This window comes from Squalius cephalus (assembly GCF_949319135.1).
Source record: "Squalius cephalus genome assembly, chromosome: 4".
NCBI classification, from domain to species: domain Eukaryota; kingdom Metazoa; phylum Chordata; class Actinopteri; order Cypriniformes; family Leuciscidae; genus Squalius; species Squalius cephalus.
In genome coordinates this window covers 35,524,966-35,761,205 of record NC_137125.1, presented here as the reverse complement: position 1 = coordinate 35,761,205, position 236,240 = coordinate 35,524,966, and the positions used below count along the sequence as shown (strand labels likewise).

Here is a 236,240-nt window from a genome sequence, read left to right as displayed (position 1 = left end):
ACAAGTCATCAGACAGTTTTATTAACCTTTAACTTGCACTGAGTGTTCCTTTAACCCAATTGTAGATCAATCAAAAACCATCACATTTACATGGTGTTACAGTTATGTTCAGTTTGGTTTAGTTTTCATGGACATTTAGTTTGTTTTCATCAGTCACATGTTCTTTGTCTTTGTTTCCCACCACTCATCTGTTTCCATGGACACTAACCACTCATCTCAGCTGCTCATCATTTAGTTCGTCACCACTGTGTATTTAAATTCCTCCTTGTTAACTCATCAGTTGTCGGTTATTATTTGTGTTAGTGCACACTTCTAGTTTAATAAACCTTGTTGATATTTTATAATCCTGTCGTCCGTCTTAATCTTCTCCAGACCCCGTGTGACACATACAGAAGGTTTTTTTTAACAAGTTTACATGTTGATGCCTTTTTGAAAGAGCAAAAATGCAACACTTTTCACCAAACCGAAATTGATTAAATGTCTATATTTGTGTTGCAAAAATAGGTTTTTGAGATGCATCGAAATGTACTTCTGAGACACTTTACATTCTTTATACTGAGTAATAACAATGTAATAATTGCATCTTGAATACATTTATGCTGAGTTACTGTTAGGATGCAATATTGGTCAGTGAGAGGGTTTACTTTTATTTAAGTTCAAAAAGGAATTTCTGGCCCAAAAAAGTTACAAAATGCATTCTTAAAGGGATACTTCAGGATTTAGCATTAAGCTTTGTATTAGTAGAAAACCTGTAGTATTGTCGAATTACCATGCTTTCCACCCTCATATCCCCCTGAGAGGAGAAATTAATGTATTTTTTGTCTGGAAAAAATCCTCCGATGACGCAAAAATCGTCATTTTGCGTCATCGGAGGATTTTCTGTCCTGAGGCTAAAGACTACAGCCAGTAGAAGGCGTTGTTCCGCATGTTTTCAGCCCGCCCATACAGGGTGGGATTTCACTCACAGAATGTACACACAGTCAGCCGTCTTTCTTTGGAAGCTAAGCTAGCAGGCTCTTGTTCTGTGGAGAAAGCTGAATAGTAGGAGAAAGCTGAGTATTAGGAGAAAGCTGAGAAAGTAGGGGTTACCATCCTCCTTTTCCCTGACTTGTCCGGCGGGCGAGATGGTTCAAAATGTCCGGGATTCGGCTTTTGCTTTCTGCGGTCGCCATTCATACATGCACACCTCTTGTTTCAATCTAACTGAATTTATTCCGATCGGTGAATCTGAATGTAGTGTTTACATGAACGCTAAACAAGTGATCGGTTGATGTGCGTTTTAACATTGCTAAGAAAATTCCCGCACCTCCGTTGCGAGACCGGCGCGTCTCAGTAATGACGCCACCGGCCTCGCGCCGTTCTCCCGCGGCCGTCAGCCTCGTCCTGCTCGCCACAGTAAACATGATGAATGGCGACTGTAGAACGCAAAAGCCGAATCCCGGACATTTTGGGCGATCCCGAAATCCCAGGCAGACTCGTCACGGAGACTCACTGGTAGCCTAACCTTGTTTTAAACTGCGCTCTCTTACCAGTAGGCGTCGCCTCCTAGGGCAGCGAAGCAAGTGCATTCTGGGAGTTGTTGTCTTTCATCCACATGAGCCAAAAATACATTTTCTGGCTTTTCTCAGTCTAGAAAGCTCCAAATTAAAAAATGTCTTCACATTTCTTCTACATAAATTATCTATTTTAAATACACATTCATCTTTCCAGAGGTGAAGTATCCCTTTAAGGGAAAAAAAGAAATAAAAAAATGTGCTCAAATGGAATGTTTAAATATGCTACCAATTTATATACTACCAGATAGAATGTGAACCAAGTGTCGTTTTACACGACACCTTTTTAAACTAAAAATAGAAAACTTTTTATACGTTTTGGCCGTTCATTTACACAACATTGGCACTTTGGGGGTCTGAAAATGCAAACTTTTGAAAACATTGACATCATGCACATGCGTAATACATGTTCTATCTATAGGAGCATAGTGTTTCTTTACAAAGGGACATCGCCAACTACAGGCATGGCATGAATAATACAGCATTACTAATCGTTTTCGTGGATCTGTGTGAATGGGGATTGTTTTGACAACGTTTTCGTCTGCACGCGAAAAACACAAAGGAAAAACTAAGTATGACTTTAATTTAGACATTATTCTTGTATTTTATTTTATAGTATTTTTATGGCAAAACATTTAAAACACCATATATTTACAGAGAGAAAATGAACTTTAGATAGATATAAAAGTAATAATTAATTAAAGCAAGATGAGCCATTAACAGCATCAAAAACACGCAATGACACCAACCACTCACTTTCTTACAAATAATTGCAGGTTGCAACAGGTTTGCAATGCTTCAACAGTTTTTCAGATACTGGCAAACCCAGTGCCCTGTCAGACCTATACTCAATGTACCAGTTAGTCATTAGTAGGTACTTTTTGGCCATTTCATGACTTACTAATTGACAAAGGAACTATGAAGTCTATGGTTGCCAACTTCAGCAAAGGAAAATAATTGACAATCTTCATTCTTTATTGGAACAGGAAGGCAGTTCCCAATCCTGGTCCTGTACATTCAATAACATGTGATATGAACATTTTACATCTACATTACAACTGTATTCCATTATATGATATAATTAAAATAAAATGTCAGCTATCCGATATTCCGTGTGTTTTTTTTATTAAACACTAACTTGCACTAAAACCAATTCTATTGCCAGTTGATGAAGTCAGATGACCTTTTGTGTTCCGTCACCAATACCATAAAAGGGCAGCTCGGGGAACCAGGGTTATATGCATAACTGAGATGTTCCCTTTCATAGGTAACTCAACGCTGCATCATGAGCTGATGCTAAGATGAACTGCATACCTACAGTACAACATGCCTGGCTAACAAAACTGTGAAATGGCAAGTTTAGCACAAGTAATGTGAGCAAATGAATAAATCAACCCAGAAGGGCCTGGGATCGAATTCAAATCCACAAGACCTAAAGAATGTGCGGGGAAGCCATATAAACAGCATATAAAGACGCACCCTTAGATAGCGCCTTAGAAGAGGCTACACTACTGGTGGAGTTGGCCCTAACCAACAACAGAACCAACTTAAGGGTCAGAAATCAGAAAGGGTCAGGTCGGGGCAACTTGTTTTCCGACAAACGGGAGATTGGCAGAATGTTTGAGGAAACTGCTTAAAATTAGGTATTATTTCAGCAATTACATTTGTTGCCACATTTACTTATAACTGTACCATTCCAAGAAAAAAAAAAAATATTATGTTAAATAATGTATGGAGCCATTAAAGAATGGAGATTTATTTTTTCAAATAGAGAGACACACTTTGGATCATAAAACATATAGTACAGTGTTATGGAAGAGTGACATTGTTTTCCATATGGCCTGCGGTTCTGGTCACTGAATTTATTAGTAGTTCTCCACCCATTACCGTCACAGCAACGTCTCCTGAATTCCCTGAAAGAGTTACATAGCAATGTTGCGGTGCTCATCGCTAGCCTTCAGTATTGGTTGCTTCTGTTTTTTCTGTGGTATCAGTTTTAGATCCATCATGGTGGCGCTTCTCTGGGGCCTGAAGTTCAATTTCATGTTGTTTGCTGGCTGTTTGCTGTAATGCTTTGACCTCTTCTTTACTAAACTGCTTCCGCAGCAGCACGATGACAGCAATGATGAAGAAGTAGGAGCATCCTCTTAAACATGTGGTCAGGCTCAAGAAGATTACTCTGAAAACACAAAACCAAGGTTTTTGCACAGACATCCAAGGTTTTCCAAATGTGAGCTTTAGGACTTTGTTTAGTAAATATCCAATATATCTAAATGGGCATTTAAAGACATTATAAGCATCATATGCTTTTTCCCATATTTTATAGTAATAAAGACAATGGCATATAATTACATACACAAATACACACCTGTACATATCTGAGTCGTACATACGACAGGCTCCTCGCCCCCCGCACTTCTTCATTCCCCATTTTAAACACGTTGAGTCAATGAGAGCTCCAAAATATACCGGAGCAGGAATACCACCTCCAGAAAAATATTAGACATTAATGCAGTTTGCACAAACCATAAAATGCATTAAAAAAATACAGTACAATATTGCCTAGCTTATAAGTGTGTATACATGTATGATTTCTCGCCTTAATAGCAAAAGTAACACTGAATAGCAATGAACTTAATATTAATTGTACCTAGAGTTCGCATCACAAGAGTTTGAATACCCAATGCCAGTGACTTCAGCTCAGGGCTAATGCATCTAAAAACACATTATATACAGTAAATACATAACATACAGGGATGGAATTTTATGTACATTTAATCTGTAACACTTTAGTTTTGGGAACACATTCACTATTAAGTACAACTTTTGCCTCAATAAACTACTAATTTACTGTTTATTAATAGTTAGTAAGGTAGTTGTAATGTAGGAATGGATTAAGGGATGTAGAATATGGTCATGCAGATTAAGGCATTAATATGTGCTTTATTATATGTACTAATAAACAGCCAATGTACTAGTAATATGCATACTAATAAGCAACTAATTAATAGTGAGAATCGTAACTTAAAATTATAAAGGTCCAAATATCTAATATATACTTAAATATTGTTTCACACGCACACACACTTAATATTTATAAATATTTAATAAATATTAAATACAATCCACAGGTTTCACAGACAAGGTTCAAGCCTAGTCCCTGACTAAAACACATGTTTGAGCTGTTTTAACTGAAAACAACTTGTATAAGCAACTGACAGATCTTAAAATATGTCACTGCCATTGTTTTGTCTCAAGATAAACATCAGTAATATTGTCTAAGGCACTTTTATAAAAGCTACTTAGATTTCCTAATTAAAGTAGAGCCTAATCCTGGCATAATCTAAGTCCTGTCTGTGAAACCAAGCCTATATGTATTTATTATATTTTACAAGTTTATTATTATTATAGTTTTTTTTTTTTTTTACAATAGCTAGGACACATTTCTCAATCCTTTGGTCACTTTTTCAAAACTCTTCACACAGTTCTCCTAACCACATTTCAGCTTTGCACAGCAGTTCAAATCACTAGAACTACCAAAACACTTTATTCATGTCTCAAATCAACTCATACTTCTGTCACAGGTAGGGGTATGCACCAGACCACCTTTAGTAAAAGTACCACCTCGAGGAGCTACACCAGAGGACACCACAAGTCAGGACAACAAGATAAAAACAAACGAGTTTGTTTTATTGAACATTAAAAGCAATTAAATCTCAGAGCCAAGCCTCCGGGAGTCACTAACGTACTCTCTTCTTTTCTCTCTAGGCCAGCAGCAAAGGACTTTCTGCACCGGGACTCTTCCTCGAAACGAATTGGAGTAGATCGTCACACAGTAACTCCTCTTCGAGACAGGCAGTAGTAAGTATTCACACAGCAAATCCTCTTCGGATAAACTAGAATAGCAGGGAGGTGACTGAATCTCTGGACAGCAGTGGTAAGCGAACACACAGCAAATCCTCTTCGGATAAACTAGAATGGCGGGGAGGTGACTGGATATCTGGACAGCAGTGGTAAGCGAACACACAGCAAATCCTCTTCGGATAAACTAGAATGGCGGGGAGGTGACTGGATCTCTGGACAGCAGTGGTAAGCGAACACACAGCAAATCCTCTTCAGATAAACTAGAATGGCGGGGAGGTGACTGGATCTCTGGACAGCAGTGGTAAGCGAACACACAGCAAATCATCTTCGAATGAACCAGAATGGCGGGGGGATAACTGGATTTCTGGACAACAGTGGTAATCAATCACACAGCAAATTCTCTTCGAATGAACCGAAACAGCAGAAAGGTGACTGAATCTCTGAACAGCAGTTGTGAACTGGTTCCTGTGCAGTGTACACTCAACACACAAAAGTCATCAATAACACTTGACACCTCCTGACATCGGCAAGGCCAACAGATGAGATTACAAGTGGAAGTAGAATTTATAATTTCCCACACTTGTGCATGCATCCAAATACTTCAACATTTCACACGTGCTCGTTTCCACACTAGACATTGTAATCCACAATACCTCACAGTGAGTTAAGCCTCCACTCGTATCTTCCCTGGGATCCTTCGTACAGTTGACTTTGAGATCTCCAAACCGTGTGGGAAATAAGCGTACCACAGACACCATTCTTCTAGTTCACATTCTCCTCTATGACAAAAGCAATTCTCCCCATCATCAACACTCAGTTAGAGCTCCATCTTGCTTCTTCACCTCCCTCCCGCTCTCTCCCTCTTTCCTCCCCTGAGAATGTCCTTTTATAATCCAGTTTGGGGAGCATGCTTCCAATCATTGCTCTAACTCCTCCCCTTCAACACCTGCTGCTCATTTCTCATTAGTCACCCTGTGACACCCCCACCCCCACCATTCGGTTCTAGTCCCTAGGACCGGTGAGCTTCGGACCATTCGCCGTATCTTTCAGGGGGTCTGTAACAGCTCATAGCTTACACATTCGCTCACCGGCTCAATGGTTCCTCCAGCTCTGAATAACAGAGGGTCAGTAACAGCTCATAGCTTCACATTCGCTCACCGGCTCAATGGTTCTTCCAGCTCTGAATATCAGAGGGTCAGTAACAGCTCATAGCTTCACATTCGCTCACCGGCTCAATGGTTCCTCCAGCTCTGAATATCAGAGGGTCAGTAACAGCTCATAACTTCACATTCGCTCACCGGCTCGATGGTTCCTCCAGCTCTGAACATCAGAGGGTCAGTAACAGCTCACAACTTCAGTCCGGGTCCCCCATACTTCTGGGCCCAAGGAGCACCCATAAAGACAGGTGTAACTGGAGGCCGGCCTATCGGCTGATCTTCGTCCGCCATCGCGAGCCCCTGGCTGCTCAACTCAAGGTGGAATCCTGCCGACTACGCCAAGTTATGTCACAGGTAGGGGTATGCACCAGACCACCTTTAGTAAAAGTACCACCTCGAGGAGCTACACCAGAGGACACCACGAGTCAGGTCAACAATAAAAAAACAAACGAGTTTGTTTTATTGAACATTAAAAGCAATTAAAACTCAGAGCCAAGCCTCCGGGAGTCACTATCGTACTCTTTTCTCTCTAGGCCATCAGCAAAGGACTCTCTGCACCGTGACTCTTCCTCGAAACGGATTGGAGTAGATCGTCACACAGTAACTCCTCTTCGAGACAGGCAGTAGTAAGTAGTCACACAGCAAATCCTCTTCGGATAAACCAGTATAGCAGGGAGGTGACTGAATCTCTGGACAGCAGTGGTAAGCGAACACACAGCAAATCCTCTTCGGATAAACCAGAATGGCGGGGAGGTGCCTGGATCTCTGGACAGCAGTGGTAAGCGAACACACAGCAAATCCTCTTCGGATAAACCAGAATGGCGGGGAGGTGCCTGGATCTCTGGACAGCAGTGGTAAGCAAACACACAGCAAATCCTCGTCGGATAAACCAGAATGGCGGGGAGGTGACTGGATCTCTGGACAGCAGTGGTAAGCGAACACACAGCAAATCCTCTTTGAATGAACCGAAACAGCAGAAAGGTGACTGAATCTCTGAACAGCAGTAGTGAACTGGTTCCTGTGCAGTGTACACTCAACACACAAAAGTCATCAATAACACTTGACACCTCCTGACATCGGCAAGGCCAACAGATGAGATTACGAGTGGAAGTAGAATTTATAATTTCCCACACTTGTGCATGCATCCAAACACTTCAACATTTCACACGTGCTCATTTCCACACTAGACATTGCAATCCACAATACCTCACAGTGAGTTAAGCCTCCACTCGTATCTTCCCCGGGATCCTTCGTACAGTTGACTTTGAGATCTCCAAACCGTGTGGGAAATAAGCGTACCACAGACACCATTCTTCTAGTTCACATTCTCCTCTATGACAAAAGCAATTCTTCCCATCATCAACACTCAGTTAGAGCTCCATCTTGCTTCTTCACCTCCCTCCCGCTCTCTCCCTCTTTCCTCCCCTGAGAATGTCCTTTTATAATCCAGTTTGGGGAGAATGCTTCCAATCATTGCTCTAACTCCTCCCCTTCAACACCTGCCGCTCATTTCTCATTAGTCACCCTGTGACACTTCCATAACACTGGCAAAGATTTCCATCCACCAAAGCAAAGTTTGTCACTCATAAAACAACAGCCTAAAAAACACTAACAACAGGTACCATTATGCAATGTTTTCTTTTGTGAAGTTTCTTTACAAAGCAAGAATGACACTCTCTATAGTTTATAATTCACTACAGTTCGTTACATGGTCTATGTTTACATTGTAGTACAAAATTATTCATAAGTTTGCCCCTTTTGTATACTGTACATGGTAATGAAATTGAAAGACTAACACCTGTGTTCAGCTACATCTAATTGTTTTGATAGTATTTAAGTTTTTAGATTCGGAAAAATATTTCAATATGGTATTACTGTAGAAATGTAAAAAATTGCTGTCTTATTCATTTTTGCACTATGTTAGGTTTTGAACTTAAGATAAACAGTTTTGAAAAGAGTATGTAAAAGTGCAAATTATTCTGTAGGTTTGTAGAGTTTTGGTGGTGTTTGTGTCTAAATGAGAAAATAATTCATGTAAATTGAAAGATGTCGTCATTGAATTAATTTTGTGCCAAAGCAATGATAAATGATCCATAGTTTAGCCCACATAAACTGCTGTTGTCCTCACTGTGAAGAGATTTGAAAAAGTGACCTTAAGTATCAAGAAATGTGTCCTAGCGAGAACACATTCTTTCTACCACATTCTTGCCTTACCAGAGATCAATAACTAAATTCTATCCTGGTGGTAACTGACCGTATAATGATCATGTATCCAGGAGTAGTTCCCAGAGAGCTAATGAAGGAGCTGAGGACAGTTACAGCCATGTAAGAGGTGAAACTCCGGGTACATGCTGGCCCACGGGGACACTGGCCCAGAGACACAGATCTGCTGCCCTCTACTGGTGAGGGGGTTAAGACACAGCTGCAGTTCTGGAAAACCTGTGAATATCAAACATAAACGAGAAGAAAAAAATACCATGTTTGTTCAAATTACAGTATGTAAACGACGGCTTGCAATACTCCTTTGGTGCCTTGGATTTAGAAAAGAGTTTAAGAAAAATAGATCCAATTATACTAGAGATACCGTGTTTTTGCCGTGTCCAGTGGAGGCGGTGCATCCTGCCAAACAGGGCGACACGTATGTAATGCCACTGTCAGAGCACACAGGATCCCATTCAGACGTAGAGCAGGAACAGTTCTGGTTACACTGAGACATAAGGGAGCGCTCATCATTAGATGTATCAGGAGTCCTGGGGAGGAATTCTGAGATTGGTGATTGTTTCCAGATTTGAAACACATTGGCTATATATTCCGGCTGAGAGCCAATGTTCACTTATAACAGTGGTTCTCAATTGTGTTTTCAACCCATTGGCAGCATTCGAAATCGCTGAAAACAGTATGTGACAAAATAAGTATGTCAGAAAGAAAAAGTACCTTCGTCCGGCGAGATTCTGAAGTGCGCATATGATGGACACTTTACTATCCCATGAGGCCACAGTAGATGATTTATGAATGGCATTGAAGCGACACAACTGATGCTGGTAGGTTACATGATAATGAGAACATGAGGAATGTAGAATGTCCATATTACATTCATACTACACAGATTCATACTACAATACATAGAACATACTTTTTTAGTGGTCGTGAAGTAATTGCTTATTTAAAATAAGTACCTACTCAAGAGAGTATGCAATGTTTTCATCTATTGTCAAAGATTTGAACATGAGGAAGTGAATTAGATTTGAGAGTGTATTCCTCCGCACCCCACACATTTTGAGAACCACTGACTTACAGAGGTATATTTTTACCCATTGTAGGACACAGTGAGCCCCGCCACAGGCAAATTGTCACACTTTGTGCCGAAATGGAGGAGGAGGAGAAGGAAGGCAGAGAAGGAGGTGATGAAGGAGAGCTGAGCCCCTGCAACAACGCTCAACTTGTATCTTTTCATTAACAAACCACCCAAAAATATTCCCACGGCAACCACAGGCAGGATCAGGACACCTGCGGGACATGACAGGTCTTTAGTTTCAATTAATGTCAAGCCTGACAAACTTCTCTGTGTGTGAGTTATGCTGTATGCTTGGGTTTCTTGGGTTCAGTGTGGCAGATGAATTTGCACCAAAATACTGTAACTGAATTTGACAAAAGATATGAGAAGTCGAAAAAATTATTAAAAGTTTTACTTCAAATTACATTACATACTTTTGTCATGCTTTAAGGAAGTATACTATGTTGATGTGTTGACAAACATACTAAAGCACATGTAAAGTACTTGATTTTTACTGTAGTGTGTTATTCAATAGTGTATATTTAAAGTTAATTTATTATAAAATGTACTAAACTGCAAGTTTATCATTACAAATGGGTAATTACAAATATATTTAAACACATGACATACAAGTTTCAAAAGAAATGGTTACCATAAATGCTTGTCAGTACATTTGACAGTGCTTTAATCATATTTCAAAGACAACAAAAGTAATTATGAAATTACATATGAAGATGTACTCAAGTCCTACTTAAGTGAGTCAAAAAGCACTCTAAAGTTCAGCTAATTGCATTTAATATCAATAAAAAAAATGTAAATTGATTTGCAATTAACAATTGTTCAAAAACATTACATTCAGTTAAAAAACTTGTAACAGATTTTAAAGTAATATATATTTGTATATATAAGTTATAAGTACTCCTTTTTAAAACTATGCTAAAGTGTAAAAAGTTTGCATGTAAAATAATTGTTGCAAAAAGTCAGATTAGCCACTAAACACTAGTATTTTCTGCCTAAAAAAGCTATTTGTATAATTATTATTTTATTTTGGTATATAATTTATGTTTTGTTAAATATAAATCTACGTTTTTAAATCTAAATATTACATTGAAATACATGAAAAGACTTCTCACCAATAAGGAAGTTTGCTCTGGACGCAGACTGGCCAAACTGTTGCTCCATGTATTTGGCTTTGAAGGTGAGCAGTCCGATGAAAGAGTTGAACTTCAAAACAGTCCCACACAGCAACAGGAAGTATGCGGGAGTACACAGTAGTCTTTTCAGGGAAGGCAAGAATCCTTAACATTTACAAATAGAATACAGATTGAGATTTGCATAGATGTTAGCTTAATTTCAGTTAAAACATGTGATCATCTTTAAGACCTGTTTAAAAGGTACCTGTCTTACAAATTAGAGTGACTCCTGGTGAAGTACTGCTATGTTTAGCAGTTTTAAAGAGAGAAGGGAAAAGGAATAGAAAAACAAATAGTTCAAACAATACTGCATTTATTAAAATGGTGGAAGGAAGTTGCCTTTTGCAATGTCGGACAGGTTCATTGAGTGTGTGTTTGGGAGGACAGGTTGCTCTTTGTTTCCCTGATCCATGGTAGAGTTTTCCTTCTCTTCCTCTCCTTGTTTGGTTAAAGACCTGGGCAGGAACCAAAAAGGAATACCAGAAAGTAATAAGATGGCAGATGACACGAAGAAGCCCAGCCACCAAGCGCCAACCCAGCGCGCATCCTGTGGGGTAATGGTCACGCTGTCTGCAGGAGAATGAGGGAACACAAATGAAACTATATGAATGCACTGGTGACACTAATTAAACTAGATGCTTACCAACACTGACAAATCCAATATCCACATACAGTCTGGCACACATAGAGCCCAGTATGAATCCAAACATGGGACCCAGCAGCATAATGGTCTGAAGACATGCTAAAAATCAAAACAGAGTTTTTAACTGAACATTTCCAGAAAAAAATTAAATAAATATTGCGCTGAGTTTGCTCTTCCCTTGTGAAAAATAAGTATACTTTAGCATATAGACTTAAGTGTGAAGTAAATGTAATGTTTTCGGATACTTTTGCATGTTAATTGCATTTAAATGAAAATGTATTATAGTTTAAATTTATAATAAATGTAGTTAGCTGAACTATACATTCATAATAATTACTTCTTTTGACTTTTAAATTTGGTTACATTTATGGAAAAGTATACTTTTTTACAGCACAACAAAATATTAAAACATCTTTTAAATTTACTTTAAAGTAAAACTTTCAATTTGACATTATTGCATTTAAGTGTGTTAATAAAAGTGTACTCTCTTTCTGTACACTTACAACAAGTGGCCTTTTTATTTCAGTGCAGTTTTTGTAAATATACTTAAATATTTAAAGTACACTACAAGTGCACATTCAATTAAATTAGGCACTATTATTTTTCACAAGGGTTTAAAAGCTCACAAACACAATAGCTGGCATGCAGAGATAGCTATAAAATGTATGTGGCTAGCATAATCCAGATTTTTGCCGTGCTAATGTAATTTATACTTCTATGCTGTAACACAATAGAGTTTCTGACCTCTAGTAAAAATAATAATAAATAAAATCTCCAAATTTTACTTACAAATGTAAAATGCTGAGTTTTCTGCTTTTGCAAAGTCATCAATGTAAGATATGCCGAGCGGTGTGACTGGAGTCTCTCCGATTCCTCTGAGCGCATTACCCAAGAACACATAGATCCACATACTAGATCCAGGGTCCTTCACACAGTCTATGGTTAAAATTGTAGAAATCATGTTCATGAAGTACTTAGAACTTTCAGTGTGTGTTTGTGATCATGGTCAACTCTGTTTCAACAGATTTTTGAAAGAAATGTATAACTTGAAATTTTTTGAAGAAAATGTGGTGAGCTGTTTGACAATTGTTCAAATCCTGGAACCTAAGACGGGTTCTTATTTCTTTATGCTACGGGGCTGTTGAAAGCTTGATTCTGATTGGTTGATGCTTGTTCTAAGGTGTGCATTTATTTTTCAGGAAATGCACAGCTGCTGGAAGTAGCATTTAGATGAATATGTAAATATGTGCTGCATGCTTTCCTCTAAATAACAAAATAAGTATACAACAAAAGTGGTGAGAGCTTATCATATGAGTCTAATATAGCGATGTGGAAATATTTGCACAATCTCGTCTGGCACTCCAGTCAAGTCATGTCACTTGACTGTCACTTCGCTTTGGAAAGCTGTTTTAAACTCCTGAAACTAACTCCAAACTAATTTAATTTTATGTGAAAAGACGTCACACCAGTTCACTTGAAATATACCAGGACCTATATCAGGCTATGGGGTAAATGTAAAGCAGTTACCTGTTCCAATGTTATTAGAAGGCTTGATGTGTGCATTTGAATAATTGTTTGGAGCCATGGGATACAGACAAGGAGATATACTGACAGTCTTGTTTAAAGAGCCTTGCATTTCAGAGTCATACTTGTACCTGTAGGAGTATAGCCGGCAGGGAGAAAGAAAGAAAGAAACATGAGAAACTTTATAAGAAATGATAAACTAAGCTAACTGTGTTTAGAAATAATATACATGTATGAATGAATTTACCGCCCCATGAAAAAGTGTGGCAGTCCAGTGAGAGCTGAGCCAATGGCCATGAGGAAACAGCCCATTCCTATGAGCCGTGGCCTGTGCAGTCTCGCTCCAAAATGACTAACCGCTGCCAGAAAGAGCAGGTTACCTGCAGAAAAGCATCCAGAGAACAACCAGTTAATCAAGAAAATGAAAATACACAAAGCATATGAGCACACTTATGTTAGCATGAAATGGACAATCCACGGTCCATTCACTGTTGTATTGTGCAACCCAGGCTCAGTGAAAAAATTTCCTGTGACAACATTATTGCAAAAATGACACTGTGTTGCTTCTTGCACATTTTGTGACAATTTTATAGTGAAATGCCCACATAGTGGCGCTTAAAGCATGTTCAGTTTTATCCGAAACTGAACATGAAACTGACAACATTTTATTACGTTGGTTGTCATGTGTATCTTGGCAGTTTGGAAATGAAATGTCCAGTTAACGGTGCTAAAAAGTGTTGAAAACAACGTATGGCCTACATTAAACCCTATACCTTAAATCGACCCAACATATAGCAATCGCAAGATAAAAACAGATTTGCTGAAACTACTATGCCATTTTAGCTTGCTTTTACGAGTCTTTGAGCTCTTTTATCATGAAGTGCAATGCTGTACCAGGTGAGCCTTGGAGTTTACAACATCAGAAAAGCTATACCTATGCAGATGGTTATGTAATGCAAACGTATTACTTGTATTACTTTACAAATCATGCACTATGGTAAAAGTGTTTTGAGGTTATAGCATAGTATATAATGTTTTAAATTTAAAAAACAATGTAGGTAGAGTCCTGGTTTTCCAATGAGCCTATGTTGGTAGTTTGGACAATATCTGGCACAGTAGGGGGAAAAAAGCCCTATTCAGATTTCTAGAATGTTTTACAACATTCCAAAATAAAATGTTAAAATACTTAAACCTTTTTTTATTATTATTGATTTACACTAGTTATGATTTTTGCAATTAATAGGCCATTTTTTTGTTGAGCCATTGTGAGATCCTTATACAAACCCATTTCAAAACTTCCATCAACGAAGCCCACAGCAGAGCTGGAAAGGTCAAATCTCCTCTCAATCTGAGTGATAGCACTTTTCATGTAGGTCCCACACAGAGTTTTGGCGAAGTAGGCGAAGGAGAGGGCCACAATGAAAATCTTGAAGAAAAGTTACAATGGAAAGAGAACTGATTTATCACACTTGTGATAAATACTAGACAGTAATTAAATTATCTTTATTCAAATTAAGGCTGATTCAAATTACCACATACACAATTTTTTGTTTTACACCCACACTCAGCAAAGTAAAGTACAAGTACCTTTAGACTCGAGCAGCAGGAGTCTTTTGGGGCCTCTTTTTCTGGAATGCAAAGGTCTTGTTGGCTGGTCAGCTTTCCATTGTCCTCTGCAGTAGGCTCAGACATTTTGCTGTTCATGATATTATAAAACAAATATATTTTAGTATTTTCAACACTTTTGTCTTTGGCCCCATTTAAAAAAAAACAAAAAAACAGTCAGTATCTGGTGTGACCACCATTTGCCTCACGCAGTGCAATACATCTCCTTCACAGGTTGCGAAGTTGGAATTCGAGTTGATCAGGTTGTTGATTGTGGCCTGTGGAATGTTGGTCTACTCCTCTTCAATGGCTGTGCGAAGTTGCTGGATATTGGCAGGACCTGGAACACGCTGTCGTTTATACGCCGATCCAGAGCATCCCAAACATACTCAATGAGTGACATGTCCGGTGAATGTGTTGGTCATGCAAGAACTGGGATGTTTTCAGCTTCCAGGAATTGTGTACAGATTCTTGCAACATGGGGCCGTGCATTATCATGCTCCAACATGAGGTCGTGGATGAATGACACAACAATGGGCCTCAGGATCTCGTCACGGTATCTCTGTGTATTCAAAATGCCATCAATAAAGTGCACCTGTGTTGATTGTCCATAACATACGCCTGCCCATACCATAACCCCACCACCACCATGGGCCACTCGATCCACAACGTTGACATCAGCAAACCGCTCACCCACACGATGCCATACACACTGTCTGCCATCTGCCCTGTACAGTGAAAGTGTGACGCCATCGAATGTGAGCATTTGTCCACAGTCGGTTACGACGACGAACTGCAGTCAGGTTGAGACCCTGATGAGGATGACGAGCATGTAGATGAGCTACTCTGAAACGTTTTCTGACAGTTTGTGCAGAAATTCTTCGGTTATGCAAACCGATTGTTGCAGCAGCTGTCCGGGTGGCTGGTTTCAGACGATCTTGGAGGTGAAGATGCTGGATGTGGAGGTCCTGGTCTGGTGTGGTTACACGTGGTGTGTGGTTGTGAGGCCGGTTGGATGTACTGCCAAATTCTCAGAAACGCCTTTGGAGACGGCTTATGGTAGAGAAATGAACATTCGATTTATGGGCAACAGCTCGGGTGGACATTCCTGCAGTCAGCATGCCAATTGCACGCTCTCTCAAAATTTGCAACATCTGTGGCATTGTGCTGTGTGATAAAACTGCACATTTTAGAGTGGCCTTTTATTGTGGCCAGCCTAAGGCACACCTGTGCAATAATCATGCTGTCTAATCAGCATCTTGATATGCCACACCTGTGAGGTGGATGGATTATATCAGCAAAGGAGAAGTGCTCACTAACACAGATTTAAACAGATTTGTGAACAATATTTGAGAGAAATAGGCCTTTTGTGAACATAGAAAAAGTCTTAGATCTTTGAGTTCAGCTCATGAAAAATGGGGGCAAAAACAAAAGTGTTGCGTTTATAATTTTGTTCACTGTATATCCCAGCAAACCGCACTAGCCATTATTTTTAATCAAAGGAGATGTAGGCGTGTTATTCAAGCATAATGGAAAGGAAAGTCCCTTATACTTGGGAGCGGCACATATGAGGTGTTTCTTCCTACTGTCTGCTTTAAGGTCTTGATAAATTGTGGCATTTCTTTGTTGTTTAGAATTTTTTTTGTCTTTTATGAGTTTAATAAAGAACTCTGTCTCATGTTTTGTCAAAACATACCACATCATCTTTAGAGAATGAATGACTTTTCCGTACACCAGGGATCTGTAAATGCGATTTTTCCATTTTTCCGTTTCCATTGCAAAATGTTCCTTTTCAGAATTGCCTGAAAATTGCCACCTCATGCGAGCGTAAATTTTTTTTGCGATATATGGGATTTTTTGCGAAATTGTTTCCATTTGGCGTATTTTCATTTCACAATTTCAGTTTGCGCAATTTGAAGGGTAATGATTACAGGTGACAGCTGAATCTGATAATGAATCAAATAGTAACTATAGTGACATCTAGTGATGGGAACAATGTGATATTGTGACATTAAGCCCCCTCCCGGAAAGGCGCGACCTTGTGCCAGCAGATGAATGGAGGAGGTTTCAGTGGAGGACAGGAATCTGGGGGAGGGATGGAATGAATGGAGGTCCAGGGTGGTGCCGGTGGTGGTGTAATCAAGGTGATGGCCTTGAGCATGAATGGCGCTCCAGGCTACAGCCAGGAAGGCGTCACACGGTGGCGTTACTGGATGGAGGAGCCATGGTGTTGAAGGTCTCCACGCCACCCTGGGGATGAGTGGAGGTGACAGAGCCGATGGAGGTGGACAGACAGAGAGCCAAAGGAGTGGAGTGACACTGAAGGTCCCTGAGTCCATGACGAGCTGCAGAGACGACCCCCCGGGATGGAAACAAGGTACCGGAGGGCTGAGATGGAACTGGAATGACTGAGGGCTGAGGCATAGCTTGAGGGAGGGCAGAGCCAAATGGAGCCGTGGGGTGGACGGACTGAGAAAAGCGAACTGCCCACAAGTCTGTGGCGAAATGATCGCGATGTCTGAGCTAGGTAGAGCCAATGGTCCGGGGGAGTCCAGCAGAACTGAGAGCTCAATGGTTGCTGTTGGAGTCAAGGGAGGAAGGAGAGAAGGCGGAGGAGTCAGGGAGATGGGCCAAGGTGGCACGCCGGGATCTGAGGCCGGAGGTGGAGGCATGGGATCTCCACGCCTATAGGGGAAGCTGGCTCACAGCGGGCCCCAGGTGTGGCCACGCCACTGAGAGGAGGCTGATGAGGAACTAAGGGGCTGATGGGAGACAGTGAGGGCTGGGTAGCAGGTGTGGCTGGGGACAGGAGAAGGAGGAACAGATGAACTGGCAAAAAACAAAACATTCTGGGCAAAAGTCTGGAGAGGAGGTGGGAGAGGGAGGCTGGGCCAGACCAGTGAGTCCAAAATAGAACAGACAGGCTTGGGAGAGATTAAAAGGGGAAGGGATACTTCCTCTCCAAAATCAAAATAACTGTTCATAGTGCTGGCCAGAAACGCACTCTCTGTGGAGGGAGTATGGATGGAGATTCATTATCTCCTCACAAACTCCTTCAGATGATGCAGCCAGCTTGCAAACCTGGTCAGACACGCGAGGCGCCTAGCTCCAGCTCTGGGGGATGTTTAGCTCAGCCGTTCCTTTAATCGCTGGCTTCTGCATCGTGGTCGAGGCAGGCTCTCTGTCTGCTGTGGGCTCATGCTGCCACTCCTTGCCATCCGATGGCTCCTGGTTGGGCAATGGGAGTGGGGCTGGTGTCGTCGTCGTAGGGTTCGACAGTGAAAGGTGATCCACATGATGCAAGCACCCACTCCGCACAATGGCAGTTGTGGTCTAATGTTCGGACTTGTAGAGTCAGACTTGTAACCCGAAGGTCGCGGGTTCGCGTCTCAGTACTGGAAGGTAGGTGGGGGGAGTGAATGAACAGCGCACTCTTCCACTCTTATTACTCTCAACTAAGGTGCCCTTGAGCAAGACAACTAACCACCAATCGCTCCTCAGGTGCTGCAGCAATAATGGCTGCCCACTGCTCCAGATGTGTGTTCAATACTCAACTGCTGTGCGTGTGCACTTGGATGGGTGAACTGCAGTGCACAAATTCCGAGTGGCTAAATATCACGTCACTTTAATTTTCTCTTTCCCTCAAAGTCCTTCCCTGGACAACTGTGCCTTAGTCGATGAAAGAAGTTGTACAAAGAAGAATGAACAAAGGCAGTTGTCCGGGAAACTTGACTGATGTGCTAGGTCGAGGAATTCTGTCACATGTGCCTCGAGGGAGTGATTTCCCTGCTCAAGGCACAATAACAGGAACGAGGGAGAGTCCATGATGACGGGAAAAATAAACACGAAAACACTGACACAAAACAAAACAAAAACACACCGTAATCTCTATATTAACACTTTTGGGTCCAGCTTCTTTCACGGCTTTGCTGCATACAAAGGCCTGAAGACGAAGATGAAAGGTTCAAATATTTAATAATATCCACAGGGTAAATCGACAAGATTACAAGCAGGTACACACAACCGCATGTTGACGTTCTGCTGACGCACATTCACGTGTATAGACAAGACTGGACAAATGTGAACTGAAAGGGTTAGTTCACCCAAAAATGTAAATTCTGTCAGTAATTACTCACCCTCATGTTGTTCCAACCCGTAAGACTTTCGTTCATCTTCGGAACTTCGGTGGTGACGTACAACACAGAAGCGCTGCGCTGTTACACTATGTGAATTCACTCAGAGGCCCACACAGAAGAAAATGAATAGTTTAATAAAGTCGTTGTTTGTTTTTGTTTTTTGCGCACAAAAAGTATTCTCGTTGCTTGATAAACTTATCGTTGAGCCACTGTAGTCACTTGGACTATTTTAACAATGTCTTTACTAACTTTACTGGGCCGGCAAGTTTTGATCCCATAGAAGCCTATTGAGGAGTGATCCAGCTCTCAGATTTAATCAAAAATATCTTAATTTGTGTTCCGAAGATGAACAAAAGTCTTACAGGGTTGGAACAACATGAGGGTGAGTGATTACTGACAGAATTTTCACAGGAATGAAGTACACAGACAAACAAGGTGATAACAGGTTACACAGCTGATTGTGATAATGAATCAAATAACTATATTGACATTTAGTGATGGGAAATGGTGCAAACTGAGTCCATATGGTGATATTGTGACAGACATGTTTTTGGCAGTCTGGTGAGAAATTTAAAAATTGAACTCTATTAGTATTAGATATGCACTAATTGTATGTGCCAATGCTGATTATTGTCCAAATATCAAACAACATCAGCTGATACTGATCATTTCTGCTTTATGAATCACTGAGAATTAATTACACAACATCAAAATAAATAAATAAATAAATATATATTTGTAATTATTTCTTTTACATTTATAGTGCTTACCATTTAATTTTAATTAGAAAATGTCATAAACAAATCACAACTCTGCTGTAATTTTTCCAGAGACATTTTATTCAGCATGAGTTTGTTACTTTATTATTGATGCATTTTTTTCTGCCCCCTATTGGGCATAATTGGCCCTGCTCTTTAAAATAATTGGCCAATGCCTAATTTTTGGCCTACACTATATGATAGGACGATACATTAGTGCATTGCTAGCTAATACAGTGAGCAATTAAAGGCTTATTTTAAGAAAGAAATGTGTAGGAGTTAAGATTCTGAGGAATTACTTACTAGCCTTTACCTAATTTCCTAAATTATTTGCACATTAATCTGAACATTTAATAAGATTCAAATATCACCATGTACATGAAAAGGAATTCCTCTATAACAAGAAGCTTCTAGTCAAATCCAAGTTTAATGGCCATTGTCTCAAATTTCAAAACAGTTGAAACTTCATTCAAATGTAAAAGGAATTTAAAAAAATCATAACTCACCTTATATTTAAACTTTCAGAAAGACTGAAATATTACAATCTTTGCAGCAGGCAAATGTTAGCTTCTGTTCTGTTGCTCCATCTTCAGAATAGTTGAAGGGGAAGACAAATACAAACATTTTAAATACAAATACTACCACTATTACTATTACTTCTACTACTAAAAATAATAATAATAAATATATATGAATAAAAAAAGAAACAAGGAAAAGCCAACCTCGTGAAACAGAGAAAGCCTTTTACTGTGTTTGTATGACTTACTCAGATAATCCTCTCAGAATTAGTTCGGTTTAAATCTCCCCTCCCAGTCAGAAACCCTTCAACCAGCCATTCATCTAAGGCAGAGAAAATTAAAGTTCAAAGGGACAGAGAGAAACAAATCATGTGCCAAAGTGTGCTGTACCTGACATGGGCACAGGGAATATCCTCCCTCTTGGAGAGAAGACGTGTTTCTGGGTCTCTGCAAAAGCCTGTGGTTTCTTCTCAAAGCTCATCCACACAAAAGCTCAGCACATTTCTATTCCAACAACGTGCCAGCTCAAGAGACACCAACAGCTCAACACATGCTGCTAAAAGAGAGTGGTTTTGCTCCAAGAAAAACTCAGAACCTGATATTTTACAGCCTTTTTTAAGATATTTTATTTAAATAGGGGACACCAGTGGAAGATTCATTTTAGTTGTTAGCTGCTTTAGATTTTCATCTGGATCAATTCAGGATTTGGCATAAATTAAGAGAATTAATTTTGTGTCTTCCTTAAAAAGTTTTTAAGAATGGTTTAAACCAGCAGGTTGGCTAAACCCCACTGAGTGTGGTCAGGCCGTGGCCCTGCTGCAGTTGAGCTGGAGCCAGGGAAATGTGCTATTATGTTGCCTTCACGTGCTATCAGAAATTTCCTACTTCCCACTTCTGAAGTCGTGATTACGAGCTCATCACATTCAGGAACAGGAACCATGGAGGACACCAGGTTAATTCTTGCCTAATTGGGAAAATCTTATTCAAAATTAGCCAAAATTATATTTTGTGTCCCATTTATTGACAACCATATACATTCATCATGGTAGTCAGCTTGGAATTCTGGAATTTCAGTCAAATGGCTATTTTAATACACTTCAAATGATTAATCATATGTATTGTAAATATGCACAACATTAACGACAAGACAAGATGATGTAGCGGTTGTGGTAAAACTAAGTGTACCAGTCACATCAGCAATCGTTCTTCCTTCCTCCATGTTTAAAGTTTGTGACCTGCCCATCTCAGGAACTTACTTGGGTATCAAAATTATCCCCAAACTTCCCAGTGGTAAATAAAACTTGAGAGGGCGTTCATTTCCAAATTTTAACCGGGTAACTCGTGTTTACAATAATTCTGATAGCGTGTGAAGACAGCTTTAAACAATAGTAGCATCAGTGTTATTTTAATGTCATTGAGATTCTATTAGAGTTTTTATTAATATTTTGAATTTGTTAGTTATTTTAGTACATCAAATTAAACCAAATAAAAGGTAATATTTTTCTTTATTTTAATATATTTTTATTTAATATTTTACTATTTAATTTAATTTTAATTTATTTATAAAATTAGATGTCTTTCCAAAAAAAGTACACTTTAATAACCAAATGATATAAGAAGTCTATATAATTCATAAATGTATGCACACCAAAGCACCCATAAAAACACATTACAGAAAAAAAAAAAAAAAACCTTTCAGAATTCACAGTGTATAGTATATGTAAAGTGCAACAGCAAAGAGCTTGTTTACATTTTAGACAAGTCCAGTTGCAATACTGAGCAGAACCACATGGAGGTTTCTTGATGCCAAAAAAAACCCTAAGTCAACCATCTTGATCTGACTGCATACCTACTGCAATACACAGATCTATTCAGAATTACAGCAACAAACACATGACAAATCATTATCCTGAATGTGTGTGGAAACAATGTAAATGCACTGAAATGTGTATAAATACAATGTGCAATCAGTGTGTCGACAGCACACATACACGGTTTGGTTGCGCATTAATATTACAGCCTTGTTTATACTTTCGCCTGGTTCCGCACCGCGAGTCTCTGCTTACTGTGCGCACACCTGCCAAAACAGACGAGGTGTTTACACTTGATGAGCTCGCCGTTGTACTATTCTTTGAAACTACAGGGGGTGAGTCTGAGTACTTGTCCTCTTAAACTATCAGGAAGCAGCGGTGAGAAGCAGTAAGGTACACAAGTGACAATGTTTGTTTTTATTACATCACCAAACCCACACTACAAATGAACCAAATAATCGTGTAAAACCCTGTAAACCTTAAGATTATTACTTGTTACATTAGAACCAAATATATGGATATGAGAACATATGTATAAAATTACCTAGTTCTGGCATGAAACTCTAGATGATGCAGGCTGAAAGGTCTTAAACTAATTTGGTAGCGATCACGTCATTTTCTACATAGCTGATTGGTTGTTGTTGCTTCAGCGGCCAATGAGCTTCGGCTCAACATTCAAACAAATACCGGTAGTGTTGCTGGTAGCTAGTCTGCAGCACCCTTTCAGATACCTTCCACCTCCCCCAGCTCCACCTGTGTAGATCTGCCAGGGGGTTAATTCATGTATGTTACATGTGCAGCAGCAGTAGCATGTTTTACATGCTTACAGCAATGTATGTGGATGTTTTGGCAGTAGCAAGTCTTGGTACTTGCTCTGCAGCAGCAAGCCCTGTTGGCGGTTCCTTGCCTTGGGTCCCACTCTATGTGTGTCTTGCCATCGCAGAATGCTAACAACAGATGCCTCCCTGTTGGGCTGGGTAGCAGTCTTAAGTGGTCGTCCAGCCTAAGGGATCTGGGGAGGAATCATCTTGATTGGCACATCAATTGCCTCGAGTCCTGGCCAAGGTTTGTCATCAAGGGTCCTTGCCTCTTACTGATAGCGCCTTGTTGGCTGAACAGAGTTTGGTTCTCGGGAATAATATCTTTCCTCGGCGGCTTGCATTTGGCGATACCGAACCGGAGGGAACTTCAGTCCCAAATGCAGGGGACAATATCCCCAGCCCGAGTTGTGGAACCTTCATGCTTGGCCGCGGAAGGGTACCAACTGAGGGAAACTGGGTTTTCAGCTGATATCATAGAGACCATTCTCAGTGCTAAGGCTCCCTCCACTAGAGGATGTTATGCCAATAAATGGGGTGTCTTTGAAAGGTGGTGCACTGCACGTGATGCAGATCCAGTTAACTGCCAGATTGCTTCAGTTCTGGACTTCCTGCAAAGAAAAAAATATATCAGCAGCCACATGTCACTCTCAGGGTTTATGTGGCTGCTTTATCTTCTTGCCATGCCTTGATTGACAGGGTGCCACTTGAGAAACATCCTCTGCTTGCCCGCTTCGTTAATGTAGCCTGGTGGCTGAGGCCTCCTGTTAAAACCAAGATCCCTTCATGAGACTTAGCTATAGTCCTGGAGGGTCTGGTTGAGACCCCCTTTGAACCTCTAGGGTCAGCGTCTGATAAACTTCTGACTTTTAAGATGTTTTTTTTTTTTTATGGCTATCACTTCTTTAAAAATAATCTTGCATCCTCATTCTGACTACCTTAAGGTCCTCTTCTTGACCTTATATCCGGTCACTCTTGAGGCCTTCTGCCCTCTGCCGTTCACAACGGTGGGTCAGGAGAGACTTCACAGACTTTCCAGTCCGTAGTCTCCTGAGACCTACGTCCACCGCACTAGCCAGTGGTGTAAGTCAGAGCAACTATTTGTTTGTCATGGAGGCCGTAACAGAGGCGGCCGCCACAAAACAGACAATTTCACAATGGGTGAGAGATGCTATTGCCCTTGCCTATGAGGCGCAGTCAAGCTTCGCCAGTAGGCATCAGGGCTACTAGGGGGTCACCTCTTCCCAAGCCTTGGTGGGGGATGCTCCCCTGCAGCATGTTTGTGATGCGGCAGGCTGGTCCTCTCCGCACACATTCATAAGATTCTACAGTTTGGATGTTCATGCCACTCCGGGCCCACACGTCCTTGAGTCGATATCTCAAGTTCATGCCTGAGACCTTCTTGCGTTCTTGTGAGCACACACTACACAACCGTAAGGGGTCCAGACACCTCCAAGCACGGTGGCGTGGGTATTCTCGTTCCCAATGCACTGATCAGCGCAGCATCGACTGTAGCTTTTGAAAGGGAACGTCTCGGGTTACTTGACTGTAACCCTGAACGAGACGCTGCGCTGTCCCAGGACTGCTCTTCAGACAAAATATCCTGTCGATGCTGCTGTGGCTCATCTATTTATAGCCTTGCGGTGCGCGTGCGCTCCGGTGACATCACCACCCGAGGGTATAAAAGTTCCGGGTCAATTTCATTGACGTGTTGCACACATATTCACAGCTGGTCACGTTAAAGACGTTCCCAATACGCTGATCAGCGCAGCATCTCATTCTGCTTTTTCAGGGAACAGGGTTACAGTCAAGTAACCCGAGACGTTTTGTATTTATTATCTTTGAACTGACAATGTAATTGGCATGATACATTTACCTGCCATAATAAATTGTTACATTTGGATTTGCAGTATTGTGACTTACTCTGAAATTATTTTCCCAAGTAGATTAAATGGATTCGTATGATTAGTGACAGACTAGATTCCAGTTTTGAGTGGAGCATAGGGCACACCAACTTTGATTTTAGAGTTCCGGCTAATATTTGGCACTAAGTGTACCTGGTTTTGTAAAGACAAAAAGGGAATTTCCGTTTAGGACAGCAAAATGTTGCTCGACCAACCGGTCTTACCTCTGTTTAATGTAATGTTACTTTAGTTAAGTGTAGGTAGGAAACCATGGCATGACCAAACCAAAGCTACTGTCAGAGAAAGTAATATTGGTCGGCTTATATCTGTAGTAGTGGCCATGACCTCTGTCTGAAGAAAACGTTACTTTAATTCAAGTGTATACTGACCATGGGGAGCTATACAAAAATATATTTGATTGAGTAAGCGCGAATAGCCAATTACCTCTGTTTAGTGACCAAAACTGGCGAGTTAGTGATCGTAAGACCCACGTTAAACGGCCGACGTGAGGACCTCAAAGTGACATATAGTGAGGAAAATAAGTATTTGAACACCCTGCTATTTTGCAAGTTCTCCCACTTGGAAATCATGGAGGGGTCTGAAATTGTCATCGTAGGTGCATGTCCACTGTGAGAGACATAATCAAAAAAAAAAAAATCCAGAAATCACAATATATGATTTTTAAACTATTTATTTGTATGATACAGCTGCAAATAAGTATTTGAACACCTGTCTATCAGCTAGAATTCTGACCCTCAAAGACCTGTTAGTCTGCCTTTATAATGTCCACCTCCACTCCATTTATTATCCTAAATTAGATGCACCTGTTTGAGGTCGTTAGCTGCATAAGGACACCTGTCCACCCCATACAATCAGTAAGAATCCAACTACTAACATGGCCAAGACCAAAGAGCTGTCCAAAGACACTAGAGACAAAATTGTACACCTCCACAAGGCTGGAAAGGGCTACGGGGAAATTGCCAAGCAGCTTGGTGAAAAAAGGTCCACTGTTGGAGAAATCATTAGAAAATGGAAGAAGCTAAACATGACTGTCAATCTCCCTCGGACTGGGGCTCAATGCAAGATCTCACCTCGTGGGGTCTCAATGATCCTAAGAAAGGTGAGAAATCAGCCCAGAACTACACGGAAGGAGCTGGTCAATGACCTGAAAAGAGCTGGGACCACCATTTCCAAGGTTACTGTTGGTAATACACTAAGACGTCATGGTTTGAAATCATGCATGGCACGGAAGGTTCCCCTGCTTAAACCAGCACATGTCAAGGCCTGTCTTAAGTTTGCCAATGACCATTTGGATGATCCAGAGGAGTCATGGGAGAAAGTCATGTGGTCAGATGAGACCAAAATAGAACTTTTTGGTCATAATTCCACTAAACGTGTTTGGAGGAAGAAGAATGATGAGTACCATCCCAAGAACACCATCCCTACTGTGAAGCATAGGGGTGGTAGCATCATGTACGTCATAAAAAATCATACATTGTGATTTCTGGATTTTTTTTTTTTAGATTATGTCTCTCACAGTGGACATGCACCTACGATGACAATTTCAGACCCCTCCATGATTTCTAAGTGGGAGAACTTGCAAAATAGCAGGGTGTTCAAATACTTATTTTCCTCACTGTATATTCTTAATGACCGGGTAAAATACAAAGTAAAGAGTTGAATAAAATAATCAAAAGTGTTGCTAAACTATTATATAAATGACCAATAACCAATTGGCATTCTAACCTAAATTCGAGGTCGTAATAAAATGGAGTCAGATAAAAGTTTAATTGGAATTAAATTACTTTGCAACACTGAAAAGTAACACGCAGTAAACCTTCACCCATTTATCGGAAACTGTCATTGGACCGATTGGGCAGGCCTTACACAGGCATGCTAGAGACATTCCCATAGTGTCATCATTGGAGGCAGTGCCTTGTTCCCCTCTCAGGGAACCATGGTTACATGCATAACCTGAGATTTTTTTATGGTTTTAGTTTTAGTTAACTATAATATCCCTGAGCAGCATGAGCCTACAGACGGCCAAGTCATTCAAGCAGCTTTGCTCTCATAAGTGAGGATTAAGATTTAACAGTGGATGCATTCCTGAACATAAATCACAGAAATGGGAATGTTTTTTGTTTGTTTGTTCATTTTATAAGCTTTATAAAAATATTTGTGTCTCCAAACATTACAATTTGTTTCCTATTTTGGAATGATTATTATTAATTGGAGGATTTGTGGAAGGATTATTTCTGAGAAAAAAAAAGCAAATATATGAGCAAATATATGAATGCTAAATTTATTTGCCATAGGTCATTCATTGATTCCAGAAGATATGAGATTGGAATCTAAAACAAAATGTGGTGCCAGTTATGCTATTGAGATGCTATTTTTTCCCCTGTCATTTAATTTAATTTCTGAACTTTTAGGACATTAAATATGGGTTTTTCAAATGTACATTTTTAAAGTATTTAACTATTCCTAAACTGTTAAATGTTGCATTTTTGCATAGTTAACCCTAACACCCTAACTGTGAATTATAATTTCAATTGAATAAATTGTGTATAAGTTAAAATATGTTTTGTGCTAACCTTAAATATTTTTTTATTTCCCCTGTAAAGAATGTATTATAATGAGAGCTGGAAGTTGGCTTAATGAGACAAATATGTAAAACTGTAAACATAATGAAATATGGACAATAAATGTTGTTTACTTATTTAAAGCTGTGCAGAAAATGTCACTCATGTCAGATGTCATGTCATCTCTAATGTCACTCACTCAATGTCACACAATTTGATGTCATTAAGACCAACATTATTTTAAAAAATGGATGCCACAGCATGACAGGCTTGAGAGCAGGGACACAGACAAATTAGTTTATTCTATATGTAAAGGACTTACAAAGAAAGAATTTTAATTTCATAAGCAATGTTGCAAAATGATCCAATTTTCTATGTACATGGCATACTGTCCATTATTTACAGCTGCATACGTACAATTTTATTCCATCCAGAATTTTTACAAAAAGTGCAATATATATATATATATATATATATATATATATATATATATATATATATATATATATATTGCACTTTTTGTAAAAATTCTGGATATATATATATAAATGACAAAATATGATGATGTGACCCACATGTATATCATAATGACATGACAAGCAGCTCCTAAGAAACAGGAAACAATGAGCTCACAATGACCTGACACTATAACAGTGATTCTACGTAACAATGTTCTGGTCTGAGGAAACACATTATCCATACATACAGTAGGCATGTTTTCTTTGAGTATAATATATTACTTTCTAGCTTATAGTTGTTGGATTGGATACTGCTTGAATGTTCTTTAAATGTGTGAATGATACAAATAAATGTATTAGATCCAGTAAAATATCTGAAAATGAAGGTGAAGTTGAACCTAATGTAGAAAGTCTGTAGATGAGTTCACAAACAGCATTTAATACTCTTATCAATAAATGTACAAGTGGCAGTTGTAACTTCACAAACACTCTATTACTTTGGTGCAACACACACATTTGACTTTGCAGTTGTTTTGGAACTTGACATTGTAGTCTCTTCAGATAGTAGTCTCCTGGTCTGGATTTTCATTGCATTTTACAATAGCTGAAGGGGCATTCATATTGCCATTAGAAACCCCACTGCCATCCTGTTCTGGAGCTTTTAACTGAGCCTTTAGTGCAAGCTTCTTTTCACGACGAGACAGTCTATTGTACATGACCCCCCACAACAGGTAGGATGAGGCATAAAGGCCGTAAATAAGACCCAAGAAAGAATTTCTGTAGGGCAAAAAAAGAGACCAGAATCTGTAGTTAGAAAATAAACATTTTGTACACTACTGGTCAAAAGTTTGGAATAATTATGTTTGTTTTTTAAATGTTTTTGAAGTCTGATGCTCACCAAGGCTGTATTTATTTGATTAAAATGTAGCTATAGCCAAAGGCATTGGAAGTGACAAAAAAAATTTGTTTGCAAAGTTTGCTTTTTCAGTGGTGATGATTCACAATGTTTCTAGATTATTGTGCAGAGTGATCAAATGGCCAAAAACATTAACTTTATCGCAAATTTTACTTTGGCCCTGGCACAAAATAACAAGCTAACATCATTTCACTAATCGTGTCATCAGAACATGGGAAAGTGAGAAAAAGTACTAGTCAGGTAAAACCACTCTGTCATTTGGATGGTGTCATGGTCTCACCAGGCTCCACTGTCTCACACACCCAATGCTCACTCTCACCTGAATACTGATGACCTGCACCTGTCCCTCCTAAGCATGCCAATCAGGACCTATATAAGAGCACAAACCTCACAGTCACACTTTGTCTGGTCTCCAACGTGGATTACTGACTCCTTACCTGTTATACTCACTTAACAATATTCCAAGTGATCTCCTTGTAAGACAGCTAATATCTACCTGTGATACTCCCGCTTTAGTAGCAGTCAATAGCTCTGAAACTTGGTAAAGAAACAAAGACTCTAGTTATTCTACATTTATCTGCTCATCTCGTTATTGTGCTCTTGTGTTACCAATGGTTACCTCCAAAAAAAGATGTGCAACCATCATTGCTTTGCATCAAAATATTGCCTCACATGCAAGGACATTGCTGCAAAGAATATTGCACCTGAAAGAACCATTTACCCGATCATCAAGAACTTCTAGGAGAGGTTCAACTGCAGTAAAGAAGGCTTCAGGATATCCCAGAGTTTCCAACAAGTGGCAGGACTGTCTCTGTCTAAAGACTCAGCTATTGAATTGTGTCGCCACCACCAGTGCAGAGCTTGCTCAATACCTTATTCAAGACTTTAGGACAATGGCCTTGTGTCAAGAAGGGCTGCAAAGGAGCCACTTCTCACCAAGAAAAACATCAAGGACAGATGGAATTCTGTAGGATTTACAAGGATTGGACGGCAGAAAACTGGGGCAAATTTATTTTCTCTGATGAAGCCCCCTTCCAACTGTTTGGGACATCTGGAAAATGGATTGTCCGGAGAAGAAAAGGTGAATGCTATCATGAGTCCTGCTTTCATATCAACAGTGAAGCATCGTGAGACCATCCATGTGTGGGTTGCTATTCATCCAAGGAAGTGAGCTTATGAAGAAGAAGGGACAGCTGACGGAGACGGCGATGATGGAGGTGAAAACCCAAGCGGTCCAGAAGAGCCGCTAAGACCAAGCGACAATGAAGGTTCAAGAGACTGAGGTAGAGCCACAACAACAAGCATCCAAGGTGGACCCAGGGTACAGGAGGATAGCGGCAGAGCCGGAGGGAAGGTGGAGCCCAATGGAGCCGAATGGGTGGAGGAACGAAGCGCAGCTGATGGCCCGGAAGTCCATGGCGAAGGCAGAGCGATGTCTGACCAAGGCAGAGCTGGAGGGACGAGGTAGCCCGGTGGAGCTGTAAAACCGATTGTCCCAGGTGGAGCCGAAGGAGTGAGGAGCCAATGTGGAGCCGAATGGTCGCTGAGCCGAGGTGGAGTGATGGGCTTGGCAGCTTGAGGTGGAGCCATGGGATCCTCTAGTCAAGGCGGAGCTGGTGACCGGAAGATCAGAGGCACATCCACGCAGCATAGTGAGGAGCAAAAGAGGAGCCGAGGAGCTGAAGGGAACCAGCAGAGGTGGGACAGATAGACTGTCTGGCTTTGGAAGAGGAGGCGGGAGAGGGAGGCTGGGCAGGATTTTTCATAAACACAGGAGACTTGGAGCTGGGCATGACCAGCGGAGACGCAGGAGAATTGGTGCTAAGCGGGAGCATCGGGGACGAGAGATTCAGGAAAGTATCTTCCTCCAAATCCTCATAATATAACTGTAGAGGCCAAACTCAGCATACCCTCAGTTGTGGGAGTGTGAACGGGGCTTTCCTCCATGTCCTCGTACACTACGAGCAGCCACGGACAATGTAGCCAGCTCGCATACCTGGTCTGACTTATTATCGAGCTCGGGCTCCAGGGCGATGGTCGGCTCAGTCACTCTCTTTGGCCTTAACATCGTGGCAGGCTCAGGCTCCCTGTCTGTGGTGGGCTCTGGCATAATGTCGTACAGAGTGGCTGGCTGGGCTCTGGGTCTCGCGTGGGGCTGGTGACGTCCTCTACAGATGGGCAGATGGTGAAAGCAGACCCACAGTTCACCAGCACCGACTCCACAAACCCCAGAGACCATCACCGGGCAAGTGTGGCTTGGTGCATTCGTATCATCTTGTAAGATAGAACACACACAGGGAGTGATCCAGGAAGTTAGTGAGGCACGCCACTTGTAAAAATTCTATTGTGTGGTCCTCGAGGGATTGCTGCTTCTGCTCTTTGGAGTCACACGAGATTTGGAGCTGGGCAGGGCCAGCAGAGACGCAGGAGACCATTCAAAAGTTTGGGGTAAGTAAGATTAAAAAAGAATCCTTTGATTCATCAAGGATGCAGTAAATTCTTCAAATGTGACAGTAAGGCATTTATAATGTTACAAAATATGGTAACACTTTATAATAAGTATATAGTAATAAAGTACTTAAAAATCATTAATACTAATTCATATTTAATATATTGTATTTTAATTTCTCCATCTTCCTGATCTAAAGTGAGAACTATTTACAGTTAATTAGTTGTTAAAAAAACATTAAAAAAACATAATTTAACTCTACATATGAGCTAAATAAACAATATTAATTTGGTTAATTACAGTGATAATGAATAACAAACTCAATATTCTAACAGTCTGTGGCTGTATTAAAGTGCACGTCGACAAGATGATGAATAAAGCGGACCTTAATAATAAACACAGGGGAAATACAAAACCACGTACTACATAGACGAGAACTGACAAGGGAATAAATATAACAGGAAACTTAAATACAAGATGAACACAGTGACTGACAGGTGTAAATAATACGTAATCAGACACAAACGAGGAGACAATCGTTAACCACTGAAACAGGAACTAAACAGAGTAGGCCAAACAGGAACTAACAAAACAGAATAACAAAATAGAAGTCCATAATCATGACAAATATTTTGTATATAGCCTATTAATATATTACCAATGTAGAGACAACAATTAACTATGAATTGACTATAAACTAATAGTTTGAAAATTATTTGTAAGTAATTTATTACTGTACAGTTATTATAAAGTGTTACCAAAGTTACTTTAAATTGTAATAACATTACAATATAACTGTTTTTACTGTATTTCTGATCAAATGTAGCCTCGGTGAGCACAAGAGAAGTTTTTCTTTCAAAAACATGAAGAAATCTTAATTATTCAAAGCTTTATATATAGACATCACTATCACATTAATATTTTATGACTGCAAACAGTCAAGATGGTGGTAATGAAAACACTATCATACACCTTTGGTGTTTTGCCACTTAAAAAGTTGTGACTATAAATTCCATGTGGTAACATACATGTTATTGGAAATGGACTTCAGATAACCTTTTACCTTACTTCAAACACCAATAAATAAGATAAAGCTATTAATTAATTGTACTGTAATTTCCTACTAGCTGCAAACAAATGGTTCACATTCATGGCAAGTTGCCATGTTTTCAGAAGGATCATAGGTTTTTTTCAAAAGGATAAGAAGTTGCACTGTTCCACTATTCCTGCTGTGCGGCAAATATTTCATGCTTGTCATGAAAGCTTTTCGTCAAATGAAATTTAAGGTCATATAATTTGTTCATTAATGTTATAATGCTTTCACCTTTTCCAGTAGTATTTGGAAAGATGACAACGATGACTGGTAGGCTAATTTCCCCAAAAGTGAAAAAACAGGGACTCAAAATTGTTTTTGCCAATGGCTGTGAGATTTGGGTCAAGTTATATTTTTGTCTGACCAATGAGACTAGGGGTCTATTTTAACGATCTGAAACGCAAGTATCAAGCGCGAAACGCAAGTAATTTTGTGGGCAGGTCTTGGGCGCTGTTGCTATTATACCAGCGGGATAAATGACTCTTGACTCTCCGACGCAAATCTAAAATGGGTTGGTCTGAAGTAGCTTCATTATTCATAGGTGTGGTTTGGGCGTAACGTGAAATAAACCAATCAGAGCGACATCTAACATTCCCTTTAAGAGCAGGCACGCTTGTTCTATGGTGGATTGCTATTATAATGGTGGATTTGCCAGGCGCGTCAGCAGCGGTTCACAGCCGAGGAGACCGACGTTCTCGTCAGGGCCGTAAAACACAGAGAAGTGACATTGGGTATGGAGAAACCCACCCAAATTAACTTCAGTTAAACAGGCGTATGATAATTTGGGTAAATGTGTAAGCTAGATTTATGCTTTTATAATAAACTGTCTCTATCTATCTCTATCTATCTATCTATTGTAATAATGTATGATTTGCAAAAATGAAAACTGCTGCTTCTGTGTAGATGAGAGAATCAAAGTGTATGCGCGTTGTGCACACGCTACATTGATTATGGCCAAGCATGCGCCCTTAAAATAGCATATGAATATCATGCGCAACGCGCCACTGACTTTAGACTAGGTTTTTCCTGGTCAGTGGCGGAATTGTTTTCTAAACCTGCAAAATAGCATCAGGGAACGTTTGCGCCGGAACACGCCTCCTCTTTGCGCTGAACCGCCCCGGGGAGCGCAAGTGTATTTCCTAGTTTACTGACGTGCGTCTGTGGAGGGAAACGTCCGCTGTGTGCGGGTGCAAAATAGGAATGATACATGCGTCAGTGTACAAAGTAAATTGCACTGGGTGCAAGATAGGGCCCAAGGAGTGTTTTGAAAGCATATTAGCAAGAATTATGATATTTACAAGTTTGTTTCAAGGTGATAGTGGTGCAGAAATTTCACATTCACCTTTAAGGAAGACTTGGTTTAATTTTTATCTGTTCAACTTCTTAAAACAGTGTAAGTTTCCAGTACTAACCTGAAGGCGCCTGTTTCGTAGATACGACACGCTCCTTTCCCTCCACAATGTTTTGTGCCCCATTTCAGACAAGTCCTGTCAATCAAGGCTCCGAAATAAATTGTAGGGGGAATGCCACCTAGAAAAGTTTCTCAGATCAGCTGAAGATACTGTATTTCTGATGTTTTACAATCTTGCGTTAAGAACAAAAAAATAAATAAAAAATCCTCTTACCCAGTGTCCGAACAACCAACGTGTGCATACCAAGAGCAAAAGATTTCAGTTCTGGTTTTATGGATCTAAGAAAAGGTCAATCATGAGGACATTTATTATCATTAAAAAAAAATCTGTATTATCTGTATGCATGTATGTATGGAAAGAACAGGGAGGAATATCTAACAGGGTGGAATAGGCTAAGATAAAATTCAACTTGAAAAAGGTATGTTTGCTATGATACACATTATGTATTTTTAAGGAAATGTTGGTGTTACTTCAATCTCGTTAGTCTACCTGTTAACCCTGTTATTCCTTTTCACGTACTGTGAAAAGGAATAACAGGGTTTACAGGTAGACTAACCTGTCATGCATTATAATAACTAAAATTGGGTTAAAACTCTTACAGGAACATACTTATGAAAAAGTTAGAACAATCAAATTAAAGGATTACGTTTTGTAACAGTAATGTTTATGTTTCCTAAGGCGACTTATTTTTGTCTTTGTGCCCTTTAATGAGGATGAAAAGGCACCACGAAGGACCCACATATTGCATTGTACAGTTTCCCTCAAATACATTCATGTCTCTCAAATGAGTGTGTTTTGTAGCACTGTTGGGAACATTTGTTACCTGAGCAGAATAATGTAACTTGGTGTTGCCCCACAAGCTGAGAGAAAGGCACCAATGACTGATACCCCCATGTAGAACTTAAACATGTAGTCACAATCATTCTTTCGAGGACACTGGCCCAGCACTGCTGACATATTTGCATAGGGGAAAGACGACTCTCCAATACAGGTGCAGTTGTGGAATACCTTTGAAAAGAATGAGACTATGTTAGCAAATGCAATACCAGCCAATGCAGTGGGGTCCAAACATCTTGGAATTTTTCCATTAATGTCTGTAATGAAGTTTAAACAAATATGTAACACCAATTCTGGGACACTAATCAAATGTAAATAAACCATGTTCACTTGTTTGTACAAAAGATCAGCTTCTTCCACTGAGGCTCACAACTTGCTCTTTGGAACATTCTTACATCATGCTGGCATAACATGGATAATCGGGTTTACATAAACTAGTCCATGCTGGAGCGAGTTTAACTGGCAAATGGGGGACATACTTAACCCTTTGGGGTATTGACTCAGTTGGGAGTCACACTTGTGTTGTTCATGGTCAAAAGTGACTGAACACCTGAAATGTAACTTTTTTTTATGTTCAGTAAAATCTATATTTTTATTTTTATTTTGTATTTTGAGAGAGTTTCATTGTACTTAGTAATATTTATGCAATAATTATGATACTATTTTCCCCATTGGAAAAAAGAAAAAGAAAAAAAAATAATATTTTGTATTAATTTTCAATTAAAGCTATATTTCATGTTAAAATAGGCACAACTTTTAAAATAATTTTTTTAAAGGTATATTATTGCTATCTGGTGGGAGTAAAAAAAAAAAAAAAAACGTATATAATGCCATGGTGTAACCACTAGATTCATATATGACTATATAAAAAAGCATACAAATTCTCTAGTTGATTTTAGACATAAATACTTATTTTGATTATTTGATCTTCTGGTTGTGGATTTAGATATATATTCAGACATTCTTGAAGACTACTTTTTGTCAAGGTTTTTGTTTTTGAAATCTTGAAGTGTCAGTTTTTAAATTAATTTTACTAACCAGAGAAATGCATTTTCTTACACATACTGTAACATCAAAATTCAATACAAATGTAACAAAAATTAACAATATTTTTTTTATATATATATCAGAGCTTAATCAACCTGATTTTAACCTCTTATTTGAGTATTCTGGTTGATTTTGCCATATTGTAACAGCTACAGTGTCTATTTTTCTCTCTTGATATTTTAGGGTGTCACCCTTTCATTGTTTGTGCACTTTTTTTTCTGCATTGTTGCTGATTTGTAGATTGTACACACAAAAAATTCTCTGTATTTTTGTAATTTTGCCTATTTCCCATTCATTGTCTATGGCAGTCATTTTTTACCGCGAACAACAAGAGTGTGATTATTCTTTTTTTTACAACCATTAAGGGTTTTTGAATTGAAGCCCACAATTTTTATTAAAACATTTTTTTTTTAAATATTGTCGTCACATAGAAATTTTTTTTTGGTCTAAAATGACCATACAACAACAGAGGGTTAATACCAAAACATTACAGATTTGCTAAATAAAATCAGTTTCAAAAGTGGTCTTAGACTTTTGGACCCCATGGTCTAAAAATAAATGCAAGTTTAGGAGTTCACAATATTTCACAACTAGGTTTTAGTTTTAGTTAACTATAATGATCCTTGTTCATGGTCTATGATTCGATCAAATCATCATGGCTAAAATCTGTTTCACAAAGAAATGTATCACATGACAGCAGTTTCATGTCGTTTCTAATTGATTGTTTACTCAAATGTGTTAGTACAGATGTTGTTTACTATCACAATAACACCCCAGACAGCAACATAGTGTCGGACCAGATCCGGGTACATGTTGATTCAACGCGTACCAGATGTGGGCCGGATCTGGGCCTACACTATGTTGCTGTCTGGGGGACACACAAATAAAATTGGTATAAAAGTATAGAGGTCTATGGCCAAAACAGATTCAGCAACAGGCATGTAGTTATCTGGAAAAGTGTGAATAGCTTACCATCTCCTTGCCAACCCCAGTAGAGGTTTGGCAGCCAGCGAGGCAGGGGGAGACATAGGTCACGCCATTGCTTGCGCATATCGGATCCCAGTGCTTGAGAGAGCAGGAGCAACCAATGTTACACTGAGAGAGTAGTGTGTTCGTCTGGTAGGACACCTCTGGAGCCCTATTAGAAATAAACAGAATGATAAAACCACTTAAAATTCAATATAGTTGTACTTATGGACTTAAAAATGATTCTCGTCTTACAAAAAAACGAATTATTGTTCAAAGACCGCAAAAGCCAATTAAATGCCTCAAAAATGTTGTTTTCTTAATCTTACTTAAACTTTTGATTTGATCAGAGGAAATTCTAAAAGAAATGGCACCAAAAGAAGTTAATGTCAAAATGGCTACTTTTTTTTTTTTTTCGCATAAGAAATCTGGGCCTCTGAGACCTAAATAGGACATGAGGGTTAAAATACACCATTCATCAATTCCATTGACCAATCAAAGCTGCCACAGAAAAAGATGATCACCAACACAATGAACTGTAGGACTATTTCTGGAGTGTTTACCCTTGATACGACACTGTAAGTCCAGCCACTTGTGAGTTGTCACACTGCAGGAAATACTGAATGATCAGCGAAATGAAAGCCATAATAGAGGCACCAATGCAGATCTTGGCAGCTCCGAGAACATTCAGTTTGAACTTCTTCATTATAAACCCTCCAGTGATGATTCCAAAGGCCACAGCTGGTAGATTCATAATGCCTGAAAAGATGATTTAAGATTGTTATACATGCATTTCAGTTGAGTCCTCAAACTTATAACACAGTTCCTTTTCGAAAGGGAACTCGCACTGCGTCCTCTAGGGGTCGCTATGAGGAACGCCTGTATGGCATGTCCAGTGTCTGAGGAATGAGTCTAAATACGACAATGAACATGACATTGGCAGGCGGCAGCCTATGACATCACCACTGGTATAAAAGGGCACCTGTGCAATACGTCATCCTCTTCTTGTCTTCAGGATCCGTTCTGTTTGAATGTGTCTAAACGAAGATGACCATGCTAAAGCTCTTTAGGAAGTGTGTACATCCGTGTCAGCGTTTCTGACATTTGATGACATACGATATATGCATTGTTTGCATGGGTGATTAGCATGCACGCTCAGTCCTCTAGAGGGCAGTTTGCTTGCATTGTGAGCGCTGCTCAATGAAGAAACCTGGGCTTACTAAGTAGCAGGCTCTCAGTGAGCCTCCTTAGTTACTGCATTCAGGTTCTCCACATTCAGAGCTCTGCTCTCTTAAGTACAGTCAGGTAGTTAGGCTTTCTGTGAGCCTCCTTGACTGTTTATTTATGGAAGTAGTCTTTTGCTCCTCTCACTTGAGAGTCGTTAGGCTAAAGCTCTACCAGGCAGTAGTGCTGAGTTGTTAGGCTCTCCCTGAGCCTCCTTGGTCACTGCCTTTACGTGGAGCGTTATCAGGCCTCTTCTTGCCATAGAGAGTTGCTTTATAGAGGTCTCCGCTTCTCAGAGCTACGCCCGGATAGCGATGTCAAGTGGATAGGCTGTCTGTGAGCCTCCTTGTAGCAGTCACATGTGTAGGCCATAGTTAAGCCTCCTTTCACTTTGGAGAGTCTTTACGCTGAGGCCTCCGCCCATGGGGCTCGACCAGGCAGTACTGCCTTTACATGGAGCATTGTCAGGTCTCCTCTTGCTTTAGAGAGTCGTGTTATAGAGGTAGTTAGGCTCTCTGTGAGCAAGTAGTTAGGCTCTCTGTGAGCCTACTTGTAAGCTGTCATGGCTGTAGGACGTAGTTAGGCCTCCTCTCATTTTGGAGAGTCTTTATGTTGAGGCCCCTGCTCCTAGAGGTCGGCTAGCGGTAATGTATTATGCTAGGTCGTTAGGCTTTCTTGGAGCCTCCTTGGCTACTGACCTCAGTGAGAGTCTTCATATTGAGGCCTCCACTCTGTGGAGCTTCACGGGCCAGCTAGACTGAGTTTAGCTCTTTTGAGCTTTCTCTGTACTGCCTTTGAGTTAAAGTGTTGCCGACCTCCACTCTTAAGGGTTGTTTGATAGAGGTTCTGGGCAACATACACAAGACCCATCTTGGTCCCAGCTTTAACCCAGCCAACATTTGTATGTGGGGCCCATGTGGTTTTGAAATGGGCTGAAAAATGGGTTCTATATGGGATTGTCTCCGTCTTCCTTAATGGCCCCATGTTAATTGCCCAGATGGATTTCATGCAGGATTGCACTTGCTACTAGGTGGGACCCAAGTGGGCAACATGCACAAGACCCATCTCGGTCCCAGCTTGAACGAGACATGTCCCTTTGCCATGCTTTCAGTATTCCTGCAGATGTCTCCTTGAAGTGGATGATGTATTGCACAGATGCCCTTTTATACCAGTGGTGACTTCATAGGCTACTGCCTGCCAATTTCAAGTTCATTGTCGTGTTTAGAGTCATACTTGAGATATATATATATATATATATATATATATATATATATATATATATATATATATATATATATATAAAAGATAGGGATGGATTATTGTTGATGTGTCAACATCAGCTAGATTTTGTGAAAGTGTTTTTTTTACATATAAATAAGAGGGACACAATTGGCCTCACTATGTGTTTTTATATGGAAATTAATATTTAAGAGGCTTAAACAAAGTCAGTTAATGTAAAATAAATGTAAACCCACCTATCAAAAATATGGCCCTTGATGGTGATTGACCATAAGTTTGCTCCATGAACTTTGGTTTGAATGTGATCATTCCTATGAAACCATTGACTTGCACAAAAGCAGTGCCCAGCAGGAGCAGGTAAATCTGGTTGCTGAAGAGTTTCTTCAGTGCTGGCAGAAAATCTAAAAACATCAAGAAGCTTTACACAAGAGTCATGTATGCTCAATGTCTCAAAGATATCCTAGTAACAAACATATTGCAAAATATATTTTAATGAAATGCACACCTTTAGCCAGAGCTGCCATGGAAACCGGAGCAGGTTTGTTGGGAGGAGTACTGTGTTTGTTGTTGTCAGGAATGAAGCGGTCCTGCTCGCCCTCAAGAACATTCGACTTTTTCTCAGTTTCAGTCTCACCCTGCTTAAGAAGAGACCTGGGGAGGAACCAAAAGGGAATTCCAGCCAGTAGCATCACTCCACCAGTTATCAAAAAACCCAGCCACCAGGCGCCAACCCAACGTGAGTCTTTGTGGTTGATGGTGATGATATCTTCAGAAAAAACAAAACAGACATGGACATTTTGTTCACAAATCAGGCAGTTTATAGTTTGAAATCCAAATGAACAGGATGACCGAAGACCCTTTATGTCAGAGGGTAACTAACTTAGTCAGCCAGTAAGTAATTATATAGAAGACTAGTTGAATTTTACTCATAACACACTGTGAATGTGTCATATGCATATCATGAAGTCATGTCATTCATTAACATCACATAAGAACACTGACTTCATGTATAATACTGCATGCAGGGTTATGATCTGGAATCCTCTTGAGCAAACAGAGTGCTTTTTAAAGTTAACCTTCTGAACCAACTGACCAAGTGACCTAACCAATCGATTAGACTAAAGTACAAACATTTCCTTTTCACATTATTTGCATGCAACAAGCAACTATGACACAGTAAAACTGAAGGTACAAGTGCTAGTTTGTATGTCAAACGCCTTTCAGAAAGGTTGCTGGGAGTTTTTTTTAGAAATGTGCAGAAAATTAGTCAGTTTTGTCAGTTTTGGTCAGTTTGATTTTTTGCAGTGCCATAAATAATTTAAACATGATTAAAACATGTAAAATATTAAGGTGTTCAAAGAATATATACTATACTGTACAAAGTAAAAATTGCCAATTGGGTAATAGAAATAAAAATAGATAAGTTTTAGCATGAATTTTTTGTACAAACACATTTTAGGGATATTGTAATGAAAATAACATTATTATATTATATTATATTATATTATATTATATTATATTATATTATATTATATTATATTATATTATATTATATTATATTATATTATATTTAAATAAAACATTTATTTAGATTTTTTTATTGACAAAAAATGTAATTTAATGTATAAAATAATTTTCTATGTTTTATATATTTTCTTCCCATATTTTATAACCATGACAAGTTCTTAAATCACCAATTTGGCCTCGATATAGTCATATGTAAGATCAGTTTAGATCAAAGAGCCATTATCAGTTCCAGTCTTTGTTGGCTGAACAGGTGAATACCAGCATCTGATTGTTTACAGTTTGAAAGAGCAGTGTTACCTAAGTCCACTGCTCCGATGTCCACATAGAGCTTGGCACAGAAAGATCCTAACATGAATCCAAACATGGGCCCCATTATTCCCACCGTCTGTATGAGAGCTGAAGAAAACAAGACCTCAATTAGAACAAAAATGCTGATTCACACTGACATCGTCTTAATCAGAGAAAGAGCAGGAGGGTGATGTTTATCACATGTCAAGAAAATGTTGAGAACCCATTATATTTCACTCCTTCCCTCAACATCCCACCCCTATCCCCCTCCAAATGAAATTTTTGCCTGACATTTTCATAACATTTCATAAATCAAGCACAGTACGCTATTAAAATAAGGAACAATTGTCTTGAAAAGTTTCAATTGCGTAATTGAGTGAAATCTTATGGGGTTGCTTTGTAACTAGCAGGATGTTAATAGGCTTAAATGTATGACAGAATTGGCAATATAATACTCAAAACCGGCAATCAATCATACCCAGGTAAAAAGCAGTGTTTTCCTGCTTCGAAAAGTCATCTAGGTAAGACAACCCAAGAGGCATGACGGGTGTCTCCCCCACCCCACGAAGCATGTTCCCGAGAAAGACGTAGAGCCACATGGAGGAACTGGTTGCTTTCTCACACTCTGAGGGAACAAAAACACCACAAATGAACAACTACACACAAGACGCTGCTAATATAACTCAAAGCATCTCAATGAAAGATCAAAGTCTAAGTATCAATTACATAAAAAAACGATCAATTTCAACATATTGGGCCTCCAACAGGTCAGAGTTCAAAAATACAAAGCTAGATAAGCAATCTAGAGTGGTAGGTCAATGTTGGTAGTACATTCATATTACAAGCCAAACATGAAAACTGATTTTACAGCTCCACTTTCCCAACTTATGTCTGGTATCTTCTCAGAATAACTGTTCTTTCATAAGAATGTGGATGCCAGTATTAGGTTGAATGTCTGGCTCATATTTCTGTTACTTAAATAAAATGTAATGCAATTTTTATAGGATTTTTGGAAGAAGAAACTTAAATGGAGAGGCTTGATCTTATCAACGAACTTTGTGAAGGAACTTAATATCTTATCGCAGGTCTGTGTCAGGTTCAAGCTCGAACAACTTACCTGCTTGAACTTCCATTGTGTGAATTTCATTAGCTTGTGAATGACTCCTATTGGTTAAGCATGGTAGAATACTCTCTGTCCCATTGGAGGCAGAAAGATGTGTAATTGTTGTCTCGTATTTGTACCTGTGGAATATAAACACACGTTTGACACATACTACCAGTATTTACTTGATTCCAGACATGTGAACTTGCTAATACAAATACAGTAACCGAAGTGGGTTTAGTTGATCTGCATTTCTAAAAACCCTGCATTGTCAAATGTTAAAATATGTTTATCCACGTAAACTTACAGTCCTTGGAATAAATGTGGTGATGCGGTTATGAAGGATCCTATGGCCATGAGTAAACATCCAGCTCCTATCAGTCGTGGTCTATGTAGTTGAGCGCCAAAGTAACTCACAAAAGCTATTACAATCAGATTACCTGAAAAGAACAACAATTGGTTATCCTGTTAAAATCACTACTCATTTTATATTCCCCAAGAGAGAAATATATTGCAAATTTACTCGCATTTACACAATAGACTTAAGGCCCCGATATATTCACGGCGAAGTTCTTTTTCGTTCTTCGCTTAGGGGTAAAACAAAGTTCGAAATACGTGAGCAACTATATACTGTTATCGAACATCTGACGCCGTCCTCACTGCTGAGAACGACGGTTAGATTAATCGAGCGCAGCGTTAGTTCAGACAGGCCACGTAGGCATAGGCCGCGATCAGCTGACGCGATCAGCTGTCAAATCGCTCCAACCACTACCATTTTCCTATATATATAGGAATATATATACGTGGCATTACTGCTCGGGAAACATGCTCAAACTGCTCGCAACTCTGCCGCCCTCCAACTATAAGTATCAAGCATACTTCCGTGCACCTTCTGGTTGTTGTCTTCTTTGTTTCAGATTACCAAGGCTACCAAGTCCTAGCGTCACGGACATCATCGCCAAGAGACACTCATCCTCATGGCCAAGCTACAGTATAGATGTCCCGGATTTCACTGCTACATCTACATGTTAAAACTGTTGCTTATAGACATTACTAAACTGTCTTAAATATGTATATCACTCAAGCTGATGGTTCTATGAAGGGTTAATGCTAAAGCTCGGTATGTCATAAATTATTGAGCAAGAACCCCCATAAGGAACCATACCTCCAAAGATAAAGTGTGTTCAATAAACTCAAGTAACTTGCCAAAGTGGTCTCGTCTGAAATATGCAAATATGTGCTGCGCGCTTTCCTCTCAATAACAAAATAAACACAACACAATTGAGAAAACAGCAAGCATTTTTTTTTATCAGAAAAGCTTCTGATCATAGCAACAATATATTTGCACAAGCTCTGCAATTCAGCAGTCTAGTAAAGTCACTTCACGTTTATTTTATACAATACATTGGCTAAAATCAAGTAGCTTTACCGTATTAAACATGAAAAACATTATCAGTGTTTCATTTCATCAGTGTCTCATTTCATCAGAAGTACGACTTCATTTTTTCACTCGTGGGCGTCTGACCTCGATGGACTGAACCGGAGAAATGAACCAGAGAAGATTTCCATGTGAAAGAAGGCGGAGCCTATTATGTAATCGCCACGGACCAATGGTAGTACAAAGGCGTTTTAAGTCCAGCCAGAAGCGAACTCTTCCAGAAAGTTTGCTTTGGCAAGCTGTTTCAAACTCCCAAAACGAACTCCAAACAAAGTTAGTTTTGGCATAATTTTGTTTCAAAATGACGTCACATCAGTTCATTCTTTGATTTCGCTTAAATATACTGGGGTCTTAATTAAACAGTGTGGCACTAATACAATGTCCATAAAAAGTATTTGGAGACTTAAGCATCACTTAAAAATGTTTCAGTGTCACTATATTAGATATTCATATTCAGAAATTCACTAAAACCACGTGGTTAAAAGCGGTTTTAAAAGACAATAGTAAACATAAACAGTCATTTTAAATCAGTCATTTAAAAACACTAGTTTAAATCAGTTCAGTGTTGATTCAGTTTACTTCAACATCTACGTAAAGTTGGAATGAGTAAATTATGGAATGAGTGCAAGCAGCTCTGGAGAAAACGGTGATAAATTCGTATGAATTTGTACATTGTGATTTAAATGGAAACGTAAGATTTTTATAAAAACATAAGCATCAAGATTCACCCCCAACCCCACACCTAAACCTATGGGGAGTAAGACAACTGTACGAAAACTCTCGAATTAATTCATACATATCAGTCACCAGTTCGCCAAAATAGTTATGAATTAACATGACAGTTTTTTTGTTATATGAAGGTATTTGTTTATAGCATTCTGCTACACAAACATATGTAATTTTGATTCTCACCAATTTCAAAACTTCCGTCAATGAATCCAATCAGCGAGCTGGGAATGTCAAAGCGTCTCTCAATCTGTGTGATGGAGCTCTTCATGTAGCTGCCCTGAAACGCTTTGGCAAAGAACACAAAGCACATGGCAGCCAAAAACATCTGAAAAAGAAAAACACAAGATTTAACACTTTATTTTACGGTGCCCTTGATACAAAGTAATTACTTAATTAATTACTTAGTAATAGACTTTGTAATAACATGTAACAAAATGTACTTAACATGTTACTAAGTTATGGAACAGCCTGTACTTACAGATTGTAATTACGCACATGTAATAGGCAGCTACAGTTACACATGTGTAACAAACCGAGTCTGTTACATACGTGTTACGGACTTGGTACACTGTAATTATGTAAGAAAGTACTTAGTATAACACAATGTAACAACAAGTACTTAAATATGTTAGGCTATTAAGGTCTGCAGTTACACATGGTAAATGTGTATGTTCTGTAGCATTACTTGTATGTAACATAAAATAAAGTGTATCAAGATTGTACTTAAGTGCACTTCCTGTGTATCTACATATGTTATCCATCTGAATTAACCCACTAGTTCATAGCTTAAATACATGCATTAGCTTCCTAATTACATTGCAATTACAAAATATTACACAGGTATAAGCTACGTAAAATAAAGTGTATCAAGAATGTACTTAAGTGTACTTTGTGTATACATACCTTATCCATCTCTGCCTTACTTTGATTTAACTCACTAGTTCACAGCTTAAATGCATGCAGTAGCTTCCTAATTACATTGCAATTACACATGTATAAGCTACGTAAAATAAAGTGCATCAAGAATGTACTTAAGTGTACTTTGTGTATACATACCTTATCCATCTCTGCCTTAGTTTGATTTTACTCACTAGTTCACAGCTTAAATACATGCAGTAGTTTCCTAATTACATTGTAATTACATAATATTACACAGGGATGAGCTACGTAAAATAAAGTGTATCAAGAATGTACTTAAGTGTACTTTGTGTATACATACCTTATCCATCTCTGCCTTAGTTTGATTTATCTTACTAGTTCACAGCTTAAATGCATGCAGTAGTTTCCTAATTACATTGTAATTACATAATATTACACAGGGATAAGCTACGTAAAATAAAGTGTATCAAGAATGTACTTAAGTGTACTTTGTGTATACATACCTTATCCATCTCTGCCTTAGTTTGATTTAACTTACTAGTTCACAGCTAAAATGCATGCAGTAGTTTCCTAATTACATTGCAATTACATAATATTACACAGGGATAAGCTACGTAAAATAAAGTGTATCAAGAATGTACTTAAGTGTAATTCATGTGTATCTATAAACCTTATCCAACTCGGCTTGTTACACATGTGTAACAGTAGCTGCCTATTACATGTAATTACAATCTGTAAGTACAGGCTGTTCCATAACTTAGTTACATGTTAATTACATTTTGTTACATGTTATTACAACGTCTATTACTAAGTACCTAATTAAGTAATTACTCTGTATCAAGGGCACCGTAAAATAAAGTGTTACCCAAGATTTTTTAGAAAACAAAAGCATAACAGTCCACCCCTAACCCTAACTTTAAAACTGACTGTATGTGGGGCAGTGAGCAGATGGTATAACAAATGAATGAGATTGTACCAGTTTGCCAAAACAGAATAAAAAAAAAAAAAAAAAAATTGTGCAAATTCTGAAAAGTGCACCCGAAAACAAGCCTGACCAGCTATGTCCAATGCATTTTTCAAATGTCATTGAATTCACAGAGCTGTCTACAAAACATACAATCACTTACAAATTGCCCATTAAAAATAAATAATAACTTTGATAATGACCCACAAAAAAAGTGCTGTTTTGGAACACATGTATTTTGTAGGTCATGTCATATATGTGCATTCAATAACATATTGACATGGCAGTGACACATTACATATTGAGAGTTCACAGAAATTTAACCCACATTTTGATGACTAGTAAAACTAGTTTCTGCAAATTGTAAGTTCATGTTGCACGAGTTAACCATTAAAAACCATTACACTAATCATAAACTGCCACCAAAACTCTGTCTCTGCCCCAAACATTGACCTTCTAGAGGGACTAATTTCTTAGTTTAGTATTTCCTAGTAGAGTATTGCTTGGGAATTGAAAGTTTCCCATGCACTGTTTGAGTAACATTTTAATTATTTTGCAGTTTGGGTCTAAAAATGAATAATTTACAAACCTGTATGACTTTCTGACTTTCTTCTAAAAAAACTTATTTGGTTATACTTTATTTGGTAACACTTTATTTTACAATGTCCTTGTTACACGTTACATGCAGTTATTGTAGTAATAACTATAAATTATGCATAATTACATGCAACTAATCCTAAACCAAACTCTCATCTTAACCCTAACCCTACAGTAAGAATATGTAGTTCATTTTTATTACTCTGCACTTAAATGTATAATTACACTGTAATACTGACACCTTAAAAATAAAGTGTAACTCTTTATTTTAAGGTGTCCTTGTTAAACTGTAATTATACATGTAGGTATACTGAGTAATATTAATTATCTAGATGTATACTTAGGGTTAGGATTAGGGAAGTTTTTTTTTTTTTTTTTTTTTTTACATGTATGCATAATTTATAGTTAGTAACTACATGTGACGGGTAACAAGGACACTATAAAATAAAGTGTTACCTATTTTGGACCTCATTGACTGTCACTGCGTAGGAACAGTCTTTTAAAATATCTTCTTTTGTTTTCCACAGAAGAAAGAAAGTCAAACAGATTTGGAATGATACAAAGGTGAGTTATATTTTAGGGTAAATGTGATGTCTCTGGATGTCCATTGACTGTTTTTGATGGTGATGAATTGAATTCAATACAGTGGCCATAAAAAGTGATTGCACATTGAAGCCTCACTTGCTTGTTGTAAACAAATGGTCATGTGATTTTTAGTCAAGTTAAGTAATCTTCATTTACAAAGTGCTTCATACAAAATGGATTGTTTCAAAGCAGCTTCCTTGATAAGAGGAAAATAATGATTCAATGATGCAAACAGAATTTAATTCCGCTGTAAAGCAGCTCTTAAAGACAATAGTAAACGATCATTATTCAGTTGAAATCAGTTCAGTGTTGATTCAGCTTACTTCATCAACTTTGTTAAGTTCATCAAATATGAGTACAATGAGCTCTGGAGAAAACAGTAATGTCATCATGTCAGCTCAGTTCAGTTCTCATGCAATAGTGTCAGTGCATTGGCCCCAACTAAGCGAGCCAAAACTAAGCAAGCCAAAAGGCGACAGTGGCATCAGTGGATATATGAAGTCAGTTCAAGTCAGTCAAGTTCACACAGGTGTCTTAAAGGGATAGTTTAGGCACCTAAAATAAAATAAAAATGTCATGTTGTGAACAAAAAATGAACAACGAAGTTGTTCCAAATTTGTACGAGTTTCACAAAAGAAGATATTTTGAAGAATCTTGGTAACCAGACAGTTGATGGACCCCATTGACTTCCATAGTATTTATTTATTTGTTCCTATGAAGGCAAGAACTGATAAGACTTTAAAATGTGTACCTTGAAATGCAATGTAAGTCGCTTTGGATAAAAGCGTCTGCCAAATGCATAAATGTAAATGTAATGAAGGATAATGGCTACCGTCAACTGTCTGGTTACCAACATTCTTCAAAATATCTTATTTTGTGTTCAACAGAAGAGAGAAACTCATACAGGTTTGAAACAAAATGAGGATGAGTAAATGATGAATGATGAATTTCAATTTTTGGGTGAACTATCCCTTTAACAGAACAACCACAGGTTATTAACTATGAACATGGTCCACTTAAGTTTGAAAACCAGAAAGTGTCCAAATACTTTCTGTCAATATAAATATGCAATGTTCACTAAATGCTATTTCATTTTTTTTTAAAGATTTGCTCGGAAAATGTCCTAATGCTATTTTTATTTTTTTTAAATTCCACTTGGTTGATTTTTAAAAAAATCATTATTACTGCATGTCTGTGTGTGAATTAAGTGTTCAAATTTCTTTTTGGGGCTACAATAAAAAATCTCAGAAGACGAACTGAAAGTATGCAGAGAAAGTCAAGTAAGTTGTTGATGGGATTAAATGGGCTGTTTCATGTCTTTGATCATAATGGGTCAATGCAATCAGGAAGTTCCAAAGCAGAAGAAAATTAATGAAAATTACCTTTAATTTGGAGCAGCATGGCTCTCGTGCCGTCTTCTGTTCCACGCTCATGATGCCCTGGAAGCAAACGATATGAATGAAAGATGACAGAACAGTGTAGAGCGTGTTAACACCAGGACCATTATGTCCAGCATCATGTTATTGTCGTGCAAAAACAGCATTTTTTTTTTCAGGGTCCATTGTTCGGGGTAAGAAAACATCATCTGAGGGAAAAGACCCCTGAGGGTGGAGCTGAGAGTGGATTCAGAAATTGCACCACATTTCCTGCCAGAGGAAGGGTGTTTGAAAAAATCAAAGTTTTCAAGAATCATGGACAGCAGGACAAACTTTGTTGATGTTGGTTTGATGCTTAAGACAATGAAACGTGTTATGAGGAATATTTAAAAAAATAAATTGCTTGACGCTGCTAGCAAAAAAGAAAAAAAAAAGGAATTAGTTAAGCTGACTAGTTGTCACAAGTGGTTGCAAATCTAAATTATTATAAGGTTTAGAGTCAAAAGTCTAATAAATGCTCAGTTTAGAGGTTTGTACTGTACATTCACCAGTTTTATCCTCTAAACTTATATGCAAAGATATATTTTTTACAATGTTCACCAAAACAATGCATACCTTTTAAATTCTACTGTTATGTTGTACAACAGTTAAACTCTTTATTTATTTATTTTATGAAAATCATATAATAAGCTGTTTAATGGCAGATTGCTATTGAGACCCCATAGTGTGACAAGCTTTTATAGACGTGTTACAAAATTCACAGATTCACAAAAAAAGTGGCAAACAGCTCTGGTCATGCAGTGTGTATAATATAATAGAACAAAATGCATAATCACTTCAGATAAATTGGTAGCACTTTATAGTAAAGTATCATCTGTTAACATATTTGTAATTTAGGTAACACTTTACAACCGTAATTTATTAATTGTATTAACATGAAAAAACAATGAGCTGTTTGTTACAGTATTTATTCATCTATGATAATGTTAGTTAATACATATACAGTCATTCATTGTGCATTACTTCGTGTAACAAATATAACTTTTGATTTTAATGTACAGTAGTTCACATTTGAAGTGGATCAAAACCTTTCATCAAAGTTACACATGAATTTTGAACAAAACCCGTTCTTGTCTTAGGACAACTTTGATTAACTTTTTTGATCCACTTGAAATGTTGTCTACTGTATTAGTAAATGTTGAAATTAATTAAGTAATGAAACTTAATTTAAAGTGTTAAATATAAATCAGCTCTGCAAACAGGATTTTTTTTTTTTTTATAAACAACAAGAAATCAATCAGGCTTATAGTAAAGACAGTAAGAGATACAGAGATCATATGTACCTGTGCTGTTGCCGGTGTCCCTCGGTGGACGGATAGAGGACTCTGACACTTTGTTCACAGGTAAGGCCTTGTCACGCAATGTTATAACATTTCATCTAATAAGTAACCAAACAATCATGTCCATTTGCTAATCTTGTCAACAGACCACTTCTCTACAAGTGAGAGGGGGCTGGGGTTTCTCAGAGTTACAAGGGGGCACAGCAGACCAACGCTGTCTCATAACGCTTGGACAAACATAGATGGGACGCTTCAGTCTAAAGTCACTGTTGCTGGAAGTAGTGAGGCTTTCACTCAAATGCCTGTACTGTCAAATGACCCTTCACTTCAATTTAAATACTCTATATGTTTGATAAGAATACTGCAGGTCCAGAAGTCCATCAAAATATCAATGTTTATCAATAATAATTAGCATTATTATAAGAATAATAAAACAGTATATTGATTATTATGTTAAAGTTCATTAGAACTAGAAATAAGCAAAGTAGTTAATCAAACAAATAAAAAATACAAAATTGTATTAATCTCTCTGAGTATTTGGCGTAGTAATGGATATGACAATGTATATGTACAGTATTTGGTCTTGGTGGAATAAATACACTGCTATGCTGTTGCTGTTGCTTATCGCGGCTGCAGAGCAAGTACAGGACTTGCTACTGCCAATTCATACACCACACACTGCTGTGAGCAAGTAAGACATGCTGCTGCTGTACAATATAGTGTACATGAGTTACCCGTAGCAGATCTATACAGGTGGAGCTGGGGAGGAGGAGGGTTTCTGAAACTGCTACAACAAATTCTGACCAAGTATTTGAAGGTTGAGCAGCGAGCTCATTGGCTACTGACACAGCAGGAACCAATCAGCTGTTCCCTATAGAGATGATGTAATTGCAAGCAGATTGAGTTAATCAGCCTGCATGCGCCATCTAGAGTTTCATGACAGAACTTTGTATTATTTTAACATGGAAAATAACAGCGGTTTTACTTAAAAATGTGAAAAGTTGTACGATTTTCTTGCTTTCACTGAAGCACACAATATGCTCTTTGAAACATTGGATGATATATTTTTTTATGAACCTTTATGGTTCATAACTGATGCGGTCATTAAAAAAAGAGGACATATAATGTGAAATTCACTTTTATAAAGGTGTTTAAATGTGTGTCCACGGTGTGTGTAAACAACCAGTCTAATGGTAAAAATCCACCCACTCCTTTTTATAATCCCCATAAATCATAAACTGTCTCTTCAAAGGAGCAGTAAAAGTAGGGGGAAGCCTCACCCATGACTGGTGATGGCAATTTGCCATATTGGCATAATTCTGCACTGAGTGAGCAGTCCGCCGTTTCCTCACTGCAGCAGAGATACAAAACATTACAAATGTTCTGTTACTGGATGTACCAAGAAACATAAGAGTCTCCATAGACTCCCAATATCTGAGCCATTGAGGACACCATGGTTGAACTTTAATTTATTAAAGTGTTATATTTGCGCTAATCATTTTACGCCAGACTGCTTCACAAATGAGGGTCAGTTCAACGCTAGTCCAAGCCTTCATTGGCTGAACGCCAGATGCATATAGAACAGGTCTGAGTGGTAAGCTGCGAATGCTCTGCATACCAAAGCCTTTCGTGGACTCACTGATACAGTTTTTTACGATTGCTATGACAGATTTTTCAATACATTTAACAATTTTACAAAACTCTTAACACAGTTAGCACTACATCCGTCTGTGTAAGCTATACTATTAACACATTTCTTGTTGCTTTAACACAAAATGCATACCGTTAACACAAATTTAAAATGCTTGAACTTCTTTTACACACAAGCTCAAACAAGACCAAAACAATGGATTTTTACTGCCAAATTTACCAATGCTTTAACTCTGTATGTCAGAACAGATAACACCATGTTCTAAACCTAACCTTACAGGCTAAAGTCAAGGTAAACAGCTGTTTACAGTATATTGTGAACTGAAACACAAATATATCCCCTGTATTTTATTCTATTCTTACTGAGAAACAGCTGATTGAATTATGCAAATAATTAGAAGATGACTCTTTTTTTTTTTTTTTTATTCTGGTGCCTTTTCTGTTCGTATATTTTGTATTTTCACATTATTCCATTGCTAGTGAGAAACAGCTGATTGAAGTTATGCAAATATGGGACAATGTGGCATTCCACCATTCCCGTCTAGTCACAGCCTGGTTTGACGCCCATCAGAGGATGATGTCCATTTTCCTTGCCCCTTACTTCCCTTTCCTCAACCCCCATTGAGGAGTTTTCTCAGCCTGGAGATGAAAGGTTTTTGACCATAGTCCACAGGACCAAATGTCCCTCCTGTATGCAAAAGATGCTGCATACCAAGACATCACAGCTGAACACTACCAGGATAAGGCATGTTACTGTAAAAGATTCTTCCCAAGATGCCTTGCCAGGGAAGATATCATGTGTGATGTGGATGAGAACGTGGACAAATGCAGAAGACCGGGCAGATTAGAAGATGGCCTTTTCTGTTTGTATATTTTGTATTTTCACATACAGTAATACTGTAAATGGCAGCTATATTGCATATTTCTGTTATCTTGCAGAAATGTCCTGTTGCAAATAAAGCCGTTACTGCAGCAATGACAGCTCTGTCTTCTTTTTTTCATAAACCATACATTCCATAAAGCTACTCTAAGAAGGGTCATTTATTTTATTGTATTGAATTTCTGCTGCAAAAAAAAACAACAACAACAACAAAATGCATGCATTTACATTACAAACAAAACCAAAATGTAGAGAGACTTAAAAAAAAAAAAAAAAAACCTGCAGTGCAAAACACAATCTATGATCAATACAATATACTGTCTGTATAAGGGCATACCTGACACATATAAAATAATGTAGTTTCTGTAATTCCATCTGATGTTAGTGTTTTTTTTGTCATTGTGTTATGATTGACTAAATGTTCCTGTTGGAAGAGAACACGTGTTAGTGTTTTGAATAATTATTTGATTTTGAAACATGTTTGCAGTGTTTTGTTAGACATAGTGTATTGGGTTAGTGTATTATTGTATTTTGAAAATTAGTTTTGGAGTTTAGTTTACAATGTGTGATTTTGAGCATGAAATTAACTGTTTTGCCAAATGTGTGTTTTAGGTGTGTTGGTGCGTTAAGAGTTTAGGAAACTTGTTAAATGTATTGAAAAAACTGTCATAGCGATTGTAAAATACTGTAAACGGAAATCGCATTGTATTTGATAGAAAACTAACTAGACTAAATCAAGTGAAAAAAGTCAGAACTGAAACTATTTTCATATATTTAATTTTCTCCATAAGGAAATTTCTTTTTAGCGAAAACTTATAAACTGCTAAAGACAGACCTACTGTAACTATGTGAGGCTGTTAATCGATTGTCAGTGCATTTGTTAAAATGTTATCAATTTGCATTATTTCAACTTATTTTTAAAGACTACTTATATTTTATTATACTATTTATAATGTTATATTTCACTTATATTTATTTTATTTATAACAGCCTACTAATATTTATTATTATACTTATTTTTCATTCTTAAAAAAAAACCCACTTCTGTCATACATTTAAATTGACACATTCCATGGTGTTTCTTCACCACCATCATTTTTTTGTTGATTTTTTGTGTCCTCAGCCAATGCTGTTTAAATGTGAAGCATCAATAAAAGGTCAAACATATTGGGAATACTTTAGCTGTGTTGCTATGCATCAAGAGAGTAAGAAACTGAGCAGCTAACACTCTCTAGAGTGAACGTGAACGTCTCTTATAATAAACCATCTGCAGCAGGTGCATTTTTGACATACTGTAACACCCAGCATATCCGGTTAAAAAAGTCACCGTTCGCCACTGATATAGAACACAAAATTGGAAACACTTCAGGAGATTCAAAGTAGTCATTTGATTGGTTGAATTCTACAGGATGTCTGGGAGACATGTCGCCATGATGCAAAACACCCTTGTGGAAAAAGAAACCGGATGTGTTTACAACTGTGACAATGAGTCCTTTTAGCATCAACTAAACGCTGTATCTTCACCCCGGTCTGTTATCGTAGGGACATCGACTTTACATTTTCACGGCCCTAAACATGACGCGGAACAAAATGAACTGTGATTGGTTGCGTTACATGTCAATCAAACATCCTCTTGGGCGGTCCTTGGCCAATTAAAGGAGAACTCCGGTCAATTTTAACATTGAGCTCATTTTTTTGTCAATTTGGAGTGCTGTCAGTACAGAGAACAACGACAAAAATCAGTGTTGCCTACACCGTGTTATCCTCTTTTTAAAATTTGCACCCTGTTGACTTCAATGGGGCAAGTTTTAAACCTGCTTTTAGCCTCTTAACATCCTTGATGTGTCATTACAAGTGCACAGCCAATGTGAGTGATTCCTTCAGAGTGAACACGGGTGAATCTGACTGCAGTAGATGTGAAAGATATGAATAAAAATGAAGTTATTTCAGCCAGCGCTCATACCTGTATTTATTTCCTGTTTTCGGTCGAAGTCCACAGTAGTCGATTGTCGAGTTCACGCGCGTGATCATAGATAGCTAACTAACTGCGCGAACTCGACAATCGACTACTGTGGACTTCGACCGAAAACATAGATAAATAAATATAGATAATATTTATTCATAAATACAGGTATGAGAGCTGGCCGAATTAACTTCATTTTTATTCATATCTTTCACATCTACTGCAGTCAGACTCACTCGTGTTCACTCTGAAGGAATCACTCACATGACCTGTGCACTTGTAATGACACATCAAGGATGTTAAGAGGCTAAAAGCAGGTTTAAAACTTGCCCCATTGAAGTCAACAGGGTGCAAATTTTAAAAAGAGGATAACACGGTGTAGGCAACACTGATTTTTGTCGTTGTTCTCTGTACTGACAGCACTCCAAATTGACAAAAAAATGAGCTCAATGTTAAAATTGACCGGAGTTCTCCTTTAATTGGCCAAGGACCGCCCAAGAGGATGTTTGATTGACATGTAACGCAACCAATCACAGTTCATTTTGTTCCGCGTCATGTTTAGGGCCGTGAAAATGTAAAGTCGATGTCCCTACGATAAAAAATGAGCTCAATGTTAAAATTGACCGGAGTTCTCCTTTAAAGCTGCGATGGTGTCCAGATCTTCTGGCGTCAGTTTGAAGGTCTGGCTACGCGTGACTAGTTCAACGCTTGATTTGAAGTTAAAGTTGTTTCTGAAAGAGTTTTTAGATTAACATGACTGTACATGCTAGTCGAATCAAACGAGTTGAATCAACTTAACTCCACAAATTTATCCGCTAACCATTCAGAAATGTCCAGTTGCATTCTAAAAGTTGTAACTTCCTTCGGCTGCGTGAGATTCTCCTGTTTTGTTGTTGCCGGAGTATCTGAAGTATGAGCTGTAAAGGCTCCGCCCTCTTCTGAAAAGCTCATTTGCATTTAAAGGGACACGCACAAAAACAGCGTGTTTTTGCTCACACCCAAATAGGGGAAAATTTGACAAGCTATAATAAATTATCTTTGGGGTATTTGCAGCTGAAACATCACAGACACATACTGGGGACACCAGAGACTTATATTACAATTTGTGAACAGGGGCAAAATAGGTCCTCTTTAAATAAAAATGGAGACATACCAAATACTAGAACTTTCTGAAATTCAGGTACGTTTATCAATTCAACTTTTATCACTTTTCACTCAAATATGCATGCTGATATTATAATGCTGATAATATAATTATAATTAAAACTATATTATTCACTTAGAAAAATGCAGTATAGAAGCTTTAGTGGGTTTTGGATCCCACTGTAGTACATTTAAGATATCCTGTATATATTGTTTTATAATAGGGAAACGTAAAAGCAAACACCCTATAAAAACAACAAGTTTCATATTAATTTATTATCTAATTAATGATTATTATGTATCCAGAAAGTGGATTACAAAAGCCTCTGAGGCCTTGACACCTGATATCAGGTTACAATCAGAGGTTTGATTTGGTAATGAAATCAAAGTACAGATACATATAACCATGACATTATTCATTTGAGACATGGTCAGAAAACAGAATAGTTCAAATTAAAAGTTATAATTGAAAACGCTGTAAAATATACAGCACATAATTGTAGTAGGTTAGGCAAAAAATGTCAGGATTATTATTTATACAAGAAATATAATTGATTTTGGAACAGATTTCCAGACAGATGTTAGACAATCAATGAGGCTAAAGTTGATTCCCTTGAGCATTTCGAACCATAACAAAAATTCAAATGACAGAAATATGTTTGGTTTGAAACTAAATCATCCCACACATCAGCAGCTAATTATTAATTATGCATAAACAACACACAGGCCAAAGTTAATCACATGTAACTTTAACTAAGGTTTTCATTTGTGTTTAGTTAACCTGACCTTCGGCCTTGCATTCACAGCCTGTGACATGTTTGTATGTGAATTGGGTCAGAGAGCTTTTGCTGCAAGTCAGCGTTATATCTCTCATCACGTAACCTCTCTCCTTACAGCACTGGTGACTCTGTTCAAGCTGCAGCGTCCCGTTAGTATGAATCCACCTGCAAGAAAACACAACAAATAAGGATCTGAACCACGTGTAACCAGTCCTTCTCGAGGGATTCGAACCAGCATCTCTGGAATGGGATATATATACACACACATACAGACACACATTTGTGGAAACTGTAATTATTTTTATAGTTTGGGGTTTTTTTTTTAAGAAATAAATTGTTTTTTTTTTAACAAGAACACATGAAATTAATCAGTGGCAGAAAAGACATTTATAATATTACAAGACACTTATTTTTAAAATAAATGTTGTTCTTTGAACTTTCTATGCATCAAAGAATCTGAATAATGTAAAATGTAAAAAAAAAAATCATGGTATCCATATTATAAACTTTGGGACCTGAGTTAAGCACACTTTCCTTATGGGGGCCTTTAATCACATTGGACCCTATTATTTTTTATTAGAAGTAGATTTTCTCTTTTTGTTTTCTATTTACCCTAAATTTTACACTGTGTATTTTCCAATTTTCCATAATTTAAGCACATTGTTTTGCACTATAGTTTTGTACATATAGTAAACTACAGCTGTATAGGGGATCAATATGGGGATGTGGCTCAATATTTTTACATTCATTCATTCATTCATTCAAAAAAATGCTGCAAAATGACAAATGTTCTGACAATACCCTCTAGTGGCCATAGAGCTGTTTGTCAAGGAAATAATTAATGTTTGATAGATGTGTGCTATTTGCTTTTAGTTGTATATTATCTGTGCCTTTAGCACACAATACTACAACAGACCTTCACGTGATCGTCCAGCGTAAGAGGCTTTGAAATACTTGCCTGTTGTGTGTCTTACACTGGCCATCACAAATGGGAAGCTCGACTTCCTGTGTGCAGTCAGCAATTGTTAGGTTCATTCTTGTCACTCTGGCAGCACATGTAACATTACCTGTGATACACAGAACACAATTACAGTCAGCAACATACTAAAATCATGAGTAAAAAAATAATAATAATAATAATTGTATAACCTTAAAATGTCTACTAAAATGACCATTTGTGACCCTGGATCACAAAACCAGTCACATGTCGCACGGGTTTATTTGTGGCAATAGCCAACAATACATTGTATGGGTCAAAATGATCGATTTTTCTTTTATGCCAAAATCATTAGAATATTAAGTAAAGATCATGTTCCATGAAGATATTTTGTAAATTTCCTACCGTAAATATATAAAACATGTATTTTTGTGAGTGAATGCAGCACAATCACCAACACAAATGGACAACTTTAAAGGAGATTTTCTCAATGTTTCGATTTTTTGCACCCTCAGATTCCAGATGTTCAAATAGTCGTATCTCGGCCAAATATTGTCCTATCATAACAAACCATACATCAATGGAGAACTTATTTATTCAGCTTTCAGATGATGTATACATCTCAATTTCATAGAATTGACCCATGTGACTGGTTTTGTGGTCCAGGGTCACATTTAGCATAAAATAATAATTGTTTGATTGAATGGTACAGTTCCAGCAACAGTGAAACATTTGTGTAAACCTACATGAATAGCAGCAATGATGGTCATCCCACACTCGTAACTCCTGGACACACACAAAAACATAATAATGCAGTGGTTTTATAGAAGATTCAACCAGAAAAAAACATGCACATGTGCAACAAACTTGATTTTGTTTTGTAATACTGATGTGATTTTGGTCTCTCACCTCGGCACAGGTTTGCAGTGGACACACGGTTTTCTCAACCTCAGTTCCTGTCGGACTACAGCTGAAAGACTCACACGGATTTGAAGGGTCTGTCCACCGCTCACCCACCTGAAGAAAAAACACAGTTAAATACATTTGTTAAATATGTTTTGTGCTAAATTTAGTTACCGAAAGGTCTTTTAAAGGGGCCTCTAAAACTTTACAAAACAGACAAAACTCCCATTGTGAGTAAATATGTGAACTATTTCCTTTACCTTGTAAGTCCTTCCATTGTACTCGCAATTCTTCTCAACTGTAAAAGCAAAGAAAACATACTCTGAATCTATTTTTGCAACAGTGGACCTCATGATATAATCAATGAAAAAAGATCCAAGCAACAGTGGCAGTCTACACTATGTGGTGCCAAAGATTGCCAAATTACCGCAGATGTGATTGTCACAGCAGTCAGAAACCAAGATGGAGAAGGCGCTGCAGACTGGAGTAGGTCCGGGAGGTTTGGGTGTGCACTCTTCAGTTTTAGTCTGGTTATTACATGTGCATATGTGACAGTTTGATTCCCATACTGCCCCCACCTAACACACAGACAGACAGAGGATTACTGTTATGCAGTATTCACAATAAATATCTATGTATTGTTTAAAAGAAGCTTGTGGTTGCATTAATAATTGATCTCTTACCGGCATGGGCTCACCCAATGGCCCTTTACACTCTGAAAAATAAATATGTGTGAAATGCATGTATAAATGACCCATTCTAGAGAATATCTGATTATTTGGTATTTTTGCAATGTCAGTTTTGATAACAAATGAGTTTAGCTTAATAGGAATTTTCTCATTAGGTCATGAACTGCTTTTAATTTTATAGTTGTTAATTGTACCAAAATAATAATTCTGTGTTGGAAATGTCACGGTCACTTTAATATATCAGTAATATTTAGTTGATCTTGGAATAATTATTGTTGAAAAATGTATTAAAATTAAAATTAAATAAAAAAATTAAATAATTAATAATTAATTGTCATTATTATTATTATTATTATTATTATTATTATCATCATCATCATCATCATCATCATCATCATCATCATCATCATCATCATCATTATTATTATTATGATTATTGTTATCCTAAAACTGTCCCGGTTTAAATGAAACAACAAACAAAACAACAACAACAACAATAATAAAAATACAAATAATAATAATTGAAAATTATTATTACAATTAAATAAAATGATAAAATAATATTTTGATAAAATATTTCATATTATTATTAAATGAAACAATCATAATAATAATAATAATAATAATAATAATAATATGGGCCTATGTTATATATGTTATAGCTTTAGATAAATCGGTTTTAGGATACTGAAAAAAATAAATATTAAACAGAAAGGTTGTAAGATTTTCTTGCTTCCTCTAAAGCACAAAAGTAATATTAAATCATGCATAATAATTCATTTATATTTAGCTGATTTTGGAACTATTATTGTTGACGAATTACATATTATTAAAATTAAATACATGTATTAAATACATTATTAATTGTGAACAATAATCACGTTTACAATATCAGCAATGAATAGATTTGTGGATATGAATTGCTTGTATTATTTGCGTAAATTCATTGATTAAAAACAAATCTTGAGCTTTAAAATAGTAACAGTCGTTTTGAAATATTTGGTTGAATCTGTCGTGTTGGTAAAGAAAGTCACTCACTAGTGCATTCAGACACACAGATTTGCTTGTGATCTTCTGCAAGCATTTGGTCATCAGGACAAAAGCAGCCTGATCTCAGACCAACCACAGACGTTGCAGGCACACGAACTCTGAGGAGACAGAGTGATGGCCGTGAAGCTAAAGGTAGAAAATCACGAACATGCGATCATATACCTAACCATTACGAATAAAAAAACTCTTTAAGTGACTAATGGAAAAATCTAGACAAAGTAAAAGGTGGAGCACTGGCATTTTTCCTTGAAACTCAATCTTTTAATTGAGAGGTGAAATATGAAGCACTGTGGGAATCATTTAAAGTAAAATCTTTCTCACCCGCCTCGACAGACATCATTCGGAGACTCGCGACACTCATCGTACATCGTTCCTTCAGGACATGTGATCTCTAAAATATAGTGGCACAGGCGAATGCATATTGTTATTGAGGACTGTTTCCCTTATATTTAATGAATAAGATCCATATTGGGTTGAAACTATTACACCAAAGATGTGCAGATGGTTTATTCTTTTATTTTGATTTTTCAATCAATTTTAAGCTAATGAATGTGGCTACATGCTAATGCAAACACAAACAGTATGTAAAAAGAGGATTTCTTTCTTACGAGCTCAAAAACATGGACCTTATCATCAAAGTACATAATAGTGCAGAGTATGAGTAAGCAGATTTGTATGCAGTAAGGGGCCCTTTGTACGGGCACTAACCCAAGTGACCGAGTTCAATGCTCCCAATAATCCCAAGGGCAGTGGTTTTAAACCCTTTTGACTCCAAAGCCCACCATTGTCCACAAAAATATTAAAAAGTCTGACACTCCCAGTTTAAGAGTTCTTGAGGGTTCCCACTCTTTTTAACCAATACATTTGCATATCTTTTCAAGTCGTTGGTAATTTACTGGATCTAGAATGTGTCTAGAAATCACGTTTAAAATTAGACTACTATGGCCCGGTTTCACAGATAAGGCTTAGATTAAGCCAGGATTAGGCTTTAGTTTTTTTTTAAAGCATTACTAGTGTGAATCTTGAGACTAAACAATGGCACTGACATATTTTGAGATATGTCAGTGCAAGTTGCTTTCAGTTAAAACGGCTCAATAATGCATTTTAGTCTGGGATTAGTCTTAAGCCTTGTCTGCGAAACTGGGGGCTTATGTGTTAAAATTAGACTTGCTTATGCAAGTTGTTGAGGGGGTGATTAAAATAAAAATTCCTTGAATCTTAGTTGTTTTAGATTTTGTCTTAAGGTCGTTGCACACCGAGTCCGAAATTCTCGTCTGAAATTTTCGCACGTTAAAAAAATAAATACAACCTCATGTTGTGTCAATCATGTTTACACACTACCTCCGAAATTTTCGTCCGTCATAAAAAAAAAAAAAATCAGATCGGGTTAAATGTTCTGAGTTTTTCGCATCCATAACAAGCATTTTGAGAGGTGTTTTGACAATTCAGAGCCATTGTAAAAGCAAACGCCAAAATCCAGAACTGTTTAGGATCAATTGATTCACGGAAATTGTTGGTCTTCTTACTAATATGTGGCTCCAGTACAGCAATCAAAACATCAAACTGAGCCACTAACATCCTGAAGTAAACTTTGAATCACTCTGGATAATCCTATAATATATATAATATAATATTATATTATATTTCAGGATAAATCCTTGATGAGGAGGTGGAACTGTCCTTCCGCTATACGCAATCTCAGGATTGGATGGACCCAATGTTTCATCTTTCTTTTTCTCTTTTTAAGAAGAGAGAGGACAATAAAATCATCCTCACTGTGTGAAGACTCCATTCTGTATTGTTTTGCGAATTTTTTTGCAACTCAGTATGCAAGGACCTTTACTTATTTTGAAGTCTTCTTGGGGCCCTAGTGGGCCCTGTTACCCCTTGTTGAGAACCACTGCATAACGGGACCCTTATTTATCAGTGTCCAAGAAAACTTTTAAATGGCAAATGCTCTTTGTATGGCTCAAATAATTACCTTCAAAGCTTAACCACAATTAAATGAAACACAATAAATGCTATAAAATATACCATAAATCCACCTATGAATTCCACAAATTCAATACTCAATGAAACTCAAAGGATTCATAAAGACTTGCAGGTCTCTAAAGTGATACGTAAAGGCTTAGGTTAGGTTTTAAGATGCTGACATGTTGATATTATATGTGTCAGTGTCTAAACGTACAAAAATATAAGTGTACTACTACTTTCTGAAACTATAATTTCATTCTGTTCACTTACCACAGGAGCCATTGGTAAGGTATCTCCAGTCCACACAAATACCAATCCTCTTGCACTCTGATGCTGCATATTCCAGAGAGGAACAGGCATCAACACTGGTTTTGGATGAACAGTAGTCAAACCGGCAGTTCTTCTCCACAGACGTAAGATTAATCCTTTCACTGCACTCCGCAAACACCCTGAGTAAAAGGCAAAGGTGTTAACAACACCAATTATATTCACAATTATAGTCGCAATGCAACAGGCCAAGTTGTTTATCCTTTTTCTATGAAAAAAAAATTAAAATAATTACTTCCGAAACACTACTGTTATGCTTATTGACCTTAGTTGATATAAAAATACCATACAGTGGCTTACTCATGGTGAAGAAGGTCACATATTGGAGTATTACAGGGAGGTGGAGGTGGGGGTGGAGTTATGGCAGGGAAACAAGGAACATTGATGGGTGCAGATTTGCAGTAGGGTTTCAGAGGGTCTTCTACGACCCAGTCATATGCAGTCTTATCACAGCAGTTGTCATCTTCAACCACTCCATTTCTTCGTATGCATGACTGACCACCACAAACACCTGAAAAGTCAAATGGAGCAAGTTTGCCCAGGGTTACAGCCATTATATACACTATTTATATCTTTTTTAGTTCTATAGTCTGTGATATCTGTCATAGGAACCATATTGTATATCATGTATCAATTTCCCAGACAGCAACATAGTGTCGGCCCAGATCCGGGCCACATCTAGGCCACATCTGGTACATGTGGATTCAACGCTGTCATTCAATTTAGCTGTCTGGGTTACTTTTAATCGTACAATCAAATTATTGTAATTACTTACCGCACTGTCCTATGGTGTTGTTTTGGAAGTGCTCTAATGCCAGGTTGATTAACAGATTGTTGAATGTCGAAAGAGAAACATAGGAACGGATAGGTTTGATGTAGATGTAGACCTGGCTATCACTGCTTTCAAACTTGAAGACCTGATTTTCATATGGTGGCTTTATGATTTCCTGGTTCAAAGTAGACTGGAAAAAAAAGACAATCTGCTTATCATCCAAGTTAAAGTGAACTATCATCTCCAAAAATCTGTTTTGTTGAGGAGAGGATGTGTCAGTTAAAGAATAATGGTAATTTTGGTATTGATAATAAAAGGTTTATTGACAAGCTTAGGCTATACACAATTTGTATAGACTACTGTTGATTAAGAAAGCTTAAATATTATTTACAAAAAACTGCTGCATTTAGCGATTACAATTTCTGAAAGATGGTTTCCAAACTTTCAATAGCAACTTTAGTCCACCAGAAACAAAAGCCTATTACAATTGCCTAATGTATTAAAAATGAGTTTTCATGAGGACTGGCTAGATCAGTTTAAGTTTCTTTGTGGAATCACATTTTAAAATCTTCCCTTTGCTTCTTTTTTTTTTAAACTGTCCTTTTCGTATTCTTGGCTAGAGTAAGGTGAAATGTGGACCACACATTATACCTAGATTCAAATGTATGGCTCTGGGAGACTGATACATTAGAACATTAGAAGAATCACAAGTTTTTATTATTATGAACCTACCTCCAATGTGTACTCCTCTGTTACCATAAGTGTGACAATGTCATTCCAGTACTTTAATGTGATGCCCCTAGAACAGGAATTATCAATTCCCTCGATACAGTAATAGTTGTCTACAGTAATGCTTAATCTGTGTTGCGGTTCTTTCTCCTCCACTAGAGTGTAGGTGCAGTTGTCCATGAAGTCAAATGCAATACCCTGGAAGGAAATGTAGTGAGGGTCTCCATAAATCTGACACTGGCCTGAAAAAGGAAACAGGAAAATACAATTACAATTGGTAAAATTCGTAAAAGTCACTCTTATTGTTTTCCATTGGCTGGACAAATAGATAGCCCCACCACTAACTAATCCAACTGGATGAGTCAATGTTTATATGGCAGGTTGGTTTACTTACAGTCACACTGAAAGCTCTCACAGCAAGTCTCTTTATCTGTAACCAAAGACATCTTGTCTCTAGGGCAATCCGTCCTGATTTTGGGTGTTGGGCAGATTATGGATTTTACCTCAATCACTCCAGCCTTACAGTCTTTATCAGCACAATCCTCTCTCCAAGTTTCTCCACATGACCAGCTTTGATTTCGCATCACATCTTTGCACTCGCACACTGATTAAAAAATTACATAAAAATAAGATCCCTTTAATCAACACATTGTAGCACATATAATTGAGTTTGAGGACTGTATGGTGAACATACTGTAATTCACGTGGATTTTAAATCTGAGAAATTGTTCCATATGTAGTTTAAGGAGTAGTAGGCCCTGGGGTTGTGTTATCATGTAGAATTGTATTTGTGAGTAGTAGTTGTACCTGGAGTTGTGTGTTCAGTGGTAGGCATTGTAGTATTGAATACAGGTGTCATCGTTGAAGGGGTCACTGTTGAAGGGGTCATCGTTGAAGGTATCACCGTTGAAGGGATCACTGTTAAAGGGGTCATCGTGGTCGGATTTATAGTCGTATAGTGCACTTCTTGAGGTGAGGGTGAAGTTGGAGTTGTGATAGTAGTGCCAGTGACTATAATAAAGTCTGGTGGGAATGAGAGAAAAAAAAAGTCCACTAAAAACAATATACATTTGCATTAAAGTTTTTAATGCATTCTATTATTTATTTTTTTTCACTTAATTATCACATTACTGGCTTTATATTAAGAAACTATTGTTTAAATGTTAATTCTAGCACAAGTCAAGTGTATATTTGTAGTGGTTTCCACACCTGTTGTGGTCACGGTTGACAGTGGAGTGGCATATTTTACTGAGGTTGTAGCTTCAGTTGTTGGCTGAGTTGCGTTTGTGTATTCTGTTGGTATTGTGGTTGGTTGAGTGCTCTCACGTGTTAGTGGTTGTGTTGTGGTTTTATATTCTGTTGTGCTCTCAGTTGTTGGTCGTTGTGTTGTGGTTAGTTCTTCCACTGGAGTTGTGTATGATTCTACTGTGCTCTCAGATGTTGGTAGTTGTGTTGTGGTTGTGTACTCTGTTGTCTTCTTTGAAGTTTGTGGTTGTGTTGTGGTTGTGTCTTCCACTAAAGTTGTATAAAATTCTGTTGTGCTCTCAGTTGTTGGTAGTTGTGTTGTGCTCTGTGAAGTTGGTTGCTGTGTTGTTGTTTCATCCAAAGGAGTTGTATATTCTTCTGTTGTCGTCCTTGTGGTTGGTTTTTGTGTTGTGTATTCTGTTGTGCTCTGTGAAGTTGGGGGTTGTGTTGTTGTTCCTTCCATTTGAGTTGTATATGATTCTGTTGTGCTCTCAGTTGTTGGTACTTGTGTTGTGTATTCTTTTGTGCTCTCTGAAGTTAGTGGTTGTGTCGTGGTCCTGTCTTCCACTAAAGTTGTATGAGATTCTGTTGTGCTCTCAGTTGTTGGTAGTTGCGTTGTGATCTGTGAAGTTGGTTGCTGTGTTGTTGTTTCATCCAAAGGAGTTGTATATTCTTCTGTTGTCGTCCTTGTGGTTGGTTTTTGTGTTGTGTATTCTGTTGTGCTCTGTGAAGTTGGTTGCTGTGTTGTTGTTTCATCCAAAGGAGTTGTATATTCTTCTGTTGTCGTCCTTGTGGTTGGTTTTTGTGTTGTGTATTCTGTTGTGCTCTGTGAAGTTGGGGGTTGTGTTGTTGTTCCTTCCATTTGAGTTGTATATGATTCTGTTGTGCTCTCAGTTGTTGGTACTTGTGTTGTGTATTCTTTTGTGCTCTCTGAAGTTAGTGGTTGTGTCGTGGTCGTGTCTTCCACTAAAGTTGTATGAGATTCTGTTGTGCTCTCAGTTGTTGGTAATTGTGTTGTGATCTGTGAAGTTGGTTGCTGTGTTGTTGTTTCATCCAAAGGAGTTGTATATTCTTCTGTTGTCGTCCTTGTGGTTGGTTTTTGTGTTGTATATTCTGTTGTGCTCTGTGAAGTTGGGGGTTGTGGTGTTGTTCCTTCCATTGGAGTTGTATATGATTCTGTTGTGCTCTCAGTTGTTGGCAGTTGTGTTGTGTATTCTGTTGTGCTCTCTGAAGTTAGTGGTTGTGTTGTGGTCGTGTCTTCTACTGTAGTTTTATATGATTCTGATGTCTGCTCAGTTGTTGGTAGTTGTGTTGTGTATTCAGTTGTGCTTTGTGAAGTTGGCGGCTGTGTTGTTGTTTCTTTTACTGGAGTTGTATATGATTCTGTTGTGCTCTCAGTTGTTGATGGATGTGTTGTGGTTGTGTATTCTGTTGTGCTCTCCTTTGGTGGTAGCTGTGTTGTGGTTGGTAGTTGTGTTCCAGTTGTTTCTTTAATTGGAGTGGCATATGATTCTGTTGTTGATGTTTGCACTGTGTATTTGGTTGTTTTCACAATTGTTGATGATTGTGTTATGTATTTTGTTGTGCTTTGAGTTGTTGGTGATTGTGTCGTGTATTTTGTTGTGCTTTGAGTTGTTGGTGATTGTGTTGTGTATTTTGTTGTGCTTTGAGTTGTTGGTGATTGAGTTGTGTATTTTGTTGTGCTTTGACTTGTTGGTGGTTGTGTTGTGGTTATGTGGGTCATTACAGTTGTAGATGGCTGAGCTGTTGATGTGTAAGAAATTGTAGTCGTAGTTGTAGCCGTAGTTGTTGGAATGCAGACGATTTGTCCATCAAAGCATTTACTAAGGAAAAAGAATATAAACTATAATGAATGTGAACGGTATGTGTATAGTTCTTTAAACCTTTTATCTAAAATGTCTGTCCAGCATTACAACAAGAGTCTACAAAATGGCTTACCAGCATTTATAGGGAGTGCACATTTCATCAGGAGGTGACAACACTCTGTTCATGATGTTACAAGTGCAGTTGTCCAAAGTGGTGCATTTACCTATGTTTTCATCATAATATGGGGTCTCCTCAGGGCATCTTGGATAGCAACCTGAAAGTTTCATGCAGTGCTTTATGAAAACCAAAGACATTCGGGACATTTAAACTGTTTTCATATTTCTAATTTCAAGCAGTACTGACCCAGACAGCAACATAGTGTCGGCCCAGATCCAGGCCACATCTGGTACATGTGGATTCAACGCGTACCAGATGTGGGCCGGATCTAGCCCGACACTATGCTGCTGTCTGGCGATACATTGCTGCAGCTAGATCAAGAAGCAGGAACAGGAAGGAAAAAATACCTTCAAGTTTTCCTGTAAAGTGTTTATTAGTGCCACAGGTCTTAACCTGGCCACAGGGATCGTAATGCCAGGTGTTTTGTCCCACGTCATTGTAATAGTCACAATACACCGCTGTGGAGATTAACAAACACTGTAATCACTTGACTAACTCAATAATAACCCAGGTATGTCTTTACCAGGAAATGCTCATTCTGGGAAATTCTTAATAGCAATAGAATTCAATACATACGACACAAATCTGGGGATCTCCATTTGATGCAAACGTCCTTTGCACTACATGCCTCTGCGTAAGCTGAGACAGCAGTACAGAAACCAAGAAACTTTCCTTCAAACTCACAAGAACAGGACTCCAAAACACAGGCCTGGTAATAAGGCTCTGGATCCACCTAGTAGTCATACGAATGCAACAATTATTGGCTGATTTCCTCATGGGGAAAAAATAAAATCAATTACGAGCACATTGTGTACCTGAACCAACTATCAAACCCAGAAACCATTTGATGAACTTGAAGAAAAAGGTCGTAATTGGTTGATATATAAACAGTGATTTGTTGTTAATGAACCAAGATTAACTTCAAGCAACAAACATCAGAAGCGACATTATTTAGATGACTAACGTCACTGCAAGGTACCTTCAGATGGCAATCTTTAAAGGTGTCTGATCTCAGGATCATACATCTCCGCTGAGCCCAGGCTGCACAGTAGGAGTGACGTTCACAGGGAAATATTTCTTGGGTCACATCAGAGCATGGCGGATCTGCTCTCTTCCAACTATTCCCAAAGTCCAGAACACTGGAAACTTCTGAGGAGCTGCTTGTCAGAAGGTCGTTTGTCACCTTTCCATCAAAGTTCCCACAGAGTCCCAACACTCGGCCCTAATATTCCACAGTTAAAAGAGAATATTGCGAAGTTTGAGAGAAGAGTATAGTGAAGTTTGCTGAAAGCTGCTGACTGAATGAATCGCATATAAAGCCCACAGGAAACCACCAATAACTGTACCTACTGCATGTAGGCGTAATTAAAAAAAAAAAAAAGCATCTTTCAGTTGTTTCTAGTAAATGCAGTGAGTTATGTCTTTGTACAGGAAACTTGCCCCTGATTAAGTCACAATGTGAGGATTGAATATGAAACTTAGACATAATTAAATGTGATTCCTTACTCTCCACTGAGGCTCTAGTTGGATGGTGACCCTGGTGTGTTTGTCCCAGATTACAGTGATGCCCAGACTGGGAGCTGTGATGATGATGTAGAGGCCCACAGTGTGGATGGAATAAAGGGGCTCTGCCAACAATGCATTCCCTGCCTGAGGTTTCTCAGTTACCTTCATATCGCTCAACATAAGAGTCACTGTACCCTGTCAAACATTGAGCAAGTATGCATTACAATTTTTACTTGATAGAAAGTTGAAATATTGACAACATCCAACAACAATTTATATTCACAGAAGATCATATACCAGGAGCTCCACTGAGATTGCGCGGGAACACGTCAAAGACTCGTCACAGCAAGGAACGCTCTCAGATTTAATTGCAAACTGTCCACTTGAACCTGCGTCCTTTTACAAGAAATATTAGAGGTTAAAACATGTTTGGCATGTGTTTGAGAATTTTTCCTAGTACGCTGTACAAAAACTAATTAAAAGTCAGGAATATGTTGAGCAATATTCAATCATTTGAGCATTGGTTGTTTTTTATTCATATTTGACTGTCATTGTTTCATTTTATTGATTTAGTAGCTGTTTGACAAAAGCAACTTCTGCCAAGTTTAAAATTACTCTTACTGTATTTTGTATCGAACTCCAAGGTCACCCCAAAAGGGTAATTTATCACATGGCAAACACTCACCTTCACTAGAGTGTACTGACAGTGGCCATCGAATTTGTACCATTTGGAGTCAAATGTGTGGTAATGCCCATTCCCGAAAACCTCGCATACTCCTGAACATGCCTCATCAATACAAGACCACTCACCACCTCTACATGTGCTGTGAGACACAAAATCATATCATTCAAATCCAGTGAACCCATGTTACCAATAAAAGGGTTTTTAATTCATTGTATTTTTATTGGGCAGGGTATCTCAATTGTAATTGTTTAATCTCAATTCATTTACATTCCCAGTCTGGGGAAAAACAGCTTTAGCATTCTGCAAAATATCTACTTTTTTGTACCACAAAAACAAAACCATATGGGTTTGGAACAATTATTCCTTTAAAATATGTGAACCTAGAAGACAAGGCTCTTACCATATTTTACAGTTTGTCTCCACACTCTGCCCAGTTTCATACACCCTCCCACTGAATTCACAGGTGCAGTTTTCATGAGTCACACAACCACCGTTATGATCTTCAAAAAGTCCCCCAGGACAATAACAGCCACTGATACAGATGTTATCATCAGTCTGTAAATATATAGCATCAATTTCATTCCGACTCTTGCAGAAAAGGAACACTTTAATTCTTGCATATGGTAGGATGTCATAATGTCAAAATTTTGAAAAATGCTCACCACGGGTTTGGTCAAGCTTTCACATGTCCTATGGGCAGTATTCACGGGTATCTGTAAACAGTCCACACAAATCTTTCCCACTGTGCAATCTAGAAAAAAAGCATAGAACTTAATAGAAATCTTAGGTAATGATTCTTGGAATTTTCAAATTTCATTGTTGATTTGTCAGTGCTATATTAGTTGAAAATTCAAGGGTGGAGTTCACTAAGAAAGTAATCTTGTGATTCAGAGTCCGTATGAAACAAATCTGTGTTAAAAACCACTATGCAATTCTGCAGTGCCGCTTCAATTTAAATACAAATACTAAATGGATTACCAAACCAGTGCAGATAGTGGATTAACCCCTGAATGTAGTATTTTGTCAAATGTACAAACTTGGAAAAAAAAAAAAAAACTTACTGCAAAATTTGGGACAATGTAGTTGTCCATTTTCACACAAGCTGTAATACAAGACAAACATTGTATACACAGATTCAGCTAAAAAATGTACTCAAAGACATTGTTTAAGCCTTGTTTTTATCCTTACCATTGGCGTCCACCGATAACCACTGGGCCTGGAGGTGCGACGCCTCCTGGGTGGTGGCAGCTGCACTGTGAGCGAGGACTGCAGGTCAGTTGGTTGCTCAGGTGAGAGTCTGATGTGCATCCACACCCCTCCACAGGGTCGTCCACCACCTCACAGGTGGGATCAGGGCCCGAGAGGGAACGGCAGGTACGGTTACATGCCAAAGTGGCGTAAGTAAACCTCAGGTTGCCCATGCATGAAGGAACTGAAAATCACAATGATAATTTGTAGGGTACTTAGCCATACATAGATGCTGACACATAATAATAATAAAAAGATGTTTTCACATGGTGATGTAACCAACTTTTTGTAATCATGTTAGTAGATACATCAACAAAACATGAAATGTACATATCACAAAACTGTTAGTTTATTATTTTATTTTATTATTTAAATAATTAAGTCGAATAGTGGATAGTAGTGGGGGGCGGGGGGGGGGGGGGGGGGGGTACTCTGGGTTCAGGCCGAACTCCGAGCTCGGAGCCCTCCCCCCGGACAGCACGCCAAATACGCATTAAACTTTACTCCCTCTAATTGTATGTAAGTGTGAACTCGTGAAACACTGCTTGGTGAAGCTTCAAAACCTTTGTGAATCAATTGTTTCGAACCAGTGATTCGAAGCGTGTATCAAACTGCCAAAGTCATGTGATTTCAGTAAACGAAGCTTTGTTACTTCAATACTGTTTTGAAACGTTCCGAAATTCCAATAGTTCGCAGCTAGGAGGCTATCTCGGATTTTACCTGATCTCAGGTCAATTTAATAAATTTGTTCACATTTTAATGACAAACATTTTAAAAAGAGTTGTAGTTAGTCTTTAATTGGCCAGATTAACCAAACTACCAATAAAAAAACAAGCCTTACAAATTAATAAAAGAACATATTATAAAGAAACTTTATATTTTATAGTATTAGGTGATTTGCTTATACTATTTAATAGTTTACTCTTTCAATATAGCATTTGCAATTGGTTTGTAAAAGGTGTTATGTATGTTTAAGCTGAGTTTTTGCTGCATTTACACCATTTTGACCAGCAGGCATCACAAGTGTGTCACTTCTAAACAGTGAATCATTTTGCAAATCAATTGGTTAAGTTGTTTCAAAGAGTTGGAAAGCTTGGTTTCTCTTATCACTAGTGGAAAGTAATTCCCAACATGTGTTTATCATAATTAGGTTACAGCAAGGAAGAGTTGAGGCAGACTGCAAGAGACCAGCAACCAACATAACATAGTTGAGAACGGACCAAGAACAACTGAAAATGAGGGCTACTGTATATACACACACACAGGGACAAACTAGGAAGTAAACGAGACAACTGACAAGACACAGGTGTGACACATAAGGGCAAATCAAAAACCATAGCAACTAACTAATGAGGGCTCAATTCACTACAAAAACAAGAGAAACACGGATGAAACCTTATATTTCTAATGTTTCCAATTAAAACCCAATTAAAACCTAGTGCACAAGTTGCAACCTCCAATCATATACACTTTTTTCGAGAAGAGGTTGAAACTCAAAGATACATTTCAACTTTGTTTAAATATTTTTGAAAATAACAACTCTTTGCGACATGAAAACCTATACCTTTAAAAACAACCAACCTGAATGTCACCGTATTATTTTTGCACTGAATAAAAGCTTGTCACTCACTGCAGTTTGTTTCTGATCTCCAGTCCTCAACAGTGATCCCTTGAGTTGCACAGGCTTTTGCATAATTTCCAAAGGAGACACACAAACATCCCTGTAATGCATCTGAGCACTGACATGTTCTCTTTACACAAGCCTGAGAAGAATCAAACACATATTAATAACAAGAAAACAACCATGAATTTCAAACGCATTAAATATGTTTATGGATAGGAATATATCTGTACCTCGACAAAGGGCGAAACATGTACATAATCGTGACACACAGCAAACACTCCTTCTGGATCTTTCAGTTGGTCACAGTTGTCCTCAGCAAATATCTCTGCAAATGGAATGAATATAAGTGGTCATCTTTAAAAATAACGTTAATATTGTTAAGTATAAGCCAAAACATTCTTACCATTGTCAGTGTTGATGCATCCAGTAATTGGGGTACAACTGCCCATTGACCAGGACTGGGCAAAAAGCCGAGCCGAACTTTCTATGATGCCACTAAAAGTGGTGAAGTCATCGCTGGTGTCATTATTAAAAGTTCCACAGAGACCTATTATTATAAAAATAATAAAAATTAAATAAAACTTTCAAGTTAGACTTTTTTGACCAATCGATTGTTGACCAAGATCAAATTTGACTCTATATATAATTATATTTTTCTGAAATTCTGCATGGTCCTTTGTTTGACTTGTTTGAATATGACTTATTCAAACCTTTGGTATTTTCGGTTGGTGGCAAATTCAAATATATTTGAATTTCTGGAGAGATTTGAACTTGCATTTTCAGGCCAAATGAAGTCTGAACTTGAATGAACATTGAAGACTGCCAAAAGACTGTGGTTGACTCTGAAACAAAACCCAATTACATATACAGTATAAGGAGAAAGTCATTTTTCAAAGCTTAGGTTAATATTGCACATTTCGTCAAGCTTGTATATGAATATTTCAAACTCATGAATCTAAAACATCAAATTCCAAAAGAGCATACCAGTCTGTGACAGGTCACTGATTTCAATATTGTTCATTTGTATGCTGTTTGCAGAGAAGGTATATCTTTCCTGGAATGAAAATAGCATTATTTATTTTATGAATTTCATTATAAAGAATAATGTTTGTCCAATATGCTATTATGCAATTTTGAAAAAATGTAACTACAGCCTATCCTACTGTAGTATATCTGCAGTGTTGAAATGCAAATAATAATCTCATTTTTATTGATAATTATTATTAAATATTTTACAAAAAAAAGTAATGCAAATGTTAAAAAAGAAAGGAATGTAGATAAGGAAAACAGACAAACCTGGTTGATATTAAGATATGCCTTTTCTATGACAACAGTTTGCACAGAGTACTGAATGCTCAATGTCCAGTTAAGCCCCTGGGTGACATACCAAATAGTATACATTTTAATATCAGTAAACCTCAAAATATCATATTTTAGTAAAATATTTCCATTCCAGTTACCCTTGCAGCCACAAATGTGCATCTGTCAAGTAGAGAATACTGTTTGCCATCAAATGTAGTGATGAATTGGCCCTCAATAATACACTTGGCTGGACATGTGTTTGCAGAACATGCCCATTTGCCTCTAATGCAGGTACTAAAGGGATAAAAACAACAAAAATGTCTCAAGCAGTTTTAATTTTTTTTCTACAGAATATATTCAAATCCCACATTTTTTACTTACAAAGACTGTCTTTTAAAGGCACACTGTGTAGAAATTGTGTTTTTGTCAAACAGCGACCCCTAGAGTCGCTGTGGAATACTTGCACTGTCGTGAATACCCCTCCACCCCCCACCTCCCACCCTGTACACCGGTACCTGCGTCAGGAACAGGCACAGATAGACTCCGAAGACATGATTATTGCAATTTATCATAATAGTTTGCAAATTGTGCTCGTTTACACTATTTACAACCTCTACGTTAGGCTTATTTATGTCTTGATAATTATGTGAGATATTGAAAACTGTTCTCATGATAATCGCAAGAATCAACGTCAACAGCGTCGTCTGATATCCCTCAGGACTACGTGATAAATACACCTCACAACACCTGAGTTCAGCTGGCAAACTAGTTCGTGAGACAAGCTAGGCAATAAAACATAACGCAAAAAACACGTAAGAGAAACGAGTGTTTGTTAGCAAGTCTGTTAACAGCTCTGATAACAGAAAGTTAGCTAGACATATGTGGAAATTATTGGACTGGTCTAATTATCAGCAATGGATGAACAGCATGTAAAAATTGACATACTACAAGCAAGCGCAACAACATACAACATATATGCAAACAAGTTTACAAATAAGAGATTTATTTACTGGCCACTTCATGCGTTTTCTCAGATCGGATAGCTATCTGATTTATCAAAACGGTTCCATTTACACCTGGTCACATAAATGTGTTTTTGCGAAACGGATTTAAATCCGATCTTCAATTCCCACGCTATATGCAGATTTAATGGAGTGCACGTCACCGAAAGCAACAGATATGAACTGCATTTTATTGATCATCAGCTAAAATTTCAAAATCAAAGACCGCAATAAGAGAGAGCAGTAACAGCCCTGGTAAGATCATTTCGTTTCTTTACTTTTAATGATGATGATTGTGTGTTAAGCGTCTGCGACTTACTTTCACTTTGATTTGCGATAGTTTGCACGTTGGCTTGATGAATAGATGCTCAGCTGCTCATCTGCGGTGATGCGTGTTCCAGTAGCGTCGTCATATCTGGCTATAACATATAGCCTATAACACGCTCTCACACGTCATTTATTTTTTTAGCATTTTTGGGAGGAGTACAGTTTACATATGTGGTTTCAACAACCAGATGCATTTTCACTTGTCCAGTTTCGTCTGGAATGCGTCTCAGACCTCCTCCTGAAGTGGTTTGAGATTCAAATCCGTCTTGAATGCATTTCGGAGGGCATTTACAACTGGTCTTTTCACGATCGGATAGCTATCCGATCTGAGAAAACGCATGAAGTGGCCAGGTGTAAACAGCCCCCATGACAAAAAAATACGCACGAAAGCCGAAAACAAACGCTGGTTGGCCTCTCACGTCCAAATTTGAGGAAGTGGTGGGGGAAGTGACGTATGCCGTAAAGCAGTCGAATTTTGTAGTTCGTTTTGTGCTCAGGTTACTACCCGAACGCCGAAGTTACGTAGTGCCAGTAAAAGTGATACAGACCCCATCAGGCTATGGCAGACGTGTCATTCAACCTATTGTAAGTCGATGTACCATCACAAGGGTCTTGGAAATATATTATGAAGGTTGAAAAGCTACATAGTGTTCCTTTAATAAACCTTGTTTATATTCTTAACAAATAATAATAATAATAATACTATTATCAGGTTAATGTTTTCTTTTCTGGACTAGTTTCTTCTTCATTGTTTCCCTTTGTTTCTGTTCCTGTGCCCTACGTTCTCGTTTCTCATTTGTTGTCATTATTTCATTTGGTTTCCCTGATTATTGATTCCTGTCACATCGCATCTAGTGTCCTTGTGAGCACTGTATATTTAATCCCTCAGTGTCAGTTAGCCTATTGTCCTGTATTTTCTATGATGTTGCATGCGTTAGTTTGCTTCTGGTCTTTCTCATATACTTCTGGTTTAGGATTATCTTCTTTGTTTTGTTCAATAAACTACATTCCTCTTCCTTGCCTGCCCTGCATGTAACAGAATACAGGACGGACCAAGAGAAGATTTAAACATGGATCTGCCAGTCGTTCACCTCCTCCTCCTCATTTCCTCATTCCTCACTTTTTCATTTCTCTCTTTTTTCTTTGACTAGATTTAATGAGAACTTAAAATAACTTGTTCCCCTGCCCATTTATGGAATTTCGAGGGAGGTTTCAGGACTTTGTTAAGCTAGTGCTCTTGCAGAGTAGTTCCTCTTTCACCGTGGGTGAGATGGAGGAGGACCATCTATGCCACTCGCACGCTATGGACCTCGAGCCTCAGCCCACCCCCACCTCAGACCCTGAACCTGACCCCCACGCCCCCCACAAACATAGAGCCATAGCCTAAGCTCGCAGAGGACCCTGTGTCATTGGAGAGTTAAACCCTGGAGCCAGTGCCTGCAGCCATGTCCATCCTAGAGGATGTGCTAGTAGAGCTTGACATCCTGGAGCTGATTCCCATTCATCACCCCAGGAGCTTTATTAATAACAGGAGCTTTAGTTTGCTCCTGTTATTTCTCCTATGTTTCTTGACATCCTGGAGCTGATTCCTATTCATCACCCCAGCCCTGAGGTTGAATTGTTCCCTCCAGTCCAAGTGAATGTAATGGACTCTCTGGTCCTGACCAGTTCCCTGGCCCTTCCTCCTCCACTGGTCCCATCTAGCATTCAAGTCTCCTGCGTCTCCTCTGGTCCCGCCCAGCTCCGGTCTTCCAGTCTCCAGCTCCACCTTTGCAAGTAGATCCCCTGGCCCATAACTCCACCTCGCCCTGTTGACCAGTTGGCTCCTTGCCCCCACGGCTCCACCTGGGACCGTCATCCTCATGGCTTCACCTGGCTCCGTTGTCCCGGCTCCACCTTGGTCAGTTGTCGTTCTGCCTGAGGCATGGACTTCCAGTCCTTTGGAGGTGCCATGTCCCTCCACCCCTTCAGCTTTGTTGGGCTCTACCTTCCCTCCAGCTCCACCTTGGTCCTTGGTCTGCATCAGGCCTCCGGCACCCTGGCTCCAGCTCAGCCGCTGGTCCCCACAGGTCCACCCTGGCCTCCAGGACATACATCCGGTCTCTGTGTTTCCTCGGCTCCGCCTGGATCTCCAGCTTTCCTGGCTCCATTGCTGGTGGTCGGACCTCTGACTCCAACCTCGCTCCTCCCTCAATTGGTTTCACCATGGACCCTCATCCTTGATATACTCTGGGTTGTCAGCTATTTCCTCCCTCTTTCATCTCCTCCATGGCTTCTCCCTTCACCCACTCACCCGTAGACTATTCCTCCCATTCCCCCATGAACTCTTCCTTCCCCAATTGATTTCCCCCACCACCACCACTACCGGAAGGGGGGGATGATGTCTGGTCTATGTTCTTTTTTATGGACTTTTAGTTTATTTTTCATTGTTTCTCTGTGTTTCTGTTACTGTTCCCTTTGTTTCTGCTTTTAGTTTGTTGTCGTAGTTACTGATTTGATCTCCCTCATTATTGATTCTTTTTACCCGTGTTCCATCTAGTTTCCTTGTTAGCTTTGCATATTTAAGCCCTCAGTTTCAGTTAGCCAACTGTTGGATGCACTGTACATAACTATTCCATATATATTATTTTTTTTTAAAAATGACATAAATAGATTTTATATAACCAGAATTATCTAAAATATTGTTGCCAAATCATTAGTTGAGGAAGTTGAGGAGGAGGAATCTATTGAGAAAAAATTCTAGTTCTCACCATGTCTGACACTTTGTTCGACGTTCCTGCCCTGGAGCATACGTTATCTTAGCATGTACACATGGACATTCTTCCACATTTATGGAATGGTAACCATCAGCATGATCATTCAGGACCTTTCCTGAAATTGCGAAAGAAGAAAAATTGTCCAAATTATATTATAATTAATAAAATAAATCTGGATTATTTTTGCATCATCTGAAAAATGACCAGTTATTTGAGGCATCATTGATGAAGTTAAATACTTAGGTTAGAGGCTTGTTCTAAAAACAAAAAATAATAATAAAAAAAAACCTATTAAATTAAAATTAAATATCTGTGAAAACACATCTCCTTTTGTTAATGCTAATCAAGGACCAACCTTCAGCTGGCAGGCAGGTGCTAGTAAATTCTGTGGTGTTATTCTTTGGGTTGCTGCAGGTTGGCGGGAAAGCAGGCCCATTCTCCAAATAGTACAGGTCTCCAGGACAAAGAGGTTTGGCTGCAAACAAGATGAATTCTTACTATTTAAAAATTATAAACAAAAATGAATATGATACATTTCTCATTAAGTTGTTAAAACTGTGGTTCTTACAGCAGTTGGTTTTCGATCTCCAATCTGACCTGAATGGATCGGAGATCCCACACATAAGCGAGATCTCTTTAAAAAAGGAGCAGTTTGCTTCCTTATGCCACAAGCCATTCATATGTTTCTTACATAGAGTCATGTAGGTGTTATATTTAGGCAACCCAATACATCCCATAGCATAGGATAAAACCTCACAAACCTAAACAAAAAATATAGATATGGTTAGTAGGCAATCAATGCATTTTAAAATATTTTATAGTTTATAATACAGTACATCATGTAATCCTTTGCATATTTTACAAATATAAACCATAAGACAATGCATTATAGGATTATAAAGGATAACTTTATAATTCATTTTATGTACAGGCTTCATAGAAAGAACAACACTGTAAACAGTTCTGGGTAGTAATTGATTATATGTAATCTGGATTACCTAATCAGATTTAAAAAAAAATACTTGTAATTAGATTATTACATTTTAAAATACTCATAATCATAATACAGTTACTTTTTTATTGATTACATTATTTAATATTCACAAAATGGCATAAAATGAAATAATATTTATTTTTCTTTATATATATTTTTTTTAATCTATATGGTACAATATTATACTATCCAATCAATGGTTTAAACAAGTAAGGTCAAAATAAATAAAGTAAATTTTATTGCAGTCCTAAACTTTTGCTATTTTTTTATGGTAAAGGGCTGGCAATTTAACCAGCTTTTTTTTATTTTTTTATTTTTTATTTTAATGAGTTTACTGTTCATATTTGTTCAGCTGTGCAGAAACTCACATTGTTTTGCTGTGCAACAGAGTCTTGTGTCAGGCATTGCCCATCAGAGAGAACACTGGCAGATATCAGCTGTTGCATAGTTTCTATGAACAAAACACCATCAAAAATTATTATATTATTATATCTTGACACTCGTTATTTAAACAGTACATACTAATTGAGCACACTTACCTAAGCTGTTCTTGTGCCCACAAAGTCCACTCATACTGTCCACTAAATCCTGGTCCAGTTCCACCTATAAAAGATGTGTTCAAAGATTACATATAAAATATAGTACGGTCAGAGTATAGACACGCAATAATGCAACAATCACATATTTTTGGTTCAATTATGTTTGTTAAATCAGTAAAGAATTTTACAATCTTTCTGACTGTAGTCTTTAAAGGAAACTCACCCAGAGTGAACTGACACCTTTAGAGACACTGTACCAGGTGACAGACAATGGCAAAACTTTGCTTTGGAGCCTGGTATAGATTCCATAATGAAACACATACTGATAAGTGTGGTCGTATGGAAGGGGAATTCTGTGAAAAGATCAACAATTTTTATTTCATTTTATGTGTGCTTTAAAAAAAAACTGCCTTATTATTAAAGTACAATCAACTTTGATGTTTAAGTCATTTCAACTTAAATTACATTAAAACAAGTTGAATCAACTTATTTTGATGAGTTAAAGCAATGTAAAAAAACATGTTGTCCTAACATCACTTTTTTTTTTTCTTTTTTTTTTCACAGTGAGGATATACTAACAAAAACATTTGAATCAAGAAATACTTCTAAAAACGTGGCCCATATATTTTGGTATCTTGCATGACATAGTATTAATAAAAATGTAAATATGTTTTTGATTAATTTCATGTCAAGCTTTTATGTATTCTAGCAATTTCGGTCGGCAAATATTTGATTTGCTAAATTAAAATCTACTATTTGATATATGATTTATATTAGGAAAAAATATGAGATGAAACCAATATTAAATAGCACACACAGCAGCTTTTATAATTATATGCTAATGTCATAAAATCATAAATACAAGAAATTACAAGACAATTACAAGTAGTTCTATACAAATACAGAAATTGTATTCAACTAATCTAAATATAGAAATGCCAAACCTGCTGCCTTCCACTGTAACAGTGTTATTGTGAATGAGAGTCGTGATTTTATTGACAATGATCTCCACTCTGTCCATCAGGCCGTTCGGTCCACGCTGGACAATGATATGACAGTTCACTCCAGCATGAGTGAACCGAGTGAGCGTTACAGGACATGTGGACTTCAGATGAAATGCGGTTTTGTTGAAGGTATAAAAGACGCCGCTGCCATACGTCTTACACACATCTAAAAAAAAAAGAAGAAACCAAAACGAATAGGACCAAAGTAGACATAACAGCTCATTACTGAAATGTATGTATTTTTTGTGACAAATGGTTTGTCTCATAACAAAACCAAGTCTATTTTTTTTCTCACTATAATACTAACACATTTATAATTGGACATGTAACCAAGCATGTATTAAAGTAGATAAAATGCAATACTTTCTTACTTTGAGCTGCAAACCCTGAGTAGATGTGGCCTGCAAATAAAATCAGAAAAATTTTTTTTTTAAATAAATGTTAAAATAAAAACAATTAACTAATCATTAGTCAATATAGCAAATTACTTACATGCTTTAATAAATTAAACTATATAAATAACTTAAGTAATAAAAATGAACCAACCTGAGAATACAACAATTATTCCTAAAAATATTGCCTGTTGCAGAGCCATGCTATCTGATAACCTGATAATCTGCTCACTGGTGCATCAGGACTACAGAAATGTGTCTTGAGGCCCTTTTATGATGAGATCCACTTCACCAATTTGAATAGCATGAGGAAATAGCCACTAGATTAAACATTCACTATATGCACATGAACTAATAAGGGAGTATGGAACACAAGAGCAAACAAAGAGCTTTTCATATGTTCTCATTAGACAACTGTGGAGAAAATCCAAAGATTACTGTGCAAATCTCTTTATTTGACACTGCTTTGTTGTTTACCTGTAATGGCACGTAGGTCATTCTCTATTTGATATAGTTCCTGGTTCTGCTCTGTGAACAGGTGGATTTGATTACAGGAACTTAGCTTGCTGATGGGAATAAGATCCCATAACTCAATCACGGAAAATGTGCATTTAAAGAACACTCTAATCCCAAACATTCCAAAAAATGTTTGCAGCGATGCCATGGAAGAAGCATTTTTGATTCCAGAACCTGAACAGTTCTTAAAATAACCTTATTTTTCTCTTGAAGAACCCTTTTCCACTTTGAAGAACCTTTTGTGCACTGGATGTTAAAGCTTCTTCGATGCCAATGAAAAACCTATGCATTTACTTTCTAACATCCTCAAACTTTAAAATGATTCAAGAAAACCAAAACAAAGGTTGCATTGTAAATCTTGTACAATTACAGACACAATTTATGACCTGTTACCAAGAAAATCTTACAATTACTTGATTCTCTTTTCATTTCTTTATTTATTTTCCCTCCTGAATAGGTAAATTATTACATCCTTCTGCTCCAGGATAAAAAATCATGCCAAGAACCAGAGAAGATCCTTATGGCAACATGACTATTAATTTGTGATAGATGGTTAATATTAGATAAAAATTAGCTAAAACAAACACAGCTGGTTAAGGATATCCTTTAAACATCACCATGGCACTATTATGTATAATGTTAAAGCTAGACATATACTAATGGGTTTATTTTATTTTATTTTACTTTATTTTAAACTACATTTTCTTGAGTCTTGTTTAATTATTAGTATATGCATGCAATGTAAAAAAAATATATTTTTCGAAGCTGTAAATAAAACAAATACTGGGTAACACTTTACAATAATATCTAATTTGTTAACATTCGTTAATGTATTAACTAGCATGAACTAACATGAGCAATATATTACAGTATTTATTCATCTTTGTTAACATTAGTTAATAAAAATATAAATGTTCATTGTTTGTCATGTTACTTCACAGTGTATAACCTAATGTTAACACATATAACTTTTGATTTTAAGAATGTATTAGTAAATGTTGATACCAACATTAACTAATTTTATTAAATGCTGTAGATGTATTACTCTTTCTTAGTTCGTTAACTGATGTCAATAAATGAAACCTTATTGTAAAGTGTTACCGATTACTGAAATACAAGATAATACTATTTCAGCCTTTCTTCTTATTTCATGTTTAATTCAGTGTTACTTGCTATCTCTTTGTAATTATTTGTGGAATTTAGCAATTTCTTCAAAGACTAATTTTTTCAGTGTACATGCGGTTTTTATTAAGTTGTGAAACTGTGAATAAATGGTGACCACTCAAATAATCTACAATATATAACTTTATATACCTTTAATACATAATTTGGTTGCACTTTATTTTACAGTATGTGCACTTACATGTACTTACAGTGTACTTGCCAAAGAAAGTACTGGGTAATTAAAGGTATCTACATGGGTTAAGGTTAGATTTAGGGGTAGGTTCAGGGTCAGTACCTTATTACCCAATTATTGTCATTACTATAATAAGTACGTATGTGGCTTCATGGGGAACAGGACTGTAAAATAAAGTGCTATCCATAATTTTTTTTTAACCTTTATTCTTGGAAAATACATACCTATATTATGTTAACTATATACCATTGAACACTAAAGCAACTGCTAAACCTGTAACCTTGCCTCACAATAATCAACAATTGAGAGCATGTTTTATAAGTGCCATTTACAAGGTATATTCTGTCCAATAGGTGGCAGTATGTCTGTTTGTCTGGCATTGTTGTACGTTCAATCTATCACTCTTATTTTGTACTCTTATGATAAACGGAGATAGAGATTAAGAAGGTCTCCAAAAAATCAACCAACAAAGCTGAATCCAAAAGCAAAAGGTAATGTTTTCATGCCCATTAGAGATGAAATTACTTGTTTTTCAGAATGTAGGCTAATCATCAACAATCACTCCATCAGCTCAAGTAGTGTCCAAGCATATCCGTGTTCTCAGTGGAATGGTGCTGATTTACCTATAATCAATTCCTATAATCTAAATAACCACACTCATGGACATACTCATCCCAGATTAGTACTCTTATCAGGAGAAGTCGGTAACCTAGGTGACTGTTTGAAAACATGAAGCGTAGAATACTGAACACTCACTAAGGCAGTGATCTCAAACTCAATTCCTGGAGGGCCACAGCTCTGCACAGTCTTGCTCCAACCCTAATCAAACACACCTGATCCAGCTAATCAAGGTCTTCAGGATTATTAGAAACTTCCTTGCAGGTGTGAGTTGGAGCTGGTTGGAGCTAAACTGTGCAGAGCTGTGGCCCTCCAGGAATTGAGTTTGAGACCACTGCACTAAGGCTTCTGCACTCAAAGCACTTTACATAGAAGGGGGAATCTCCTCAACCACCACCAATGTGCAGCATCCATTTGGATGATGCGACGGCAGACATATTGCGCCAGAATGCCCACCACACACCAGCTTATTGGTGGAGACGTATAGCGTCTGAGGTGTATAGCGTAACGCAGAGGTCTTCAATCCTGCTCCTGGAGGGCCACTGTCCTGCAGAGTTTAGTTCCAACCTGCTTCAGCACACCTGCCTTTGAATATTCAAGCGATTCTGAAGAGCTTGATGAGCTGATTCAGGTGTGTTTGATTAGGGTTGGAACTAAACTTTGCAGGACAGCGGTCCTCCAGGAGCAGGCCCTGAAGACCTCTGGCGTAACGGTTTAATGATCTACAGCAAAATAGAGAGAGCTTTAATGGTAACTTAGCGAATATTTAATTACTACAATAGTGATTTCTTGCTAGAAATAATAAAAAAAATATGGAAAACATTGGTCAAAAATGCCATCTTTATTTTTTTAGTTCAACTGTCACAGAATTGAACGCACTGCATTGTGGGATAAGGCAGTGAAGGATACATCTATGTTGCCTTCAGAAATCGATCAGATGAAGGTATTTCTGTAGACAGGAAGTGAAGCTAACGGTGGATTCAGACGTGCCTTGATACCTTTGTGCCCTGGAATGCTTCCATCGAAGGAAGGATTTTTACTCTAGACGCAGGCATGAAACGTGAAGTATATCAGAGTGAAACGGCTTCTCGAACAAGAAAACATGTAAGGCAGGACTTGAGTTTGTCCATCTATTAGATGGTTGAGGTTTGCTATTGCTGTATCTATCACCTTAATGCAGTGCTTACATAAATTAGCTTCACATAGGCCTTTATTTTTAAACCAGCTGTCTGACGGGCCTATTCACCTACATCAAAAGAAAAATGTGGTTGAATTAACTGATTGCGCCGCTAAAACTGATCTTGTCCCAGTTGAATGCCACTAATACGACATTAAGAAGGAAGAGAAGATGAAAGGCAGAGACTCTTAAACTCATAATAAGCTATTTTGTAAAGAGACGGATTAACCATTCTTTACCAATACAAGCTCAAGAATGTGTGTATGAATACTAGGATAATCAAATAATAAACTATCAGCAAATACTGATATGCCATTATCAACAATTCTGTGTATGAAGTCATTAAGAGGCATTTCTGTGGTATGAAACCACTCAAGTCATTGATTCAGTGGACCAAACAGTATCTTTCAGAGATTGTAGCATCTGATGTCAGATATTCCCCACTGTACTTAAATCAATACAAATAACAACATTAATTAGCACTTCAGTTGATCAAACAGATTTGATCAACAGCTCCACTCAGAAATATTCAATTTCCATTTCCTGATCCACGCTCTTTACTGATAGAAATCAGAGCATTCAACCTGCTCTTAAAACCTTCACTTCCATTAACAAGAGAAAACTCGTGCTTTGACTTTCAAAAATTCCCAAACTGATCTCACAATTTTACAAGGTGACGATTGTATATGAATTCGTAGACTGTGAACTTAAACCTAACCCTCAGTGGGGCGTGAGCTGATCTTACAGAGATTCACCTTATCCAATTATCCAACAGTTCACCAAAACATAAACTAGTTACGAATTGCATGAAAAACCCAACAGAAAACTTGGAACAGAATGTATATTGTTAGAATGTATATGTACCATATACAATAAAAAAAAAAATGAATGAATAAATGAATGATTGAATGAATGAGTGAATGAATAAATGGATGAATGAATGAATGAATGAATGAATGAATGAATGAATGAATGAATGAATGACACATATCACGATCATGCCAAGTCAAGTCAAGTCAAGTCAAGTTTATTTATATAGCGCTTTTCACAACATAGGTTGCATCAAAGCAGCTTCACAGTATTAAATTAAAACAATACATCAATATTTGTTTCTAGTGGAACGTCCACGTTTGGTAATGCTGATCAATAGTATCGTTGATTGATTAATTAAATTAAATATCCCCAAATATCCCCAACTGAGCAAGCCAAAGGCAACAGTGGCAAGGAACCGAAAAACTCCATCAGGTGACCTAATGAAGAAAAAAAAAAACCTTGGGAGAACCCAGGCTCAGTCGGGGGCCAGTTCTCCTCTGGTGTTTATGAACTAGAGGTCGGATTTAACTGTAAGATTAAAAGTATTATATGAATGCCTGGCTGAAGAGATGCGTCTTTAATCTAGTTTTAAACTGGGAGAGCGAGTCTGAGTATCAGGTACTCAACAGTATCAGTAAGACTATTCCAGAGTTTTGGAGCTAAATGTGAAAATGCTCTCCCTCCTTTGGTGGATCTGGATATCCTAGGTATGACCAAAAGCCTCGAATTTAGTGACCTTAAAGAGCGCGATGGATTATAGGGCGATAGAATATCGGTTAAATAGACTGGACCTAAGCCGTTTAGAGCTTTATAAGTCAGTAGCAATACCTTGTAATTAATACGGAACTTTATAGGTAACCAATGTAGTGATGATAAAATTGGTGTTATATGATCATATTTTCTCTAGCGGCGGCATTTTGGACTAACTGTATCTTGTTTATTGAGGATGCAGGACAACCAGCTAATAAAGCATTACAGTAATCTAGTCTCGAGGTCATGAATGCATGAACTAACTTTTCTGCATCAGAAACTGATAGCATGTTACGTAGCTTAGCAATGTTTCTAAGGTGGAAAAAGGCTGTTCTTGTAACATATGAAATATGATTTTCAAAAGATAGGTTGCAGTCTAATATGACACCCAGGTCTTTTACTGTAGAGGATAAAGTAACAGGACATCCTACTATGTTAAAGTTGTATTGTGAGAGGTTTTGTGGGTGGTTTTTTGAACCGATGATTAATACCTCTGTCTTGTCTGGATTTAATAAAAGAAAATTGCGCGTCATCCAATCTTTTATATCTTTAACACACTCTGTCAATTTGGATAATTTAGCGTTTTCATCTGGCCGTGATGAAATATAGATTTGAGTGTCATCAGCATAACAATGGAAACTAATTCCATGTTTCCTTATAATATTTCCAAGTGGCAGCATATATATTGAAAATAACAATTTGTGAGCTTAGAATTATAAGGTTCTATCTCCACTTTTGGTCGAAATTGAGTTTTTGACATAATCTGATCCATTAGGTGTTTATTAATGCCTGTGTGGTGTTATTTTTGTAAAAAAATATTTTGTTAGTAGTTATTAATAAAATAAAAAGGTTCCATCTCAGTTGTGCCAGCTGGGATGTAAAAACTTTGATGCTTAATATCTCGGAACTACCCTAATCGGAGATAGAACCTTATAATTCTAAGCTCACGAATTGTGGTTCTGATGTTTTCTATTTTCTCAGTGAAGAACTTCATGAAATCATTACTACTAAACTGTAACAGAATATTTTGTTCAGGAGACATCTGTTTATTTGTTAGTCTAGCCACGGTGTTAAATAAGAACCTCGGATTGTTTTGGTTGTTTTCTATTAGTTTGCGGAGATGCTCAGCCCTGGCCGTTTTTAGGGCCTTTTTATAACGTGACATACTGTCTTTCCATGCGATTCTAAAGACCTCTAAGTTAGTTTTTTTTTCCATTTATGCTCTAAATTACGGGTTTCTCTCTTTAGAACATGCGTAGTATTGTTGTACCATGGTGCTTTACTTTTCTCTCTGACCTTTTTTAATCTAATGGGTGCAACAATATCCAATGTTCCAGAGAGAATGGTGCTCATAGTGCTAGTTAATTTCTCAAGTTCATCTGTTTGTTTGGGTTCACTGAGCAGCTGAGACAGATCAGATAAGCAATTTGAAAAATTATCTATGGTGGATGGAAGGATTGTTCTGCCTAATCGATAACGCGGCGCAGCATGATATATTACAGGAGTACGTAATATGCAAGTTACCATGTAATGGTCAGTGACATCGTCACTTTGTGGAATGATATCTATATCGGTTGGATCGGTTCCATGTGATATAATTAAATCGAGTGTATGATTAAAACGATGAGTTGGTCCGGTAATGTTTTGCTTGACCCCAAAGGAGTTTAATAAATCTGTAAACGCAGCCCCTAACGCATCATTTGAATTATCTACGTGGATATTAAAGTCTCCAACAATTAATGCTTTATCGAAATTAACTAATAGGTCTGAGAGAAAATCTGCAAACTCTTTTAGGAAATCAGCGTAAGGCCCAGGCGGTCTATATACGGTAGCCAAGGCTAGAGATAATAGGGATATTTTTCAAACATCTAAGAGCGTAACATTTAGTACAAGTACTTCAAACGAAATAAACTTATAGCCCGTTTTCTGAGTAACATTGAGAATATCTCTATAGATTGTTGTGTGTGTGCGTGTGCTCATCCAAATCTGTAAGTAAAAGACTCAAAGTAACCATAAACCTATATTCTCCCAATCTACGAACTCAAGCATCACAACTTATCTGTTTACTGATTTGGTTCTTGCCCAAAACTGTTAATAAACGGCTTGTTTGAGTTTTAGTTATACCTTGTTTCCTGGTTATTTCAGTCTGAGTCTATAGGCCTACGTGACACACATAAACAATCTAATTAAGGTAATGTAATGCATATTTGTCAGTAATAAATTACATTTCTGCAGTCAAAAAATAAATAAAAACATGGAATACTATTTACATGTATTTGGTTTAATTGAATAATATAATTTTAAAAATGCATTTATTCAATTGTTTAGAATCCGCATAAATATGTTCATTATGAAACAATTAAATTTATTCAGTTCAAAAGTATGAGCATGCTTAAAAGTTAAAATGTATGAGATTGAGAGATTGTACGAAACTCCATTTATTCATGATAAATATATAAACCTGGTTATTGTGTATTTAAAACATTCAGTTTATAAGTAGGCTAGTATTTACAGAAATATTACCAGTTTCATTTAAGGCTGACAAATATGCATCACATTGTTTATTAGTTTATGTTAACACTGTTTTACAAATATATAATGTGTAAATATTATTAGTTCGCTTGTGTACAAGCTTACAGTTCAATGTGTTAGGCTATATACTCAATAGTTTTTTTTTTATTCAATATGTCTATTTTTTGTATAAAGTTATCTGAAAACAATGTGATGGTAATTTTGCGCATAGCTGTAATGCAAAAATAAATTCTGTTTTATTTATTTTTTCAACAACACTCAATTTAGTTCAGCTTGAGAATAAAACTAAATATGGGGGAGACTAAAACTAAATATAAACAAAATTATGTTTTGTTGTAAAACTTGTTGGATCATCTGTTGTGCTTAACTAGTTTGAATTGCAATTCATTAAATTCCTCTTCCTGTAATTTCAATGTAATTTCAATTCAATTCTCTGTGGGACATGGCCAGTTCAAAAAATTCCAACCATGATTTGAAAGGGAGCCAAAAATGTTACATTCTGCCTTTGCCCAATCATGTTATCTACTATATATGCATTCTGAAATGTTTCATTAATAAAGTGTTTAAATAAGACAAATCTATTTAAGATGGCAACTGTTTCTCCAAAAATCTATTAAATGGAGACCAAATGGAGACGTATACTACGGTCGATTGGTTAATAGATTTTTCTCCTGAGAAAAAAAGACCCCAGTAATCTCACATGTGCTTCCCCTGCTCAGATATGACAAAAGCCCTACAAAAGTTGCACATCTTAATATAACACATTTCTCATCAAAACACTTCCAAGACCAAATTATCTCAGCAATGTTCATTGAATATCTGATCTAATCTAATCATTGTCTAATTTCTGTCCATTTATGTTTCCAAAGAATTTCAGGAGATCTAAATGAGACATAAAGGAGAACGGATCTTCCTGAGCTATGAAAGAGTAACCTCTGATCAATACTGTTTTCCCATAGGAACTGCTAAGATGCACCATTACAGCTTAATGTCAGTTTTATCATGTTTAATGCGGACAGACCCAGTTGTCCACAGAGTTGTGCAGTGAAACTGAAGCAGGTTTTTTGGCAAAATGTACAGAGTCTCAGCTGGTTTGCAATGAACAAATCAAACAAAAGTAATTAAAATAGCTTGACACAATGTTTCAAGTTTCCCAAATTCAAATGAAAATGCAACTTTTAATGACTTCCACAGTCTTAAAATTATTCAACCCCTTGAATAAATCCCTCACAAATGCACAAATCTGCAAAACAGGTGTTGTCTCAAGCACACCTGATGCAACTCACCAAGGGCTTCATTAGTTGCACCAGGTGTGCTTGAGCTAGAACACATGAAATGTCTGAACTGGCTAGGTTTGTTGAGTGTCAAGTTTGACTGCATGTTAGAAATATGGCTGAATCAAAAGAATGGCTCAAAAAGTTAAGAGAAGATATCATCGCCCATCACAAACAAGGAACAGGATACAAAAAGATAGCGAAGGCACTAAATGTTCATAGAGACACCGTTGGAAGCATAGTTCGCAAGTTCAAAGTTAAAGGAACAGTGGTTCCACTACCTGGACGGGGCAGAAAAAGTAAGCTATCAACGGCTGCAACCAGATTTCTGAGAAGGCAAATGGAAAGCAAGATGGATTTATTGAAATATCAGGAAATCCTAGTAACTTCTACGGAAGACTGTATTCTCGTAAATGTGACTTTATTCTCAAAATATTACGACTTTATTCTCGTAATGTTTTAACTTTAATCTCAAAATATTTCGACTTTATTTTCAAAATATTTCGACTTTATTCTCAAAATGCTACGACTTTATTCTCGTAATTTTAGAGAAATTTTGTTTTAAGGATTTTTTTTTTTTACGTTGCAGTTCAGGGTTTTCGTAAAATTAACATATTTTGACGTTATATATATATATATATATATATATATATATATATATATATATATATAAATAAAATGTTATATAATAATAATATATAATGTAAATATAATAATTGTAGATACAAGTTCACATGTTAATTAATTATTTAATGAGAGACAAGAAGAAAACATACTGCTAATAAATATATTTGGCTTACTTGGCTTAGGCTCGAACAAGACACTTGACCAGACCAGAAATAACCCCCAGACTTCTTAAATTATTTATTTAGTATTTTCAAGTTAACTTTTTATAGTTTCTGCATTTTTTAACGTGTTTTGAGGTTACTGTTTACAAAAAGAAGCTCTTTGGCCAATGGATGTATTTCTCTGCACATGTGTTGGTGTGTAGCTCTTTGACGCCATGCGCACGTCACGATGACGCTGAGCTCTACCTTTCTCTTCACTCTCACCACTGTCTGATCCTTCAGACTTCACGCACAGAGCCGTGACACAACTTGTCAGGATTCAGACTAGACAGACCATTCATAAAACCCCATCAACAACACAACAGCAAGTCAAGCTGGACTCATATCAGCCCACTTCTCCAGTTCATCCTCTTTGACTTACTGTGCGCATTTTTTTCTTGCGGTTTTTCACTTATGTCCCGCAAATCCAGCGATGACTATAATCTGCGTAGTATGAGCAATCTGATGGGCGAGCGGAGGAAGAGAGCGGCGGATGATGGAGAGCGGAGTCTCATCAAGGCTCCGTCCAGCGCGAGCCTCAGCAGCGCCGGTCCCTCAGCAGCGTCTCCTGCGCCCGCGGACCTGGAGCGCGCGGCGCGCAAACAGTTCCAGCAGGATGTCACGCCGGGGTTCGTCTACGTGCTGGCCGCGTTCTCCGCTATCGGCGGCTTTCTGTTCGGCTATGACACCGGGGTGGTGTCCGGGGCGATGCTTCTGCTCAAGAGGGACATGAATATAACTGCCCTGTGGCAGGAGCTGCTGGTGTCCGGGACTGTTGCCGCGGCGGCGGTGTCCGCGCTGCTCGGCGGGTGTCTCAACGGGTTGTTCGGGCGGCGGGTGTGCATCCTCACGGCTAGCTTTGCCTTCGCCATCGGGGGGATAGTGATGGGATCTGCTCCAAATAAGGAGGCACTGCTGGTTGGACGACTCATAGTGGGACTTGGGCTTGGTAAGTGAGACACACCTGACCGATGGTGATGCATTCAGTGTGCTCTTGTCATCAGAAAAGTTACTGTGAGGTTGTTTTGTGTCTTGCTTTTGTATTGTATTTCAATCTTCAGTTGATTTGTGGATAACACTTTACAATAAGGTTTCATTTGTAAGCAAATGTTAACTACAATAGTTAACATGAACTAACAATGAACAGAACTTACAGCATTTATAATCTCATCCTTTACTAATATTTATCAAATGTTGCCTATGTTAACATCATTAATGCACTAGCTGTGAACTTAACTAACATAGTTATTATCTAACATTAACAGACGTTAATAAATGCTGTAAAAATATATATTCATTGTTAGTTCATGTTACTTGAGACCTATTGTGAAGTGTTTACTATTTATGTAATTTAAATTTTAAAATGTAATGATTATATCAAACAGATATAAATGTTTAAGGTGATGTAGTTACTGTAGCTACATGTTACTACATGTATTTACTATATGAATAAGTAAATGATACATAATTACAAGGAACTAACCCTAAATCAAAAACCTAACCCTAACAGTAACTCTATATTAAGTACATGTAGTTAATTAATATTACTCAGTACTTATTTGAGTAAGTGCAATATAACAACGTCAACTTAAAATAAAGTGTAACCAGTTTTACTATAAAAGGTGGTCAATATGCAGTTTTAAAGAGCTATTTCTATCTAAGCTCTTAAATAGCCTACATTTATGTTTATCTTTATGTAGTCAGGTTCATTCAGTCTTATTAAATAACATTTTGGACTTAACCAAATAAATAACTTTATAAAGTTACCTAACAAAACAGTTTCTGCATATTTTTGTTTGTTTGTTTGCTTTAAATAAACAGCATTTTTAGAAATCAGCGACATTGTGTTTTGTAAATGGACAGTACAGTGTTAGCTCTTTTCAAACTCATTTCAGACTGTTTATTTTTGAAAGTAGTCTGGCAATTTCGTCCCTGTGGACTGTGGAAAATAAACACCTTTCTCAATAGTTTATGTAATGTATGTCTACCAACAGTGTTCAACGGTCTATAAACAAGCATCACAGGAGAACTTTTTGTATTTATTTTGGTATTAATTTGCTTATTAATTTAAACAAATTGTTTGTACTTTGTACCTTTTCTTAAGACATCACACGTCTCAAAAAAGGGCTAAGCCAAGAATGGCAAAATATTTAGTGGTCTTTTATTGGTTTTAACCATTTTGATCACAAATCACTGGTCAGGAAATAAGCAAGAATTGCACAAATGCTGTAGATAAATTAACTTAGCACTGAATAGTCTTCCCCATCTTGCAGACAGCTTTTTACAGGAAGAAGAGTCTGTGATGTTCCATTCAATGTTGATGGCTTCAAACAGTTCATGAGTAGTTGAAAAATGTGTCCTAATATGAGACCGAATATTCACTATATGGTTTAAATCTGGACTGTGTCCAAGGCCAAAGCATGAGCCTGATGGACTTGTGCTCAAGCCACTTCTTGGTTGAATTTGTGGGAAGCAAGCCATTCTGCAATATTCTCCTTTACTCCGAAGCATTAAATGACTTTTCACAGTGAAGCAGCTCACTAATACACGCAGCTAAAAAGGCTCCACACACAATGACACAGTCTCTTCCTCCATGCGTCACTGTGGTAGAGATGCATTTATTATTACACTTCTCATCATATTTTTGAAGACACCGCTCTGGAGCATCACCATGCAACTCGTGTTTCATTGTGATTCATCACTCCACACACATCTTTCCATATTCTGCCAAAAACTTCATGTTCTCAATTTACCAATCAGCACAAACACTCATTACTGTGATCTTCCTTTCTACTCTATACATTTTCTTCCTACACCCCATGACGCTTTGTGCGAACTATGGGAGTAACTTCCGTTAAAAACAATCAGTGAAAGGTTCGCTCTATGAATGCCATAATAAGCATTTTCAAAAACTGGGTACAATGAGATGACATTATTATACTCAGGCTTCAACCATCGAACATTAAAATGATATAAAAAGTGTAAAAGCATTAACATATTACTACCACTGTAGTAATATGTATGTCTGCAATATTGAGTTATTAACTGATGTTGAGTTAATCAAAAATGTTCATTAACTGGAACACTGAGTGAAAATATGTGACAATAAATATTGTATTTACCTGCTTTAGAAACGTTCCAGTAAACACTGTTTATAGGGATAAGAAGTTAAAAGGGGGAGACAATTACATTTTAAAGCATCTGTGTGAAACAAACCTGGAAAGAGACTTGAGGATCTGGGGAGAAAAATGAGAGATTCATAGTGCATTCCAGTGAATTATTCATGGGATATACCATAAATTCAATCAGGAGATCAGACAACAAATGCATAGTATGTTGTCTTTTTTCATACTGTCACAGCGGAATACAAAGACAAAAATTAAAACAATCAGGAGGAAAAGAACGCAGTGACTAAAAAGAGCCCTTGACATAGATATTCTCGTCATACCACCTCACATAAAAATACCAAGCGTTACGTTATTCTCTTTCAGTCTGAACAAGTGAACGTGAAGGAAATTTTTACAGGATTATTTGTAGCGCAACCTTATGAATTTAAATTATTTGTTACATTATTTTTTGAGTGGAACCTTCCCAAACCGGAAGCGCCTCCCATAATCTAAAATGCAGTAGGCTCATTAGGAAAAAGTGGTGTTGTCATGGAAAAAGTCTTTGTGTTGTCATGTGGCCTTGTTGTGAATGACCTTTTTTGGATACCTTTGTTCTCTTGCCTCTTTGTAATGAGATGAATAAGAGTGTGTTTCTTTCACATTTCCTTTGTGTCCATTGCTCTATTCAGCGAGTCCTTCCAGCTTAGTAAGAAAACACTTAAGCACCGAGACAGTTCTCTAATGTATTTAGACATCCCGGGATGTGGCCAGTAACATGTCATCTCACAATGGAAGAAATCATTAAGTTTAGCCCCTTCCTCACCCATGGCCACTCCAGCCTGTTATTCTAGCTCTCCTAACCATTGCAACTGATTCCTTCTGCAATGTTCCTTAAGCTTCAAGATGCAGCCCAACCACTTCCCAACTGGATAAGGTGGCATATATCATCTCTGCTCTGCCCGGCAAAGCAGTGGAGGTTGAGGGCGGTCCAGTTCTCCAGTCCGCTTTTATCCAACAATTCCGGGAGGTGACGAGCAACCAATGCGGTACTTGCATGCCGGTGAGTAGTTATTGTGTCGAAACGAAAACTATGCAATGTGCTTCTTCACTCTTGTAATGTCTAGCAGTTGGAATGAGGCAGCCCTCCTCACCGCGTATCATCAGGAGCTAATTCCTGCTTTACAGATCCAGCTCGCATAGTGAATAGTTTTCGTTTCGGAAGTCTGCGCTTCGGATGCTTTTCCTGGAGGAGACAATGCAGATTAGTTCCACCTGGCTGACTCTGGAAGTGCAAAGGAGTAGACAGGATGAGCGGTTATGTTTATACTTAATGAACACCATTCATTGCTCTACCATCCATACCTCACCCTTCACATTGAGATTACCAATACGGTTCTATCCAGACTCCTGCCCTCATATACTCCAGCGCAGCAGGGAACTTCATTGCCCGATCACTCCGATCACTCTGCATTTAAAATTCAACTGACAAAATTCAGCTCCTTCATCAGAAACCCATTGGTTCCAGATTCAATACCCAACGGGATCACTCACCCTCCAACCTAGGGACCTCCACAGATAAACACTCTTAGTATTGTTAATTACACAGAAGATGTTGTACTGGGACTGCTATGGGCTCATTCATCACAATCTGACTCTTTCTTTGGTCCACTTGAGATGTGAGCAGTTTGGGTGAGCAATGTTTTAAAGGTTGCCTGTCCATTCCTGTTTGTCCCACCACCATTGAGAGTACCTCGATCCTTATGGCATTGACATTCAGAATCAAGAATCAAGCCTTCCTTGAAGTGTTCAGTCCACTCCAAACTGGATCTGCAGAGCGCCTATAACCTCATTCATAAGAGATGAGATGACTTTACACCTCAAAGTCGAGAAGTGCGAGTTTAACTTTAACTGTCCATTTCCTGTGATATGTCATATTGTTTCAAGCAAAGTGCAAGCTATCACATCCTGGCCTCAACCTTCCTCCAAGGAGTAACAATGCTTCCTCAGCTTTACCAACATTTAAAGGCTGTATATTTATAATTTCAGCTCTCAACAGGGTCCCCATCCTCTATCAACTTGATCCAGAGCTCCTCTTTATCGTGGAAGACGACGTATCTGTTGCCGGGGTTGATGCTTTCTCTCTATTTTTTTGTGCTGTTCTCTTCAAATATTGTCCACAGAGGTCCAGAATTATGATATAGATAACTGGAAGCTGCTGGCTATCAAGATGGTTTTATAGGAATGGTGGCACTGGTTTGAGGGCCTTAGCATCTCTTTCAAGTCATCACAGACCAAGACAAGCTTGAGTACCTCTGTTCCACCAAGAGACTGAATCCATGCCACGCTCCCTGGGTACCCTTCTTCAGACCAAACCTACATACCCAATTGCTCATAACTGCAAGAACCACTTATCGTTCTCTCCTGGATTGGCCACGCAGGAGTCACAAAGGTGTTGGCACTGACCCAGAAGATACTGGTGGCCCCATCTCCTACACAACATAACTATATTCTCACATTGTTCCCACATTGAGTCTCCAAAGTTCCAAGTATTTTTTTAATGATGGATTTTCATAGCTTGACATTAAAAGTTTGGGACATGGATAAAACAACAAAATCTTTACATAAAAGGCAACTTGAAAAGTAACAAAAATAAATGAAGACAGTTGGTGGGTTGAATGCTGTTTTTATGGTAACATGCGGCTATGTGTGTGTGTATGTTGACTGTATATTTTTTGGACTATTTAATATCTGTCAGACCTCTTTGCCTTTTGAATAGTGTTTCAATAAATGCACACAGTAGGCTTATTTCAAATGTGTTCAATGTGGTTGATTTTTCTAAAAGATTGTACACTGTCTTTTTAATTGCTTTGCATAAAGGATACCAAATGAGTCATAGTGTGTGTAAGATCACAAGCTTTGATAAAATTTCATGCAGTGCTTCATTGAAAATTCAGAACTATTTTTAACTCAGGCAATTAGTACAGAGTCATAAGGATTCACATGATTTGACTGGGTGAAGACTGACAGAGCTCCACAAGCTCAAGTGGTATTTTTCATTAATGATTCCAAGGTTGGTTCCAAGAATGACCTGAATATCCCACGAGTATTTGGAAAGAGCAATTTAGCCTGATGCTTATTGTCTAGGATTACACACTGTCATTAGGGAAGATTGGTGTTTTCTCAATCCTTATAATGCCTGGCTGAGTAATGCCATTTTGATTGCTTAAATCCAGAGAATTGCCATTCGAGCGTTATACTGTGGACCACAATCCATATATTTATAATTTTAAAGGTAGGCTACTATTACTTTAAGTAATACACACACAATACACATTGGGGCGGTGGGGTTGGCGTGTTGTACTTGGGGGTGCCTCTTTTTCCAGTAATCAAACCAACCATCCAGAACACCCTGTTAGTGTTCTAGTAACCACAACACCATGGCAAACAGGCACAACACACTAATATCTTCATTGTCGCCGATTCTGAAATCGGATAGTCTGAGTAGGTGCTATATTTGAATTTGAATTTACATTGCGGTCGTTAAAAAAGTACGCTCTATATAGTATGATTGAATATGGGTGGTATGAATGAAATTCGGACGTACTGCACCCGCCATGTTGTTACTGTCACGTGAAAAGCATCAGACGTGTCGCTTCACTTCCATTCATGAATCCTCTCCCGTGGCCTCAGAATCTCGGCGGAAGTAGTAGGTCATCCAGCAACTTTCCGGCTAATGTTTTTTGAAAACTATGTATTCGGACATACTACTCTTTTGGCATCCTTTTTTTCGCATGCTATATAGTATGGAAGTATTTGATTTCGGACGCTAAGTGTGAGTTTTTGTGTAGTTATCTTTGTATTCAAGAAGTATTTCTTTTTCAATTTCTAGTACTATTTGAAAATACTTATAAATACATTGTCTTGTAACTTTTCTGAAAGGTCATTGATCTGATAATTAACCACTGACTTCTGGTTTAAGTGATTGAGCCCAATTACTTCCAGGCTGACCTTTGTGAAAACAAAACTACTATGGAGCAAAAGGGTCAGTTAAACCATCAAATTAATGACCTTTTCCTCCGCTCATTGTGTTTATTTAGCAGAGCTATGACAGCAAAGTATGTGTTTACACTACTGTATATGAGTCATATCATTAATGCAGTGTTCAGAAAGTCAGTCTCAATAGATTTGGGCAATTCCTCACCCTAACAATCCTTCAAACCGGGCGCAGATCTTTGTGCTAATCACAGATGGTGTAAAGTAGAAGTTAATTTGGCTTGGCAATGTCTGAGCCAATGGTGTGATCAGAGAAGTAGCTAAGCTGTTTTGACAGTCGTCTGCTGTCTCCATGACTCCTCCACCGTTGTGGAGCGAAAGGCCATTAAAGCGATGGCCTCTCACGTTGAGTGTCTGGGGTAGGCCGTTGAATGAAGTGGGTGTGTTTTTGCTTTAAGACACTCACTGTTGCTAATAATAAGAGACAGCTACAGCTTCAGTGTAGAGTCTCACACTAATGAGCTCACTCTCTTGTTTAGCAGCTAAACCTAAGCAAAAGCATCTACAGTTTTCTAGTGGACATAAACAAGACACCAAAACAACATAGATTGTCTCCACTTCCTCTGACTGACTGTTACATCATTAGGGCAGAGCTTCAATATTGTTACTGTGATGTACTCAGGAAATCTGATTTTGAATAATGATATCAGTGGATTGATACTTGCTAAGTATTCCCTAGCGCATTTAAACAGATTTACTGCTGGCCATTAATGTTGAAATAAAACACTCACACTGTAACTCTCATGCAATATCAATAACATTGCAAATTGCGATTCAATTGTTTGTGTTTTCAGTACACATGGATGTTCTAAAGTGAAGTGAGCTGCCTCGCTGTCTACATACTTCTGAAGCAGCTTCCTAACCAAGACAAAACCTCACAAGTGACTAATGATGTTCTCTTCAGGATATAAACTTTGTTACCGGCAGCATAGTAATAACTCTCTGCAAGATTGAGTTAGCTGCTAAGCTTGCATAACAAAAGCTCGAAAATAGATAGGACACACTTTTTTGTGAAATTGGTTTATTTGAATGAGCTGGAACAATTTTTAGTGATATTTCTTAGAACTGAACTAATTTATCATTTGTTTCTAAGCATTTGGGTCTGCTCCGCAAAGTAGCCTATGTGATTCTGACTTAAGCTTCTACTAATATATTTGATGCAGTCTTTATGTCTGTAACGTGTCCTGTATTTTGGGCCTGTTATATGGCTCAGTTCCGAGCCTAGTGAGTTAACTATGTACAGTGCCCTCCTCTAATATTGGCACGCTTGGTAAATATGAGCAAAGGCGGCTGTGAAAAGAGCCAATCCCAGAATGCACTGCACAACAAGCTCAGTAAACAATACATCCAAGATGGCAGATGAAGTGAGAGAATTGTTGATTATAAATATATTTCATTTAAAACTGAAAAATATAAGTAAAAATAGTTCTGTATCCCAAATAAAATGAATATTTGTGTGAGCTATGTATGTTTATGTTTAGAGTTATGCTGTGAGAGTATTGTATTGGTTGATTAGCAACATGCTAACATCAGAATCTGCTGGAATCAATTGTTAGTCTAGTATCCTGTGTAGACTGCTATTTGTACGATGCAGGTTCCATTTTGTATCAACCCAGGATCATGGGAAAAACATGGCTGTGGCGACATTTCTGCAAAATAAATGTATTTTGATTTATTTATTGCGACAATCTCAAAGTGAAACATCGATTTACTTTTATCCAACAGATGACGTGAATATAGTAACGTTTTAGTATGTTGGCAGCAGTTCGGTAATTAAATGTCTTGTGAATGACACTAAAAGTTAATACTCTATCGTGTTCGGAAATAGCGTTCCATCTACATTAAACCCTACCATAATCCCAGTTAACTAAAGCAAACATGAGATTTAAGCCATTTACTGAAGCAATCATAGCATTTTAGCTCGTTTCTACAAGTCTTTAAGCTCTTTTATTGTGCAATGCTGTACCAGGTAAGCTACTGAACAAGTTTACTTGTATGTAGTATTTTACAAATCATGCACCATGGTAAAAGTCATAACATAGTATTATGCAAGAAACCACACGAAAATTGTCTTTATTAATCAATAATCTACACTTGTAATCATAATTTGTGTGAATAGAAATAAAAGTTGCTGGTGATTTAAGCTGTAAAATGTATAGGCACATCTGGTGATTTAAGCTGTAAAATGTATGTATAGGCACATCTTTCCAGTGAGCAGGTTGGTTAGGATGCATCCATAGAAGGTAGCTGCTTTTTCAGATTAGGTTTTGGAACATACCCTTTGAGACAACTGAGCGAGTCGTGGTTTCATTGGATATGCAAATGATTTGATGTTTTGCCCCTCAATGGCACGTATGAAAAATATGATGCTCCACACCGTCATCTTAGTCATTTTGAATGATCCTTCCATGTGGCATAATATCGCTCTTCCCACATGTATAAAAAATGAAGGATTGTCTGTGAATAAGCATTGTTGGATAACCTACATCAAACTACGTGAGAGGAGAATACATCCTTCACTCATGTGAAGTCAGTGTCTTTCAAAACGTAAATGAGATGCCAATAACAGCTGTCTTCTCACAGTATTGATTAACCTCCTTGTGAGGGAAGCAGCGAGGCGTTCCCATGGCAACAGGTGCGTTGTCTGCCGGGCAACGAGAGCGACAGTGAACTGGGGCTATTAATAGACTTTATAGCGAGGGGTTATGTCGTAGACCTTGTCAGATTAATGTGGGCATGCATGGACTTTTTGTTTGTTCTCCTGTGTAAATATCATGTGAACACTGGTCCCGCCACACCCCGTCACACTTCAATTTCCTCCCCATCCCAGTCTGTTGGAAGCAAATTCACATTTTATGGTGTCCCTGAGATTCCAGAAATCACTTGCTTGTTGAAAATTTGCATAATGTGACACATCAGTGATGTAATTGGTGGGAATGAGAAGGATGTGGCCTGGCTGTGTCATCTCTTGAGCCCCATGTGATTGGCAGGGAACACGGGCACACAAAGCATATTGTTGCGTGGTCCTTTGTAGATCTGAGAGACAATGCCAGTGTAATAAGGCTTTCAGTGTTTGGGGATTTATTATGTGGTGCATGTCTGCAGTACTAGATTTGGATTCGAACAGCATTACTGGCATGCATAAACTCACTTTCACGTGTTAAATAAAATAACCTATTTTATTTTGTTTATTTTTTATAATATTATAATTTTTTTCTACTTCTATATTTTTTTTACACTACTATACTTTAATGAAAATGTTCAGCCAAATTTTTTTTATTTAATGACCCCTATGCCATTCCAAATCCAATCAAGTGGAACACGATATGAAAATTAAGCTTTTCCCCCGTTATGGTTGAATCCCGGAAGCTACACCAGTTATTTTGCCAAGAGATCTCTTATTTATTATTTACTGTATATAGGCCTACATGTGTCAGACAAAATCACTGAAATGAATTAGTAAGGAAAATACTGGCTTTTAGGGCTGGGTTAAAAATATTGATTTCTCGATTTTAATCGATTCTCATTTTTACGAACCGATATCGATTCTTAAATCCCAAGAATCGATTAGGCTAGTCATCCTGTTTACAGTTGATGAATGAATGGAACATTGTAGCATGCATCCCATCCAATAAATCGCAATAATCTTTGTGCTTTGTTACTAATGATATGAAACAAAGTCTCAGATTTCAAATTACATCCATTTTCTTATGAAATTCAAAAACATAAATACCGTTGTGGCGCTTTGGCGTGAGATCGCTCTGGCACAGCTCAGCTCAAGAGAAGCAACAGAAGCAACGGAAGCAACTCTTCCGCCTTAATAATACCAGTTACAGCGCGAAATAAACATGAATGAGCATCTGAAAAGGTGTTAAAAGATACAGTACAACTTATCGAAATCTGTATCATGGAATCGCTCAATCAGTGTTTCAACCGTGGAAAAACGTCAGTAAAACAGCTTGTAAACAATGTCATGAAACGTCACATTTACCTCAGAAAAATCATATCCAGTGACCATAAACTCATTAGTCAGCTAGAAAAATTAACTCTAGAGAGGAGCATTTTGCTAAATATATACACCATTTTACATATTCATTATAATTTTTAATGTTCTTCAATATTTATTGCATGTTTGAATAAATCTGTCAAGTTTTTATGACAGACACCATTTAAATGTTTCTATTTCATATAACTTTATTATTATAAAAATAAATAAAAGTGTAATTAAAGTGTTTGTATACAAATCAGTTAATTTTTCCCTTCAATAATAGTAGGCTAATTAAGGCTACAACTGACTCCCATAGTTTACAGCATTAGTTAAGAGATTTGTTTTCCTTGAGAAAATTTGCCATGTATTGTACCTGATATCCAAAATAATCAATATCGAATCGAATCGAATCGGAATCGAAATCGAATTGAATTGCAAGCTTGGGAATCGAAATCGAATCGATTTGTGAAATTTGTGTCAATGAAAGTGAATGGAGCTTGGGCTGTCAACCTCAAAAATGATAAAGATTAACTCTAGAATATATAGTGTACAAATAATATGGGATAATATGTACAAAAAATATATAATATGGTCCTTTTTAGGGATGCATGATATATCGGCTACCATAACGGTATCGTCCGATATATATTTATTTGAAATGTTATTGATATATTAAAGCCGATCAATAATTAATTATTTCCTTCAGCTGAGACACTTCAGATGCGCACTGTTCGCCATGATTGTTTTGAATTGCTTGTAATATTATAGGAATCACTTCAAAACAGGAAAATACAGTTAAGTGCAATATGTTGCGCAAGTCTGTCATGAAGGCTAAATCATTATAACTGTTTGCTTGGGACATGTATTTTAATGGTGAGTTGTTTTTGTAATCAGGCTCTCAAAAATGATATACAAACTTGGATTTAGATTTATCAGCCAATATATATCGGTTATCAACTTGCAAATATAAAGAATTATTGGTTATCGGTATCACCCAAAATTTTCATATCGGTGCACCCCTAGTGCTTTTGTGTCATTTTGGAGCTCAACAGCCCCAATCCCCATTCACTTTCATTATGGAGAAGAGAAGACAGTAGTTTCTTCAACTTTTCCCCTTTTGTGTTCCACAGAAGAAAGAAAGTCATATGAGTTTGTAGCAACAGGTTGAGGGAAGGATTGAATTTTCATTTTTGGGTGACTCATTCCCAAGCGTTTGTGCTTTGGGCACTATATTTTCTAACCACAAGATAGATTTCGAAAGCAAAGCTTTGTAATAAAAGACAAAAGGGTGCAGGAAATTCATTTTCCGTTGTGCTTATCCATGTTTTTGACTTCTTCCATCCATTCCATAAAGCATACTCTAATGTTGAAATTATTTTCTATGTAATACTATGTAGGGTACAACGGGGCTTAAGAAAAATGCTTAAAAATTAATATAGATTTACAGTAGTGACATTAAATTATATTTTATTATATGATATGATTAATATCATATTTTTAAATATGGTGATTATCTCTAAGGTGGACACCCAAGTTATGTTATTTACCATCTGAATCTAACCATGTCATGTCAACAAATGGAAAAGTCAGCCGGCTGTGTATCATCATGTTAATTATTGTGATTTTCGCCCCAACAGCATTTGTTACTTAGTTAAGCCTACAACATTTAAAAAAAAAAAAAAAAAAAAAACATCAATTAGATCAAATTAGCACAGAATCAACGTCGAGGATCAGCCAAATTTCCACGTGCATCTTGAAAAGTGAATGTTTTGGAAAGTTTTGTGCCATCTAGTGATTTAGAGGAAAATCAAATCAAAGGTGCCTTTTACCCCGGTGCGTATTTAGCCATGTTGTACCCTATATAATAACTCTTTATCATGTCAATAGAGGCACTACAATTTCATTATCTTTAATTGATATTTCAAAACTGTTACTGTTCATGTCCACCACCATCATCCCCCCATCATCCGCACAAAACAACAAACAAAAAAACCCCAGCTGGAACAACATACTGCACTGTAATGTCTAATAAGTAGTTTCACATCTATGGAATGTGAGCAGCTAATGGAAAGATGCCAAAACAAATGGGAAATAGCCTATATTTGACTGCTATATATACATCCGTCCAGGTATTGGGTCCATGACCATTCCTGTGTACATCGCTGAAACATCGCCACCCCACCTGAGAGGACGCCTGGTCACCATCAACACACTGTTCATCACAGCGGGCCAATTCATAGCCAGCCTTATTGATGGGGCCTTCAGCTACATGCAACATGGAGGCTGGAGGTAGGAGCATGAAGTCTTTCGGTTTTAATGGCAGAATTTGTATTGAATCTAGAATTTGTCTTGTTTCTTTGCTGTGGTGTCAAATGCGGAACAATGCAATGACCTTATTTTTTAATTTTGAGAGTTAGTATTGAATGATTTCCATGATGTTCACAATATACAGCGCCATGGCAAAATAAATGACTGAGATGTGAGCTTGAAGTCTGAATTGAGTGTGATGAGAGAATGAATTCACTGTGTGGATTTGTCTACCTCTGTGTGATGTGAAAGTCAACTCTACTGGAAAGAATCGTCCTGTAGGGCATCCTGTAAATCATTTCATTCTCACTCTCTGTAGCTCGTCATAATAAACCCTCAAAACAAAATAAATGTTACACCAGCAAATACCCCCCTCACCATGTGTAGCTGTTGCTCTGGGAAAGAAAATGTAAAAAATGTGTACTTGATGGAAATGTTGCCATGTATTAACTTTTATCTTCCCGAGCATCAAAACCACAAATCGCTCTATGTAAATGAGGGGATTACTGAATAACCAACTCATTCTCATGATAATTTGCAGTAAATAATGATTCAAAGGATGGTTAGTTTCATACAAAAAGTTATGACTGTTTTTGCTTAATTTATTTTATTACAGCCATTAAGTTTGATGTTTAGATTGCATGGTTAGGTTTAGTATGATATACAAACTATTCCCTTATGACGAGTTATCTTGTGGAAGTTATGACAGGTTGGCTTAACTGGCAGATATTTCTGGTAAAAATCTAAAATGTGATTAATTTTCTCAGAAATACTAAGCACAAACCTATCTGTTTGTCTCCACATTCTGTACAAATTTTATTTTTGTCTAAGATTTTAGTAAAATATGGGTAACACTTTACAATAAGGGTTCTTTTGTTAACATTAGTTACAGTACATTAGTTAATTTGAACTAACAATGAACAATACAGAATTTATGAATCTTAGTTCAAGTTAATTTCAACATTTACTAGTACATGATGCATCAAAATGTGCGTCTATTAACAGTAATTAAGGCAATATGAACTGACATGCGTGAACATTTTAGGGTTAAGGTTAATAAACACTGGAAAATGTATTTCTCATTGTTAGTTCATGTTAACTACTGTTTACAAATGACTCATTGTAAAGTGTTAAATATGAGAATATACATTAGGCCTATATAGGCCTAATGTATGAAATCTGGTCATATAATATATACAAGTATGTATTTATTCTTAAAACAAGAAAACACAATTTCTGGTTACACTTTAGACGTTCTGTTAACTATAAGTAACTTTGCAACTACATGTTAAAGAACCAACTCTGAACTATTAGAAACTACATATCAGCTAACTCTCATTAGACTATTAGTAGACTGTTAGGTTAGGGTTGGTAGAATAAGTTGACATTTACTTGCAAAGTTGCTTATATTCAGTAGATTGTCTGTTTGGGGAGCATCAAAATAAAGAGTTGACATGTTGACATGTAGTTATAAATTTGCTTATAATTAGTAAAATGTCTAAAGTGGATTTGTCAAAGGAATGCTTTTTTTTTAGTTCACACCATCAAGCCTATACCATTAACGTCATGTTCTGTTCACATCAGATGTAGTTTTAAAAATAAACTAGCAACAAAGCGTAGGCACCATGTATCTTTCAGCAGCTGAGGATAAGTGACTATAAGACATCAATTAATTATTATTATTATTTTTTTTCATCTGTGTAGGTATATGCTGGGTCTGTCAGTGGTCCCTGCATTGTTGCAGTTCCTAGGGTTCCTCTTCCTACCAGAGAGTCCTCGCTGGCTCATCCAGAAAGGTCTTACCCAAAAGGCCCGGCGCGTGCTCAGCCAAATCCGTGGCAACCAGAACATTGACGAGGAGTATGATACTATCAAAAGCAGCATTGAAGAGGAGGAAAAGGACTGTGGAGGAGGTGAGAAAATATAGTCTTGCAAACACTCACAGATGCAAGTAGCTCAAAGAAACACAAATATAGTCTCAGTTCACTGGTTTCATTAAATGAAGTACTCAAGTGCACAAGAGAACACCATGTGGATATTGGCAAACTTAGAAGCTTTCACGTTTTCACAGATTTGCTGCATAAATGAGCCCGGAAGTCATTCGTTTTAAATGGGAATTGGTGAATTGAGATGAAATGAGTATCGGACACTGCTACAAATGCGGCAAACTTGCGGTGACCATTATGGATGGTAAATAAGTCTAGAACTAGAACTAGTCATTAGACTGATTCAAACCAATTACTAACGAGTTGAGTCTTTTTAACCAATTAATTTAAAAATAACTAACCCATAAGACCTATCTGTTAAGTATTTTGCAGTAGCACTGTATAGTGACGCAGTCCCAGAATTCTGCTACAGCAAGGTGTCTAATTCTACTCCTGGAGGTCCACTTTCCTGCAGAATTTAGCTATGCTTAACACACCTGGAAGTTTCTGGTGATCCTGAAGACCTTGATTAGTTCAGATGGTTCTGATGTATTTAGTTGGGGCCAGAGCTAAACACTGCTGGAAGGTGGCCCTCCAAAAGAAGAGTTGGACACTCCTATATTACCGAGTATTTTGGTAAAATGTTCCAAGTGCAATGGTCAAAGAATGCCGATAAAGGGCAGTTAACGGATCTATGATTTATGTCTGATACAGTGGGATATAGCAGTTAAGTAGGAACACCTACTAGCAACAAACAGTACAAAATCTTGGCAACCTCAGTATCATTACATTTTTATCCTTATAAAAGCAACAAGAACAACAAATCAAAGTAATCGAAGTTGTGGCAGCAAGTCTCACAGAATCAGAAAAACTTGGGAAATGTCAAGAGTCAAGGGACAAGAGGATATTGGAAAGTGGATTGGTTCTGTCCTTAATTACCTCTGATTCAGAGGTCACAAACTACTGGCTGAAGAGGATTTTACATCCCACTTTTCTCTGCAGAAATGAAGGTGAAGGAGCCCTTTAGAGTTTTCAAGCTCTATCCAGAACAACAGTCTTATTGTGGCACAATCGAAAATGCCTTTTTGCACATTTATATCTGCTACAGTCCAGGAGGTAACCTGGTGGAGATTAATGGAAATGAAAGGGGAACAAATGTTTATTAATGCCGAACAGTACATGCAGGGCACACCAGCAATAAAAAACCCAAAGGCGCCACAGGTGTTCATGAACCAAAATTCATTTGAGTCAACCTATAATAGTCAAATGCAATGGAAGGCAACATTACCAGCAATTCAACGGCACAGCAGGGCAGAAACAACTACTGAATAGCACATGTACTTGAACAGCATGTTTCACCCAAGCAAATATAATTCAGCCATAGATGGAGCCAATTACTAACAATAGGAAGTCACCCACCCCCTAACCAGCCCTTATACAACCTCGTTTGCTAACCAATCACATGTCAGTCATAGTCTCCCAGGCCTTATTGCCACTTTACAGATAAGGCGTTCTCGGGAAAATCCGTTTCGCGTTCCTACCCCAAAGCAACAAAATAAAATAAAATTCTTTATCAAAATTTATAGGGAAAGACAAGTACTTTGTTTAGGCTTGGCTTGTAGGGAATTCCAAACCTGCATATATTCAAACGCACATAACTATAGAACCCATTCTAAATGCTCATGTGAACGCCATCAGTGTTTCTCACAGGTTCGCGTTTAAAGTCTGTGTAGAGGGAATGGTGTCGTCTTAGCGGCCCCTAATTTAATAACAAATGATCATTGCGACGGAAGCGAATCAATCAAAACTAACTTTAGATGGAAATAACTTAACTCTGCTGTAAAGCCGAAACAATCTCTGTTACCTTAAATTATACGCTTATCTCTGTAAAGCTGCTTTGAAACAATCTACATTGTTAAAAGCGCTATATAAATGAAGATGACTTGACTTGACTTGACTTGACTTTAGAACATCTAAATATGATTGACACTTTGCTATGGGACAGGTTTCTGACCTCAGACAAGTCATTGTGAAACCAAGCCGAAGACCCTATGGACATTATGGTGATTACACCTTTGACAGAAAACACATATATTTTCTGGTTCTGCAGCTGTGATAGTGATGATCTCATGCTTTCATCACTCAAATGTGAAAGGTCACTGTTCATGGGTTTCAAATGGGCAAATGTCAATTACTGTGACAGTAGGTAGTAGTTACAGGAGCTGAAGTGAAGCAATTGCAGTGATTGTTCTTAAGGGGTGTTTGGAGCAGAGGTCGCGTTAAATGAAAAATTTCCATCATTGACATCTGAAGGCCGTCCGTCATTTTGACAGATTACACTGAGGGTGATCTATTGCGGTGTTTCTCAACTGGTGGGTCGCGGAATGTGTAGTCAAGGAAACAAAAACAAACGTAATTTTACGCTTTTTTATGATACAAATACAATACTTTTATTTTGAAAGATGTGCGTGAAAGCTAAAGCTTGTCAACAGCTTTAGCTTTCACGCACATCTTTCAAAATAAAAGTACAAATAAAATCTTCTGTCAGATGCAGTTTTAAGTTGTAGTTTTGCCTGAAAACACCGCTTTATCAATATTCAGTTTGCAGAAACCAAAAGTCATTCATTAACTTTTAGAATTGGCTAATTTTTGTAAGTAACGAGTAAGAGTTCAACCAAAGTCCCAAAGTCAGTTCATGCTGTGGCCACATTTGCATGCCCTATTTAAAAATCCAGCATTTCTGGTCACCAGCATAAGGTATGTTTTGCGAGCTGGGACCAGTATGGGATGCTGGTTGCTGTTTGCTGGTCCCCAGCATGGGAAGCAGGAGTGCTGGTGGTCCAGCTACACCATCATTCTTGCTTGAGAACAGCATGCTGGTCTACCAGCTAGACCAGCACTATACCACCAGCATAAACCAGCCTGGACTAACATGGAATTCATGCATGTTTCAACAGGGATCGACAGGGAGTGTGTGTCCAAAGGGCATGTTTCAGAACACTGACTGTTTCTATGGGAACAGGAGCTTCTAACAGCAGTTGCAGTGACGTGATGACTTTACCAATTAGTGGTTGGATCTTTAATTTAGTGGGCGGGATTTGATTCTCTCGTTAAACCAAGCACCATCTTGGTATATATTCCTTGGTTCAACAAAGAGTTTAGATACAAAAGCCTCTAAACACTATCTCCATAAAAAATTCGAAATTGATATTGAGCGAATGCTTTCCGCGTTCATCAAATACTTTAGTTTAAAATCCGCTAAAGTCCGGTTCGTTACCAGAAACCGCTAAACGCCACATACCTTTGTCAGCAAAAGCCTCCAAGTCCACAGAGGATCCAATCAGAAGATATGCATCAAATCATTTGATTTCAAGATGGATGACGGCGTGCGTATGAGCCGGCTTTTTAATTGCAGAGGTGCAAGTTTTTATCATGTTTTGTCCATTGTTACAGTGGCAATGACAGGATTTTGCAAGTTGCAAGTAAACACAACCATGTTCCTTGTGCTGCTGTAAAACTGACGTGGAAACGGATGTGGAAGTCACTTGCATCACAGCTCCCCCTACTGTGTGGATTAGTTTCTTCATTGTTACATTTTGAATTCTGCTTTCATCATTTGCAATCTTTACAGTTGCATTTTTAGTAATTTTGTAACTATGTCTTGTTGTCCAAAGAGGTGGTCTTAGAGGTGCACATGGACTTACCTGGTTTTGCAGCAAAATTCAGTTAAATTTGTTAAATACCAATTAATTGAAATACCAGCACTCCTGCTTCCCATGCTGGGGACCAGCAAACTAACATACCTTATGCCTGTTAATCCCACAATCCTCTGCACAAGCCTGCCACTCAACTCCCACTGAGAATAAATCGAAAACACCTGCCCAGCCCCCGCTCACTCCACACCTGTGGACAGTAACAGTGATATCAGCGGTAACAGTTCACATGCACTGCATCATTTCAGTGGTGACAGAGAATTTTGAAGAGAATATAATTATATTTGCATTGCAATCATGATACATTGTCCTACTGTGCGGATTGGATGTCGTTCTGTTTTTGTTTGTCGTCTTGTTTGTTTTGATTGTTCCTGATGTGAAACACCTCAGCACTAATAGAAAAGGAAACGGTAGATGTGGAGAGGATCAAGGGAAATGTAATGAGAAATCGTCTAAATGAGGTGACACTGTTAAACCTGCCATCTGGTATCGCAAAGACGGAGACAGCTAAAATGAAACATCACACATCAAGCGAGAGAAGTGAATCAGCGAGAGGAATGATAAATGTAAGACCTTTTAAAACAGTTTCCCTAGCCTTTTTAATAAAATCATATTGATTTGTAAGGATATAATTAAGCAATATTACACTCACACTTGTGTTGTTGTGGGCTACTGAATATTAGGGGCTGTTTACACGACACCATTTTCAACTAAAAACGTAAAACTTTTTATGCGTTTTGGCCGTTCGTTTACATGACAATGGTGTTTTGGGTGCCTGAAGATGCAAACTTTTGAAAACGGGTTTCAAAGTGCAAAACGGTCTTGACAATGGTGTCGTCTGTGCGCGGAAAACTCAAAGGAAAAACTTTCAGTTTTAAGCATTTCGTTGTCGTGTAAATTTACCCTTAGCCTGGCCATGCTAAAGCTCCAATTTTATTTGACTTACTGGGAAAATGTGACTATGATAACATTACTGCAAAATGATTTTATGAATTTGCTTCTTGCACATTTTGTGTGACGTGGTAAAGTAAAAAACGTGTTCAGTTTTATCTGAAACATATGAACGCTAAGTTTTATGATGTATTTGTTGTACATAGCGACTCTGAGGCTAAAATGCTAATGCTCAATCATAATTCATGTTTGAAAATAATGAACCACCTATACCTAACCGATACTGATTACAAATACAAACATGAGCAAAAATGCATTTTCTGAAGAAACCATGCCATTTTAGCTTGCTTCGACAAGTCTTTGTCTTGACACGTTTCACAGGACTCAAGAACTCTGCATAGGGCAAGTACAATGAGATGAGCTACTGATCAAGTTTACAATGGCAGAAAGGCCATACTTAAGAAGCTTTTAATGTGAAAATCTAAATATATGAGAATACAAATCATGCACTATGGTAAAAGTGTTTTGAGGTCATAACATAGTATTTTGAAAGGAACCGCATGAAAATAAGTTTTTATTAATCGATAATCTTTTTTTCTAAAAAAAAAAAATCTAAGTGTTTTACTGGCGTTCATTTCAACTGGAAACTGCAGTGAACTGTATGAATAGGCACGTTTTGCTAAAATGTAGGTAGAGGCATGCTTCTCCAATGAGTAAGAAATATAGGCAGTATTAACGACACCCTGAATGAATAATTCAGAGATTTCATGAAACTCTTATGGAGCTCATGCCTCTAGGAAATTTGGTTAGATATACACATGGAAATACATGTTCAGCAGCACATATTAAATTTGAACAAATTAATTGATAATGTGTATTTATGTGTGTAGATGTGTTTTTTCTTGATTTGTACAACTGTACATCTTGTACAGTGTGCTTTTATGCACAGTGTTACACCTTTTTAACACCTTGCAACTAAACGTCTGCTTTCATCTCCAGACTTCATTATCCCCTAAGTGGCAAGATTTGCAAGTCTTATTTATAACATGACAAATTGAATATTACAATGCTGAAGGTGTTGTCTTTTACTTCAGTAGTCAGTTGAAAAAAAGCAAAAAGCAATATATATATATATATATATTGTCCTGAAAGTAATGAGAATTTCCAATGCATTGTGCAGTCTAATTTCACATTTAGACTGAAATGATCTAAATTTAATTGTATATTTAAAATATTATAATTTTAAATATACAGAATTCAATAATATTTTCACTCTGTTTGCATAATTTTACTAAATTCCCCCACATATTACATGTGTCATATTTCATCTCAAACATGCTCTTTTCAGACACTGTTGTCTCTTTGGTAAGTAAACTTAACTTACATAATAATAAGAAGAAGAAGAAGAAGAAGAAGAGGTTAGTGTGGTGGAAATGACCTCCAGTCCTATTTTTCTGAAAGACTGATATCAATTTTCACAAAATAAGTATTGAAATGACCTATTTTTATACATAAAAGACACAAGTAAATTATGAAAAAAATTTAAATAAATTGTAGACTGAATAAAATATATTTCACATAGTTAGCTATAAACATCTTAATAGTTCAGCATGATTCTCTTCAAAATGTTCCTCCCTCATTAAAGTAGTTGACCTGAATGAGAAAACTGAAGGTATGTTTAAATTACAACGATGTAATTAAAAACTCAAAAGTTTGCGTTTTTCACGTACAGGCTGCAACCTTGTCAAAATGATCCCTGTTCACACGGATCTGTGAAAACAACTATATTATTAAAAAATGAGCCATGTTTGACTTATTAATTGTGTCTGTTGACACAATTAGTAAGTAATTAGTAATGACTTACTAATTGACAACAATGTTGCATGCATGCTGCCGCTGCAAGCACAGTATAACAACTATATTATGCCAGGCCAGTAGTTGGCGATGTCACTTTGTAATGAAACACTACACGCCTATAGACTGAATACGTAATATGCGTGCGCATGACGTCACTGTTATTAAAAATTCACATTTTTTTAGTTTACATGGAGATGATAACAGTATCATTTTCAGAAACTTTTTCAAAAGATTGTGTTTTCAGGCCCCGATAACGCTATTGACGTCTAAATGACCATCCAAAAGCTATAAAAAAAAATATATCAGTTTTTAGTTGAAAATGTTGTCATGTAAACACCCCCCCCCCCCCCCCCCCCCCCCCCCCCAACTATAGAAGAAAGTTTACACTAATGTCAACTATAGCACCCCTTGTGGCAATACTGAGAATGCAACATGTACTTCCAGTGGATTGTAAACAGCAAATTCCGTATTTTCACATTTCATAACTCTTGCTTGTGCAACTAAAAGTGTTTTCATTCATGTACTAGCCTAGTTTTCAGGCCTATGGTCAAAATAGCTCTTTTTTTAAGTGTGCAAAAAGCCTTTCAGACAAATTTTCTGTAAATTCATGGCTCATTTTTGTTTATTTTGTGTATGGGTGTATTAAACTGTATGTGTGTTTGTTCTGATACAATCATAGTGATCGTATCATAGAGCGAGGCATTGAAAATAACCTATATTATCCTTTGATAAAGCATAATGTGAGAAGATTGGATCTCAGGCTTTTAGTGCATAATATTAACAAAACCAGACAGCATTAGAACATAATGATCTATTCAGGAGTTCTGTGATGTTTGCCATGTTATGTTCATTCAACATACAGTCTGTAGCTTTTATAATATAATGCTCCCAGTTAAAATACACAGCTAATCTTTTGCAACATTTGTGTAGATGTTTCCCAAATGAGCAGGAACAGAGACTACAGGTATGACAAATCGTGCTGAAATCTCTTGTCTGCCATAATATAACTGGACACACAAACATACACACACAGCAGGCGAAAACTGTCACAATGATGATGTCTTACAATATGAGTTGTGCTTCTCATTGCAAATTCTGCCATTTTGGTGACATTTATGAGGATTGTGGGAAGCAGAAAAGAACAGTCGCTTAGAACAATGTCCCAAAAATCTTGAATAATTTGAGCTTTTTCAAGCATGCTCAATAGAAGAGAGGTTTTTCAAGCATTTTCATACAGTTCACACATAATAGCTGATGATGTTATTAGAAAGCTCTGTGGATTTGGACTGTTGGTCTGAAAAGAGCTCTAGGAAGTGAAATGTTAGTGAATACATGCTGATAAAAGTGCGAGAAAACATTGAAATATTGTTTAAATTAGGAAAATATGCCCCAGATACTGTATTTAAAACCCCATTAAATGATTTGAATGCAATTTTGTTATTTCTAAATCATTTGATTTGATTGTGTCTTAAAGACTATGTGAACTAGGATTGTTAGTAGTGTAATCATACAAACGCCTTACATTATTGAAATTCAGTTTCGTCAGCTTTAGTCATTTTTAAATGTTTTTGGGTGATCTCAGTGAAATAATCTGTTAAAAAAACAGCTGGTGTCTCGCTCTAAAATTAAAGCCCTATTTATGATGTGCTTTTGTGTAAATCGTGTTTCCAATGACAACAGCACTGAGATCAGGTGATATTCAGCGGCCCTGGTATATGTCTCAAGAGGGTAAATGGGAGCGAGTTTAAGCCAGGGGAGACAGACAGTTGTGTAAAGTGTAATTGTCCCTTATGTTCTCCTGTCATCTGTGAAAACATAATTTTCCATCATTCTGTGGGATATTGTCAGGCTGGAATGTGCTGTTGACCTATTGCTTTACACAATATCAAACCACTGAAAGAAATTGGCATTTTGTTCTTCTCTTGCCCTTAAACGTTTGACTTTGAGGAGATGGAATGTCCTTTATGATTGTATATGATTGTAAAGCGCTTTGGATATACAGTAGCACTTAGTAAAGCACTGGATAAAATGCCTCATTCATTCATTCTTTAAACCTTTTTAGGAGTAAATATCTTTTAGATTGCTTTGTCATCTCTCTAGATTATTATTATTATTATTATTATGACGTGTGTACTTGATCTTGTTTAGGTGTGTCTGTGTCTTCATAAATCATTTCATTAAAGGAATTGTATTCAGATTTGATTTTGTCTTCGAGTATTGATTGGATCGTAGGAAGTTGGGCGTTGCTAACTAAATGGAGGCAGATCTAAATGTCAGTTTGTAGTGAAGGATATTTAGTCCAACCCTCGGCCGAGGTGCACGTCATGAAGAGAACAGACATCGTTTTGAGGGGAAGGGGAGGTTAACATTTTTGATGAAAGATTACAAGTATATGATTTTTTATTTTATTTTTAAATTATGTGCACGGATAAATATGTTATGTCTATTTCTGGGTTTGTGTTTTGTTTAAGTTGTTGGCCTGTTAGTTTTGCACTGTTCCAAGTTTACTTCATGTGTCTCACCGGTGTGTAGTTAATTATCTTGTTTTTTTCCCTAGTGATTACCATCACTCACAATATAAAAATTCCCTCCATCACACATTATACCAAAATCCACTTGAAGTTTGAATTCAGGACATGTGATAAATGTTTTACAGAATTTCTGAATTGCTAATATTTCTCGAAACCATCACCCACTTTGCCAAAACCTTAAACACAAAACTAAATTTCCAAACTATATTCAAAGAACTGACTCTTCTGGCAAAATCAAACAATTGCCTCAAAACCATTTTATCTGTGCTCAAAATCAAACAATATATTGTAAAAAAGTAAACAAATTTTGTAATTATGTAAAAAAAAGTATAGTAATCACAGCTTACAGTAGTAAGGTGAATATATTGTAAACTGTATGTACTGCAAGTGTAGTATTGTACTGAATCTTGTATAGTATTGAATGTCTATACAATACTACATACTACTATATTAAAGTGAATGTATATACAATCATCTAAATATGTATACTGTATGAAGCTTTAGAGATTATGTTTTATGCTACTAATCTGCTCTCACAATGTCAACTGTTTTAACATTGGGTGGTCATGTCTCTAACTTCACGGCATATCTGTAATTAAAGAGAGATGGAAAAAGTGTAAAAGAACAAGAGAGAACCTCTATTCTCCTGTAGGATTTTTCTTGGCATATTAATATTAAATGAAAGTCAGAGTACAGCAGAAGCTTGATCATATTCCAGGCTGCTGCAGTTTTCAGCAAACCTCTTCCAACTTTTACCAATAAAGAGTCTTGCATGTACTAATCACCTCATCAACTCTGCACACACAAACACACACACACACGCACACACACACACACACACACACACACACACACACACACACACACACACACACACACACACACACACATTCAGTGTCTGGTCTTGTCTCTACCATCGTTTGACTCATGACTTACTTGAAGTATACACACCTCTGTGTCCAATTCACCAGTCTGTTCAAGTGAGAGAAATTCACCAGTCTGTTCCTGTGAGAGAAATTCACCAGTCTGTTCCTGTGAGAGAAATTCAGCAATCTGCTTCAGTGAGAGAAATCCCCCAGTCTGTTCCAGTGAGTCATCTTCCCCAGTCTTTTCCACTGGGAGAAACTCTCCAGTCTGTTCCAGTGAGTCATCTTCCCCAGTCTGTTCCAGTGAGAGATATTCCAGAGTCCGTTTCAGTTCCAGAGTCACAAGCCTCTTTCAACCTCAGAGTTCAGTCCTGAGCCTCCTACAGAGTCTGAGCCAAGTCCAAGGACTACTGAAGCCTCAGCACCTCATTTAACCTCAACTCAGAGGAAGCAGAGGAAAAAACATCCCTCTGCCAGTCTAGCCCCTGACCACTGCCCAGTGTCTGTTCCAGCCCCTGACCACAACCCAGTGTCTACTCCAGCCCCTGAACACATCCAAGTGTTGGCTCCAGCCCCTGACTTTAGTCTAGTGATGGCTCCAGCCCCTGAGCACAGCACAGAGATGGCTCCAGTCCCTGAGTTCAACTCAGTTTTCAGTCACGAGACCACTCCAGCCCCAGAATTCAGTAATGAGTCAGCTCCAGCCTCAGAGTTCTGTATCGAACCCATTCCGGCTCCAGAATCTACATTGGAGCCCACTCTAACCCCTGAATCAGCATCAGAGCCCACTCGTACCTGTGAGTTTCCTCGAAATTTACCTCCAGTCATTGAGTCCGTACTAGAATTCTTCCCCCCGACCAAGAGTCCACTGAAGTCCAGTGAAGGCTCTAGCCCCTGACCAGAGTCTGGTGAAGGCTTCATCCCTATGCCCGCTCTCATCCCAGAGCTCAGCCCAGTTCCTGCTCTACCGCCAGAATCCTCAGCCAACGTAGCCATGATGCCAGAACCCAGCCAGATACTTCCAAGCCCAGAGGATTCAGAGACCCCTCTACCAATGATTGTTCTCCCTGTGACGGCAATGGCCATAATGTGTGTTTGGGCTGCACACTGCTCTCCTACCCATAACGGAAGTGGAGGTATTCATCCCAGAATTGCATGTTTGCCCAGAGACGACCCAGGAGGTCGTTCCCCAGTCTTCTGTCAATCCAGATGCGATCATGAAGGTAGTTTCCCAGTCTTCCGTCTGTCTAGATACGACCACGGTATGACCATTCCCGAGTTCCCTGTTTTCCTGGAGACTGGATTTCCTGAATTTTCTCTCTGCCCTAATATGACTAAGAAGGTTGTTCCCGAATTTCCTGTTTGCCTTAGTGTCAAGGCCACAGAGGCCAATCCTTCATGATCCCCTGAGCTACCTGCATCGCCAGCGCCACCCTGTCCAGGACCAGGATTTTTGTTTTATTCAATAAACTACTGACAACATTTCTACCAAATTCCAAATAAAAATATTGTCATTTAGAGCATTTATTTGTAGAAAACGACAACTGGTCAAAATAACAAAAAAAGATGCAATGTTGTCAGACCTCATGACCTTACTCCAGTCATCTACAGTCCAATCCTTATGGTCTTTTACAAACCTCAGCCTGGCTCTTCTTTGCTTGTCTTTGATGAAGGGCTTTTTTCTAGCTTTGCACGACTTCAGCCCTGCCCCTAGGAGCCTGTCTTCCATTCCTGCCATTTGCCATTCTTTTTGTAGGTGACTTGATGTCATCCTACGGTTGTTGAGTGACTCTGGGTTTGGGCCAAAATTCTGAGCCAGGAGCCTTCCCCCGGACAGCACGCCAAATACGCATAATCTTTACTCTGTTTAATTTGATGTAAGTGTGAACTCGTGAAGCACTAGAATGAGACGGTCTAGTAAGAGTGCATGGCTATACATCACACATGTGCCCACCCTCACGGTCACTGCACAAAAGTAATATTAAAACTTAATTTTGGAAAAATACTTTGTATTGCAGATCTTTATATCAACTGGCTTTTTATGGCAGCTGTCTGCGGTCTCCCAGTGGCTTACATTATTGTCAGTTTATTGTTAGTGATTAATTTCCTGCAGAATTAAAGATAATTTATATGCTTTCATGTCCAAAAACATAATTTTTTGTCTTACATTTCATAATAAACTCAGACAAGCTCAGTACAGACTCATTTTCAGTCCGTTTATTTTCGTAAATTGGAATGTGTGCAAAGGATTGTGGGTGATTTAAGGCGAAGGATACGTCTGATGCATCCTTCAAAACAGGCCGAATGAAGGACGCGAAATGAAGGCTGCCTTCCAAGGATCCTTCAAATTGAGATGGCCTTCAGCGACATTTGATGACGTGGCAGCCAAAATATGCAGCCTTAGTAGGATGCAGCCTTCCGTTTGAGAAACACCCATAGTCTGGTCTCATCTCTACCAAGACTGTTATCGTTTGACTTATGACCTACCTGAAGTATACTCACCTCTGTGTCCAGTTTCTCGTTCCTGTCTCTTCTTCAGTTTATTCCTGAGTTGCTGCGTGGATTACCTACAAGACAAAATAAAGTTACCATTTCTCCTCAGTGACTGTTAACGTGTGTGTGTGTGTGTGTGTGGATCCTCACCGGCCTGTTCCCCATCTAAGTTCACCGTCATTGCATCATGTTGGTTTCACACTGCCATAATCTCCTTATAAATCAATAAAGAGTTGTATTATTGATACTCACCAATCTCTCCAGTCTGTTTTCTCTGACAATATGATACATGTTCGACAGTTTGATTGAAGATGTAGTCTCATGTTAATAGCACTAGTAAGTCTAATTCATTCATCACTCAAATCGTTAGCCTCATAGCATAATTGCCTAAGCCATTTTTTGTTTTTCCTTGTTTTCCAAAGACATTGAAATATGACTTAGGCAATTATGCTATGAGGCTAACGAAATGTTTTCTCTCAGAATTTTGCATTTCATTTTTGTAGTTAAAGTGGTGTTTGCTATAGCAAGAATCACTACTAATGCTCATACTTACAAACCCCTAACCATAAGTATCTTCACTGTAAAAAAATATATGATCAATACGTTATTACATGTTTTTACATTGCTTTAACTCATCAAAATAAGTTAAGCAATTTTCAGCTTTTATTTGTCATACAAGATTCAAATAATTTTCAGTTTAATCAGTCAGTTATATGCGATTTAGGTTAAATTGACTGTAATATCCAAGATGATTGTACTTAAAAAATGCAGCAACTTTTTTTTTACAGTGTATTTACGTAAGTTTCGTGACTTATGTCAAAAAAATTGGATGAAATGATGTATGAATTTATTGTTATTTCAGCAATAAAACTAGACAAGTTGCATGTCGAAATATGAGCATTGTACAATTACATCAGAATATATAACAATTCAGTTTAGAGCACCTTCATAAATTGTATAAATAACGAAGCAAAAACACACCTGATGCACATTTTTTATCCTGCATTTTGTTAAAGTAAACCTTGCTGTATTTTGTGTGCAATAACCTAGAACGCTCCAGCGACTACATAGCAATGTGCTAATGGTGAGTTAAAGTTCATGCCTCCTGTCTACCATTAAACGGTCAAGCCCCAAACTCACACCACTGGTTAGTGGCATAGCTCATCAGGCTAGTAGCTCAAACAATTCAATGTTTTGAAAGCACCACATACCTGCATGCAGCATTTACATTTTAAAGAGAAATCCACCAACGAATAGCTTACATAGAGTTGAGATATTTTAGTACTGAAACACCAAAAAAGTTCACATACACTCTTTTTTTCAGTTTTATTTGAAGTGGTTTGTGCATGGTTACAGTACTGAACACTTACAGTAAATTAGTCATGTCTTCGTTTTTTCTACTCTTCCTCTTTCTGTCATGACTCTGTGAAGCCTCCCCCTCCCCCCTTCCCCCCCTTCCCCCCTTCCCCCCCTTCCCCCCTTCCCCCCCTTCCCCCCTTCCCCCCTTATGGCCATGGGGTGCCATCTCCAAACAATATGCTTTTGTTCATTGCATCACTGATGCCTATAAGCTTTGTGTCGGTGAAATGTCACTGCCCATCTGGGAACATATAGTTCTCTCCTTTCAAAAGGCCACAAAAGTGAATGCTTTTATGACAAAACCTGTGATAAACCTGTCAATTGGTTTATCACATTGGTTTGTCAATATTGGTGTAATATACTGTTTAGGGAGCGTAATTCAGTCGGTGAAATTGAAGTCAAACCACTGACATAAAATTGATGATTAAAAGGTCCATGTTAATTCTTGAAATACAATTCTAGAGTTCTGTTTAGTGTATACTGCACAACGTGTACTGCATACTGCCTAGTATACACATTTATTTTAATTGTATTTTGGGGCTTTTGCCGCTTTTATTATGGGAATGGGCCTGGACTATTGAAGTCGTTGAACGTTACATTGTTGCCATAGTGTCAACTAGTGGCTGAACTTGTGCAATTCAAAAAAATGTGTTATGTTCTATTTAGTTCAGTTCATTGACTTCTAGTTTGTTTTCATCCATCACATGTGTTTCTTTGTCTTTGTTTTCCCACCACTGATCCGTCACCATGGACACTGACACTAATCATCACAGCTGTTCGTCTTTTAGTTAATCATCTCTGTGTATTTAAGTTCCTCCCTTTGTGCTGTTCATTGTCGATTGTTGTTTGTGCATTGCACATTGTCTCGCATGTTGGCTTGTTATTATGAGTTCGTAATAAATCGTATGTTGTTTTATAATCAACTTCGTCTTCTGTGGATAAAGAATGGAATGTATTTTCTTTCTCTTTGTATTTATATATCAATATGGTATCCTATTCATAACCTATACTATCCAAATCAATTTGGTAAACGGGTTAGGTCAAAAGTAATCTATAAGTAGTCCGATTATATTACCTTAAATGTGTAATCTAATGGATTACGTTACTAACTACATTTTTCGTCATGTAATTTGGAATCAGTAACCGACTACAATTTGTGATTAATCTACCCAGCGCTGGTGACTTTCTTTGTATCTTCTTTTCAAAGCCTAGCAGAATGAACAAAGCTTCTAGGTGACAGTACTAGAGAGAGAAAATGCAAGAATAAGCGTGAGAAAGCGAGACCTCACTCCCGTCTCCTGGGCACGTCTGGAAACCTAGCAACCAGTTACCCAGGGCACTCTTGAATAACTACCCAGATGCCAAGGTGCATCTGTGTAGCAGGGTGGCTCAAGCTTAACCAAGGCCAGAGATAGAGAGGCCGACGTGGTGACTGAAAACAGGGATGCCTGAGGCTCGTTCAGATGCACATAAAATAAATATCAGCCTGTCTAATGGCACATTCATCTTATTGTTTCTTTGTTGCCAAGGTGTATATGAAAGAAAAAGGCCAAAGTTCTTCGCCTGTCCTCTATTGCACTGCCTCGTGATAACACACATGTGGTCGGTCTACTATCTTTGAATCGATTCAGATATCGCTGACAGGGATTTTTGTTATCAATGGAGGTCACTTGTTCTCAGGCAACCTTAGCGATTGTGGGCTTCTTTGTTGATAACTTGATCAGCTGGTGTATTTATAGTGCGGGTGGTTATGGCATTGAAAAGTATACTGTAAAGTTACTGTAAAGTGAGTTGTTCGGTCAGATAGCACAATTAGAGAGTACTTTTTTTTTTTTTTTATCCTACATCCTTAGATGACAGATTTTTTTTTTTTTTTAACGTAACAAATGTATTGCTATAAATGATGCATAAACGTTGTTATGATGTAGCATTGCCCCAGCCAATGTTTCCATAAACCTCATTACCAAAATGTTTTGCCACATTCATTTTTGAAAGTAAATTGTTTTCGTATATGTCTTTTTTTAATATTAAGCCTTTCAAATTCAGATTACATCAAAATTGATTCATGTAATTATGAATAATCATTATATTAGCAACACTTCATCATAGGTCTACTACACTTTAATAATATTCTTATTATTATTTCTTCTTATTTTTATAATTGTATTTTATTTATCATGAAGTAAAACAGTGTGGTGGTCCTGGGGACCCACAGCTCTGCACATTTTATATGTCTCCTTTATCTGACACACCCAGTTCAGCTCATAGATCTCTTTCCTTACGAGCTGATGATCTAAATCAAGTGTGTTGAGGGAGACATGCAAACTGTGCAGAGCTGTGGGTCCCCAGGACCATGATTGGAAACCACTGTGCTAGAGCACAGTCATCACTAGACAATGAGCAAACTGAACTGAGGGCAATGTATATAAAGTGAACTTAATGAACAAAACAAGGATCAGGTGAGTGAAATCAATGAAACAATGAGTAACCATGACAACCAATCAAAACATATTTAGTAACCTTAGCTGTGTTCGAAATCACTATTCACTATTCCCTTCATCCACTCATATTGAGTGCACTCAATAATGTCCACTGTGGTTTCAGACACCACTACAAATGGCTGTCCCCTCAAATAGTGCCCTATTTAAGGGTATAAGGAACAATTTCGGACACAGCCCAAGACAACTAAGGAAACACGGGAAATAATGAGAAATAAACTAAAAGTCTATGAAAATGAAACAACAACTGAATGTGACAGTAACATTATTTGCTTTGTTTCAGGTGTGTTTTTTAGAATGTCTTTTAAAATGTAGAGCTGAAACAACTAATCGATTTAATCGATTAAAATCGATTATTAAAATAGTTGTCAACTAATTTAGTCATCGATTAGTTGCTAAATAACTTTTATTTGCCGTAAGCGGCTCATTTCGTGCATATTTTAAATCTGCTGTGACCAAAGTGTGGCAGTAATGAGCCACCGGAGGTTTTAATCAGCCAGTACAGCAGGAGAAGTAGCGAATAGCCAATAGCTGGCCTCGTTTTATGTCACGTGCTTCCCGCACAGCGTCTCTGCAGCATTCAGGGGATATTCTAAAACGCTTAACGTGAAAAACGCTTAACGTAGTTTACTGTACTAAGACAGTGATATTAAATTACCAAACTCAGAACACATCATATACCATACTATGTATAAAAAAAAACAGATGAGCCCAGAAATTGAACGCAACGCGTTTAATTACACGTTAAGCATTTTTCTCCCATAGAATACCGTTATAAGAAAAGGCTTAACGTGGCTTACTGTACTAAGACAGTGATATTAAATGACCAAACTCAGTACACATAATAATAATAAACCATACTACGTATAAAAATCAGATGAGCACAGAAATTGAACGCAACGCGTTTAATTACACGTTAAGCATTTTTCTCCCATAGAAAACCGTTATAAGAAAATGCTTTAAAATGCTTAACGTGTAATTAAACGCATTGCGTTCAATTTCTGGGCTCATCTGATTTTTTTATACATAGTATGGTATATAAATATGTGTACTGAGTTTGGTCTTTTAATATCACTGTCTTAGTACAGTAAGCCACGTTAAGCGTTTTTCACGTTAAGCGTTTTAGAATGTCCCGCATTCGGCGAGATGGCGGAGGCAGGCAGCAGTGGAGTAAGCTCAAGAAAGAAAAAGAAAAAAGCGGATGATAAAACCGAACGAAGTCAGTTTGTCATTTACCAGTTCATAATTCAGTCTTGCAGCCTAATTATGACTGAATGAGAGAGGTAAATGTTTAAATGTATTTTAAATGCACTTTTTTTCTAAGTAGGCTATTCACTGCTCTTTTTCACACAGCAGATTTTTTGTGTGTCCAATTTTTTGTGTGTGTCCAATTTTTTTATACACTAGATGTCGCCTTGGCTACGGCAGTTCATTGGAACGAATGCCATAGGCAAGGCGGCATCTATTCTAGTGTATATATATCTATGCACCAGTCTGCGCACACGTCACACAGCAGGATGCGCAAGCGCCCTCAGATCACTTGGACGTGGCTGTGTATAAGAGGTAAAAACGATATAAATACTGTTCGTTTTCTCACACAAACCGCTCGTTTCGTGTCTTAGGCCATCAATGTGTACTTACGATGGGGAATTATTTAATTTGGACGATGGGGAATTGTTTTAATTTGGACTTCTCTGTGCATGCTCTTTGAGACAGTGACCACAGACCTGCATTATAGGACTGACAGACAAGAACGGTTTGACCTAAAAATATCAAAATTGAAACTACTGCGGAAAAAAAGACACCTACATCTTGGATGCCGTTGAGGTAAGCTAAAACACACCAAAATTGTATTTCAAAGTGAACTATCCCTTTAATAAGCTTTGTTCGGAATGTTAAACTACTTTAGGAGCCCTAAGGACTGCCATGGTGAAAACATTATTTGAAATCTCCTTGTGAAATTTGCTAGAGTATGTATGGGTCAGTGTTTTGATTGCAGAAGAGTTCGACAAAGGATTACTAACACATAATAAAACACAACTCCAGGTATGTTTTTGATGAGGATATGACAATGCAAAATGGTTAAAATCTCTAAAAAGTCTATGTTGAATGATAAAGACCCTTTGTTAATAATTTACTTGGGAAAAAATGGGCAAAACTAAAATATAAGTATAGTTGCAGCCCTATTAAAATGTACTGCAGCATAGCCTGATAAAACCAAACTCAGTGTTATGAAATGCTAAAAAAAACATTCACTGTAAAGAGATCGTGTAACAGTAATTGACGTGTAAAATGACTTCCACTTAAAGAAGCTCCTGCCACACTAGTCAAGAGTGCACACTCTAATTGCTTTCAGGGGCGTTTAAGAAAAAAGGTGTTTTTCCGGGCTTGTGTCATTGCAGTTGAACATAATTGGGGATTCCATGATGGTAAGGATCAAAAGGAAAATAATTACCTTCTCGTAAAAAAAACAACCAACAACAACAATAACCGTAATGCCAACATTTCACTGCTTCAGTTAATGTCTCACCCTTTGATAAATAGCTAAGCTAACTGGCCAAATGGTTTCCATGGAGATGAAGAGGAGGTCTTTGCAAATTTAAGGGTGTAAAGTATGTTAACCCCCTGAGGTCGGCTATCGCGCCGGCGCGATAGGCACGTTTTTTTCCCTATCAGTGAAAAAAAATAATAAAATAAAAATATTACTTTTTATCTTATATGCTTGTGTTATACATCAATCGATCCTGTTAAGTGTGTATTATTTTTGTGTATACTCACAATAAAAACAAAGTGTTGTGCTTTTCGCCAAATAAAGAAAAATAAACACGAAGCGAGTTCTGCCTTCTCTCTCTCCGTGTAGTCCATTCTGAAACGCGTCCGAAAATGAACCATAACTCAGCGAATACTTCTCACACAGACACGTGAGATATGTCTTTATGAAGCTTGAAATCTCTTCTTGTAAATGAAGTAATTTATATAAAAAACAAATGTTTTCAACTCATGTAATCTGTCTGAAAGCAAGGAGAGGTACAGTTTTCCCTTCTGCCTCATTATCTTTATAATCAGCTGCTGCCGCCCCGCCCCCGGAGCGATTCACATGTAAATAGTTTACCTGATCTAGTATGCATCGCATACGCCCCCCCATCAATGCCATAAAAACACAGTTTCTTCATGAGACTTACTGATAGTTCATCGCGTTTTGAGTATGGCTCGTTTCTCCGGTGAAGACGCCCTTCAGATTATTCTGGACAGCGAGGAAGAATGCACGATACCGGGTTGTTTCCTCAGAGGAAGATTATAACAGACGACGAACGGCAGCATTTTGAAGAGCGAATTCCGCCGAGGACACAATTTCGGAGTAAGTTCTACTTAAAAGTCTTTTGTCTTTTATTTTTCGTGTTCGCATTTATCAGGAAAAAAACAATATTGTGACAGTTCTCCATGATGGACGCGAGCGCTCTAAGCACTAAAAGACTTTCAAACATTCACAGAGACCTCAAAACAGAAAGTACAAATCCTTTCTTTAAAACGAATTTCGTTTTGTATCAATTGTATCTTAATTTTAATATTTTTTTCATTAACAAATTTCCTGGATTTAAAGTAAATATAGGCAATCACAACATAAGGTCTGAACTGGAGATCATCATGAACCCGTAGCCTACTCGCCTCACATGTCTAAAAAAAATCGAAATATATTTACAGAAAGCTGGTTCTAAACAAAACCATCCAAAACAAAATATGTAGCCTAATAAATGTGCATTTCTCCGGTGCGTTCACTGCGAAGATCGCGAGTCAAAAGCCTATCATCAATTTCATCTTTGCCAGAAGTTAAATTTATATCGAGTTTGTGAATGAATGATGTTGTTTTAGCAAACTGTATTGCTAGACTGAGATGAGTAAAAATCGACTGAAATATGTTGAAATAAAATGTAGGCTATTTGTATAAGCAACGTATTAAACGGCAAATTAACAATATGCACTAATATTTCATGAAAACAACGTTACAGTCAGGCGAAATATGAAAGACAACATTTTGTTTAATAGATTTGGGTACAGTTTTTACTGTAGAATATACTGCCTCGTCAAATAAGCTTTTGTTTAGCAATTTATATATATAAAATAGCCTACTATTTTTGTCAAAAATAAAGTCATCAACTAAGATGTTAGCCATTCCAATGTTGGCTATATTCAAAGTAATGAATACATAGATAAAATGTAGGCCTATAATCTTTTTTTTTTTTACAAATAAAGAGTACACTTGAAATATTGTTGAAATTGTAATTATTGTTGTAATTGTAACCTTTTTAATAAAATAGCAAAACATATTTACAGATAGATGTAAGCAAAATCTTAAATGGTCAATATAAGTCTTCTTCTAAATATATCTTTTGTCCTTTCATTGTGGCTCAGTCAGTTTCACACCTGAATGAATGGCTCATTATGCAGAGTCATTATGCAGAGTGGGTGGGACAATGTAATCCAAGGTGAAAACCACTCCTCGTTCACGCCCCCCTCGCATATTGGCTTTCCAAGCAAAACCTGTTTTACATCAATTTAAATCAATGTATGGTTTTATGTGAACGATAAAGCAAGACTATTTTCACATAATTTTGAAGAAAAAACTATAGGCGACCACATCCATTAGTCAAAAGTCTTATTGCCACATATTTAGTATGTGTTTTATGGCCTTATTTCTGCAACTTTCATTTTATTTTTTTCCAATAAGCACGCATAAACATTATTCTCTTAAAAATTCAAACATATACATGCATGTTGATCAGATATTTTGGTAGCCCTGTTTGTGCTATATAGAGTGAATTTACACCTTTGCCATTAACATGTTTATAAATAACTGAAAAAAGCACAAATGTCAGAGCATGTCAGAACACCTCCAGGGCCCAGAAAACAGCTCAGACTCCAGAGGGTTAAGAGAAAATTCAAGTGCTCATTTGCAACCCTTCTTCAAGCATGTCCTGATTTTGCTGAGTTAGAAGCGTTCCTGGGTCAACATACTTTGTTGATCCTGGAACAACATTCCTATCTGAACATTTTGTTCTAAGCATATCTCTACCCCTAAACCTAACCCCACTCATAACTTATCCCTTAAATAAGAGGGAAATGATGCTTAAAAGCACCTAATCCTGGTTGTAAGGCTGAACTTGACTGTAAACTTGTCCCTCAAATCTGATTGGTTGATTGGAATGTTGTTACAGGATCAACAAAGATGTTGCTCCTGGAACATGTTGCACTTGATGAAATCAATTTCTGCCTTCTTCAAATAGGCTATATTGGATACTTGCATGGTCTGTGCAGTGGACACAATTCTTGAAGTGGTTGAAAATTGAAGTCGTTGATGGGTCCGTGAGTGTAAAATGTTACTGTACAAGTTGCAATCGTTTTCTTCTCCGCTGGATGGAGAAGATATGATGAACTTGCATGGTTATTTCGACGCTGTTCTCATGGCTGGAGGGCAGATTGTGGCCTGCCGGCCCTGGGCAAGAGAGAGCACGCAGGGCAAATGATGGGAGTTGCAATGGACTTCTTCTGCATTGAATGAAGACGTTGAACTCCTGAGGTTGTCCTTGATGCTGTTGAGGTTGAGAGAGTCCTCTCTCTCCTGAGTGAGCACATGGCTGGTTGTGAGTCGAAGCCTGCTGCCCTGGGGCCTGCTGGGGCCACACTGGACAGCACGGCACCCTGAACGTACCGAGAAGGCCAAGAGAGTTGATCGTTGCCCATTCAGTGATGGTAAGGTTGCAGTTTTCTTCTGAGTTGGATTGAAGAAAATACAGTCTGATTCCTTTGGGAGAGTGAAAGCATAGCAGGTGGTGGTCACAGCCTGCCACCCGAAGAAGCAGCAGTAGAGAGCCAGAAGAAGAGAGAGGAGGGTCACTGTGAATTTGTCTCTAATAAAGCCTGAGAAAGGCCCCACCTCTCTGGGTTTGCTTGACCAATGAGAAGGGTGGAATTTCCAAGCGGGAAAATTCCTCTGTGGTTGATTTATGAATCTTTGTTCTAAGCGTGCTCATTTGCATGTGCAGCTGGATTGGTTTCTGATGACGAAACTAAGAAAGATTCTTGTAATACTAATATGTTGCGCAGCTATCGGCATATCATGTACACAATCATTCCGATCTTCAAAGCACCAATTTATAGAGACCAAACATGGTATAGGTGAGGCTACATTGACCGTTGGTTCTATAATAAAATACATAGTATCAAAGAGATAATAGTATCAAAAGATAATAGTATTCAAAGACACATCACAAGACAGTAAATCATTCACAAAATGTTCTGGGATGCATGTTAATCAGTTCATCGATAAATGAATGCAGGAAAGTCTGTTCTAATGTCTGTAGGTCTTGTGGCAGGGGCCCTGTTCACATTGCTAACAGTCATAAAACCAACTTATCTGATCGTGGTCATGGTAACTAAGACCTTCTTGCCCTGTTTGGGGGGATGGGGCCACAGATCCCAGAGTGAGTTTTAAATATCGTTTGTTAAACTACAACAAATACTTGTGTCTGACTTGTCTCAGTCGTTACACACAATACCAGATGTTTACTGACTGGTTAAAACTCTACTGTACTAACAAGCTGTAGACTTGTTGAATCTAGAGACCAAAATATCACAGTGGACTGCTTTTACTTGGCCAGTAAGAAACCACCAAAAATCTCTAGCAACGCCCGTACAATACAATAAAAAATGTTGGGGAAAAATATGTCTGACTGAAAGTTGAACTTTAAAACAGATAATTAAGGAAACCAAGTAGTTCTTCACATCATCTTAGACACGATGCAAATTTGTTGTATAACTTCCATGATGACTTCTGGGGCTTCCTTAGTTACCATGTTCCCTAAACCCACTGCAATTAGATTAAAAGGGCACACAGATGTTTTGCCAGTTTTGTTTGGAAGTAAGGATTGCATGTCTGAGTGGATGAAGTTAGTGTCTCATTAAAAGCACTGTTCCTCTGTACAGTCCTATTCCTAGTGGTTCATAAATTTGAGTTTGGAGCGGTAATCAAATAAGCACCTCTAGTCGCTGTCTCTGGAGAATATCCAGTCATCACTCGACACGAGAACCTGCAAGCTTCCTCTGACAATATCAGACTAACACAGCACAATTTCACTCCCAATAGAGGTTTATGTGTGGGAGTGTATAGAATTATAATACACCCAAACATGAAAATTCTGTCATAATTTTCTCATCATGTCATTTCCAAACCCCTATGGCATTATTTTTCTCTATATATACTTATGATTTTTCTGTAATAACCTATGTGCTGCTCTTATTAAATGTTTGAAATCAATTTAATTCATGTCATTGTCTTGGAAAAAGAACGAACAAATGCATGTGCTTATTTTAATGCCATGGATTAGCCTCCTTTGATATCAGCTTACTAAGAGTAGGCAGCCATTTTAATTTCAAACATATTGTGTTAAAAGTTATGTTTTTTTGGTCACACTGTGAAGAGAGAATTTTTGTTGACTAGATTTTGTCCTCTGAATAAAAATGTCCAAACAATACACTTGAATTTCATGATTTTAAATAATGAATCATAAAATATTCAATATATAAGAAGGTTTTCTAAATGTAATACAAAAATAAAAGATGTGTTTGTGTACAGTTTACAGCCAAAGACACACAGCAAATGTTAGTAAATGTAATGAGTGTCAAACTACCATTTCTCAGTTTTGCTTCTTCCTGGTGCAGCTCATATTGTCGGTCGTTTTGTAACGTTATAAAAGGGCTTTAATTCAGTCCATATACTGAATACCATCCATTCCCAAATCTACAGCCATGAAACCACCATAGCTCTCAAATCTCATTTAATCAATTTAATCGCTGTCGGTGTAAATGGGGCTTTAACAGTGACAGAGGTATTTCTCATAATAGGATGTGTGAGTCATTCTTGTTGTTGATGCAAGTCTACATGTTGACGTAAATATGTATTTATATTTGTGCTTCCAGAGGGCCCAGTGATCTGGCGCATGCTGACCTACCCTCCGGCTCGCCGTGCTCTCATTGTGGGTTGTGGACTCCAGATGTTCCAGCAGCTTTCTGGCATCAACACGGTCATGTAAGTCTCCTTCACTCAATTCTCAGGTGTTCTTTGAATCTCAACTGAAGTACTATTTTTTAGCTTTTTTTTTGTTCTTTGCATTTCACATGTAAAGCCTGTAATAATGCCAATCTAGGTTTCTTGGACCAAAGCAATAGTATGTCTACAAAATATAATTATCAAATATATCTTGATTCAAATATGTCTCCTTTTTAAAAAATGCCACACATAGATGTTCATTTATATAGGAGGACAGACTGTTTCACAACTGATTCAAAATTCAGAAGTTGTTCATTCACATTCACCGATGTGACTGTGCCTTTAATTCTCATTTTAGCTTAACTTTAATGGATACCCTTCTAAAGTGTGATTTCCTCTTCGTGATCTCTTGTCATTTTTGCTCCTTATTCACTGACTATTTTTCAAGCATTGTAAACAATCTCGGAATGTGTGCTGTTGCTAAGCAACCCCTCATGGCAAAATGAGAAGTGTTTATGGGAGGGAGGGAGAGGGGAAAATTGTGTGTGTGACTGTGTGTTTACTTATTTCTCAGCTGTCATTTTGGAAGATGACAGGTCATGACAGATGGATCCTAAAATGGCATTCTCGGTCAATCAAACACCTTCATTCTTATCCTTCTGTCGTTGTCAATCAATCTGTCCAAAGCAGGTTTAGACAGACAGTGTAGCAGTTAAAACTGACAGGTACACTCACACACATGTATGAAGTAGTGTTTAGTAGGGTTAACCTGATGTGCTATTTCATATTTACCCACAATCCCCTACTCCTCAATCGTTCCTGCATTGTCAGATGTCAATCCTTTGTACACAGGAAGTCTTGTTGTGGGATGTGTTATCTGTCAAGCTTAACCTCTGCACGAAGAATTTGTCAATACCTCTCATGGAGCAAATGCCTTGGGGGTCGTGTGCCAATTTGATGTCAGCCGGAAAAATCAATTTGGTTCAGAAAAGCACACATCCAAAAGCACACATCCAAATCTTACACTGCTATACGATAATCAATAATATCGGTGATCAGCAGCACATCCTTAAGTTGGGGTCAGACAGACCGGACCACAACCTGAGAAAGTAGTCACTATGTCTGATTTCAAAGAAATTCATGGCAAAATTTTGGAAGAATCCGTACAGCACCTTAAAACATTAACCTGCGCCCTTGACACACTTCCCACATTCCACATGACATTTTTCAAAAGTGTGTTCAACTGTTTAGAAGCCCCATTGACTCCCTGTGCCAATGCATTGATGAAGTGAACTGTTGGATTTGCCAAAACTTTCTTCAGTTAAACAAAGACAAAACTGAAGTCATTGCATTTGGAAACAAAGATGAAGTTCTCAAGGTGAACGCACACCTTCACTCTAGGGGTCAAACAACTAAAAATCAAGTCAGGAAACTTGGTGTGACGCTGGAGTCAGACCTTAGTTTCAGTAGTCATGTCAAAGCAATAACTAAATCTATAAACTAAAATGAAAGCATACTATCATCTGAAAAATATTGCAAGAATTAGATCCTTTGTTTCCAGTCAAGACTTAGAGAAACTTGTGCATACTTTCATCACCAGCAGGGTGGATTATTGTAATGGACTCCTCACTGGCCTTCCCAAAAAGACCATAAGACAGTTGCAGCTCATACAGAACGCTGCCGCCAGTATTCTGAGCAGAACCAGAAAATATGAACATATCACACCAGTCCTCAGGTCTTTACACTGGCTCCCAGTTACATTTAGGATTGATTTTAAAGTATTATTACTGTTATATAAATCATTCAATGGCCTAGGACCTCAATACATTGCAGATATTCTCACTTAATATAAACCCAACAGATCACTCAGATCATTAGGATCACATCAGCTAGAAATCTTCCAGAAGAGATCAGATCTGGTCCTTCAGTAGTCACATTCAAATCCAGACTCAAAACACATCTGTTTAGCTATGCATTTACTGAATGAGCACTGTGCCACTGTTCGTCTGACTATTTGTACTGTATTTTCTTTTCTTTTTTATTCTAAACTGTTTTAATTATTCTTATTTCTTTTGATTATTTTAATTTCTTCTATGTAAAGCACTTTGAATTACCATTGTGTATGAAATGTGCTATATAAATAAACATGCCTTGCCTTGCCTATGTTACTAATGGCTGCCCTTACACTGTAATTACAGCATCTATCACAGAATTTCATGAGGTTTTACCGACAGCTTGAGGATCCAATGGCGTTACGAGGTTTAGTCGCAAGCTCTTTTGAATTCTTTTCATTGGTTAAATTTTCGCAAAACCCACAGACCGACATAAAGGGTCACCAATGGTAATTATTTATGACAACAAAAATTCATAAGAAAGATTTCCATCCGACAGTGACGATGTAACTCCTCAAAAGAATTGCACATTTTTTAACAAAGGTGGCTAATTCGTATGAATTCATATGACCTCACTCGTACGAATTCATAAGATTTTTGCTAAATGGTATATATTTTACGAGTTGCTCAATTCGTATGAATTCTTACTAATGACCTACCCCTGACCCCGCCCTTAAACCTACCCATCACTGGGGTTTAGACAGGGGTGAGCCACCTCGTACGAATTCGTACAAATTGGTCGTGAGATAGCGTTGATCTGAACACAAAGACATAGAATTGCTTTATCAGTGACAAGCATCCCCTCCTGATGGACAAGACCCCTGTGTAGGCTGAAGCCCTGACCATGCTGCTGTTGTAATAAGCTTGTGCTAATGCTTCCTTCCAATGAGACATTGAACTAGTCTGCTTTCCTGCAAACAGCTTTATCTCCCGTTACTCCGCTCCCAAGCCATTATTCACATGCCCTAATTGATAATTAATGTGTTATTTAGTATAGAACATTGTCGTTGCATGCTAATACCAGAGTGCTAACATTTAAACAAGTCTGAAGGGTTGTAGAGGAATCAGTATTGCTGATGTTGGGTTGTCATTGGATTCTGAGATGGCATTCTGTATGTGTATATGTGTGTGGCAACTGAGCCTCATCTGTGCCTGGATAAAATGATTAGATTAATCCCTGTTGCCGAAACAGGCAGAGCAATCCGGAATCTCTGCGTTTTAATAAAGATGGATGCTCGTTACAGTCGCTAGTGGTCATCAGCAAAACAGATTGGTTCTAGTGATACATTTTTGGCCTGTTTTCGTTCTTGCTGGTACGCCATGACTTGTTCCTTGGGTTTGTGACAGTGCTGGCACCACTGGCCTTTGGCGCTCTGTGTTTTTGTGATTCGTATGGAGTTGTGCATGATTCATAATTACCAGCTGTGAACCTCCCACAGTCTGTTCACTGACCAGACAAACAAAGAAGCTCTGATCTTGGGTGTGTTTCCCAAAAGCATAGTTACCAAGCTATAGTTCCAAGATCCATCATTACCAACATAGTTCAATAATTCAGCGTTTCCCAAAATTTACAAATATAGCATAGCAGTGATTGGAACTACAGTTCTCAACTTGGACTTATAGATCATGCTCTTAGACTCAATAAGTAAGCTGACATTCAGTACATTCCATGTGTTTTATTCCATATATATATAAACATGTCTTTGTTATGTCTTGTTTTTCAACACAAACAAGCCTCCTTTTCAGTCAAATGAGGCTCAATATAGAATGCGCAATATTAGTCATATTATCTTGAGGCACTTTTTCGATTGTTCGCACATCTGTATATTCCTTTTTGTTTTCAGAGTTTTCTGTTCGGATTTACTTGCCCTTAAAGTCAAAATTAAATGAAAATTCACCCTATCTTTTAGATCTTAATGTGAATTATTCATGCATGTATATATATGATGCTTCTGCCCTGATCATTTAATCCATGCTCCTAACTCAAAAAGTCTATCATTTGTTTGTTTGATGTGTGTTCAGATCAGTGTGTGTACATACCGTATACCATCTAAGCACGAAACAATGTTCATTCCTTTCATTATTAAAATAGATTAGTCCCCATGGGATTGCTTCTCTCTACCTCTTTCTCTGTCTGTCTCTCTATTAGCGTCTCCCTGTTTTTCTCTCTAACACACACTTCTCACTGGCTTCAGTGCTGAGTACAAGTCCAACTGCTCTCAGCCTGTTCTCCATTATATCCCTTCACTCCTGTTACATCACGTTTATCATGAAGATGGATGGTGTCCGAGATTCAACCAAACACAGCACAAGCAATCTGTTGCTCCGTGAGTCAGTCCGTATGCAAAAACCCTTTCAAAAGGCTCATTTATAATAGAGAGAGAGAGAGAGAGAGAGAGAGAGAGAGAGAGAGAGAGAGAGAGAGAGAGAGAGATTTTCATTGGGAAAAAAGATTATGTAACTTCCATATTTTAGGAATATGAACATTTTAAATACGACATTCTTCTTAAGGTTTAAAAAGACAACCTATTTGTTTCTTGCCATGATATATTGTGAACCTCATTAATGGGTTTATTTACCTAAAAATTAATCATGAAATTCTGTCATCATTTATTCACCTTTTTGTCGTTCCAAACCCATAAAACTAAAAACATAAAATCCTCTATTTTTGTCCAGTCATTTTTGTTGCTATTAAATGGCCATTCAACCAAAATTGTACAGCTTTAAATAGTACATTGAGATATTGTAATAGTAATCCATATGAATCAAACTGTTTAATCCAGGTTTTATAATGAGACAAATGATGAACATATTTAATTTAGGCTTTTATTCATTAATAAACATTAATTAAACTATATTTAAGTAATATAGTAACACTAAGTCAGAACATCAGAACCCCACAACCAATTAAACGAACACTATTGTCATAACACCAAAATCATAGATTGGTGATGGACTTTTTGGAAACCATCACCAAGAAACCTCCCAAAACACCCTAGAAACTACGTGCAAATATGCTAAAAACCTCTAGATTTGCTTTTACTATTATTTTGTGTTTTATATCTCTTATAATATAAATTAGAGTTCTCAAGTTAGTTCACGTAGTATAACTGCGTAGCGCTTCTGGGTTGTACGTCACACGCATCACACACATGACCAGCGTTGGACAATAGTGAGCCTACGTGTGACGTACAACACAGATGCGCTACACAGTTATACTACGTGAAAAGACTCGAGGCCCAGAGAGAAGGAAATGAATAGTAGAATAAAGTCGTTATTTTTGTTGTTTTTTACGCACAAAAAGTATTCTCGTCGCTTTATAAACTTAAGATTGAGCCACTGTAGTCACTTGGACTACTTTGATGATGTCTGTATTACCTTTTCTGGACATGGACAGTATACCGTACATACATTTTCAATGGAGGGACAGAAAGCTCTCGGACTAAATCTAAAATATCTTAAACTGTGTTCCGAAGATGAACGGAGGTCTTACGAGCTTGGAACGACATGAGGGTGAGTCATTAATCTAAAATATCTTAAACTGTGTTCCGAAGATGAACGGAGGTCTTACGAGCTTGGAACGACATGAGGATGAGTCATTAATGACATAATTTTCATTTTTGGGTGAACTAACCCTTTAAGGTGTCAGTTCAGTTATAGAACACAGTTGTTGCTCTGAAAAATGGCTGACAGCAGCTTTCTGGTGATGTGTGATTAAACCCACTGCGTAATTACACACACACACACACACACACACACACACACACACACACACACACACACACACACACACACACACACATAGGCTAGTCATTGTGACATTCTGTGAAATCACAGCCCAGTGTTGGTGTTGTTGAGGTTTCAGTCATTATAATGCTGCCTCTAAGGCCTTAGTGTGTACAAGAAAGACAAATGGCTGTTGAACTCTCACTTTTCTCTCGGTGGAGTGTGGCAGCAGTAAGACCTTTGAAAAAGCCTCATAACTTAAATGTCAGTGTGTGGTGTGTGTACCTTCGCCTAGAGTGAAAGAGGCAGTCTGCTGGCCAGCGGGAGTCTCTTACGAGAGAACATAGTGTATTTGAGAGTGTCTGCTATCTGGTATCTGTGTACACTTCTATATTTCTGGTTTAACACAACTAATACCTTATAAAAAAAATAGGCTTTTATTCACGTTAACAGTGATTAAACTATTCCTTTAAGAAATATATTGTAGTAATCCCATCATAAACGCCAATGTGGTTTTATTTTGTGCCAAAACAGTCATATTTCAGTTTTGATTGCCATTTTTTCAGCCTTTCTGTGAACCTCAGAGCTAAATTCACTTTATGTTTGCAGAACAGTTTGTACTGGCCCCTCCTTCAATGAATGCTTCTTTTTGTAAGTTTGTAATAACGAAACAAAGTTTACGATTTACAAAACAATCACAACAAGCTGCTCCAATTAGGACTGGGTCAGGGGTGCGTATCCTGTACAACAATGTAAGTCGTTTTACGATGGATCCTTGAAGAAATCAACTAGCTAGTCACGACTGTTTTTCCGAAACCATACTGTCGCAAATTTGGTGTTCAACCACGTTGGTTAATAATGTCACTGCAATTAGTGAATTAATCTAAAAATACGTTTATTAATCAAGAATCAAACTTGGATGGTTTTTGATTCACTCATAGGAGTTACTTTTAGAGTATTTTAGTATGGTGTTTCATCCGCATCTGTGCTCAAATGTATTCGTCTGTCTGACATCAGGTAGAGTCAATGTTGCAGCTTAGTTTCAGATCCTCAAAGTAAGTGAATAAAGGAAGTGAATAAAGATTTTTCTCAAAAGATCAAAAACTTGTGATTCTTTTAGACATTTTTTTAGCCCTTTCAAATGAGATCCAGTCTAGACATTGACCACACCAGTCTTTATCTCGTCCAAACACTCAGCAATTACCTCTTCTATCCACATCAGAACCCTCCCCCCATCCCTCGCACACCATCTGACATCTCTGTTGATTCCCTGACTCACGTCGAGTAGTCAGGGGTGAATTTGCCATGCAGGGTTATGTCCGAGAGCTCTTCAAACAGTTGCTATTTTCAGACAAGAATCCATCTTACACCTTGGCATGAGTCCATGGCTTTTGCCATTTCCTACTCAATGTCTATCTTTGAGTTCATTTGTGCGCCGAGGCGTTTTCAGGGAAGTTAGCGGTACTATAGATAAAAGAAAACCGTGACTTCGTTAGCGCTTTCATAATTCTAAAGGTCAATCTGTCTTGTTTTTCTATTTTTCAGCTTCACTGAGAATCTTTTAACTATCGCCATTAAGGACCCAGCTTACATAAGCTATAAAAGCCAAGAAACAGCTTTCTATTTTGGCTTTCTATACCAGAGTGCTTCTAATTCAGCTGGTCGTGATGGACTGATGTTGTTGAAATTATCATACATATTTTGTGATAGATCAATGTTTGTATGGCAGCTTTATGCTTTTCATAAATATTTTCAGATTTGTGGAAATGCTAAATAGGGATTTCTTCACTTTTAGGTTTGTCCACAGTGTTGCCAGGTCTGCGGTTTTCCCATGGAATCGGGCTACTTTTACACTGTTGCCGCAGGTAGTTTTTCTAGACTTCTTTTTAGTTTTTCGTATTGAACACCCTCACCCAACCTGGAACGCGATTGGGATCGTTTTGGCAGTGATTGGGATAGTTTTAATTTGCATTTTTTTGCATTTTTTTAATTTGCATTTTTTTTATTTGCATTGTTTTGTTGTGCATACCTGGCAACCCTGTTTGTACATTTAAAAACTCTAGTGGCAAAACATCCGTCTGCCTCCATGTATCCTCTCAACCATCGATCATTTCCAGGAAGCAGTAAGTCAATGCACCTGAATGGATGCTCACTGTGACCAGCTAGTATAGTATTTTCTCTATTTATATTGTCAAGAGTAATGATCTGGAAAAATAATAATAAAGAACTATAAAGTTAGACATTACTCAATTAGGGATTTGATATTTTTAACAATTATTTAACAGATATTTAAAAAAAAAAAAAATGGTGTAGGATTTTCAATCAGAAATTGCTAGTAAATTGAACAATTTCAAAGAAATGGCAAGGAACACTGAATAAACATGATATTTTTAAATTGAAAGGCTGAAATAGTATTTTCTTGTAAAAAGTAGTAATCTTTGTTTTATTCACAACTTCGAAAAATCATTTTACCCAGTATGCACATGCTATTTAGAGTCCTTCTCTTGCATTTTTCAATTTTAACATAATTTAAGGGCTTAAGATAGCGCTTGAAGACCAGTAGATGGGCAGTGTAGGTAATTTAAACAAACCTACAGGGGTCGCTGACCCACTGCTAGAATCACTGATTTCTGAAACAAGAAAAAAAAGAAAAAAAGAAAAGAAAAAAAACCTTGCCATGATGTCCAGGGAATAAGACATCTGGCCCTGCGTGAAAACTCATTAGTAACTTAGGAGCCATTCTTCTCATTTTCTGACCTTTGACACTACTATTACCACAAACAATACCTCATCTCTCTGTCTTTGTACTACAGTGATGTACCTTCTTTTATCAGGGCTTTTTATCCAGCTTATTTGTGGCCAATAGAAGAGACAATTAGGGAATGAGTTTTCCCCCCAAAAAAGACCCTTGCTGAGGGCAACCAAAGGTTCACATTTTAATCAACCCAATGGAATAGATCCAGGAAGCTTTTAAGGATCAAGGCAGAGCACTTTAAACACACACACAGACACACATACACACACAAGGGAATACTGTGAACAGAGAACTATAGGCGAAGGTGATAAATCTCCTATGAGAGGCCTGAGTCTGCAGGCAAACAAGATGCGTGTGTGAAATACGTCTAAAAGCTCAACGGTAGTCCAGTCTTCACGAAAGTAGGAATTAATTCCTGTTAAATCTGGAGTAGCTGCCAAAATGACCTTTTTTAATGAGTGGTTGGTTAAATGCTCAACGTCTCACAGCTGAGACCATTTGACGTCATGGTTTGAAGAGCTGCATTAATGGAAATAATTAGAGCGATTTAATTCCACACAATCTGGTGGATGGTGAAGATCCGTGCACAGGTATTTACTGGTCAGACAGAATTAACAAGCATACATTTAAAATGTAATACTAACCAGTATCCAAGTGGGCATCAATAAAGCAAGAAGGAAATAAGCATTAGTATAAGGTTAAATATTTTGAAACATGTCAAGATTGTGTCGGTCATATTTTACATTAAAATCAAAACAAATAAAAAAAAAGTTAAAGCCTATTTTGGATTCAAAAAAAGAAAAGAATCCTAAAAGTAACAGGAAACCATTGCGACTACTGTGATCTGACATTTTTTAAGTCTCATTGCTGAATCTGAGCACAGAGTGGAACTGCCTAATTTAACAATGTTTCTACTCTTTAAAACTGACACAGTAGACCAAACAATAGATACCCCAAATGTGTGCTTTCACAGCAGCTCTTCTTATCAGCACTCTCGGAGCAGAGTATACTTTCTCAGTGGGTAGACTGAAAGCATTGTTTCTTTTCTCTTTTTTTCATCATACAATCTCTGTATCTTGTTAAATTTTTCGCAGGATATTCAGATTTCCATTGAGGTTTCTGGTACTGCAAAAACCACAGGATTTCATTTAAATGAATCAACTGTATTCAATATATTCGGTTCTGTTATACACTTAGCATGCATTTTTGCTTGAATTGTATAACAATAAGGTGTCCAGATTTCTGAAATAAACCCTGGGACAATATATCAAGATTTTTTTTTTTTTTTTCAGTTTTGTAATTTTCCAGCATTGGTTCCCGAATTATATATTTTTTTCCATTTATTTTTCCCATATGGATTTTTAAAAGATCTTTTTTCAAGCGTTATAGTAAGGCATAATCCAAGCCAAACAAAATCAGGAAAAAATTCAAAGGCAGCTATTTTGCAAGCTCTAAATCTATTTCAGTTGGGAAATACCAAAACCCAAAATAAATAACATATAAATCAGCACATATAAAAACAGTCCAATAAATGTTGTTTCTTACACTCCGATAGCGTGAGTCTCAGGTTTCAAGAGCTTCTAACTGCCGTGATTTGGATTCAGTCACGACAAAACAGTAACACTATATATCAGGATGTGCTTCCAATGCTATACTGAGGTTAAGGTTAGGGTGTAGGTTGAGGTTAGAGGGTATTTAAGTGCTGTGTTGCCACACTGATGCAATGACTTTACCAATTGGCAATTGGCCCTTTTATTTAGAATGTGGCACGAGCCACTATATTTCACACTGCAGTTTCTCCGATTCATGTTAATAGTAGTATGTCTTTGGTAAAATTACGTCTTTGTCACCATTCACTTTGTACTGTATAAATTGCATGGAGTTGCGTGATAATTCTGCAAAACTACTTGTTTAGTGTTTCACAGAAGAAAGAAAGTCATACAAGTTCGGAATGACATGAGTGAAACTGAATAGGTGAAAGAATTTTCATTTTTGGATTAGCTGATTGTAAAATTTGGCATTCAAGACTAAGGCTGCATATAATAATGCAAATCCCTTGTGAATGCGTGTGAGAGAGAAAGAGAACAGAAAGATGGCATTTTACTTTGGGTTAATAAATGGTTTCCTGCTTCAATCCTTTGAGTCGAGAAAAACACGAGTTTCGCTCTCTGGCTTAACTTCACATCCATTATGCAGCGTTCAAGTGCTGATGTTACAGGCGAGTGCATGTCTGTGTTTTTGAGTACATGCTTAATTACTGTACAGAATGACTAAAAATTCTAGGTTTTTAATCGTAAAGGAGGATTTAAAACACATTCATGCATAACAGTTGATTTAAGTAACAGTAACTGCTAAAAATTAATTTTGTCCCCTGCTCATTGATGAAAGAGATATTTGAAGGATTTAAAGTCCTGAAAATCATAACGAGAGGCAATTAGTTGCAAGTATGCTTGAAAAAAAGGAGACTGTTTTACCTGAAAAAGATGAGATGACATCAGCCAGAAAGAGGTGGATGAGTTGATTGCAAGGCCATGATCTCATTGGCTAATGCTACATGGGTGAAGTGGAACTGATTGGCTGGCTCAGTCAGAGAGGAAGCAGTAACTAAAGTGTCTGGCTATTATGTTCAAAATTGCATATACTGTTACTATTTCTGAAGAATAATACCCACAATGCAATGTGACTGTACTCAGAAATTCATATATATATATATATATATATATATATATATATATATATATATATATATATGTTCCCTTTGCGTCCTATCTGTAGGTACTACAGTGCCACCATTCTGCAGATGTCAGGAGTACGTGATGACAAGTTGGCCATCTGGCTAGTGACTGTAACAGCGTTCACAAATTTCCTATTTACTCTGCTGGGCGTTTGGTTGGTTGAAAGGGTGGGCAGACGCAGACTTACGTTGGGAAGCATCTTCGGTAAGATTTTGACATACTTCAAGAAGCAAAATATACTGTATATTCCAGTGTATTCCACACTTATTTTGGATTTTGACATTTAACATTACTGCCTTTTATATAGAGAGGGGAGGGGGGTACAATTCAACAGTTTGTGGTCAGCAAGAGTTTTTTACTGTTTTGAAAGAAGTCTCTTATGCTCACCATGGCTGCGTTTATTTATAAAAAATAAATAAAAAAGTAATACAGTACAACAGTAATATTGGGGCAAATTTATTAGTATTATTACAATTCTAGCAACATTTAATTCATGAAACAGTAAGAAAACGTAATGGTATATGCCAACGCTATCTCACGACCAATTTGTACGAATTTGTACGACTTGTCTTAACCCCAGTGATGGGTAGGTTTTTAGGGGCGGGGTCAGGGGTAGGTCATTCATACGAATTCATACGAATTGGGCAACTCGTAAAATATGTACGATTTAGCAAAAATCTTACGAATTCGTACGAGTGAGGCCATATGAATTCGTACGAATTAGCCACCTCGTAAAATATGTACGAATTGCTGTGCGATCAGATTGCATATGCAAACATATAAACCAACTAGTTTGGCCAACAGATAAAATGAAAACATATATATATATATATGTATATATACATAGATATTCAAAGATATAATTACAAAGATATAGTTGCTGTGACAACTTCCCTGTATGAAAACTTGCCCGTGTCTCACCCACATTTTGCCATTTAAAATGCTATTTTGAACATTTCGAGAAAAAAAAAAGGCAAAATATATATTTATATATGAAAATGTATTTTTGATTCAATCTTTGTGTACAGGTACGGTTTTGAGTCTTTGTGTCCTGTCTGTTGGCTTCCTCCTGTCAGCCCAACATTCCCCTCCTGTTACACTACATCTGACAGACCCCACGACACCCAACTCCAGCTGCATAACACATCTGTGAGTATGATTTAATGGGCATGGTTATCTTATAGAGTTTCTTGCTAGAGGCAATATGAATAATTCATAAGCACACTATATAGGATATAGTATAATCAGTTCCAATATAGTGACAGCTGTCTTGTTACTTGGTGTTTTGTCATTTAGCATGTAACAAAAGTGACTGAAGAGACAGTTCCCCAGAGCATGCATGAGTCAAGTTCCTAAATGTGCAAGACTTCCTTGGTCAGCCAATTGATGAAGCTTCTTGATCAGCATGGTTTTTCTGCAGAAGTTGGTTGACCAAGGAAGTTACAAAGATAATTCACTCAAAAGCTAAAATTCTGTTGTGTAACTTTGAAGAGTGACATGAAGGCGATTACATGATGACAGAAATTTCATTTTTGGCAATTAACACGTTTGTTGGTGGGTATAACTTGAATGGAGAGAGAACAGAGATGGATTATACCTTTCATGGGTCCTAGTTTAGCAATCACTGCTATATAGTGATCTGGGGAATTCATACGGGAATAAAGTGAATATAAATCAATATCAAGCCTCTATGGGAGATGCATGAAAATGAGTTGCACAAGGACAGCTCAGAGATAATAGGAACACTGTACAATTGGAACAGTGGAACTGTGGGACCTTATGAATACCATTAGTATCCACATCATTGTCTCATCACCATCTGCCGGTACCATTGACCCCAGGTGGATTGCATTGGCAATGCCATCTTTGCTGCAGAATTTCACCCTTCGCAGGGAGTTTGACTGACAGGCGATCTGACCAATCATAATCTGCCATTCGCCGAATCCACCATTTTTGTCCGACAAAGCAGTCAGGGGAGTTAACGTTGGAGGATTTGAACTTGAAAAACGGTGTGTACTGACGTCTTTCCGTGGTTAAAACAACGTTCATTTATGTTTATTTGATGCTATAAATTAACTAGAAGGAAGAGATGATTGGTTCACGAGCAGCTTTAACTGAGGCACAACAGCGATCTGTCAGACACATTAAAGAGCCACAAAATGGTATTTATTGTTTAAATTTCGTTAAAAAATTACCAAATTTGAAAGTTGAAACTTTGTTTCATTTCAAAAGTAACCTGGTCCTGTCTGTCAGCGCGTTGTCAGTGTCCTCTCTGCCCCCGTGATGTATGTTTCACTGCGTGAGAACATGGTGGGGTGTGAGAGCGCCGTGGCTTGCCGGACATAGCAACAGAAACTAATTTTTTGGGTCTTTGCGAACGGTCAATTGAGACTCATCTTCCAATTCTTACTATTACCTTCACGGTCCTCATCAAACCTCAAACCAAACGGTGTAAAGCAGGGCTTTACCCACCCAGACAGCTCATACATACCAATATTCTCATCCAATTTCCTGTTCCCTTGAGGTCACACAACATGAATTTAATTTGGTTGCCAAGTTTTTATCAGTAAAGCAGTTTGTAAAAATATAATTTATTTATATAATATTATACCAAACTTCTGAAGGTTGTCATTTCAAGAATTTCATCCTTTTAAGAGGTATTTTTTCTCCATTAAAAAAAAATAAATTAAATAAAAAGTGCATAGAAGAGGTATATTCATGTCATTGTATGTTTAAGTTGTATTTTTAAATAAATTAATAGATCCAGATTAAAACAAAAAGTGTTATTTTATTCACCCACCATCAATTTATAAAGGATACAATCAAGTCTCAGTCTACATTTTTGTCTCGTTTTATTGTTCCACTCAGAAATACGTCACATTCCCAAAGAAAATGTATTTTTTACTGTATAGTTTTCTTTCTAAAGTTTATGTCGAGTCCAGTGGCGATCAATTGCTATACTTATGTCTCTATCAGCATTCTTATTGTGAAATTATACCATTTCTAATGGGTTTCTCTTGCTTTATTCAACAAACAGCTCTTCGGCTTTCAACCTGAGTGAAAATCAATTTTATGTTTGGCTCTGTTGGTGTGTACTTTGTGGTAATAACTGAATGTGTAAGGAGGTCCAGGCTGCTCGCTGTTCCTTAATGTCACAGTAATAGAGAGTCTGAAGTGTGTGTAACCTCATAACAGTGACCCCCCCCCCCCCCCCCCCCTTTAGTCTGAGAGAGCGTGGCCTCTCTCTCCATCCTGAATTTACTCTTACACCATCATCCTCCAGTTCACCATAACCACACCACCAAAACAAATTTGAGTATAGACTTTGTCTCAAATAATCCGTAATGGATTACAGTATTTAATGGACACACTGTAACTGCAATGCAATATCCATTAACCAAAACACCTGGAGATAATTACTTAATAAGTGTTGATATGTAAATGTGGTGGTCATATGTTAATGAGATCGTGGTTGTGATCTTATAATCATGAGGTCTTAGTGAGCCATTTATGCAGCTTAAAATCAGAAAACGGAAATTGTGACACTTTATTGTGGCGTATTTTAGATTGAAACGGCTTACGAAACAAGGGAACAATGTGTGACTTGATTTAATCCTTCGGTTGTTAACAATATTGCTGTTTTTACCGTATTTCTGATCAATAAATGCATCTTTTTTGAGCATAAGAGACTTTTTTAAAGCTGTCAAAACATCTTACTGATCTCAAATTTTTGAGCAGTAGTGTGTGTATACACTTTTTGATTTTACTTCTGCAATGTTATTTGACATATTTCTGAGTGAAACATGATTTTGAACAAGACATTTTTTTAGAGCAGGGCTTACTTTAATGCTATCCATAGCTGATTGAAGTGGGAAAATATGACGAACAAAAAGAGTGCAGAGCAAGTTAATACATTTTGAGGAAAGATTATAAATACAAGCATTGATAAGCATGCATAATAAGCAATTCTGGCCATGTGTATTAAGAAAGTAAATGGGGTCCATTCTGACTTCAGATAAGTAGATTTCAAGGTCAGTACATTGACACAGCACATTGACAGGCTTGGCTTTGGTTTTAGTTTTAAAGTAATTTGTCTTGCTCTCACATTACCTTTCTAGGTCGTGCGAGCCCTGTATGTTGGACCCTAGCTGTGGTTACTGTTATCAGGAAAACAGCACTGCTGTGTTTGCCTCCTCCTGTGTGCCCGTCAATCCGGCCTCCACCGAGAGAGCAGCGTGGGGCAAGTGAGTCACTAATAAAGCAGAGATTGCGTGTGTACTTGTGCTGTTCTGTGTACATTTGGGCATATTTTGTCATTTTATCCATTGTAAAGTGCATTTCTAAGTTACCTGATCAAATTTGCCAGATGTCAAATATGTAATAAAATTGTCAAAGTTCTCATGCCCTTCAAAAAAAGTGTGTTTCCCGACTTGGGGCTTTTTGGTTTTTATATAACATTTTGTCTTTTTAACAAGATTGTTCATTGTCACATTACTGCATGTTACATGTGGTTGAACCTGCAGTGTTGTTTAGTTATTTATATATTTTCATTTATTTATTCATTCATTTAACTATTAATTAATATACCCTATATAATTCATTATGTGCCTGTTCATTATTCATTATACCCAATATAATTCATTATCTTTAAATCTAACAGGTGCTCCAACTCCACACATATGCCAGATAGTGGTATATGGGCTTATAACTTTTGCCCAACCTCTTATTCATGGGTTGTGCTCCTGGGACTTGTTCTATATCTCGCATTTTTTGCCCCAGGTAAGATGATCAAAGCTGTTTTTTAAGTACCTCAGCATACATGTTTTTTTCAGTTTTTGCTGCATGAATGATAACTAGGGTTTGTACACTCCAGTTTTAGTTCAAAAATAGCAGACCATTGGGTATCTTTGGGATATTAATTCCAGCGTATACTGATTTGGAACACACTAATTCGAGTCTTGTATACTGTTTAGGGGGGATAGTATGCAAACTGGGATGCATGGCATGTGTCATGCTCTTCTATTCAGCAGAGCCACAACTAACCTACTGATTCAACAAGGCGATTTCCAAAAGAATAACTCTTATGAGCCAGTTCTTCTTAGTAAATCAGGCATATAGTTCGCTACCAAAAGAGTGTAGTCAGATTACCAAATGAATAACATCTATGAGCCAGGTCCTTTTAGTGAGTCAAAAACATGAAGCTTGACCAGTGTAGTCTAACTCTTGAATGAATGATTCTTATGAGCAGTTTCTTTTTAGTGAATCATAAACATATTGCAAGACCATTGTAGTCTGATTACCGAAAGAATAACTCCTTTGAGCCTGTTGTTTTTATTTCAGAAATATACTTTGCCACCAAAAGAATGTAGTCAGATTACCAAACTCTTATGAGATAGTTTATTTTAAGAAATCAAAAACATATAACACAACCAACAGTCTAGTCTGATTGACAACACTGAATGACTCTTAAGAGGCAGTTCTTTTTATATAAACTATTTCGTTTTTTTTGGGTGGGTGGGTGGGGGGGGGATTTTGCCTTTATTTCGATAGTACTGTATAGCTAGAGAGAGGACATGAAGCAAAGTGGGAGAGAGAGTGTTGGGAAAGGACCACGAGTCGGGACTCAAACTCAGGTCATTCGAAGCGCAACTGCACTACATGTCAGAGTTTCCGACTTTATTTTTTATAATAAGGCATACAACAAGCGGTAGGTCTAAATAGGGGAACTAAAATAAATCCATTTGAATCGAGCGGTTTAATCCAATTCTTCTGAAGAGACATGATCGCTTTATATGATGAACAGATTTAATGTAGGCTTTTAATCACATATAAACATTGATCAGAAAATGTACATAGAGCACTCAAATTTGGTAAACGGAAGCTCAAGCATGCTTGCTTGATGCGCAAGAACCAGGGTGCTTCTCTCAGCCTTCGTTTCGCATCCTTCATTCAGCTCATTTTGAAGGATGCATCAAGTGTATCCTTCATGTACTTCAATCGCCCACAATCCTTTGCACACATTCAAATTCACAGAAAAGAACTAACGGAAAACAAGTCGGCACTGAGCTTATCTAAGTTCATTATGAAATGGAAGGCAAAAACAATGTTTTTGGAGAGGCATACATGTTATCTTTTGTTTTGGTGTAAATTAATCACGTAACACTAAACTGCCAATAATGTAAGCCACTGGGAGAACACAGACGGTTGTCATTCATTGCACTGCACTAATAAGAAGGCAGTTAATATAAAGATTTTTAAAACAAAGTTTTTTTCCACAACATTAATTTAATACTATTTTTTTGTGCTGTGGGGATGGGAACATGTATGACATAGAATTCACACTTACTAGCACTTAATGCTGAGAAGTACACTAGCCTACAAGCCTCTGAAGTACTGGACTAGTAAGGACACACCTCACTAGGATGCAGCCTTATGTTGGAGAAGCTCCCCAATGAGGTTCATTTTCACGTCTCACGCCAGCACGCTTGAACTTCCACAAGAACCAATGAAATTTGATCTTGTGCATCAGGCAAGTACGGTTGAGCTTCCAAATAAACAGGCAAAGGACTGTTTATTTCTCACTATTGATATTTGCCAGTAAAACGCTATGAAAAAGTATTACAAACTTGTTTATATACTTATGTGCATTTGTAAACTGGGGCTTGTAACAAGTAAGGGAAAATGCTTCCCTTAGCAATACATTCTACGATAAATGCCAGAAGGCACCTGCAATCCATCACCATTGTGTCTTTCAAAAGGACATAACCACATGGTTGCTTTGGGAGATTTAGACCTGTAATATGTTCCTTGTGACGTTGCATTACCTCTTGACAGGAATGGGGCCAATGCCATGGACAGTTAATTCTGAAATCTACCCTCTTTGGGCCAGAAGCACGGGAAATGCTTGTTCGGCTGGGGTGAACTGGACCTTCAATGTGCTGGTGTCTCTAACGTTCCTCCATATGGCCCAGTACCTGACTTACTACGGTAATGCTCTAAATAGTTCAGTGACAGCAGTCATGAACTTGACCTTTTTGTCAGCATCATCACAGTATTTGATCTCTCAACATCAAGAGTATACTATGCATAAAGGCATTGTAGAACTAATTATGTTCATGACTCACTATTACTTTCATCTGGAAGTCTCTGTGCAAATTGACATTTTAAGCACACTTTCCTGGACTTATTGTGGCAATTCCTCAATGTATCTTATTGAAAAGGAAAAAGAAAGGTTGTCTTGGGAACAGTTCATCAGTTAAATAAAATGCTTTGCATCTGAAACTTTTCTTTTTTTGCTGACATCATCTAGGCCATTAGATAATTATAGAATATATTTATTCTTTTTGTAAAGGGATAAAGATGTACATCACTTAATAAAAACACTAAAAATATTAAATGATAAAAATGGGTCATACTTTTACTGTATGTAAAAATTGTGCAAGTAAAAATTGGAACTACAATGAAGAAGCTTGTTTCCGCCACAGAATAAAAAATAAAAAGGTAATTGCGACTTTTTATCTGACAATTCAGACTTTTTTAGTCAGTTTACATCTTGCATGATTTAAAGTCGCAGTTGTGTGTTATAAAGTCAGAGTTGCGTGATATAAAGTCGCAATTGCAAGAAATAAACTCGCAATTCTGACTTTTTTTCTCAGAACTGCAAGTTTATATCTAGCAATTCTGACTTTATAACACGTGATTGTGTTTATTTCTCGCAATTCTGAGAAATAAAGTCAGAACTACGAGCAGTCAACTCGCAATTGTGAGATAAAAAGTCACAATTATCTTTTTAAATGTTTCATTTTGTGGTGTAAACAAGGTCCTTAATTCTGACTGGGCCAGCAGAAAGAAAAAAAAATGCATAGTTGACTTCTGTATAGTTTTGGTATTTTTAGCCATTATAAAAATGATAATTTATTAAATAATATATCTCTTTTGTTTTCCAGGCGTATTCTTCCTTTATTCCAGTTTGGCTCTATCTGGTTTCTTTTTCATTTATGGCTGCCTCCCTGAGACTAAGGGACGGCGACTAGAAGAGATTGAGTCCTTGTTTTATAACCGGCTCTGCTCGTGTGGTATCTCGGATTCTGATGAGGATCGGCAGGTGGAATACATCCGGGTAAAAGGGTCAAACTACCACCTATCGGACAACGACGCATCAGATGTCGAATAACACGTGTGAAACCTCTGGTTTGGCATCGATTGAGCATCGCTCAACCCTGACGTCAGGTCCGCCCACTGTATTGGTCAGGTTGAGCCTCTCTCATCCAGACGTTCACCGCGATGGCAAGAACAGGGTTGTAGAGCACACACAAACAAACACGCAGTGCCATGTCAGCTTTTATAATATTGTCAGTATGTTTCTGGCTTGTTCCTCCACTGTCAGATGAATATCCTCTGCTTATTTATGTAAAATGAGATGTTAGCTGTAAATGCAGTAATATATATGCAGAATAATTTTTTTTTTCTTAATATCATGTCTAAGCGTGAACACAAAGCAAATTTTATACATATAAATTGGAATGAAAAAATTATATTTGCTGCAATTTCCGTTCACCACACTGACAACTTCTAGTTCTGAGAACCCTACAAATGTGAAAAGGGTTTATTGTATTTTAGAATAATAGTAAAGTCATCAAAAATATTAACAATGGAAGTGTTGGAATTATATAGAGATCAAAAATATTCAACAAATCATTATTTTCTATATATTTCAGATTGGTCAAAGTAGCCACCTATTGCCTATATGGGCATTCAAGTCTGTCTGAATTTTTGACTAGTCTATAAATGAATCAAAACCAATTTCCTAAAATAGCGTGACTCCCTGAATATCAACAAAATATAAATTGCAGTGAATAAACATCATTTGTCAACACGATAATATGCGATCCGTATTTCACCATCTTGATTTTAAAGTACCATAGACTATTTTGTCATTTGAACCATCATGTTTGTAGAATTAGAGATCATTGACACATAAAAAGTCAGATGTAGCTTTCTGCAGTTTTCCTGTGATAGTGTATTGTGGCCTTATAAAATATTTCACAGTTTTTTTTATATCAGTTTGTGTATTGTTTTTATTTTTATTTATTTATTTGCATTTAAATGTTTACATTTAAATTTGTATTATTTGTTATTAAATATATATATATTTTTATTATAATTTTAAGTTGTCTTCCTTATAGCCTAGTGTACAAAATCCTCGCAGTTGGTCTTGTCCATGAAACAGTGTAGAATAACCGTTTCGACAAGTACTGTAATGTCCACTGTTCTTTTGTGCTACTTCGTAAGTATACAAATAGACAAATACACATCAAAGTGTGCCAAACCGGCCTGAAAATCTCTATGTTGTGGTTGTAGCTTTATCAAAACCAAGCTGATGGCTCTCATAAAAGCAACCAATAACTTGCTCAAGTTCCTGTTTAAAGGTTTCACTTTGCTCAGTGAAACATAAATGTGCACATCAGGCCTCATGTAATGTGTTTTGTTCAGATACTGTACATGATCATGTGTAATTTGACATTTTCCATTGGATAAAACTTAATTTGGTTGAGAGAAGCACAAATTAAATTGGCACAATGTTTGACATTATATCGATTTAGATTTTACAGGAAATGTTCACCCACAAATGCACCCTCAATCATCAATTACTCACCCTCACATCCTTCCAAAACTTTTTTTATTCTGTGGAACATAAAAAGGACACATTCTGAAGAATGTTAAAGCTGCTCTTTTCCGTACACTGAAAGCATATAGTGACAAAGGCAGGCCAATCTCCAAAAAGGACAAAAGACATTTTTGGGTGAACTATTCCAAACCAATAAAAACTCTAACATAAAAAACATATTGCTTCTATTCGTGTCCAAGAAGAGAGATTAGAAAAGTTTCAGTCTATATGTATGATGTAATTTAGAGATTTATTGAGCAGTTTCATGTGTACCAGATGTATTTGAATTTTAGATTGTACTTGGGAGGTTCTCCATCAATAAACCTTTGTGTTATTACCAATGAACACATCTGTTTTAAGTGTATGGATGTATTTTTTTTTTTATGTGAAAAACAAAATGCAGCGTTTCTACCATTAATGGAAACTAGTCAGGACAAATGTTGTGTTGTACAGTATTTGATTACTGTTGCTGTATACTGTTGCTAGATTTATATTATATAAAACTAAATATATGAACTTTGAAAACTTGAATATGTACTTGGAGATAATAATAAAGACATAACATACAATATTGTTAGGATTTGGGTTTTCAATCCTACATGCATCAAATTGAACAATCGATTTTTCAAAATGTAATTTTGCTTACTGTCTAATCCTTTCTGCGCTTTAACGTCAGCAGAATGTCAGCAGCTTCTTGTTTCTCTGTCTCTTCGGAGACCCAGTTCACACCTTTCTCTGCCGTGAATTTTTCTTCTCTTTCACAGATTCTTCTGCATGCTTGACATCCTTGACAGGGTTTCGCGTCACACTTTCCAAACTAGGGCTGTCACACCTCGATAATTTCACTCTAGGTTTCCACATCTCCTCTTTTTTCTGTTCTGGAGTAAACAAAAGACATTTAAAAAATGTACTATTTGACCTTCAAAATCATAATATGAAATGGGAATAGTTCATTCTGGGTAAATTACATTCTGATGTCCTAATATACAATACTGTTGGGGTCAGTTTCTAATGGTTGCATTTATTGACCAAAAATACTAGAAGTAAGTATTATACTTATTATACTTTTTTTAAAAATTAAAACTGTATTTTTTTTATTCTAAATGTTATTATTTTAATATTTCTATTTAGTATATTTTTGCAATTCCTGTGATCAAAAGCTGAATTTTCACATGATCCTTCAGAAATCATTGAGTCAATCAAAATAACATTTATTGTTACATTATAAGGGCCCTATCATACACCCGGCACAATATAGTGCCAGGCGAGACGCAAGCGTGTTCTGCTAGTTTCAGCCTGACGCAGTTATCATTTGTTTAAATAGCAAATGCATTTGCGCCCATTTGTGTGCCCATGGGCGTGCGCATTGTTGGCGCGTTGCTATTTTGAGGCAACTGAAATAGACTGTGCCAATGACCAACTGAAACCTGGTCTAAAGTCAATGCCGCAGTATTTTTTTATTTTTTATTTAAAGGGCGCATTAGTAATATGCACCTATAGGCGGGTGCACAACACACGTACTCAGCTTATTACACACACAGGGACACGCAGCAGCACACAAACTTGCCAAATATTAAAAATAAAAGGATTACAATGTAAGGGCGCTTTCATACTTGGTTCGATTGCCAGTTACGAACCCGAGTTCGATTGCACGCCCCTGCCCCCGCCCCCTGATTGGTTTATTGCAAGTTATGCCCAAAACACATTACTCATTAAGAGAATAGGGAAAACACTTTTAGACCATGCGCCGGAAGCGCCGACCATTTTTCTCGCCGTTAAACTAGCAAAAGTGGATTCGGACATGTCCTAAGTGAACTTGTGCCGTGCTTAGACCATGTGCTTAGATGCTTAAAATAGGGCCCTTAATATCTTTATTTTAACTTTTGATCAATTTAATGCATCCTTGCTGAATAGTATTCATTACTTTCAAAAAAGATAAATATAAGTAATATATACATTTGAATCCATCTTCAGAAGACTTGCAATATAATGCATGAGTCATATATTCACTAATTTTTCATATCAAGCTTTGTTGTCTTGTTTGTATTGAAAAGAACAGCGTGAACATTTCGGAAAAGACATGAAGTTGTGAAAATAATGACAGAATGTTAATTTTTAGGTGAACTATTCCTTTAAAATCATCCATGTTGATCAGAATCATCTGGAAACTTTCACAAAAAAAAAATGTTGTGAGGTTTCACAGTGGATTAGTTATTGTACCTGAGGCTTTGCAGAAAGGATGTTTCAAAATTGACGTCATATCTCCTCCTGTGCTCTTCCGACTGCGAAGTTTGCGGAGGGAGAAGTCTTCTTGTGATTTCGGATGTCTCTGTGCCTGCTGGTTTGCTGCTGATGCCTCTGAGGGACTATTTCCTGTTCTTTTGTGGCCATCTTTCGGAGAACTAAGTGTAGTTGGATTGAGCATCTGATTAAAATGAAAAGACTGCTGCCTTGTGGTAAGGACATTGGTTTTCTGATCAGCGGTGGGGAAAGACACAGATGTGGTGTGATGAATAAGTGAACACTGAACTGAGACATCACAGTTAGATAAAGCTTCTGTTTGTGTCCCCTTATTCAAGGTTATTGGAGGATCCCTGTCACGCCTTTGTGCGTCTGTCTGCAGATGAGAAGGAACAAACTGATTTTCATTGAGTTTTTGTCCACAGTTTACTTGTCTCATGTCTGAAACTCTGGATTTTACCTCACTTTGAGAATCACTGCAAAATGTTGCCTCCTGATTGCAGGATGGAGCTTGTAAATGTGTTGCTGTCAAATTGTTCATTGATAAGCAAGAGTGCTTTGCTATGAGAGGATCTTCAGTATGGCGCAGGTCCATTTCTTCTTCTTCCTGTCCATCAAGAGACAATTTAATGGTCATGAAGAAATAATTGAATGGATGAATTTCACAGTTTCACTACAGTTTTTGTCTTACGTCATCTAGGCCGAAATAAACTTCTTTTGGAGATTCACAACCGTGCACAAAGACATTTCTACCATCAGCACCTGCTGAAACACAATAAAACATATTGTTCTGAGCACTAAAACGATATATTCATCTATAATAACAATAACCATAAAACTTACATGTGTTGCAGTCAGTACCTTCAAATTCCTGAAATAAATAAATAAATAAATAAATAAATAATAACTTACTGTATGTCTATGTTGCTTTCAACCACAAGAAGGCAGTATTTACCTACTAATGCAGGACTAATAGGAAACTATGCAACTGGATAGGACTAATGCAACTGTCACTATAGTTTTTCACCCTTTCCCTTACTTTATTTCTAAAATGAACCAATCAAATCTATGTATTAATGAAGTAACCATATGCTGGAAATTATGTAAAAGATATAAAATATTCATAAACATATTTTTTTTTTAATATGTTTTCATTTCTAAACTTGTACAAGCTTGTTTTTTCATACCTGTGTTGAAAACTGCTCATCATTGGACATGTTTTGTGATCTGTCATAAGAACTAATTGAGGCAAGCACTATAAGAAATGAGAATAATAAAGAACATTATATGCAATGAATCAAAATACCAACTGACTGTACTCTGGACATCTCATGGAGGCTTGGAAATATTATTGATTGAGTAGGTCAGTCAAATGTAACATTGTTTCTGTATTTTCTCAGAAGCTCACAAACAATTATTTACACTAAATGCTATAAATACTCAAAATCTGTATTAACTTTAAAGAGTAAATGTAATATTGCATAATATTTTACAATTTGCCTTGCATCTGTCGCCTTTTTCCACCTTTGTTGCCATTGGCTTGGCTTGCTTATTTAGGGACATTGAATTTTACATTTAATTTAATATTCAACAATAATATTGATCTTCCTGCATTGACACTATTATACAAGAACTGAACTGAACTGGACGATGACATCACGGTTTATATATATATATATATAATATATATATACTATATATATATATATATATATATATATATATATATATATATATACAATATATATATAAATTAACTAAATTAATAACTTGATTAAAACAAAAATGAAACATCACTGAACTTACTTAAGCTGGACTGTGACACTATTTTCTTCTGGAAACAAACTTTTTTTGCATTATTTTCCTGTTATCTCTGTAATTCTGCTTTGAAACAATCTGTATTGTAAAAGGCGCTATTTAAATAAATGTGACTTGATTTGACTTGACAATTTCAAATATTGCATATTAAAATACATTACATAATAGTCAGGGGTGTTTTATACACACATACAGTGTATATATATATATATATGTGTGTGAGTGTGTGTGTGTGTGTTTTGATTATTCATATTCCACATGGATAAACTCAATAGTTTTGGAAATCATTAGGATTTTTTTTCTTCTTTTTCTAATATTTGTCTCTGATATTTTTGTTGATATATTTGCTTTGTTAAACTTGACTTAAAAAATAGGGTAACAATTTATTTTATAGCAATAACAGTTAATTATGCATAATTACATGCAATATAACCCTCAACCAAATTCTAATCCTAACCCTATAGTAAGTACATGTAATTAATTATTATTACTCAGTAGTACTTAAATATATAATTACACTGTAACAATGACACTTTAAAATAAAGTGTAACCAAAAATAGTTTTTATCACATTTCAATCAAATGTGTTAGAAGAATTACGGTTAATGTTTCATAGTATTACCATTATTGCTTCATAAAATAGATCATGTGAGCAATTTGTACTTAGACTACGAAAGACACTGCTGATCATATAATATAGAAATGTTTTTGTCTTTGCACTGTTTGGGTATACACTGAGTACTTGTGTCATTTTTATGTCCTCTGAATAAATCTTTTATAAAACACCTTCCTGACAAATATTATGTGTGGGCTTTGGTACTTTTTTGATTTTGGCGCATGAGATACATTTTAGCCATATATATATATATATATATATATATATGTATATACTGTATGTATGGCTAAAAAGTATCTCATATACTGTATATATATATTGAAAGTTTTTTATTATAGTATCTCACTGTAACTACATATGCTAGAAGCCATATTATCACCTTGACAATTTATGTCCTTGAAATCTATGAACAGTGGCTCCTCTGGTTGTTCACTGCTCAGTGGATACAGAACTGAGGTCACTGAATCCTCTTCCATCTCTGGGCTGCAACAGATTATGACAGTTCCACGTTATATGCACTTCCTCATACCCATTCTCTTACTGGCATACTGTGTTGGGAATATAGTAATAACATAGTACCCACTTTGGTAATGTGCTCTCAAACTGAATTCCAACCACTGGACTGTTGTGAGGCAGATCTTGCTCAGGAGCTTCATTAGATGCAACGGTCCATGGATTATTCAGATTTGTTGGTTGAGAGAATGACACATACTGTAAAGAGACATACACTGTAAAAAAATGTGTTACTAGGTTGTGTTGCACAAACTGTTGACATGATATCAATAGACCTGATGAGTATTATTGTCAGGATTTTCCCTGGATGGCAGGGAGGACGGAACATGTGGTGTTGGTTCGGGTTGGACTGGATCTGAGCAGCCATTTGAAGTTGAGGATGGCTGATGTTGATTTTCTGAGCCACTGGCATCGGACAAGTTAGATTCAAGCACAGGAGACAGCTATGGGAGAACAAGCCTTTATGCAATCCTTGATAATGAACTTTTATATACAAAATACTATAAATCTTGATAATGACAAGTTAACAATAAGGTCAATGACTGGTTAATGGAATATAGGTGAATTATTTTGTGGTAGTGACCACTTTAGTTGTCCTTACCGGCTTGAACTTGAATTTTTCAGCAAGGCGATGTTTTCTGATTTTGAAACCAGGTGTGTCTACACTGTTGAAACAAATAACCAATAGCTGTAGATGAAATTATTTGGAAATATAGATTGAATAACAAACCTATTGAAAATGTACCTGTACTTTGGCTGACTGATGACTAGGTTCAGTTTTGAAGGAGAGCAAGGGCTCATTGGTAACTCTAAGGGTTCGTTCAATGCTTTTTTGGCTCTTTTTTCACCAAACAAAGGGTTTATTTTTGGTTTGACTGCAAAATAAAACATTTCATGATTTTAACATGTCTTTATTAAAAGGATGTAAAAGCATGTTTGCTATGTGTTCATTTGTAAGTGCACTATGACTGTACCGGTTTTCTCTTTCTTTGACGCAATCTGGTTGACTATGAATAATGTCAGCAGATCCATATTGCCAGAGTTTTGTCCTTTGGTTGAGTCCATAATATTTGACTTTTTCTTCATCCTTTGCTTTTGAAAAAATGCCTTGAGGTGGAACAGAGAATTACCAGAGAATTGCTTGCTAAGATGGACGTAGCTGGTCTAAGCTGTCTCTCAGCCTGGCCAAGCTGGTGTTAAGTTGGTTTTACTTGGTTGGTCAGCTAATCTCCAAGCCTGACCATCTAAAGAAGTAGTAAAAACAATACTGCTAAACCAGCTATGACCAGGCTGGAAGACCACGACTAGCCAAACAGTTTAGGCTGGTTTTAGCTGTCTTTTTTTCTGCAGGGAATTTACCTGTAACCCTAGTTTAATCCCAACCAAGGCCCGATTTCACAGACAGGGCTTAGATTAAGACAGGATAAGGCCTTAGTTCAAATTGGACATTTCAGTCGCTTTTTAGCGCAATTTTCCACCGGACAAATTGCGATTGTTAACTCATGATTTCTGTTCTGGGCGTCTGTGTGCACCAATCTTGCACTTCTATCTACTCCTCAACCAGACCACCTAGAGACTTTTTCGGCATTATGTTAAGGAAGGTCTAATCTCGGGAACGCACAAAAAAAATCCAGGAAAAGATTTACTATCTCTTAGTGTTGTGATCCCATGAGGTGAGAAAATTGCGCTAAAACACTCACTGAGTTTTTATTACTTGTTTAAATGTGTCTTAGAAAAAGAAAAAAGAAAACATTGATGTGCACCTTGAGACAAAACAATGGCACTGACATATTTTAAGATAAGCCAGTGAAAGTTGCTTTCAATTAAAACAGCTCAAACATGTATTTTAGTCTGGGACTAGGCTTAAGCCTTGTCTGTGAATCCAGCCATATGTAACGTTAGTAAATGTGTGTAGGCCTGTTTACAAGGAAGTTATAGTTCAATTGTACTACTATTAATGTTTAGTCACTTTAAAGTTTATAAATGTTTAGTCACTTTAAAGTTTAAAACGTCTTAAATATGTGGTTTAAAGTGATTAATTGTACTCACTTTCTGTTTTATTGTGTCTTCTCTGTTTTTCATACACCTGCTCCTGGTAGGTTAAGATTAGAAGTCATTAGATCAATTGTAAACTTAATTACTTAGGCTAATACCAAGTAATCTTGATAACATCTTTGCTTTGAAATCTTAATTGTATAATTAAGAATGATATAAAATCAGTTATTAGTGAGTTTAATTAAGATAGCAGGTTAGCAGTAGCACTGACCGGGATCCTCCAACCCAGTTCATGTTGCTGTAAGTCTGAGGCGGTTATAAATTCTCCCTCTGTCTCTCGTTCTCTACAGATAACTAAACACTGACAGAGTAAAATGTTAACTTTCCAGTTTATGTTGGTATTACGCATATGTCAAGAACAGTAACTGATAACATATAATCTTAATTTGAACAGAAAGCGATAACGGCGCGAACGTACTCACTCTGTGCGCGCGAGAACTTCACAAAAGCTGAATGTGAATGACGTCTAAACGGTCATATCAGCGTCAGCGATGAAGATAACAATGCAGCGTGAAAATGTCGTTTGAGATTGAGATCTTAAGATTGTATCACTAATAATATTATTGAGATGCCTCTCTCTAAAAATAAACTGACAATAACAAGGAAATCATACAACACTGGATGGCAATAATAAAAACATAAAACATTTTTATTGAATGCTTATCACAACATTAAAAAAAATTACAGATAGCTGTAACAAGACATCCAAAAAAAAAAAAACACCATAGCCTACTAATACAAGGGTTATTTTCAAAATAACCTCATAAATAAATTCAGAATGTCCAATGTTTTACTTTTATTTCAAATGACTAACTTTTTAGCAAAAAATTGTTCGTTGAAGATATATTGGATAGATCAGACCATTCCGTTATATTTACCAACGTCAAGTGCGGCAGCCAATCAGCGTGGAGTGGGGGCGTGACCAATGAGGAAAACCCAAATGACGGAAGCATCTACCTAGCGCGGTGCTGTTTTAGCCTTACGGTGCAATGAATTGTATGTATATATTCTCTATTTAAGGCATTGAATAACCATATGGATGTAATTCGGAACAAACTGAAGATTGCAGACTACTTATTTTTGTAAAAGCAGGATAAAAAATGAGCAACATCCTACATGCGGCATCAAAAGTGAAATGGAATCAGAGCACTGCGGCGAAAAGAGCGGTGTTCCTGGCGGCCGCCGTATACGGGGCGAAAACGCTTTACCCCATCATCTGCAAACAAATAAATCAACGGAAAACAACCAGGAACAGCACATCTGCATCAGGACACGAGAATGGATTGATACCTATTCATAAAGCTACACCAGAGACTGTGTCTGGTCTTAGTAAATCACCCGGTATCAATGCGGAATTCTTCAAGCAGATTCTTGATCTGGTTAAAATCGTATTCCCGAGGTTTGTAACCAAAGAACTGGGTTTACTATGTTTACATTCAGTAGCTCTCGTTTCACGGACGTTTCTGTCTATTTACGTGGCAGGTTTGGATGGTAAAATAGTGAAAACGATCGTAGAGAAGGAGCCGCGGAGCTTCATGATCAAACTGATGAAATGGCTTCTGATCGCCATCCCGGCCACATTCGTCAACAGCGCGATCCGTTATCTGGAGTGCAAGCTCGCGCTCGCGTTCCGCACGCGCTTGGTAGATCATGCATATAAAACATATTTCACCAATCAAACCTATTATAAGGTCAGTAACATGGACGGGAGGCTGGCGAACCCGGACCAGTCTCTGACCGAGGATGTGATGATGTTCTCGCAGTCCATTGCGCATTTGTACTCAAACCTCACCAAACCCATTCTGGACGTGATACTGACTTCATATACTTTGATACAGACCGCGCGATCTCGGGGTGCGAACGCAACCGGACCGACTCTGTTAGCGGGTCTGGTGGTGTTCGCCACGGCCAAGGTTCTGCGCGCCTGCTCGCCAAAGTTCGGTAAACTGGTGGCGGAGGAGGCGCACAGGAAGGGCTACCTAAGATATGTGCACTCCAGAATCATAGCCAATGCAGAGGAGATCGCCTTCTATAGGGGGCACACGGTGAGGAAATGCATAATGCATATTAAAATAACATATAGCCTAGCCTAATTGCTCTTTTGGAAGGGTATTAGGCGAGGAAATGCATCAATCATATACAGTGCAAATGTTATTACCAAGTTAGGGTACTGTTATAGGGGCCGTGTCAGAAACACTGACTGCACACATGTGCCTGAATACATAAGATGAGGAAATGCATCGTGTAGTTTACTTTTTAGGTCAACTTAGGTTTTACTTCAGCTTTTAATGTAATGAGTTTTATTTCATAATTGTGATTTACTAAAACATTTTTTTAAGTGCTGGAAATGAGCTTATCCAGAACTGGATCCATTTTTAAATTCCAATTCATTTCCTGAGTTTAAATTAAAAATTGAGGTACTCGGATTTGGAACACTGTAAAAAGTGATCAATTGACTTAACTTAAAAAAAAAATCTTAACGCATAATTGAAAAAAATAAGTTATGTGAACTTGCTAATCAATTCCACACAACTTAATTTTTTCAATTACTTTTTACAGTGAAGTAGAATTAAAGTTAATTGACAAATTCAGAAATTCATATAACTGTGTATATGTAACTATAACAATGCTTGTCAAGACACATTTAGAATGTTAGTTTGGCAAAACTTTTTTTTGAAAGCCTTGATTAGATTAAATATCTTTTGGGTGTTATCATGTGGCAGGTGGAGATGAGGCAGCTGCAGAAGTGTTACAGTGCCCTGGCGGAGCAGATGAACCTCATCCTATCGAAACGTCTGTGGTACATAATGATCGAGCAGTTCCTCATGAAGTATGTCTGGAGTGGATGTGGTCTGGTTATGGTTGCAGTGCCCATCATCACTGCAACTGGCTTTGCTGACAATGGTAAAGTTGAAGTCCAGTTTATGCAGTTCTACAGTATATAGTATGTAATCTCATTGCAATTACTGTGATATATACTGTATATGTTTTTATTTATTATATATATATATATATATATATATATATATATATATATATATATATATATATATATATATATATACACTCACCTAAAGGATTATTAGGAACACCTGTTCAATTTCTCATTAATGCAATTATCTAATCAACCAATCACATGGCAGTTGCTTCAATGCATTTAGGGGTGTGGTCCTGGTCAAGACAATCTCCTGAACTCCAAACTGAATGTCAGAATGGGAAAGAAAGGTGATTTAAGCAATTTTGAGCGTGGCATGGTTGTTGGTGCCAGACGGGCCGGTCTGAGTATTTCACAATCTGCTCAGTTACTGGGATTTTCACGCACAACCATTTCTAGGGTTTACAAAGAATGGTGTGAAAAGGGAAAAACATCCAGTATGCTGTAGTCCTGTGGGTGAAAATGCCTTGTTGATGCTAGAGGTCAGAGGAGAATGGGCTGACTGATTCAAGCTGATAGAAGAGCAACTTTGACTGAAATAACCACTCGTTACAACCGAGGTATGCAGCAAAGCATTTGTGAAGCCACAACACGCACAACCTTGATGTGAATGGGCTACAACAGCAGAAGACCCCACCAGGTACCACTCATCTCCACTACAAATAGGAAAAAGAGGCTACAATTTGCACGAGCTCACCAAAATTGGACAGTTGAAGACTGGAAAAATGTTGCCTGGTCTGATGAGTCTCGATTTCTGTTGAGACATTCAGATGGTAGAGTCAGAATTTGGCGTAAACAGAATGGGAACATGGATCCATCATGCCTTGTTACCACTGTGCAGGCTGGTGGTGGTGGTGTAATGGTGTGGGGGATGTTTTCTTGGCACACTTTAGGCCCCTTAGTGCCAATTGGGCATCGTTTAAATGCCACGGCCTACCTGAGCATTGTTTCTGACCATGTCCATCCCTTTATGACCACCATGTACCCATCCTCTGATGGCTACTTCCAGCAGGATAATGCACCATGTCACAAAGCTCGAATCATTTCAAATTGGTTTCTTGAACATGACAATGAGTTCACTGTACTAAAATGGCCGCCACAGTCACCAGATCTCAACCTAATAGAGCATCTTTGGGATGTGGTGGAACGGGAGCTTCGTGCCCTGGATGTGCATCCCACAAATCTCCATCAACTGCAAGATGCTATCCTATCAATATGGGCCAACATTTCTAAAGAATGCTTTCAGCACCTTGTTGAATCAATGCCACATAGAATTAAGGCAGTTCTGAAGGCGAAAGGGGGTCAAACACAGTATTACTATGGTGTTCCTAATAATCCTTTAGGTGAGTGTATATATATATATATATATATATATATATTATATATATATATATATATATATTACATTACTGTAGCACATCGTATTTGCTTAAAGATTTATTCTCAAATCCAGAGCTAGCGGATGGTCAGACGCAAGTGTTGGTGAGTGAAAGAACAGAGGCCTTCACAACAGCACGCAATCTTCTGGCCTCAGGGGCCGATGCCATTGAAAGGATCATGTCTTCTTATAAAGAGGTAAAAAATTAAACATGTTCCTTTTGTTCACTTGCATTTATTTTTACAGTCATTAATCATTATAAACAACATGGATGTTCTTGATATTAACACAAAGGAGCATGTCAGAGTCATATTTCATCACACAATCAAAAGAACGATTATTATTTTACACACACACTTTTTAAAATTTATTCTTTTATTGTATAGCTGTGCAACAGCAAGGGCCTCCAGGAACTGAAACCACAAAGGATGTGATGTCACGCAGCAGTGAAAGCTGGGAATCTTTGCTATAGGCTAGTGATCAGTGTTGGTATCAGCTGCCACTCTGTTGACTAAGCCTGCTGGGCAACTTAATCCACCATCTGTTGAACAGAGAGCATCAGTCAGACCCGCTTCACAGATGCTGCATGTGTCCATTACAACGATAGACACTATAAAGCACAGCATCATGTTATTTCAGACCTTTTAAATAACATGTTGTGTTCTAATTATAAGTGTCAGCTAGCCCTACATGTGATTTGTTAATAATTAACATTTTCTCAAGAAATGTAAATGTGAGCAGTGCTTGCTAGTGTAAAACCAGCTGTCATGTTGTCAGGTCGTACCTACATTATGTGGTTTTTATCATGTTGCTATGCTTTTATAGCCTGGTCCTACCAGACTTGTACGAGAGTTTCATTTGTACAGAGAGTCTGGCCACTCTCCATTGATAAGTGTTAACTTCCTTGAAGGCGAGTACTCTGTTGAAGTTTAAAACTATTGGATCTGCCCAGAGCCACTCTGGATCTGCCATAACCAATCGCTAGCGTTTGGTCGTGACGTAACCCTACAACTCAAACTAGCGTACGACCTCAACGTCATCGTTCTCAGCCACTCCCTCTGTTCGCTGATTGGACCGCTAAAAAATTGGCCGGAGAAAACCCAAGAATATACCGCAGACTCAGATGGAGTACTAAAGGAAAATGAAAATTGAGCGGAAGTACGTAGGAGGGCGGAGCTAGGCTAATGCTTTTAGGCCATTGCTATAATATTGCTGTCACGGTCGGTGGTTGTAATGAGTACACTGTAATGAGTAGACAAGGAGTACAAAATAGACAGTCTTTAATAGTAATAATCTTCATCTTCAGAATCTCAATAATTCGCCAATCTTTTTGTCCACCTGCCCCTTACTTACAATTGACTTCACGTTTGCATTAAGATCTGCTTCCATCCAATCAACTGCAGATGAATAGAACCAAGTCCACCCTGCTTTTTTTTTTTTTTTTTTAATGCCTCATAAAAGTTTAATTCGAATCAATACGGAAGAAAAGATCTGTCACTACTTCCGTTACATCACAATTTAGTATGAGAAATAGTAATGTTTGGATTAGCAAACACTGTTAATTTTCATATAGCAGAGCACATCAAGCTAGCAATGGATAAACACTTCTAGATTCCTAAACCCTTTAAAAGGTCAGTTAACAACTCAGGAAAAAATCTTTCTTGTTGACTCCATTGAGTTCCCAAAGGAAAGCACAATGCTTCTTGCCGAGGCTCTTGGGATGTGGTGTGTCTGCCTAAACAAGTTAAAACACTTTGCTAAACACTTCCTAACACGTGCTTTGGATCAGATTAAGCATTCAGGCCAATACTGTGCAAAGGGATTGATCTTAAACTTCACACAATGGGTTTAATGAAGGCTGATTAGCATTATTGATGATAAGATGCAGAAATTTCAGTGCGCTTTTTTTTACATAAGTGGCCTAAATACCTGGTCACCTACTTTGGACCTGACAAACAGCAGTTGAGCAATGCTATCTGATGGTGAGTCACCCCGACCTCTAAATGTCTCACTATCACTCTAATCACATACATTTGTTCTGTGTGCTTTAGGTCACAGAGTTAGCAGGCTATACGGCACGTGTGCACAACATGTTTTTGGTATTTGATGAAGTCCAGAGGGGAATATACAAACGTTCATCTGCAACCTCGACTGCAGGGGAGATAATAAGCGGGAACCGACCTGAGATGCACATCGACGGGCCTCTGGAAATCAAAGGTCTAGTGAATAAAGGGCAGCTCTGCTCATCATTTACTCACCCTTATGTTTAAACTCTCTCTTCTGTGGAACATAAAAGTGTTTTTTTTCTTCCATACAATGAGAGTCGATGGTTCTTCAAACATTCTTCAAAATATCTTCTTTTGTGTTCCACAGAAGAAAGAAAATCATATAGGTTTAAAATAGACCAAATTTTAATGTGAGATTTTTATTCCTCTGAATATTCTAAAACGTTGTCTTATCATATTTTCTACTGTTTTGCAGGCAAAGTGATTGATGTGGATAAAGGTATAGTCTGTGAAAATGTGCCTATAATCACTCCTAATGGAGATGTGGTCGTGTCCTGCTTGAACTTCAAGGTAAGATAAACAAGAATAAACATCTGTATCAATTACTCTTAATACTACACATCTGGGCACAAATATACCATTTACTATCAACTTTACACAGTACATTGATACCGTAGATGTGTTTCTGGTTTTATCAGTGGGCAAGAAATCATAGTTTCATATTTGCACATGCAACTCAGAAATATGAAGTGTCTTGAACAAGTCAAGACAAGGTTATGGGAATGTTTGGCGTTGTGAAAAGTAAAGTTTAGTTGATTGTGGTTGCCAAGCAATGTGATGATACAGAATTAATACAGAATTAAACTGATGTCATAAATATCCAATTTATTTATAGTATTAGTTTTGCTATTTTTAGTCTTTTTTTTATTTGAAGCTGTGTTTACATTGATGGGAACTTAATTAATTTGTTAGTAATAATCATATCTTTAGGTATGTGTCCATCAAGTTCCAAATATACAAACATACAATTAATCAAATCAATGTTAAAGGGGTGGTATAATGCCCTTTTCACAAGATGTAAAATAAGTCTTTGATGTCCACGGAGTGTGTATGTGAAGTTTTAGCTCAAAACACCCTACAGATATTTTTATACAGCATGTTAAAGTTGTCACTTTTTGAGGGTGAGCAAAAACGCACCGTTTTGTGTCTGTTATTTTAAATGCAAATGAGCTGCTGCTCCCGGCACAGAGGGCGGAGCTTCAACTGCTTGCACTCACACAGACATGCACTGAAAATTTCACAAACGTTTAGCCTTTTATGTTCAAACTGGGGTCAGACAAAGATGGAGAGACTCAAGAAGAAGTGGCAATATGTAGACAACATTTCTGAATGGTTAGTTGATGAATTTATGTAGCTTATGTGTAGTTACCTTCTAGTCATTGATTGGCATATTCTGTCTTGATAATCTATAAATCGCGTTCCGGGGGCGGGGTTTATGTAAATTTTAGGGTTAGTGATGTCACTAACCCGGGATGAATGTCGTGTAGTCCCTTCCAGCCGTTTGTTGTAGTCCTTAAAAAGCAATTTCTTTAAAATAAAATATCTCCCTTTGCTTTGAACTTTTAACATTGTAACTTTGCAGATGTTGTTTATGCTCAAACAGCAACATTACACACTAACTAAAGTTAAAAAAGTTAAATCATAATCAATCACCCCTTTAAATATTATATATGTATATATATATATATATATATATATATATATATATATATATATATATATATATATATAAAATTACTATTACTATAATATTGTTATATATATGATTCACCCGACCACACTTTCTTTTTGAATTGTTTTAGTTACAATTGTACGGATTGAGTTCACACATGAGCTCAAACTAAAATTATTTATTTTGTGTCTGTCTGTCTGTCTATCTCGCTATCTAAGTAGCTTGCTCTAAGTTATACACCTCTTACTTAACCATGTGAACTGTACTCGGTTTCCTGTAACTGGATATTGTGTGCAGGTAGAGGAAGGGATGCATTTGCTGATCACGGGGCCAAACGGATGTGGGAAGAGTTCTTTGTTCCGGATCCTCAGTGGCCTGTGGCCTGTGTACGGCGGACTACTGCATAAACCCTCTCCTGAGCACATGTTCTACATCCCACAGAGGTACGAACAACACTTACCCATGGTATCACACACACACCTCTTCAGAATCAGCAGTATTACACACCGGCATTCACATAGCACATACTGTACAGGCACTTTTATAAAACCTAGGGCTAGATTTACTAAAGACACGCAGTGAAAAATTAGCACTGAAAAGGCGTGAATTTTTGCGGCTGATCTTATTTCATATTGTAGGAGTTTCCCTTTCAGATGCAAAATCGGCACTCCCATCGGCATTTAAGGTCGACAAACGCGCCGGCGCGTTTTGCTGGATTTTCTCCACATTGTAGCACTATAAACTTAAATTACTCAGTCATTTATAGTCATACAGAAAAAAGAAATATAAAAAAAGAATCTGTGATATTTCTCCTTTTGTATGTGTCCACTTACAATCAAACCAAAACATTGTGCTTTTGTAAAATAAAGAAAATAAACAGGGTGTGCGTTCTGCCTCTCCGTCGCGGTGAACTTTTTTTTCTTGAGCACGTCTATAAACTGAAACAAAACTCAGCGAATACTTGTCACACATTTATGAGCCATATACCTTTATAAACATTTAAGTGTGTACTTTTAAATGATCGGATTCAAAACGAAAACAAATATTCTCTGTTTAAGTAATTTGTATAAAACCAACAAGATGTCCAGCTTCTCAAACGCTTCCTCATTACAGTTAATTTGGCCACGCCCACTCGCGCAAAAGATATTCACATGCAAATCTCCACATGGACCGCGTCTCGCTCATTACCTCAACAACAAAACACTTCACTTCACTTTTCGTCGAGTTTGAAAGACGCGCGGTGAGCTTACATTGGAATTACCTCAGAAGAAAAAGAACGATATTTGAAGACAAGAAATGTGTAAGGTAAGAAATTCTTACATATTAGTTTGTTATTGTTGCATAAATGTCACGTTGCAGTTGAACTGTTGCTAGATATATGGGGAATATTATAATATTTAGACCCGTGTTTACTGTTACTGTGTTTGTGGATATCTGCTCAAACGTAGATATGTGGTAACCATAATGTTTTATATTTGAGCGCGATCGCGTTTGAATGTATCATATTTTCCTGCGCGATCGCGTTTGAATGTACACATCATATTTTGGATGAAAGCAAAACGCAGCAAACGGCTTCATGTTTTTATTATTATCTCATTTCATATCATCATAACGGATGGAAACATTTGAAGTAACATGATAATCAATATATTTTTCTCTAGCTTGGTTGTTACTGAAATCTTTTTGAAAATATATATAGGCTGCTATATTGTTATTATTTTATGCAGCACTGCGCATAGCCTATACCTACAAGGCACAACAAACCTGGTGTTCATTATACTGTATAATATATTGTTGGAAACATTTGTGTGAGTGTGTGTGTGTATTCTGTGAATTTTAAAAAACAATTTTAACAAGAAAAATCTAAAATGTATTCCCAAAATCGTGCAGGCCTTTCTCTTGATATCAGTATGTTCACTTTTTTTTTTTTTTTTTTTTTTTTCAGGGCCTAGATGCCACTGAGTCCTGCTGACTTCAACGTTCACAGTACATGTCTCTGTACATGAACATGGTACTTTTTTGTTGTGTATCTTTGGATTATGTTGTGTTGTAAATAAATCCAAACAATTTTAAAAGCCATTCTTTTTTAAATCTCCTCATTCTTTGTGCAAGGGTGGTCAGAATGATGGGCCCTGATAAGCTCCTAATAGGGCCATTAGGGAGGTTCTTTGTCTTTCTCAGGTGTGGAAAGCTTTCATATTAATGAGATGATCCGCCCCTTCGCATATTGCTTTATCACACAAAACACGTCGTAAAATTTTTAAATCAATATATTGTCTTCTCTGAATGAGCAGTCAGGGTGATTCTCACATAGTTTTAGAGCAAATATTCTAGGCTACGTCATACAATTTTCAAAAGTCTTGTGAAGAAATAATCAGTATGGGTTTCATGACCTTATTTCAGTGAGAATTTATTTTTGTATTTTCACAAACCACGCATAAATGTCATTATCTCAAAACTACAAACTTTTACATACATGCTGCTGATATATTATTGTAGCAGAGTTTGTGCTGAATACAGTGTAATTAGACTTTAGCCATGAAAATGTCACAAGTAACAGAAATAACCAGAAATGTCAGAGCATGTCAGAACACCTCCAGGGCCCAGAAAACACCTCAGACCTCAGAGGGTTAAGGCACATTAAGGTAAATAGCTCACTTACTGTAGTTTCAGTACAGAGCTACTGTCCTTCATCTCTGTTCCATCTTGCAGACGTTGCACCGTAAGGATTTGACTGCTGTAACCAGAGTCAGAGACAGTGTAACTAAAGCTTTGTGAACTGCTGAGTGATAGAAACCAGAGTCCTCAATAGTGAAATATTTACCGAGGACTGCAGGTGCAAGCGCAGCGGTTAATATTTTATATACAGGTCGAGGGGAGATCGATCTATCTATCTATCTGTCTGTCTGTCTGTCTGTCTGTCTGTCTGGCTATACCTAGCTACCTATATTACCTATATACAGTATCTCACAAAAGTGAGTACACCCCTCTAGGGCTGTAACGATACACCAAAACCACGATTCGGTTCATATCACGATTTTTGACCCACGATTCGATACAAACCTCGATTCTTTTTGGAGAGAAAAAAAAGAGAGATTTTGAGGGGGAAAAAATATCTTTTTATTACATAACATTACACCAAAGAACAATATTAACTATGCAAAGTATTAACAATATACCTAAGTAAAATAAATAAATAGCCAAAGTTATAACACTTCTGTTTTCTTTGTAACAAAATACTGTTGAAAAACAAACAGAACTAAACTCCATTGTGGAGAAGATTCGAGCATGTTGAAAATTCTTCTTCAATCAAGTTCTCTTACATTTACAAAGTAAATTAAATGGCTACTGTTTCACACTGAGGGAACTGAGGCTTACTGTCTGTGCTGTAAACCACAAATCAAGTAAGTAAACATTAAACAAATAAACAACTTCTATTCTATAGATATATTTCTCAGGTCTGTGAGGCAAGTAGGCTACCTTATACGCTGAGTTTCGGTTCATTTATGAGACGAGCTCCAGTTCACGCGCCGGCGCATCCGTGTTGTGATTATCTATTGTCTGCTGTATTTCTTATTTATTGAATCCAGGCAATTGGTTGATGAAACATTGATTAAAATTAAGATACAATTAATACAAAACGAAATTCACTTTAAAGAAAGGTTTTGTGCTTTCTGTTTGAGGTCTCTGTGAAAGTTTTAAAGCAGTCTTTTAGTGCCGCTTTGAACGGTCACGTCCGTAACGGAGAACTGTCACGTCCGTAACATTGTCCTCATAAATGCGAACACGAAAATTAAAATAAAATGAATATTTTATGTTCTGTGGAGAGCCAACCCTTCTTCATCCGGTTGGGAGTATTACTTTTGGTTTGTGCAGTGTAATTCACAGAATTGCCACCTAAAATTTAAAGATTTTTTGTGCCACGTCCGTAACGCATGTGTATTTCCCTCATATTAAATATAAAACGCATGTGTAGATTGATATTTTTCTAATGTCTGGACTCCTTTATTAAGGGAGTATGGATACTATATAAACAGACTTTTCAATATATTGGTATTAAATCTATTTTCTGAGAATTTATATTTCAAGTTTTGACTGCAAATGTCACGTCCATAACGCTGGAATTGCCCAATTTTAAAGAATTTATCCTCAACTAGTTTTGTGGTGTAGGTCTACGTATTTTATAATGTTAACTTCAAATAATACTAATAGTAATTTAAAGACGTGGTAGCATTGAATCTGGGCGGGGAGTTGGAAGGGGTGTGTCGCGATTCTGCCTTCTCACACCGCGACACTGGTTCGTGGATCTGTGGATCGCGATTTCGGTTTCATATCGCATATCGTTACAGCCCTACACCCCTCACATTTTTGTAAATGGCACCTCATGGCAAAGAACTCTCTGAGGAGCTGAAAAAAAGAATTGTTGCTCTACATAAAGATGGCCTAGGCTATAAGAAGATTGCTAACACCCTGAAACGGAGCTGCAGCACGGTGGCCAAGACCGTACAGCAGCTTAACAGGACAGGTTCCAGTCAAAACAGGCCTCGCCATGGTCGACCAAAGAAGTTGAGCGCCCGTGCTCAGCATCAGATCCAGAGGTTGGCTTTGCAAAATAGACGTATGAGTGCTGCCAGCATTGCTGCAGAGTGATAATCGATTAATCGGTCGATTATTTTTACGATTAATCGGTTTATGTACTTATATTTTAGTTTTGCCCATTTTTTTCCCAAGTAAATTATTAACAAAGGGTCTTTATCATTCAACATAGACTTTTTAGAGATTTTAACCATTTTGCATTGTCATATCCTCATCAAAAACATACCTGGAGTTGTGTTTTATTATGTGTTAGTAATCCTTTGTCGAACTCTTCTGCAATCAAAACACTGACCCATACGTACTCTAGCAAATTTCACAAGGAGATTTCAAATAATATTTTCACCATGGCTGTCCTTAGGGCTACTAAAGTAGTTTAACATCCCGAACAAAGCTTATTAAGGAATCTTTCAGAACATATTTTCACGAAGAATAAGAATAAAACAGAATAAAATTGCAGTAAATTGCATTTTATAATTTTTTTCCTGTAAACACACAGCTTATACCTGGGAAACAGCTTTATAGCTTTATAGCTTATGCTGTGAAATTGTAAACAATCCTTCGAATAAACTGCCAATGGCATGAAACCTGAATGGAACTCACATTTTAAAGTAAAATTTAAAGTAAAATCCATCAGAAGGTTGTCCAGAAAAAAATTAGACACACACAAAAAACCTGCTGTGTGAAAAAGAGCAGTGAATACTTGTGAGTGCATTTCAAATATATTTACCCTCTCTCATTCAGTCATAATTAGGCTGCAAGACTGAATTATGAACTGGTAAATGACAAACTGATCACAGAACATGTTTGTAAAGCTTTAAACAGCAATGTTATCAGCTTTTACGACTAAACATTTGCAAACAACATTGTACTGCAGAATCTGCGTATCAATTGATTTTGATTAATATGCGCGAGGGAGAGAGAGAGCAAGACAGCGCTCGGGTGAGTGCGCGCGCGCGGCCGGGGCTCTCTCTCTCTCTCTCTCTCTCTGCTCGTTCATATGCCCTGTCAAGCGCGTCCTGTTAAACTGACAGGACTTAAAAGCACATGCAAATGATACACTTTCATTCTATGATGGTTAGACTGTGCAATTAATTATTTTTCCTGAGAGAAGCCAGCTTCCATTGAAAATGAATGACTTCCGATAACTTTGGAAGCTCAAGTCGGCGGCGGTGTGAACGTACAGTTACTCCACTGCCGCCTGCCTCCGCCATCTCGCTGAATGCTGCAGAGACGCTGTGCGGGAAGCACGTGACATAAAACGAGGCCAGCTATTGGCTATTCGCTACTTCTCCTGCTGTACTGGCTGAGTAAAACCTCCGGTGGCTCATTACTGCCACACTTTGGTCACCGCAGATTTAAAATATGCACGAAATGAGCCGCTTACGGCAAATAAAAGTTATTTAGCAACTAACTGATGACTAAATTAGTTGACAACTATTTTAATAATCGATTTTAATCGATTAAATCGATTAGTTGTTTCAGCTCTACTGCAGAGGTTGAAGGGGTGGGGGGTCAGCCTGTCAGTGCTCAGACCATATGCCGCACACTACATCAAATTGATCTGCATGGCTGTCGTCCCAGAAGGAAGCCTCTTCTAAAGATGATGCACAAGAAAGCTCACAAACAGTTTGCTGAAGACAAGCAGACTAAGGACATGGATTACTGGACTGATGAGACCAAGATAAACTTATTTGCTTCAGATGGTGTCAAGCGTGTGTGGCGGCAACCAGGTGAGGAGTACAAAGACAAGTGTGTCTTGCCTACAGTCAAGCATGGTGGTGGGAGCGTCATGGTCTGGGGCTGCATGAGTGCTGGGGTGCTACAGTTCATTGAGAGAAACATGAATGCCAACATGTACCGTGACATACTGAAGCAGAACATGATCCCCCTCCCTTCGGAAACTGGGCCGCAGTACAGGATTCCAACATGATAACAACCCCAAACACACCTCCAAGACGACCACTGCCTTGCTAAAGAAGCTGAGGGTGAAGGTGATGGAGTGGCCAAGCATGTCTCCAGACCTAAACCCTTATTGAGCACCTGTGGGATGTTCTCAAACGGAAGGTGGAGGATGATGGTGATGTCGTCATGGGGGAGTGGAAGAGGACTCCAGTGGCAACCTGTGAAGTCAAGTCAAGTCATCTTCATTTATATAGCGCTTTTAACAATGTAGATTGTTTCAAAGCAGCTTTACAGAGATAAACGTATAATTTAAGGTAACAGAGAATGTTTTGGCTTTATAGCGGTTCTTTAATAAAGTTATTTTACAGCTAAAGTTAGTTTTGATTGATTCGCTTCCGTCGCAACGATCATTTGTTATTAAATTAGGGGCCGCCAAGAAGACACCATTCTCTCTACACAGACTTTAAACGCGATCCTGTGAGAAACGCTGATGGCGGTCACATGCGCATTAAGAATTGGTTCTATAGTTATGTGCGTTTGAATATATGTGTGCAGGTTTGTTATTCCCTACAAACCAAGCCTAAACAAATTACTGGTGTTTCCTTATAGTTTTGATTCAGAATTTTATTTTATTTTATCAATTCGGGGTAGATACGCAAATTGAGTTTTCCCGACGACGCTTTATCTGTAGAGTGGCAAAGGGATCCTCCATAGGGAGAGACTAGTTGGCACTTCAGCACTGCGTTGTCATCGGGTCCAGGCGAAGGTCCTTCGTCAGATCTGGATACGGCCTGGATCCGGCAGGCTGCGGGAAAACCTCGGGATAAACAAAGACACTAAAATTAGCGTAGATGCCATTCTTCTCATGATGCAACAAGTACATCAGGATTTATGGGAAGTGTTCCCGGTTCCAGCTGACCTAATCTATGCAGCCTAACACTGAATTATAGAAGTCTATAATGTATTATGTGAACGCTAGGTCAAAGAGATGTGTCTTTAATCTGGCTTTGAACTGACAGAGTGTGTCTGCTTCCCGGACAATGTTAGGAAGATTGTTCCAAAGTTTTGGTGCTAAATAGGAAAAGGATCTACCGCCAGCAGTCGATTTTGATATTCTAGGTATTATCAACTGGCCGGAATTTTGAGATCGCTATAGACGTGAAGGACTATAATGCGTTAAGAGCTCGCTCAAGTACTGCGGAGCTAAACCATTTAGTGCTTTGTAAGTCATCAGCAATATTTTAAAATTGATGCGATGTTTAATAGGGAGCCAGTGCAGTTTTGACAGAACTGGGCTAATATGGTCATACTTCCTGGTTCTGGTAAGAACTCGAGCTGCTGCGTTTTGAACTAGCTGTAGTTTGTTTATTAAGCGTGCGGGGCAACCACCCAGTAGAGCATTACAATAATCTAGCCTTGATGTCATGAACGCATGAACTAATTGTTCCGCATTTGTCAATGAGAGCATATGACGTAATTTAGATATATTTTTAAGATGGAAAAATGCAGTTTTACAGATACTAGACATGTGACTTTCAAATGAAAGATTGGTATCAAAGACCAGTGAAGCTCTGGTGAACTCCATGCACAAGAGGGTTAAAGCAGTGCTGGAAAATAATGGTGGCCACACAAAATATTGACACTTTGGGCCCAATTTGGACATTTTCACTTAGGGGTGTACTCACTTTTGTTGCCAGCGGTTTAGACATTAATGGCTGTGTGTTGAGTTATTTTGAGGGGACAGCTAATTTACACTGTTATACAAGCTGTACACTCACTTCTTTACATTGTAGCAAAATGTAATTTCTTCAGTGTTTTCCCATGAACAGATATAATAAAAATATTTACAAAAATGTTAGGGGTGTACTCACTTTTGTGAGATACTGTAACTCTATCTATCTATCTATCTATCTATCTATCTATCTATCTATCTATCTATCTATCTATCTATCTATCTATCTATCTATCTATCTATATCTAACTAGTTAGCTATCTATCTATCTATCTATCTATCTATCTATCTATCTATTTATCTATTTATCTATCTATCTATCTATCTAGCTATCTAGCTATTTATCTATATATGTAAATATTGTAAATATTCCATCAATCAATCAATCAATCAATCTGTCGCACATGTAATACCAGTCTACCTGATATAATATCAGTAAACATGTTTTATCCATGTCTCCAGACCATACATGTCCGTCGGGACATGATATCTATCTATCTATCTATCTATCTATCTATCTATCTATCTATCTATCTATCTATCTATCTATCTATCTATCTATCTATCTATCTATCTATCTATGTCTGTCTGTCTGTCTGGCTCTACCTAGCTACCTACATAACTATCTATCTATCTATCTATCTATCTATCTATCTATCTATCTATCTATCTATCTATCTATCTATCTATCTATCTATCTATCTATGTCTGTCTGTCTGTCTGGCTCTACCTAGCTACCTCTATCTATCTATCTATCTATCTATCTATCTATCTATCTATCTATCTATCTATCTATCTATGTCTGTCTGTCTGGCTCTACCTAGCTACCTACATAACTATCTATCTATCTATCTATCTATCTATCTATCTATCTATCTATCTATCTATCTATCTATCTATCTATCTATCTATGTCTGTCTGTCTGTCTGGCTCTACCTAGCTACCTCTATCTATCTATCTATCTATCTATCTATCTATCTATCTATCTATCTATCTATCTATGTCTGTCTGTCTGGCTCTACCTAGCTACCTCTATCTATCTATCTATCTATCTATCTATCTATCTATCTATCTATCTATCTATCTATCTATCTATCTATCTATCTATCTATCTATCTATGTCTGTCTGTCTGTCTGGCTCTACCTAGCTACCTCTATCTATCTATCTATCTATCTATCTATCTATCTATCTATCTATCTATCTATCTATCTATCTATCTATCTATCTATCTATCTATCTATGTCTGTCTGTCTGTCTGTCTGGCTCTACCTAGCTACCTCTATCTATCTATCTATCTATCTATCTATCTATCTATCTATCTATCTATCTATCTATCTATCTATCTATCTATCTATCTATCTATCTATCTATCTCTAACTAGTTAGCTAGCTATTTATCTATCTGTCTATCTATCTATTTATCTATATTTGTAAATATTGTAAATATTCCATCAATCAATCAATCAATCAATCTGCCGCACATGTAATACCACACAACCTTAAAAACTTCAGTCTACCTGATATAATATCAGTAAACATGTTTTATCCATCTCTCCAGACCATACATGTCCGTCGGGACATTACTAGACCAGGTCATCTACCCCGACTCTCTGGATGACATGCATGACAAGGGTTACAGAGACAAGGACCTGGAAGTCATTCTGGACATTGTCAATTTAAACCACATAGTTACCCGCGAAGGAGGTTTGTACATGTAATTCCCACCTTGCATGACTCCAGTGTTTCGCCATTACAATCTCCTTTTTATCCATGAAAGAATTATTGTGAGCTGTATAATAAGCTTTCCACCAGTAAAAAAAAAAAGACATTTCATCACAGTTATTTTGAAAGGCCAACAAAAATCTATTCTAGTCTAATAGAAAGTATGTTTTGGAGGTAGTTTACTCTTGTGTCTGGTTGCAGGATGGGATGCAGAGATGGACTGGAAAGATGTTCTTTCTGGAGGCGAGAAGCAGCGCATGGGAATGGCACGGATGTTTTACCACAAGTAAGATGTTACTGCACATATTATTTTCATACACATATACACATATTTTTGTAATTTTGTTGATTTGTTTTCTTCAATATAATTAATACCTGTTTTTCAGGCCCAAGTATGCTCTACTGGATGAATGCACCAGTGCTGTCAGCATTGATGTAGAGGGTAAAATATTTCAAGCTGCAAAGGATGCTGGGATCTCCTTGCTGTCCATCACTCACAGACCCTCTCTATGGTAAGAAACATAAAACTTTAAAAGCTCTTCACACTGTAGCAGAATACGAGTGCCAGTCATGTATGTGATCCTTAATATGGTTACGTTTACACACAGTTCAGTTATTTACGGGTGTGACACCACATTCTATAACCAAACTCGCACCAATTTCGAGACTCACACCTGAAAGCAAATGGCTGTCAATCCCAAAAATGGAGAGTGTGAACGTAGCCTTTAGGAGTCAGTATAATTCAACATGATTTTTAATGTACTTAATGAATGCAAAGTGACATCTTTATCTGAAAGTACAGTAGTATTTATTTATTTGAATGCAAGTATTTATTGAAGAAACATTAATTAGTAGGGAATTTGATGGCAATCGTTGTCCTCGAGGGAATATTTTACTAGTTACTATGGCAAAAATTGCATGGGATGCATTGTACATACATAAACTATATATTGGATTTCTTCAAATGTCCATCCACAGGAAATACCACACACACCTGCTGCAGTTTGACGGGGAGGGCGGCTGGCGGTTCGAACAGTTAGATACAGCCACACGGCTCTCGCTGACGGAGGAAAAACAGCGCTTAGAGTCTCAGCTCGCAGGCATACCGAAGATGCAGCTCAGACTGAATGAACTGTGTAAGATCTTGGGCGAAGATTCGGTCCTTAAGACGGTGGAAAACAAGAATGAGGAGTAAAGAGGAGTAAAAGAAACGTGGAGATGCTTGACGATCAGGAAAACTCCTGTTTTTGTATTTTTAAAGTTATTTGCAATGATTTTAACATTTTATGTGTATACATGACAATTCGATACTGAAATGGAAGTTTAATTGGAATTGTAGAAACTGTTCCCTTTTGTTTTTTTGTTTTCTTTTTATTTATTATTTTGTTTAGTTTTGCTTTTTTGTTTTACTTTGTTCTTTTTTGTTTTGTTTTACTTTTGTTTTTGCTTTGTTTGTTTTTTGTTTTTTGTTTGTTTTTGTTCTTTTGTTTAACTTTTTTGTTTTGCGTTATGTAGGCAACAAACGCAAAATGTTTTTGTTTTTTTCTTAATTATTTTGGTTACACCTTTTCAGCACTTTATTGAACCAATTACCCAATAATTCAGCTGTATAAATTATGTTGGTAAACAGTAAGTCTCAAAAGATGTATGTTTTCTTTCCTTTCTTTCAGCTAGTAATTATTTAGGTAATGCAGTTCTAAGGCTATATTGTTTCTTTTTTTATTGATATTTTAACCTAAACAACTTCCCTCCATATACGAAAACAAAAACGTGTCCTGTGATAACAGGATAAATAGGTAAATAGTGGTCAAACTTTTTTTATTGTAGTTAAAGTTTAAGTTAGTTTAAGTTAAAAACTATAAATTTAGTTGTAAAATGTAAAATCATGTAGGTAATTTACAAAACCAGCTTTTACGCAATCAACCATTGAAGGAGCTCGAAAGAGAAAATGAAGCATGACTATCTATAGGTCATTGTCTGAGTCAGCTGGGGAGCTCTGGGTTTAAGAAAGCAGGTTTCTGGTATTCTGAACAAATACAATATGCTGGATACACACACTGAGGGCACAGGACTCAGGATGTGGTTATGTTGTTTCTAGCTGACAAACAGCTAGAGAATGTGTGATCCTGGGTGACCAGACTAAACGAGATAAATGCTCGCCATCATGTTCTATATTTGTTTCTCAAGTAGTATTATTTAGTTGTTATGAAATGTTTTGCACATATGTCTCTCTTCATTTAGGCTGATATACTGTGAAGTTTGTCTAACAGCTGTGATGTTTATATTTGTGTTTATTTTAATATCAAATACAACATAGGCATTTTAAAACTTTTTTATTCAAATACTGAAAAACTGCATTTTTTTTTTTTTTTTAAACCCTAGTTGGTTGGAAATTTTTATTGAATACAAGGTACGTTTTCTTTGCTTCGCTAATCTCAAACAACTTTGTTGTGCATTGAACAGGCTGTCAACCTTAAATTTGCACTAGGGTGTGCTTATATTTGTACACAATTATCAGTCAAAGTTTTGATTTTACCATCCCAAAAATGTAATACTTTTTTGATATTCCATTATCGCCTATGACATTATTACCTATGCTGACCTAGGCTGAAGAACAGGATCGTGGGGGGATAAAATCACTAGGTTAGGAAATACACAAAGAGGCCTCTGGATATACTTGTAATGATGTGCAGACTACAAAATGACTGCATTTTATGAAACTACTGGAGAACAAAAACAATGAACTTTTACTTGTTTGTATATCTCCTTGCCTGTATGCTATGTAATGTTTTTACACATATGGGAGTTTTCTTTTTTCTTTTTTGTAAACATACAGTTGAATTATACAGTATGTGAATGAGACTTGACTCTGTCAAGTATGTCAACAATCAACATACACAAAATCTACCTGTGAATAAAATAGATACTACCAAAAATTTAGACATTATGTTATATCTATCTATCTATCTATCTATCTATCTATCTATCTATCTATCTATCTATCTATCTATCTATCTCTATCTACAGTATCTATCTATCTGTCTAACTATTTATCTATCTATCTATCTATCTATCTATCTCTGTCTGTCTGAATATCCATCTATCTGTCTGTGTCTGTCTTTCTGAATATCTGTCTATTGATCAATATTTCTGTAGGCCTGTCTGTCAAACAATATTTTAACAATGACTTAACATTAGATGTGCATGACAATTTGATACTGAAATTAAATTTAAAAAAGAATTGTAGAAACAGTTCCCTTTTGTTTCTTTTTTCTTTTTCTTTTTTCTCAGTCGCTTTGGTGCATTTCTCAAATCATCCTTAATATTTTCATCTCTCAAAAGTAAGTATGTATGTCAATGAACATGTCAGTGCCATCAGGATAAAAAGTCATTGTGTCATTGTTCACAAACAAGTCATGTTGTCAATAAAACACTGTTAGTATTACCTGATGTAAGCTATGGCAACAGTTTGGATTACAGTTACTGTATTGAAATGTACAAAGCTGCGCTTCTTCTGCATACCATATCCATTTCAAAAGTACAAATTTACACACTACTGTACGTGAGTTATTGATTGAAAGAGACTGGATAGGATTCACAGTTACCCTTTTACTAGTGGTTTGACAAAAAAAAAAAAAAATTGGGAAATAGGGGCACAAAGGCGAAAATACACCATTAGAAAGGCAAACACAGGAAAGACCCCTTAGGCAGAACTTTGCTTTTGCATGCAGCACTGTATAAATATGCTTGCCAATTGAAGGTTCATGAGATGCAACTTTGAGCTAGAACTGGTTTCTCATTGGTTGATCTACATTCTCTTCATTAGTGAAAGTCAAGATTCACCTGCACAATTCATCAATTCATGGCACATTTACAAAAAGTCTAATAGAAATGTGTAGAAAATATGCTTGACAGTTTATGACAACTAGATCAACCATTTTGCATTTAATGACTTATACGATGAACTAGATGCTTTGAGGGGTAAGCCTATTGCACAGAGAACTATTTAAGCAACATGGCATTAGCAACTGATAACTGATAAACCGCAGATAATTGTACATAATCAATTGCATGAATGTACCAAAGCAATCGCAACTTGTTCAAAATAATGAGAAACTGCTTTTATGATGTGCACAAGTGACAAGATAATGTGGAGATTGAACAAGTAGTTTTGAGAATTTCAATTCTGATCTGAGAAATGCACCAAAGCGACTGAGAAAAACTGTATTTAGTGTTGTTTTGTTTTACTTTTTTGTTTTGATGTTCACTTTTGTTATTGTTTGTTTGTTTGTTTGTTTGTTTGTTTGGTTGTTTTTTTTTGGGGGGGGGGGTCTTTTGTTTCACTTTTTGTTTAGTTTTTTGCTTTGCTTTTTGTAGTGTTTTTTGTTTTATTATTTTATTTTCTTTGTTGTTGTTGTTGTTTTAACTTTTCTTAGGTGTTTTTGTTTGTTTTGTTTTGCTTTTTGTAGTGTTTTTTGTTTTATTATTTTGTTTTCTTTTGTTGTTGTTGTTGTTTTAACTTTTCTTAGGTGTTTTTGTTTGTTTTGTTTTGCTTTTTGTAGTGTTTTTTTTTTTTTTTTTTTTTGCCATTTTTATTCTTAAATATTTTGGTTACTTTATTTTAACCAATGAATAGTATACATTATTGGCAAACTACGTCTCGCATCTGGGTAATGGAAATCTCTCATTGCTAAGTGCAGTATTGCATGTGTCCAAAAGGAGGCGCTGTAAGATTTATCCGTTCTGTCTTTGTAGCCAACCACCATTTACAAAGAATTCGAGAGCCTTTTGTTTTGATCCTTAAATTAATTCAATCAAAAGTAAATGAATAAATAATTTAACAAACAAATGACTATAAACGGAGCAAAACGTGTATATTAGACTAGATATTTTCACTACTGGAAATCTTGCAAATATATTGCAAATTTTAGTGGATATTTTCCATGTCCCACGTAACCTGTCATTTTGGTGTAGAGAGGAGGGCGTGGTCTGACGTGCACGATGAAGGCGTGGCCTGGTGATGTCATTCTCCAGGAGAGAGTCGCTCTTCAGGACAGATGATTGTGTGTGTGCGCGCAGTCGCTCACTCACCGTTCAGCTCATTAAACATGTAACGTGCTGCGCCGAACACGAGATGTTTTACTTCATATTTGCATTATTTCCCCGTCAAAAGAGCGCCCGTTTGGATCATTTCAGCTTTATAATGGCAGAATAGACGCCGGGAGGGACGCTCTGTGTGTGTGTCTGCTGCATAAGCCGATAAAGAAAAGGAAAATCAGCTATATTTATCCTCTGTGTCCTGACCGGGAACATGTCTTCGGGACAGGATGAGAGCTCAGTGCGCGTGGCTGTCAGGTACAATTCTATACATTCATATATTATATTATAGTCTTCAGAAGAGCCTATAAAGTCTCACTGATGCTCCATATGGCCCGCCTCTTATGTACCTGCTACAATGTCACACCATCATCGGGGCTTTATGTTCGGCACGAGCTCATTGTGTTTACGTAAACGCCTAATGTTTAATAAACATACGATTATATGCTTGCATTAGACATTTTTATTTATTTTTTTTGCCCTGTTTTTTTTTATTCTGAGGTCAGACTCTGGCCTTATTGTGTTGCTAAACATGGATCCTTGATGTAGAATAGAAAGTGTTAATCAAGGTAATGCTACTGGTTTACAGTAAGATTATATGATTACATTAACATTTGTAGATAGATTTTCTTTTATTTTACCGTATGTTCTTTTCTGTTGATCAAGAAGTGGCTGAAAACTACTACTGTATGTTACGTTACAGTGTGGCTGTAAGGCCTCATTGTGTACAGTGTACTGTATATATGGCATTTTCTTACTCTATTGATTGTTATTGAACAGCATCAGATCATTATAGACATAATTTATTATAGGTTTTAGATTTTATTTTAAATATACACACAGACGCTCAAATGCTTTATTGTTATCCAATATATTTATTTGTTTCTTGTGCACCATTTAAACATGTTGTGTAAGATGGCATGCATGCATACATTTTATTTAAAATGTATATTATTTTACTTTTATTTTTATGGTGTAGTTGTGGCCTTATTGTGTTTACATGGACTCCTAATCTTTTAGATATGTACATTTAACATATTATGCAGGCTTATGTTCATTTCTAAGTTTCTGTTGACGAAAGCCCCAAAAGTGGGTCCGGATTACTGTATCTTATGTTACAGTAAAGTTGTAAGGCCTTATTGTAGTTATATTGAACTTTTAATGTTTTATAGATATGCAAATCTAATATGTTATCTACATACATTATTCTACTGAGGTCTGTTGAGTAGAAGTGGTTGTACTAGATGACAGGATAACATATAGTCAAGCTTTAGGTTGCATTTTACTTTTTTAAAGCCATTCAAACTTCTTATTTCTTTTGGCAGTCACTGAATGTATTTGAAATTTGATTGTGTTTTAAAGTCAGTATTTATTCTAAATGATTTATCCGGCAACCTGTCACTCATATGAGATCACAGCAATTGCAAATGACAACAATCCAATGATCCAATCAATTCCCGATGGACAAAATCAAGTCCCGCCCTACATTTCTTCTTGTTCGAGAAGCAGTTTCACTCAGATATACTGTACATCACGATAGGGATGAAAAGACTATCACAACGTCTGTTTCATGTCGATTTAAAAGGAATAGTTCACCCAAAATGAAAATTCTATTGTACACTTATTATTTTTCTCTATGTTTTTGACCGTACAGTAAAAGTATAATGTGGTTTTGGACCCCATTGACTTTCATTGTAAATGGATGAAAACGTTTTTTTTGTGTGTGTCTTGGACAGTGTTATTAAACTATTATTGATTTACTATTATAAAATGTAATCTTATTTTGAATTTAATTTTAAATTTTCAGTTCTCAATTTAATCTTAGTTTAAGTTTTAGTAGTTGTATGTGGTTTTCCTATTATTTTTTTACTAGTTTTTTTTTTCTTTAATATTTCTGTCTGTTTATCTTTAATTTATTTAATTTTATATCAATTTCAGTTTTACTAAATTTAGTACTTCAGTTAGTTACCAAAGTAACACTTCTAATTTCGTTTTAAGTTTTTCATCTAATATTGAAATTTTATTTCAGCTTTATGTCAGTTAACAGTTTTTTTTTTTTTTTAGTTAACAGTAACAACACTTTCTACAGAAGAAAGAAAGTCATGAAGATATTCTGGAAAACTAAAGAGTGGCATGGGACACACAAACCAGATCTGAACAGTTGTGATACACAGTGTAAACAGTCAATAATTTAGATCAGATTCCAGTCGGATACACAAATAATCGGATTTGGGCTGACAGTGTGAACAACATAAATGATGACAGACTGGGTGAACTATCCCTTTAAGTAGCCTAAGTTAAGCAGTTAAAGTCTATGTGTGATAATATCTTGGAAATGATATAATCTTCACTAAACACATCCTTTTGTGACCACATTGAAAGGACACACAGAATACTTCTTTTTGTGTTTGGAAAGGCTCTGTTGAAAAACAAAGGCCATCTATAGACTCAGGTTACATTGTACATGCCTCAGGAGCTCTGGTTACTGGAGCTGACAGACTTTGACCTGCAGCTCAGTTTGCTCAACATTTGGACTTAGGCCTAATGTCATTCACTCCACCGTTTTTTATTCCTCTGTCACATTTCTATGAAGACATCGTTTTGCCTATGAAAGCCTGTCAGACTGAGAAAGTTAAATGTGCTAAAACAGGTGCTGGATGCATTGTGACCACATGGAAATGGGTTTATTTAGCACCTGGACAATCTGAGAATTGATGAAAAATGAAGAAAATGTGCATATTGTTTACAAGAAATGTACATGTACTATGCTATTGCTTGGTAGGCATTTGAGCGATCCGTTCCAGTTCACATGGGTATGTTAATCTGTCAGATTTAGTTTAAGCAAGCAGGTCACATGAAGACATGTTTTTTTGGTCATGTACCTTAGCTGATGTATCGCAAGCATGTCGTCTTGTATTTTTGTTTAGTCACAACAGCTTTCCTTCAGTTTCACTCAGATAGCAGAGATAAACATGTTAACATTTAGCTAACTTTTCCTTGGTAACTTGTTCTGCAATATTGTTTTAAAAACTAACCCACATTTGCATTTTTTTGCGAGACTTTATGTGTGTCCAAAAGTTCTACACACACCTGCAAGTGTGGGTATTTTGGACAAGGCAAAGGTCTATAGTTTAGCTAACGTTTACTCTTTTAGCTAACTTAGCTAATTTAATAGATGTGTTGCTAATGTTATAGTTTAGCTCATTAAGCTAATTTAGCATAGGTTTAACAAATGTTTTAGTTCAGATAATGTTTAGTGTTTTAACTAATTTAGCTAATCTAGTAGCAGTTTTGTTAATGAAATAGTTTTGCTCATGTTTAGTAGTGTATTTGAAACGGTTTAGCTAATAATTAGTAGGCTAGTTAAGATAATTTAGCAAATTTAGTAGAAACCGTTATTTAATGTTATAGTTTATTGTGCAGTAGTTTAGTCGTGTCATTTAGCTAATTTAGTAGAAGTATAGCTAATTATATAGATTAGCTAATTAGCACCCCTTGTGGTAATGCTGAGAATGCAACACATACATGTTGTGTTATAAATTACCTGGCACATTTTAAATCGCAATGATGTGTGGAAACATTTAGAAGCGTTCATTTGAGTAGGCTATGTTTCAGGCTTTAAGAAGTTGCTTGTGTTGACATAAAAACTCAATGCAAAAGCCCAAAGGTTCAGTTCGAAGATATCCCAATGTTTGTTCACGCTTGTGCTATACCTCAGAATCGCTTTGTGGAATGACTTTAGATTGTGTATCTGTAGATTTTCTCTCCACAGGGAATGACATAAGTGTTTTGGTGCCTGGCTCAGCATCATAAAGACAGTAGCAGTCTTTATGTCCTTTTAAAATGAAGTAACAGTCAAGACCTTCAATCTGCAACATTAATGAAGGACAATCCATCATTCTTCTTTGTTTGTGAGGCTAAAGTCATGGCAACTGTTTAATAGCATTAAGTCGCTGACAGTATCTGTTGTTTGTAAAACCACGTCTGATGAGGCCCAAGTGCGTGTGTTTTTACTGGCTTGAAAGAGACGAGATTCAGTAACATTTCTGTATTTTTTAGTTTATCCAGCCTGCGGTTAGTTGTTGGTACAGTACCAGTCTCGACCTGTTACACTGTTGCCTTCTAAAGCACTTCATTCATCTTGTGTTCAAAGACTCTTGGATTCATTCATCTGTTGTTCTCCTAATTTGACATTAAATAGATTTTCGATGCTCGGATTCTGCTCTTTGGGAACATCTTTAATCAGACACAGTTGGTGTATGTTGAATTTTGAGTTGAGGCAATTCAAACTAGAACCTATTAATGGCCCAAGCATGGCCATTGGAAAAACTCAGTTAGCTGTTTGTGTACTTGTCAGGTCAGTGCACTTTCCATTTACTTACTAAATGGCACATCAGTCTTTTTCAGAGTTTTGCGAACGACATGTTTGGAATAGGAAGCACGTTCAGAAAGCCTAAAAACTAAGAATAAAGTTATAACATTACGACATTTAAAGTTGTATTATCACAAGAATGAAGCCAGAAAATTAGGAGATTAAAGACTTTTTATAGTGTTAATAAAGTACTTAAAAAAGCATCCTAATATTATGAGAAAATTTACATGATGATTTACACTATTGGAATAGGATTGGATCTGAGTCCTACAATGACATCATGCTCAAAAACCTTTACAACTTTATTCTTGTGATGTTATGACTTCATTCTTTATCATGGCACTAAAACGTCGTACAGCTCACAGAGTGAAAGCATTTGACAGCATGTTTCTAATGACTTTACATGTGTAGTTTCTGAGCAGTTCTCTTATAGCCTGCAAGAATCCACCACTGGTATATTCAATACCACCGGTCACAGCATTAATATTTGAAGCCGCCGGTCTTAACAATAGCATGCTTTATCAAATTACTCTCTGAGTCTGTCGCATTCGTCTGAGGTTTATGTTGGAGATTAATGTATCACTGTTTAGTTATAGCATATATATATCACTTATTAGACTTACCAGTCTCTGAAAGGTAGTGTGGCAAAGATCTCTTATTGAGAAGCTGAATCAAAATCTCAGATGTACAACCTTTCCTTTGGTTAAAATTAAAATGTCACCATAGTTATGATATGTAAAACAGCCTGGTTAGCTGACTGCTGCACAAGGTCATAAGTGGGTCAATAAGCAGTAAAGCAGTTTTGTTAAAAAAATATTATGTATATAACAGTATTAAAGGAATACTTCACCGATTAGCATTAAGCTTTGTATCAGTAGAAACCCGGTAGTATTTTCGAATGGCCGTGCTTCCATCCCTCATGTCCCCCTGAGACGAGAGATTTCTGTATTGTGTGTCTGGAAAAACCTCAGATGACGCAAAAATCGTCATTTTGCATCATCGGAGGCTTTTTTGTCCAGAGGCTAGAGACTACAGCCAGTCGTAAGAACTAGTTCCGCATGTTTTCAAACCCGCCCATAGGGGGATCTCACGATAAAACGGCGTCTTTTCAGTTTTGAGTCAACTAGTAGCCTAGTTATATCATTTCTTCCGATACTGCCCTCTGTAGCCGGTAGGCGTGGCTTGGGAGTGGCCTCGTAGGGCAGCGAAGCAAGTGCATTCTGGGAGTTGTTGTCTTTCATCCACATGAGCCAAAAATACATTTTCTGGCTTTTCTAAGTCTAGAAGGCACCAACTTCTAAAATAATTTCACATTTCTACTACATAAATGACCCAATTTAAATACATATTCATCTTTCCAGCGGTGAAATATCCCTTTATGGCTCCGATATACTTTAAGTGAAATCGAAGAACAAACTGTTGTGACGCTGGCTGGTAAACACCTTCGAACTACCTTTGGTCCGTGGCGATTACATAGTAGGTAGGTTTGCGATGAGGTTTTATGTGGGAATCTTCTCTGGTTCATTTCTTTTGACGTCAGACGTCCGCGAGTAAAAACCTGAACTCGCTGGAGAGCTGCTTTGTTAAAGCTGCTTGATTTATTTATTATACACTGAATCCTTTTTCACCAATGAATTGGCACCTTTGAGTCCAGACCTTAAATTGATGGAAATAACATCACAACATTTATGTGCATCAATTTTTGGTCAAGATCTTGTATTGACAATGCAAGAGTCCAGCACTCTGTAAAGTCTCCTTCAGCACATCCCAAAGACTTTCAAGGAATATCAGATCTGGACTGCCAGTCTGGGTGTCTTTTCATGTGTGAAAATGATTCTTTATGCCATTCTCACAACCATTCTTTCACAATTTGAGCCTGATGAATCTTGACATTGTCATCCTGGAATATGGCCATGTTTTGTCTTACTACATGGTTGTTTAAGAAATGAAAAGCTACACTCTCCATCAATTAAGGTTGAAACTGTTGCCAAACATATGCAAGCAATTGTTGATAAAGAAAAACGTCAAGTCGTAAGATTGGAAATATTCGCGTTTTAAACCATGAAGCCAGTGGATATCACACAAGCAATGTGCAAGCTTTGAGTCATGCAGTGATGTGCTATATAATTGCGGGGCAAATAATTGTAATATTAATTTAATAATTAAAGTAGCCTAATAATCATCATCATCTGTTGTTTATGTCCGGTAATAGTATACCGCTGTTCACGTATTTCAAACTTCTTTTTACCCCCAAAAGAAGAACAAAAAAGAATTTTGTCATGAGTATTTCGTGGCCTTTATGGTCACACCACCTGACATTTTTAGAGCCTAAATTTAAAGGTGCAGTTTATAAGAATGTCAGCTAGTGGTCGAAATAGGTACTGCAGTCCAAATTCAAAATATCGGAGATCGTTGTTTCCCCCGCCCCCGTCCTGCTCAGACTCGACACACATGCGGGCGAGCGCAATTGACAATGAAAGCTGAGGAGACTTACACACTGTAAGTTGATGAGTTGATTTATCTGTGTTTTAATATGCTCTCGTTCATAGAGATTTTTAGATGGATATCGAGGCTTTTTAGGTTGGGTAGAATCTGCAATCTCTGATCCAGTTTGTTTGATGGCTGCAATGCGCTGTGTTTCCTGCCAACTGGCATCCCAGGGTGTTATATACTATTGTGTGAACTGGCAGTGGGCGAGATAACACAGACCAAAACAAAAACAGACATTCCAACACGGAACACACATTTCAAAGTAAAATAACTGCCTGTGGAAGTGTTTTTCAGAGAAACGAGTATGTAAACTCAGCATGTCTGCAAACATATTATGGTATTTTTATGCTTTAGTAGAGTGAAAAAGTTACGTACGGCACCTTTAAGCTTTCAATGGAAATTTGATATAAAATGTTTTTCAAAACTCTATGGACCCAACCACGAATCCAAAGGTTTTTTCTAAAAATGTTGCTCATGCATTCAACTCTTTAGTTTGTTAATTGACCCAATTTCATTTCACGCTTCATAAAAGTGAAGTGATTTTTCAATATGCACCCTCACGTGACGTCCAAGTATTCTGGGCATAGACATTTTTAGAAAAATGGGCATACTAGATCCAGAGCCGCACCTTCTAATGCAACCCAAATGGATTTTTTTTAGGTCTGCTCATGTTTATTCATGAGCCAGTTGAATAGATCTATAGGAACCGTCTGTCACGTGAATTGATGACTCAACAGACTCACGTGCACACAGGATTGGGTGGTTGTGTACACAACGACGATGACATTAGTGCAAGGCTTTAGACAAATGCTTGTTTATTCAAGCATGGGAGGCATCTGTGCATGCTAAGAGTGAGACAACAATTTCCACCACAGCTATTCTGAAAAGCCAAAAATATGTACAGTATATCTTTCTCATGTCACACTGTCTCTTATTTTGTGCTTTTTTTCTTTCCCTTTGATTCACACATATAATTTCTCTTTATTTAGGCCCTATACTCCATAGAGACATCCTGGATTGTGTTTTGCACCTTTAAATATTTTTGTTCCAAAAGCAATGGATTCTTTCCATTTATTATTGTTGATGTTTTGTGCCGATGAGCTCACGGGAGCAGATGTGGGTGGATGTTTTGGGTCTATGTTTTCATCAGTTGTCATCTCTTTTGCTCCTGCTTGGGGCGACAGACGGACAGCATTACAGTGACCTCTGACCTTCATGTCCTTACCCTCACATTGTGCAGTGAGAACTGTATGCAGGCAGTCGATCAGTGTGGGTACTTCCTGTATGTGTCAAACCAACTTAATTTGCACTTTCCAGAGTGATAGAACACAGCTGATGCTGCAAAACATATTCCTTCTTGTTTAAAATACTCAAGAGACATGCTCATCCTGACAGGATGTTAAAAAGGTGCCTGAGTTCGAAACAATTTACCACAGAAGATTACCACAGAAAAGTATTTCAGTAATTCAAAAGAAATTCAATTAGTAAAAACAAGAATAAGTCATGTTTACAGTAATGCATTTATAGAAGTCTGGATTAGACATTAAACCCTGAGTTATATATGGATATTGTGGAGCTTGACTACAATTTATGCAAAAAATGATAGGAAAAAAAATGGAAAGACATTATTGCATCATTTAATGATATTATTCATTACATCATGCTGTAGAAAGTGTGCAAATAGTTTTTAGACACATTTTTCAGGTGTATTTTTTTTCCTTTTTATAATGATGAACATTTTGCAGTATAGAGCTGACACATAAATATAAAATTTTTAAAAGTTGGTAATACAAAAAAAAAAAACTGTAAATATATTCAATACATTGTTTTTTTGTAAATTGAATATCTTGTGCAAATTTTTGAAAGTTGTGGGATTTTTACAGACATTGTTTAAAGTAGATATGTTTCATGCTAGGTTAATTTCACATAAGATAATTATGGAAGCTTGTTTCCACCACAGAATAAAAAATAAAAAAGGTAATTGCGACTTTTTATTTTATAAAAAAAATTCTCACAATTGTGAGTTTTTGCAATTTTGACTTAAAGTCAGTCTTTTTTTTCCTCAGAATTGGACTTTATAACTCGCAATTGCGAGGAAAAAAAGCCAGAATTGTTTATTTCTTGGAATTTTGACTTTACTTCTTGCAATTGTGTTTATATCTTGCAATTTTGACTTTATAAAATGCAATTGCGACTTTATTTCACTCAATTCTGACATTATAACAATCGCAATTGCGACTTTATATCTTTTTTTCTCAGAATTGCGAGATGAAAACTCTGTATTGTGAGATAAGTCGCTATTATCTTTTAAAATGTTTTATTCTATGGTGGAAACAAGCTTCCAAAGATAATAGTTGATCTAGTTATTTAAATACAATACAAGATATTTAGTCCTCCAATTCTTTAAAAAAAAAAAATCAGGGAGCCAGTTTGTGTCCTTTTTGTGGAATTGTAGAAACATAGCTATTGAAAAATAGGGTTAAAACAGAGTGTTTGCTTTTTAGAACAATGTGGAAATTTGATGTCAGAGTGTGTCTGCTACCTGTGTCATAATGTGTAAGAAAACATGCTTGTTTGTACCTGTTCTTCCGTTATTTAGCAAGAAATGAAATCCTCCTTAAAACAGTAGAGGCCCTGAAATACAAAACTAATCTGTGCAAAGCCAACAGTTTTAATCAGGACAATACAAACAGATAATGGGATAGTTTTGTTGACTGTTCAACAGGTGGAGAAATCCTCACATCCCATTTCTGGCCACTCATTTACCCGGGAATATTCTGTTCCTGCTTAGATTACACAACCTTAGACGACCTTTCATTGAATAAGACGATGTTTCCTAACAGGACATATTTTACAGCAGTTCCGAGTATGGTTTAGTGATCGGGTTTCACTTTTGTAATGTTTGAAGAGTGAATGTGTACACACACACACACAGACACACACACATACATACATATATCAATATGCAAAGGTAAGAGTGTTGTCTTACTTAGCCAGAATTTTAACTCTGCAAGTCTAGGCCACTTTTTAGCTTAGGCCAGATATGCAAACACAGATGTAAATACTTGGCCATTGCATTGCAAGCCCAATAGATAACTTTAAATGTCTATATGCCATTAAACCAGTGTTATTATTCAGTTAGTTTTGTCTGCTATAGCGCCCTCTGTGGCAATTGTGAGAATGCAATATGCCGTTTCCTTGTAATATAAATGTAATTCTGAAACATTATGGGGAGTGACAACTCTCGAAATAGTTTAAGCATGTTAATGAATATGGCAATGTTGATGTATTTGTTCTTGTTGGACTAGATCTGCTACGCTGCTGCTTCTGTTGATTATTATATGCTGTTGCTGCAGAAATAGACATACTCAAACCCCATAGCAGATCTAGGCAGGTGGAGCTGGGGGAGGTGGAGGGGTTCAGATGAACTGCTGAAGGACTAGCTTACAACAAACACTGAACCGGACTGTTTAAATGTTGAGCAAGCAATCTCATCAGCCTGCTCCCTCAAGTACACCCTCTTTGAATTCTGGGATTTTACATATCAGGACATAATAAAATATCATCTGGTTGTTAGCTGGTCTAAAAATTAGGTAAATACAACCTCAGATGAACACATTACGTATTACACCATGTCATTATTTATTTACCAGAAATAAGGCCAAAATGGAGAAACCGTGTGTGAAAAACCAAGTACACTCCATGATTCAATAGCTTGTAGAGCCACTTTTAGCAGCAATAACTTGATGTAATCGTAATTTCTGTATAACTAAAACTGTTTTCTGTATAATTATCAGTCTCTCACTTCGTTGTGGACAAATTTTCTTTACAACGCTGCTTCAGTTCATTGAGGTTTGTGGGCATTTGTTTATGCACAGCTCTCTTAAGGTCCTACCATAGCATTTCAATTGGGTTGAAGTCTGGATTTTGACTGGACCATTGCAATACCTTGGTTCTTTTCTTTTTCAGCCATTCTGTTGTAGATTTGCTGGTGTGCTTGAGATCAATATGACATATAACCCCGAAATATGACCTAACAGGGAACCTGTGAATCAAACATTTAAAAATAAAAACAAAACAAAGGACCAGAACAAAATAGTGAAGTAGTTTGAGCAGATTAATAACTTATTACCCTATCATCTGCATGATGCCGTCATTAACGACAGTTCTGTATTGTTGAACCAATGTGGTTCAATTGAAATGTGCGACAATATGAATACGGTTTTGAGACTAGTAAGTTAATTTCTCCCATGATGCATCGTACTTAGTAGAATTTGATGTCGATGAATATTAGGCGAATGTTTGGATTTCATGCCATTAACGATCTCTCCGTCACAGCCTGTGGAGTTTTTTTTTTTTTTCTTACGATAAACCGACTAATAAAATTTTGGTCGACCAAGCCTCTTCTAGTCGACTAACGGTTAGTCGAATTTTAGTGGGCAGCCCTAACTGGGGCATAAGCAAGCAGATCGTATGAATAAGACTGAAGTCGAACACCAATTTGACATTGCACACTTTGTAATGTTTGTGGGCAGACTGATTAAAAACCTTTGCACCTTGACTTCTAGAAATTACGTAAAGCCACCCAATCAGATTGTAGCTGTCAATTTTAGCCAGTTCATATTATTTTTTTGTAGTATGCATCAGGCGGGTTTGTGGGTGTGCCGTCTGAGCTTGAGACAAGTTTCTCAGGTTGGATAGATGAAAGTTATTATCTTAATTATCATAACGACTACAATTGTCATGAAAAGCCATTATATATATATATATATATATATATATATATATATATATATATTATATATTATATATATATATATATATATATATATATATATATATATATATATATATATATATATATATATTAGAGGTGGGCATAGATTAATTTTTTTAATCTAGATTAATCTAGATTAATTTTGAAATTAATCTAGATTAATCTAGATTAAAATGGCTCATTTGAATTCTGCCGAAGGCATTCAGAATATGTGTGCTACCAAAATAATGACTATAAGTAAGTCTTTGAGAACGGGTTTCTCAAGCCAGGTGGCGCATTAGACCAGGGGCTCATCTCCTGTTTCCAAAATGCATCACAAACTGCTTGAGAAAGCTGTTCTACTCATAGACTGTAAAAGGTTACTACTGTACTGTTACCGTCCGTAGGCAACATTAGGTAGGCCTATGTTATTATCAACTACTATAGGCAATCAATTAGGGATGGGCGATATGGCCTAAAATCCATATTGTGATATACATTGCAGCCTCTTGCGATAACGATATTAAAATAAAACCATTTCAGAACAGGTTACACAGACCCTGCTAAACAACTGCTAAATGTTTTTTTTTTTTTTTTTTTTTTTTTTTTGAAAGGGTGTATGTAGTTTTGAGAACATATATTGTGCAAAGCTGTAAGTATACAACATAATTTTGCAGATAAATAAAATTTAAGTACACTAGCTGCAGAGACTTAAGTAAGTTAGGTCTAATGTTTATTATGGCTTGGAGCTTATGAAACCCCAAATTTAAAATTAGAATATTGTCTAACTGATGTCTTTTCAGTTAAAAAGAAACACAACAACGATTCTTAAAATCGGGCGCTTTTAATAAAAAGAGATTATGTGCTACACCACTCACTAAGATATATTGGGAATAATACGCGCGCGCTGGTATTCAGTGATAGGCCTATGTTTCGTTTTGAATTTGAGGTGGTAGAACGGATTAGTCGTGTGTTAACTTACCGAACTGTTACACCACACAGTCTACGTCGGACGGCTTAAATCCGAACCAAGTCCAAATAAGGGTTGCACCGATCTTTTTCACCAGCTTTCACTTTCAGCCGTGTTTACTTAAGATGACGACGAATATGATGCGTTGCAGCCGGGTGATCCTCGCGGCCGCGGGTAGATTGCGTCATCATAGCTTGTGTAGCTTGAGCCAGCTCCCAACGCTCCCAACCCAACTTGGAGAATAGATTAACGGCGATATTTTTTTTTATCGCGCGATAAGAGTCTCGCGTTAACGCAGCGCGTTAACGCCGATAACGGCCCACCACTAATATATATATATATTTATTTTTTTTTTTTTTTTATTTTTTTTTTTTAAATGTGGGTGATGTCGATATCACAAACGTGTAATCTGTTACCTGATGTCTATTACTCATTACTAGTATTATCAAAGGAATCCATTCCAAACCAATCAGTCTGTTTACCAGTCAGACTATCCAGAATCAATGCAAAGTGTGTTTTCTTGGTTCATCTGTTCTTGTTGTGTGTTGAAACTATGGTTTACATTTTTACTATTTTATGCTTTTTTTTAATTTTTTTATTCAGGCCACAGTTTGTGGATGTAAATGATGCCTCAAATTGTGTGTTTTGTTGAAGCGAGGTGATCAGATTTTCTGATTTTTCAATGTAAAAAAATTTTGCTGTCATTTTAGTTTTAGGTTTAGGCACCCGAACCATGATGACGAAATACAGAGATATAAAATATGGTAACGTCTGCTCTCATCTCAGAAATGAACGATGAATCAACTGTTAATGAGACTACTACTAGGACATAAAAAAAAATATACCCATAAGACAAGTCTAACAGGGTCATGTTTTCCAGGGCAGGATACATCAGCACTTATTCATCTTTCCACATCTGCGTTATTGGTATTGTAATATATTTTCCATGCTATGTTGTTTAAGTTGCCCTTTGTGCTTAGTTCACTGTTTGAAGTCATTGTGTGCTCACCTGAGAAGTTTTAGAGTTCAAATGATCCCTAGCAGACAAACTGGACCCTTTTATCCTACAGGGTAATGACTAGATAACTGTTAGACCTGTAGAACACGGTTCAATCCAGTTAAGCTACTGATCTTTTCTCTGGAAAGAGAAGGCTGTGCAGATTTCTTTGTCACTGTAATCGCAGTAATGAGGCCTGCGGGTTGAGGTTAACGCTTTCAGTCAGAAGCTGAGCTTTATATTATGCCTCTTGAACATTGTGTGACCCAGACTGCTTAATTATTATGATTATTATGAAGCTTTTATCGGTTTAAATCAAGTCTTCTAAAGAGGCATGATTGTTTTATATGATGAACTGATTTAATTTAGACACACATAAGAGCTAATAAATTATGGCAAACAGAAGCTCAAATGTACTTTTCAATTATATTAATGGCTCTTTTAATTGCTTTTGAGGAAAATTTTGTTTGCCAAATGATCATTTCAGATGTCAATAGATAAGTATGTATTGAAGGAAACAGCTCTGCATGTCTAGAGCGGATTAATAAATAATTAACATTTTAGACTCAGTATTGTGGTATTGCAGTATTATGTGTATCTGAACAACAAAGAGTGATGTTTCATTTTTGTGAATTAATCCGTTTTTTAACAAATTGTTTGAGTGACTGATTCAATGACTGATTCAATTTGTTTGAGTCAATGTTTGAGTCAATTGAAATTCCTTCCTTAATGATTTTGTGTTTTTGAACTATTTGGTTTAATGTATGATTCAATAATGCATGATTCAATGTATGATATAAATATAATAAAAATAAAATCAGATATGTAATACAATTCTTTCAAAAAAAGAAAGATTTTTCACAGACGTTTTAAAAGTGGCATAAATTTAATCCAACAGTGTGTCTTAAATGCAGTATATTAAATTTTAATGTGTATTTTAGGTGCACGGTGCAATAGTATGAGCAATAGTTACTCATTCCTGGTAAAAATGTTGCATCTAAAGTCCAAATAGAATCACTAAACAAGCATGTTTCAAAAAAAGCACTGGGTGTTCAAATCTGTCAGATGATTCACTAGAGTGTTTTGTGGAAGCTGTTGAAATGGGAAATGTATTTCACTCTCATAAATGTCTCACAATATCTTTTACAGTATGTATAATTACGCAGAGGCGTAGTATGGTCTCACATTCACATCATTTGTGGTTAGGGGGTTCTTGGAGTGCATTTGGGTTTTACGAGACCAATTTTATATATCCTCGGTGGTCAGAGGTCGTCATTGTAATATGGCTTATTTTTGAGTTATGTGTTCATGTATCCCCTCTAAGCTGCATAGAATGCACTGGCACGCATGAGTAGCTCTGAACCCAAGGGAAAAAGTTAACCCTTACGTGTCTGTGTTCAGTATTCGAGAGTTTGGAGACATTTGAGACGTCACAAGAAAAGACTGGCCACACACAAGGGTGTTTGACTAGTATTACTGTCGAGAGAGAGAGAGAGAGAGAGAGAGAGAGAGAGAGAGAGAGAGAGAGAGAGAGAGAGAGAGAGAGAGAGAGAGAGAGAGAGAGAGAGAGAGAGAGAGAGAGAGAGAGAGAGAGAGAGAGAGAGAGAGAGAGAGAGAGAGATTGCAGCTGGAAAATCATGTTACAAACAGAGGTTAAGAACAGAGTAGCACAGCATTATGCAAATTATTAGGACACTGGGTGTCATTCAGTAGCCATACAGACTCAAATTTGTTCACGAAATCTGCGTATGAACAGTTTCATGAACAAATCATGAACTTATATTTTAAATGTACAAAAAATGTAGGAACAAATGAAACCATATTTACACAAAAATCGCACGAAAGGTTGTAAAGCAAAGGCTGTGTGAAAATAAGCTTATATGGAAGTGTTTTGGTTATGCTTTATGCAAATTACGGTTACACTTTATTTCCACTTTAGACATTCTACTAACTTTGCAAGTACATGTAACTCTTAGAGTGTTAGCAGAGTGTTACGTTAGGTTTAGGGTTGGTTGACATGTATGTAAGAAATTAATGTAAATTAAGTAAATCTGTATTTCCATGTTAACTTTCTCAGATTAAGTTTGTGTGTGTGTGTGATTTGTGTGATGTATTAGGGTTTACAACTTTACATAAAGGCCCTGTATACACCTGGTATTAAGATTTGGTCGATTGGATCACAAGTGGACGACGCTAAATACAAGTGTAAACGGGGTCTAAAATGTCATGAGCTTGTCCACTTTCAACTACTTCCAGAGGTAGTCGAAAACGCATTCGACCGGATTGCTTTCGTAGTGTAAACGCTCGTGGTCGAAAGCGTTCGAACAGCCACAAAATATGTCACGTTTATATGTAAATTGTGTGAGCTTACTTCGTCCTTTAGATCGAAATATTTAGTCATTTTTTTAGCAGTTATATATAACTGAAATATCAGATATTTCAGATATAACGAAATATCTGAAAAAGCCATACATTTACATAGACTCTCCCCTCGAAGAATTCAGGACAGAAGTTGTTGAAAGTGGACAAAAGAGACCACTACAGATTAAAACGCTAGGTGTAAATGGGTATCTGTCTCCCTCGTCTACTTGTACACCAGGAGTAAACCGGGCCAAAGAATCTCTAGGGTTGGATTAACAGGCTTTCAAAGCCTAACAATGAGCCACTGAACAGAACAATGTAAATCACAGCACTAAAGAGCTCTCAGCTTTACTGGAGAGTAACGCTTCACTCAGACACTCATCCACTGAATGAAAACACTGCAAAAAATGCTTTTCTTACTTAATGAGAAAGTACTAAGTACCTTGTCTTGTTTCCAGTCCAAATATCTACAAAAAAACTTCAATCAAGATGCATTTACTAGATGAGTAAAGTCCCATAAGATAATTTGTCTTGTTTGGAGAAATAAATCAAAATTAAGTGAGTTGTAAAAAATAAAATTATCTAAATTAGCTAAATTATCTGCCAATCGGTTAAGCAAAAAAAAAAAAGAAAAAAAAATTCAAACAGAATCAGGATTATTTTTCTTATTCCATTTCCACAAGATTTTTCTATTTTTCTTTAGATTTTTTTCTTCAGAAAACAAGACATAATATCTTATGGCATTTTACTACTATTTTTAGATAATTGAACTGGAAACAGGACAAAAATACTAAGTAAGAAAAGCAGTGAATATGCAACAATCTATTTTTATCCATTCAAAAATATGAAATAATAATTCAGTAGTACCGATAGGTGAGCCATAGTTGAATCAGTCGGCACAGATTTTCAAAATGAGGGACAGGCCACAAATCCATGAGTACGGTTTGCAAAACTGTGGGAACAGATTGCGAAAGCGTGGGCATGGATGGGTACGGATTGAAAAGCTGAAGGTACGGTTTACAAATCTCTGCATGGATTGGAAATTTGTGGGTTCGGTATTGTAATCCATGGGCGTGATTTATTAAACAGAGGGAACAATTTAAGAACCTGTGAGTACGGGTTAAACTGATGGGACAAATTGCAAAACCCCACTAACTTGCCGGATCCGTTACACACCTACCCCCACACCCTTGTCCAGGGACCTCGGAATTTTTAAAAAAGCAAGAAAAATCTGTTTTTACATGCTACAACCCCTTCAAAAGTGAATGTATTATGGGCTAAAAAGTTAAAGGCAGAGCAGCAGGTTGTGTTAGAGGAAAGGTCTGAATAATGAAAACAGAAAACGCGAGTAAATGAATCCCAGGGTGTGACTGTTTACCTATCGTGTTGCCATAGCTTCCTCTCTTGCTCTCCACTAACAGAGAGCGTCTATGTTCATAAACTGACTTAGGAGTGTTTCCACTTTCCACGAATACAGTACTCTTGAAGACTTTTTCTAAAGCAATAGAGGCACATATGTTTCAGTTTTTTTTCCTGAGAAATGTAAAAAAAAAAATTAAAAAAAAATTATATATATATATATATATATATATATATATATATATATATATATATATATAATTAACTGTATTATAATATATATAATTAACCAATCATGAATAGCTAGTTATAAACATCAAGTTTTTAATCGGTATATATATATGTATATGTGTGTGTTATTAGAGATTAATGACCAAAAATCTTTCAATATAAACTAATTTATTCTTATAAATGACTAAACTAAAACACTCTCTATTTTTCAGGATTCGTCCACAGTTGGCAAAGGAGAAGATAGAGGGATGTCACATCTGCACATTCGTGACCCCTGGGGAGCCCCAGGTCATCCTAGGAAAAGACAAGGCCTTTACGTTTGACTATGTTTTTGACATGGACTCGCAGCAGGAGAGCATCTACAGCAACTGCACTGAGAAACTCATCGAAGGATGTTTTGAAGGATATAATGCCACTATCTTCGCCTATGGACAGGTAAATGACAAGAAACTGAATATTCCATTGATCTAGTGAAGTAAGTCAGTCCACACTGAAAATGCTAAGGTTTGCAGAAGTTTTTATTTTATTTTATTTTTTTATAATATATTTACAGAAGCCCTGAAACCGCAACGTAAAAAAAAAAAATCTGTAAAAAAAAAAAAATGCTATCATTTCGAGATTAAAGTCGAAATGTTTCGAGATTAAAGAGGCTATATGCAACTTTTTCCCCAAAATAAACATAACAATAGCCTTTTTATTTGACCATTTATGACTCAAACATCTCCTGATGAGCATACTGACACCTTGTCAGCTCACAGTGGGTGCACCTATAAGCCTGTATCCTATTTTTCCTATTTTCTGTCGGGTCGGATTTTTCACGTGCGATGTGACGTCAAGCGCGTTCATGTTAAATGTTTCAGATCACTCTGCCACCACCGCTAGTCAGCAAACAAACTTAGTTTCTCAAACAATATATGTATTTGACTGTTCTTACCTCTGTAAACATAATGTTGACTTCTTTGCAGCGGATGACTTGTGAAGTGTGCACGTACGAGAGCGAGCAGAAAGGAAGAGCAGTTCCATTTTTTGGCCACAGGTGTCAGTCGCGAGTTTAAATTTCAGAAAATCGCATGTAGCCTCTTTAAAGTCGAAATGTTTCGAGATTAAAGTCGAAATGTTTCGAGATTAAAGTCGAAACTTTTCCTTATAATTTCAAAATAAAGGTCTGCCACATCGTCAAAATAAAAGTCACAACAACAAGTGCGGTTTACGTCACTTCAGAGTTCCTACTGGCGGAGTGAATGCAACCAGGAAAACGTTCCTAAGGGAACCATTAGTTCTTTGGGAAACACCCTGGTGGCTAGTTCCTATAACTAAGTTCCTAGAACTACCTGGTGCGAAAGCCCCCTTATGTTACAATTTGGTGAATTGGTAGCTAATTTGTATGAATTCCTACAAATTCAAACGTTTTCGTATGATCTGCTTACAGTTTAGAGGTTGGGTTTGGGGTGGTACTCCATTCTTGCTTTTTTCTAAAATTTTTACGTTTTGCATCGTTCAAATTCGTATAAATTCGCCACCTCATAAAATAGTTGTTTTCTCATGAGATTAGGTTACAGCTTTACAGCCAAGTGTGCTGAGGCAAAAATCAAACATGCTCTCCTAAAGTACTCTATCTTAAGTACCGTTGAGAAGGCCGATTCATTTTAGTGAATTGGCCCAGTTGAACTGTTTAATAGAACCTGTCCAAAAAACAATTCACTGATTTATGGCTTGTTACGGATTCTTGTTTTGTAGGGGAACATTTAGATTTTTTCCATTGGTTTTTGGATGATTACAAAAAGCATGCTTTGACCAAAAAGACCAATGGTTCTAACATGTTTGGTTCATCATGATAATCTTCACAAATTAATACTGATTTTAAGTATTTTAAAGTGTAAATCACTGGCCAGAGGTAAAAAGCTAAGCGTAGGCTATAAACGAACCACACCACACACTTCCGACAAACTCTTTATTTAAAAAAAAAGAAAAGAAACATTTTCACTGAAAGTTTAAGTTAGAATAGTTTGAAAGAGCATGATTATAAGTAAGGACAGGGCTAGTTAGTAGATGAGTTTACCTGTTCGTCGTGATGATGTTTAATGTCCCTCGTAGTCCCATTTAGCCACTTGTTAGCAACTGACTTTTTAAAAGACAAGTAAAAGCTTTAAAAATCACAAGAGAGAATCACTGGTGTATTTTATGTTGTAGAAATAAAAGTGAAAATATGTTGATCTTGTGTTAGCCACAGACATTATTTCATGCATTTAACAAAAAGCCCATAAAAACAAAAAAGACAAAAAAAAAACACCTTGATTCGGGACGGTGGAAATGCTAACTCATTTCTGGGTTTTGCCTTAAAAAAATGTCATCCCTGCAGTACTCTATTGAGACCCTCAGTTTATTTGTGCCAGACTGGAAAAATAGACCATTTGATAATAGTTTTTATCAGGCAACTACTTAAAGGTATGTAAGTTTCAGCGCTAGAGGTCGTAGCTTGATGACACCGTCCATGAATGAGCGAGTCATGGGAGTTGTCGTCTTCAGATCCGCAGCCGATGAAAAGCAATCCGACGGGACTCATGTTTATGGATGAGCTTATGTATTAAAGTTTTATTAACGTTACTGTTGTATAAAGCTTACATAGGCTTATGTGGCACAGTTGGCTGCTGCCGCTAGCTCTTTCGTTTCGGTGTTTATGTTTATTTTACAATTAAAGTTACGTTTAACATCCACCTCTTTCTTCCCTGAACTTGAACTTTGTTACAGTTACGTTTGATAATAAAAATTTTCATTCTTTTATTTAATTTTATTTTATTCTAATGAAACAGCTGTGAACGCTGAATTACTACTCATACAGGTGACTTTATTTTACAAATTAAAATTGTGGGGTAACACAGCGCTCTTTTACTTGGCAAAAACAATCATACTAAAAATACATTTGTGTGTGTTGAAAGTTATGTTGACAAGTCAACAAATTATATAACATTGTTCTAGTGGTTTTTGGATATTTTGATCCAAAAATCTTACATATTGTGCCTTTTAATTATGATGGCATTTTAACCACTAAATATGTAAACTTGTATATATTTTCCTTATTATTATTATTTTCTTATGTCACATAAAAAAAAAAAATGTACATCATTGTTATAATGATAAAAAAATGCAGCAGTTGTAGCATGCTACACATCAAGCAAAGCAAAAAAACATTAAACTTCTGTCAGAGCCTGAACCACAGACATGTTCTGACAAGAACACTGCTATCTTTTCTCTTTTTTTCACACTAATAGATTACTAAAATTATCTAATTCCATCAATACAAATGCATTTGTGAGTGTATTACAAGTTCTTACATTCAATCATGATAAACATTTTTTTTTTAAAACTCCCTCATGAGAGTCCCTAACTCTTCGTCAGTCTTTCTTTGGCTTTGTTAATTCTCCCTCTGTCGTTCGAGGGTCTTGTCTTGCTGTCAGCGTCTCTTTCAGTGGGTGATGAGGCACAGGCCCTGTGTGTGTCATTCCTCTATGTGTCTATGGCAACAGAGACCCCAAACTTCTTTTGTCTGGGCTGTCTCCCTCCTCTGTTGCCCCTGCTAAAAGAAAATGTCTCTGCTTTTACCACACATATCAACAGCACATGCAGGTTTTCCACAAGACCATGTTGTCCAACTTTTTTTTTTTTTTCCTGTGCCTTCTTTTTAAAGTGCCCCTATTATTGAAAGGTTCCTAAGACTAAGATTCCTAAGGCTGTCATAAAAATACACTTTAATATTTTCTTAATATATACATTGCACTTCACCTAATTTTTCAAAGTCTGAAAACAGTTTCTTCGAAGATTTAGTCTCTCTAAACCCCTCCTTTCCACAAACCTACTCTGCTCGGATTGGTCAGATGTCCCAGTCGGTTGTGATTGGTCTACTCTGCTCTGATTGGTCAGATGGCCCAGTCTGTTGTGATTGGTCTACCGCTTACGGCGTGTGTCAGAAACAAAACGCCCTTTACCATATCTGAATTACTGAAAACAGCATCACAATCTGCCATTGGTTGGTCAAACAGATAGTCCCACCTCCAACTCATGCCATTGGTTGAGTCAATATTGCTATATTGGGCTGGATAAAATGTAACAATAACAATGTGATTTAAGCTTTAATTCCAGCAGAAGCTCTAGGCTAGCACTATTGGAAGATTTTGAAATATGACAGATGTAATGAATGATTTTCAACTCTCATTTGCATAAAGTTGAACATGTCTCAACATTTTGATGGTCTAACTTGTTTCACTCTACTATCAATCCTATCCAAATCTTTTTTGTTTAAACCCATCGTAACTTTCCACTTTATTTATTTATTTATTTTTGTTATGTTTGTACAAACTGAGAAACAAGTCAAAATAATTTTTTTTGTGATATATATTTTAGTCAATTTGTGAAAAAAAAAAAAATTTCACATTTTTCTGTTTAACTTCTTCGTAACTCTTGCCCCATTGACTTCCATTGTAACTGCATTACTGTAAAAAATAAATAAATTATGTTTCGACAAACTGAGGAATTACTGAGTCAATTACTTTTGTAGTATATATATTTGTCTACTCTTGTAATTTTTTTTTTTTTTTTTGTAATACAAGCTTTTTTTCTTGTTGATTTGTACAAACTGAGGGAAGTCAATTTATTTTATTATTTTTTGGGGGTAGTTGAAAGCATGTATATGGTCATTGCATGTATATCGCAGTTGATGCTCCATGGTTTTAGTTGAAAATGATCTGAAATATTCTTTAATGCTTAAGGAGAAACTTCAAAACACACCAAAAGTTGATAACAATATCTTCTGTTTGATTGGTCTTGTGTTATCTAACCTCCTCCTGAATCTTTTCAGACTGGTTCGGGAAAGACGTACACCATGGGCACGGGCTTTGACGTGAACATCGTGACTGATGAGGAGTTGGGAATTATACCACGGGCGGTCGGCCACCTCTTTAGGGGTATCGAGGAGCGCAGACAGGCCGCCACAGAACAAGGGCGACCCGTACCCGAGTTTAAGATCAACGCCCAGTTCTTAGAGGTGAATAACAACCTCCACTGTTCTCTTGTGGTCTAGTTTCATCTAAGCTCTGGAAAATAGCAATCTTACGACTGACAGACGTGTTATTTCTGGTGTTAATGGAAGTGAAGATGTTGAGTTATCACTCCATATCAGCACTGAGGTTTAAAATTATACTCTGATAGGTGTAGCAGAGCTGCCATCATGTCGGCATGCAAAGGGTGGTGTTGACAGCGCACCACAAATAACACGCCTGTCGTACCATTGGCAGGCATTAGAGATTTTAGCATGCATGTCTGAACTTGGCTAATTAATTACATAACCACTCCTGCATGTTTATAGCTGTCTCAGGTGGAGTGTTTTGTTTCATAGTTGTACAATGAGGAGGTGCTGGACCTGTTTGATTCGACTCGAGATGCCGAGGCCCGCAAGCAGAAATCCCACATTAAGATCCATGAAGATGCCAATGGAGGAATTTACACAGTGGGAGTCACAACACGAACCGTTAGCTCAGAAGCAGAGGTTGGCTTTCTACTAGGGTTTGCAGACATGTCTTGAGCCTTTCTGTACTTGCTCAAATTGATTTTAAAAGCACACAGGTTTTTCCCTTCAAAATAAACTGCTGTCTTTATTTATAATCATTATGTTGGCTTGACAAATTATCTTCTATTTAAGCTTCTTCTTCTTAGACTAAATTTAAATAGTATCTCCTCTTAGTGCTTTAAAGCTACAACCACCAAACTCAGGTCAGATCTTCAGACTGTTCTCATTTGGGTTGCTATATGTTTTCTAACTGATACGACTTGCGATTTTAAACTGACCTTAAAGCTACACTGTGTAATTTTTTAAGTTGATTCTTAGCAAAAAACACTTTGTTCTTTCAAAATTATATGTGCTCATTAATGTGTAATTACTTCTACCAACTAATCAAGTATTCTCGTAAGCGTAGAATCTGCCATTTAGAATACATACGAGCGAGTCGCTCGAATGGCGGCAGCCATGTTGCGCCTCCATCTTGAAAATACATTAGCCAAAGAGGGACATACCTGGAAATTCAAGCTTCGCCTTTCGCGTTTTTACACTCAGTGGCACCGTGACGAATGCGACGGGGAGATTACTCATGACTGCCGGCAGATTTGAAATAATACGGCCACCGTAGGAGTTAAAACGCCCTCGGAATGGGAGGGGCTAGAAAGTAATATTCAGTTGGTAGTTATATACAATTTCACCCCTAGATGGGAGAAAATCCTACACAGTGTAACTTTAAACTTGACTATCAAAACTACGAAAAAGTCCCATAGACTTTCATTGAGGGGTTCAAAACTTTTATACAATAACCCTAATTGAGTATTTAAGCTTCATCCACCAAGTATCTATTACTAGCAACGCCTAAAAACTAGCTTTGACCATAGACTTGCTAGCATTGTGCTAAATCATGTTAGCAACATGCTAATTTATGCTTGGAACATGTTAAAACATGCTAGCAATATGCTTAAACATTCTAGCAATGTGTTAAGACATGCTAGCATTTATCAACATGTTAGTGTTTTGGTAAGACAAGCTAGTAACATGATAATTCATGCTAGCAATGTATTAAAACATGTTAGCAAAATATAAAATAATGCTAGACACATATTAAGACATGCAAACAACATGATAAATCATGTTAGGAAGCTTATAAAACTTTCAGACAAGGCTTTGTCAAGCCAGCATAAAAGTTTGTCTCAATGAACTTTACTTTCTAGTTATACTTTTTATGTATTTTTATTTTGTATCTTTATTTATACATGTTCATTTTAAAACAAATTTAAAAGTTTTTTTCAGATTTGTTTATAAAATGAAATGTCTGTTTATTAGGAAATTATTATTTATTTACTTTTTTGTCCTTTTTAATACAAAACCATCTTTAGTTTTTTTTTTAATAGTTTATTTACATTTTATAAAAATACAACTTTTTTATTTTGAAATTTTTAACTAGTTTTTAAGTTATTCTGTTTTTTTTTTAATAAAACAAAAATACATTGTTTTCAAGTTAGTCTTTTTGAAAAAAAAAAACATTAGAAATCTATGATCATATTTTTTATTAATATAAAATAAAGCTTGTCTGTTTTTAATTACAATATGAAAACAGTTATATTGTTTATATAGTAGTATAGTCAATTATATTATTATTTCTATAAAAATAAAAATCAATCTTTATTTTAAAAAGTTGATCAGGTATTTACATTTTTTTGGTTCATCAATGAATGTTATGCTACATTGTTTCTGCATTACAATAGCTGAGTTATCTCAGTGTCGATTACCTGATTCTCTTCTCTATCTCTTTCAGATGCTGCAGTGTCTCAAATTGGGCGCTCTGTCCCGCACCACCGCCAGCACTCAGATGAATGTCCAGAGCTCACGCTCCCATGCCATCTTCACCATCCACCTGTGCCAAGTTCGCGTCTGTGCCTCAGACAATGTAGGTTGTCAAATCTCCCACTGCTGGAAAACTTTCTCTCAGCTGTTCAACTCTGATCACTCTCAGCACACAGAGGGCCCTATCTTGCACCCAGCGCAAATGACTTTGTACACCGACGCATGTATCATTCCTATTTTTCACCCGCGCACAGCAGACTTTTCCCTCCACAGACGCACGTCGGTAAACTAGGGAATGAACTTGCGCTCCCCGGGGCGGTTCAGCAAAAAGAGGAGGCGTGTTTCGGCTAAAAACTTTCCCTGATGCTATTTTGCAGGTTTAGAAAACAATTCCGCCACTGACCAGGAAAAACCTAGTCTAAAGTCAGTGGCACGTTGCGCATGATATTCATATGCTATTTTAAGGGCGCATTCTTGGCCATAATCAATGTAGCGTGTGCACAACGCGCATACACTTTGATTCTCTCATCTACACAGAAGCAGCAGTTTTCATTTTTGCAAATCATACATTATTACAAGGAAAAATATTAACACCTCAGGGAAATCATTGATGTGTCCATGAAGATAGGCATAAATCCAGCTTACACATTTACCCAAATTATTATACGCCTGTTTAACCGAAGTTAATTTGGGTGGGTTTCTCCATCCCCAATGTCACTTCTCTGTGTTTTACGGCCCTGACGAGAACGTCGTTCTCCTCGGCTGTGAAGCCCTCCTGGCGTCCGCCTGGCAAATCCGCCTTTATAATAGCAATCCACCATGGAACAAGCGCGCCTGCTCTTAAAGGCAATGTGAGATGTCTCTCTGATTGGTTTATTTCACGTTAAGCCCAAACCACACCTATGAGTAATGAAGCTACTTCAGACCAACCCATTTTAGATTTGCGTCGGGCGCAATAGTCATTTATCCCGCCGGAATAATAGCAACAGCGCCCAAGACCCGCCCACAAAGTTACTTGCATTTCGCGCTTGATACTTGCGTTTCAGATCGTTAAAATAGGGCCCAGAGTGTTTCTTGTGCTATTCAGTTATTTCACTTAGTCATATTCATTTCAATGATGACAACCTAGTAAAACTCTGTTAAAAGCTATAATAATATACTCTAACTGCGCAGTACATCATTCAGTTTTTCATTTTATGTCGCTTTTCCAGGACGCAGAGAGCGATAACAGACTGGTGAATGGCTCCACAGAGATGAATGAGTTTGAGACGCTAACGGCTAAGTTTCACTTTGTGGATTTAGCCGGCTCTGAGCGACTGAAGAGAACAGGGGCCACAGGGGACCGGGCCAAAGAGGGCATCTCTATCAACTGTGGACTGGTAAGAACAGAAGTTAAAGTGGCATAAAGAATAAAATACTCACAGTTTCTCAGAGTATTGCTACAAGACCTAAACAATATGCTTGTTAACATGATTTCAGTATGATAAAATCGCTTAATAACCTTTTCTGTGTTTAGTCATATCTAGTTTTGCTACAAAACCATATTAAAGGATAGAATGATTTGGGTATTGAATTATTATAAAGTATCTCTGGGAACTGTACTGATATACAGTATTAGTAAAATTCAGAGAGCTAGAATCTGGCAATAAAGACACGTGGGAAGCTTGATATTCCACATTACATCCATTCAAATCCACTGCCACCTGGTGGCTTTCAGAGAACAAACATGTCATTAAAAGAATGATTTATGAAAAGAAATCATCTTATTGACTTACCCTGCTGTTGTATGAAACCTGAAGTAGGGCTGCATGAATTGAGGCATGAATCGAATTGTGATTTTTCTGATAAAAAATGTGATTGTGATATAATATTATAAAATATTTATAATAATAATAATCATAAAAACATCAAAAATATTACTTTTGTTATATTTTACTGTAAAATGAATGGGTATTTAAGAAAAATATTATAATATTGTCTTCACTTCTTCATTTTTAAATGTTAAAGTCCCCGTGAACCGGAAGTTGCAAACGACTTTTCTCCAGTGTTATGACGTATTTCCCAGTGAAAAGGAATATTGAACAGAGGGCAGGGTTTTACTCTAGCGCTCCTCCTCTCCATCTCTGCTCATAGCAGACTAACGGTTTGAGGGGAGTGGTTAAGCGTTGCCCAAACCAATTCCTCAAACCTACGTCATCAGAGAAGGTCCTCCAATGCAGAGGGGAGGGGCATTTTCAGATTTTGATTAAAGATTACCATGGTAAAAAAAAATTTTTTTTAAATATTTTCTTGCACGGATTAATTGTTCACCACAAGACTAGTAATATGCGCTAACAAAGTAAATAGGGTCAATTTTTGATTTCATGGGGACTTTAAACCATCCTCAACCATCAACTTTTATTTTGAAGTGCCATTGCGATTTAATAATCGGACTAAGCCTTATCGCTTATATTTCAGTTTTATTTTGATTAATCGTGTTGCGTTAAACTGAAGGCTGTTCTTTTTTTCTGTGAAACACAAATGTATAAGAATCTTTATGCATGTCTTGCTGAAAGTTTATCAGAATTTATAGTGTATTTTTGAAACATTTATGTATTCTGGAGCTTGATGTGCCATTGAAAAGAAAGAGCCATGTAGCAATTGTACTTTTGTGTTTCCATAAAACAAAATAATAGCATGCAGGTTTGAAACAATATGATCGCGAGTAAAATTACTATATTTATTTCTGAATGAACGATTCTTTTAATGTGAGTCATTTGGCTGGTATCGCCTCTGATAACTAATAATTTTGGCTTTGTTTTGTGGTGGTAAAGTTAGCTCTGGGCAATGTGATCAGCGCTCTGGGTGACAGGAGCAAACGCTCCTCACATGTGCCTTACCGAGACTCCAAACTCACTCGCCTGCTTCAAGATTCCCTTGGAGGAAACAGGTACATTTTTTTTTTTAGACATTTTATTAGGCCCTAATCCAAGTATTTCTGCAGTTTTTTTTCAAATGTCTTGTGACCTCCAGTCAGACGACGATGATCGCCTGCATCAGTCCGTCAGACAGAGACTTCATGGAGACCCTGAACACGCTGAAATATGCCAACCGCGCTCGCAACATCAAGAACAAAGTGATGGTGAACCAGGACCGGGCCAGTCAACAGATCAGCGCTCTGAGAACAGAGATCGCCCGTCTGCAAATCGAGCTCATGGAGTACAAGACGGTTTGTGCTGCGATGTTTAGTACAGATTTATTTCAAGTTTGTATCAGAATTTCACTATAATATGTTATGTGAATATTATATTATATTATATTATATTATATTATATTATATTATATTATATTATAATGGAACTTAGTGTTCCTAATTTAAATGAGTAGAATTATTATTTGTAACAATTTTAAACTACGTATAGCAAATTTAAAATAACAATAATATGTTAAATTGTATGTATTTTTTGAAACAGGGCAAGCGTATGGTTGGCGAGGATGGATTGGAAAGCATCAATGACATGGTGCATGAGAACTCCATGCTGCAGACAGAAAACAATAACCTGCGTGTACGAGTGAAGGCAATGCAGGAAACCATCGACGCCCAGAGAGCCAGACTCACCCAGCTACTGAGCGACCAGGCCAACCAGACCCTCGCCAGAGCAGGTACTTACAGGCCCTGTTTACACCTGCTATTAAGATGCGTTTTGGTCGATCGGATCACATGTAGACGAGGGAGACACAAACTGAAATCTGGAATGGTGAGAGAACATTGTGTTTGGTATGTTTTTCATCCTCAAATCAAACTCGGGTCTTCAGCCGACAAAGTTTAAATCCCACCTGGTTAGCGTTCTTCCTATAATGTTTGTAATTTGTCTTTTGTGGCTGTTTGAACACATTCGACCACATGAGCGTCTACACTGCGAAAGCAATAAAAAAAGTGAGTTTCGACTACCTCTGGAAGTGCTGGAAAGTGGACAATCTCAAAACGTTTTAGACCCTGTTTACACCTGTATTTAGCGTCGTCCGCTTGTGATCCAGTCGACTAGAACGCATCTTAATACCAGGTGTAAACAGGGCCACAATGACATAAATTAAATATCAGGGCCCGTATTCTTAAAGCTTCTAAGAATCCTCTCAGAAAACTCCTAATTTAGCTTAAAAACTTCTACGTAAGAGTCTAAGCTTAAGAGTGATTCGGGGCCGATCTGAGAGTAACTCTGAGCAAGGAAAAGACAAGAACTTTCATTTTAGTGAGGAGGCGGGGCTGAACCCGTTGCTACGTATTACACAATCTTTTGAAGACTGTGATTGGTTGGTTGTCCAAGAAGGGGAAAAAAAGGAGATGGTCCTCACTGCAGAACACGAAATCCAGGGGGAGGAGTTGGATCCAGATCCAACTCCTCCCACCTTACATATACCTAAACCTACCCACCCCTAAACCTACCAATCTCCACCCCTTAGATCTGGATCCAACTCCGCCCACTGGATCTCATGTACTGCAGTGAGGTGCTACTGAAAAAAAGAGTGATTTTAAGTATAGGGTCTACTCACACACACATTATATATATATATATGAATATAAATAATTTTTATTTACCATGCTGTTAATTTCCTATAAGTTATTTGATTGGCTTAGAATGATAAAAATCATTCCACTCTTTCCAAATACACTGATTGCTGGCATGTCGATTTAAGTGGTGGTTTGAATGTTGGTTTTAATGTAGCAAACATGGAATCAAAAACAAGAAGGACGAGAAAGCTCGACTGGACAGAGGAACAGTGTTTACTGTTAGCCCAGTTAGTGGATGAACACAAGGCCATCCTTAAAGGAAAATTCAGGCCGGGTGTCACAGCACGGGGCAAGAAGCAGACGTGGGAGCTTATAGCGCAAATTATTAACGGTTCATTCCCCCTCATTGTGCGCACCAGGAAAGCCTGCTATATTCATAAATGCAGTTTTTTGAGCCTGCAAGGTGGGAACGTCCAGTGGAAACGAAATGAACTGCGACACAATAAGAGGTTCTGAAAGTGCTGTAATTGTTTGTGTGATCACTCTGCTTACAGAAGGTTGTGACAGACCCAAATCATCAATGCTGCATTGGTGCATTTTTCCAGTTCCCAAATATCTTAATGTAGTGATCGCTTTAATTTCTGGCGCTATGGCATTTCTGCGCTGTGTCAGAGATATTAGCGTGTCTCTAATAAGATCTGTCACAAACATGATCCCTGCACGATCTAATCTATAGCGTCTTATTGACTCACTGTCATCCATTGTCTGCAACGCATTTCTTCTCCCTCTTCATCTTTCTGCCATTTTCTCCTCTGCTAAAGAAACTCTTAAGCCTCTTAAAAGTCCTTGTCCGTACTCCTAACAATTTTGACCTTAAGACCTCTTTTAAGGGTTAAGATGCTTTCTGAATGACTTTTTTCTTTACTACGATTTTTATTTAATTTTAAGAGTAAACGCCCACATTTAAGAGTAACATTAGTTCACTTTAATAAATGCATTAGAAGTATTGTTCATTGTTAGTTCATGTTTACTAATGTAGTTAACTAATGTTTCATTTGAAACCTTATTGTAAATTGTTACCAGTGTAACATTATTTGGACTCTTTCTGGAGCATGGTGGGAAGTTACTAATATTGCTTTTTTTTTCACAATACTGACTACATTTGTCATGTTCAACCACTGCAGTGGTATCCAAATTGTGTTAAGAAAAATTATCAAATGTATATTTTTAATGTTGAGAAATATAAGTGTATCAATAACTATTATTCAGTAGGTAGTTCTAAACAGCATATCTGTTACCCATTCTGTTGTTTTGTTTTCTTTAAATACAATAATTTAATTATTATGTTTGTTTAATGTTTACCATCAGAAAACGGAAAATACATATAAGTTGGTTTTAATTGTTATCAGACTAATTTTGGTAACAGGGTTGTAAACCGGGTTAGTATCAGGGTTGAATACTCAAAAAAATAAAACTTCATGTAATATTTAGTTTGATATTCTGAAGTGGACAACTTTTATTATGGAGATTAAGCACTTCCTTTTACTGACCATTTTTTGTGAAAAAGAACAAAAATGTGAATCATCTACACAATGTGGATTATTTCCTTGTGCTGGTTTTACATAACCAACAAAAAATTTCATTACTTGGCTAAAACAATTTATTTACCCAAACCTTTTTGCAGGTGAAGGAAGTGAAGAGATAGGAAACATGATCCACAATTACATCAAAGAGATTGAGGAGCTCAGGTAATGTATGCAAACACCGTACGCCCATATCTTAGAAGTTCTTAAACATCTCTGTATGTGTAATGTTTGTGTGTTGTGTGGTCTTCAGGTCAAAGCTATTGGAGAGTGAAGCTGTGAATGAAAACCTGCGGAAGAACCTGTCCCGCGCCTCCACCCGCTCCTCATTTTACGCCGGCCCGACTTCCATTACTGCCAGCCACCTTGCACCTGAAAAAGATGCCGCAGACATCATTGAAATCGCAAAGAAAGACCTACAGAAACTGAAGAAAAAGGAGAAGAAGAAAAAGAAGAGGTAAGCTACTGACATTAATGCTTATTCGTGTAGTTGAGGAACATAAAAATCGGATTTCCTTTTTCTCCTTTGACAAAGGAGGGTGTGTCAGGGATTGTTCTGGTCTGCTGTATGCCTCAAAAATATGGTGTAGAATTTCTCTGCTTCCTCACGGGCATCTTCATTGTTGATGAGTTGCTCCCAATAGGAAACGTTTGAAAAATCCTCTCAGTTTTGTCATTTCTATTGCTTTGGTAACAATAGCTTCTCTGATTGGTGGATCTCACTATAGAATTGTGGGTAATGTAGTACTTCACCAGTAATTCTGCATTCTGAGTGAAGTATTTTTGTAGGCCAACACGGAAGTTAGCATCACCCTGGATCCCTTGACAAAAATCCAGTAGGATTTTTCTTTTGGCCTTTGGATTATTGTAGAAAATAAGATCTGTGACCAACAAAAGTTTTGTTAGTCATGATAATTTTCACAAATTAATACAGCTTGAATTTTGAAGCTGTATTAAGCTCTGTCACTTTCACTATGCTTCCTTCAGCCAACCATTTCTGTCTTTATTTAAAAATAATAATAATAATAAAAAACGTATTTCCCTGGAAGTTTAAATTAGAATAGAACCCATTATGTCATGCCTGATGGACTCTATACTGGGGAGTTTTTTTTTTTTTACATCAGATCCTTTTATTCAAAAAAAACAAAAGAAAAACCTTCAAAGTTTATGAATTTGGAAGTATTCCTGTTCCTCACGTGTTCTTCTCTGCATCATCTTTGGCACTGTGGTTCCTCTTACTCTCACCTCACCCCTTCACTCTTGAAGACTTCAGCAGATGGATGAAGGTGCTCATGAAGATCTTGAGAACGCCAGGTTGGAGAATGTCATTAAATGCTGTTGTTCCACTAACCTTAGTCACCGCACCCTGGAAAACTTGACCCATTGCTCTTCCCTCTTCTTTTCTCTAATATAACATGATAAACGTCAATGGTTTAAAGGTTTAGAATCAGTTTCAAAACCTAGTGAGCTGCCTTGCTGTCTGTTGTCTATGTAGTCAGCTACCTTAGTTGAAAGAGAGCCCCATAAGTAAATTACCTTAAACATGCAGCAACTCCAAATAGCACTCCTCGAGAGTTTGGTGTTAGCGTGTTGCTAAGCTAACAATGTGTTACTAAAAACAACAACAATGGTAGGCTAAGTACAAAAATAGAATATAATAGTCCATTTGTTATCAGATTGAGCTATTCTTATTGATTTTTGTCAACTTTGAGTGACATAGAAGTGTTGTAGTAGATATTTTCTCAGATTAGCATGTTGCTAGGCTAATGAACGAAGCATAAAATGACATAGCACACACAAATAGATGTCTTGTCTGAATCTGAAAAGAAATTACAGTGTGGGATCTGGAATTGCCTTATCTTTGAAGTGATGCTGCCTTAAATTTGGGTATAAATGTGGTATCTTTGAAGTATAGTTATGCAGCATAGTTGTGCTACCTACTCTATGTTGCCTTAAAATGCTGTCTAGGTATGTAGCTCACTAAGGTTTGGAACAAAGCTCTTTAATTCTGTTGGGTTTTATTCTAGAGAACTTTAAGATGTGTAATCAACTCATATTCATGTTTGATAAAAATGTGATGTCGCTTCAGAGTTTAACAGTAGCCAATAATAAAGCGCAACTGATTCACTAACACTGACTGATTTAATCAGTTATTAACAGATCTTGGAATCTAGTGATTTAAAGACGCAATGAAATCGAAGTTTTGGACTCACCTTCAATAGCAATTAACACTGCAAAGTAAATGTGATTGTCAACAAATCCATGAGGTCTTTAGGTAGATGGCGAAACTAAGGGGTTTGCCTTTTATTATATTTGACATTTCATGATATTTTTCTTATGTCATACAGTGTCATAAAGGAGGAGGGGCCAGATAACGAGCAGGATAAAGAGGCCTCCGAGAGAGCCAATGAAGAGCCAGAAATGGTAAGTTAAACTCTCCCTTGTGTGTTCAAAAGATATGCTGATTTAAATTTGTTATTTCTTTACTGTCCCTCCCTGGGATCCTTCAAGGCAAAACATTGTTTCTAATAATCCCAATACTTCTGTAGGATGTGAGTGATCATGATGAAGGTGAGGAAGCCGAGGGTGAGGAAGAGGAGGATGAGATGGAAGTGGATAGCTCTGATGAGTCTGACTCTGAGCTGGAGGAAAAAGGTAAAATTCCTGCTTTTAATTTGTATTGGTCATGTCTTTTTTTTTTTTTTTTAGAATTTAAGTCATGGAAGCTTGTTTCCGCTATGGAATTTAAAAAAAGGTTAAAGATTTTTTTTTTCTTTGCGCGATTGCAAGTTTATTTCTCGCAATTTTGACTTAGTTTCTCAGAATTGCGACTTTATTTCTCTGAACTGTGAGTTTATATCTTGCAATTCTGAGATATAAACTCGCAACTGCAAGAAAAAAGTCAGAATTTTAAGAAAAAAATCGCAATTATCTTTTAAATTGCTTTATTCCGTGGCAAAATCAAGCTTCCATAATAAGTCTTGGAGAAAATTGCATTTGATTTTTTTTTTAAATAAAAAAAATAAAAATGTTTTATTTCTGAATTAATCTTTTCTGAATTAAGCACTCCTGATGTAAGAATAAAAATAATATAATGGACACCCTAGTGGAAAAAAAAACTATACTTAAATGTATTTAAAATACATTTATTTCACACTAAGTATAGTAAAAATTGATTAACATATTTACTGACAAATTGCTTGAAACTTCCTGATAGACATATTATAATTCAACTTTATTTGGAGTACTTCTTTATTGCACAATACACATTTAATATTAAGCGTGTGATATAAAATTTGTTTAATATCCCTATTAGTAATGATAGTATGATCTCTGTATAATAATATCAGTCTTTAAATACAAGATATTTAAAGTGTACTTAAAGTATGCTTGCAATAATTCCACTTTAGCACAATCAAATATACGTATTTGTATCTTTAGTTGAACCTCAGCACTATTTCTGGATAACTAAACAAAATTAGTTGTTCCAGTTTAGCTGACTTAGAAGTATATCAGTTTAGTATACCAAAAGTACATTTGCAGGATATTTAAATTAAGTACATACATAAATAAATGTATTTGTAGTATACTTAGCATAAAATAAATGCATTTCAAATACATTTTGTTATATTTATTTTTCACTAAGACATAATACACAGTATATTTAAAGCTATTATAATATGTTCTGTCGGTCTAGATTGCTATACACCTTATGAAATATAATTGATTAAACTATTAATTTTAAACATAATTTTTAAATTTTAAATAATTATTTTATTTGATCAACTCTTGTTCTTGCTGAATAAAAAACAACCTCCATTCTGTGCATTTTGTGTGTTGACAGAGGACTTCCAGGCAGATCTGGCCAACATCACATGTGAGATCGCCATCAAACAGCGGCTGATCGATGAACTGGAGAACAGTCAGAGACGTCTGCACACGCTCAAACAACAGTATGAGCAGAAACTCATGATGCTGCAGAGCAAAATCAGGGACACACAGCTGGAGAGAGACCGCGTACTGCATAACATGGGTACAACACACACTCATACACACATACGGAAGCATAACTAAGTCATTTATACTAATATGCGAGTAATGAGCACTTCAAAAATATGACTACCTGTCAAACGTTTGGAATCAATAAGGATTTTTTTAAATAGGCCTCTTATGCTCACCAAGGCTGCGTTTATTTGATCAAAAATACAGTAAAAACAGTAAATCATAATTATTCCCAACTTTTGACTAGTATAGTATAAATGAAATTATGCACCTGCAACCTCAGTCTTTTAGTACATCTGTACTGCCCTCTTCTGGTCTGTTTTGGAAACAGCTTGAATGCACAAATAATAATAATTATAAAAAAAGTTATAGGCCTTTTTCACACTGGACTCTTAAAGCAAACTGTTAGCACAGCGTAAGTGGCACTGCAGCGTAACTGTAGAAGCGTAACGTTTCTGTTGAAAGATTTCACATTTCTATGCAGGCTCAGTGGAGACATGTACGGAGGAGAAAGCAAAGAAGATTAAATCAGAATACGAGAAGAAGCTAAACTCCATGAACAAGGAGTTGCAGAAACTGCAGTCGGCACAGAAGGAGCACGCACGCCTGCTGAAGAACCAGTCACAGTACGAGAAACAGCTAAGGAAACTACAGCAGGAAGTGACTGAGATGAAGAAAACCAAGGTACGTTTGTGTATTTTTACTATTGCTCACACTAAAGGGCTGTTCAAGCTGATCCGGGCAACCATCACTGTACTGTAGTGTCTAATCGTTGTTATCATGGTGACTCTGTTGCGTTCAGGTTGGTCTGATGAAACAGATGAAGGAGCAACAGGAGAGGAACCGAGTCTCAGAGACCCGCCGCAACCGAGAGATCGCCACGCTTAAGAAAGACCAGCGCAAACAAGAGGTGACACACTGTACCCTGAACAGCCCCAGAGAATTATGGGATATTCTCAGATACAATCCCTGCTCATTCTCTCCTTTTGTTTTCTCTTTCTTGTCTCATTTAGCACCAACTGAGGCAGCTTGAGGCTCAAAAGAGACAGCAGGAGCTTGTTCTACGCAGGAGGACAGAGGAGGTGACAGAACCTGGATTATTTGGGAATTTTTGTTACAAAAGCGCTGGTTTGATGGCTGTAGCTGGTTGAAGGGATTTAGGCTGTGTGTCCACCAAAGCGTTTTTTTTTTTTTTTGTATGTTTGTTTTTCTCGAGGCTAGCGTATTTTTCCAATTGTTTTTAATGGAAGCGTCGTATTTTGAAAACGTTAGCAACAAGGCACTGGTCGTTTTTTACCGGTCGCTAAGAGTTGAAGAATGTTCAACTTTGGGTAAAACCAGAGCCCGTCTACGGAGAGCCTTGGCACTTCCTATTAAGTCCTATTGTACCGAATTGTGGTTGTAGTTCCACCAGAGTTCCTCTGGGGGCGATCGCCCATGAGTGCAAAATGAATGGGAGTCTATGGGGCTAGACGGCTAAATTTGTCTCTTTCACCCGATTGCCGTTGAGAAATCTCAGATTTGATTGTAGGTTTTGCAAGTTCAACATGGGTTATAGGTCGAAAGTTGAATGAACGAGTACTTATGTCCTTTCGATTTCTTACAGGTTGAGTTGTTGTTGCCCATAACACGCTAGCATTCTGCTAATGAACGCTGATTGGTCAGTGAAGGACTGATTACGACCAGAGATACCGCTTGATGGCATCGTGGCATCCGAAGCGGGACCAGAAACAAACAAAACAAAAACTCATCTAGCACGTGTATTTTCCTGTGTCAGCTGTGTTGTCGATGCCTCGAGAGAAAAGAAAGTGCAGAGCGCAAAAGCACCAAAGTGACTGAAGGATCTCACGATAAATCATTCCAAAAATCTTGGCGACGGATGTTGGTAGGTTTACGTATATCGCAGCCACCTCACTCGCCATTATTTTTAATAGAAGGAGACGTAGGTGTGTTATCCAAGCATTAATTGCAAGGAAAGACCCTTATACTTAAGAGCGTCACGTATGAGGTGTTTCTGGGTGTTTCTCCCTCCTATCTGCTTCAAGGTCTTGATAAAATGTGGCATTTCTTTGTTGTTTAGAATCCAGTATTCCCGTAATTCGTTTAATAAGACGATAAGCATCATCTTCTGTCCAAACATACCACGCCTTCTTAAAAGAATGATCAACTTTTACGTACGCCAGATGACCTCTAAATACCAAAAAAAAAACTGTTTCCATTGCAGTTTTGCGAAATATTCTTTGTTCGAATTGCCTGAAAAACCACCTCATGCGAGCGTAAAAACCTTTTTGCGATATATGGGAGTTTTTGCGAAATTGGCGTGTTCCCATTAGGCGTATTTTTAATTCGCAATTTCAATTTGTGAAATTTGAAGGGTAATGGAAACGCGGCTACTGTCACTGTTTACCCAGCCGTCCAATCACAGTGGAGGAGGGGCGGGACAAATACCACACCGACCAGTCGTCACATTCTGCTTGCACAACGATTACAAACGACAGCAACAAGCACATCTCTTCATCCAAAACGAGTGGAATTGTTACACTATGGTGACATTTTTATATTCAGAAACAAACTATTTGCGAAATCGGATACTAGTAACAGTTCCGTATCATAGCACATATAGCGTCTCTACTGAACAAATCGCTGCACCGCCGAAGCGTTCTCAAGTACACGCAGAAAGGTGTTTTCAGAGGGCTAAAAACGCTTTGGTGAACACACAGCCTAAGAGACTCAACTTCTCAGATAGTTTTAGCAGAGTCTTATGAGATTGGACTGACATTAGCATGAGTAATTGATGATAGTATTTTAATTTTGGGGTGTATTAACCCTTTAATCATTCACAGTTTAACACCTAGATAAAAAATATTAAGATTTTTTATTTTTATGAGTTTTTTTCTACTACTTTGAATCAGATATCTGCTCTGAGACGCCAAGTGCGACCAGCATCAGGCAAGGTTAACCGCAAGATCAGTTTACCAGAACCTTTGCAGGAGTCTTCACCCCGTACGGCTCCCACCCGACCACAAACCACCGGGGCCATGACTTATAACGGGACGAGGTAACTTGTTACGAGGTTTCATTTCAGATGGGTTGGCTCATGAGTATTTGAGTGACTGACGTGGTTATGATATTTGTATTGAAGAAGGTACCAGATGAGAACAGGAGGAGTGTACTTTACAAGAACAGCACGGACCAAATGGCAGTCGCTAGAGCGTCACATTAGTGACATCATCATGCAGAGGATGACCATCTCCAACATGGAGACCGAAATGATCCGCCTACTTAAGGTGACTGAGAAATGTCCTTTTATTATAAATTTTTTCATACCTATCAATGAAAACTTAGGACAAATGGTTAATGTAAATTAGAGGAAAAACTGTAAACTCAAGTATTGTGGTTCATTTTCATTTTAAGCAAATTCGAGTTTGGGTTAATTGACAAATCATTCTTTGTGTACAGCAACGTGAGGAGCTGACCAAACGCAGAGAGAAGGTGACGAAAAAGAGGGACAAGATCGCCAGCGAGGACACGGATGCCGACAGGACCGTCGTCTCTCTTAATGAAGAGATGGAGTCGCTGACCGCCAACATCGACTACATCAACGACAGCATCGCCGACTGCCAGGCCAACATCATGCAGATGGAAGAGGCCAAGGTACTTGTGAGAAACAGGAAATGATGACACACAGTAGCATACCCTGATAGTACATATAGTAAAATAATAATAATCTAGCAGCAGACCCTTTTTATGATGAGAAAAATGTTTTGTGGGTCAGAAATGTTTGATTCATTGGCTCAAAATCGTTTTCTATCCGCTCTTCACTTTAGGAGGAGGGAGATACAGTGGACGTCTCTGCTGTGATCAGCTCGTGCACGCTGTCAGAGGCCCGTGTCCTGCTCGACCACTTCCTGTCAATGGCCATCAATAAGGTACGGCAGCTCAGTAGATTTTCATTTTGAAATCAGAGATGCTTAGTATATTTGTAATCACTGGTCATTATTAGCACTTTAACATATTTGCATAAGTTATCGTTAAAAAAAACTATAACTAAACTATAACTATATAACTAAACAAGTTATATATAAAAAAAATACAGAATTATTATAGATTACATTTTTTATAATATAATATAATATAATATAGTATAATATAATATAGTATAATATAATATAATATAATATAATATAATATAATATAATATAATATAATATAATATAGTAAAATATACAGCCTTGGATACTACTGGATAATGTACATTTTATGTTTTGACTTTTAAAATTGTATAATATAATATAATATAATATAATATAATATAATATAATATAATATAATATAATATAATATAATATAATATAATATAATATAATATGTAAGGGTTAATGCCCGAATAGGTGTCCATTGACAGGTATTAATGGACGACGGCGAGGCGTGAACCGTCCGACGCGCTATGAAGTCCATTAATACCTGACAATGGACACCTCGAAGGGCATTAACCCGCTTATACCATGGTCACTTGCCAAATAACACATTTTTAAAACAGTTTATATTTTAATTAGTTTTACAAGCGAAATCTAAAGTTTTTACAAACAATAACTTGGTTTCCCTGGTTACGCCTGACGGTTTATTTAGCAACTGGAGATATTTATAGTCCGCTCGATTTATAGTCCGTATAGATACTTTGACTGCCTGTTGCTATGGTTACTCACAGCTGATGTAGCCAGCACATTTATTCATTAATTTCGAACGGTAAACAGTCAGTTTCACCAGAACTCCTTTACTAGGTGTCCTCTATCACTTTTTAATGGACACCCTGCAGCCAATCAGAATCGAGTATTCACCCAGACCATGGTATAAAATATAATATCATATCATATCATATCATATCATATCATATCTATCATATCATATCATAAAGTTCCAGCCTTGTGGATAGTGTACATTTTATGTTTTGACTTTTTTATTTTTATTTAAATAAGTACTATAACAAGTTTACTTCATGATATAATATAATATAATATAATATAATATAATATAATATAATATAATATAATATAATATAATATAATATAATAAAGTCATAGCCTTGGGTACAACTGGATAGTTTACATTTTATGTTTTACTTTTTGGGTGAATTTTGATTACATATTAATTCAGAAAATAGCGCATATTAATATTGTTTAATTTATTCAGAAATCTTATTTGCTAACATTAAATCATATTACAAATATTGGCATGGGGTCATCTTGTTCTCTAAAAAAAAAAAAAATGTCACAATTGTTGAATATTGGTATTAGCCAAAATATCTATATGGGTGTATCCTTAATTCAGAGTTAGCATGATTATTATTGGGATGACAATCTCTGATGGACACATTTTAAATCCATAGTATGACCCATTTCTGAGTGCAACTTAACATTCAATAATGTAGGCCAGGACTGATTTAATTGAATCAGAAAACAGGTGCTAACATATTACAGGTTTATATTACTTTCCCACCCAGAAACATTTTGTTGTTTATCATTTATCTTAGGGCTTTCAAGCTGCACAGAAGGAGTCTCAGATCAAAGTGATGGAGGGCCGTTTGAAACAGACGGAGATAAACAGCGCCACACAGAACCAGCTGCTCTTCCACATGCTCAAGGAGAAAGCCGAGCTCAACCCTGAGCTGGACGCCCTGCTCGGGAACGCTCTCCAAGGTCTGACACGCATAAACACACGCTCACGTACAGCTGCTCTGTGTTTTCTTCTTTAGACTTTTAAGTTTGATTTTGATTTGCTTTTGTCTTTTTGTTGCCTGAATTCAAACAGAACTAGGTAACGTGCCATCGGGTAAGTAGAGGCATCTAGAGCTGTCCCACCAGTGCATGTGTCTCCCTCAGACTAACAGACAGTAACAGTAGCGTAGAGGTGCATGGGTCTTGCCTAAACCCCCTGTGGACTTTACTCTGTGAAGAACATGCCTTTCAACTGTAAAAGAGCTTCTAATAAAGACCCATGGGGGACGTAGACTCTTCCAGCTGTTATTAGTTTGTAATGGTGTTCAGTTCAGCACTAAATCCAGTATTATACTGTATAATTCATATTATATTATATCAATAATTAACATTTTAATTAACAATAACACAATATTTAGTGCTGGGCAAACTAATCGCGATTAATCGCATCTAAAATAAAAGTTTGTGTTTACATAATATATGTGTGTGTACTGTCACTGTGTATAATTATTTTGTATATATAAATACACACCTATGCATGTATATATTTAAGACATGTATATACTGTATAAATAACAAATTTTTCTTAAATATATACAGACGTGTGTATTTATATATATATATATATATATACAAAATAATTATACACAGTGGACAGTACACACACATACTGTATATTATGTAAACACTACGATTTATAGTGATTAATCGTTGCCCAGCACTAATAATTACAATATATTAATACAATTATTAATATAATATAATATAATATATAATATAATATAATATTTTATAATATAATATAATAATTAATACTGCAAGGATTTTAACACAATTTTAAGTTTAGTTTCACTGCCACTCCTTATGTAATGATATTTTAATGGCACATTATTAAGAATGGTTATCATTTGCACATTTAAAATATTTAAACTTCAGCCAAGTCAGTGATTCATTTGTGTAAAAATTCTATATTTTATCGATGAAAAAACGTGTTTAATATCGTTTAAACGGTGCATTTGATGTTTAGTGGTGCATTTAAATGAAAAGTTAAATACTGTCATTCTTCTGTGTTTATTTAGAAAAAAAAGACAGGTGTGAAACTTGCCTCGATTGTTTTATTATAATTATTATCATTACTTCTTGCTTTAAGCATTTTTGTCACATTTTAAATCTACTTGGATGATGGCTTTATATGATAAACATGGTAAAAATGCAGCCGAACTCCATATTCACTTACTAGTTTCCTTTTTCTACGTCTGCCATAGTGACCATACAGAAATGTGTTTGCATCCCTAATGCTGGTGTCCTGGCTGTAGACTGAACACACCTCCTCTTTTCTAGTTCTGTTGAATTCAGGGTTGTGATAACAACACTATGATGCATGTCGCTTGGATAATAATGTTTACTGACATACACTGACAAGCTAAAATGAGAGAGCACTAGTGTTTCTGATGTTGAAGTGTGTGTGTGTGTGTGTGTGTGTGTGTGTGTGTGTGTGTGTGTGTGTGTGTGTGCATGTGTGTGTTTGCTCAGAAAACGGTGATGAAAGCAGCAGTGATGAATCAGCACAGAGTCCAGCCACAGAGAAAAGGTAAAGCACTACAGTCAGGCCAATAAAGCTCTATAAAATGAATTGCAAATCTGTCTTGATGTGCTTTCATCTCTAAAACACAGTCAACTGATTCTGTTATTGATCTAACGGAGTCATTTGGTGAAGGATAATTTAAGCTGCCTTTGAAATTGCTTGTTGTGTGATTTTTTTTTTTTTTAATCAGCAAAGTTATTCTGAACCGTTTCAATCATTGTCAGTGTCTTTCAGAAACTTGCCATTTAATTATCAACTTGAACATTTTTGTCTGACATATTTGTCTCTTGCAGTTGTTTGGCTTCAGATCTCATGAAACTTTGCGGAGACACAAAAGTCAGAAATAAGGTAGAACAGACACACACACACACAATATATATATATATATTTTGATATGTTCAAAAATGCCATTTATATCTGTAATGGCAAATCTGAAATTACAGAATTACAGTGTATGTGTGTGTACAGTGTTTTATATATATATATATATATATATATATATATATATATATATATATATATACATACACACACACACACACACACACACACACACACACACACACACACACACACACACACACACACACACACACACACACACTCACACACTATACTCACACACACTAAAACACATTGATCTTTTAAATTAGCCTGTTTGTTTTATATTATTTACTTCCTATTGGGTTGTTCACATAATTATGCTTCAACTATAAACATATAGACATAAAATAACAGTTTATAAAAAAAAAAAACAATAACAGCAGCCCTCATTATATTCATTGAATATGTTGAGGACATAAATTGAAATCATGAGACATTTTCTTCACTTCTAATTTAACATACTATAACTAAAGTGTTTGTACTCTTTGTTTTCATATATGATTTAGGCTCGCAGAAGAACTACCACCCAAATGGAGCTGTTGTACGCCAATACTGGTGACCCTGATGCCCAGCCAGAGGATTTCTCTGCTCCTCTACTTCCTGTAGTGGAGAATCCTGAGGGATATAAAGAACCGGCCCCTGTTCCCCACTTAGGGGACAGAGACTCAATGGCCTTCTCCTCTAGCTTAGCATTCAAGACAAATGCTCTGTAAGTGATTGGTGAATCAGAAAGAAAAAATGTTTTGGTTCAAAGAATGAAAAAAAAAATAAAAAAAATTTACTATTATAATTATTACCGATACTTACACTGTAAGGGATTAAGGACATGACGTGTATTTCACAATGCCTATGGACAAGGCTAATCAAATTAGTTTTTGCTAGTCAAAACTAACAGTTATAAAACACATTTTATTGGGAACATGTTCATATGATCACTACAGCTAAATAAACCATGGCAAATGCCTTCACCATCTCTAGCATTACAGTCACGTCTGATGTGAAGTTTTTAAGTCGCGCTGGCTTTTGTCTACTGTGTAGCTCCAGTGCCAGATCTCCCACGGCTACAGAAAAGAAGCTTGTGGACCGCTCGCCTCTCACCCGCAGAAGAGCTCAGGACAGGAGCCAGAACCCTGCAGACAAAACCAGAACCCTGGACAAACTGTAAGAAACTAGCTTTACATAAACTCCCCCTTCCAAACATCTTTGCTAAATTTGTTTACATCTGTTCTAAATGTCTTGTATTGCTAAAGTGAACGTCCATATTGTCGTTCAGTGAACAAGAACAAAGTTTACCAAGGCGAGCATCAATAGCATACTAATACCAATAATTAGCATTAGCTGTCCCACATAGCAGAACCCTGGCAACCATCCAAACAAACGCAAAATTCTAAAAAACACTTTAGCAACCACCTAGAACAACAACATAGCAACTTCACAAAGCACTTAGCATTACAAAACCACTTTAGCAAGATTTGACAAAGATTTTTAAGTTCTGGGACCGATACCCAAAGATTTTTTAAATATCACTCCATTTCAAAACATGTTTTATACATGTTATAAATACGTCAACATATCATTAATACTATTGCCATAGAGTTTGGTCATAAGTAGGTATCTTAAAATGCAGTGTAATGTTGCAACCAACCTTTTAAGGTGTGGTCACTTGAGCAAAATTTTATGGCCAAAAATGGTCCATTGTCTATTGTCAGTATTGTACGATTATGTGGATTGCTATTGAGAAGACTGGATTTCACCCATGAAAAATCAGATTTTTGCGTGCTGTTTAGCCAGGCTGCTCACTAGTTTGGAACAGAGCCAGTGTATTTTATTATGTTTGGTATGATTAATCGTTTCAATCATTATTATTATTGTGTGTTTTTTGGTCCAGAGGTACGGTAAGCCCAGTTCAAGCGTCCCGCTCCAGCCGAGCAGCCAGACTGCAGTGTGTGCACGTGGCCGAGGGTCATACTAAACCCTTGCTGTGTGTGGACTCAACTGATGATCTGCTCTTCACTGGCTCAAAGGGTCAGACACTGATCTTTATTATTTTTATGTAAAAATCATAGCCTTATAAACAAGTCTTTGCTACAATAAAATTACAAAGGAGCATTTAATTAACCCTTCACTAAGAGTCACACTTAGCTGGTCATTTAATATACAATAATGACCATCTGACTATATATTATTTTACGTAGATACATAGTTGTACATAGTTGATTAACTAACAGATGAATAAAAGCATGTGCATTACATTTATTTGAGTTGAAATTGTTATTAGCTAACATAAAAATGAAGGTAACACATTCAATCCTTCCCTTCTAGCTATATTAATTGAGGGGGTTGATTTGGAGGGTTAATAAAAACATTCAAACCACAGTGAACATAATTTCTGTAGAACTCTGTATACCAACTATAACTCTCTAATGAGCATTTCATCTGTTGGTGCTGAAAACTAGCAATGCACTAGCAGCAAACTTTTTATATTCAAGCCATTCCTGTATTTACGAGAGCTTGCTAACTTTACTATATTGGTTTTTATATTCTGTCATAGATGCATAGATGTCATAGACCAGTCATAGATGCAAGGAATTTAAAGTTGTTCCCCATGATGCATTACCATACCCCCTACAAGAATTACCAACAAACATTGTGTTCTATCCTCACCCATCCCTTTTTTTCCTATCTCAGATCGCACATGTAAGGTGTGGAACTTGGTAACGGGTCAGGAAATCATGTCTCTTGGAGATCATCCCAGCAGTGTAGTGTCGGTCCGATACTGTTCCAGCCTGGTCTTCACCGTCTCCACTGCTTATGTCAAAGTGTGGGACATACGTGACTCTGCCAAATGCATTCGCACCCTCACGTGAGTCATTCTGGTACTGTTTAATATACTAAAAACCACTGTTCTCTAAAGCTTTTAAATATTTTACCTATGGTTGCTCATTTTTAGCCCTCTGTCTCCTTTAGTTCTTCTGGACAAGTGTCTCAAGGTGACACGTGTGGGAGTAGTTCTGTTGCCATTCCACCAGGAGAAAATCAGATCAATCAGATTGCCCTCAATCCTTCCGGCACATTCCTTTATGCTGCTTCAGGCAACACGGTCAGGATGTGGGACTTGAGAAGGTATGACCGATTTTACCACGAGTGTCTAGAAGTTCTTCTCAGTGCTAAATAGGGACTATAACTAATAAGAAATGCATGTGGGTAGAGTTATCTTCAAATTAAACTGTATTGATGGTACTCAGTTAGTATAAGATTTAACTAACTAGATTTTCTTCAAACTCCACCATAGTAATAGTTGACCATAAAGAGAAAATGGATCGTAGAAGACGGGTAACCTGGGGTGTGTTTCCCAAAAGCATTGTTAGTCAACCATGGTCTTCCCTTACCAACATTTCATTCTGTGTTTCTGGAAATCATTGTTCCAGTGAACATTCACACACAGTGTGTTTTGCAATTGTGTGTGGTTGGAACTACATCTCCCGACCTGTGCTTAAAAGCATAGTTTCTTAAAAGCATAGTTTCAGTATGACATACAGACTAAGGGCCCTATCTTACACCCGGCGCAATGCAGCGCCAAGCACAACGCAAGTGTTTTTTGCTAGTTTCAGTCCGACGCAATTATCATTTTCACGTCCTGCGCCACGTTGTTTAAATAGCAAATGCATTTGCGCCCATGGACTTGCATTATATTTAAAGAGCGCGTTAGTAATGTGCACCTACATGCGGGTCCACAACGCGCGTACACTCTGCTTATTAAACACACAGGGACGCACAGCAGCACACAAACATGCCAAATATTTAAAATAAAAGGATTACAATGTAAAAGATTATTATTGTGTACATAAAGATAAGGTGGAATCCGGCTTGTCCCGTAGATGGTCTTCTTGCGCACTTTTACCTCACGCATGAGCAGTTCCGTTTGTGCTCTGGAGACAGCTTTGGTCTTTCCACTATCAAATTCCGTCATGTAAATAGCGAATCCGCCATGGCGCGAGCGCAACTGGCATTTAAAGGGAATGGGAGATGAGACTCTGATTGGTTTAACGCATGTAAATCCCAAAACACACCCATTACTCATTAAGAGAATAGGGACAACCCTTTTAGACTATTCGCCGGGAGTGCCGACAATTTTTCCCATCATTAAACTAGCGGAATTCGGAATAAAGTGGATTCGGACACGCCCTAAGTGCACTTGCGCTTTAGACTATGCGCTTAGATCGTTAAAATAGGGCCCTTAGGGTGCTTTCATACTAGCACTTTTGGTTCACACCTGGGTTCGTTTTCTTTGTTTGGATGATGTGAACGCTGTTTTTCGAACTCTCATGTGCACCCTCGAAAGTGAACCACTGATGAAGTATGATTCAGTAAAACTGTCTGTTTGTTTGTGTTCTTGCTCACTGACAAGCGGGACTGATGCAATGCAAGCTGAGAGAATGTATATCTCATTTTTTTGCTTGCCTTCAGCAGAAATGGACGTTCTTTAGAACATTTGCAGTACATTTAGGTCAGATAGACACACAGGCCATTATGTGTTGACGGTTTGGAAACAATACTAAAGGTTAACAAAACAAAAGCATTACCTAGCAACCGGGGGAAACAGCGGATGCTGTGATGTTGCAAATGTACTATGGTTTGGAATCATAAAAACAGTGTCAACACAATCCAGTGGTGGCAGGGAACCTGCGGTTGAATCAAACACTTGTAAATAAAGCGAAACCGTGCAGAACAAAAATAGTGATGTAGTCCTCAGATGCAATGGTCATTATTTTATTACTCCACCAACTGTGTGCTGTAATTGACGTCAGTTTGATATTTGGAACAACAGATAATTTGGGAATTAGTCATAATTAGCTACTAATTTTTCCAGTGATGTATCACAGTTATGTTGTTGTACCCCTGCACCCCTAATAACTAACTAACCTGCTAACCATCTAACATGCTAACTAAGTAACTAACTAACAGAAACATACTCTTTAAACTGTATAATACTACTTGACCTTGCCGTTTTGGAGATGCTCTTACCCAGTCGTCTAGCTCTGGCCCATGTCCAATTCACTCTGATCTTCTCGCTTGACCATTTTTTCTGCTTCCAACACATGAAATTCAATAACTGACTGCTCACTTATATATCCCACACCTTGACAGGTGTCATTGTAACAATTTAATAAATGTTATACACTTCACTTGTCAGTGGTTTTAATGTCGATCAGTGTATGATGGGCACATACTCCCAAAGTTCCCCAAAATGTTTTACCTTCTGTCTACAATTCCTTCCAGTTGGAGGAATTCAAACATTTTTTGATATTTTGAGCAGATTGTTTTCATTTGTCAAGCGTCTCGTAGTAACAAGGCACATGTTTCTGCATGAGTTTGTTGTGTTTGAAATATTTGAAAGTTTAGTAGTGTGTCCGATACCAGTTTTTCCAATGGGTCCAAGGCCCAGGTTTTCCTCTGTAACATTTACAAAAAGTGTTCAGATTTTAAAAGTCGTATATTGTATTCCAGCGCTAAGCCTCCATTTACACATTATTCTGTTGTCTTCTACAGGTTTGTATCTACTGGGAAACTGACGGGACATCTGGGGCCGGTAATGTGTCTTGCGGTAGACCAGATGGGGAAGGGTCAAGATGTGGTCATAACAGGCTCAAAAGATCACACCGTTAAGGTACGTTCAGACATTCTAACATTCTCTCCGTGAACTAACACAAGAGCCCCTATGGGTGCATATGATAATTTCCACCTTTTGCTCACAGCTCATGCACAATTACACAAGCTAATTTATGGTTGCTTGAACAAAAACATTAGTTTAAACCATTAATATACTGTAGCCTCAAGTGCAACCAGAAACAAATCAAGGAAGATGCTTTTGGGCTCCGATAGATATGCTTTTTGGACTTGTTCTGTATCCCTAAGGCTTTTATTTTCTTGTGTTGCAGATGTTTGAAGTGGTAGAAGGCACTCAGGGCAGTATCACCGTCGCACATCATTTCGACCCAGCCCATAAGGATGGGCTAGAGGCTTTGGCCATGCATGGGGATTCACTTTTTACTGCTGCCAGAGACTGCATTAAAAAATGGGACCTAGCCAGCAAACACATACAAGGGGTAAGTACCTGATGCAAGAAAAGGCAGATTTGCTGAGTGGGGGTAAACGCTCTGGATGTGTTCCAGAATCCTGTGATGCTGCCTACCTAAGCAGCATTTTTAGGCACCATTCCCAAAGCTAAAGCGGTTCCATTTATTATGCAGCAAAATTGTGGCGCCTTCTTAAAAGATCTTGTTCCGGCAGCATTTTGTGTATAAGTCAATCTTTCAGCTGAGTGAAAAATGTCATTCAAGATGATGGAATCGAGATCAAATGCATTGTAAATATACAAAAAGTCGGTAGATAAGCTATATGATAATCAGGGCTTGACATTAACACCCACCGATCCTCCAAACGTGGGTGAATTTAAGCAGTGCCGTGTAACACAGTCACTCCTTCTAGCCACTTGGGTTGGATTTTATATACATATAATATATACATTTTACTATTGTAGTCTTTTAAAAAGGCATCTGAAATAATAAACTAAGTGCAATGTAGTGTTGTCAAAAATATTGATTTTCGATATCGACACTGAAATATCTGAAATGCTTCCAAAACTCATTTCCCACAAAATAGACAGATTTTGTGCTCACACCTAAAGTGCGTGTGCATAAAGCCGCCTCTCAGTACTAAATTGAGTTATTTTTCGCTGATTATTGCGCTTAAAAATTATGTCAAAATGCCGGTCTTGGCGAGTTTTCATGTAAACCCAATCAGTTATGTTTTAAGTGAACGTTAACAGTTGAGATACAAATGCATGTGTAACAGTATTATGGGTCCGTGCGTCAGGTCTTAAAAAGTGGCAGCAGGTATATTATAATATACCTGCTGCTAAATTATGAGATAATATTTAAAATTATCTATATGACAGTTTTTCCCCATGGTATCAATGTCAAAATTGTGGCCAGTGAAAATACTGAGTGGCTAGTAACTTTGGAAAACTGTGAGCAAAAAAGTTAATGTCAAGCCCTGATGATAATGCTAAACTCTATTTGAAACAAGAAAGTCTATAATATTTGGAGAAAGCTATTCGTTAGCATTTCCATTCATCTCAGTTGCAGGTTTCAGGTCCTGAGGACAGAGAGTCAGTTCACTAGGACCTGGAACAGAGTTGACTTTTGTTTATACCTAAATATAATCTATATATGCCTCTTAAAGGAGATCTCCGGGCAATTTTAACATTGAGCTATTTTTTTTGTAAATTTGGAGTGCTGTCAGTACAGAGAACAACGACAAAAATCGGTGTTGCCTACACCGTGTTATCCTCTTTTTAAAATTTGCATCCTGTTGACTTTAATGGGGCAAGTTTTAAACCTGCTTTTAGCCTCTTAACATCCTTGATGTGTCATTACAAGTGCACAGCCAATGTGAGTGATTCCTTCAGAGTGAACGCGATGAATCTGACTGCAGTAGATGTGAAAGATATGAATAAAAATGAAGTTAATTCAGCCAGCGCTCATACCTGTATTTATTTCCTGTTTTCGGTCGAAGTCCACAGTAGTCGATTGTCGAGTTCTCCACTGTTGCTTAGCTATCTATGATCACGCGCGTGAACTCGACAATCGACTACAATGGACTTCGACCGAAAACAGGAAATAAATACAGGTATGAGCGCTGGCTGAATTAACTTCATTTTTATTCATATCTTTCACATCTACTGCAGTCAGATTCACCCGTGTTCACTCTGAAGGAATCACTCACATTGGCTGTGCACTTGTAATGACACATCAAGGATGTTAAGAGGCTAAAAGCAGGTTTAAAACTTGCCCCATTGAAGTCAACAGGGTGCAAATTTTAAAAAGAGGATAACACGGTGTAGGCAACACCGATTTTTGTCGTTGTTCTCTGTACTGACAGCACTCCAAATTTACAAAAAAAATGAGCTCAATGTTAAAATTGACCGGAGTTCTCCTTTAACTATCACGCATAAAGACACTAACTGAAGTAAAACCCTCAAAACCAACTTTCAGTCATTCTGCTATAATTTGTTTGCATGTGTTCTTGTAGCAGGTAGAACGGGCTCATTCGGATCTGCTGAGCTCTCTGGCGGTGGTTCCTGGCTCCAGTGCTGTTGTGAGCGGCTGCAAGGGCGGACTGCTCAAATTCTGGCACACAGACACGCTCAGAGCTCTGGGAGAAATAAGGGGTCATGACAGCTCTGTCAATGACATCTGCACAAACAGCAATCAGCTCTTTACCGCCTCAGAGTGAGTGACAGGCATCTAAACACCGACACACATATAGAAAAACACAGATAAAACCATAGCACCTATAATACACAGGAAGCCACATAACAACCTAGGTTAATCAGAATACGTCACTTGTAATGTAAACGCTGGTAATCAGTTGGTGTTTTTTTATTCTATGTCCGGACATGCAATAGTTAACAAGTCATAAAATTCCCAAAGTATTAAAATGATTGTACATAATCAGAACATTTTTGGTTTTCTTATAACCTTACTGATGACGAGGTGGTAATTTGATGGTAATGAAACTTGGGGCTTGAGTGTTGTTGTTACATTATCAACTAGTAACTCATGAAATTACTAAAAAGTACCAATTAATTACGTAACTGGTACATTGTGTGTTAGCTGAGTAATGTACTAAAAATGACTAGAACACCTCAGCAACTGCATAGCAACACTTTCGGTGACCAGCCAAGCAAATACACAATGTGCTAGAAACTACTAGAACACCTAGCAAATGCATAACACCTTGGCAACCACTGAACTCTTTTGCAGCCTCTTAGAAACACCTTGGTAACTACCCTGGCAAATACATAACAGTGTGCTTAAAGGGTCATGAAACCCCCCTCTTTCAGCTCAAGTCTAGCTCACAATATTTTTGAAAAATGCAACTTAAATGGGCGTGGTGGCTGTGAGAAGAAGGGAGGGGAGTGGGTGTGGTACGAGAGGGGAGAGGGGAGAGGGGGAAACTGTCACCGCAATGGCCCATGCATATCGACTGTCACTTAAAATCAGTGGTAAAACGTGAGGAAATGCTAAAAAATATATATATATATAGCTGGCAAAGTTAAAGTCTAATGAAATACACTGATGCCTTATTTTTGTCCTTTCAAAAGTAACTGAATGCCCTTCTACATATATTTGCCTACATTATTAAAGTATAATTGTATTTAAAACATAACGTTTATGTATAATTATGTCATTATAAAATATATATTTGTTTATATACACACTATAAATGCATATATTTGAAAATAATAAATTTTCCGCTTAAAAAAAAAAAAAGTTCCGTGGGCTACATAGCCTAGATCTACGCGCCCCCTAAACCCACATAGTAAAGATGGACAGTGACAGAGAAATTTGCACGCATACGTTCCATACAATTGAGGTATTATCGAAATATCTAAATTTTAATAACGAGTGATTATTTAACAAAAGGCATGTAAAACGGTCAGGGTTACATTTTAGACACACACACGCACACACGCGCGCACACACACGACACACCTCTGAAGTGATAGAAAAGTCCTCGGAACCGCATCACTCGCAAGACGAAACCTGCATTGGTGTACAAGGCCGAAGTCCACCATTCTCCCGTTGAATGGTTGCTACACCGGAGTCCAGCTCGGGCAGCATCGCGGGGAAAGATGCACTGGAACTTTTGCACCACGAAAACAAACGCGCGTCCCATCATTGCCTCTCTCATCAGCTACGCGATATCACAGTTTGATATGTCTTGTCTGTCATTGTAAAGTTCCCCGTGGTGTCATGAATAATTAAGAGAAAGTGTCTTCTCATTGGATAAGAAAACTCAGCACATGAATAATTATGAGACACCGATGAGTCATCAAAGTACTATAGTGCACTGCCACGTCACAGCCTGTGACGTGGACACGATGAAGATTTTAAAACCGGAAGACGAAAATAGCGAAAAAAAACTAAAATTTAACCATTTTCCCCCTACTATTAAATATAACAGATGCTATCATTGTCTTCAATGGTGTTCAACACACATACCTGTGTTAAAATCTCAGAAAATTTGGTTTAGGGTTTCATGACCCTTTAAAAAAAACACATCACCCTAGCAACTGTATAGCAAAACCTTGGCAACCACTCTGAGCTCTTTTGCATCCGCATAGCAACACCGTGGTAACCGCCAAGGTAAATACATAACAATGTGCTAAAAACTACCAGAACACCCTAGCAACTGCGTAGCAACACCTTGGCAACCACTCTGAACTCGTTTGCATCCGCTTAGCAACGCTTTAGTAACTGCCCAGGTAAATACATAATGTGCTAAAAAAAAAATGCCAGAACTCACAGGCAAAAGCATAGCAACAACTTGGCAACCTCTCTGAACTCTTTTGCAACCGCATAACACCACTTTGGTAACCACCCAGGCAAATAGATAACAATGGGCTAAAAACTACCAGAACACCCTAGCAAATGCATAACAACACTTTGGTGACCACTCTGAACTCTTTTGCAGCCTCTTAGCAACACCGTAGTAACTAACCTGGCAAATAAATGCATAACAGTGTGCTTAAACAAGTAATTAAAAACTCAGTGAGTGTTTTAGCGCAATTTTCTGACGTCATGGGATCACAACACTAAGAGATAGTAAATCTTTTTATTGTTTTTTTTTTTTTGTTTTTTTTGTTTTTTTTGTGTGCGTTCCCGAGATTAGACCTTCCTTAACATAATGCCGAAAACCCGAAGTCTCTAGGTGGTCTGGTTGAGGAGGAGATAGAAGTGCAAGATTGGTGCGCACAGACAGAACAGAAATCATGAGTTAACAATCGCAATTTTGTCCGTAGGAAAATTGCGCTAAAAAACACCACATCACTCTAGCAACTGTATAGCAACACCTTGGCAACCACTTTGAATTCTTTTGCAGCCTCTTAGCAACACCTTGGTAACTGCCCTGGCAAAATATATAACAGTGTGATCAAAAACCACCAGATCACCCTAGCAACTGCATAGCAACACCTTGGCAACAACTCTGAGCTCTTTTGCATCCGCATAGTAACAACTTGGTAACCACCGAGATAAATACATACAGTAACTATGTGCTAAAAACCACCAGCACAACCATGCAAATGCATGGCAAAACCTTGGCAACCACTTAGAACACATTTGCAACCGTATAGATAGACCCCAGCAACCATTCACAACAATCTAGCATTGTGGTTGCTTTTGGGTAGTTACCTCTCACATTTTTTTCATGAAAAATAGAAAAATAATTGATAAACGGCATTGTTGTTAATCTGAATCCTGGCATTTTATTTATTTTTTTTTTTTTTTCACAGTGACCGGACAGTGAAGATCTGGCAAGTGAAAGGATCTTTAGAGGACGGCCTTCACTGACTCAGTAAAAGCACCTCCGATGAGAAGAGAAAGTCACTGTGAAGGTTTTGGCTTTCCTGCAAGAATTTCCTCTACCAACGTGACACTTCTTTCCTGAAACTCTGCTTCCATTCGGCAGTGACTCAGTGGAGAGCTTCCTGTTGTGACTGCTGTATATTTCCTCATCTACAGTGTTGAAGTGCCCTGTTTAGCTGTTGCTGACCATAATGGGGGGATATTGTAGGTCAATAAGTGTTTGTTCATGTGGCACATTCCTAAAGCTGGGCTTTGGGCATCACAGGCTGCCATATGAGCAGTGCGTTTAAGAAGCACATGTGTTTGTGAACGTCATGTTGACTGGACTTAACCGATATTCTTTTAAATTATTCATTAATATTGATGTCAGCTCTTTCCAATGTTTGTTGACCAAAGTTAGACTCTTTTGTGTGAATCTTTCCATGTAACTATAACACATCACCCGGCTCAATGCAACCATACAGTCTTAACTGCACTGGAATGGTACAATGATATTTGCACCGGCACCGCTATCTCTTGTCTACTTTGCGTTTTATCTTTTTTATAAAGCCTGGACTGTTTCTTTTTCAATTTTCTGGTTGAAACCTTTTAGTACGCTGTACAAAAACATTTCCTCTGATGTACTGTAGTTATTATAAATGTCAGATGGCAAGTGAAAATAAACTACATCTGTCAAAATCCCACAGGTGTCTCTGAAATGTTTCAGTCAGACCAAAGACTATGGTCAGACCTTATTCAGAGCAGCGCCATGACAGGTATGAAGGCGAGGCTGTGAGGATATCATAGACTTACCGTGTTTTCAATGGCATCCACTGTATAAAGCTCCTAGATCACCACAGCTCATGTTTTCTGGAGTTTTTTGTCTACTGAAATGTATTGGAAATATGTTTTTTGCAGTGTTTCGCCAGCAGAACAGTCAAAGATGGCGCTGCTGTGAATAAGGTCTATAGAATGATGAGCTTTAACGAATGTGCGTACTGTAAAGTAAAGCAGTGAAACTGCAATTTCGTAGTACTATCACTAGGGGGCAGTGCACACACAATGGACTGTGAACTGGCATAAACAGTGCATGCATATGGATGGCCCTTAGCCTACATTCAGGAGACTTTTAATTAATTTGATTAAATTGCAATAGAAATCATGTTTAATTTAAATAAATAAATATATTTATATATACATACACGAAGACCTCTGATGCAAAAGCCTCTAAAAGCCACCTCTGTCAAAAATGAGATAATAAAATTGAGTGAATGCTCTGCGCACATAGTCTATACGTTCATCAAATACTTTCACTT

At 37.3% G+C, this 236,240-nt stretch overlaps 7 protein-coding genes across 14 annotated transcripts; 3 read left to right on the top strand and 4 right to left on the bottom strand.

The window, feature by feature from the left end:
- Positions 1–2,118: 2,118 nt before the first annotated feature.
- slco1e1 (solute carrier organic anion transporter family, member 1E1) lies at positions 2,119–21,589 on the bottom strand. 3 transcript variants are annotated; one of them, XM_079868537.1, is made up of 18 exons: positions 20,616–20,669; positions 20,430–20,547; positions 20,214–20,294; positions 18,694–18,756; positions 14,796–14,904; positions 14,493–14,634; positions 13,456–13,588; positions 13,212–13,339; positions 12,474–12,620; positions 11,685–11,783; positions 11,381–11,611; positions 10,982–11,146; positions 9,886–10,081; positions 9,159–9,324; positions 8,829–9,013; positions 4,204–4,268; positions 3,922–4,039; positions 2,119–3,732 (listed from the first exon to the last, which is right to left on the bottom strand). In XM_079868537.1, the coding sequence occupies exons 5-18, from the start codon at positions 14,898–14,900 to the stop codon at positions 3,504–3,506; spliced, it is 2,109 nt and encodes a 702-aa protein (XP_079724663.1). In that variant the 5' UTR covers positions 14,901–14,904; positions 18,694–18,756; positions 20,214–20,294; positions 20,430–20,547; positions 20,616–20,669; the 3' UTR covers positions 2,119–3,503. The 3 variants fall into 3 exon arrangements, with proteins under 3 accessions (XP_079724663.1, XP_079724662.1, XP_079724664.1); XM_079868536.1 differs by lacking the exon at positions 18,694–18,756; XM_079868538.1 differs by lacking the exon at positions 18,694–18,756 and having other exon boundaries at positions 20,474–21,589.
- Positions 21,590–27,617: 6,028 nt separating this feature from the next.
- Positions 27,618–50,110, bottom strand: slco1d1 (solute carrier organic anion transporter family, member 1D1). Its single transcript, XM_079868539.1, has 15 exons — positions 49,810–50,110; positions 48,473–48,529; positions 44,249–44,390; positions 42,206–42,338; positions 41,914–42,038; positions 41,275–41,421; positions 40,806–40,904; positions 39,487–39,747; positions 39,218–39,382; positions 37,082–37,277; positions 36,525–36,690; positions 34,492–34,676; positions 33,882–33,946; positions 33,669–33,786; positions 27,618–28,575 (listed from the first exon to the last, which is right to left on the bottom strand). The coding sequence occupies exons 2-15, from the start codon at positions 48,521–48,523 to the stop codon at positions 28,356–28,358; spliced, it is 2,073 nt and encodes a 690-aa protein (XP_079724665.1). The 5' UTR covers positions 48,524–48,529; positions 49,810–50,110; the 3' UTR covers positions 27,618–28,355.
- A 5,350-nt stretch (positions 50,111–55,460) lies between these two features.
- LOC307157683 (uncharacterized protein) lies at positions 55,461–80,432 on the bottom strand (the record flags this gene model as incomplete). Its single annotated transcript, XM_079869610.1, has 43 exons — positions 55,461–56,386; positions 57,180–57,288; positions 57,905–57,944; positions 58,068–58,175; positions 58,322–58,359; positions 58,489–58,639; positions 58,745–58,776; positions 59,789–59,898; positions 60,122–60,191; positions 62,045–62,223; positions 62,402–62,612; positions 62,877–63,063; positions 63,606–63,844; positions 63,997–64,206; positions 64,410–64,625; positions 64,812–66,691; positions 66,807–66,948; positions 67,199–67,309; positions 67,428–67,584; positions 67,831–68,073; positions 68,358–68,552; positions 68,655–68,753; positions 69,043–69,181; positions 69,443–69,597; positions 69,705–69,793; positions 70,104–70,144; positions 70,231–70,474; positions 71,921–72,053; positions 72,145–72,239; positions 72,318–72,461; positions 72,625–72,756; positions 72,899–72,968; positions 73,211–73,288; positions 76,145–76,733; positions 77,295–77,415; positions 77,656–77,775; positions 77,869–78,061; positions 78,663–78,745; positions 78,834–78,897; positions 79,057–79,186; positions 79,778–80,003; positions 80,209–80,238; positions 80,384–80,432. The coding sequence occupies 43 exons, from the start codon at positions 80,430–80,432 to the stop codon at positions 56,215–56,217; spliced, it is 7,824 nt and encodes a 2,607-aa protein (XP_079725736.1). The 3' UTR covers positions 55,461–56,214.
- Positions 80,433–90,368: 9,936 nt separating this feature from the next.
- On the top strand, positions 90,369–149,857 carry slc2a13a (solute carrier family 2 member 13a). The gene is made up of 10 exons (XM_079868545.1): positions 90,369–91,042; positions 103,371–103,530; positions 105,253–105,461; positions 129,656–129,764; positions 140,874–141,037; positions 141,862–141,982; positions 144,952–145,077; positions 145,494–145,612; positions 147,668–147,820; positions 148,780–149,857. Exons 1-10 carry the CDS (start codon positions 90,508–90,510, stop codon positions 149,004–149,006), a joined length of 1,923 nt encoding a protein of 640 aa, XP_079724671.1. The 5' UTR covers positions 90,369–90,507; the 3' UTR covers positions 149,007–149,857.
- Positions 149,858–150,000: 143 nt separating this feature from the next.
- On the bottom strand, positions 150,001–158,246 carry redic1 (regulator of DNA class I crossover intermediates 1). Of its 3 annotated transcripts, XM_079868542.1 has the most exons (15): positions 158,165–158,246; positions 157,954–158,043; positions 157,737–157,779; positions 156,662–156,794; positions 156,433–156,562; positions 156,289–156,352; positions 155,963–156,130; positions 155,758–155,885; positions 155,554–155,657; positions 153,929–153,996; positions 153,585–153,612; positions 153,433–153,506; positions 153,202–153,348; positions 152,721–153,117; positions 150,001–151,378 (listed from the first exon to the last, which is right to left on the bottom strand). In XM_079868542.1, exons 2-15 carry the CDS (start codon positions 157,974–157,976, stop codon positions 151,224–151,226), a joined length of 1,662 nt encoding a protein of 553 aa, XP_079724668.1. In that variant the 5' UTR covers positions 157,977–158,043; positions 158,165–158,246; the 3' UTR covers positions 150,001–151,223. The 3 variants fall into 3 exon arrangements, with proteins under 3 accessions (XP_079724668.1, XP_079724669.1, XP_079724670.1); XM_079868543.1 differs by having other exon boundaries at positions 153,202–153,345; positions 157,954–158,246; XM_079868544.1 differs by lacking the exon at positions 150,001–151,378 and having other exon boundaries at positions 153,015–153,117; positions 153,207–153,348; positions 157,954–158,246.
- A 403-nt stretch (positions 158,247–158,649) lies between these two features.
- On the top strand, positions 158,650–178,992 carry abcd2 (ATP-binding cassette, sub-family D (ALD), member 2). The gene is made up of 10 exons (XM_079868535.1): positions 158,650–159,787; positions 160,466–160,646; positions 162,131–162,252; positions 164,107–164,272; positions 164,537–164,631; positions 166,091–166,236; positions 175,582–175,727; positions 175,947–176,031; positions 176,132–176,257; positions 176,724–178,992. The coding sequence occupies exons 1-10, from the start codon at positions 158,843–158,845 to the stop codon at positions 176,938–176,940; spliced, it is 2,229 nt and encodes a 742-aa protein (XP_079724661.1). The 5' UTR covers positions 158,650–158,842; the 3' UTR covers positions 176,941–178,992.
- Positions 178,993–180,770: 1,778 nt separating this feature from the next.
- On the top strand, positions 180,771–235,623 carry LOC307156851 (kinesin-like protein KIF21A). 4 transcript variants are annotated; one of them, XM_079868529.1, is made up of 35 exons: positions 180,771–181,100; positions 198,591–198,813; positions 203,231–203,416; positions 203,768–203,917; positions 205,725–205,856; positions 206,965–207,132; positions 208,567–208,682; positions 208,766–208,961; positions 209,206–209,395; positions 211,927–211,990; positions 212,079–212,282; positions 213,092–213,139; positions 214,174–214,249; positions 214,375–214,480; positions 215,670–215,858; positions 216,312–216,511; positions 216,630–216,737; positions 216,841–216,909; positions 218,740–218,885; positions 218,970–219,114; positions 219,287–219,481; positions 219,655–219,756; positions 221,358–221,523; positions 221,636–221,656; positions 223,075–223,132; positions 223,420–223,474; positions 224,017–224,219; positions 224,549–224,671; positions 225,399–225,535; positions 226,199–226,373; positions 226,478–226,633; positions 229,061–229,178; positions 229,450–229,617; positions 231,605–231,804; positions 234,873–235,623. In XM_079868529.1, the coding sequence occupies exons 1-35, from the start codon at positions 181,057–181,059 to the stop codon at positions 234,928–234,930; spliced, it is 4,695 nt and encodes a 1,564-aa protein (XP_079724655.1). In that variant the 5' UTR covers positions 180,771–181,056; the 3' UTR covers positions 234,931–235,623. The 4 variants fall into 4 exon arrangements, with proteins under 4 accessions (XP_079724655.1, XP_079724657.1, XP_079724656.1 ...); XM_079868531.1 differs by lacking the exon at positions 213,092–213,139; XM_079868530.1 differs by lacking the exon at positions 221,636–221,656.
- The last annotated feature ends 617 nt before the right edge of the window (positions 235,624–236,240 follow it).

What these genes read in the sequence shown, in the direction of transcription:
- slco1e1 (XM_079868538.1), bottom strand. Translation starts at nt 14,900, where the DNA reads ATGTCTGAGCCTACTGCAGAGGACAATGGAAAGCTGACCAGCCAACAA. An exon ending in CCTGCTGCTCGAGTCTAAAG is followed by an intron (nt 14,635 to 14,795) that starts GTACTTGTACTT and finishes CTTTTCTTCAAG; the next exon opens with ATTTTCATTGTGGCCCTCTC. An exon ending in CCTGTCCGACATTGCAAAAG is followed by an intron (nt 11,147 to 11,380) that starts GCAACTTCCTTC and finishes GTAAATGTTAAG; the next exon opens with GATTCTTGCCTTCCCTGAAA.
- slco1d1 (XM_079868539.1), bottom strand. Translation starts at nt 48,523, where the DNA reads ATGAGCGTGGAACAGAAGACGGCACGAGAGCCATGCTGCTCCAAATTA. An exon ending in CATGCTGCTCCAAATTAAAG is followed by an intron (nt 44,391 to 48,472) that starts GTAATTTTCATT and finishes TTTCTTTTTCAG; the next exon opens with ATGTTTTTGGCTGCCATGTG. An exon ending in CTGGGGTTGGCAAGGAGATG is followed by an intron (nt 34,677 to 36,524) that starts GTAAGCTATTCA and finishes TTCTTTTCAAAG; the next exon opens with GTATTCCACAACTGCACCTG.
- slc2a13a (XM_079868545.1), top strand. Translation starts at nt 90,508, where the DNA reads ATGTCCCGCAAATCCAGCGATGACTATAATCTGCGTAGTATGAGCAAT. An exon ending in GGAAAAGGACTGTGGAGGAG is followed by an intron (nt 105,462 to 129,655) that starts GTGAGAAAATAT and finishes TTGTGCTTCCAG; the next exon opens with AGGGCCCAGTGATCTGGCGC. An exon ending in TACGTTGGGAAGCATCTTCG is followed by an intron (nt 141,038 to 141,861) that starts GTAAGATTTTGA and finishes CTTTGTGTACAG; the next exon opens with GTACGGTTTTGAGTCTTTGT.
- redic1 (XM_079868542.1), bottom strand. Translation starts at nt 157,976, where the DNA reads ATGAACTGGGTTGGAGGATCCCG. An exon ending in ATCAGTCAGCCAAAGTACAG is followed by an intron (nt 156,353 to 156,432) that starts GTACATTTTCAA and finishes TTGTTTCAACAG; the next exon opens with TGTAGACACACCTGGTTTCA. An exon ending in ATGAGCAGTTTTCAACACAG is followed by an intron (nt 153,613 to 153,928) that starts GTATGAAAAAAC and finishes TATTTATTTCAG; the next exon opens with GAATTTGAAGGTACTGACTG.
- abcd2 (XM_079868535.1), top strand. Translation starts at nt 158,843, where the DNA reads ATGAGCAACATCCTACATGCGGCATCAAAAGTGAAATGGAATCAGAGC. An exon ending in CCTTCTATAGGGGGCACACG is followed by an intron (nt 159,788 to 160,465) that starts GTGAGGAAATGC and finishes ATCATGTGGCAG; the next exon opens with GTGGAGATGAGGCAGCTGCA. An exon ending in CATAGTTACCCGCGAAGGAG is followed by an intron (nt 175,728 to 175,946) that starts GTTTGTACATGT and finishes GTCTGGTTGCAG; the next exon opens with GATGGGATGCAGAGATGGAC.
- LOC307156851 (XM_079868529.1), top strand. Translation starts at nt 181,057, where the DNA reads ATGTCTTCGGGACAGGATGAGAGCTCAGTGCGCGTGGCTGTCAG. An exon ending in CCAGACCCTCGCCAGAGCAG is followed by an intron (nt 209,396 to 211,926) that starts GTACTTACAGGC and finishes ACCTTTTTGCAG; the next exon opens with GTGAAGGAAGTGAAGAGATA. An exon ending in CCAATGAAGAGCCAGAAATG is followed by an intron (nt 214,250 to 214,374) that starts GTAAGTTAAACT and finishes ATACTTCTGTAG; the next exon opens with GATGTGAGTGATCATGATGA.